This window comes from Lissotriton helveticus, chromosome 5_1 (assembly GCF_964261635.1).
Source record: "Lissotriton helveticus chromosome 5_1, aLisHel1.1, whole genome shotgun sequence".
Taxonomy (NCBI): domain Eukaryota; kingdom Metazoa; phylum Chordata; class Amphibia; order Caudata; family Salamandridae; genus Lissotriton; species Lissotriton helveticus.
In genome coordinates this window covers 774,589,655-774,878,012 of record NC_136065.1, presented here as the reverse complement: position 1 = coordinate 774,878,012, position 288,358 = coordinate 774,589,655, and the positions used below count along the sequence as shown (strand labels likewise).

At 46.8% G+C, this 288,358-nt stretch overlaps 1 protein-coding gene across 3 annotated transcripts; it reads right to left on the bottom strand.

Annotated features, from left to right (window-relative positions):
* Positions 1 to 50,093: 50,093 nt before the first annotated feature.
* PSAP (prosaposin) lies at positions 50,094 to 287,759 on the bottom strand. 3 transcript variants are annotated; one of them, XM_078643248.1, is made up of 15 exons: positions 287,692 to 287,759; positions 287,137 to 287,429; positions 279,092 to 279,225; positions 277,967 to 278,041; positions 265,072 to 265,194; positions 263,891 to 264,067; positions 258,917 to 259,060; positions 249,825 to 249,881; positions 233,379 to 233,510; positions 186,007 to 186,102; positions 150,994 to 151,177; positions 127,025 to 127,188; positions 104,866 to 104,946; positions 51,388 to 51,492; positions 50,094 to 51,119 (listed from the first exon to the last, which is right to left on the bottom strand). In XM_078643248.1, the coding sequence occupies exons 2-15, from the start codon at positions 287,174 to 287,176 to the stop codon at positions 51,084 to 51,086; spliced, it is 1,548 nt and encodes a 515-aa protein (XP_078499374.1). In that variant the 5' UTR covers positions 287,177 to 287,429; positions 287,692 to 287,759; the 3' UTR covers positions 50,094 to 51,083. The 3 variants fall into 3 exon arrangements, 1 of the variants encoding a protein (XP_078499374.1); XR_013594790.1 differs by lacking the exons at positions 50,094 to 51,119; positions 51,388 to 51,492; positions 287,692 to 287,759 and adding an exon at positions 96,344 to 97,283 and having other exon boundaries at positions 103,247 to 104,946; positions 287,137 to 287,314; XR_013594791.1 differs by lacking the exons at positions 50,094 to 51,119; positions 51,388 to 51,492; positions 104,866 to 104,946; positions 287,692 to 287,759 and adding an exon at positions 120,694 to 121,259 and having other exon boundaries at positions 124,788 to 127,188; positions 287,137 to 287,314.
* Positions 287,760 to 288,358: the final 599 nt, after the last annotated feature.

The following is a 288,358-nucleotide window of genomic DNA, read 5'->3' as shown; positions in this document are numbered from 1 at the left end:
CAGCGAAGGTGGAAGGACTATTCAGCCAGCGTTTATCGCTCATTGACCTCAGAGAGGAGGAGGTCATCGAGTTTTACAGGTTGAAGAGGCAGTCCCTCAAGGACCTGCTGCAGAAGATAGGGCCAAGTCTTCAAACAAAAGCTACAAGGACCCATACCATTCCTGCACATGTCAAATTGTTGACTATGCTACACATCTTGGCCTCTGGATCATTCCAAACTATAGCAGCAAGTTTGGATTGTATATCACAGGGAGCATTATCTGCCTTTCTCCAATCTGTCTTGGAAGCCATAATTAAACTGACCCCAAACTACCTACTCTTTCCCAAAACAAATTAACGGCAATTGGAGAACAAGCAAGGGTTCTGCAATATTTGAGGATTCCCCCATGTGCTTGGTGCATTGATTTCATACATGTGCAACATGTGCCCCCTGCAGACACTGAACACCTCTAAATGGACCACAAACATGAGTATTCTATTAAATGTCCAGGCAATAGTGGACCATCAGTGATTCTTCATCAACATTCTGGCTAAATACACTGGAAGTTCACATGAGGCCTGCATTTCCTGCCAAAGTCTCATCAATGAGCAGTAGTTCGAGAGTGGCCATTACTGGAATGGGCTACTCATTGGTAAGAAAAGCAGATTAATCAGGATGTGGTGACTTGTGTGGTTCTCACCAGGTTCTGTTACCCAGGATCCCTTGCAAAGCCCAAACGCTGTAAAAATAAAAAAAACATTTTCCTCACTGTGATGGAAAGTTTGGAATCTGAGGGGAGCCACAAACTTCCACCCCTCCCCTCCCCCAGCATTTCCCCCAAGTGTCCCAATAAAATTGGTACCTTACTTGTGTGGGTAGGACTAGTGCCTGTGACCGGAAAATGCCTGAAGCATACTGTGGAGACCTCAAACATATCGATTACAAAAAGATATTGTTTTGCAAGGGAGTCACCTGCGTTTTTGATCCCGGCTCGACGGCCATTCACAGCAGAAGTGATTTATTTGGACCAGTACAATACACCCAGTTTTTCATGACCACAAATTGAAATGGATTACTGGTATAATTTAACCAAAAACTGAAACTGGCCAAAAGACTTCTTGCTTTTTCCCTTCACGTTCCCTCACTCAACTGTATATAATCACATTTTGAATGTCACCATTTCACTTGATGTCACAATATAACACTATGTTTTGTGCCACTTTTTTGTAAAATATTTATGAATTGTGAAGAAGTTCCGATTTAAAATCTTGATATGTATTAGGGGTATTTGTGAATTAAATGATTAATTCATAGATTAAAAAACGGATGTTTGACCCCGAATGTCTTTGATGCTGGATTTGTAAGGTGAGCAGGCTATCTGTTGGGAGCTTTGTCCAGAGTAACTAGAAAACTGGACTGATTTGATAAGGAATTGAATTAATGCATTGAAGGAATCAGGTTGCATACCCGAAGGAACCATAGTGTATATTGAACTGTATTGCCCAGGTTCTGAGGGATACTGGGTTATCCCATGGTGATCTACTCCATGAGAAAGTCAAGACTCTCTTGGCCATGGGAGCTATAGAGAGGATTCCAGAGCCAGAAATAGGATATGGTTGCTATTGTCTGGTTCCAAAGAAGGACGGAAACCTGCGTCCTATCCTCTACCTTGGAGCCCTCAACTACTTCTTCAAAAAAGTTCAATATGTTCACCCTTGCTCAGTTCCTCTCTGTCCTGGACTTAGGAGACTGGATGGTAGCGTTGGACTTGCAGAATGCCTATTTCCATAGTTCCATCCTGCCTGCCCAGCACTGTTACCTGCGGTTTAGGGTGGGCCACGAGCACCTTCAGTTTACCGTGAGACACTCTGCCTCACCAGTGGTCCCTCATGTGTTCACCAAGGTCATGACAGTGGTCGCAGCCCATCTGCCGAGATCAAAGGTTCCAGTCTTCTACCTCTGATTGGTTGTTGGTGAGTTCTTCACGAGCAGTCGTCTTCCCCCTCCAAACTACTGCAAACTTCTTGCATTCGTGGGTTCTCAATCAGTGTGCCAAAGTCACACCTGACTCCCTCTCACACGCTTCCTTTCATCGGAGCAGTTCTGGACCCAATGCAGTTTTAGGCTTAGTCCAGGATGTTCCGGCTAGGATACTGATGTTTCAGCCTATATCTTGGATTTTGGTGAGAATTACTAAGGCTGTTGGGCTTCACGGTCTCCTGCTTGTGAACCATGCCAGATGGCACATGCAGGTCCTGCAGTGGGACCTGAAGTTCCAATGGCCGCAGCATCGTGGAAATCTCACATGACATTTATTTGGCACATAACTAGGCAAAAGGTCAGCGCCAGAGCTGTTATATAGAGCAAGATAGGACAAACGTAGGTAAAAGGTTGTGCAGCTATCTAGGCCTATATTTGGGTACATTGGGGCTCATAACGCCTTCTTACCATCCCTCAAGGAAAGGTTAGTTGAAGTGTTCAGACGACACTACCCCCATGTGGTACTGAAACAAACCGGGCGGTGTGGGGTCGTGGAACCTCTCTCAAGAGGCCCTGCGTCTCTGGAATTGACTTGAACAGTGCATTTCCTTGATGGTTTAACATCCCTGAACACCAGAGCAGAAGAACTCAGCTGGAGGGAGGGGCAGTCTTGAAAGGGAGGTACCATGTCACTCGGGAGACTGAGGGAGACGCTGGGTGGTAGGTAATTTGTGTTGGCATGGAAATCCCGGACAAATGTGAGGAAAATGTCATTTCTTTTTGTTAATTTGTACTTTGCAGGGGATTCTGGGTAAGAAAACGTTGGGGGATTCACGTAAGCCACACCTCCCTGGAGTCCCCCGGGTGTCTAGTTATCAGAAATGTCTGGGATTGGTAGGTTTCCCTAAATGTCCGTCGAGCCCGGGATCAAAAACGCAGGTGACTCCCTCGCAAAACTATCTTTTTGTAATCGATATGTTTGAGGTCTCCACAGTATGCTTCAGGCATTTTCCGGTCACAGGTACTAGGCCTACCCACACAAGTAAGGTACCAATTTTATTGGGAGATTTGGGGGAAATTCTGGGGGTGGGGTGGAAGTTTGTGGCTCCCTTCAGATTCCAAATTTTCCATCACAGTGAGGAAAATGTTTTTTTTATTTTCACAGCGTTTGGGCTTTGCAAGGGATCCTGGGTAACAGAACCTGGTGAGAACCACACAAGTCACCACATCCTGGATTCCCCTGAATGTCTAGTTTTAAAAAAATTTACAGGTTTGTTAGGTTTCCTAAGGTTCCAGCAGAGCTAGGATTCACAAACCACAGCTAGGCACTTTGCGGAAAAAGGGTCAGTTTTCACATGTTGCGTTTTAGGCTGGTAACTGTCGTGGGTACTAGGCCTACCCATACAAGTGAGGTACCATTTTTATCAAGAGACTTGAGGAAATGCTGGGTGGGTGGATGTTTGTGGCTCCCCACAGATTCTAATACTTGTGATCACAGAAATATGTGGAAAATTGTTTTTTGAACAAAGTTTGATGTTTAAGGTATTCTGGGTAACAGAATTTAGTGAGAGCCACACAAGTAACCCAATCCTCAATTCCCCTGGGTGTCCAGTTTTCGAAAAGGTATAGGTTTGCTAGGTTTCCCTAGGTGGCAGCTGAGCTAGGGTCCAAAACCCACAGCTAGACACATTGCAAAAAAAGGTCAGCTTCCACTGGAAAAAATGATTTGTCCACATTGCGTTTTGGGCAGTTTCCTGTTGCAGACACTAGACCTAGCCACACAAGTGAAGTACCATTTTTATCGGGAGACTAAGAGGAACACAGAATAGTAGAACAAGTGTTATTACGGGTTTACTTTCTTTGCATTTCAAGACAAAAAAAAGTCATTTTGAAAGACTTCCTCCAGTTCACATACTTGTGTGGGTATCCACAATTTCAAAAATGTGCAAATAACCACTGCTTCTGAACTATTTTGTTCCCTTTTTCGGAAATGTATAGGTTTCCTTGGTACCTATTTTTTACTCTTTGTATTCACCAAATGAATTTCTATGTACCTTCTACGCAATGAAAAACATTGCAGATCGGTTATGGTCTCTGGATACCTCGGGCTCTTGGTGACCCTACAAGTCCTATATATCCCCGCAACCAGAAGGGTCCAGCAGACGTAATGTTATATTGCTTTAAAAAAAACTGCCATACTTAGAAGTTACAGGTAAAAACGTTGCCACAAATGGCTGTTTTATCCAACTCCATTTCAATTTTTTTTATTTCAATTGTTAGTTTCTGTAGAAAAACTTATAAGAATCTACACAAATTACCCCTTGCTGAATTCAGAACGGTCGACTTATCAGAAATGTACAGTTCTCCGAGATCCATTATTGCTTTCACACCCATTTCTACCACTAACTGGAAGGCGGGTGAAAGCACAAGAATACGCTATGCCTCAGTAAAATGCCAAAAACGTGCAGAGAAGTTTGGTTTTCTGACAAAAGTCAGCCTGTTCCTAAAAGCTGGGAATATCGTGATTTTAGCACCACAACCACTTTGTCGATAACTATTGCAGGAAAAATAAACAGCCACTTTCTTATGCAGCATTGCGCACCGCCCCCCCCCAAAAAAACCTAAAATTAGATGCATTTTGGACAATTTCTTGGTCCCCTCCAGGGCAATCCACAAACACTGGGTACCTTTAAAATCCTCAAGATGTTGGTAGAAAAGGACGCAAATTTAGCACAGATACCTTATCTGGACAAAATGTTACAGGGGCCTAAGCACAAACTACCACAAACGACACAAAAATGGCATCACACGGGCAGAGACCTAGCAGCGAAGGGGTTCAAAAGTGGAGACTTAGTGCCATTTTTAGGCTTTGCTACGTTGACGTATGGAAAAATCACAAGAATGCAGTTTTTCAGGTAAGTATACAAGTTACAGGTCCAGTCTTCGGGGTTTCAGGTCACCGCCAGGCAAAGTTCAGATTGGCACCTAACTGCACCACAAGCAGCACAGGGGTGGCCGGGTGCAGAGGTCAGATCCAGGGTTGGGTGGCCAATGTTAACCAATGGAGACTGGGGGTGCTAGAAGAAGTGCAGCTCACAGGTGAGCAAAGTGGTGTCAGGAGTTGATCTCTCCAAGAATTAAGGTAAGCACGGGGGTCATAAGGCAGCACAAAAATTACACCCTCAGCAGCACAGTGGCGGCCAGGTGCAGAGTGCGAACAGTGTCTGGCACCCAATGCTATTCTATGGGAGAGATCAGTCTTGAAGAAAGGCTTCCGGCTCAAGCCAGGAGACTGGACAAAGATACCGACAGCTGCCCAGGTAAGTAGAGTTGCTTGGATATGTAGGGACACGGTTGGTCAGGATCCCAAAGGCCCTGGGACTGCAGGTGAGGTACTCTGAGACTGGTCCTTTTACCAGTTTCCTGACGCCAGTCAGGGGAAGTCTTCTAGTTGAGGCTGCAGGCGACGGAATGGAGTCCGGCAGGGGTCAGCACACGGCGGACAACTGCTCAGAAGTACTGTGTAATCTTCACAAAACTGGTGGGCCACTTTGACTGGCTGTAGGCGTCTGGTGCAGAGGTGGGTCCAGCCGTGGTTTTGCGGTTTCTCAGGGCGGGGGTGCTTTGTTCTTTAGAGTTAGCTCATTGCATTGGGGCATCTGTGTGTTTATTGCTGGTTGCAGGACCGGAGGTGGAACGCTGTCATTGGCCCTCTGTCCTCCCGCTGCCGCGCACCAAAATCTTGAGGCCGCCAAGTGGAGGACTACCACTCCCAGGGTGCCTAGCGGCAGAAGCCACCCACGCCATTTCCCGCACCTGGAGGCGCTTCAAATCCCGCTGACTCTCCGCATCGCGGGAACACGCGCGGGACGTGCCGGGACAAGCCCGGGACAAGGGCGGGGCCGTCTGTGGCAGTCCGAGGCCGGGCCGGGCAACCTCCCCTAATCTTTCATCTTCTGTTACATATACCCCAAGGTACTGTATTCCATCACGATATTTCTCGGACTGGTGTTGACACCCTATTGCTCCAGTGGGACCTTCTACCTGTAACTGTTAACATCTCACATGTCGATGTCTACTCGGTCAGGGAAGGGAGGCGGGAAGGGGAGGTTATGTCAATGGCACGCTCGATCAGTTCACCACTCGGGCATACTCGGTCCTCGAAAAGGAAATTGCTATCACCGAGCGCCGCCTATCTATAGAGGCTCTGAACCTTAAGTGTTCCTCCTTGGGGCCGCTGTCGTTGGCAGCTTCTCCTGCCAACATTGATGAGCCCCTACAAGGTGCTAACACTGGAAACATGCCGACTAGCCCAGGCAGTATCGAAGCTAACCTGGAAAGACCGATTGCGCTAGACTCATCAAATCAGTCGGATTCTCCGACTGTATTGGTCCCGACAGTTGCTCCTAATAGCGATCACGGGGGTATCAGTAGTCTCACGCCACCTCAGGGAATCTCAGTGCACCCAAAGATGGCAAATACAAGAATAGAACCCACTAAAAGAAAGAGTTGGTAGCAGGTTGAGGGGGGATGTCACAAAACGGCAAAGAAGTTGAAACTAAAAACACAAAGCGCACAGGGAAATGTACTGGGTTCAGGGAGCTCAAAGGAATCTATTCATACTCCAGAAAGCTGTGAACCACCTCCCGGTAATTTTCAGCAGTTGCCAACTATTTGCCCGAAGCCACTCTCGTCCTTAGGCTCTGTAAATGACACTCCTCTTATTGCCCATATTGAGCATATTGTGACGTCACTTATACTCCCGGTCCTCGAGAGGGTAAAAGTACTGACAGAGATTGGACCACTTTGAACAAGGGACACTTGACAATTTCTTTTCCCTAAAGGCCCTAATCAAACTACACTCTAAAAATAGCCAGGACACATCAGAACAGAAGCAAGACCTATTGTTAGTTCCCGCACACACAGGCGATTCTGCACCTGTAACTTCAAAAGAAATCTCTGGGCCCCGGTGTAGAACTAACCCTCCAGTGATAGCTACCACTACTCAGCAAGGTAGAAAACCTACAAACCCATTACTGGCCAAAGGGGTTAAAGGAGCCTCTGAAAGTGCAAATATACAGAGCCGGGAGGGTGATTATAGCCATAGCAAAGCAGCAAGGCAGGGTAATGATCAACTTGTATCACCCCAAAAACCTGATACAGTGGTCACAAACAAAACCAATTTTCCCAATATTAACTTGCCTCCAGAATGTTTGCCTTATGTAGCTGTATTAACTGGAGTTCCACGACTTAAGCCGGGTAAATTGAAATCTTACCAAGAACTCAAAAACAAAACTACATATTGGTTAAAGAACAATAGAGCTCTTCCAAGGCAACTTGATGGCCAGGTTCTTTATGTAAGAAGGGTTAACTGGATAGGTAACAGGACTAAGGATGTTCCCGGTGATTGCATCTTTGTTAATTTGAGGGATGCTCGGGTCGCAAGTTATTTGTAACCAACAGAATGGGCATGATGGTAGTGGAATTGGTACATATGACCTGGGACACTTCCATTTGTGAAGCCTTCCTATTTGCAACATAAGCAGAGCAGTCAAAATCAATTCGGGGGGGGGGGGGTGACAGGCGTTTTCATCAGTAACAATCGCTATACCCATCCAATCCCTGCTTTTGATGGAGGCTTAGATTACTATGGGATAGATGGTTATTGACAAGATGATTACTCAATTTTACTCTGCACTCCCTAGCACTCTGCACTCCCTAGCACGCTGCACTCCCTTGTCACTCTGCACTCCCTAGCACTTGCACTCCCTAGCACTCTGCACTCCCTAGCACTCCCTAGCACTCTGCACTCCCTAGCACTCTGCACTCCCTAGCACTCTGCACTCCCTAGTCACTCTGCACTCCCTAGCACTCCCTAGCACTGTGCACTCCCTAGCACTCTGCACTCTCTAGCACTCTGCACTCCCTAGCACTCCCTAGCACTCTGCACTCCCTAGCACTCTGCACTCCCAAGTCACTCTGCACTCTGCACTCCCTAGTCACTCTGCACTCCCTAGGCACTCTGCACTCCCTAGCTCTCTAGCACTCTGCCCCCCTAGCACCCTGCACTCCCTAGCACTCTGCACTCCCTAGCACTCTGCACTCCCTAGCACGCTGCACTCCCTTGCACTCCCTAGCACTCTGCACTCCCTAGTCACTCTGCACTCCCTAGTCACTCTGCACTCCCTCTCACTCTGCACTCCCTAGTCACTCTGCACTCCCTAGCACTCTGCACTCCCTAGCACTCCCTAGTCACTCTGCACTCCCTAGCACTCTGCACTCCCTAGCACTCAGCACTCCCTAGCACTCAGCACTCCCTTGCACTCCCTAGCACTCTGCACTCCCTAGCACTCTGCACTCCCTAGCACTCCCTAGCACTCTGCACTCCCTAGCACTCTGCACTCCCTAGCACTCTGCACTCCCTAGCACTCTGCACTCTGCACTCCCTAGCACTCTGCACTCCCTAGCACTCCCTAGCACTCTGCACTCCCTAGCACGCCCCACCCCAGCTCCACGAAAAAATGGCGGCCGCATTGCCGAGAAAAATAAATAAATAAACAACTGCCCAACGCCTGAATGACGTCACAAAGGGGCGGGATGAGAAAAATTCAACAGAAACGCCCACGAATCGCCTCCCAGAATGACGGACGCCTCGCTCTTCCAATGGCTAGCCTCCATTTATGGAGCTAGCCAATGGAACAGAGAGGCGGGACTTTTGTCCATACTAGTAAACAAAAGTTTTCGCCTTGCCCGAAAGTGCTGCGCAGCTTTCGGCGAGGCGAAACCTAAAAAGGAGTGGGAGGACCAGTACTGGGCATCACTTAAGGAGGCCAGTGATGGGAGGGATGCGGGTCGATTCTGGAACATTATAAGAGCAAAGAACAGTCGTTCTAGTGACCTCATCACTTGTAATATTACTGGTCAAACGTGGTTTGATCACTTTTCAAAACTGTATATTTGTCAACAGGGAGGTGAAAATGAGTTCTCTCCTCGTAGCCCCCAGGTACCCCCAGGAGAACCAGATAGATATCCTTTCACAGTTAAGTAGAAAAATGCGATTAGCCGCATTGTGCCCCAGAAGGCAGCCGGTCCAGATGGTATTCCCGGGGACCTGCTTCATTTTGATCTGCCCAAATTGAGGAAATGTATTCATACCTTACTTATCGCCATTGATAACGGTGCCGCAATTCCTGAATCGTGGAAGGGGGCTGAGGTCATCCCAACTTTTAAAAAGGGGCGCAGGGACGACCTCTCTAACTATCGCCCTATAAGCCTAATAGACTCCACCCAGAAAATTGTCGGGAAGGTGGTACTTGAAATACCTACAATGGACTGATGAAAATAAGATTCTCTCAGATTACCAAGCGGGATTCAGGGCTGGTACCGGGACAATGGAGCAGGCTTTTCGACTATTATTAATTTACTGGAAAGTGGTTGTTCTAGGCAAAGGCAGTCTTTATCTTGCGTTTATGGATTTAAATACTACCTTTGACCTGGTCCCTCGGGGAAGCTTATGGGGAGTGCTGTCCGATATGGGGATCCCCTCAAATATTCTGTCGTTCATCGTTCGTTCAAAAAGCTTTATTCAAAATGTAAAAACAATTCATAAAAGCATACAAGGCAATCACAATCATAAAAATTCATTCTGGTTACAATATAAAAAAAGGACCAATATTAAAAATCCATATGTAAAATGTTTTTAAAACAAGTGGGATGAGGCATTCAATTGGAGCAGATAAATAAAGCATGAAAGGGGCATCATCAATAATATACAACTTATTCGGAGGTAATTGTAGGAGAGAAGGGTCTGCAATCATATGATCACCCAGATTTTTGCTTTTTGCTTCACTGGTTTACGACTTTCCCTGGCTGTGGGCCTGCTAATCAGACCCACAGCCTAGCTGTTCTCTCTATTCCAAATTGTACCCAGGTACTGAATTGGCACTGGGCCCTCTCTTGTGTCCCTGTAACCAGGGCAGAGGTGTACCCAGAGGTCTCCCAGGGGCTGCAGCATGTATTATGCCACCCCTGAGCTGACTAACTAAAACAGACACAACTGGCTGCTTGACAGCTGGGGCAAGGTGGTGTACACACCCTTTGCTTTAGATATAGTATTCCTATATATAACCCTAAAATGGACACATATATTCCTATCAGTCACTCCTATGGCAGGCCTTATCAATCCTGAAGGCAGAGTGCTTGGAATAATGTGAGATGGTGCTCTGGCATGAGCTGAGCCCATTTGCAGCTTGCGGAACCAAGTCCTAATAGCTGTTCCATGATAACGCATACCATATACTCTTAAGTGCATTATAATCCTCGCGGTTATATGCCAACACTGGTATCGCTTTATCAAAACATGTCGAGTAAGGTGTCATACGAATTGGAATACTAACCCCTCGCCAATTTTGGCGACGGGGCTAGCATTCCACCCTTCTAGAGGGACACGACATGTATGTAGCTGTAACCCCGGTTAAAGTTAACTCAAGCCTCAGCTCCACAAAATGGATGCTGCCACCGAGACACAAGTCTGCCCTCCTGCTGCTGGGAGTCCTTCCAGCAACGGAGGCCTGGACAAAGGGTTTCCTGTCAGGGGCGGTGCCAGCACCATCCCAGACAGGGTTTTGTGTATCCCAGGTAGGCAGGGCTTTAGAGGAAGGTGACTGCAAGTGGCACCCCGGTGCTCACTATGCATAGGCCGGCTTGAACCAGTTCCAGGGGCACTCCAGCCCCTGATCTGGGGAAAAGCCCGGCAAAGGAGAGGGGTGTAACCACCCCCCTCCTAGTCCCACCCATAGGGCAGGACTTAGTCGCGTGCCAGCCCCCTTTCCCAGGATAAAGGTAGGAGCAGGCCCCCTTCCAAATTAGATCATCTATGAATCCTGAAACTACTTTCCATGAAAGGAACTCAAGACTTCTTCCTAAGATTTCTCCCTTGTGACTAAGGAGTAGTCACCCTGCAGCAGCAGGCACCATCCAAGCATCGCGGTCTGCTGTATGTCTCTCCTCCGGATCAAGACTGCCCAGCTCGACGAGAACCGGCTTCCCTGGCACCTCTGACCTCTACCTGCATCATCAGCCCAGCTGAGATTCGTGGGTGTGACGAGACCTCGAGGGACCGGCCATCTTCAAGACTGCACGACGCTTGTCCAGCACGACCACCGAGTGACCCTCGACTGAGTGCTTTGGGGTAAGAGAAGCCCCGACCCTGAGCAGCTCCAGCACCGAAGTTCAGCCCCCTTGCATCCACGAGATCTGCGTGGGGCCCTTCTGCTTTTTGCTGCTCACCGCGTTGTCCAGGTCACTTGCCCGTTGGCTAGTGACCCTCCAGACGACGTCCTACGTTTGTTTCACCGCTGGTCTAGCTCCTCTGGACTGGCCCTTGTCTCCTCTTGAAGGGGAACTTCCTAGGAACCTCCTGGTCCACCCCAGACGCCATTTTGTGTCACCGCGTGGGCTTGCCTTAGCCAAGGCTTGTTGCCTCCTTCACCGGATCCAGCATCGCCAGCAGCAGACATCCGACGTGGGACAGCTCGCAGACCTCCAGCCTGGTCGACATCAGCGCCCTGGTCCGTGCAGCAGCAGAATCCAGTGTCACCTCTTCACCTGGCTGAGTGACCTCGTCCGGTGCCATCCTGGTGCCCACCCAATCACTGGCTAGTGATTCAGAACTTGGTCCCCTCTGCTTACAGGTATCCTTCTTCAGCTGATCCAGCCCTTGTATCAGCCCGGAACATCTCCACTGGTCGCCTGCCAGCAACTTCCACTTCAGGCTCCTGGTTCATCAACAAAGAAACCCGACGACACTTGAACCCTATGCAGCTGCAGCCCCTGGGCTAGGCAAACCGAGTACCCCGGTGCTCCAGCATAGACCAACTCTCTAAGTGTCTAAAACCACTTTTGTTTTTGACCTACCTAGTCGGGTTCGCCCGAAAACACTAACTTTGCATTTACTAGGATCCATAGACTTTGTTCCGCATTACGCGTGAGAGTTCCCACTCTGCACACGACGTCCCTGGGCCTCCTGCTTCTAATCTAAGGGTTCAGCATTGTAGGCCTAGCGTTTCTACAGTCTATGAGAGTAGTACTTACCTGCTAGTAATTTCGCATTCCACTTGTATAGTATATGGTTTTTCGTGCCCCTCGGGCATTTGTGTAAATTGTGCGACTTTAAGTATTTCTTTAAGAGTTTTGTTGTGTGCTTAGCTCCCTGTCTCATAAAGAGCCAGGGTAGTCTTGTTATAAATAAATATATGTTTATTTTCATAACAACTTGTGTGGTGTCCTTTCACTTGGTGTTCAAGGGGTATATGTGATGGTAAAACAGCTGGCTTAACACGCCCTCTAGAGTTTAGCCTTAGACTGCTCGTATCCATGCTACTAGGATAGCTGGTCTATAAGGTTGACTTACAACCAATCATCAATAAGGGTTGTTTGGACTGATACAAAGTGCTCACTAGAATAGTGAACATTATATATCAGGCCAACTTCTCACATTGGTGAGCAGCGGTTGGGATTTGAGCTTGCTGTTGTTTTACCACACGTATCCTAAGAATATCATTTGAAAGATCACATAAGTACCAAGGTACATATAACTTAGCTTAGAATACTCTGAGTTCTACTGAACCAGCTGTTGTAGCTCCTAGGGCTTAGCACACCCTAAACTACAACTCTTAGCAAGGGATCAGTAGGCAAACAAATAGTGTAGGTAAGTGCACCACTTACACCTCACAAGAAAAGCATGTCTACCCATGGAGAGTCTTCAGAGACTCCCCTGGTGGTTGATGACCCTCCACAGGTCAAATCAAGATATGCAGCTCTCAGTTTCCAGGAGATGAGACAAGTGTGTACCTCCAGGAAACTGAAACAGGGGTCTAACCCCACCATTCCCTTTCTGATAGGTCTCTTAGAGACATATGATGCTAAGAAAGCTTCTCATACAGATGGGAATATGCCAGCCTTAGAGGGTACCCTTGGAGATCCAGACCTCCTTGACACTGAAAATGCAGTTGAGGAGGAAGAAGAGGAGCTCTCTGGGGATGAGGCAGACAACAGGTCTGAGTTAGTCAGCAGACTTACTAGGGCCAACTTAGACCTACTTAGGGAAGGATTGAGGTTCCGTGACGATTTTACACGTGTTTGTAACATTGTCGTAAATACATAATTCTGGTATCAGTGGACCGCAAATGATCCATTTAGTATATCCTGGTGTTTTCGCTATGCTACGAGCAAGAGCACTCCAGTTACAAACACATTTCTGTTCTACCCATGGCATCCATCTTAGAACACGGAAGCCATTTTGTATTCCTTGCCCTCACATAGTCAATGGACACACAATGACCTCTTTTCATTTAAGGACACGTAGGCTTTAGCCGGCGATTCACCTTGCGAGTGACACGTGCACCTTAGGCCAGCAACGCTGTGGCAGCATGACTCGGCAAGAGCTGCCTCCCCAGCCTGAGGCCAGTCCTGCTATACTGGTTCTTGTGTTCGTTGGCCTGATCATGATTAGGCGGCCGAAGCTGGTAACCGTGCCCATTTACGACCCACAAACATCTCTTATCCTGTCTTTCTATCTTCCACACCTGGCTCTGCTCCTTTCCTTCTGGGCCTTTATTAGGGGGAGGTAACGAAATTTACGATGAGGCGGTCCGGGTCTTGAATGAAGAATTGACATGGGATTATGATGGACTAGTGGGAACCCCTCATTCGTAATGTTTTGACATCAGATACTGTTGACGATTCCTGTGCAACGCCAAATATTTATTGTTTAAGACACGAATGTTTAGAACTGTGGTAACATGTAAAGAATTTGCCCCGAGCAGAATATTTAGTATATAAGGAACAACCCTCTTTGTACAAATTGAACAGGCTCCTAGACACTGCCCGCGTGCAGTTTCTGTGACTTCTGTGTCCCTGCAGTAATAAACCTTTGGTCTTTGACGCCACCATCGAGAAGCCCGTGTTTCTGTTTGTTTGTGCACCGAGACAGGTTGAACTCCGGGGTCTTCGGGTGTTGTCCCTGACACCTCTGGACGGAACCAAAAAGTCCAGAACTCCAATTGGCGCCCAACGTGGGGCGACGTCATTCGGTACCGGTCCAAAAGCCTGAAGAGTTCGAGGAGCTTCGTGTGAAGATTTCAGAGGGAGGCGCCCCACTTCATCGATCCCGGCATATCGCAAAAGTGGCCCCGACGTTCTCTTCCGCGAGGGTTCCCGTTCAGACGGCTGCAGTGGTCCGTTGCCTTGACCGTCGCCCTGTCTTGGACCCGAGGTGCAGTCCTTAGTACGGCGAGACGTGACGGGTTTCTCCTTGGTGACGTCTTCAGTACCTCAGTTAAGTATTTTGTGAGGGTTGCTCCTGTTTGGATAATCCTTTTAGTTCTCAGTTCAGTTCAGTTCTGTAAGATTATCACTGGTTATTCTGGTTACGATAATCCTTCTGTTCAGTTCAGGTATCGATACATTTGTCAGTTCTGGTAGGCCTAAGTTCTTGGTTCGAGTGCGCATCTTTTCTGTTTGTGTCTTGTTTGTTTTGTGTTCCGGATTATAAAATGGTAAGTCGGAAAAATTGTATGTTGTCTTGTTTTAGTTGCAACAGTGATTCCCAGTTGGAAGACTCGTGTTTGGTTCCTCCGATTGGAACTCCCCTTTATGATCTATATTGCAAATTTGGTGTGGGCCCTATCTCTTATAACGAGGTATGGATCCGCTTCACAGAGAAAGATGGTGTCCTTAGTTGGCCACTACATGGTAGTTTTGAACCTGAAGTTCTCGATAATCTAGAAAGAAGGTTGTTTAAGAAGAAAGCCCGGCCGGCAATGTTTGATTCTTTCCGTTATTGGCGAAAAGAATCTAAACAGAGAGAAATTAAAAAGTTGAAGAAAGAACAGAAAGAGCAAGAGTTGACTTTAGAACAGTCTGCTAGGCAGCTGCAACTCAACGAGTCTGAGAAAGCGATGGAGGTGGCCGATAGAGAGCGTAATTTAGCGATAGACAAGTGCTATCCTGCTTTACCATCGAGTACGGCTAAGATAGTAGAGGACCCTGAAAAGGATCCCCTGTTGTCTTACTTGTTACGATCACCCCCACCGTATGCACAGGGTGCTACGGCTCCACCTATACCGAATGTTCAATTACCGGTTGCTGGACAACCTGGTGTTCCCGCTCCCCTGAATCAAGTTCCTGTACCTCCTGTGGTCAATATTAATGTTCCTTCGACAACCCCTCTTCTAGGGTTGCCGGCTTCTTTACCTATGCCTGTGTCGCTCACACCTGCTACTTCACAAGCTATTTTTCCTGCTACTCCTACTGTTCCTAATCTATCTGTTCCAACTGCTACTCTATTTACTGCTTCTGCTAATATTATGACTCCGCTTTCTGTTCGTCGGAGAATCACTGATTCTGTCTCCAATATTCTATCTCCCTTCTATAAAACTCTGATTAAGACTCCTACCTCTGACTCTGTACAGAGGCGTAGTCAGCTTCCCAGTACTGAAGAAAGAGGAATATTAGATTCCACTGCTCTTAGATGGGTTTCGAAAGTTGGAAGATATAATGTACAAGATGTATTAGATACATTTATGCAATGGAATGAACCGACACAACGATATGTGTTCGATGAAATGTGTTTCCTTCTACGTGAGGAATTGGAAGAGGATGACCCTGAATCAAATCTAGAAGAATTAATTAATGTTCAGAAAGAGTTTGCTGCAGGTATGATAGTTGGACAAAATATAAAAGAAGCGATGGAACTGGTTCTAAGTTATAGGACCGACTCATCCCTTCGTTCACCAAGAGAGTTAGGGAAACGCAGTACGAAACAAAATCGTCAATACCCAATGAGAGAGGTTCCACCAATTTGGCGTGAAGCTGTGCAAGCTAATGTAAACCTTGGTATTGCAGCCGCTCCGGCCCAATTCCAGAGAGTATGGATACATATTCCATGGAAGCGAGCTGAAGTATTAGCAGTGAAACAGGCCTTGCCAGATCCACGTAAAAATCCTGCAGGGTACTACAAAGAGTTGGCTCAAACGGTTGACGCTTGTGTATTGAATCTTGCTGACATAGATCTGCTATTTGGTAATGTAGTACCGCAACCAATTTGGGCTAAAATTCGTAAAGAGAATCATCCAGTTGCCCTAGGTGGTGACTGGGCAGCTATAATTGCAGCGGATGGTCAACAAATAGGTGGTTCCAAACCAGAACCCCTAATTGCTAATTTGCCTGGTAGAATAATCGATTTAATGAAAACCCTGATGCCAGCATTGCGCGTTAACTGGGACAAATTGTCCGCGTGCAAACAGAAGAAAGACGAAAGCGTCTCAGACTTTTTCACAAGATTCGAGGAGACTTTCGTGGATCATAGTGGTCAGGATATGAGCACAGAAGGAGGCCAGAGATTATTTGTTGATAAATTTGTGCACAATCTGTTGCCAGAACTTAGTGGTAAATTAAAGAATTCTGAAAGTGCGTAGGCTGTCTCTACGACTGCGCAAATACTTGCGACTGCCCAGTACTATGAAAATAGGGATAAAGAAGAGAAGGAAAAATCAGATAAAAAGACGAAAGATCTAAAAACTAAAGTACTTTTACAGCAAGCTTATCCGCCTCGCACGAATCAGACGAATATGCAGCAAGGGTCATATCAAAGAACGGAATATAATTTTCAAAGACCACAATACCAATGGAATCAATGTGCTTATTGCAAAGTGGAAGGTCATTAATTCCACAGTTTCCTGTGGTTCCAGACATTACTGCATTGTTAACGTTGATTCCTGCTACAGCAGCATGGTTTTCGGTTGTCAACTTGAAAAATGCCTTTTTCAGCATTCCGATAGCCGAAGAAAGCAGAGATATCTTCGGTTTCTCTCTAGGAGGACGAAGCTTTAGGTTTAAACGCGCTCCACAAGGCTATTGTGAAAGCCCATCCATTTACAGTCAAGCATTAAAAAGCCAGTTAGACTCCTTCGTATTTCCTCTTGGTTCTGCTTTAATACAATATGTCGATGATCTTTTAGTGGCTGCTGATGACAAGGAAACTTGCAAAACAGCTACGATTTCCTTATTGCATCACTTGTCAGATTTGAATCACAAGGTGTCACCTTCAAAAATGCAATACTGCTGCCAAGAAGTGACCTACCTAGGTCATCTCTTGTCAAAGGAGGGAAGGAAGTTGACCCCAGAGAGAATAAAAGCAATTACACAGATGAATGTTCCTAGCACGCAGAGAGAAGTATGTGCCTTTTTAGGTATTACCTCATATTGTAGGCAATGGATCCCAAATTTTTCTCTTTTAGCAAAACCATTGGTAGCTTTGACTGGGAAAGGTGTTCCGAGTCCGGTACCTTGGTCTGCAGAATGTCAGCAGAGTTTTTCTGAATTACGAAATGCACTGTGTTCAGCACCTGTATTGGGTACACCCGACTACAGTAAGCCATTCACGCTCTATGTGCACGAGAGAGAAGGTTGTGCATTGAGTGTTTTGACGCAGAAATTTGGTGATAAACAACGCCCTTGTGCGTATTTTTCATCAACATTAGATCCAGTAGCTAGAGCGTTGCCTAGTTGCTTGAGAGCTACAGCCGCAGCTGCAGCTTCCATTCGACAATCTGCTGGTTTAGTAATGAACAATATGCTAGTGGTTATGGTTCCTCATGCGGTGGATACACTCATGAACCGAACCAAGACGCAACACCTTACCAGTGCTAGATTATCAGGTTATGAACTGACACTGTTAGCTAGTCATATTCAGATCAAAAGATGCAATGTATTGAATCCAGCAACATTGTTGCCGACTAGCCAAGAGTCGAGTGATTCCGAACCACACGACTGTTATTTCAAAACTGAGGAAGAAACAAAAGGACGAATTGATCTAAAAAACACTCCGTTGTCAGATCCAGATGGCACGCTGTATGTTGATGGGTCTTGCTTCAAATTGGAGAATGGTGATGTGACTGCTGCTTATGCAGTAACGACCTTGAGTACGATTGTGGAGACTGCAAGAGTGAGTCAGAATTCTGCCCAGGCTGCAGAATTGATCGCGCTAACAAGAGCGTGCGTTTTAGCTAAGGGAAAGAGAGTGAATGTGTTCACAGATAGTCAGTACGCGTTCGGCGTGGCCCATAGTTTTGGCCGTTTGTGGAAAGAGAGAGGTTTCATTACGTCCCATGGGACTAAGATTCAACATGGTCAGCTAGTTAATGACTTGTTGGAATCTCTAACCTTGCCGACTGAAGTTGCGATTGTGAAATGCAGTGCTCATAAGGCAATCACAGATGATGTTGGTCGTGGGAATGCTTTTGCCGATGAGACTGCAAAACAGACAGCTAGAAATATGATGAGTAGAATGTATGTTGCAACATCTGCAAGATGGATTTCTGAGTCTGGAATGTGTGAAGACACAGTGGAAAGCGTGAAGGAAATTCAGAAAGAGGCGACTGAGGAGGAAAAACTTGCATGGAGAGAGAGCACGGGTAAATTGGACTCGAGTGGGTGTTGGATTGACTTGTCAGAACAACAGTGTTGGATGTTGCCTGATGCGTATGTGCTTGCAGTAGTGACGATGGCACATGGAACAGCGCACATCAGTTCAAAAGGGATTTGTAAGATGTTGGCTCCGGTCTGGAAGAATGATGGGATTAGTAAGTGTGCAGAGAGAGTGGTGAGAAATTGTATGGTATGCTTGATGCATAATCCTGGCAAGGGAATCCCCACACCTGCAGGTCACTTCGCTCCTCCTTCCTGCCCCTTCGAAGTGATCCAGCTAGACTTCATTCACATGGATCGTTGTAATAACCTGAAATACGTCCTAGTGGTAGTTTGTGCTTTCTCCGGATGGATCGAAGCATACCCGCTAAAGGACAATACTGCCTTATCCACTGCCAAAATTCTTCTTAAAGAATACTTCCCCAGATACGGAATGCCACGGATTGTATGGTCAGATAACGGAAGTGAGTTCGTAGGGAAAGTTATGCAGAGTGTGTGTGCCGGCCTAGGGATTAGACAGAAGTTTCATAGTGCGAATCATCCCCAGTCCGCGGGTTTAGTCGAGGGTTACAATGGCACCCTTAAACTGAAACTTGCTAAGATACAAGCATCCACGGGTTTGTCCTGGCCAGACGCATTGCCGTTGGCTTTGCTATCAACAAGAGCAACCGTACATTCTAGAGTAGGGCTTAGTCCTTATGAAATAGTTTTTGGTCGTCCTGCAAATGTTTGGGGGGTACCTAGACCAAAAGAATTCAAGCAGCTGGAATACCCAATGTTAATTGATTACCTTTTCGACTTGACTGCTAAATTGAGTCTTATTCACCAACAGGTTTTCGATGCATTGCCAAAGCCACCGGAGAGTCCAGGCCATCAGCTGAAACCGGGTGATCAGGTGGTCATCAAAAATTTTGCAAGAACGAAAAATCTTCAGCCCAGATTCATTGGCCCTTTCCAAGTCCTACTAGCAACGAGAACTGCTATTCGTGTGGCCGGAAGGAAAAACTGGATCCATACGACACATGTCAAACGTGTGCCTCTGCCACTTCCTTACGACAACTGGGTAAAGAAAGGAATCGGTGCCTCTGAAACGGAACAAGTCCCCAGGTTCATACCTTTCAGCGATGCAGAACTGATCACGGATTCACCAAATTCTGACTCTCCTCCTGAAACTGCTCTTTTGAACGCTGAACATTTGCCATCTGCGAACGTGAACATTGCAACGTCAGTTGAAAATACATTGTTTCCAGATCAGACAGCTCCTGCAAAACTGAGATACAACTTGCGACCTCGCAATATGGACAAATAAAGCAGGAAACTGCCTATTTTCAGATTTGAATTTTCTATACATTTGCCTCCAGCCAGGAAGTTTGCTAATACTTTGTATTGTTTCTTTTTGTTTTAAAATTGCCTTGCCGTCTGGGTAGCCGTAGGGTCGTGGCTGTGTGCCTAGTTGAATCTGCGGGGGTCAGACACAAGGTCGATCTTTCTGTTAGTTCTGGGAACTCCCAGGGCTGATAGAAGCATTTTCATCTACGTACACATCATCAGTGGTCGCGAACGGTCGTAGAAGATGGAGCTTCCTGAGCTGCAACGAGAAAATGTAATTTATGTTCGCAGAAATAGACTGTACAGAATACTTCACAGCAAATGCTTTCTAATGCAATGTGCAGTTACATTTTTAATTGTTTTGATAACGTTGGTGGGTGGAATCGTCTTTGGTGTACATTTGATTTTTATGCCAGTAACTACAGTACCTCCCCTTGATCCTACTACTTCTACGGTTTCTTCTATGCATTCTTTTCACTCATTTCCTGAACACGAACAAGCTCGACGCTCAGAATTTATTAACAATACATTTGTACAGCTCTTGCACCAACACCAACTGGTAGTTAATACTACAGACTGCTGGGTGTGCGGCTTGATACCTCACACTATGGATAAAGGCATTCCCTATTTAGTCTTGCCTTTTAGCTACAATGGATCATTTCAGGCCTTTCAGACCATTTTTTCATATGCCCTTGAAACCTATCCTCCGCGTCCACCACGGTCCACTAAATACAACTCAGCCAACAAAGCTTTAGTCCAGGGAATTATTGACATGATTAAAGACGTCAATAATACTCCATCTTACCCTAGAGATGAATTACGGGTGTATTTGAGTTGGAACTCTACAGAGTATCGCCTTAGTTTGGGAGAAAGCAAGCGTAAAAGCTCCACTTCAGTTTGGGTCGTGCCTCACCGAGGTCAGGTCTGTTTGCAAGGAAATGGGAGAAATCTGAGAGCTCAACTAGGAAGGAGTGAGTGCGTTGAGACTTACGTATTTCCGTCTAACTCCTCCCCTGCCTTTCTGACTGCTAGGGGTACCTACTTCTTCTGTCAGGACAGAGCTTATACATGGCTGCCTGCTGACTTCTCAGGTTCATGTTATATTGCTCGATTGTTACCTCCGACATACACTGCTTCTTCAGATTATCACAAGACCAGAGTAGCAAGAGGTGTCTTCAGCAAGGAAGATACCGCTGGTCAAGAAGCTGGAGACTTTTTCAAAGGTTTCCTTCCGTTTTGGGGGCCTATGGCCAATAGTAGAAATCTACGTCAACTAACACGGGTAGTTGAATCTACTATTACAGAAACTGCTGGTGCCCTTAGTAACTTAACAGCTGAGCTTCAGGCGGATCGTCTCATGACGTTGCAGAACCGTATGGTTCTAGACGTAATACTTGCAGATCGAGGTGGGGTATGCAGAATGATCCAATCGAGCTGCTGTGTCTTTATTCCAAATAATGCTCCAACAGTCTATGAAGCAATCTCTAAGCTACACAAGATTTCCGACTCTATACACATAGATAAGGGAAACTGGTCCTTCATGGAGTGGTTTTGGACTCTGGTATCAGCGTGGGGATGGAAGGTTCTGATGGTCATTGGTGTCGTCCTAGTATTTCTGTTCTCGTGCTGTCTTATTATCCAATGTGGTCCCGCTCTGTGTAGTCTCTGTGCTGCAACCTGTTTCAGAAAACCACCTGCATTAGGAGAAAAGGCACGAGACAGGATGATGATACAACAACATGTCACTGACCTAATGAGCATAGAATTAGACTCTGACTCTGATATAAACTGAGTAATTGCCTATGTAAGGGCAAAAGGAGGGTCTGAGGTTCCGTGACGATTTTACACGTGTTTGTAACATTGTCGTAAATACATAATTCTGGTATCAGTGGACCGCAAATGATCCATTTAGTATATCCTGGTGTTTTCGCTATGCTACGAGCAAGAGCACTCCAGTTACAAACACATTTCTGTTCTACCCATGGCATCCATCTTAGAACACGGAAGCCATTTTGTATTCCTTGCCCTCACATAGTCAATGGACACACAATGACCTCTTTTCATTTAAGGACACGTAGGCTTTAGCCGGCGATTCACCTTGCGAGTGACACGTGCACCTTAGGCCAGCAACGCTGTGGCAGCATGACTCGGCAAGAGCTGCCTCCCCAGCCTGAGGCCAGTCCTGCTATACTGGTTCTTGTGTTCGTTGGCCTGATCATGATTAGGCGGCCGAAGCTGGTAACCGTGCCCATTTACGACCCACAAACATCTCTTATCCTGTCTTTCTATCTTCCACACCTGGCTCTGCTCCTTTCCTTCTGGGCCTTTATTAGGGGGAGGTAACGAAATTTACGATGAGGCGGTCCGGGTCTTGAATGAAGAATTGACATGGGATTATGATGGACTAGTGGGAACCCCTCATTCGTAATGTTTTGACATCAGATACTGTTGACGATTCCTGTGCAACGCCAAATATTTATTGTTTAAGACACGAATGTTTAGAACTGTGGTAACATGTAAAGAATTTGCCCCGAGCAGAATATTTAGTATATAAGGAACAACCCTCTTTGTACAAATTGAACAGGCTCCTAGACACTGCCCGCGTGCAGTTTCTGTGACTTCTGTGTCCCTGCAGTAATAAACCTTTGGTCTTTGACGCCACCATCGAGAAGCCCGTGTTTCTGTTTGTTTGTGCACCGAGACAGGTTGAACTCCGGGGTCTTCGGGTGTTGTCCCTGACACCTCTGGACGGAACCAAAAAGTCCAGAACTCCAGGATCTGGGGGACCACCAGTACTGACCCTAATAAGGCCTAACCTTGGAGTTAGAAGGGATAGATCTCATTCTAGGGACTCCAATAGATCTCTGCACTCTAATGCCTCTTCTCAGAGGAGAAGGATTTCTCCCCAGAGGAGATTTACTTCCCCTCAGAGAAGAGAACATGAAGCTAGGATGAAACAGGCTAATCTGAGGATTGAAAGGGAAGAACTTGCCCTGGCCAAAGAGAAGCTTGCCTTTGCTAGAGAACAGCAGATGAGTGGGGTAGCCCCCACTGGTGGCAGCAATCTCCCTAGAGATAAAGAAAGGAGTTTAGATACTAAACACCTGAGTAAGATAGTGCCCCCCTTTAAACAAGGGGATGACATCCACAAATGGATGGCTGCTCTGGAGAGGGCCTGCACTGTCCAGTGCATCCCCCAGAGTCAGTGGGCAGCTATACTGTGGCTCTCCTTTGAAGGCAAAGGTAGAGATAAGCTCCTCACTACTAGAGTTGAGGATGCTAACAATTACCAAGTCCTGAAAAATACACTGGTTGATGGGTTTGGCTTAACCACTGAGCAGTACAGGTTGCTGTTCAGGGATACCCAGAAAATTCAGTCTCAGGATTGGTCTGACTTTGTGGATTGTGCCACTAAGGCTTTGGAAGGCTGGTTGCTGGGCAGTAAGGTTACTGATTATACAGGGTTGTACAATCTGATCATGAGAGAGCAGTTGTTGCATCAGCACCTTGTTGACTCAGATCTGACCTCTCCCCAAGAATTGGGAAAGAAGGCAGACAGATGGGTCAGAACAAGGGTCAAGCAGAACCAGACTCAGAACCAAGGTGGTCAGAAGAAAGCAGACCAAAAGGGTAGTAACAAGAGTGAACAAAATGACCAGAAGTCTTCAACAGGTCCCCAACAAACCAAAGAGGGTGGGGGTCAGGCTTCACAGCAGAAAAAGAAGACTCAAGAAGGCCAGTCAAAAAGGTGGTGCCAGTACTGTAAAAGTAAGTCTCACTGGTTTAGTGAGTGCACCAAAAGAGGAGGGAAAACTCCTACCACTACAGCCCCTAAGGCAACTGCACCCCCTAGTACAGTCAGTAGTGGTAGTGCACCTCCCAAGGGAATAGTTGGGTTAACCTTGGGAACTGAGGGGTCTGACAACTTAGTTGGCACACTCACTCAGGCTGTCCTTGTCTGTACAGGGGATGTGGGTATATCCCCTGATGCCAGTCCCAATACTTTGGGCAAATACAGGCAGACACCTTTAATTAATGGAAAGATGGCTCAGGCCTACAAGGACACTTGTGCCAGTGTCACAATGGTGACACCTAACTTTGTCTTCCCTGGACAGATCATGCCAGGTGCAGATTACCTGGTGACCAATGCCAGCAATGTCACTACCAATCACAGTATGGCAATTGTTGATTTCTCCTGGGGAGGGGTGAGTGGCCCAAAGAAGGTTGCGGTTAGTTCAGACCTCCCAGTAGAATGTTTGTTGGGCAATGATTTGGAAACATCCCTATGGTCAGAAGTGGAGCAGAGGACTCACATGGAAATGTTAGGCTTGCCAGCACATGTCCTTGCTGTGACTAGGTCACAGGCCAAAAGATGCCCCACTGAACAGGTGCTGGTTCCTGGAACAATGGACCAGACACCTCCCACGAAGAGGAGCAGTAGGGTTAAGGCATTGCCTTCCCCCTTGCCCCAGGTTGAGGATCAAGTCTCTGAGGAGGCTGACCTCAAGGAACTGAGGGAAACTGAGCCTAAAGAGCTTGAACCTGATCAGGTTGAGTTTCTGGGCTCAGGGGGACCCTCCAGAGCAGACCTGGGGAAGGCACAGTTAGACTGCCCCTCACTTGAACCCCTCAGACAGCAGGCTGCTGTTGAGGCTGCAAGGAATGCCACAGGTACCCACAAGGTATACTGGGATGATGGACTCCTGTACTCTGAGTCAAGAGACCCCAAGCCTGGTGCAACCAGGAGGCTGGTCATCCCCTTGTCTCAGAGAGGTTTCCTTCTTACCTTGGCCCATGAAATTCCCCTTGCAGGTCACTTAGGCCAGAACAAGACGTGGGACAGACTTGTCACACACTTTCACTGGCCCCACATGAATGAAGATACCAAGGAGTTTTGTCGCTCCTGTCACCTGCCAAGCCAGTGGTAAGTCAGGTGGCCCAACAAAGGCCCCCCTCATACCACTGCCTGTGGTGGGGGTACCCTTTGAGAGAGTGGGGATTGACATTGTTGGTCCAATGGAACCCCAGACAGCATCAGGGCACAAGTTTATACTGGTGGTAGTGGATCATGCCACCAGGTATCCTGAAGCTATACCCCTTAGGACCACTACAGCACCTGTTGTGGCAAGAGCCCTAATTGGAGTGTTCTCCAGAGTGGGCTTCCCTAAGGAGGTTGTCTCTGACAGAGGTGCAAACTTCATGTCAGGATATCTGACTGCAATGTGGAAGGAATGTGGTGTCAACTATACGTTCACCATACCCTATCACCCACAGTGCAATGGGCTTGTTGAGAGATTCAACAGGACCCTTAAAGGGATGATTCATGGACTACCTGAACCTCTCAGGAGAAGATGGGATGTCCTGACACCCTGCCTCTTGTTTGCTTACAGAGAGGTCCCACAGAAGGGGGTTGGCTACAGCCCTTTTGAGCTTCTGTTTGGGCATCCTGTAAGAGGACCCCTTTGTTTGGTAAAGGAAGGATGGGAGAGACCTCTCAAAAAGCCTGGAACAAACATTGTGGACTATGTACTTGGTCTCCGCTCCAGGATGGCTGAGTATATGGAAAAGGCATCTAAAAACCTTGAGGCAAGCCAAGAACTCCAAAAAGCTTGGCATGACCAAAAGGCTGTCCTGACTGTGTACAAGCCTGGACAGAAGGTGTGGGTGCTGGAGCCAGTGGCCCCAGCAGCACTCAAAGACAAATGGTCTGGGCCCCACACAATCATTGAGCAAAAGGGAGAGGTCACCTACCTGGTGGACCTTGGAACTCCCAGGAGCCCCCTCAGGGTGCTCCATGTAAACAGGCTCAAGGCATATGTCGACAGGAAGGACATGGGCTTGCTCATGGCCACAGATGAGGGACAGGAGGAAGAGTGTGACCCTCTCCCAGACCTGCTCACTCAGAATCCTGATGATGGGTCAGTAGATGGTGTTGTCTTTTGTGGCAGCCTCTCTGAACATCAGCAACAGGATTGTAGACAGGTTCTGCAATCCTTTAGACATATGTTCTCTCTGACCCCCAGTCAAACTGATTGGTGTACCCATGAAGTTGACACTGGGGACAGCCTGCCTGTCAAGAGTAAAATCTACAGACAGCCTGATCATGTCAGAGACTGCATCAAGTCAGAAGTGTAGAAAATGTTGGAGCTGGGAGTCATTGAGCCCTCAGATAGCCCTTGGGCTAGCCCAGTAGTTCTAGTGCCAAAGCCTCACACCCAGGGTGGTAAGAAAGAGATGAGGTTTTGCGTAGACTACAGAGGACTCAATGCAGTCACTAAGACTGATGCCCACCCAATACCAAGAGCAGATGAACTTATAGATAGATTGGCTTCTGCCAACTACTTAAGTACATTTGACCTGACAGCTGGGTATTGGCAAATCAGGTTAGCTGAGGAGGCCAAGCCCAAGACAGCATTTTCTACCCCTGGTGGGCATTATCAATTTGTGGTAATGCCCTTTGGTTTGAAAAATGCACCTGCCACCTTCCAAAGGCTGGTGAATCAAGTTCTCACTGGGTTGGATGACTTCTGTGCAGCATATCTTGATGATATAGCTGTCTTTAGTTCCACCTGGGAGGATCACCTGGTCCACCTGAGGAAAGTGTTAGAGGCACTGCAAAAGGCAGGTCTCACTATCAAGGCCACTAAGTGCCAGATAGGGCAGACACAGGTTGTATACCTGGGCCACCTTGTAGGTGGAGGCTAGGTTCAACCCTTGGAGAGCAAGATACAGGCCATCAAGGACTGGGCTCCTCCAACCACCCAGACTCAGGTTCGAGCTTTCTTGGGCCTGACTGGTTACTATAGGAAATTTGTCAAGAATTATGGGTCCATTGTGACTCCACTTAATGACCTGACAAGTAAAAAGATGCCAAAGAAAGTTCAGTGGACAGCAAGCTGTCAGAAAGCATTCAATGACCTAAAGCAGGCCATGTGCACAGCACCTATCCTAAAGAGTCCAGACTACTCCAAAACATTCATTGTCCAAACAGATGCTTCTGAGTTGGGTGTGGGAGCTGTTCTATCTCAGCTGAATTTTGATGGTAACGACCAGCCCATTGCTTTTATTAGCAGAAGGCTGACCCCCAGAGAGAAAAATTGGTCAGCTATTGAGAGGGAGGCCTTTGCTGTGGTGTAGGCCCTGAAAAAGTTGAGGTCATACTTGTTTGGCACTCACTTTAAGATTCAGACCGACCATAAGCCCCTCTTATGGCTAAATCAGATGAAGGGTGAAAACCCCAAACTACTTAGGTGGTCCATTTCCCTACAGGGGATGGATTTTACAGTGGGGCATAGACCTGGTACTGATCATGGCAATGCTGATGGGCTCTCCAGGTATTTCCACTTAGAGCAAGAAGACTCACCTGGTCAAGGTTAGCTTATTGTCCCAAAGTTTGGGGGGGGTCATGTAGGAGAGTAGGGTCTGCAATCCTATGATCACCCAGATTTTTGCTTTTTGCTTCACTGGTTTACGACTTTCCCTGGCTGTGGGCCTGCTAATCAGACCCACAGCCTAGCTGTTCTCTCTATTCCAAATTGTACCCAGGTACTGAATTGGCACTGGGCCCTCTCTTGTGTCCCTGTAACCAGGGCAGAGGTGTACCCAGAGGTCTCCCAGGGGCTGCAGCATGTATTATGCCACCCCTGAGCTGACTAACTAAAACAGACAACTGGCTGCTTGACAGCTGGGGCAAGGTGGTGTACACACCCTTTGCTTTAGATATAGTATTCCTATATCTAACCCTAAAATGGACACATATATTCCTATCAGTCACTCCTATGGCAGGCCTTATCAATCCTGAAGGCAGAGTGCTTGGAATAATGCGAGATGGTGCTCTGGCATGAGCGGAGCCCGTTTGCAGCTTGCGGAACCAAGTCCTAATAGCTGTTCCATGATAACGCATACCATATACTCTTAAGTGCATTATAATCCTCGCGGTTATATGCCAACTCTGGTATCGCTTTATCAAAACATGTCGAGTAAGGTGTCATACGAATTGGAATACTAACCACTCGCCAATTCTGGCGACGGGGTTAGCATTCCACCCTTCTAGAGGGACACGACATGTATGTAGCTGTAACCCCGGTTAAAGTTAACTCAAGCCTCAGCTCCACAAAATGGATGCTGCCACCGAGACACAAGTCTGCCCTCCTGCTGCTGGGAGTCCTTCCAGCAATGGAGGCCTGGACAAAGGGTTTCCTGTCAGGGGCGGTGCCAGCACCATCCCAGACAGGGTTTTGTGTATCCCAGGTAGGCAGGGCTTTAGAGGAAGGTGACTGCAAGTGGCACCCCGGTGCTCACTATGCATAGGCCGGCTTGAACCAGTTCCAGGGGCACTCCAGCCCCTGATCTGGGGAAAAGCCCGGCAAAGGAGAGGGATGTAACCACCCCCCTCCTAGTCCCACCCATAGGGCAGGACTTAGTCGCGTGCCAGCCCCCTTTCCCAGGATAAAGGTAGGAGCAGGCCCCCTTCCAAATTAGATCATCTTTGAATCCTGAAACTACTTTCCACGAAAGGAACTCAAGACTTCTTCCTAAGATTTCTCCCTTGTGACTAAGGAGTAGTCACCCTGCAGCAGCAGGCACCATCCAAGCATCGCGGTCTGCTGTAAGTCTCTCCTCCGGATCAAGACTGCCCAGCTCGATGAGAACCGGCTTCCCTGGCACCTCTGACCTCTACCTGCATCATCAGCCCAGCTGAGATTCGTGGGTGTGACGAGACCTCGAGGGACCGGCCATCTTCAAGACTGCACGACGCTTGTCCAGCACGACCACCGAGTGACCCTCGACTGAGTGCTTTGGGGTAAGAGAAGCCCCGACCCTGAGCAGCTCCAGCACCGAAGTTCAGCCCCCTTGCATCCACGAGATCTGCGTGGGACCCTTCTGCTTTTTGCTGCTCACCGCGTTGTCCAGGTCACTTGCCCGTTGGCTAGTGACCCTCCAGACGACGTCCTACGTTTGTTTCACCGCTGGTCTAGCTCCTCTGGACTGGCCCTTGTCTCCTCTTGAAGGGGAACTTCCTAGGACCCTCCTGGTCCACCCCAGACGCCATTTTGTGTCACCGCGTGGGCTTGCCTTAGCCAAGGCTTGTTGCCTCCTTCACCGGATCCAGCATCGCCAGCAGCAGACATCCGACGTGGGACAGCTCGCAGACCTCCAGCCTGGTCGACATCAGCGCCCTGGTCCGTGCAGCAGCAGAATTCAGTGTCACCTCTTCACCTGGCTGAGTGACCTCGTCCGGTGCCATCCTGGTGCCCACCCAATCACTGGCTAGTGATTCAGAACTTGGTCCCCTCTGCTTACAGGTATCCTTCTTCAGCTGATCCAGCCCTTGGATCAGCCGGGAACATCTCCACTGGTCGCCTGCCAGCAACTTCCACTTCAGGCTCCTGGTTCATCAACGAAGAAACCCGACGACACTTGAACCCTATGCAGCCGCAGCCCCTGGGCTAGGTAAACCGAGTACCCCGGTGCTCCAGCGTAGACCAACTCTCTAAGTGTCTAGAACCACTTTCGTTTTTGACCTACCTAGTCGGGTTCGCCCGAAAACACTAACTTTGCATTTACTAGGATCCATAGACTTTGTCCCGCATTACGCGTGAGAGTTCCCACTCTGCACACGACGTCCCTGGGCCTCCTGCTTCTAATCTAAGGGTTCAGCATTGTAGGCCTAGCGTTTCTACAGTCTATGAGAGTAGTACTTACCTGCTAGTAATTTCACATTCCACTTGTATAGTATATGGTTTTTCGTGCCCCTCGGGCATTTGTGTAAATTGTGCGACTTTAAGTATTTCTTTAAGAGTTTTGTTGTGTGCTTAGCTCCCTGTCTCATAAAGAGCCAGGGTAGTCTTGTTATAAATAAATATATGTTTATTTTCATAACAACTTGTGTGGTGTCCTTTCACTTGGTGTTCAAGGGGTATATGTGATGGTAAAACAGCTGGCTTAACACGCCCTCTAGAGTTTAGCCTTAGACTGCTCGTATCCATGCTACTAGGATAGCTGGTCTATAAGGTTGACTTACAACCAATCATCAATAAGGGTTGTTTGGACTGATACAAAGTGCTCACTAGAATAGTGAACATTATATATCAGGCCAACTTCTCACAGTAATGGCTCGTCTTATTTTCATTATTACAGTATTAATCGTGTAGTGATCTTCCAGGGACCGCAATTTATTATATGCTTCTCTCGATTTTCTTATGCCCCATTTTAACAAAAGAGGCCTAAGTATTTGTCGCCTTGGGTATAGATATAAAGTGCAATATAAAGTGCAGTGAATGTTGGATTGAAATGATGTCTCATCACAGGGGCAGATGAGTTTGATCTTGGACCAATCATTACTTCTTGGGAGAGTAATAAATCTAAAAAATGTTTCAAGTCGAAAAGATGTTAAAATCCTACGATCGAAAAAGGATTGATCAACAACAAGATACAGCTGGATGTTACTATGCAAAGTCACTTCATCGTGATTTATAACTGATATCTTGGACCTTTGGCTTTTCCACCTAATCGATTCACAGTGTTCGACCAGAGATCTTTTTAGGCTGGATCTGGAAACAAAGTCCATTGAAAGTGGATTAGAGAAATATTCTGGGTGTCCAATATCGGAGCAAAATTTCTTAATGTAGGTGAGCCATGTGATGTGTTTTACCCCACTACATTGCAGACAGTCCTCTACTACAGCTCTGTTCAATGTTGTGGCAGGATTAGTCCAGATGTTATGCCACAATAGGATTGGTGCCATTCTGATGCTATCCGAGATATGTTGTATGGCAAGCTCTGCGTGGAGTACGTATATTGATGTACTAGGGGGCATTGCCAAAACATACCTTAAGAATGTATTCTCTATTCGTTGAATAGCTTCCACGGTCTGTGTCCCCCATAGCCCTGCGCCATAGGTGCCAATGGAGACACATTTAGATTTATAGATTTGAAGAAGCTCCCTAGGTGGCCTTGATCCAATCTTCTTCGCAAAGTTTAAAAATGCTCCTGTTGCTTTTGTAAACGCCAACGGTCTTGCTTTTACTGCAGGTTTCCAGTCACCTTGTCTGTCCATATGTACCCCCAAATAAAAAATATCTGCTAAATCAACACATTTGTTGTCCAAAGTTATATTACATGGTGCTCTGGATTTCCTTGGGCCACAAGACATAGTGAAGGTCTTGGAAACATTTATAGATAGCCCCCTGTTACTCATATATTCAGAAAGGAGTAGTTTCTGTCCTGTAACTCCAGTTCAGTAGTAGGGGTATCTCTGTTATAGTCATAATCTAGTGAATAGTCCCGCCCATGTGCGTGGACCCCGGAGCAATCAAAAATAATCTCTTACAGTGTCGAAAAATGCAGAACTGCACAAACACTTAAGAGAGAATTTAAAGACCGATAATGCAGCCTAAAAAGGCAACACTGTCCAGTACTTCAACTAGAAATTCCACCACAAAAATCCACAAAACAGCAAAGCCTGTACAGTTTTCCCTTGCTTTAACAGCAAAATCCCTCAGGAATGATAGAGAGAAGAACCTGGACAGACAAGCCCCATAGGCTGCCATTATGTGGCTCAGAACAGGATACTGTGCCTTTAAGAGAACTTTCCAGAACTTCACAGTATCCCAGAATGCCCTGCAGGTCCCAGTTACTTTCAGTTCTTTTTGAAGGCGTAACACACCAGACCTGTAGCATTCCGTACATGAATATCTCTCTCCACCAGGGAGGAGGGCGGGCGCTTATGACTATAACAGAGATACCCCTACTACATAACTGGAGTTACAGGACAGAAACTACTCCTTCTGTAGTAGGGGATCTCTGTGTATAGTCATAATCTAGTGAATAGAATAGCAAGCCCATCCCCACACCAAAGCGGTGGTGGAGAAACGAGAAATAACTCCACTATTGTGCGAACTGATTTCGCAGCGGAGCCTGCCCAACCTGAGCGTCTGCCCTGGCATCAGAGTCCAGGCAGTAATGCTTAGCAAAGGTATGGACCGACTTCCAAGTGGTCGCCTTGCAGATTTCCGCAATTGGCACGTTACGAAACAAAGCCATCGTGGCGGCCTTGCCCCTGGTGGAATGAGCCTTAGGTTTTCCCCATAAGGTCTTATTAGCTTGTTTGTAACACAATTGAATGCAGGACACAATCCACCTCGAGATGGACTGTTTAGAGGTAGCAAGACCCGTCCTGACTGATCCATAATTGATGAACAATTGGTCTGACCTACGAATATCTTTGGTTTTATCCAGATAAAATTTCAGCACCCTCCTAACATCCAGGGAATGCAAGGAACTTTCCGCTGGAGATGAAGGATTCTGAAAGAACGTAGGTAAAGTTATAGTCTGGTTGATATGAAAATCAGAAATAACCTTGGGAAGAAATTTAGGGTGAGCACGCATAACAACCTTAGCAGCATGAAATACAGAATAAGGTTCTTGGCAACAACGCCTGAATTTCACTCACCCTGCGGGCCGATGTAATGGCCACGAGGAACGCCGCCTTCCAGGACAGGTGCTACAACGAAGGCTTATGAATAGGTACAAAAGGCCCCTTCATCAACCTGGACAGCACCACATTCAAGTCCCATGAAGGCGAAGGAAGCCTGACAGGAGGGAATACTTTCTTCAAGCCTTCCAGAAAATCTTTGATCACAGGGATCTGGAAGAAGGAAGTCTGTGAAGGGCATTTCCTGTAGGCAGTCAAAGCAGCCAGATGAACCTTAATGGAATGGACATTAAGGCCAGACTGCGCCAGATGTAGCAGACATGGAAGGATGACAGCCTCCTTGCATGTCGTAGGGTCATAGTTCTTAGACTTGCACCAGATGCAAAACCTCTTCCACTTGTAAGCATAAGAAGTCCTTGTGGAAGGTCGCTTAGCCTCCTTCAGTATGTCCATACAATCCTCTGGGAGATTCAGATGGCCATATTGCACTATTTCAGGAGCCATGCCGCCAAACTCAAAGACGAGAGGTTGGGGTGCACCATTCGCCCCCCGAACTTCGTGAGAAGCTCCGGCCTGCACGGCAGCCTCATGTGAGGAAGGAGAGACCGGTGAAGCAGGTCTGTGAACCACTACTGTCTGGGCCATTCCGGGGCAATCAGAACCATCCTCGCCCTGGATTGGGACAGCTTGATGAGAACTGTCGGGATCAGGAGAATGGGTGGAAAAGCGTACAGAAAGCTGTTCGACCAGTTGATCCATAACGCATTCCCCAGCGTCCCTGGCTGGTAGTACCTGGAGGCGAAGTCTCGGCATTTGCTGTTTTCGGCGGTGGCGAACAGATCTACGTCTGGAGTTCCCCACCTTGCGAAGACTTCTCCTAGTACTTCGTCGTTTATGACCCATTCGTGATTTTCCTGAATCAGTCTGCTCAGCTCGTCTGCCTGAACATTCTGCACACCTGGCAGATGAGTGGCCGTTATCGACAGTCCTCGGGCCAGAAGCCAGTGCCAGATCGCCTGCGCCTCCTGCGACAGAGTGCGGGATCTCGAGCCCCCCTGCTTGTTGAGGTAATACATCGTAGTCGTATTGTCCGTCTGTACAAGCAGAGAGTTGGTCCGGAAGGACGGGTGAAAAGCCTTCAGCACTAAGTGAACAGCTCTGAGTTCCTGGAAATGGATGTGGTACGTGGACTCCGTCAGGGACCACGTCCCTTGAATCTGTAGGTCTCCGGAGTGCGCTCCCCATCCCTGGAGAGAAGCATCCGTCACAATAGTCTGTGTGGGAATGTCCTTGTGGAAGGGAACCCCTCTGAGGAGATTCTCCGCTGAACACCACCACTTCAGAGACTGAAGAGCATGCAGAGACAGTCGTATTTTGTCGTCCCAAGAACCTCTCCTCTGGTCCCACTGATCTTCTAAGCACTCCTGCAGCGGTCTCGTGTGCAGCCGCGCATGTGGCGTCAGGAAGATACAAGAGGCCATCGATCCCAGTAGAGAAGACACCGTCCTTACTGTCGTAGACTGAGTGGACATGAGAGCCTGAGCCTTCCGAAGGAGTGATAATTGTCGCTCCTCCAAAGGAGACACGCTTGCTGACAGCGTATCGATGGAGGCTCCCAAGTACTGAATGCACTGGACCGGAGTCGGAACAGACTTGGACATGTTGATGTGCAACCCCAGCTTGTTCAACAGAACGCACGTCTTCTGGAAGTGTGCTTGAGCTTCCGAGAAGGAGGAGGCCTTGATCAACCAATCGTCCAGGTACGGGTAGACAAACAACTTGTTCTTCCTCAGGTGCGCCGCTACCACTGCCATGCACTTCGAGAACGTCCTGGGCGCAGACTTCAGCCCGAACGGAAGTACCGTGTACTGATAGTGATTGGTGCCGACTTGAAATCGCAGGAACTTCCTGTGTTTGTGTGCAATGGGCACATGGAAGTATGCATCCTGTAGGTCTATGGCACATAGCCAGTCTCCCCGTTGCAACTGAGGATAAATCTGATGCAACGACAGCATGCAAAACTTTTCTCTGCGAATCCACTTGTTTGCCTGTCGCAAGTCCAGAATGGGCCTGAACTCGTTCTTGTCCTTCTTGCGGACCAGAAAGAACCGGGAGTACAGACCTCTTCCCCTTTGAGACAGAGGTACATCTTCTATCGCCCTTTTCCTTAACAGGATATCGGCCTCCGCCTGGAGCTCGCGCAGCTGATACTGCGATGCTGACCGGCGGAATCGATGGAGGAGGGCTGATGAACCGAAGACTGTATCCATTGCAAACAATATTCAGCACCCACTTGTCCGGAGTAATTTTTCTCCACTCTGCCAGAAAAAATTGAACGCTTCCCCCCACCGGAGCGGGTAACGGATGAAGGGGAAGTAACCGCTCAGGGGCGAGACCCGGCCGGGCCTTTGGTCGCGGTAGAGGACTGCTGTCCACCTCTACCTCTCTGACGTTTTTGGAAGGGTCTTTGGAAATGCTGCTGTTGTTGCTGCTGCTGTTGTTGTCCAGAAGCCTGTCCTCTTCTTTTCCCCTGCGAGCCGAACCGCCGTTGGAACTGGCAGTAAGGCTTTTTTTCCTTGGGTTTCTCCAGACCCACAGCCGTCAGGGTTTCAGCCTCGGCCTTCATCCGGGCCATTTCGTCGTCGGCATGTTTCCTAAAGAGTGTTGCACCGGAAAACGGCAGATTGGCCACCCGCTGTTGCGCCTCAGGCTTGAGTGACGTAAGCCTGAGCCAAGCATGGCGGCGCTGGTTGACCCCGTGACAGTAGCCATGTGCGGCCAACAGCGCTATGTCCGCAGCGGCACTGATGGCCTGGTTGGAAACCAGCATCCCTTCCGAGACAATTTCCAGGAAGTCCTCCCTCCTGTCGCGTGGCACAAGGTCCGCAAACTGTTCCAGGGAGTCCCATAGCGCACGGTTGTACCGCCCTAGCAAAGCAGAATCGCTGGAGGCTTTCATAGTGGTGGAAGAAGTCCCACAGGCTTTCCTACCAGCCGAATCAATCCAGCTGCTCTCTTTATCCGGTGGTACTGTGGAGGACGGGGAGGTAGAATGTAACTTCCTGGCCGCCGTCACTATCACCGAGTCGGGCATCGGGTCCACACGGAGGAAGGCCGGATCCGAGTCAGGAGCTCGGTACTTTTTCAGGAGTCTTGAGGGAGCAGCCTTTACCACCGCCGGTGTAAGGAACAGCGCTTCCGCCGGTTCGACCAGTCCTGGGACCAACGGCAGAAGAGGGCGAGACAGGTGCTTCTTGTGAAGCGTCTCGAATATCACGGACGTCGTAGGTGTAGGAGCCGTCACCGTGATACCCAACTTCGCAGCCCCCCGCAGGAGCACCTCCTGGAACGTGCCAATGTCGTCGACCGGGGACACCCTAGTCTCCGGAGAATCCGATAGAGTAGGCGAATAGGAACGGGTCCTAGATGATGCTGTACTGGATCTGGACCTATGCCTCCTGTGGTGACGTCTAGATCTGGTGGAGGACCTGTGCCTGCTCCTCGACCTGTCTCTCCGCCTGGAGCGTGACCTTGACCTCCTAGGTCTGGGGCGTTCAGCCGGTTTCCCCGGGGCGGACGTCTTGGGCCTGGGTGGTTCCTTAGACTTAGGAGTCTTCTTGGGAGGTGTCGGAAGCCTGGGCAACGAGACCGACCTCGGCACAGGGGTCCTAGGGCCTGTCGGAAGTGGAGGCAGAGGAGGCAACGGAGAAGGGGTTGGAGCCCTCGGAGGGAGACCTCTTGGCAACGGAGGAGGAGGCGTAACAGCCTTCTTCGGGGCATACACTTCCAAGTGCACCGATCCCGGCGACCCGCCATCCTTCCCGGACTGAGGGGAGCCCCCCACAGTCCTAGGCCTGTCAGCACGACCCCTCGACACCGAAGAACGGCGACCAGGTGTCGAACGTCAGTCCCTCGACGTCGAGCACCCCTTCTGCGACGACCGTCTTCTATGCTTCGGCGTCGAACGGCCTCCATGCCTCGACGTCGAGCCCGACCATCTCGACGACGATCCTTTATGCCTCGACGGCGATCTCATGTGCCTCGACGGCGACCCTCTTCGAACGCCTTGACGGCGACCTTGTCCGCCTCGACGGCGACCTCGACGGCGACTTCTTCCTCGCCGGAGATCTCTTCTGCCTCGACGGCGACCTCTTCCGTTTCGACGGCAGCCTCGACGACGAGGATCCCCTCGACAACGACAATGTCCTGTCCGTCGACGGCGGTGTCGCCTCAACGGCGAGCGCCGACGCCGGACCCGTCGACGCCGATCACTCGACAAAGACGAAGAAATCGTCACTGGGTTCGACGGCGGCCTGTGTAAGTCCCTCGACGTCGACGGCCGACGTTTTCTCGACCCAGAGCCCTGGGGAGACCGGGAGCTGGCCGTGGACCTCCCTCTCGACTTCGTGGTCAGTGCTACTGACCCAGACGGAGAATGTGGACATTTGCTGGACTTCCTGCCCCTGGGGAGCCCCCCAGAGGCCTCAGCATGGGCAGATGAAGCCCGTCCAGACCCACCTTGCGCCTCAGCCTCCTTTCCTCGAGGCCCTGAAGCCTTATCTTCATTCTGTCCTTCAGGGTCCTGCCAGAGAAGCCTTGACAGATCTCACACTCCTCTGGAGTATGGGAAGAGGGCAGGCAGAGGATACACACCTCATGAGGGTCTGACTTTGCCTTCTTCCTGGAGCACTCCGGGCATTTGTCAAATAATGCAGGCATATTTGACATCAAAAGAGTGCAAAACACCAAGAAGAAAAGCCTAAAAGTACTTAGAAAGTACTCAAATCGAATTTACAGTGAAAAAACACCAATAAACCCTTGAAAAGGGAGAGCTCAATGCTCCAGGGTCCTGCTTGCAGGAGCCGGAAAAAAGAACTGAAAGTAACTGGGACCTGCAGGGCATTCTGGGATACTGTGAAGTTCTGGAAAGTTCTCTTAAAGGCACAGTATCCTGTTCTGAGCCACATAATGGCAGTCTATGGGGCTTGTCTGTCCAGGTTCTTCTCTCTATCATTCCTGAGGGATTTTGCTATTAAAGCAAGGGAAATCTGTACAGGCTTTGCGGTTTTGTGGATTTTTGTGGTGGAATTTCTAGTTGAAGTACTGGACAGTGTAGCCTTTTTAGGCTGCATTATCTGTTTTTAAATTCTCTCTTAAGTGTCTGTGCAGTTCTGCATTTTTCGACACTGTAAGATTATTTTTGCTCCGGGGTCCACGCACATGGGCGGGACTATTCACTAGATTATGACTATACACAGAGATCCCCTACTACAGAAATGTGTTTACAGCATTTTGCAGGCCTCTTAGTCGGTGACAAGATAGCCGCATCGTCGGCGAAGAGGAGTAAGGGTATGGGTTTTCCTTTGGTCACTGGGTAGTGGTTATAGTTTTCTGTTAACAAGGATCCCACATCGTTTATATACAGATTAAAAAGCAGGGGTGCAAGAATGCACCCCTGTCTTACCCCTCTTCGGATAGGGAAAAAATTAGAGCATTCACCCTTTTTGCCAAATCTCACACGGGCACCTGCCCCAAAATAAAGTTCTTTAATAAAAGTTCTAATCCTGATATCTAGGCCCATATCATCTAAGATTTGCCACAGGATATCATGCCTCACACAATCAAAAGCAGAACTAAGGTCTACGTATGTTACATATAAGTTGACCTTTTTGGCATGTATATACTTTGACATTATGAGGGCAAGATTTAATCCTTGTTCAATTGTTCCCTTTTCTTTAGTAAAGCCATATTGAATTGTGGATAGTATGTCCTTTTCCTCAAGCCATTCCTGTATCCTGGTAAGAATGATCCTGCCTGCTGTTTTCATTAGGCCATCTAAAAGCGAAATGGGCCTATAGCAGGCAGGATCATTTCTATCGCCTTTTTTATATATAGGGACCAGGATGGCCTCTTGCCAAGTCTTAATGAAGCCTACTTTACTAGAGGAATTGAGAACATTTGTAAGAATTGGGCCCCAAAGGTCAGGAACATGTTTAAAAACATCTATTGGTACTTTATCCGGTCCAGGAGCTTTCGCAGCTGAACTTTCTTGTAAAGCTTTTTGAACTTCTAATTTAAAAGAAATATCTATTGGAAAACTAGAGCCCTCTTTTTCGTTTATAGGTTTTGTAGGGATATGATCATCTAAAGGAACAGTGATACTATATAGTGTCTGGAAATGTTGAACCCATTCCTGTGCAGAAATTGCGTTGTCTATTGAAGGGCCCGAACGCTCATGGAAGAATGGGGCGTTCACGGCCTTCCAAAAGGCAACATTATCCCTTTTTTTGCACGCCTCATGTACATTGTCCCAGGCTTTTAATTTCAATTCCTTTTTCCTAGAGATTAGTGCAAGGCGGTAATTCAGTCTTGCATTTCTAATCTCTTGGGAGAACTACTATGCAAGATATTTTTTAATGTAGTAAGGGCACTTCTACAATTTTTATCGAACCATCCGTGGGAGCCTTTTTTCATGTTACGATGGGTTCTTAAGAGGAGATCTTTAATTTTACCACAGATATTACAGAAAGATCTGAGGATAGTTAATGGTTCCTCGTCTAAAGATAGACAAATATTAAAATCATCCAAGTAGAACTAATCAAATTTTTAATAAAATTTTCTGGGATTACCTTTTCCCATTTAATCGTAAAGCCATTCTTTTTCCCAAGAGTCGGAGTGACATCATAACATGTGTCAGGAGATTGGAGTTGGTTACTACGATCAAAGTTTTAAGTAACCAGGAGGTGAAATGGTCACTCATGGGAGAATCAAGGGCGGACCACTCAATTACCTGGGCTGAATACCGTGCAGAATAAAGAGCAAAATCAATTGTTGAATTTGCTCCTCTTCCATGAAAGGTAGGGGCGAACACTTTAGGTGGGTTGCAAAGCTCGTTTGTAAAAGCCAGGGAGTAATGGCCCATCATTCTATTCATTAGGTCCCCGAACTTCGTGTGACAAATGATAGTGCGTTACCCCATGTTCTTCTCCGTCCAAGCCACACACTCCCTTTGGACTCAAAGGGCACAGGGAGCAATTAAAATCGCCCACCCAAATAATTGTCATATCCCCGTGTAATCGCTCTTCGATGGAATTAAGAGTGGCATCCAATTTCTTAACCACATTGTCCACTTCTAATGGTGGAATATTGTTGTAAAAGTTTATAATTAATACGTTTTTCTGGGAGCCCCATGTGGAGATAAGTATTTGAAAATAATTATCACCCAAAAGATCTTTTAAAATGGTTGGACCTGTAGTTATTGAAGTATATATGGCCAATCCTCCCTTCGGTCTACCTCTTCTGCTGGCTACAGCAGGGGTAAAAAAGGTTTTGTACCCCAATATATGAGATGCCTCAGTTACCCAAGTTTCCTGGATGGCAACCACAGAATGGATTGTTGTGATGGCCTGCCAGTGTAGATCATCTATCTTTCCCGTTAAACCTGCCACATTCCATGAAATCACAGATGACAAAGTTTCAGTGCCTGTCAGGGAAGACAAGATGTTTGGGGGGGTTTGTGATTGTTCAATATAACTAACTTGAGGGGATGGTTCATGGATTATATTCTCCAAGAATACCGATAATGGTTGATCTAATATTTGAGGATCTACAGCATGTAATGGTAATTTGGAGCTGGGTATGGGAGAGGTCCCTGGGTACGTCAATCTACAGAGTCTAATCCCAACAGAGCATAATATCTATTTGATAAGGAAGGTGAATAGTAATAATCCTCATATTGATGTCTCTGATGAGTAGACTCCTGATGACGCTTTGGAAATACCAGTGTCCTGGGGTAGAAGTATGTTAATTGCTGGAGTTGAATACCCAGGTTATCTCCCTCCTGATACCACTCACTTAGATGGTTCATTACTCTGTAGTCTTTAAAATTGATGATTATGACATCCCCACTGAAGTCCTTTGGTCTAACACCCAACCATTTTGCCCTTCTAACATGGAGAATATCCCCATTTATATTTGGTGGGAGGTGTCGGTTCTTTTTGAGCCAGTGTATGGTTTTGTTTTTGAGGCTCCCATAGTCCTCAATGATTAGGAAGAAGCTCAGGAACCCCGGTTAGTATGGCAACGTATGGAGCTGATTTCAGGGGAAGGGTAATTTGAATTTTCCGTTTCGGTCTAGTGCCTTGAGTTTTTTGGGCTGTTGCAGTGTTCTTAGTCACTACAATGTTAGGGTTATTTTTGGGGCCCAAGAGCATCTATTGGGATTTTATTAAGATCTTTACATAGAGAATCTGCCCTTCTAGTTTCCACCCCTGCCTTAGTCAGACGTTGTTGGGTTTCGGCAAGGTTGCTGTTGTTAATTTGGGACTGAGCTGTTTGTGGTTGCCCCGACCCTGTTTTTTCAGAGGCAGATTTCGAATTCTGTTTAACCATCCCTATCTTGGATACAGGTCAGATAGGTTTTTCCTGAGGAGCTGAGCTAATGGTAGATTTCCTGCCTACTGTGGTCTTATCTGTCAGCTCCATAAGTTCTCTGGTCAGGTCTACATTAGTTTGTGTGGTTGTTTCTAGTTCACTAAGTTTTTCGGAGAGGATTTTTAATCGATGAACTAGCGGTAGTATTAAAGATGTGACCAAATGTTCAAATTTCTCTACCAGCTCTTATTGGGGCAGGCTGTATTACTGGTTCATTGATGATGTTTATTTCGTTGGGGATAGGCTCTTCTAGAGTGTTTTTAGAGAGCCTACTTATATAGTCCGCTCTCTTCCTTACTTTAGCCCTTCTAACTTGATGGATTTCTGCCTCCCGCTTCCTCTTCCTAAGCTCAGGACGGTTCTTAATGTTTACAGTTGTAATAGTAGTTTTTTGTGGTTTTTGCGATTGTAGTAGTTGGAGCGAGGGCTCCTCAAATAGGACCTCGTTACCCACTAGATCTATGATAGGGATAGGTGAGGTAATTTTGTCACGTAACTGAAAAGGGATACTGATATCTGCCAAGGTTTCCCTCGGGACTGGAGAATATTGAGGAGTGATTTTCTTTGCAGTTTCTACAGGGTCCATAATATCATTAATCAAGGGAGGGGATAGGAGCGTGGAGTGCAAGGAGGGAAGATCTGTGTTACTAATTTCCTTTTGTGAGGCTTGTGAAAAAAGTTGAGATGGAATCGGCGGGATACGTGGGAGCGATACGAAAGATGGCAAAAGATAGGAATCCTGGGAAATATTAGTAGTATCAAGTGGATTAATAATAGAGAGAGGGGGTAATGACCCAGCAGGTAGCGATAAGCGTCTCTCAGTGTGTTTTATCGCAGTTGTCACCGCTCCTATGGTCCTTTGCAGCATGCGATCAATGGCAGTAAGAGTTTGTAAGTTATTTTTGGACGGTTTAACTGCTTTGGCAGGAGGCATGATAACTAAAATGAGATTAGCTAACACAGATAATCCTGACAGATCTCCTCTTACTTAAGACGTGTTGGCTGTTCTCAGTAAAGGGAAGCAGTCTCCAGAGGCCAAAGGGGGTGGCCCAGCCCGGCCCCAAATCGGCCCGGGCTTTGCCCGGCGCTCTCGCGCAGCGAGAGATTGTCGCCGTTATATCGGGATTCTAAAAGGTGGCCAGAGGGCGGGGCTAACAGGGGGCGCAGACCAGCTGACAGGGGTCATGCAGGGACTCCTGGGAGAGCGAGTCCCTGCAGCGCAACACTCCTGTATTGATGAAGAAGCCTCTCCGCCCAAGCACAGTCCAGAACCCGGGGCGGTATCTCCAGGCGGCGTCTCAAACCGCGCAGCGGCGAAACTCGGGTAGGTAACAGCGTTCCACAAAAGGTCTCCTTGGATATTTACAAGAGCTCCCACTTGCACCAGGGAGAAAAGTCGGTTTTGTAGGTGTGTGCCGGCCAGGGGGGCAGGGCTAACAGGGGGCGCAGACCAGCTGACAGGGGTCAGGCAGGGACTCCTGGGAGAGCGAGTCCCTGCAGCGCAACACTCCTGTACTGATGAAGAAGCCTCTCCACCCAAGCACAGTCCAGAACCCGGGGCGGTATCTCCAGGCAGAGTCTCAAACCGCGAAGCGGGTGCGGGCAGTCTTTGCGGCGAAACTCTGGTAGGTAACAGCGTTCCACAAAAGGTCTCCTTGGATATTTACAAGAGCTCCCCTGGCTATTCTGTCAATTCTAGTGAGGCTCCATGAAGGAAATTTTGCACAAGTGAGGTGGGGCACTCAGGGACAAAAGACAAACAGAATTCCAGTGGAGAGAGGCGTCCGCCAGGGTTGTGTTCTTGCTCCCACCCTCTTTTCACTATGTGAATGGTGTGGTCGAGCACTTTCTGGAAAATCCATCTGATGCACCATCCCTGGCGGGTGAGCGAATTCCAACACTCATTCGCTGATACGCTTCTATATATCCAAGTCTCCTGTGGGCCTCCAGAGCCTCCTAGATAATTTTCAGGCCTTTTGTACCCAAAGAGGGCTTGTAATAAATACAGATAAGACAAAGTATTTGGTGTTGAACCCCCCGAAAAAACGTGGGCGACCCCCAGTCCTAAAGCAGGTACCCTTGGAAAGGGTCACTGTATTGGACCATTTAGGTATACGTATTTCGGACACTATGCAGTGGAACCCTCATCTTTGTAAAATGCTATTAAGCCACAAAAGGGTAGTAGGGGTGCTCCTTAAGGAACAACGTTCCTCCTCATCCAGACCCATTGCCCCGGTAATCAATATCTACAAGGCGAGGGGTGTTAGCTCGGCCCTTTATGGGGCGGTGCTTTGGGGTACTTGTGATATGGAACAGCTGGTAAGGTCAGAAAAGAAATTCCTAAGGGACTTAATGTCACTCTAGCAGAGTACCCCATCGGTACCTTTGCTACTGGATCTAGGATGCCATTTGATTAAAGATCTGGCAAAAGTCCAGCCGCTACTGTTATGGGCCCGGCAATGGCGAATGCCAGAACTAGTAAAGTATGCAGAGGGACTCGCAGAAGTGATGTTGGGTTGGTATAAAATAAAGTGGCTTAAAGATGTGAAGTTTTTACTTGGTGAATTGGGACTTTATGACGCCCGGGCAAGTAGGTATTCCCCCCCTAAGGCAACACTCAAGAATCTTTATTGGAGTTGTGTCATCACCAGAAATAGCACTGACCCTAAGCTCGGCAGACTAACAGAAGATTTCCTCAGGTTAAAGGATGTGGCTTCCCGGGAACCTTATCTTGATATAGTCCGCAAACCTGCTGACATGGTTCTGTATTTTAGATTTAGGGTCGGGGTGCTTCCAGTGCGTGAATTAACTGCCCGCTGGAATTGCCCATTTCAAACACCCTTCTGCCCAATCTGTAAATCTAGAACCGAATCCATTGCACATATTCTCTTCGCACGTCCTGCATATGCGTCGCCAAGGAAATGTGGGCTTAAACCATTATGAAGATTACTGGGTACTAGGCGCCATAACGAGGCATTGTGTATTTTGATGTCTGATACACGGTCACTATATGTATGTGGTCTTTCCAAATTTTTATCGTGGGCTTGGGTTATCAGATCGAAAAGGCTTAAAGAAAATGTATAAATTCTGATTTTAACTTGTAAATTGAGATTTTACTTTTTTTAATTGTGTTTTGATGTAATCCGTATCAAATCTCTATTCCCCAAGCTGTAAATGTATTTTTTCTAATGTGATGCTTTTAAGATATGTTTTTTATCGAATAAAGCCTTATACTACTACTACTACTACTACTAGATTCTTCTGGACAGGTCTGCCTTCCACAGGAGATTGGGAGTCTTTTTAGAAGACCGGCAATACTCCCTGGGTACTGGAGGTCACTGGGCTGCGGGACAAGTACTCCTTCAGCAGGATCTTTGAGGGCTGCAGACAGGCCGGAAGGACTAGGGCCAAGTCATTGGGCTTCTTCAGTATTTGCTGCAGCAAGGCTTTGTCCTCTTCGTAGGTCGTTGCAATGTGATCTCAGGGTCTGGGGGAGCCACCTAAATACTACATTTAGGGGCACTGCTGGGGAGTAACAGGTAGGGACCTATGGGTCTCACCTGTGGGGTCTACAACCTTTATTATGCCACTTTCCTGTGGGTGGTGGGGGAAGATGAGCCCTAGCCCTGACTGGATAAGTCCCACCATCTTCAAGATGGTTGGCACATGAAAATTGTGCTTCACTTTGCCAACTTCACTCCTCAAGTGCCGGAGACAGGGGGGGGGGGGCATAGCTACTCTTATTAGGTTTTCCCACAGGTTATCCCACCAAACGTGGTGGTTTTGAACCAGGGGCTGCCATTTGCTGCTAGCAGCAGAGACTGGGGTCGCATTACAAAGGTGGCAAGGCCTTTTGAGCTTCCCTCTAGAGCTCTGTGCTAATCATGTGGTAGGAGGTGTGCCACCCCCTCCCAGGATGTGCTGTTTCTGGTCTCAGAGCAGGGACTTTTGACCCAGGGGTCGAGAAACATGTTTAGTGGTGGCAGGCTTAACAAAGCCAGTCAGAGACCACACCAGGGTTGCTAGGTTTTTAGGGGCCACCTCTAAGGTGACCTCTGGGTACATGTTTCAATAAATCAGACTCTGGGATCAGTGCGAGGTTACAGAGAGGAGCGGTTTGCTACCAAACACTCCTGGCTTCAGTAAAGCCATCATGACTCTGGGGACCTAGAGTTGGAGTTTCCAGCCAACGTACTCTAGAGCTTCAACTAGCATGTACAATATTAAGAATATACTTAAATATTGTAGGGGCATATCTACACATGTGATAAGCCCACACCAGAGATAAAATGCACCCTGCACTAGGGCTTGCAAGGCCTTCTAGAGGGGTGACTTGCATATATCTTAGGCAAAGTTGCTTGGCACAGTGTGCACCATGTTGACTTGGTTGTTTTTCATTGCACCAATGCATGCAAGCTGAAGTGGCATGGTCATGGTGAGGGCTCCCTCTTCAGTCCTAAGGCACCAAGGATACCATTTACTAGGGAATCTCAGTGGGTGTCTGATGTGCCAATCGGGTTACAGTTTTAGGAAAAAAACTCAGGGACAGGAGACCTGTTTGGCAGGGACCCTGTGCACTTTCAATCGAAACCACATTTCCAGGCACAAAGTGGGGGGCTAACCATGTCAAGAGGCACTCACAATGCAGATTACATACTCAACCCAGAATAGGAAAATGGGCAGTACAAGTTCACTTCCATAACATAAGACCCTCAGGTACGAGTGTATTAAATAAGGAAAATGTTACTTACCCATCTGTTAGTAGCACATAGTGCTGTGAATTCACATGCCCTGCATACTCCTGCTATCTAGTGTTTGGTTCCAACATCTGAAAGTTTTTCTTCCTTCAAAGAGTTTAGTGCTACAAGGCATATGGTAATGCACAGGCTTAATGTTACTTACCACAGGGTGAGAATAGTATAGAGAGGTGGGTAAACAGTATGGTGTAAATAATAGTATAAACACAAGCTAGTTAATAAGGGAAGTATGGCCACGACCAAGTTAAGATTTGCCTCCACACCCTTCAGTCCCTGGACTGAGACAGTAGAGAGGACAGAGTATGGTAGACACTGAAGGACTCGCCAGGCCGCCAAAAAGGCCTCAAACTGAAGCACAGCAAAGCCAAGATGGGGTAGTGCATCGAGCCAAATCAGTAAAAGAGCCTTCCAGGACTCCACTGCTCTTGGGGTCTGGGCGGCACCAGATAAAGGCCTCAAAGCCTGCAATACTTCCATTAACAGGCACCAACCCCTCGCGGCAGTTAAGCCTGAAAATATTCCACAAGCCTTGAAGGCCAACAGGTGCTTTTAATTCCAGCACCAATACAAGAACAGACTTCTGGCTCCGGAGACTCACTTGATGTGGAGGACACCACATCGTGTTGAAGCCCACTTTTACAGCCAACTGACAACCTAGAGCAACCCATTCATCAGTGGCTCCATGAGGGGTTTGATGAGAGGTAGAAAGGACTATTCATCCATCCCCAGACAGGGAAGATCTCCAAGAAACTATCTGCTAAGCTTGGAGACTTTGCCTCAGAAGAGGAAACCACTTCAAAGAAGAAACACAAAAGGGAGTGCCTCAAGAATCCAACAATTGTATTGTAAAGTTTGTTCTGTGTACTTCATGAAAGGAGGAGAGAAGAAACCGTTCAATGGTGTCAATATCAATGTATTGTTCTACAATATCAGAACATGGGAGCCGTGGTATGAAGTCTCAAAACAATTCTCTATTATTCTTTAGTACTTCAAGGAAACAGCCTGGCTAACGCATTTCGTCCATTGTGAGGACTTCATCAGGGTTAATGTATTTCTTAACAGCAATGCCTCGAAGTCTAAGTGTAAAATGGATCAGTTCTCCATGAAATTCATGAAACACTAGCACTGCTCCTTTATTGTAGGGAAATACCAGGTGACCACAAATATCACAGCTTAATATCCACACCATTGGTTTCTGTAAGCTCAGACCGGATAATACGACACTACCTCTGTCCGACCTATCAGAACCCAATGGGGTGTGGCTATTAAGCTGCGATACTTGAGGCCCTCCCTTTTGTGTTTTTTTCAAGTTTAATGCATTTATGGTTTTGGAGTAGATTGACCATTAGAGGGTGAGTGCTTACCACTATTACCATGCGGAACTAGCACCTGTGCAGCTTTCTTTAGCCAGAACTACTCTGCTTTAGGATCATTTGTACTTCCAAGAGCTTGCTTTGGCGCCTGCCCAAGCACCCCTGCTGATATGGTGGTGTCCTGGCAAGGAATAAAACCTCCAGCATCCTACTGACATGTGTGATTGGCGGAAGAGTCAAGGCGAGTCAGTGCTTTGAGATGACGGCCCCACTGTCAGACGCACCTCTACATCTGCCTTTGTTGGTCCTGTAGGTACCCCAATGCATACCCTCTTGCTGCCTGCTAGCAGAAGTAGTGTTGCCTTGGATAAGGTGTCAGATCTGGGGAAGAGGTTTTGAGCCTTCACTCTCTGAAAGGAGTTTGGTAGCCATGGTCTGAAGGGCATCCATGGATTTGGCTTGGTTTGTCCTTTATATTTCCAGCTCCTCATTAGCCTGTGGCCCAAGCAGATGTTCCCAGTCAAATGTCAAGGGGGGCTAAAAGACTATTGGACTTCAGGCTTAAAGACAAAAAAAAAAGCCAGACGAGGCATCTAATAAAGACAATAGTGTGGACGCCTCCTGCAACATGTCAAGAGTGCTGCGGATGGTGGCGGTTGATCTAGTCCTGCCATCTGAGTCTATTATCCCCACTCACTTCTTTAATTCTTCTGGGGAGGTGCTGGATTGAATACTGCATCTCATCGCACAGTACCCAGTCATGGTTTTATGACTCAATAACTACTGCCTGAAGCAAAACTGCCTGAACCATGACCTCCTAAACCACGAATGTTTTTACAACTATCTATTTATTATAACTTTTTTAATACGACTTCCTTAACAACCCAATTCCTTTAATTATCCAAAAATCCCTTTATAACGTTTTCAATAATTTTATTTATTAATATTAATTTTCATTTTAAGAAATTACCTATCTTTTACAGTAGCCAGGGTGAATACGAAACGATGCTAATGTTTATTTTTTTCTTAACCTATCACTCCAACAAAGCCCAATTGTATTGAGCGTAAGGGGATGGTAGGAGGAAGACAGCAGAGAGGAGTGACGTGGCCGTCAAGTCGTGGTTCCGTCCGTCATTGTTTAGCAGTCTTCGTTGTTCTCTCCTCATTAAGGTGAGTCGTTGCTCAAGCATCGTGGTTTAGGATGTTTCCCCCCAGTCATAGCTGGAGAGGAGCCCCATGGAATAGGCTATTCCCCAGTGGGTGGTGGCCCATCACCACCCTTTTCCTAGCAGTGTCTAGCTTCTTGCTCTGATTGTTGGGTGAAGGTGGTAAGGGGGGGCGCAAATGACCTCTGGCAGCTCACTTGAGTGGAGTGTGAACAACCGGAAGTTGAGCAGGTGATGGCCCTTAATGTATGCAGGGATGTGAGGTGGGGGCTTAAATATTTTTCGGCCCTTTGAGTAACCACCCTGGCTTTTACTTTCTTTGAAGGGGTAAGGAGCTATCTAACATGCACTTTAGCATAGGCAGGAACTGGACTTTCCATTTGGACTTGGATTGTGTCTACAAGGAAATAGTCTTCCTCAGGGAGGTCATGCATATCCACCTGAAGGAAGGTGGCCACTAGTTGGATTACCTCATAGTAGGATGGAATGAGAGGGTTGAGATTATAACAGTCATCCTACGGGTTGTCTGTGGCCCTGGGTCACAAGTTGCCTCAAAAGGGCCGCCAAGAAATTACTATGTTGGCCACAAAGGTGAAGGAGGGGCCAGTGAAAGAGGAAGAGATGGCGCCTTTGTCTCCAAGGCTTGGAGAGAGCTGCAGGGTTCCTGGTGGTAATTATTCTTTAACTGTCAAAACCCTCTTGAGGCAGAGCCTGCCTGGATTTTGTTCCCATTCTGTGGCTAGATAGGTCTATTCTGCCTCATGTCCAACTCATCTTGTAGTCTTTGGAGAATCCACTGCTCAGAGTGAGAGCCAGCTGTCAATGGAGTATAATGCAATAGTGGCTTCTGAATCGAAGGGGCGGCTTTGAGTTGAGTAGTGAAGTTTCTTTTGGCTACATGGAGGGCAAATACCCATGGGCAGGAGTTTTGTTGGCTCAGAGGCCTTTGGTCTGTGCAGGCCAGATGCCAAAGGTGGAAGTGGCCCTGGAGGCTGCAATGACTTCAACACAGCCAGACACCCAACAGGCCCCCTCCACCCCCTTGGTGTGGTGCTCTGCCTGTATGTGGGCTCTTAGCGTATTACAGACTGACCATACTCTCTTTGAGGACTGGTCGGCACAGAGGTGGAGGTAAAAGACTGCCTCTTGACTCTGCAATTGCTGTTGGGGTGCATGAAGGGTTGGTGTCCTCACCGTGCATGTAGTTAATAGGGATCCGATATCTAAAGATGCTGCGCGCAGGGAGAATCGGCGTTGCATCTTCTGATGTAACAAACACCCTCCTGTTATTGGATAGTAGGTTCTTACTCGACTGGATGGTGAGGTAGGCTTTGCAAACAGTCATCATGGGCGAGGCAAAAGTCAGAAATTGTGACAGTCTAAATCAAGGGTACTCTGCGTGGCACTGGTGGCAGTTCTGGAACCACCCCATGTGTATTCTCTGCAAAGTAGTTAGAGGGTACGCAGCCCCAAAGAGCAGTTGAGGGTTGGTCGACAGGCACTTGTCTCTGAAGGGTATTACTGAGAAGATCATGGATGGTAAATGTTTCCCAATTGTAGGTTTGACTGAGCCCGAAGGAAATATAGGGAACACGTTGAATCTGTGCCCCTTCAGTAAATGTCCAAACCCGATGGCAAGAAAAAAAATAAAAAAATCTTGAGTTGGTGCCCATGTGCATAGCCAACTAAGGGTGGAGTTAAAGCATATCCCAAGACTCAAAAGCCTCACACAAAATACGCTTTCAAATGTTCCAGCCCAACATTAGATGCAGGAGTATGCAGAGAATGTGCATCTACGGCAGCAAATGCCACACGGTTGTCTATGCTGAAAGTCATAATTTGAAATATTGTAGTGTTTTAAGAGATCGACATGCAAAGAATGCTCCAACAAGCAAAAAGCTTTAAAGCACAATCTATAGTTACTTAAGCGCTTAAAACTGTTTTCTGGTTTGGTGCACAGCATAAGTTCCTGTGCAAAAGCAGCTTCAAGCAGAACCACAGACCGGTTGACACTAGAGTACTTGGTTCTGGCTTGTGCCAAAAATGTGCTGTATGGCAATAACCTGGAGGGATTACAACTCTACACCACATATGGACTAGATTAACAAAAGTTAAAAAGTTGCTGTCGGATAACAGAAGATGTTCAGCTGTGAAGAAACGAGTGAAGTGAGTGAAGTCTTAATTATAATAAAAAAACGTTACAACTGTCATGGGTTTAAAATATTTTATTAAGTCCACTTCAGTGCAAAACCAAAACTTTATTACATTATTTTCTTCCCAAGAACAACGTACAGGCTAAGGCAAGACACAGCAGATTCAATTTTACAAGGTTCAGCAATTCACCAATTTGCTTTTTGGTTTAGAATATATAGATGTGGGACAAATTGAAGATTGCGTCACAAGATTTGATTTAAAACATACAGTTTGTTCAAAAGGATGGACTCATTCTTCTACCGAAATTCAATAGGAGAGCTAAAACTGTTCCTACCAAAAAGCAATAATTACATAAAGTGGACCCGTTTATATTAGGACTCAACAAAAATAAAGATTGTCAAAGGGTTAATTAAATTCGGCATTACAAAAAAACAGTAGTTTTGTCAACTTATTAATCAAACGGACTGCAGACAGACACTGAAAAAACTATAGTGGCACAAAACCACAGAGCTTAAAGAAAAAATAATCTAATGAATCATATCGTTGTTAAGATACGTTTACAGACAACGCGAACCTGATAGAATTATACAATGTTGGATATGTTTCTTTATGAAACAATACTCTTGCATTCCTTTGTCAAGTACTTCATTTATGGAAGCAAAACTCAGAAGACCCCCATTAGATACAGTGGCTAGTCTGATTTAGCGTAATTTGAGGCAAAGATAAAAACAACCTGTCAAGTAACACAATCACGTCTAAAAATGCACAGACAGCACTTATTTTTTTTTATAAGAGGCAGTCTTCTGCAGCACCCAATAAGGTCTCCCCCATTGGCATCATGGAACATCCACCTTAGACTGCAAATTTGTAACGTATAAGAGATAACCAAGATTTACATATGAGGAAATTAGTACAAAATGAAACGGATATTAAGCTGTAGTTCTTTAAAAGTAGCATTTGCAGAAATGTTGGCAAAACAAAAATCTTCACGGGTATTGTGTATTCCAAACATTCAACCCTTAGCAGCAGCAGGAGAAATGAGTATCTCAGTTCCAAACATGACGCTTGCAGTGTTCAACGGCCTGTGAAAACAGAGCGACAATTAAAAAGAAAAATAAATACAAGTATATGCAAATATGAAAGCTATAAACGCCGCTTTTAAGACTTCTAATCTACTTCAAGTAGTCAGACAATGTACTGTATGGAATAATCGCATGGATCTAAACATTAAAACTTGTTCTAGGCAATTAAAATGGGTAATGTGACAGCTAGTCTCAAAATGACCATTGAAATAGAAAAGCTAGCATTGAATGACATTTCATTTTATTTGACCCAGCTTTGGTAACTCACATTACAGGTAGTTGCCGTCTCCATATTCTTGCACCAGTAGCTTGGACCATATGTGCATTCCTTTGTTCCCAAAAGATGTGCTGAGCTTTCACATGCTCCCACCTTCTGTGATGGAGAGAATAACGTGAAAATTCAGTTTGCAGGGAATGATACAGCTATATTCCAAAAATATAAACCTCACATGAATGTATTTCATAACGTACAGAGGTTTACTATCCAACCTTCACAACTACTTGCAGACCAAAGCTCTTTTGCAACTCAAACGCACAACGAATACAATGGGTGGTTTGGCAGAGTGGGGGCAAAGGAGGGGGTCTACAGCAGAGGACTAGAAGGATGCCTCACCTACCCTGCAAAAAAAGCTCTTCTAGGAAACCTCAATTACTGTAAAGAATTGGGGTATCTAAAATGGAAGTCCGCCAGCCTATACGGTCCTATGCAAAATGAACACGATATCCACATTAAAGGCAAAGTTAGTTTGTGGACGGGTCGGATTTTACAAGAACCACCAGGAAGACGATCATCCAACCAGAGGTGCATTTAAAAATGCCCTTTCACCAAATTACTGCAATCAGATGCCACAACCAGTCACCATAGCATGGTATGAAGCGGAAGCAGGCACCCTAAACTATGGGTGGAGATCCACTTCAGGCGTGCGCCTTCTTCTAGAGATCAAACTTCTGCTTCTGGAAGAATTTTACTGTCAAACTGATCCCTAAAAACACCAGAAAGAGTAGATATCCAATAATGCTCCTCAAAGAATGGCGATCTAAAAGTAAACCACATTCCCATCAGGAAAAATATTGCAGACTTCCAAAGGCCATGTGCTCTGGTTTCTGGCCAGTGTTAATTTGTGGGTGCAGAAGGGGGTGGCTTGGGTGTTAGAGTTGAGGGACCATAGAGACCCAAATAGTCCATCGTATTAAAACTTACGAACAGAGGATTAATGGCAAAGTAAACATCTCCCAAAGGGGGGGGGTCTAAATCCTCAGGTGCTGCAAACTCAGGCTACGCACCGCAAGAAAATGTTACCTGTGACAGCACACCAGTGCTACCCTCAACAGTCCAGCTATCTGAACCCACACCCCAGTTACAGTTCCACCAGCACATTAATCACCCACAAGGCTCCACATTGCTCAGGAGCTCCCCCAGAAAGTCCCTAGACATCCTCCCGACCTCAGTACACACCACGCTGCCAATTCCACCTCAGCCAGACATTCTCCCATCTTAGACAATGACAGAGTAGGAAAGTACCCCTTTTTGCATGGTTGCCCCGACTTTTTGCTCGATGTAGATTCTTTGACCAAGTGTGTCCTGGGTTCCTGCTAACCAGGGCCTATGTTATGACTGCGAACAGAGCTGGTGTAGTAAACCAGACGCCAAAAGACAACCCTGCACCACACCCCACACCCCCTTGGGTGGCCCAAGAGTGTCCCAGCATCCCAACCAGTGTTCACCTCCAGCAGATCTTTGTTCTCCAGCCTGAAGTGTTTGTTCAAAGTGGAGCATCCCATTGAAATGAACAGGCCACCAGACGCCAAAACAGCACCCATGCTGCCCCTGTGGGTGCACTTTGGGTGCCAACTCTGAAACCTATTTGTCCTGAGCTTTAGTCCAGGAGCTTGGCTCCCACAACCTTGTGGCCTGCTCGTGAGCAGCTACCAACTGAAGGCCCCCTATCCCCATTTCGAAACACTGGGCATCAGCACTCTGCACCCGACCACCCTAGTGCCGCTGAGGGTGCTTTGAGAGTGCATACTTGACCCTGGGGGAACCCTTGTTCCAACCCCCCAAAAAACTACCAAAACTAAGTACTTACCTTTAAACTAATAACCATTTCCACCCATAGGATTGCATGGAATGATTTTATGTGAAAAATGTTTTAAGTGTGGAGTTGGAAAATTGTTTGAGACCTTAAGAAACTGCATACTTTCAAAAACGAATTAACTCATATTTTATCAAGGAAATGTCCCAGTGTGATATCTAGGCCTATCACACGGCGTAGCAAAAGTAACTTAGGTAATCTGAAAAGCAATTACATTAATAACTGAATACATTATTAATAATTAACATTTATAAAGCGCATGGCTACCCTGAGGCATCACAGTGCTAGCGGCAGTTCAGGCTGAAAAGAGAAAGCTAGCAATTGCTATTCTGGAATAGCCATGTTTGGAGACCCTTTCGGAAGGAGGAGTGGAGAGTTTCAAGCTGGAGATTGATTGAGCGGGAGTTCTATGGTCTAGCCAAGTTATATGAAAAGGAGCGGCCTCCACTCCGCAGCCTATTGATTTTAGGGATGCAGGCTATGTTTAAATTCTCAGAGCGAAGAGATATTTGTTGGATGATAGGCGGTAATCAAAGACTGATTGTTATGAGGGCCTGTGCCTCAAAGAGTCTTGTGAGCAGTGCAAGTGGCTTTAAAGGAAATCCTTTCCTTTATTGGTAGCCAGTGAAGGGCTTTCAAACTGGGTCTGGCTGACTGCCTGCTGCCGCACCGTCAGGAGTTGTGCAGTGCAATTCTGTGCCACCTAGAGCTTCCTTAGGAGCTCCTAAATACAGTGAATTACAGTAGTCCAGCTGGTCAATCTTGGTGCTGATATGAGGTTTTTTATTTTTGTGTGCCCACACATGTGAGTGGGTCACTTTTCATTTTGTGTTTCCCGTGCACTCAATTAAATTAAGGTGTCTTTGGCTGAATAGACTTGTACGGGGTATCGTTTAAACAACTAACAGCGAATACTGCAAATACTGTTGTGTAAAATCCAGTGAACAAAATTTGGGTTATGTTGTAGATGCGGCTGTGTGCTAATAAAGCATTGCTGTACTCAAAATTAAAAAAAGTTAGTACTAAGACATAGTGCGTTTTTACGTAGAAGGTCCACGTACTTGCTGGCCAATTAGAGTATATATAGGTCATACGATACGCGCCTGGTTTTTCACGCGGATTCCGAATTTTGGCCGTCGGCGGGGTGAGAGACCTGATGTGGGACGTGGTTAGAGACGTAATCCGTAAGTATCCCTACAGATTCCTGTACCGATGCGGTTTTGTAATTTTGGTCTGGGTTACCATTATGCGTGATTTGCCGTAAACACAATATTTTCTCTCGATGCCAAGAGGAGCAATACGGGGACTTAAGCTTTGGCTCCGTTTATAACGCACATGTAGTGTGGTTGTCTTATCTCGCCGTTTGTTTGCTGTGATTTCAATACATAGTTAACATTGACAATATGTTTATACTTAAGCCACATACACCAAATATATCAATTAATCTTTGAGTGATTTTGACATATAGTTAATATTCCAATAATATGCTTATACTTAAGTCGCATGCGCTAAATACAACAACTAATCTTTCTTGAGTGCAATTTGAAGAGTATCTGCGGCGTGACTCAGGGACCTCAAATCAACCTATTTAATTAAGATTCTCGTTTTGTTTGTTCGACTCATCTTAGGTCTTATTACATTTTATCTGACCAGTTTCACAAGTATTATAGAGCAATCTTATAAAATAGTATGCTCGATAAATGATGTTGTTCATATTTGACTGCATTCAGACTATGGTGCGGTCACATGCATGACAAACCCTTACACTTTTTTTAATTAAATTTTTTTTAAATTAATTTCAGCATATTGCTAGGGACACATCATAGTGTACACTGTCATCTCAAGTTGAATCGAGTCACCCAGAAGACTATAAACCTATGAAAGCTAATATATTTTGAACAATCTGGGTCTGTAGCAGCGTTTGTTTGGTGTTTTTGTTCTTTAAATATATCTTAAAAGTGATCTCATTTAACTTTGATACTTTGTTCTAGGTACTTTGTGCTGACTGCTGTGATTTAAATATTTGTCCACATAACGTTCTTCAATCTGAAATGCTGGAGTCCTTTATTCTTGCAAGGTACATGGGTCTTTAAATTTGGTTTGGATGTTGTAGTGTTAGATACAGCCGGAATATTAACATAGTAAAATTGGCTGTTACGTTTCTCTTTATTATTTTTTCCTTTTCAGCTTTACAGATTGCTGTTGAATTTCAGACTTAACGCTGCTAGACCAACGCATTCTGAGCATCTGGTGAGGACTGTATTGTCCGTTTATAAATTATGTCGTTTTGGGCTTGGTGTCTGCTTGGAGTAGTGGGTGACATTTGTTCCTTCTGTGCTTTTGTTGTACATATAGTTTGGTGTCTCTTTTGTCTTTGTGGATTATTTAGTTTATCCGGTTCGATCTCGGAAGGGTTTTTTATATGTAGAACCTCAAATACATTAGATATGGTTGATTCCCAATCCATCTAGTTTGGTGTTTTCTCCCTTTCCTCGGTCCTGGATTCATGCATCATTTTTCCTTCTTTGCTTTTCTACACCATGTTGTTTTACATTGGCACTTGCTTGTTTTGTTCCTACTCGGCACGCACGATGGGATGGGTGTTTCTTCTCTACGTTGCTCACTTTTTTCGCATTTTTGCTATTGCTTCCTTTTGGTTGTGGGTGTTCTAGGTGAGCACCCTGAGTGGTTGTTCTTCATAGATGTTTATGTACTGAAGCATATTGAATGAAGAGTTCTGGTTGCGAACAAATTTGTAATTTATTGTTATATATTTTTGTAAGTTATGGAAATGTGTATCTAATTATATTATTGTTACATTCACAGCCCTGAGGAAGCCCAACTTGGGCGAAACGCGTTGGCTGTTTGTCTAACCATCTTGTATCAAGAATATGTCCAAGGATGAAATAAAAGTGAATTGTGCACATCATTGAAGGACCATTATTCATTTTGCATAAAAAAACTGTAAAAACATTTGTTTTTGTTGCCTCTCTATTCTCTTATTGCTTGCATGTTTATGGTTCCTGGGTGGTTGACCTAAAAGGTGGGCAACATTTGTTAAAACAATTTGTATTGACTTTGGTGTATAGAGCGGTTGTGCAACTAGGAATTCCTTACTGTCTTTTTGCAGATTCTCACACTTCGCATTAGATCGCCATCTGGTGCTGGGCTCGGAGGATTGCATGTAGTCTTGGAAGAAGTCTGTAGTCACGAGATAGGGGACTCTTCCCTTGGACGATAGTGCACATGGGCATTGACTCCATCCTTAGATTGTTTTTCACCATGATGGGAAATGATGGAATTCGTAGAAAGAAAAAAAGATGTCCATGTGTGTATATCTAATTAAGATAGAACTGGAACCAATACAGGTCCCAGGGAGGCAGGTGGGCGTGTGAGAATCTGCAGCTCTACAGGGCAAGGACAGATGCATACTGGTAAGTAGCATTTTCTGTTCCAGGCATATGAGCTGCAGATCTCACACTTAGCATAGACTCTACAGCAGTGTGTCCCCTAGCGGTTGTCACCTGTATCTGTTGAAGTAGTTTGAAAGTTTTGAGGACAGCTTGGCCTACAGCAGCTTGCCGCTTGGCTTGCACATCAACACAATCGTGTTTAGGGAAGGTGTGTTGTAGACCATGTTGCTGCCTTAGATGTCTTCTAGGGGAATGTTCCCTAAGAAAGCAATAGAGGCTCCTAGCTTGCGTGGGGAATGAGCTCTAGGAGGAATTGATTGTGCGTTTTGCTTTTTGATAGCATATTTAGATACATTTTACAATCCACCTTGCAATACCAGATTTAGAGATGGGATTGACTTTATGTGGTGGAGAGAAAGCTACAAACAATTGTGTTGCAAAAGGATTTAGTGGTCAATGTAATAAAAAAAAAAAGGGCTCTTTAAGTCTAGTGTGTAGAGCTCTTTCTGCTACAGAGTCTGGGTTTTGAAAAAACACTGGCAACTCCACTGATTAAGATGAAATGGAGTGATTACTTTAGGAAGGAATTTTGGATTTGTTCTGAGGACCACTTTGTTATGATGCAATTGTAAAAATGGTTCCTGTATAGTGAAAACTTGAATCTCACTCTTTTAAGAGGTAATGGCCACTAGGAAAACGGTTTTCCATGTGAGGAATTGTAGTTCACATTTATGCAAAGGTTCAAATTGGTGTCCCATAAGCCTGGTAAGAATATGGAGGTTCCACACTGGAGAGGGTGGTAACCTAGGAGGAATGATCCTCTTTAGTCCTTCCTTAAATGCTTTAATTTATCATTTAATTCATTTACTTCACTTCTATAGCGCACTATCATCTAAAGAAAGGCATCCTGGCGCTGACACTCATATCAGAGGGGGGCAAATGATAGCAAGCTAGGGGTTTGGGAAAAGCAATGTTTTCAAGTGCCTCCTAAACGCGAGGAGGTCGGAGGCATGCCTAAGTTGAGCCGGAAGGGTATTCCAGAGTTTCACCGCAGCCACCCCGAATGATTTAACTCCTGCTTTAGATTTCTTAAATCTAGGTATGGTCACCAACCTGGCCGAGGAGGAGCGTAGATTGCGGGCCGGGGCATGCCACAAGAACTTCCTTTGTAAACGAGCAGGGCCCAACCCGTGGAGAGCTTTAAAGGCCAGACAGACTTAAATTGCACCCTCTGTCTCACTGGGAGCCAGTGCAGCTGAGCCAAAGCCCTAAAAGAAGATCTTGTTGGCCACCCCAGGGCTAGTTTTGCCGCTGCAGACTGAATTCTCTGGAGTCTATCCATAAGATAGCTTGGAGACTCCAACAGCAGGGAGTTACAGTAGTCTAACCTACTGAGCACGGTACACCGCACCACCTCTACCCAGGCAAGGGGCGGTAACAGAGGAAGGAATTTTAATTGCGGGGACTCTAAATAGTGACAAGTGTTGTCTGTTTTGTAAGTACGCAGCAAGTGCTGCAAGATATAAACGTATAGAGGAGTATGCTAGATTACATCTTTGTAAATGCAGTAGATAGCAAATGATATTTTGGATGGAAGCATCTAGTGGATCAATAGGATTATTAGTGCAGTAAACGGCAAACCTTTTCCATTTTGCAGCATAGCAAGCTTTAGTAGTGGGTCGTCTGGCTTCTTTAATGATGTTCATACAGCTCCTCAAGACCTGGCTTTTCAAGCCGTAGCAGCATTCCCAACCCCAGCGCCTTGAGACCCTCACGGGTGAGTAGTGCGCTTTACAAATGATATGATTGATTGGTGGCAGGTTAAGGTAATCAAACTCTAAGACTTCAGGAGGCAGATCGCCAGATTCAGTGGACCTGGATCTGGATGCCTGATCGCTCCATGGTTCTGCATTAGTAGGGATGGGGACAGGCACAGTCTTTGGTGTACAACTAGTGGGTTCTAGCTGCGTTGTGAACCACGATTGGCGTGCCCATTAGGGAGCTACTAAGATTAGTTTGAGACTGTTGTCGGAGCTTGCGTACCACTAGTGGGAGTGGGGGAAATGCGTACGCAAATCTGCCTGACCAGTTCATCCATATCACATTGCCCTTGGACAACAGGTGTGGAAACCTGGCGGCGAAGGTTGGGCATTTTGCGTTGTGTGGCGAACAGATCTATGTCTGGCTGGCCCCACTGTTGGAAATGGTAGAACTTGTGGATGTAGTTCCCATTCGTGAATCTGTTGTGTCGTCGACTTAACAGATCTGCAATCTGATTGTGATCTCCTGGAAGGTGTTCGGCCAGTAGATCTATTTTTTGTGGAATGGCCCATCTCCAAATGTTTTGAGCAAGCTGGGGCAGTTGCAGAGAAGGAGTGCCTCCGTGTTTTTGTATGTAGTACATGGCTGTCATATTGTCCGTCCGGATCAAGACCGCTTTGTTCAGTTTATGTACTTGGAAAGATTTTAGTGCTAGGAATATTGCTAGCAGCTCCAGGTGATGTGGAGCACTTTTTGTTGAGTGGTCAGTCTTCCCCGAGTTGTATGGTCTAGGAGATCGGCTCCCCATCCTGTGAGTGATGCGTCTGTTGTAAGTACTATCTGTGGAACAGGTTCGAGGAACCGCCGCCCCTTGGACAAGTTTTTGGTGTTCCACCACTGCAGAGAGTGATGTGTGCGGCTGTCCACCAACACCAGATCTGTAAGTGGTCCTTGAGCCCGATTCCACTGATGTGCTAGACATTCTTGTAATGGATGCATTTGAAGTCTTGCATATGGTACAATAAAAATACAAGATGCGGTCATGCCTAGGAGTTGCATGAACACTCTGGCTGGGAGAGGGTGTTGGTCTTGAAATTGCGACTCAGGCTTGAATGCTCGCTATCCTGGCTGGACTGGGATAAGCTAGAGCTGTAGAGGAGTTTATTGTAGCCCCCAGATATTGATGTATATGAGGGGGCTGGAGATACGACTTGGTGTAGTTGATCGTGAACCCCAAGTTGTGTAATGTGAATGGTTTGAGGAGTGTTGAACACACTGATTGAATGACATGGGATTTATCAGCCAGTCGTCTAGATATGGGACAACATGGATTTGTGGTCTTCTGAGATGTGCAGCTACTACTGCAAGGCACTTTGTGAACACTCTGAATGCAGTTGTCACCCCGAATGGAAGGAATTTGAACTGATAGCGTTGTCAGTCTAGTACGAACCTTAGAGATTTACGGTGAGAAGGATTTATGTGAATTTGGAAGTAGGCGTCCTTGAGATCTAGTGTGGCAAGGAAATCACCTTGTAACATCGTAACAAAGGGAGCACTTGTAAAGTGATCATGTGAAAATGATCTGTGTATATATAGGTTAAGGGGCCTGAGATTGAGAATTGGCCTTAGTGTCCCTTCCTTTTAGGGTATTCGGAAGTACAGCGCGTAAACCCCTGTTCCCTGATGTTGTAAGGGAACCCTCTCTATTGTGTCTTTTTGAAGCGATGAGAACCTTGCGTAAAATGTTCTGTGGACATGGGACGCTGTCTGGGTGGTATATGTGGAGGGGTAGCTGTAAGTTCTAGGCAGTAACCATACTGGATAATTTGTCTTACCCACTTGTCTGTTGTGATGGAATTCCAGACAGGTAGGAACTGTGCTAATCTCCCCCCGACAAGAGTGGAATGCTGTGGGGGAGGGGGTGGCGAGAAGAAGGAAGTCATTATTTTGTGGTGGGAGATGTACAATTGGTGTGGTTACCTCGACCGCTTTCTTTACTGCTGTTTCCTCTGTACCCGCCTCTAAAATATCCTCTATTGGGGGGATGTTTGTGTAGTGGCTTTAAAGGAAGATGAATAGTCTGCTCCCATCTGTTTAGAGGCTCCTCTGTAGAAGGAGCGACAAAAGGAGCCTCTTGTTTGTGGGGACTGTAAAGCTCCCATAGATTTGGCAGTCTGTCTTTTCATTTTTTCCAGTGCAGTGTCCACAGCCAGGCCAAAAAGTTGTTGGTTAAATGACTGATTAAGGATAGTAGTCTGGACCTCCTGCTTAAAACCGGAGATGCATAGCCATGTGTGGTGTCTAAGGAGGACACTGCTATTTATTGCTCGAGAGGCAGTGTCTACTGCATCAAGTGCACATTTGATTGATGCATTTGAGATTAGCTCACCCTCTTGGATTAGATTATTTGCTTGAGTCTTATATTGGTCAGGCAAATGTAGTAGTATTTCTAACTGGTCGTAATGGGCATGGTCATATCTTGCGAGCAGTGCTTGTGTTTTAGCTATGTGCCTGCTTGGGCAGCTATTCTTTTACCTGAAGCATCTAGCAGTTTAGACCATCAGGAGGTGGCGCTACTGAGGTTTGGGCGTTAGCGCGCTTTCTAGCATTGGAAACGACCAAAGATTCTAAGAGCAGCGGTCCATTAATGTAGGCATGATCTCCAGGGGCTGGCCTATTCTTTTCTATTCTGGGGTTTAGAAACCTGGCAGGTACGGGATCTTTACAAATATTACCCATGATTAAAGGAGTCATTAAGCATGCCCCCGAAGTGTTTACAGTCTTTTGGGACTGCTCATACATATCTAATAAAAAGTCCTTTTCTGCGTGTATTTTGACACCATGATAGATGACAGCTCTATTAATTAAGTGTCCAAAACCAATATTGTCTTCTGGAGGAGATGGTTTTGAGGGGTGTGTGTGGATCTGGGACGTACGGTAGGTCTTGTGGGACAGGGTACTCCCAATCAGGTGTGTCATTTGGGTAGGTGAAATGGTCATCTGGGTCACCCCCTACCCCTATGTCATTATGAGCAAATGTAGCAGGTGGAGAAAAATGAGGGAGAATTTTGAGGTGTAATAGGTTTAGGTAGAGGAGGTGGGTTAGAAGTATAGGAGAAGAAGGGTGCATAGGCGATGTGGCAGAGTCCTTCACAGGCACTGGAGGAACAGGTGCTGTATCTAACTTACTCTTTCTATATGGTCCAGTGGTGACATGTCCTGACTCTGGATCAATATAGATCTTTTTCTGCTTAGGATCGGGATGAAAAAGCTCCTCTTCCTGAGGAATCGCTTTTGGTGCTGTTTTTCGGTTCCGAGGGCGTGTGTTTGTTTTTCGTCTTTAGCCTTAGGAGGCGTGATTAAGTCCTTTGGCGTAGCTTTTGGCTCCGAAGATTTTGGTTTCGGAGCCGAAGCTGGTTTCTTCGGTATGGAAGCGTCCAAAGCCGGCTTGTCTACGAGCTTGGGAGTTTTCGGGCCCGATTTATCTTTCGAAGTTGACGATGTCAGAACTGGTTTCGGAGCCGGGACTTTTCGGTGCAGACGGCGCTGGTGCGATTAGCACGTACGGTTTGCTTGGTCCCGAGCTACCAGAAGGCTTTTAAATATTCTTTGGAGCCGGGCTCGAAGGCAGGGCTCCTGAAGTAGGTTTTCGGTTGCGACTGGGCCCCAGCAGGCGGAGTGTTGACCATTGCCTTTGATTTTGGCGGGGGTGGGGGTAGGGGCAGTAGTACTCACTTGACCCGGAATGATGGAGTTATCGGAGTCAACTGCCTCTGACACGATTGAGATCTTCGGAATCTTCTTCTGGGACATCTGGGCCTTCATCGAAGATGTCCACTGGTTCCGGAGCTGATCTTTGCATTATGCGTCGACGAGCTCTTCAATCTCTAATGGTCTTCGATCGAAAGGATGCGCAGGCTGAAAAGGTAGACTCGTCGTGTTCCGGAGATAAGCACAGGTTGAAGACCTTGTGTTGATCAATGTGTGGGAATTTTGCCCCAACACTGGGGGCATTTCCTGAATGGCGTCCTTTCCATGAGCCGTAGGCCTTACGGCGTGGAGAGGCCCAACGGCCCGCATCAACGACCGGAATCGAGCTAATGAAGTAGAGTCGAAGGTCAAAATGTTTTTTTTTTTGCATCAAACTACTTTAGAAAGTAGATTTCGAACCGGAGCAGAAAAGTTACATCTGAACCCAATGGCGAAAAAAAAAAAAAATCTAAGGATGGAGTTTATGTCCATGCACACTATTGTCCAAGGGAGGGGTCACCTATCTCGTGACTACAAAGACTTCTCTCAAAACAACATGCAATCATCAGAGCCCAACACCAGATGGCGATCTAATGTTAAGTGCGAGATCTGCAGCTCATATGCCTTAAACATGCTTAACACTACCTTCTGATAAAGCCTTACTGCTCGCCCACACTACTGCAAATAGAGACTACAGTACTATCTACTTTGGTGTAAGGAAGTTCCCTCTTTTTGCATGGTTGCCCCTACTTTTAGTCAAACTGCTGATGTACTTTAAGTGTGCCCTGGGTTCCTGCCAACCAGGTACCCAGGGCCTATGTTCTTTCCCTAAACAGCATTTATACAAAACCCAATTGGCTCATCGACCACAAGTAAATCCCTTGTAAGTGATACCATAGGTACCAAAGGTACTGTGGTCAGGGAAGGCCTTTAAGGGCTGCAGCACTTCTTGTGCCACCCTTAGAGGCCCTGTACCTTTACACACTGCAATTGCAGGCTGCGTGTTTTGGTGCAGAACAAAGTGAAGTCAACATGGTACACATCCCTGTGTGCCATGCCTACAAACCACTTACCTGCCATAGGTAAGCCACCCCGCAGCTGGGTGCACTATACCAGTGGTGTGGGTACAGGTGCATTACCCCTGTACCCCTACAGTGTCTAAACCAATTCTTAGGACATTGTAAGCGCAGTCATGCCATTAGAGCATATGGTGCTGGGAGTTTGTCAGTACTAACTCCACAGCACGATAATGGCTTCACTGAAAACTGGGAAGCTTGGTATCACTTCTCAGCACATTAAACCCACACTGATGCTAGTGTGGGATTTAATGAAAAATACACTCCGAGCATCTTGGAGATGCCCCCGTAAAAACGCCCTAACTCGTGTCCTGGCTGAGTGGCTGCTCGCCAGCTGCCACAACCAGACAGGTTTCTAGGTCCCTGGGTGGAGAGCCTGCTGCTCTCGGGGGTCTGAAACAATGCACATCCTGGGATGAGGTGCCAAGCCTCTTCCCCCAGGATGGGCAGTGTGAGAAAGTGCCATCTTTCTTGCATGGTATGCCCCCACTTTTTGCTGAATTGCTGATGTGCTTTGAGCATGCCATGGGCTCCTGCCAATCAGGTGCCCAGGGCCTGTGTTCCTTCCCTAAAAACTGTTGAAACTAAAACCCAATTGGCATCTCTGGCCACATGTCAGCGCCTGGTAAATGTTACCCTAGGTACCCAGGGCATTGTGACAAGAGAAGACCACTAAGGGCTGGAGCACTTATTGTGCCACCTTTAGGGGCCCTACTCCCCGACACCCTCACAGTGCCTTTGCAGGCTGAGTGTCCTGGTGCAGAACTAACCAAAGAGTCGACATGGCACACATCCCTGTGTGCCATGCCCACAACTCCACTGCCCTGGCATATATCAGTCACCCCTCTAGCTGGGTGCCCTATGCCAGTGGTGTGGGCACAGGTGCACAAGCTCTTTGCCCCTACAGTACCCAGGGCCATTCCTGGGCACTGTAAGTGCAGTGATGCCATTAAAGAGTATATGGGGCTGGGAGGTTGTCATTACGAACTCCACAGCACCATAATGGCTACACTGAAGACAGACAAGTTTGATATAAAACTTCTCAGCACATTAAACCCACACTGATGCCAGTGTGGGATTTAATGTACAATGCACTACAAAGGGCATCTTAGAGATGCCCCCTGAAACCTACCTACAATTCACATCTTGTCTGAGAGGCTGCCACACAGCAGACATGTTGCTGGACCCCTGGGTGGAGAGCCCCCCGCTCTTGGGCTTGCAACAATGCACATCCTGGGCGAGGTGCTAGGTCTCCTCCCCAGGATGGGCAGGGGGATGCTTCAAAGACATGCCGCCTTTGTGAGCTTCTCCAGGCCACTTGTTGTACTCAGCAACTGGCCCCCACCAGTTCAGACCCCTACTCTGGCAGGAAACCCTATATCAGGAAAAGGGGTGTGACAGTCTGTGCCAACCCCACCCCTCAGGTGGGAGAGGCGAGGTGAAGCACGACCCCGGGCTACCACCATCCTGAGGATTGGGAGCCCTACCCACACAGCTAGGCTCCTGCCCCCTCCCACAGGAGGGGAGCAGGATAGGGGGTGTACCCAACCCAGGACAGGGAACCATTGGTCCCTACCCTCACCCTACCTGTAACTCCTACATTTTGTATTTAGGGGCACCCTGAACCTTCCTGCAACCGATCCCAATTCGAAAACAAGAAAGAAGATCAAGAAGACCACCCACCATGCAGCTGCTAACAAAAGGACGACACCAACTAACTTGGCCCCAGCCCTACAGGCCTGTCAATTCTTTAACCTGCTAAATCCTGTGGACCCCTGCGAGCAGCAACCTTGAAACCCCAGAGGCACTGCCTGCCTTGACCCTCTAAAAGACTGAGACTCCCATGAGCAGTGGTTCTGCTCCAACAGCAATACCCCTAGTGCAAGCCAGGAACCGTGAATCCAGCACACTCTGCACCCGCAGAGCCCAGCCTGTGCCCGAGTGACCCAAGACTACAAGGAAGTCCCCCGGCGACTGGAACCCGAAGTCGAGTGCCCAAACACCCTCCTCGACGAACCAGACGAAGCCTGCAGTCACGCCTGCAGCCTCACAACCAGGGACCCCTCCAATCGCGACCGAGGGTAAGATTTCCAGACATCAAAAGACACCCCTGCACCCGGTGCCCTACGGCCCCCTGTGCACAATTCCTGGATGCCTACCTATCCTTCAAGACCCCAACTTAACTCTCGAAGTGTTGGTTGCTCCCGAAGAATCTCAGTCCCCGAGCCTGCAGCCTTTTTCCACTTTCCAAGATCTCCATTGGATAACAGAGTGCCCAAAGGCTCAAAAGCACCCTGCACCCAGCCGCCCGAGAGCCCCCGGCAGTGCAACCTTGGCCCTAACCTACTTCCCCATTTGCCCTGAGCAAGTGACTAGGAGCCCAGCTCCCACAGCCACGTGGCCTGCTTGCCAGCAGCCACCAACCGAAGGCCCCCTGCCCCTCATTGGATAACATTGGGCCTAACTAACTCTGCACCCGGCTGCCCCTGTGCCGCTGAGGGTGCAGAGGTACCAACTGTACCTATCTGACCCTGGGGGACCCCTGAGTCTATGCCCAGTACCTTAACTCTGCCAGTCAAGTACTTACCTAAAAGCCGATAACTCACTTTTCCTTCCATAGGGTAACATTGTAACATTGACTAGTTTCTCTCCAAAATTCTTTTAAGTGTGGAGTTTTGAAACCACACAATATTCATATAAAATCAGCCGAACGATGAATTCGGATTTACTCACCCGTTATCAGGAGAGACCTCAGTGCTGCATCTTTTAGCCCAGCACCAATCCTGAAAAGGAATTTTTACTGTACTTCCCAGTAACCTGAATTTTCTTCCATTGGAAAACATTGACATTTCTGTGAAATTTCTTTCAATTGTAGATTTTTGCAAACTACAAATATTTTTTAAACATCGTACCAACTACCAAAACGTTAATTACTTACCTGTTTTAGATAGATGTCCCAGTGCTGAACCTAGGAGTCAAGTACTGGATTACAGAAGTAATTTTAACTGTACTTACCAGTAAACTGAATTTTCTTCCATAGGAAACCATTGGCTGTTTTTCTGAGATTTATTTTTTTAAAAAGTGTCGATTTTTGAAAACTACAAATATTCTTTAAAAATCGTACCAACGACCAAAGTGTAATTACTTACAGGTTTTAGATAGACGCCCCAGTGCTGAACTTAGTATTCCAGTACTGGATTACAAATGTAACATGAACATACTTTACCTGCAAATTGAATTTTCTTCCATAGGATATCGTTGGTAATTTTAGCTAGAAAAGTTTAAGTATCAACTTTTAAAATACAATAAAATTCCTTAAAAATCACTACTGTAACCAAAACGCTTTTACTTACTGTTTACAGTACATGTCCCGGGACTGAACCTAGGATTCAGTCCTGTGGTTAGAAAAGTAATCTACAAAGTAACTAATTGCATTTAACTAAAAATTCCCATTGAGCTCAATGTTGCATTGTGTTTGAAATTGTGTTGCCTATTGCAACAAACTAACTATTGCATTCAAAAAGTCTATTGCCTATTTGAAAAGTATCTAACTGAAGTGATCTATTCTGAGAAAGTATATTTTGATACCTGGTTAGTTCTAAAATAAAACTATATCTTTTGATACAACACAATTGGCCTAGAGTTCAGTTCATGAGTGTGTGAGACCATTTGCTGACTGAGTGTACAACAAATGCTTTCCACTGTCCTCTGATACAGCCTTACTGCTCGACCAAGCTACGACTTTAGAGTGTAAGGTTATATCTAACTTTAGCCTCTGATGACTGTACCTTACTTTGGTCCGATATAGAGCCACTTTCTCACATTGGTGGCAGTGGTGGGATGCAAACTTACATTTGTTGGACTACTTGGTTACAATCTGATCACATGACCGAACACAAATTACTTTAAAATTCTGAAATGGTTTTTTCCATAATACTAACAGTCTTGTCAGGGCCTTGCTCAAGTCCCATTAGAATTTTAGAAACAAAAGTCACTATAGTCAAGGGTTAGAACGTCTCAGACCTCAACTATTAGTGAAGGTAATATGCAGGACCTGGTTGAGGAGCTCTACCTCACACCCTAATTACACATGAATTTCAAAGACTTGAGGTACTTATGCAAACTTAAAAATATACCAATGGGCCTGCATACAACCAAAATAGGGCTCCAGGAGCTCCTGGCTGAGTATGCTAAAGGCCGTCCCCCTTAACAGGGTAATGACCAGTCAGAGGAAGGAGAGGTGTCAGGAGGAAGATAATTCCCCCCCCCCTCCCCCCAATCATTTCTAGAGAGAGGAGGGTCCCTGTACCCTTAACTCCAAGATCACACTCTGGGACCCTAGGACCTACAAGTCAAGTAAAAATACTTTATTCGGTTTTACATATATTAAAACCATAAAAGAAACATTACAACATGGACATGAAAGTTTTAAAAAGATAAAAACAGAATCATTTCCTCAATTTAGACTCAATTCATTTAATTTACAGAAGCATAAAAAAATATGTATCAGTAAAATACAGATTTAATAACAAGTTCGTAGACTATTGAGGTTCTCTGGTATTTCTGGATTTTAGAGCAGATTTAAGAAAACCAACCGTATATAAAGTGCTTTCAGATTTTAACATTTGCAGGTAAAACAGTGAGGGGCGCACCGGTTTGAATTTTTTTTTTTTTTTTTTTTTTTTTAACAGGGGTTTCAAATAAAACCTCTGCGGGAGTTATAGAAAGGACAAATAAATAAAAAGTGCACCAGATCCTGCGGAGACAGATTGTCGCAGCCGCAGGGAGGTGACATCTGGCCTCTATGTAATCCCCTGGGTATAGCTAATAAAAGATGGTAAAACCCCAACCGGAACCTTGTTAAAAGAAACCGCTTGTGATTTGTAATGGGGGATGACAGATTAGGCTCCATTAGAGATGTGGTTTGGAGCATTATGAATATACGTATGCTGGGTTTTATCAATTCGCCTTCTCTTGCAAGTTTTTTCATTAACACAAAGTTTTTTTTAACAAACTCTACGTCAGCGGAGACGATCAGTTCCGGTTTAAGAAAAAGATCCGGACACCCCAGCACATTAAAACAGCATTTTAGTTATTTAAGCCATGGTACATTAAGCATATTTCCTGGGACAGCACATCACTTAGCAGCTGGTGGTTAAGGACCAGGTCTTTGTTTAGCCAGCACTTGAGCCAGAATAGAGGCCGAAGTGCTATGGTATCGGTGATATAGGGTGTTCCGGTTTACTCGTGAACTATTAGGTTGGCTGTTCCCTTAGGTACCCCCAGTAATTGTTTCAGAAAGATGTTCTGCCACCTCAATGCTTTCAACGGTGGCATACCCCCATAGTTCAGTTCACAACCGTAACAACCCAGGGCAACACTTTTTGCCTGGTATATCTTCAATAGTGTGGCTACTGGGCTTTTGCCCATTTTAGCCGCGAAATTGAATATTTCTGAGTTTGCCTTCATCATCTCGCCTCTTTTCCTTTGTACCAGCGGGCCCCATTTTAACTGGTTGTCAAACAGGACACCCAGTTATGAAAATGATCTAGATACAGGTACCTTTTCAGCGTTTACCACACATGGATACTGTTTTTTTGGGCGCGCTCCTATTTGCATAATATAAGATTTGGTATTATTTATGGCAAGGTCACGACCAGCCATAAATTCATGAAAAGCATTCAGTAAGGTTTGTGTGCCTCTGGGGGGGTTCTTGCTAGTAATACTGAGTCGTCTGTGTATAGCAAGACTGGCAGCCCCCTGCGCCCAACGTAAGGAAAGTTAGCATTAGTTTTTTACCAAAAATGCATCGAACTCGTTAATATATAGATTAAAAAGAAAAGGGGCCAGAATGCAGCCCTGCCTTACTCTTCTTTCCACGGCGAAATCCCTGGATACACCGAGGTACAGGGAGTTTTACGTTTGCCTTGGTATCCTTGTGAATATCCCTTATGAATGAACCAGGGAGGGTTCCACCCCCATGGCGCCCATAATTTCCCACGGTTTACGCAGTCAAACGCGGAGGAGAGATCCATGAACGCCATGTAGATGGCGCCTCGGCGGGCCATGGTATACTTTCCAAGGACCATGTATAGATTTAGGCATTGTGCTAGCGTCAAATGGCCAGGTTGGAACCCATATTGAATATCTGATATGATCCTGTTTTCCCCCGCCCATATTGACAATCAAGACGATCCCTCCCACGACTTTGACCACAGAATCGATCAGGGAGATCGGTCTATAGCAGGTCGTGCTGTTCCTGTCTCCCTTCTTGAAAACTGGGACGATCGTGGATGTTCCCCAAGATCCAGGGCAGCCCAAGGTTGCTGCTGTATTAAGTACCGATGTAAGGACCGGCGCCCATGCTGCCATGTTTGACTTATAAGGATCCAGGAGCATTGCGTCAGGGCCCGGTGCTTTATTACTGGTCAGCCCTGAGATTCCTCACTCAATTTCATTTGGGGAAAAATGTGGTCGTGTTGCCCCCTGACCATTCTCGTGCAGGACTAATTGTGGAGCGTTGGCCTTGAATATGGAGCTGAAGTGCAGTACCCATTCATGTTCAGGGATGTTCGTGCCAATTTCGGGTACCCCATCTGTGTCAAACAGTGATCTGTTGACTATGCCCCAAAATTTCTCGCTATTATTCAGGGTACTGGGATCTAAAAGATCCTTCCAGGTCGTTTCTTTACGGTCGCCCTTACGCATTACTAGTGTTTTTTATATGTTGAGCGCAGTGCCAGAATCAGTGTGCGGTCTCGGAGTGCTTTTCAATGCTAACTATCTCCCTAGCAAGCTTTGAGCAGTTGTGGTCAAACCATCTTGGGGTCCTGTGTTTCAGAGCAGTTATTGGGGTAGATAACATCGAGTCCACTTTAGTTGTAATTGTCTCGAAGGCCCGAAGGATGTCCGTGGGGGCTGAGGCAGGAGATACACAGAATTCTAGTTCCCAAGCACATATTTTGTGTATTCCGTTATAAAGTGCATCCAGGTTTACTATTGACCACTTAAGACGGCGTCTTCGGTCTGTAGGTTTCAGCACCCCTACAGGCGTGGATTTTTCCCGTAAAGCAAACACAGGTGGGCCAGGGCACAGGGAAACATTGGGAATAGCCCCAGTGAAGAGGACAGCTTCTTTGCCAAGCTGGCCAAGAGATTACACCTAGAGTCCATACTCCTGGCTCTAGAAAAAGAAAAAAAGATGGGTTTAGCACCCATCAATGATGGCAGCAATAATAAAACTAAAGATAGGGAAGAAATTTCTGATCCTAAAATCCCCAAAGGGATTGTCCCTAAATTTGAGGAAGAGGACGACATCAACAAATGGTTCAAAGCCTTTGAGAGGGCTTGTGAAATGACCTCTGGGGTAGGGGCACTACCGCAAGAACTGTTCTGACAACTGCCTTTATGTAACATTTGTATACATTTTACAATCCACCTGGAAATACCTGCTTTAGAGATAGGGTTGCCTTTGTGCTGGGGAAAACGCTACAAATAGTGGTTTGGTTTTTCTGAAAGTTTGTGTTTTCTATGTAATATAGTATTGCCCTTTTGGTATCTAGTGCATGTAGGGCCCTCTCTGCTACCGTCTGGCTTTGGAAAGAAGACTGGTAGTTCCACTGGTTGATTGATGTGGAATGCTGAAATTACTTTAGGCAAGAACTTTGGGTTTGTTCTAAGAACCACTTTATTCTGGTGTAATTGTAGAAATGGTTCTTGTATTGTTAATGCCTGTAACTCACTCTCCTGAGGGAGGTAATGGCTATAAGGAAGGCCACCTTCCATGTAAGAAATTGTATTTCACACCTATGCATAGGTTCAAAAGGTGGTCCCATTAGTCTGGTGAGTACTATGTTGAGGTTCCAGACTGGGGAAGGTGGTAGTCTTGGTGGAATAACTCTTTAGAGGCCTTCCATGAAAGCCTTAACTGCGGGTACCCTAAACAGGGATCGATGTTGCCTGTTTTGCAGGTATGCTGCTATAGCTGCAAGATGTACTCTAATGGAGGTGTAAGCAAGGTTACATTGCTGTAAGTGTAGTAAGTAGCAAATCATATTTTGTGTAGATGCGTCCAGAGGGTTGATGTTATTGTTACAGTATACAGCAAACCTTTTCCACTTTTCTGCATAGCAGGCTCTGGTGGTGGGACGTCTTGCTTGCCTAATAATTTCCATACAGTTTGGAGGTAAATTTAAGTATCCAAATTCTAAGACCTCAGGAGCCAGATTGCTAGGTTCAGTTGTTTGGGATCTGGGTGCATTATTTCTCCATGGTTCTGTGCAAGGTGCATGGGTAAGATTCTTAATTTTTGGTGTGGCGCCTGTGAGTGTTGTAGGAGCGTGGTGAACCACGGCTGCCGTGCCCACGTGGGTGCTACTAGTATCATGGTCATAGAATGCTGTTGCAGTTTTCGAACCACTAATGGAATTAGTGGGAGAGGAGGAAAAGCGTATGCAAATTTGTTGGACCAATTTATCCATAATGCATTGCCCTGCGACAGGTGGTGTGGGTACCTGGATGCGAAGCTTTGGCATTTTGCGTTCTGATGAGAGATCTATCCCCGGTTGCCCCCATCTTTGGAAGAATGGCTACAGTATTTGGTTGTGCAGGTCCCATTCTTGTATTTGTTCTGACTCTCTGCTTAAGATGTCTGCTATATGATTTTGAACTCCTGGCAGGTGTTCGGCTAACAGATAGCTGTTTTGAGGAATGGCCCATCTCCAAATTTCCTGCGCTAGTCTGGATAGTTGGAGAGAGAGTGTCCCCCCCTGTTTTTGAATATAATACATTGCTGTCATGTTGTCTGTTCTGACCAGGACTGCTTTGTTGAGAATATGCATTTGAAAAGCTTTTAGTGCTAGGAACACTGCTAGTAGTTCTAGATGATTTATGTGCAGTCATTTTTGCTGTACACTCCATCGCCCTTGTACTGTGTATCTGTCCATATGAGCTCCCCATCTGGTGAGCGATGCATCCGCTGTTAGCACTACTTGTGGAATAGGTTCTAGGAACGAGCGCCCTTTGGAAATGTTTGTTGTATTTCACCACTTCAGAGAGCGATGCGTGCGGTCGTCTACCAACACCAGATCTGTAATCTGACCGTGTGCCTGATTCCACTGTGTTGCTAGACATTCTTGAAGCGGACGCATTTGTAGTCTGGCATATGGGATTAACAGTATGCAAGAGGACATCATCCCTAATAACTGCATGAACACTCGAGCTGTTAATGAGTGTTGCAGTTGAAATCTTTGAATTAATGTGAGCATTGTCTGAATCCTGACTGGATTGGGGGCTTTTTCTGTATTTATAGTAGCCCCTAGATATTGTTGAACCTTGTTTGGTTGCAGGTGGGATTTTGTGTAGTTCACCGTAAACCCTAGCTGGTGCAGCAGTTGAATTATCTTTTGTGTGTTTTGAAGACATTCCTTTTGTGACCTGGCCTTTATTAGCCAGTCGTACAAGTAAGGGAAGACATGTATTTGCTGTCTTAGGTGTGCTGCAACCACTGCTAGGCATTTTGTGAACACCCTTGGTGCTGTTGTGACTCCAAACGGAAGGACTTTGAACTGATAATGTTGTCCTACTACAAACCCGAGGTATTTTCTGTGGGCTTTGTGAATTGGGATATGAAAGTAGGCGTCTTAGATCCAATGTAGAAAGAAAGTCCCCTTTCTTCAGTAAAGGAAGTACCTGTTGGAGCGTGACCATGTGGAAATGTTCCGAATTTAGGTATGCATTGAGAGGTCTGAGGTCTAGTATTGGCCTTAGAGATCCGTCTTTTTTGGGAATTAGAAAGTATAGAGAGTATACTCCTGTTCCCTGTTGATGTTGTGGAACCTTCTCTATCGCATGCTTTTGTAGCAGTGATAGTACTTCCTGTTTTAATAATGTCAGATGATCTGGACTCATTGGGCGCTGTCTGAGGGGGATGTTTGGTGGGGCAGCCGTGAGTTCTAGGCAATAACCATGTTGGATAATTTGTCTCACCCACCTGTCTGATGTGGTTTACCCAGACAGGTAGGAACTGTGATAGGCGTCCCCCGACCGGTGTTGCATGGTCTGGGGGGAGCTGTATGAAGTCACTGTTTTGGGGTAGGAGAGTTGCGGTTGCTGTTTCCGCGACCTCTACCCTTGTTGTTACCTCTGTAACTGCCTCTAGAATTCCCTCTAGGTGATGTTGGTGTAAAAGAGGTTGATTGCTGGCGTGTGCCTGTATTCTTTGATCCGCCTCTATAGGTGGGCCTACGAAAGAAATCACTCTGAGATGGCAGTTGCAATGCTCCCATTGACTTAGCAGTTTGTGTCCTTTTTCATTTTTTCTAACGCCTCATCTGTACCTGAACCGAAGAGTGTTTTCCCATCAAAAGGCTGGTTATTTATTTATTCAAAGTTTTATATAGCGCGAACAAGATCTTTACAGATATCAGAGCGCTTCACAGGGGAGAGGGGGGGGGGGAGGAGTGGGCAGCAGGAGGGTGACTAGACAATAATTGGGTGACTAGACATAATAATTGGGTACAGTATAGTAAATGTGGCATAATAGGATAACAGTCTTGTGCTGATAAGATACCAATAGGCACTCAGATAGACAGTAAAATAAAAGGGGGTGCAGAGTCTTTGATCTGGCTACAATAGAGATCCTGAGATAACAGTAAACACTCAAAATAGACAATAATATAAGACGGTGCAGCGTCTGATCTAGCTACAATAGAGATCATGAGATAACAGTAAACAATCAAAATAGACAATATAAGACGGTGCAGAGTCTGGTCTAGCTACAATAGAGATCATGAGATAACAGTAAACACTCAAATAGGCAATAAAATAAGGCGGTGCAAAGACCCTGATCCAACTACAATAGAGATCAGAGGATACCAATAAGCACTCAAAATAGACAATACTATAAGACGGTGCAGAGGAGGTCTGGAGGTCATGACTATAAGGTTATTGGACCAGTAAGTATCCAACGTTACCGAAACGGTGCAAAGTCTCTGAACAATAACAGTAAGGATCAGGTGAACTTGGCCATAAGGATGGCTTTAACTTCTTTCTTGAAGAGTGCAGTGGAGGAGATAAGCCTCGTTTCAGGAGGGAGTGCATTCCAGATCCTGGGTGCCATTCCTGAGAAGGAACGTTTGTATGTTTTTTCCTTACGGAATCTGTGAGGTTTCAGGAGCAGAGTTTTTGCACTTCTATTGGATCTCGAGCCTCCAGATATAGACAACTTTTGAGTGAGGTAGTTGGGTGCCTTGTGGTGTTGGCTGAATGTGTCATAACAGCAATTTTCAGCTGTATTCTGGCTTCAAAGGGAAGCCATTTCAGGGATTTCAAGTCAGGGGTTATGTGAGAGTGTTTCCTTGAGCCAGAAATGAATCTCGCGGCAGCATTCAAGGAGGCTCTTAGGGGTGTGGTTGTTGCTGGAGGGAGTCCGCTGAGGGCCACAATTCCATAGTCTATGCGGGGGATGACTAGAGCTTGTACAGTAGTTAGGAAATCTTTGGCTGGAAGGAAGGGTTTGAGTTTCCTCAGAGTGTTGATTTGGAAGTTAGCTCCTTTCGTTGCTTTGCTAATGTGCTGTTGCATATTGAGCTTTGCGTCAAGTGCGATACCTAAGGATTTCGCAGAGTCCACGATGGTGGGTCTGACATTGAGTGCTGTTAGGTGATTGAGCCATAATTGGGTGGTGGTAATTTTCGCAGGGGGTGATATCAGGAGGAACTCAGTTTTCAGCGCATTTAGTTTGAGGTGATTGTCGGCCAACCACGATTGGGTGTTTCTAAGTGTGCCGTTCAGAAGTTTGATATCATCTGGGGATTGTACCTTTAGGTAGAGTTGAGTGTCATCGGCATACATATGGAAATGTACATTGGATGCTTGGAGCAGGGTAGCGAGTGGTTCCATGATGAGGTTGAACAGCGTGGGTGAGAGGGAAGAACCTTGTGGGACGCCTAAATCTACTGGCACAGGTGAGGACAGCACGTTGTTGATCTTGCACTTCTGAGAACGGTTGTGTAGGAAGGAAGTGAACCATTTGAGCACAGTCCCGGATAAGCCCATTCTGGTATTTAGGAGCTCTAGTAGATTCTCATGTTTGACCGTGTCGAATGCTGAGGAGAGGTCCAAGAGGATGAGGGGGCAGGAGTCGTTGCGATCAAGAATTTGGAGGGCGTCATCAATTGTGTGTCATGGCCGTTTCCGTGCTGTGTTTCGCTCGGAAGCCCGATTGATGAGGGTCGAGGAGTTCGAATTTGTCAATGTGTTTTGTTAATTGGAGTTGCACACATTTTTCCAGCAGCTTGGCCAGAGTGGGGATATTGGTGATCGGGTGGTAATTGTTTAAGTCAACAGGGTCAGCTGTAGGTTTCTTGAGTATAGGCGTGACTTGCCCCACTTTGAGGGAGTCTGGGATGAGACCTTGCTGAAGGGAGCTGTTAATGATTTTAGTCCAGAGTGGGAGGAGAACGGGGGTGAAGTCTCTTACAGCATTAGCAGGTAGGGGGTCTGTGAGGTGATTAGAGGGCTTCAAGGTGCCGAGCAGTTTGTGTATTGCTTCTTCAGAGTAGGTGTCGAAAGACTACCAGGAAGCGTTATTTTTAGGTTGGGTGTCGGGCCTTTTGATGTGGCTCGGGTATCTCATTACATCATTAAGGAGGTCACACCTTATGCTGTCGGTCTTTAACTTAAAGAAAGCAGAAAAGTCTTCACAGTGTGGGATGTCGTTTGTTGTGTCGTTTGATAGTAAGGGTTGCGTCTTGGTTTGAGTTTGGACTAGTTCGAACAGCTTTCTTGGTCTGTTTTTTGCTTGGTCCAGCTGAAGAAGTCGGATTTCGCACGCTTGATTTTCCTGAAGTAGGCATTTCTCTTGTTCTTAAGTGTTTTGCGATGCAGTGATGAGGGGTCAGATCTCCATGTGCGCTCTGCCATTCGCATAGCACGCCTGTCTTCATTGAGTCTGCCGTCATACCAAGGGTTCGAGATCTTGGTGGAGACTCTTTAGTTGCAGTGGGGCGGCTTCATTTTTATTTATTTTATTTTATGTAATTTGTAGAGCGCACAGCTACCCCCGAAGGGGTGTCCCGGCGCTAGAACCTGATCATCCAGGGGAGAAGAAGGAGCATGGAGAGGGAACAGTAAAATAAAATCAGAGTCCAGAGAAGAGCCAAGTTTTGAGTTTGGCCCGAAAGATGGATTCGGAGGGGCAGAATCTAAGATCGATAGGCAGAGCGTTCCACAGTTTTGCCGCAATGACACTGAACCCTCTGCCACCCATTCTAGAGAGTCTAAAACGGGGAGAGACCAGGAGGCGGAGGTCATTGGATCTCAAGGATCTGATGGAACGGGATATTGAGACACGTTTTTTCAGATAGTTGGGTCCGAGGTCATTAATGGCTCGATAGGTAAGGATCTTGAACTGAATACGGCTGGCCACTGGTAGCCAGTGAAGTTCTTTGCAATAAGCGGATACTGATTGACGGTAGGGAATGTTACCAATCAATCTGGCCGACGCATTCTGGACAATCTGAAGTCGATCTAGCAGATATTGGGGGGCACCAGCATAGAGGCTGTTTGCATAGTCCAAATGGGATGTGATGAGGGCATGGGTAACAGTACGGCGGGAATTCAGAGGGAGATAGGGGAGTATCTTTTTGATCATGCGCAACTTCAGGAAGCAGGCAGAGGTCACTTTGTTGACCTGAGTTTTGCATGAGAGGGAGTCGTCAAACTGAAAACCCAGGTTACGAGCAGAGTGAACGGGAGAGGGAGCGGGATCAAGTGCCGTGGGCCACCACCAGGAGGAGGGGATGGGGACTTTCTGGTTGAAAAACAGCACCTCTGTCTTGTTTGCATTGAGTCTAAGGTGGTTGTCAGTCATCCAGACACTGATGTTGTTAAGGCACTGGCGGAAGTTGGTGAATGCGGAGTCCGAGTGGTCTCTGAAGGAGAATACCAGCTGAGTATCGTCAGCATAGGAGACCACCCTGACTCCGTAGGACTCCACAACGTTGGCCAGTGGGGCAAGATAGGCGTTAAAAAACAGGGGGCTGAGGGCGGAGCCCTGTGGTACACCGCAAGACAGGGGTTTTTTCCTCCGATTTAAAAGGCCGCAGCAAAACTCTCTGACTTCTTCCTGAAAGGAAGGACTCGATCCAGCTAAAGGCCGTGCCGCCAATGCCTAACTGTTTGAGTCGGTCAAGGAGGATGGGGTGGGAGACCGTATCGAATGCAGCGGACAGGTCGAGGAGGACCAGCATGGCCTCCTCGCCCCTGTCCACGCATTCCCGAATAGTTTCGGATACTTCCAGCAATGCCGTCTCAGTGCTGAATCCCGCCCTAAATCCGGATTGTGAGTCGTGTAGAAGAGAGTGGTTTTCCAGGTATTCCGTGAGTTGCAACTGCACGGCTTTTTCCAGGACCTTTGCAGGTTTAGGGAGAAGGGAGATAGGGCGGTAGTTGGCGAAGACCGAGGGGTCAGCATCAGCCTTTTTTAGAATAGGGATCACCAAGGCCTCTTTCCAAGTGGTAGGGAAGAAGCCGTGGTGAAGGGAGGCGTTACAGATGGAAAGGAGGGAGCAGGCAAGCGAGGGTGCCAGCTTCCCCATGAGTTTCGCAGGGACGGGGTCAGAAGGAGCGCCGGATTTGCAATGGGTAAGTAACCTAATAGCATCGTCCTGGTTGAGTTTATTGAAGGAGAGGAAGGACGGAGAGGCTAAGGGATTAGTGGGGGGAGGCAGGGGGACTAGCCCTTTAGGGAAGGAGACAGAGTTTGTTAATTTTTTCAAGGAAGTAATCTGAGAGTCCCTCGCATAGGGCCTGACTCGCCGAGTTCTGGGTGGCTCTAGCCGGAGGGTTAATGAAGTCTTTGACAATGGTAAAGAGGGTTTTAGACTAGTTTTTGGCATTAGCAATTTGAAAAGAAAAATAATCTTTCATTGCGATTTTTTTTTGTTTAAGGAATTTTTTCAAGGCAGATTTATAGGTAAGTTTAGCTTCGGAGTCGTAGTTTAGTCTCCACTTACGTTCGAGTGCTTTGCATCTGCTTTTTTCCTCGCGGAGGGAGGTGGAGAACCAGGAGGCGGAGGGGCGAGATCTAGTGGAGGCAATGACTTTCTGGGGAGCAATGGAGTCGATAGCTTTGACAAGGGCAGCATTTAGCCTAGAAACATTTCCATCAATATCAGAGGAGAGGTGATCCGTCTGGAAGTGAAATACCGGGTCCAAGGTGGCACATGTAACCTTGTGCCACTTTCTTCCCAACTCCTTCCTAGGGGCCAAGGGAACAGTTTTCCGACCGAGGGCAAGAGAAAAGGGGATAACATAGTGGTCGGACCAGGTGAGGGGGAGGGGGGGGAAGACAGAGATAGTCGAGAAATTGGCGAAAATGAGGTCCAGGGTGTGACCAGCCACATGAGTGGGACCGGTGACTAATTGTTTGAGGTTCAGACTATCCATGATTTCCAACAGATTGTTAGCCTTCACGCAGAGAGGGTTGTCAACGTGGAGGTTAAAGTCTCCTAGGACTAGAAAATATTGGTGTTTGAGGGATAGATCAGCCAGTTGGTGGGTGAGTGCAGTGAGAGAAGGGGAGGTGGCGGTAGGGGGGTTATAGACTAATGTGCCAGCCAGTATGACTGCCGCGGAGTCAGTTATAGAGAAGTACATGGCTTCAATTATACCAATCTTGGTAAGCTTGGTAATGGACATCTGAAGATGGGATTTGAGGATGACGGCTAGTCCGCCTCCCGATTTTCCTCCAGCCCGGTTAATGCATTTTATATCGTAGCCTGGGGGGATGGCCAGGTAGATATCCGGAGAGGAGGAGTCAGTGATCCAGGACTCAGTGAGAAATAAAATATCCCACTCGTCTGATGAGATGGACATCCAGATGTCGTTGGCATGACGGGGGAGAGAGCGGCAGTTGATCAAGCCTGCTTTCAGAGTTCGGTTGTTGGATGAGGGGAGCTGCGGTGGCAGACGAGATTAATAGGGCGGGAGAGTGAAGTGACATTGAGGGCAAAGGAAAGGAACAGATTCTAAGTGGTCTGGGTTGCAGCGGGTGGTAGCCGAACAAGGGGAGGAGTTTAGTAGATATAGTTGGGTCTTGAATTCATAGAGTCGAGGTAGTGGTCAGTCAGCGATTGAACATCAGAGGTGCCAGGAGGGGGAAGGAGGCGATTGGTGAGGAGAGGAGGCAGGGAGTTTGGGTTAAGATTCTTTGTGTCCCTTTTCCAGATCTTAGATTTGGTGGGTTTGACTTTTTCGTTGATGAAGGTGATAATGTGGTGGTCTGACCAATCACAAGGTTGGATTGCCCCTAGTTGGGTGGAGTCTTTGTTGGCGATGATGAGATCAAGTATGGAGCCTTTGTCGTGTGTTGGGCTGTTGCATATTTGGGTGAGGTTAAGCGCGTTAAGGAAAGTTTTGAGACTATTCACCACTGCGTCTTCCTGATCGTTCCAGTGGAGATTGAAGTCACCCAGGTAGATTTGCGTGATCTGCCGACCAGCGTTGGATGAGATCGTGTCCATGAGTTGTTGGGTGAAGATGAGGTTGTCCCCAGGCGGGTGATAGATGAGATGTAGAGCACATACTGGTTTGCCCTCGCTGGAGATATCAAGACAGAAGAGTTCACAAGACGTGAGGGAGGGGGAGGTGATTTTAGCAACGGAGAGGTTGCTCCTGATGATGCATGCGAGTCCCCCACCCATCTTGCCGGTCTTGTCGAGTCTAATGATGTGGTAGTTGGGGGGAACTAGTATGTCCATGATGGGTGTAGAGGCTTCAGTTAACCAAGTTTCAGTCAAAATGGTTAGGTCAAGATCCAGAGATGTGACAATATCTGCAATGTTGGAGGAGTGCCTCTGGGCCGATCTGCAGTTGAGTAGGATGCATTTGAGTCTGGGGGTGAGAAAGGTGGTCGAGTGTTCAAGAGCGAGGGGTATTTTTCTGAGATTGTTGGGGATGGAGCTTCTGCTGCTTAGAGTTGGATGCCTAGTGGGATTTGTGAGTATGGGGAGTTGTGAGGACGATGTGTGTTTTACCGGGCCAGGACCAAATGAGCGGAGGAGGGTGTCTAAGTCTTGATCCGACAGGGAGTTTTGAGCACGACGTGGGCGGTGTATGTTGTTGCGGTCGGGGATAGTGGGCCAGCGCGGAGAGTGTGAGCCCACCCGTCTCACCCCTGGAGCATGCCGAGTGCGAGGGCCTGTGGGGAAGGTGTGGCCTTTGTTGGATACGGAGGTGTTGGTTGTAGGTCGGTGTTGTCTGGGGTGTGTGTGGAGAAGTTCTTTGATGTGTGGAGCTCATCTTTGACTTGTAGGAGGGTTGTTAAAATCAGGTCGAGCTGTGGGTTGGGGCTATCGTTGGCGATGAGGGCCGTGGGCGGGTTGTTGAGTCCAGAGTTGGGGACAGGGTGGTGGGGTATGCAGGTGTCAGCGGAGTGTTCTGCAGTAATAGTGAGTGGGGTGGTATTCGATGGATGAGAGAGAATGTGGGCGAGGGGTGTGGGTGAGGAAGGGGTAGGCTGGGACGTAAGGGCGGGGACGTTGATGGGAGGCGACGCCGGTGAGTTGTGGGATGAGTGAAGACTGAAGACAATAGGGGTGACAGGATGGTAGTGGGGGCTGAGTATGGGGGGGTAGAGAGGGGGGGGGATGTTAAGGAGCGAGGGGTGGTGAGCTCTGTGTGTCTGGTTGGGAGGGTGGAGAAGTGAGGAGTGAGAATGGGGGGGGGGGGGAGATAGGGTGGGAGGGACATCTGCCACGGAGGGGGGGAAGATATGCTCCGGGGCGTTGTGGGTTCAGCGAGACTCGTAGGAGGTGTGGAGTGGGTGGAAGGGAGGGTGAGGGTATGTGCGATGTGGGAAGGGGGACGATCGTCGGTGAGTGAGGGGTGCGGAGGGATTACGTTGGGTGTTTGACTAACTATAGCACTGGGGGGATGGGTGGGGTGTGTCATTCCGCTGTTGAGATGGGCAGGGAGGGTTATATTGGGGAATGGAATTGGGGGTGTGGTGCATCTTGGTGTGTGCGAAGTGGGGGACCGCCGTTTGGTGATGTGATCTAGGAAGGTAGGGAACAGGTGGTCGAGTCGGTCGAGATTCTTATCTGTGGCTCGGAATAAAATGATCCCGTTGTTGTAGATGGTGATGGTGGCTCTGCCAGGGAAAACTTGGGATGGCGTGATAGAGAGCGTCATGCTGTGAGCGGATTTACTGGTGGTGGAGCTAGTGAGAAGCGCTTTCCTCCACTGTGCTCTACGCAGAGTGTGGAAGATGATATCGGTGCTCGTGGCTCCATTGATCTGTGAGAAGTAGGTGTCCACACACGGTGTTTCAGGGTGAGCCTTCAGGAAGTTGTGTTTGTAGCATTTGGCGTTTTTCTTGGAGAGCCCTGGTGGGTAGTTGATTTTGTAAGTGTGTTCGCCTGTGCGTTCCATGGTGGAGGAGGTGTAGGCAGAGGAGAGGGGGGGGTGTGTACGTGGGTGAGTTTGTGAGGTTGAGTGGGGGTGTACGTGGGTGAGTTTGTGAGGTTGAGGGGCTGTAAGCCTAAGTGGTCTTAGGTATGGGCGGTGGGTGGGGGTGACTGGTCTAAGATGGCTGCCCCAGTGGAGGACTAGTCAAAGATGGCCACCGGGATAACATATAGGGGGACAGGGGTAGTAGTCCTTTCTCTGTTGATGCGTCTTAGAGAGACATTTTCACTTTCTGCTCAGGGGCAGGTCGAGTTAGTCCATCAACTGTGTTCATTGTTGGGGAGGAGAGAGAGTAGCCTCTGTGCTGCTCGGAGACGGGACAGGAGACTTATCTCAGTTTAGGTGACCTGTGACCACGTTGGTATGTAGCCTCATGGTCATCTAGTAGGCAGTGAGGCGATTTATGGCTCCTGTTATATGGCCCCCGCCATTTTAGGTAATGGAGAGTGAGAGGAGTGAAAGAACCTCCAAGCTATGAGGGTAGCTTATAAGCAGACTAATTATGTGTGCTTCAGGGCAGAGAAAGAAGAGCCGGCAGAATGTGAATATCAAATAAAAATATCCGTGCAAATACCTTCATTGTTGTCAGGCAATATTGAGGCGGTTCAGTTTAGAGCGCAGGATATAAAGCAGACTCAGGGGCGATCATCCGGCCGATGCAGAAACTGTAGTCTCCAGGAACCATGAGAGTCTCCAAGGAGACAAGAACGGGGGGGGGGCAGTTTGGGACTTCCTCAATGCCTGCGCTGTGCAGATCCGCTCTCGTTCTCCTTTCTATGCTGTCCTTTTCTTTCCTGCCCAGTCGCTTCAACGATGTTATCGAGGGGGGTGGTGAGAGGGGGGGGGCAGGACGCCGAGCCGTCTCGTCAGGGCGCCCGTGTTCCCCCTTGTCCCGCCAGCGCCAGGTCCCATGCGCTGCGCCCAGTTCGAATCCACAGGCTGGGCGGGGGCGCACAGGCGATGCGTGCACGGACACCTCCGCAGACCCCCGCCGCGTCAACGGGGACTGCAGGCAGAATGAAGGGGACCAAGGCGATGGACGAGGGCGGGCACACCCACAGCGGACACCAGTCTCCCGTCCTGTGTCTCCCGTTCAGATCACACGCAGGGAGTCCGCGCCCGTGCCCCCAGGCGGACCAGACACCCTCGGTTCGCCGCCCCGGTCGCGGTACCACTACAGGCGCTAGTCTCCCCCAGAGGGCTGAACGGTACTGGCGTCTGCAAGGAGGGGGCCAAAGCACGACGTGGAGCTGGGATGGAAGTTTGCACAGGAACAAGGCTTCAACTACGAGCGCTAGTCACCCCCAGAGGGCTCCGGTCGTCAATCCTCTATGCTGCGCCCCATTGCCGGTCAGGGGGCAGACCCCGGGCTGCACGGCAGAGGCTGCAGCCCTGATAGGCAGACCACAGGTGCCCTCGAGATGCTCTGCAGGTCGCACGGAGGACAGCCACGCCAGCCAGCACAACAAGCTCGCCCCCACTGTCCAGGGCTCAGTCGATGCTCCCGTGAGAGCTGAGAGCTGCAGGGGTCCAGCCGGCGTCCGAGGCTCCGTCGATGCTGCTCCAGGGAGAGCTACAGGGGTCCAGCCGCCGCCCAGGGCTCCGTCGATGCTGCTCCAGGGAGAGTTGCTGGGAACCAGCCGCCGTCCAGGGCTCCGTCAAGGCTCCAGTGAGAGCTGCAGAGGTCCAGCCGCCGTCCAGGGCTCCGTCGAGGCTCCAGGGAGAGCTGCAGGGATCCCACCAGAACTGCAGGTAACATTCAATAAATCAGTACTATTTGAGATCCTGTTACTTGTGTTGCATCCAGTTACTTGTTGTTGCTCCAGTTACTTGTTTTCCTCGACGTCGATGGGTGCTATCTGGGATAGTACCGTGAAAGGGATCCCCAGCACTGGGAGCTCTGGGATAGAGCTCCTACCAAGCGGCCATCTTGTCTCCTGGTTCAATAAATAAGTTTGTACCCTCTGTTTGAACCCTGAGAACCTGAGCCATGCATGTCTTCTTAACATGATACTGGTGTTTATAGATCTTGCCGCATTGTCTGCTGCGTCTATGGTGCACTTAATGGAAGTGTTGGTTATTATATTCCCTTCTAGTATCAGCTGATCTGCCCTTTTTTGACGTTCCTTAGGGAGATGTGTAATGAGTTTCTAACTCATCATAATGATCTCTATCATAACGTGCAAGTAGCGCTTGAGTGTTTGCTATGCGGCAGCTGTTTGCTGCTTGGGATGCTACTCTTTTGCCAGACGCATCTATTAACTTGGACTCCTTGTCAGGAGGAGGAGCTTCTCCTGCTGTTAGTGAGGTTGCCCTCTTACGAGCGTTTGAGACTACTAACGAGTCCAGAGGTATTTGTCCCTTAATAGACAGACTGAGTCTTTGGGGGCTGCCTTATACTTTGTCAATTATTGGGTTTAACACCCTAGCCCTCACAGGATCTTTAAATATGTCTGGTGAGTGAGGAGACCCTTAAGCATTGGTAGGGTCCCTGAAGATTTTTGTGCAGCAGGTAGTGTTTCTAAAAGGAAATAAATCTACCTTGTGGTATTTTGCTACCTTATTAATTAAGCAAAACCCGAATTATCATCGGGGAGAGGGTTTTGAGGGATACAGTTCAGGGTCATTATCGGACACTGCGTCATAATCTTCCCATGGGTCTGTGCCTTCTGGGATAGTATTGTTATTATCCCTAGGAAGGTCCCCATCCCCTGTGTCACTTTCTACATCTGTTGGGCGTGGTGTAGAAGTTAAAGGTATAGATGGCAGAGTATGAGGAAGAGGAGAAGAGGGTGTGTCCATAGACTGTGGAGAAAGGGGAGGAGTTGCATTTGTCCCCACTGTTCTCTTTTTAGGAGGAGGAGCTTTCTCCTCCAACTGTTGAGACTTCCTCTTTTTAGGTAGTTTTGTCACCACCTTGCCAGTTTGTGGATCAATGAACAAAGTCTTTTGTTTTGGATCTGTTTGTTGCTCCTGTGTCGGTACCGAAGTATTTGGGTCCGAAAGGTGCTTTTGCATCTCGGTGTTGTGTTTGGCACCGAGAGTTGGCTCGAGTCAGATTTTTTCGGTGTCGAGGGAGTCTGACGTCTAAGCATGTTTCGGTTTCGACATGGAATGTTTCGACTGCAAGCTCTCTTTGGTATGGAGCTTGTCGATGTCGACCGTTTCTCGGATCAGACAGTGGAAGGCCGAGTGTTTCGGTTTCATTGCCGAACCCGAAGGCAGGGTGTCGGAAACTTTTTTCGGTTGTCTGACCGGGCTCGAAGGCGGGATCGACACCTATCGGGGTCGGTTTTTTGGCAAAGGGACGTCGTCACTCACTGTTTGATGAACGTCTACTTCTTCGACATCAGACCCGCCCGCTTCTGACCCAGACCCGTCATCTTCCTTTTCGGGGTGTTGGACATCAAACAGTTCTGGGATTGCATCTGACTCCATCCTTGACATCTCGTGTCTTTGGGCTCGACGGTTTCTAATAGTCGACTTGGAGGAGAACGCCGCATAGGCTTCACAGTCCCTGGATTCGTGGTCAGGTGATGAGGTTGCACACCTCGTGTAGGTCCTTGTGTGGGAATTTAGCACCACACGTTGGACTTTTTTTTTTAATGGAGTCCTTTCCATGGACTCCGGGCTGGACTACGTCGAGATAGGCCTCCCGGTCTCGTCGACGTAGAGTTGGAAATCTTTGGTGTGGACCTCGAAGCGCGTCGAAATGGGAATGAACTCGCGCTCTATAAACAATACAGTCGAATTGGAAAGGGAATACGCGTCGAAATATAACTTTTCTCGAAGTCGATCCGGAGCGCTTCGATCCTCATCCGAACCTGATGGCGGAAATAAAACAATCTAAGGATGGAGCCGATGCCCATGCGCACTATCACCCAAGGGAGGAGTCACCAGCCTCGTGACTACAAAAGACTTCTCCAAGAGAAAAAGTGCAATCATCTGAGCCCAACACCAGATGTTGATCTATTCATAAATGTACCATCTGCAGCCCATATGTCTCGAACAGATGTAACCTGATTGAGGAGTACGCCAAACTACATCTCTGTAGATGAAGGTAACATGAGGTTTTGGATAGAAACATCTAATGGGTTAATGTTATTTGTACAATACACAACAAACCTTTTCAACTTGGCTGTATAGCATGCTCTAGTGGTGGGACGTCTAGCTTATTTTATAACATTCATGCAATCAGGCGGAAGATTGAAGTATCCAAATTCTAAGACCTCAGTAGCCAAATCACTAGGTGGAGCTTCATGGGGTCTGGATGAATGATCTCTCCATGGTTAAGTGTCAGTAGATGTGGAGAGAGTTTATTTTTGATGTGGTACTACTGAGAGTTCTAGTTGTGTGGTGTACCACGGTTGGTGTTATGAGAATAAATGTGTGGGAATGTTGCTGTAGCTTGCGTACCACTAACGGAATTAGTGGGAGAGGTGGAAAAGCGTACGCAAATTTGTTTGACCAACTCATCCATATCGCATTGCCTTTGGACAATGGGTTTGGATATCTGGCGGCGAAGCTTGGGCATTTTGGAGTTGCGGTGTGTGGCGAACAGATCCATGTCTGGTGGGCCCCACTTGTGAAAGAAAGGTAGAAGAACTTGAGGATGAAGGTCCCACTTGTGTATCTGTAGTCTTTGACGACTTAAAGATCCGCAACTTGACTTAACTCCTGGTAGATGTTCTGCTGACAGAAGGATTTTATGAGGAATGGCCCACCTCCATATGCTCTGCGCCAGCCGGGAGAGCTGTAAGGAGTGCGTTCCTCCCCGTTTTTGGGTGCAATACATGGCTGTCATTGTCGGTACGGATTAACACAGCTTTGCCTGATGGTAATGTTGAAACTATTATAGAGATAGAAAAACTGCTAGCAACTCCAGATGATTTATGTGGAGTAGCTTTTGTTGTGGTGTCCATGTTCCCTGTACTGGGTGTTCTTCAAAATGTGATCCCCAGCCTGTGAGAGAGGAGTCTGGTTAGCACTACTTGTGGAACTGGCTCTATAAACAGCCAGCCCTTGGAAAGGTTTTTGGTGCTCCACCACTGCAGAAAATGGTGTCCGGTTTCCACCCCCACCAGAACTGTTATTTGTTAAGCCGGGTTCCATTGACTTGCTAAGCACTTTTGCAGGGGGTGCATTTGGAGTCTTGAGTGTGGCACTATGAAGATGCAAGATGCCATCATTCCAATTAATTGCATGAACACTCGAGCTGGTAGCGAGTGTTGAGGCTGGAATTTTTGTATAAGAGCTTGCATACTTTGTATCCTTGCTGGATTGGGGGATGCAATTGCTTTGGAGGTATCTATTGTGGCACCCTGATACTGTAGAGACAGGGATGGTTGGAGATGACTTTGATTTACTGTGAAGCCCAACTTGTGTGGCAGACAGATGGTCCGATGTGTGTGTTGCGCGCACTGGTGGTGTGACTTGGATTTAATTACCCTGTCGTCTAGGTATGGCAAGACATGAATGTTGTCCCTTCTTAAGTGTGCTGTTACTACTGCTAGACACTTTGTGAAAACTCGAGGTGCTGTAGTCACTCCAAAAGAGAGTACTTTGAACTGGTAAAGCTGACCGTCTAGTACAAAACGAAAGCCCTTTCTGTGAGCTTGATGAATAGGAATGTGGAAGTAGGCGTCCTTGAGATCTAAGGTGGAAGGAAGTTGCCTTGTTATAGCAGAACCAGAACTTGCTGTAATGTGACCATATGGAAGTGGTCGGACTGTATGTAAAGGTTTAGGGGCCTCAGGTCTAGTATAGGTCTGAGGGACCCGTCCTTTTTGGGGATGAGAAAGTAAAGGGAGTAAACTCCTGTGTTTTGCAGTAGAGATGCAACCTCTTGTTTTAGGAGAGTGAGATGCTCCTGTGACAAGGGACGTTGTCTGGGTGGTATTGTTGGAGGAATGGAAGTGAGCTCAAGACAATAAGCTGACTGAACTATTGGTCTTACCCACCTGTCTGTGGTGATTGAGTTCCAGACAGGTAGGATCTGTTGTAATCTCCCCCGACAGGAGTTGAACGGTCTGGGGGGAGGAAAGTCACTGTTTAGGAGTGGAGGCATTGCGGTTGTTCCCTCTGCCTCCACCTTTATTCTAGTTACTTCTATATCCTCCTCTGTAATAACCTCTACTGGGCGAGGATTGGGTGGGCGCTTTATAAGAGGCGTTGTCGGTTTGAAAACCTTTAGCGGTGCCCTTGTAAGAGAAGCGACAAAAGTATGCTCAGGGAGTCTGAGTTTGTAGGGCTCCCATGGATTTTGCTGTGTCCGTATCTTTTTTCATTTTCTCTAGTGCATTATCAACTGTAGGACCAAAAATATGTTGCTGGTCAAAAGGTTGATTTAGGATACTGGCCTGTACCTCTGGTTTGAACCCAGAGATGTGTAACCAGGCATGTTCTAAGTAACAGTACACCTGTATTTATTGCTCTAGAGGCTGTGTCAGCAGTATCTAATGCACAATGGATTGAGGTATTGGTAATGAACTTGCCTTCTTGTATTAGGTCAGAAGCCCTGGCAGGATATTTTTCTGGCAAATGTTGCATAAGGGTTTCTAGCTCATCATAATGAGCTCGATCAAATTTTGCTAACAATGCTTGTGTTAGCAATTCTCCAGACATTTGCAGCTTGTGAGATGGTGTGTTTTCCTGCAGCATTAAAAGCTTGGACTCCTTACCAGGGGATGGAGCATCCCCAGTTGTCTGCAAGTTGGCTCTTTTCCTTGCGTTTGAGACTACTAATGAGTTAATGGCAACTGGCCTTTAATGTATGCTGGGTCAGTTGGAGAAGCTTTATTCTTTTCTAGTCTGGGGTTAATTACCCTGGCTCTGACTGGGTCCTTGAATACCTCTGGTGCATGTTTTACCACTTCCTTAAGTGTTGGTAATGTGGTTGTGGTTTTAAGTGACGACAGTAATGTATCCATACGGAAGTCTTCCTCGAATGGATCTGTGTAAATCCACCCCATGAAAGGTGGCTGCCCTATAAATAAGCTGCGTAAACCCTATAGTGTCATCTGGAGGAGATGGCCTCGAAGAAAACAAGTTACTTACCTGTAACTTTAGTTCTCCAGTATTGGAATCTTTCATAGATTCACATGCCTGAATCATTCCCAGTCGTCGAGACGGGAGTCTCCGGTATATAAAAAAGCAGTGCTTAGTAGTATAGCAAACTGAAAAGAGGCCTAGGCCCATTTCCCTTTTGCAACCCATAGCCTTTGTTATGTAAAAAAGGCCCAAACTTTTCCCTGAACCAATCAGAGCTCCTCACCCTCTAGAACACTCCTGAGAGAACCTTCTGCCCCTCAGATTTTTCGCGCACTTTTGCATATCACACACTTCTTGTGCTAAATCCGAGGTGAGCCTCTCAGGGGAGGAGGGTGGGTGCATGTGAATCTATGAAAGATTCCAATACTGGAGAACTAAAGTTACAGGTAAGTAACTTGTTTTCTTACTCCAGTATTGGAAACATTCATAGATTCACATGCCTGAATCAAAATAGCGAGCGGTGAAAAAACAAAGCACCTTTTCCTGATAATTTTTGCAGTACCATTAGAAAATTAAGCATAATCTCATAAATATATATACATACTTAAATAAAATGTGACTTTGTAAACAAAAGAAATTATGGATAGAGGGATGCAAGAAAGGCTCACCGTTACTGGATGATGTTCCGCAGTACCGCCTCTCCCACTGCCGCATCCGATTCTGCGGCTGCCTCCAAGCAGTAGTGCCTGGTGAAGGTGTGCGTAGATGCCCAGGTTGCTGCTCTGCAGATATCCTGGATTGGCACTCCAAGCAATGCAGTGGATGTGGCCACTGCCCACATGGAATGGGCACGGACTCGTGCATTCAAAGGCTTTCCAGCAGCTTGATGACAGACAATTGCACTGGAAATCCATCTGGCAATTCCCCTCTGACAGCGGGAAACCTTTCCTGGGTGCGCTGAAGGCGACAAATAACTGGGAAGACTTACGAAACGCCTTAGTTTCTATCAAGTAAAATTTTATACATCTCTGAACGTCCAGCGAGTAATACTTTCTGCCGCTGTTGATGGATGAGGAAAGAAACGCTTCAGCACCAATGGTTTGTTCAAATGAAAATCAGTTGGCACCTTCGGAATGAACTTCGGGTTCGTCCTGAGAATCATCTTATCCTCTTGAAATTGCAAGAAAGGCTCCTGAATCTTAAGCAATTTTAGTTCACCTACTATTCGCCGAAGTCAATGCGATGAGAAGAGCCACTTCCCAGGACAAGAACTTCAGGTCTGCCCTGTGTATCGGTTCAAATGGTGGCTTCATCAATTGAGAGAGTACAATATTCAGATTCCATAAAGGTGGTGGAAGCTTTACTGGTGGAAAAACTCTGAATATTCCTTTCATGAATTGTTTGATAATCCTTGGACTATAAAAATGGGCCTGACGATGATCTCCTGTAGTGGGATAACGCAGCCAAATGCACGATGGAGGCGTGTGCTAATCCTGACTTTAGCAACAGCAGAATGTAAGGTATAATTTGATGAGGTGCAGCCGTAAGAGGGTGAACGTCATGCCCTTTACACCACAGACAAAACCTCTTCCATTTGATTCTGTAGGTTTTGTTGGTACTCTCCGCTCTGGCCTTGGACAGGATCTCCCTACATTCATGTGAGATGTTCAGATGGCTAAACTCAGTGTTCAGGAGAAAGGCTGCTAATCGCAAGGATTTTGGGTCCGGATGGCGCACCTGCCCCTTGGACATGTTCAGAAGCGATGGAATCAGGTGCAACTGAATTTGACGGTCCTCCGACAGTAGCAGCAGGTCCGTGAACCAGTGTTGTCTGGGCCACCACGGGGCTACTAGGATCAGCCTGCACGGCTTTCTTGATCTTCACCAGTACGCGGGGGAGAAGAGGAATTGGAGGAAAACCGTAGGCAAAGATGCCGGACCATGCCATGGAAAACGCATTCCCCAAAGATCCCCTCTGGGGAAGCCAGCTTGCGAAGCACTGGCATTTTCTGTTTTCCTTTGTAGCGAAGATGTCCACCATCGGTGTACCCCATCTCCAAAAGACACGGTCCAGAATCTCCTGGTCCAGCTCCCATTCGTGGCAGGACGATTTTAGCCTGCTGAGGGTATCCGCCTTGATGTTTTGATCCCCCGGGAGGTGTTCTGCTGTCAATGATATTCCTTGCTGAATAGCCCATTCCCATATCTCCTGGGCTTCCTGAGACCGGGAGAGAGATATTGTTTCCCCCTTGCTTGTTTACATAATGCATTGCCGTAGTGTTGTCTGTTCTTAACACCGGCGCACCTTTTATCCTTGGCAGAAAAGACAGTAATGCCAAGCGGATCGCCCTGAGTTCCAGCAGATTTATATGTAATTGTTGCTCCTCTGCCTTCCAACGGCCGCTGACCTGAAGTTCCTGAAGGAAAGCTCCCCATCCTAATGACGCATCCGTCGTTTCCACTAGCGGAGCTGCTCTTGCTAGAAACGTCAGTCCTTGAGATACATTTGCCTTTTGCGTCCACCACTTTGCTGCCTGCAGCATGACTGGTGTCACTTTTATCGTATCGTCGAAGGATCCCTCCGACTGAAACCATTGAAGATCGAGCTGTTCTTGCCATGGTCTCATCCTTCGCCTGCAGCAAGGTACCAGTGGAATACAAGACGACATTGTGCCCAGCAAGGATTTGTACCTGCGGACTGAAAGAGACTTTCTTTTTCCCAAGTCTTGGAAGAGAAACACAATCCTCAGCTGTCTTTCCTCGGAGGGAAACGCTTTGTTGCATTCCGTGTCCAATATTTCCCCCAGAAATGTGATCACTCTTGCTGGGTGGAGGTTTGACTTTCCCTCGTTGAGTCAATCCTAAATTGGCGAATAAGTCCATGCAAGCTTGCGTCGACGCTCTGGCCTGTGTCTTTGATGGTGCCTTGACTAACCAGTCGTCGAGGTACGGAAATATTTGATGTCTTTGCTTTCTCAACACAGCCACCACTGGAGCCAGGCATTTCGTGAACACTCTTGGCGCTGACTTCAAGCCGAATGGCAGCACCCTGAATTAGTAATGGCTTCCGGCTACCCAGAACCAAAGGTACTGCCTGTGTGCAGGATGTATTAGCACGTGGAAATACGCGTCCTGTAGGTCCAATGTGGTCATACGATCTCCTGGATTTAATAACGGAAGGATGTCCTGTAGGGATACCATCCTGAAAGATTGTTTCTTGAGATAGGTGTTTAAGGATCTGAGATCCAGAATGGGGTGCCACTGGAGCTTGTTTTTCTTGATAAGAAAAAAACGGGAGTAAAACTCCTTGTTTTCCTGGTATTTCGGTACCGGTTCTATTGCTCCCTTTCGGAGCATTGCCCGAATCTCCTGCCGGAGTTGATGCAGATGATTGGCTCTTTGGTGCATCGGTGGCGTACAAGGGGGCGTCTGAAGAAATTCCAGGGTGTGACAGAATTTACCTATATTGGAGGACCCATTGGTCCGTTGTAATTGTCTGCCAATTGTGAAGATAGTGAGCAATCTTTCCACCCAGGGGGAGCATCTGACAGCCGGAAAATGAAGGTAGTCATTGGCCACGGGTGTTGTCCTTTCCTCAGCCACCACGTCTCTAGGAGTCGATTTTGTATATCCTCCTGACTGACGCTGGTTATATTGTTGAGGACTGATAAAATAAATATCTCCCTTGTTGGTATCCTCCCCTATACGAGGATTGCCCTCTACCCCTGGAGCCACTAAAAGGGGTTTTCCTGTACTGCAGTGTTCCCAGAGCCTTTGCAGTATCAGTATCAGTATCCTTCTTGATACTTACCAGCATTTCATCTATGTTTTCCAAATAATTCTTCTCCATTGAAGGGGAGGTCCAGGATTTTGTTTTGAACCTCCAGCCTAAATGCTGTTGCTGGCAGCCAACCTTGGCTGCGGAGGACCGCCGCTCCTCCAAGGGATCTAAATGCCGTGGTCGCTATATCCATAGCGCAGTCTATGACTTCGTCCGAAGTCCTCACCTTCCATAAGAATTTTCTTTGCCTCCCGTTTCTCTGGATCTGGCACCAAGTTAACATATGGAGACAGGTCGCACCACATCTGCCTGTCATACCTCCCCAATATCGCAAGGGCATTCGCGGCTCTTACCAGTAGAGCAGACATTAATGAAAAACGCTTCCCTGCGTTATCCAACCTTCTGCCCTCTTTGTCTTGAGGTGTTGCAATCGGAGCAGATGGGTTCCTGGATTTCTGTTGTGCAGCCTGCGTGATAACAGAAACCGGTTTGGGATGACCCAAAAGGCACGATGGAGCATCGACCGGTGCTTTATACTTTTTATCCAGTCTGGCCAGAGCCGGTGTTACCGTCGCTGGCGTCTCCATGACCTTCAATCCTTTCCAGATATGAGACACTATAGATAGAGAGAGATCGTACAGATCTCCGATACGAGTCCTTAAAGTCATATAGAAAACATTCAGTTTTCTCCTCCGTCATGGTCAGTGCAAACCTTAGTGGCCCTCTCCATCAGATTATGAAATCCACCAATGTCCTCCGGTGGCGAGCCCACTGGCCTCTGCGGAGGAGTTGCAGGTGATGGGGCGATATAATCATGCTTTTCTGCACTTGTGTCCGCAATCTCACCATCCTTCTGATCCTCATCCGAGGTATCGTGGTGTGTTGTCGGTGGTGGGGACTAACAGTAGGTTACGGCACAATCTCTCTCCTCCGAAACGGAGTTCCTGGAACCAATCGTGGACGTGGAGTAGCCTCTATGGCCTGTTGAGCGACTGGAGTCGCTGGGTATCTCTTCCTATAATCCTCCAACATTCCTTGGAGATCCTTCAACAAAGAGGATGGTACACTGGTCATCTCCTCTCGTTGCTGTTGTCTATATCGATGTTCCTGGGGTTCTTGATAACCCCCATATTCTTCCTCAGAATCGTATTCTTGGTAGTTGACCTGTAATTGTGAAGGGCTACTGGCAATACCATACTCTTCATCCTCCTCCGAATCTTCCTCCTCCAGTAAGTGAGACGGTAGCAATGGGGAGACCTTGCTTGGAGATGTAACCTCAGGTGTTATAGGTTTTTTTTCCATGGCACCCCCCTTTTTTCTGGTGTTTTTTCCCCTCGTCGACGCTACCGTCGACGTTGTAGTGACAGTCGACGCTGTCCTAGTCGTCCTAGTCGACGCTGCAGTTGTCGACAGTCCTAGTCGACGCTGCCGTCGTCGACGCTGCCGTAGACACGGTCGTCGACGGTGAAACGGACGACGATCAAGTTGTCGACGATCAAGTCGTCGACGCTGTCTTCTCACCAGCCTTTTCCTTTGTCGACGACTGAGGTGTTTGTCGTCGTCGATGGCCCCTTTTTTGTCGACTGTCCTGTCGACGGAGTTGATTTCTCCTCAGAAGGCGCAGAAGAAGATTGTTTGATGGTGATCTTGTGAGGTGACTGGTGGATCTGAGGTGGATTTTGTTCCTTTCACCTCACCTGCAGATCCCTTCTTCCCCTTAGATGAGACTGAAGGGGATTTTGAGGGACTGCGCCCTGAAGTGGGTTTTTTTTGGGGCCTTCTCAGGTCTTTCCCCTGAGGAATGTGTGAGGAGATCTACTTCTCTTCTGAGATCTTAGACGCCACAGATTCCTCCACTCTCACTTGAGGATTTCCTTCCTGGCTTTGACTTTCTGAAGCCAGATCAGAAGCCTTCCCTCACGTTCTCTCAAGGTCTTATTTGAAAAGGTACGACATACCTTACAATCTTCTGCCTTATGGTCTGGGTAGAGACAGTAGATGCAGTCCTTGTGAGGGTCAGCTGTATAAAGTCTCTTCTCGGAGCAGGTTGAACAAGCTCTAAATAATCCTTTTTTCTCTCTCAGACATGGTTGATGTAAAAACCTCAAATCCAAGTCAAAATACTGTAGAAGTAAAGAGTTTGAGCAGAGCTCAAAGGAGACTCCCTAGCACAACATGCGGTAGAAAAATCTGAGGGGCAGAAGGTTCTCAGGAGTGTTCTAGAGGGTGAGGAGCTCCGATTGGTTCGGGGAAAAGTTTGGGCCTTTTTTACATAACAAAGGCTATGGGTTGCAAAAGGGAAATGGGCCTAGGCCTCTTTTCAGTTTGCTATACTACTAAGCACTGCTTTTTTATATACCGGAGACTCCCGTCTCGACGACGGGGAATGATTCAGGCATGTGAATCTATGAAAGTTCCAATACTGGAGTAAGGGTATGCGTAATCTTGTGGCAGATCTGGTGCATCTGGCGAGTTATAATCTTCCCAGGGACCATCTGATGGCCCAGTAAAATTGTCTGGGTCACCTGTGTCACCTATGTGTTGCTCAATTTCTACCCCTTGTGAATAGTTATCATCCTCCAGTGCAGGGCTGTGTGCGTGGTGGATGGTGAATGTGCAGGGGAAGTGTTGAGTGGTATCTCCGGCAGAGGTGAAGGAATTCTTATGGGGGAAGTTTGAGCATTTTTTAGAGGAACTGGAGGTGGCTTGGGAGAGTCCATTTTCCTCTTTTCAGGCACTGTAATTCTATGTCCAGTCTTTGGATGGATACGAAGTGTCTTGTTTCGGATCTGGGCGGAAAAGCTCTTCTGTGGGACTATCCTTTCTCGGCACAGACTTGTCTTGCTTGGGGCCGAATTGCTTAGAAGGTCTTACAGTGTCTATTGGTCTTTGGAGCAGATCTTAGTTTGTTTGGTTCCGAAGACTTGGTGTCGTGCCTGTTTTTCGGATCAGAGGGTTTCAGACGCGGAATTATTGGTTCAGAAACACGTTTGGGGTCGACAACTTTTAGGTGCCGAAGTGTGTTTCGGTGCCAAGGCGGACTTTGGGTCGACTTTTCGGAATCGGAGTTACCTTCTGTTTGGTAGGCTTGGGAACTGTTTTCGGTGCTGAGCTTGTTTTCGGCTCGACCGGTTTCAGTACCGAGGGTTGCTACGGTGCCGGAGTAAGTTTCGGTTTGAGGACCTTTTGTTTGTCAGGACCGACAGACTGACTGGAGCCAAGATATTTTAAAAGATAGCCTGAAGTTGGAAGGTGCTTTAAAGATTCCTTGGCTAAGGTACGTCTGAGATTTTACGTGTGATTCAGGCCACATAGAATATTTTACTGATCAGAGTACTATGCGGACAGTCACGAGAAAGGAACTAAAAAAATAAATAAAAAAAACTACTATTGGATACAAATAGATAGTCGGTTGAGAATATAAAGCCTACAGTCTAGCACAATCAGCTGATTTTAACTTTTAATATACAACCTTATTTAACAATAGTACCTTGTGGCCATCACAGGTTTTTATTAACTAGATTCAGGCTCTGGATCGTCCAGACTTATAAGCTTTCCAAAAGTGAATAACTGGGTCAGAGAAATGCAACAGTGTCCTTGTGACAATTATTCGGAACAATCTACCATACAGGTTGTCGTGTTTCGTAGATTTTATAGTGAAGTAAGGAAGGTATGGAGCGTCACAATTTTAAAATCCTTGGGGATTAGACAATGTCTCCCGGCTTTTATTGCATTACAGATGTTGGATAATGTACAGAGTCTGGAGGGTAGCGATTTTTTAAAGAAAGTACTCGGCCATACGAAATGCATTGCAATATAACCGCTGGGTTTACGCTGAACCCAATAAATATTTCTTAATCTAGTATTATAAGTAACTGCACAGAATTCATTTTTCTTTGCTCTGTGGAATGTGTGTTTTTGTGATTGTCTGAAATAGACAGCAAATAAAGTGGTTTTTGAATTTGACTAGGACACTGTAGGGGTATAAGTATCAGTAACCTGTACCCTCACCACTGGTATGGTGCACCCAGCTAGTGAGGTGGCTTACCTATTGCCAGGACAGTGGGTTAGAGGTACGGCACACAGGGATGTGTGCCATGTTGACTTCACTTTGTTCTTCACCAAAACATGCAGCGGCAGTGTGTGGGTGTAAAGGTACAGGGCCTCTAAGGGTGGCACAATAAGTGTTGCAACCCTTAGAGGTCTTTCCTGGACACAGTGCCCTTGGTTCCCAGGGTACCTTTTACAAGGGGCTTGTAGGTGGCCAGAGAGTTGCCAATTGGGTTTTACAACAGTACAGTTTAGGGAAAGGACATAGGCCCTGGGTATCTGGTTTGCAGAATCCCATGGCACACTCAAAGTACATAAACATTAGGCAAAAAGTGGGGGCAACCATGCAAGAAGGGGCACTTTCCTTCACCCCCCCATCCCCCCACAAACAAAAGGAGATGAGACTTTTTTCCCTAGAGAGTCATTAGGGTCTGAGGATGTACTTTTGGACCCTACTCTAAAAAATGAGCAGCGAAAGGAGCCTCTGTTTGATGGAGACTGAAGCGCTCCCATGGACTTCACCAAGTCGGTCCTTTTTAAATTTTTTCTAGGGCCTCAATTACGAGGTCAAAGAGCTCGTTATTAAGAGGGGTATTTAAAAAAGACTGCTGAACCTCCAGTTTAAAACCTGAAATTCTAAGCCAAGCATGTAGCATAAGCCTGGCAATTGTAGTGGTGAAGATGGTGAGGTGGATGGGATTGCAGTTTAGGATGAACAGGGCTTATAACCATGTCCTTTTTCTTAAGAGGAATTTTAGAACTAGTGTCTTCTGAAGTAACTAATAGTTTCTTACCTGTCGGTTAGTTTTGCAGCTTGAAGATCTTTCTGGATTCACTATGCTGTGCATATTCCGCAATCTGGTGGTTGGGTCCGGAATCCTAGTCTTTTTTCTCTTTTTTTGTCGTAGCCCAGGTGGGCGTCGACGTCCCACCATTTGGTGTCCTTTCGGTGACGTCGGCGTGCTTCCGGCGGAAGCTACCACTCTTGGGCGCCATCTTCGGATTCTTTTTTCTGTCTCTTTTCCTTGTTTGTCTTTGTAGTGAATCCATGGCTATGTATGTTAATCGTTTTTTTTTTTCAACGTTAGTGTTTCCACGTATTTTGTAATTGTTCCAACTTGCTTTCTTTTCCATGTTTTTCCACCCTCTTTTCCAGCCTCATCTTTCTGGCGGAGGCGGGTGGGTTCGCTAGTGAATCCAGAAAGATCTTCAAGCTGCAAAACTACACCGACAGGTAAGAAACTATTCGTTTTGCAGCGTGAATCTTTCTGGATTCACTATGCTGTGCATATATTTTGTAGCGGTTTGTTACTTTTGTGGCGGTTGGGTGGAAGATGAGCGTTGGTTGCTAAAAATATGTTGAAGCACTTTTGTCCCACTTGTGCTTCCTTGTTCATCTGAACATCCACGCAGTAGTGCTTCGTGAAAGTGTGTACTGAAGCCCATGTTGCCGCCAGGCATATGTCCTGTATTGGTCAGGAAGGCAATTGTTGCTCCTTTCTTCCTGGTGGAGTGGGCTCGTGCCCCTCCTGTTAGCTCCTGGTCAGCTTGCTTGTGGCAGAACTGAATTGTCTGTGCGATCCATCGGGCTATGGTGTTTTTCGTAACTGGTTTGCCCATGTAACTGTTAGCGAAGGACACAAACTGTTTCGTCTTCCTGTGGCCCTTCGTTCTTTCAATGTAGTGCATCACAGCCCTTCTTGCGTCTAGGGTGTGGAGCGACCTCTGCGCTTGTAGTGGGGTTTTGGAAGAAGCTAGGGATCTGAATACTCTGATTCATGTGGAACCTTGACACCACCTTTGGCATGAAGTGTGGGTCAGTTCTCATCACGACCCTGTCACTGTATCTGGATGTAGGGTTCCTGCAGTGTGAGTGCCTGCAGTTCGCTCACCCTTCGTAGTGAGGTGATCGCCACCAGGAAGGCCGTCTTCATTGTCAACATTTGCAGTGATGCTTTGTGGATGGGTTCGAAGGGTGCTTTCATGAGCTCTGTCAGTACCATGTTTAAGTTCCAGGCCGGTGGCGGCATTCTCTTTGGCGGCGCTATTCTTTTAGCCCCTTCCAGGAATCTTTTCACGACTTGAGATGTGAAGAAGCTTCTCCCTGTTTCTCCTCTTGTGTATGCCACAATCGCTGCTAGGTGCACTCTCAGTGAGGATGAGCTTAGCTTTGCCTTGATTAGGTGTGTGAGGTACCTTAGCACCGTGGACTCCTTGGTCAGTCTCCTTTGGAGTTTTTTCTTGCAACACCATTGAGTGAATCTTTTCCACTTTTCCCCATAGCACTTGCGTGTGCTGGGCCTTCTTGCCTCGCGCAGCACCCGCAGGGTGCTCTCTGGTAGTTTCAGGTGTGCAAATTTTAAGTCCTCAGGAGCCAGGCTGAGAGGTTGAGGCTCTCTGGCTCTGGGTGTAGGATTCCTCCGTTTTCCATGGAGAGTAGGTCTCTTCTTTTTGAGAACCTGTGGGGAGGCCCCTGCGCCATCTCCATTATCTGAGAATACCACGTCTGTCTGGCCCATTGTGGTGCCACAAGGATGAGCGTCATGTTGCTCTTCATGCATTTGTTGAGTACCCTGGGGATCAGTGGTATCGGGGGAAAAGCGTAGGCAAATGTTTTTGACCAGCTTATCCATAGGGCATTCCCCTGGGACCGTGTCTCTGGTTGCCTGGATCCAAAGTATTGGCATTTTGCATTCCGGTGTGTTGCAAATAGGTCTATTGTTGGGGTGCCCCACTTCCTGAACAGACTGTTTCCTGACTGTTGAGTTCCCACTCGTGGGATGCTGAAGTCTGCCTGCTGAGCCAATCCGCTTCCACATTGTCCTTCCCTGGCAGGTGTATGGCTAGCAGGTCTATTTTTAGTGGTATGGCCCATTTCCAGATCTCTTGTGCCAAGTTTGACAGCGGGAACGATTGAGTTCCCCCCCCCTGTTTGTTTATGTAAAACATCGTTGTGGTGTTGTCTGTTTGTATTAGCACCTTCCGGTTGTGTAGGTGTTTCTGAAAGGCCTTGAGGGCTAGCAACACAGTTTTCAGTTCCAGGTAGTTGATGTGCCTGACTGCATCTGTAGGGCTCCACAGACCCCTCACTCTGAGTTTGTTCATGTGTGTGCCCCACCCCTTCTGTGATGCGTCTGTGGTGATGGTCACCGTTGGGTCCGGTGGTGTTAGAGGTTTCCCTTCCGTTATTCTCTCCCTGGTCCACCACCATCTCTTCCTGCACCCTGTGCGTTACAACCACTAGATCCTCCCAACTTCCTGTAGCTTGTGACCATTGTTGTTGCAGCCACTCTTGGAGTGGTCTCATTTGTAGGCGTGCATTGGGGACCAGATGGATGCATGATGCCATCATCCCCAAGATCTTGCTCACAGTCCTCACTGTCAGAGATCGCCCCTTCTGGTAGGGACGTTTCTCCCTCAGTAGGCTGAGCGTTCTCTTTTCGCTCGGTAAGACTCTGCATTGTATGGTGTCGATCTGGGCTCCCAGGAAGATCTTCACCTGCTCTGGTTCCAGCGAGCTTTTGCCCCAGTGTATGGAGAAACCCAGGTTTGCTAGCGTTCCTGTCACTTGTTCTGCATGCTCTTTGCATGCCCTGTAGCAGCTTGCCTTCACCAGCCAGTCGTCGAGGTAGGGGTACAAGTGTATCCCTTTCTCCTTAGGTGCGCGGCCACTGCCGCAAGGCATTTGGTGAAAACCCTTGATGCGGACTTTAGGCCGAAAGCTAGGGTCGTGAATTGGTAGTGATCCTTGTTTACACTGAACCTTAGCATGTGCTTGTGCTGCTTGTTCATGGGGATGTGCAGGTATGCATCTTTGAGGTCTATGGTAGACAAGAAGTCTCCTGCTTTTAACTGAGGAATGACCTCTTGTAGGGACGTAATTTTGAATTTTTGAGTTTTGACGTATTTGTTCAGGAACCGTAGGTCCAGGATGAGTCTTAGGCTTTCGTCCACCTTTGGCACTAGGAAGTAGTTTGAGTACACTCCCATGTTCCGTTCTTTGAAGGGGACCCGTTCTGTGGCCGCTTTGAGGAGGAGTTCTTGGGCTTCCTCTTGCAGTAGTTGCAGCTCTCTTCTTGAGTGCTGTCTTTTCTTTGGTTTTCTGTTTGGTGGCCTTTTTTCCAACTCTATGCAGTACCCGAACTGCATAATATTGAGTATCCACTTGTCTGTTATTTTTCTCCACTCCTGGAGAAAAAATCTCAATCTTCCTCCTACCGGAGTTGCATGTTCCTTTGTGTCTTGTCCGTGTAGCCCTCTCCTCTTGGTTTTCCCGTGCTCCTCCCCCGGAGGGTGTGGGTGGTAGAGCACCTTCTCTCGTGTGAAGTCACTTAGAGGGGGGCTGTTCGCCACCTCTTCTTCTCTGGCCCCGTCCATTTCCTCTCGATCGAAAGGACTGGCCCCTGCCTTGGTAGTTCCAGTTTTGCCTCTGCTGCCCCTGGTGGCCTTGGCTGTCACTCTGTTGCCCCTGCTGGAAACTCTGGTGAGAATCTCCACGCTGGCTTCCGCCTCTGCCGTTCGGCCTCCGCGACGGAGTGCCCCTTCTCATCCCTCTGCACTGCAGGGCTCCCATGGACCTTGCCGTCTCGTTGTCCTTCAGTTGGGTGAGCTTATCATCAACTGGGGCTCCAAACAATGTTTCACCGCTGAAGGGTGTGTTCAGGATGTTGTTCTGGACTTCAGCCTTGAATCCTGAGATCCTGAGCCATGCTTGCCTTCTTTCAGTGATGCCTATAGCCATCAGTCTGCTGGACGTTTCTGCCCCGTCCAAGGCTGTCTTCAGGCATGAGTTGGCGATGCACTTCCCTTCCTCTACCAGGTGTGCCCCTCTGTCACGGTATTGTTCCGGGAGGTGTTTCAGCAACTGTCCCATCTCCTCCCAGTGCTGGTATCGATGCCTATTCAGGAGGGCGTTGGAATTCGCCATCCGCCAGTGCGTTGCAGCGTTCCTCTCAATCTTCCTGCCCGTTAGGTCCATCCTCCTGCTTTCTTTGTCAGGTGGGGGTCCGGACGTTGTTGGGACGTTTACCCTTTTCCTGGCCGTTGCAGCGATGATAGAATCCGCTGTGACGGAACCCTTGATGTAAGCTGGGTCTTCGGAGGAGAATTTGTACTTCTTCTCGGTCCTCGGCGTTACAGATCTGCATGTAGCCGGCTCCTTGAAGGCCTCCTTCCCCTGGGCCGTGATACTCTTGAGCATGGGCAGGAACTGGCTCCTTGTCTGTATGGGGAGCAGTGTCTCGAGCAGGAAGTCTGCTTTTTCCTTCTCTTCCAGCTTAATTCCATAAGCTGTTGCCGCCTTTCTTACCACCTCATTGTATGCCCCAATGTCATCCGGTGGTGAAGGCCTCGAGGGGTATGTTTCTACCGCCTCCTCTGGGTTTTCAGCCTCGATGTCCTGCCATTCCTGATCTTGGGCCGTCGAGGAATCTGAACCGTAGCTTGACTGCTGTTCCCCGTAATCCCCCTCTGTGTAGTAGAGGTCCTCCTCCTCTTCGTGTTCCGAAGGTTCCGGAGTTTGGCAGCTCTTCGATGTCGAACTCTTCGATCTGCTGTACCTCAGCGACGGTCGGTGCCGGCTTCGGGGGAATCTTGTAACTTTCATTTTTTCCTCGAAGTCCTTCTTTCTCTGAAGGATGTTCTCCATTTCGGCCTCGAGCCTTCTCTTTTTTCTCTGCATTTCTGCAGCCTGTTCGTCGTCGAGCGTTTCGGCCGCCCTTTTCGGCGTCGTCGTCGAAGCTTTCTTCGGCTCTTTTTCCTTCGACGTCGAAGTCGAAGTCCCTTTTTCGGGGGCTTGCTTTGATGACCTTTGCTTTTCGCTGGTCTTCTGCCTCCGGGAGTCCTTCTCTGAGGATCCGCTGGGCTCTTTTTCGGAGGATGCAGCTTCGGTCGTCGATTTGCTCGGCGCCGGTGCTCCTTTCGAGGCTCTGTGCTCTGATTTTCGGGAGTCTGCCTCAGGTTTGAGGCACTGTGGGAGTTTTCGGGGTCGTAGACTCCTACCTTATCAGGCGTACTCTTATCTGTCTCAGCGACCGTGAAGTCATCTGGTCCTTCGGCGATGTTGTCCTCATCGTCGGTGGAGAGGCCAAGTTCATAGAGCGTCGGGGCTTGGCCCTTGCCCTGCATCGTGTGGTGAGCCGTCCTCTGTCCTTCTCGAATTCGGAGTGTCTTCGGCTTGAAGACGGAGCAGGCGTTGCAGTCTCTGCTTTCGTGGTCAATTGGCAGGCAGAGGTTGCAGACTGGGTGCTGGTCCTTCTGTGCGAACTTGTGGTGGCAGTTCTTGCAGAATTTAAACGGCGTCTTGTACATCCCTGCGCTCAGGGGGCCCCCTGTGTGCGCATTCCTTCAAGGAGGTCGAAGATTTCGAAGTTCTCTCCTCTCTTCGTCGTCTCCTCACTAAAGGTCCTCTTCTGTCGATGTTCTTAGGTCTTTACCTGTGAATTTCTGCTGTATTTTCTTCTTTCCTCCTCCAAAACTTCTGGAGCTTCACGCGACGATCCAGACCCAACGGCGGAAAAAAGAATCTGAAGATGGCGCCCAAGAGTGGTAGCTTCCGCCGGAAGCACGCCGACGTCACCGAAAGGACACCAAATGGTGGGACGTCGACACCCACCTGGGCTACGACAAAAAAAAAAGAAAAAAAAAAAAAAAAAAAAGAAAAAAGACTACGATTCCGGACCCAACCACCAGATTGCGGAATATGCACAGCATAGTGAATCCAGAAAGATTCACGCTGCAAAACTTTCGCTTTGGAAGGTCTTTTTACCAAAATACATCCAGTATCTGGATTGATGTAGATTTTCTTCTGCTGAGGGTCTAATTTCTTTCATAAGGTCCAGAATCTGTTTCAGAAGCTTTAGAAGGCCCGCTTCCTATTTCAGAGCAGAAGGTTTCGGTTCAGGGGACGGCTTTTGATTACTAACCTGAGCCGGAAGGCTTAACTGGTAGTTTTGGTGCCAGGTCAGTGGGCGGGGCATCAAACAGTCTCGGTGCTGACCAGGGCCTGAAGGCAGAGGTGGTGCCGAAGACTTAGGTTTGGTTGAAGAGAGTTTGTGGGGTAAAGGGCCTTTAGTACTCACAGCACTCGGTCCCAGGGACGTGTCTTCAGACTCCAACTAGATATCCAGCTCAGAATCAGATTCTTGGCGAGTGAAGGCTTCTCTCTTCCACTGCAGATGATTCAACCTCTTAATGTTCAGACTCTTCTCAGAAGATCTCTAGTCTATTAGATGCTTTGTCGCTGCATTTCTCAGAGCCAGATGATCCTGAGAGGCACAAGTTAGACTTTAAGTAGGACTGTGCAAGGGTACTTTGGAGTGGCACGGAGGACATAATTGAAACTGAGTCTGTTCCATCAGCAGAAAGCTGGGCAGAAGCAGCTAGGTCCAAAGGCCACCCACAATGTTTGACCAAAGATTGAGAGCTTCCAGATTAATTCAATTTGCGGAGAATAGTGAAATGCGTACGATATTACCATCAAGGGTACAGGGGATTGTGCACTGAGGGAAACCCGAAGGACTGTTTCACACCGGAGAGCAACAATACACGTCCAAACCCGATGGCGGATAGAAAAGAAGCCAACAATAGAGTTGATGTCCATGCACACAATCACCGAAAGGAGGAGTCACCATACCTTGTGAATGTTAAAGACTTCTTCGAAGACACACACAACTTTCAAACATCCAGACCCAATACTAGATGGCAGGAGCATGAAATGCATGTGTATCTACAGGACACATGCCTCGAACACAAGATTTATTCCAAATCTAACCCCTATTTGGGAGAATGGCACAGCAACACAATAAATGTGAATGTTTCTATTCTAAAGTCTTAGTATCGCAAAGCAAAATCAATTTTACATAGATCAGAGTTCAGTGCAAGCTTCGGGGTGGGAGAGAGAACAAGAATACAAATTATAAAGTTGTGCTCATCTGCATACAAAGATTAGAGCTAATATAGGGAGAATCCATTCAAACTGCTGCATAAAATTCATACATTTAACAAATGTTACTACTGGTTAGGAAGTACGAGGATATCATGGAAAAAGAGGGAACACTAGACAGTTGCTAACCTATCGGGTCCAAGTCTAACTGCTAATTGAATAATTTGCCTTTGATCAAAGATTCAATACGAACTAGCTAATTAGACTTTCATCTGCCTGACTGGGCTTTATTCCGAATAGCAACAAATTATAACCTATATCACTTAAGTTACTATTCGATCAACCTTTAGTAAATGTGTACTCTAAAAGTAGAGCCAAGTATAAGCACAGTCTGTCAACAATTAAGCATATCAAAGAAATAGACATTCTTTATGGGAAAGTAGGTGTGAGACAGGAACGTACAGCTTTAACATACTTACCAAGCAGACAAATGAGGGATCTAGCATTATCAAAAGAAACTGCAAGAGCTGTGAGCTATACTGTTGAACGTACTGGTCACACTACAACAAAAATAGAAAGGAAATGTTACAGTACATTGGAAATCTTTGCTTCTACAAAATTTGTAACTGGGCTATACTGAAAGTTTGATTACATACTGGAGATCTAAAAACCTGGTGTACTAAGACATCGAAATCAAACTTCATCCAAATGAATGCGGGTCCTCTTTTTACCCCCCCCCCCCCAATACATTCACCCAAGTCCCAACAACCCAAAAAAAGAGGAACTACGTGGTTTACTACAGAAAATGTTTAAAACAAAAAGTTCAAGTTATGATACTAGAAATTTATTATGCACCCACAAAAAAAAATGATTGTTTAAGGTTTAGTTTACTGCTTACTGAAGCGACTGAGTTGTCGCAAACTCAAAAGTCATGTTTGAAGTAAAAAACATTGAAACCAAATACTAATGCGAGTTGGATTGTGGTTACTGTAGTGGCAAGAACCTCCAAGTAGCTCAGATGTGTAACCATTATATAAGTGTAGATCTTTAATCACAATGCTCCTGCTGTAAATAAGGAATTTAGATGTATGCTTTTTCCTGAATAGTTTACTTTACAAGAGTACCTTGAAAACAAAAACTCATTCTGAGGTGGTTTTAATTGCCCCCAGTAGTACACAGGGCCAGAAAAAGCTACTTAAGAAACCTGGCTAGTTCTAGGACCGCCTGCACCAGGACTTGTCCAATTCAACAACTCCACCCAGTTCCTACATGTTTATTCCAAGAGGCAATTCTGGAACATTGAGTTTGACACAACAAGATCGCCTAAATGTATATTCAACTACAGAAGCAAACATTTCTACATCTATGCAGCTATTCACTGCAGGACCAGAGCATCATAGTGCATTCCCATTGGCCTACAGTTTGAAACCTGGACTACCATAACATCCTGCCATTACAAAATAAAGAGGCTAGGTCTCCTGTGCACTCCAATGACCAACTGTTCTGCAATCAGGGAATTATGAGCTGTATAAATGTTGGTTAAAAAAAGTGTAGATATCCATACAATGTACCAAAGGATATTCTTTTCCTGCCCTTTGCAATAGCAATATGGCAGTATCAAATGCCTTAAACCAGTGTTATCAGTGCTGACCGCTATCCATAATCAAGGAACCAAAAAAGATTCTAGTATAAGATTTGAAGTTTTTATTCCCATCACTGTGACTAAAGACCTAAGCATGTCATGGAACAAGGCTTTGTTTTTCTAACTGCCACCACTGCCAGTCAATGCTTAGCCAGGGTGGAGACCTAGGAAAGGCCCAGAGATTGCCCGCTTGTGAAGTGGGTCTCAGACTGAGATCAGCACAACTCGCCAGGCAAAGGAACAACAATTTTACCACTTGAGACTTGGAGCTGCATAGCAACTTGTTTCCTTAGATTTGCCAGCCCTGCCCTATATCAGATAAATTTAGAACCTGCACAGGGACCGTACTGCCATCACCAGAGGGACCAGGAGGATGCCTTCACACTGACAAGGGGTCTCATTTGGTTAACTGAATATTGTCGAACTAACAATTTTTTTTTTAATTCAGATGATACATTTATATAATGATGGTTAAGAGTTAAAGTCTGTAAACGACTAAACCAGTGAATGTAATGGGACTTCCTAGTCGCCATGAGTGCTTTGCCACTAGAAAATCTGTACCATAGCCAGTACAATCTGGTCTCTAAACCTTTTAGCACCCTTTGGACCTCTACTGGGTACTTGCTTGCCAATAACCCTATCACATTGAAAGAATCACAACCACTTAGGGAACTAAAGAGTTGTGGTTCTTCTGTGACTTTAGAAGGAACTAACCAGACACCTGTAACTGGTTCTAGGTTAGAATTGACAGACTAACCTTTACGACAGAACCAGCAACCTCACGGAGGGGTATTTGGGGGGAAAAAAGGAAAATACTACTTACCAGTATGCATCTGTTCTTGGCATGTAGAGTTACACACTGTGCATAGATCTCCACGTAGTGTTGGGCCCGGATGTTTGCAGTTTGTTTTTGTCCTGAAAAGTTCTTTGGAGGTCACGAGATAGGAGACTCCTTTGGACCAGATTGCGCATGGGCATCGGCTCCATCCGTAGATTGTTTTTCGCCATTAGGGAAATTATGGAGCTTGGCAAGAAAAGTAAGGATGTCCATGTAAGCTGTATCTAATTAAGATAACACTGGAAGAGATAAGGGTAGCCAGGGAGGCCGGTGGGCGTGTGCAACTCTGCAGCTCTACATGCCAAGAACAGATGCACACTGGTAAGTAGCATTTTCCGTTCGAAGCATACGAGCTGCAGATTACACACTGTGCATAGATTGTATAGCAGTACCCACTCTTAGCGGCGACCACCCCTATCCGTTGCAGTGGTTTGATATAGTGTTTTGAGAATAGCTTGGCCCACATTAGCTGGTTTAGTTTGCACATCTACACAATAGTGTTTTGTGAATGTGTGCGGTGTAGACCATGTAGCTGCTTTGCAGATGTCATCTAAGGAAAATGCTACTTACCAGTATGCATCTGTTCTTGGCATGTAGGGCTGCTGACATTCATATCTTAGCATAGATCACCGCCTAATGTTGGGCCCGGATGTTTGCACCTTGTTGTCTTGGAAGAGTCTTCGAAGTATCACAAGATAGGTGACTCCTCCCCTGGACTGCAGTGCGCATTGGCATCTTCTCCATCTTCAGATTGTTTTTCGCCATTGTGGCAAAGATGGAGTATAGAACAGTAAGAGATGACCATGTAAATGTATGTTAAGAAGGTAACGATGCAGCTAAGACAGGCACCAGGGAGGAGGGTGGACGATATGAATGTCAGCAGCCCTACATGCCAAGAACAGAAGCATACTGGTAAGTAGCATTTTCCGTTGAGGCATGTGGGCTGCTGAATTCATATCTTAGCATAGACTGTACAGCAGTTTCTCCTCTAGAGGTGGTTACCTGTACCAGCTGCAGTGGTTTGAAAAAGTTTTAAGGACAGCCTGACTTACAGCAGCTTGTTGCTTAGCTTGCACGTCAACACAGTAGTGTTTAGTGAAAGTGTGTATGGTAGACCCTGTAGCTGCCCTACATATGTCTAAGGGAATATTTCCTAGGAAAGCCATGGATGCCCCCATTTTGCGCCTTGTGTGCTCTTGGGGGAACTGTTAAAGTGCACTTTGCATTTTGATAGCATATTTGAATGCATTTAACGATCCATCAGGCTATTCCTGTCTTGGAAATGGGATTACCCTTATGTTGTGGTGAAAAGGCAACAAATAGTTGTTTTGTCTTTCTGAATGATTTTGTTCTGTCAACATAATATAGCAGAGCTCTCTTAACGTCCAGTGTGTGTAGAGCTCTTTCAGCTACTGATTGCGGGTTTGGAAAGAAAACTGGTGATTCTATGGACTGATTGATTGATGTGATTACTTTTGGCATAAATGTAGGGTTTTTACGAAGTACTACCTTATTGTGGTGTATTTGCATGAAAGGTTCCTGAATGGTTAGTGCCTGTAGTTCACTTACTCGCCTAAGGGAGGTGATGGCAATTAAAAAAGCCACCTTCCATGTTAAGAATTGTAGTTCACATGAAGTGGTTCGAAGGGAGTCCCATGAGTCTGGTAAGTACTACGTTTAGGTTCGACTGGAGAAGATGGATGCTTTGGAGGGATAATTCTTTTAAGTCCTTCCATAAAAGCTTTCATAGGTGGTATTCTAAACGGGGAGACATGTCTGTTTTGAAGATATGCTGCTATAGTAGCAAGGTGTAGCCTTATTGAAGAGTATGCTAGGTTACATCTCTGATGATGTAGCAGGTATCAAATTAGGTTTTGGATGGAGGCATCCAATGGATTGATTTGATTATTACTACAATAGATTACAAATCTTTTCCATTTAGCTGCGTAGCATGCTCTGGTAGTGGGACGTCTTGCTTCCTTGATAATGTTCAGGCGGTCGGGAGGCAAGTTAAGATATCCGAACTCTAAGACCTCAGGAGCCAGATCGCTAGGTTCATCTGATTGGGATCTGGGTGCCAGATTTCTCCATGGTTCTGTGTTAGCAATTGTAGCGAAAGGCGCAGCCTTCGGTGGGGGACTACAGAGAGTTAGTGGGTGTTGGTGGAAAAGCATACGCAAATCTGCCTGACCAGTTCATCCATATCGCATTGCCTTGTGACATGGGTGTGGGAACCTGGAGGCAAAGGACTGGCATTTTGAGTTTGTTTGTGGCAAACAGATCTATTTCTGGATGTCCCCACTTTTGGAAGAATGGTTGAAGAACTTGAGGGTGAATCTACCATTTGTGTACTTGTTGACTGTCGGCTCAGTAGATCTGCTATCTGATTGTCTATTCCTGGGAGATGTTCTGCCAGGAGATGAAGGTTTTGTGGAATCGCCCACTTTCATGTGCGTTGTGCTAGGTGAGACAGCTGTAGAGAGTGTCCCTCCCCGTTTCTGGATGTAGTGCATAGAAGTCATGTTGTCCATCCGGATTAACACAGCCTTGATGCACAAGTAGTTCTGAAAGGCTTTCATTGCTAGAAATACTGCTTGTAACTCGAAGTCTTCTGTTTGACTGTCTAGAGACCTTGAACTGTGTATTGAAGGAGATGGGTTCCCCAACCTGTCAGTGATGTGTCCGCTGTTAAAACTACTTGTGGAACTGGCTCTTGGAACAGTCGTCCCTTGGAAAGGTTTTATGGGTTGCACCACTGCAGAGTTGTAAGTGCGACGGTCTACCAACACTAGGTCTTTTAATTGTCCTTGAGCCTGGTTCCACTATTGTGCTAGGCATTCATGTAAGGGACGCATGCGATGGCGAGAATGAGGGGCAATGAATATGCAGGAGGCCATCATGCCTGTAAGCTGCATGAACACTTGAACTGGTAGAGAGCGTTTTATCTGAAATTTTTGAATGAGACTGTAGGTTGGCTATCCTGGCTGGATTTGGATATGCCTTTCCCACTGAGGTATTTACTGTAGCTCCCAGATAGTGTATGTGGGAGGGTTGCAGATGTGATTTTGGGTAATTTATGGAAAACCCTAGACCGTGCAGTAGCTGGATTGTCTGAGGTATGGCTGGCACACTGAGCGTATGAGTTGGCTTTTATGAGCCAATCGTCGAGGTAGGGGAACACATGGATGTGTTGTCTTCTGAGGTGTGCTGCTACTACTGCTAGGCATTTTGTAAACACCTTTTGTGCTGTAGTTACCCCGAAGGGGAGAACTTTGAATTGGTAGTGTTGACCTTCAATTGTGAACCTGAGGTATCTCCTGTGAGCTGGATGTTTAGGGATGTGAAAGTATGCATCCGTGAGGTCTAATGTAGCAAGGACGTCGCCTTGCTGGAGCAGTGGAAGCACTTGTAAAGTGATCATATGGAAATGCTCTGATAGTATGTATTGGTTCAGAGGTCTTGGGTCCAATATTGGTCTGAGTGATGCGTCTTTTTTGGGGGACGGTGTTTGGGCGGTATGTTGGGTGAAGTAGAAATGAGTTCCAGGCAGTAACCAAACTGGATAATTTGTCTCACCCACCTGTCTGTAGTGATGGTGTTCCAGACTGGTAGGAATTGTGTTATTCGTCCTCTGACTGGTGTTAAATGGTCTGGAGGGAGTGTGAACAAGTCACTGTTTGGTGGTGGTGGAGGCTCTGGTGTCGTTACCACCACGTCCTCTGCCCTTCTTATTGTTGCCTCTATTAAAGGAGCTGTGTGGTACTTTAAATGAGGAAGAGGCCTGGGATGTGTTGCCTCTGCATGAGCCTCGAAAAGAGGAGCGACGAAAGGAGCTTCGAGACTGTTGAAATTGAAGTGCACCCATGACTTAGCGGTGTCCGTATCTTTTTTCATCTTTTCTAAGATGGTATCCACTGCAGGTCCAAACAAGAAATCCTGATTAATGGGTTGATTAAGACTGCACTTCATTCTTAAATCCAGAAATGCTGAGCCAGGCATGCCGGTGTAGTAACACGCTAGTGTTGACAGGTCTAGCGGATGCATCCGCTACATTAAGGGCACATTTAATGGATGCATTGGTGATGAACTTCCCTTCCTGTATTAATGCATTTGCTTTATAGGGTTCTGGTAGGTGTTGTAATAACCCTTCCAGTTCACCATAGTGTGCTCTGTCATAGCATGCTAGGAGAGCTTGTGTATTGGCAATTCTCCATGTATTAGCCTCTTGAAAAGCTACTCTTTTGCCTGAGGCTTCTAAAATCTTTGACTCCTTGTCTGGAGGGGGGCATCACCCGTTTGTGAATTCGCTCTTTTCCTAGCGTTAGAAACAACTAAAAAGTCAAGTGGTAGGTGAGCCTTGATATAGGGGGGGGGGGGGGGGGTTGTAGGGGCTGGTTTAGATTTCTTTTCAATCCTAGGATTGAATACGTGCGTTCTAGCTGGGTCTTAAAAGATGTCTGATGCATGCTTTAGTACTCCCTTTAACATAGGTAGTGTATGTACAGTCTTCTGATGTTGGGAAGGTGTTAAATAGGAAATCCTCCTCTATAGGGTCAGTGTGCATGTCTACGCCATGATACTGAGCTGCCCTGTCTACCAGCTGGTTAAAAGCAACAGTGTCGTCAGTAGGAGATGGCTTTGTGGGGTATGTGGAGGGATCGGGAATGGGTTGTGTATCATATGGGTCATTCTTGGTTTCCTTGATCGTCAGGGTCTAAAAAATCCTGTTGAGGATCTTCACCCATGTCTCCTCCCTCATCATAATGTGGAGGTGTAGGAAAATATGGAACATAAGGCATGTCTGGAGTGAAAGGAGGAGGTGTAAAAGGTCTTGAAGGAAATGTCCCAAAGTCTTTTCTTAGGAGGAACAGGAGAAGGAGCTTCAGTGTCCAGTCTTCTGTTTTTACTGTAAACTGCTATATGTCCTGTTTCAGGTTCTATATACAGTCTATTTTGGCCTGGGCTCACTGGATCAGGATGAAAAAGTTCTACTGTCCGTGGTTTTGGTGCCTAGATTTTTGGATCGGTCGCTTTCTTGTCCTTATGTTTCCGTGGAGCTGTATCCGGCTCGACGTCTTTTGTCGGCTCGACAGCTGTTTTCGGGTCGACGGTCTTTCGGCCCTACTGTCTTTATAGGCTCGATGTGCCTTTTCAGTTCGCCGACTTTTTTCGAGTTGAGTGCCTTTTTCGGTTAGACGGCCTTCTTCGGCTCTGTGATATTCCTTGGTTCGAGGCCTTTTAGGGTCTATACCTTTTTTTGGGTCAACGCTCTTTTTCGGAAAGACTACTGTCGACAGTCTTCGTTGGATCGACTACGGTGTTCGGGTCCATGACCTTTTTCGTGTAGGCGCTCTTCTTCGGGTCGACAACTTTTTTGTGTCGGAGCCCGTTCTCGGCTCTGTGGCCTTCTTTGAAGCGACAGTCTTTTTGGGAAGTGTTTTACTTGGTACCAGTGTACCTGAAGGCTTAGGTGTAGTCTTCGTAGCAGAGCCGGAAGCCAGGGCTTCTGAAGCTATGTTTTGGTCTCGGCTAAGGCTTTTGGGCGATGCTTTGACCGGAGCCTTGGAAGGAGGTGGAGGCAGGGTAGGGGCTTTGGTACTCACGGTTTGCCCCGGTGGGATATCAGAGTCCGACTGGTCTTCTACGGTGACTAGCTCCAAGTCCTCTGCAAGTTAATGTTCATCCTCAAAAATGTTTTTTGGTTCTGGTGCCTGCCGCTGCATCTCTAGTCGGGCAGCTCTTCGGTTCCGGATAGTCTTCTTCGACCGAAACTGAGCCCAAGCTGGGCCGTTTTCTTTGTTGTGCTTCGGAGATCGGCATCTGTTGCATACTGTATGCTTGTCGCTATGTGGAAACATGGATCGACATTGTGGGCATCTTTTGAACGGGGTCCTTTCCATCGCCAGGAGGCCCACGTGGCGTCGAAAAGACCAAAAGGCCCGCGTCGACGACAGGATGTAGATGAAGAGTTGTAGAGTCGAGGGATACAGAGTGGAAACAATACCGTCGAAAGTTGAAGGTTTTCAGCCTTTGAATTTTGCAAAACTTCGGTCCTGAAGTTGGAGTTGTCAAAGAGCATCCGAACCCAATGGCGGAGAAAAAAAACAATCTGAAGATGAAGATGCCCATGCGCACTGTAGTCCAGGGGAGGAGTCGCCCATCTCGTGATACTTCAAAGACTCTTCCAAGACAACAAGGTGCAAACATCCGGACCCAACACTAGGCGGCGATCTATGCCAAGATATGAATTCAGCAGCCCACATGCCTCGAACAGGAATGTTTCCTAAAAATGCCATTGAAGCCCCCATTTTCCTTGTAGAGTGGGCTTTGGGAGGAACAGATAAGGTACATTTAGCTTTGATAGCAAATTTGTATGCATTTGACAATCCACCTAGTTAACCCAGACTGATCTAGGGTTGCACTTGTGTGGTGGTGAGAAAGACAGTTGTTTAGACTTCCGAAAGGGTTGTGTTCTCTCAACGTAGTATAACAATGCTCATTTGACATCTAGGGTATGAAGAGCTCTTTCTGCTACTGTCTGTGGCTGGGAGAAGAACACAGGAAGTTCCATTGATTGAATGAGGTGGAAGGGAGAGATGACTTTAGGGAGGAATTTTGTATTGGTACGGAGAACAACCTTCTTGTGATGCATTTGCAATAAAGGTTCTTGAATGGTTAGTGCTGGCAGTTCCTTAACTTTTCGTAGTGAAGTAATAGACACTAGGAATGCAACACCTTTCATGTTAAAAATTGTATTTCACATTTATGTAAAGGTTCGAAGGGAGGTCTTATTAGCCGTGTGAGAATATTCAAATTCCACACTGGTGAAGGTGGTACCCTGGGAGGAATTATTCGCTTGAGGCCTTCCATGAAGTCTTTTTATAGCAGGCACTTTGAACAGAGATAGATGCTGTCTGTTTTGTAGATGTTATATTTTTGAAGATGTAATAAGGACGCTATGATATGTTGAATAGACACGTATAGAGGATTAATGTTATGACAATATATTACAAAGCGTTTCCACTTGGCCGCATAGCATACTCTACTGGTTGGACGTCTAGCTTCTTTTATGACGTTCCTGCAGTCAGGAGGAATGTTAAGATATCCGAATTCTAGGATTTCAGGAGCCAGATCGCAAGGTTGAGCTGGGTCCGGGTGTCTGATCTCTCCACGGTTCTGGGTTAAAAGGCACGGAGATAGGAATAGCTTTTGGTGCGGCTCTTCAGACAGTTGTAGCAGTGTGGTGTACCACGGATGTCAGGCCCACGTTGGAGCATCTAGGATTAGGGCTAGAGAATGCTGCTGTAGTTTGCATACTACTAGTGGCATGAGTGGTAGAGGTGGAAAAGCGTACACAAATTTGCCTGACCCGTTAATACATATCGCATTGCCTTTGGACAGTGTGTGTGTGGATATATGGCAGACAACACCGGCGCCTTTTTTAGATCAGGGCCAAGAGGACAAAGGAGACCCAGGAGGGGCAAGAGAAAAAGGAAGGAACATCCAAGCACTCGAAGCACAACTGTTCCGAAGAGGGACAAGAAGAGAAACACTTAGTCACCAGGCACACACACCACCAGTGCACAATTTCTACAGGCACACCCACCACCAGCTATCAGTGCACACATCAATTGTTAACACATTGAAGCTTGGGCATTTGACGTTTGTGGATGGCAAAGGTCTATCTGCGACTGTCCCCACATTTGAAAGAATGGTTGAAGAACTTGCGGATGAAGTTCCCACTCGTGGGTCTGCTGCGTTTGACTACTTAACAGATCTGCTATGGTATTTTGTACTCCTGGAACATGCTGGGCTAAGTGGAATAGTTTGAGGTATAGCCCACCGCCATATGTTCTGTGCTAGCTGAGAGAGTTGCAAGGAGAGTGGTCCGTCCTGTTTTTGTATGTAATACATGGCTGTCATGTTGTCCGTGTGGACTAACAGCTTTGTTTGATACTTGCTTTTGGAAAGCTTTCAATGCTAGGAATATGGCTAGTAACTCTAGATTGATATGGAGTAACTTTTGTTGTGGTGTCCACCTGCCCTGCATGGTGTGTTCAAGTAGGTGTGCTCCCCAGCCTGAGAGCGATGCGTCCGCTGTCAAGACTATTTGAGGAACTGGCTCTAGGAACGGTCGCCCTTTGGAAAGGTTTTCGGTGTTCCACCACTGCAGAGAGATGAGTCCGACCATCTTCCAACACTAAGTCTGTTAATTGACCTGGAGCCTGGTTCCATTGACGTGCTAAGCACTCTTGGAGAGGACTCATTTGAAGTCTTGCATGGGGCACTATGAAAATGCAAGAGGCCATCATCCCTATGAGCTGCATGAACACTTGTGCTCGAAGGGAGTGTTGTGGCTGAAACTTTGTGAGAAGAGCTTCCATGCTGGCTATCCTTACAGGAGTGGGATAAGCTAGTGCTGTTGAAGTGTTTATTGTGGCACCGAGGTACTGTTGTACTTTGGATGGTTCCAGATAGGACTGTGTGGTTTATTGTGAACCCCAAGTTGTGAAGCAGTTGGATAGTGGCATGAGTGTTCTACACACTGGTTGTAGGAGCTGGCTTTTATGAGCCAGTCGTCCAGGTATGGGAAGACATGGATGCACTGTCTTCGTAAATGTGCTGCCACTACTGCTAGGCACTTGAATACTCTTGGTGCTGTTGAGACTCCGAATGGGAGTATTTTGAATTGATAGTGCTGCCCATCTATTACAAACCTGAGATACTTTGTGAATGGGAATGTGGAAGTATGGGTCCTTGAGATCTAGAGAAGCAAGGAAGTCATTTTGTAACAGAAGAGGAAGGACTTGGAGTGTGACCATGTGAAAATGGTCTATGAATATATTTAGAGGTCTGAGGTCTAAAATAGGCCTTAGAGAGCAGTCCTTCTTTGGGATAAGAAAGTATAGGGAGTAACTCCCTTGTTTTGTTGGTGCAGAGGAACCGGTTCTATTGCACCTCTTTCCAGCAGAGATTACTTTTTGCTTTAGCAGTGATAGATGCTCTTGTGACATTGGACGCTGTTTGGGTGGTATATTTGGGGGGGGGGGGAGGTAGATGTTAGTTCAAGACAGTAACCTGATTGAATAATTTGTCACACCCACCTGTCTGATGTGATGTTGGTATAGGAAGGAATCGTAGTCTTCCCCCCAGAGGAGTGGAATGTTTTGGGGGGTGGGGGGGTGGAGGCAGAGTTGTTGGTTTTGCCTCTGCCGTTGTTACCCCTGTAACCCCCTCTGTGGTAGCCCTTAGTGAATGTGGATTGGCTAGGGGTCTTATAGGAAGTGGAGGGGCTATGGGAGGAGTAGCGTCTTGTGTTGACTGTTGAGCAACGAAAAGAACGTCTGGGAGCTTGCAATTGCAAGGTTCCCATAGATTTAGCTGCGTCGGTGACTTTCTTCATTTTCGCTAAAGATACATCGACATTAGGGCCAAATAGGTGTTTCTCATCAAATTGCTGACTGAGGATGGAATTTTGTACTTCAGGTTTAAAACCTGAAATACGTAGCCAGGCATGCCTACGTAAAAGGACACTGGTGCTAATTGCCCTTGAGGCAGTATCTGCAGCATCTAGGGCACAACAAATGGAAGTATTGGTGATATTTTTACCTTGCTGTCTGAGTTAATTGGCCCCGTTTTATATTTATCTGGTAGATGCTGCATTATGGATTCCAGTTCATTATAATGTGCTCTGTCATATCTTGCCAATAGCGCTTCAGTATTGGCAATGTCCTATATGTTAGCTGCCTGTGACGCTGTTCATTTGCCGGAGGCGTCAAGGAGTTTAGATTCCTTATCTGGTGGTGAGGCCTCACCTGATGTTTGTGAATTGGCATGTTTACGTGCGTTAGAGACTACTAAGGAATCTAGTGGTGATGGGCCTCGAATGTAAACTGGATCTGCAGGGGCAGCATTGTATTTTTTCTCAATGCGGGTGGTTGAGGACTCTAGCCCTGACAGGATTTTTAATTGCCTCTGTTGCATGCTTAATGAACCCTTTAAGCATTGGCGAAGTGGACCTTTGTGTGAGAAAGTGAGTTTGTTACAGCACCCCCCCCCCCACACACACTTTTTGCCTGATACCTGATGCACTTTTCCTAGGTGTGCCCCGAGTCCCTGCCAATCAGGGACCCAGGGCCTGGGTTCCTTCCCTAAAAACTATCCTAAAGCCTAAACCCAATTGGCATTTCTGGCCACATGTCAGCCCTAGTAAATGGTACCCGAGGTACCCAGGGCATTGTGACCAGAGAAGACTCTCAGGGCTGCAGCACTTATTGTGCCACCATTAGGGGCCCTGTACCTTGACACAGGCTGAGTGTCTAGGTGCAGAACTTAACAAAGAGTCGACATGGCACACATCCCTGTGTGCCATGCCCACAACCCCACTGCCCTGGCATACATCATCCACCCCTCTAGCCGGGTGCCCTATGCCAGTGGTGGGGACAGGTGAGTGAGCCCTGTGCCCCTACAGTGCCCAGGGCCATTCATGGGCACTGTAAGTACAGTGATGCCATTAAGAGTATAAGGTGCTGGGAGGTTGTCATTATGAACTCCACAGCACCATAATGGCTACACTGACAAGTTTGATATCAAACTTCTCAGCACATTAAACCCACACTGATGCCAGTGTGGGATTTAATGTAAAATGCACTACAGAGGGCATCTTAGAGATGCCCCCTGAAACCTAACCTACAATCCACGTCTGCACTGAGTCGCTGCAGAGGCTGCCACACAGCAGACATGTTGCTGGACCCCTGGGTAGAGAGCCCCCCGCTCTCCTGGGCCTGCAAAAATGCACATCCTGGGCGAGGTGCTAGGTCTCCCACGGGATGGGCACGGGGAAGCATCAAAGGCCGCCTCTGCGAGCTTCCCCAGACCATTTGCTGTACCCAGCACCTGGCCCCCACCAGTCCTGACTCCTACTCTGGCGTGAAGACTGCCGGGAAAAACTAAGTCCGGAAGGGGGGGGTGTGCCAGCATGTGCCAACCACACCCCTCCGTTGGGGGAGACTAGGTGAAGCACGTCCCCAGGCTCCGGCCATCTTGAAGATGGGGAGCCCTGCCCAATCACAGCTAGGCTCCTGCCCCCCTCCCACAGGAGGGGAGCAGGCTAGGGGTGTACCCACCCCAGGACAGGGACCTATTGGTCCCTGTCCTTGCCCCACCTTCCTTAGATCCAGATTACGAAACAAGATCAAGGAACACAGACCTGCTGTGCAGCTGCTAAAAAGAAGACACCAACTGATTAGGCCCCAGACCTACCAGCCTGGTGACCCTCGAACCTGCTCCTGCTAAACCCCGGCGTCTCCTGTAGTCGGCAACCTCAAAAACCGGAGGATCAGACTACCTTGTGACTCTGGCTACCTGGGTCTCCCACGAGCAGTGGTACTGCTCAAAGCAAGTAACAAGCCCTGGCATCAGCCCGGAACCGCGAACCCTGCACACTACACCCGCCAAACCTGGCCTGTGCTGGAGTGAATCAAGACCCCGAGGTCGTCCCCCTGGCGATTCTAACTTGGAATCCAGTGCCCAAGGACTCAGACGACCCCGGCGACGCCTGCAGCCTCAAGACAAAGGACCCCACCGACCGCAACCAGCAGGGGTTTAGATTTCCCAGCCTCAAAAGACACCCCTGCACTCAGCGCCCCACGGTCCCCTGTGCCCAACTCCTGGGTGCCTACCTATCCTCCAAGATCCCAACTTACCCCTCGAAGTGCTGGTCGCTCCAAAAGATCCTCCGTCCGAGCCAGCAGCCTTTGTTCACTTTTCAAGATCCTCATTGAACAACATTGAGCTCCCGACGGCTCAAAAGCACTCTGCACCCCGCCGCCCGAGTGCCCCTGTGAGTGCAACCTTTGTCCTATACTACTTCCCCATTTGCCCTGAGCAAGTGACCAGGAGCCCAGCTCCCACAGCTGTGTGGCCTGCTAGCCAGCAGCCACCAACCGAAGGCCCCCTGCCTCTCATTGGCAGACATTGGGCCTAACTACCTCTGCACCCGGCCGCCCCTGTGCCGCTGAGGGTGTACTAACTATACTTACCTGACCCTGGGGGACCCCAGAGTCTAGGCCCAGAACCTTAATTTCACCAGTCGAGTACTCACCTGAAAACCCATGACTCGCTTTCCTGCCATAGGATAACATTGACTGGTTTTACGTGAAATTTCTTCTAAGTGCGAACTTTAGAAACTTTAAAATTTTCATCTAAAATCAGCCGAATATCAAAATCCGAAGTACTCACCTGTAATCAGGAGAGAAGCCAGTGCTGTATCTTTTAGCCCAGTACAGAACCGCAAAAGTAACCACAACCGTGGTTACTAGTAATCAAAATTTCATCCATAGGAAACCATTGACTGTTTCTGTGAAATGTCTTCTGTCTACCTTTGAAAGTTACAAATATTACTTAAAAATCGCACCAACTATTCAAACGTAGTTACTTACCTGTCTTAGGTAGCGACCCCAGTGCTGAACCTAGGAGTCCAGTACTGGATTACAAAAGTAACGAGAACCTGTGCTTTGAATTTCCTTCCATTGGATAACATTGCTGGTTTTGCACTAAAAGTTAGTGTCAACTTTTAAAATACCTTTATATTCTTTAGAAATCCTTGCAATAACCAAAACGTTTACTAAACTGTTTCCATCTTGGACCCCAAGGCTGAAACTAGGATCCAGTCCTGGGACTACAAAAGTAAATTGATAAAGTAACTATCTTCATTTATGTAGGAAAGAAACCCATTGAGCTAAATGTTAAATTGTGTTTAGAATTGTGTTGCCAACTGCAACCATTGTACCTATTGTGTTTACAAAGTTTGCCTCTTCGCAAAGTAATTATATGAGAGTACTCATATTGAGAAAGGAAAATGCTACTTACCAGTATGCATCTGTTCTTGGCATGTAGAGCTGCAGAGTTACACACTGCATAGATGGCCACCTAGTGTTGGGCCTGGATGTTTGCAGTTTGTTTGTTGTAGAAAAGTCTTTGGAAGTCACGGGATAGGCGACTCCTTTGTACGATACTGCACATGGGCATCGGCTCCATCCCCAGATTGTTTTTCGCCATTAGGGAAGTGATGAAGCTGTACAAGAGATAGTGATGTCCATGTGATTTGTATCCAATTAAGATAATACTGGAACAGATAAAGGTAGCCGGGGAGGCGGTTGGGCGTGTGTAACTCTGCAGCTCTACATGCCAAGAACAGATGCATACTGGTAAGTAGCATTTTCTGTTCGAGGCATATGAGCTGCAGATAACACTGCATAGATTACATAGCAGCTCCCACACCTAGCGGCGACCACCAGTATCTGTTGCAGTTTGAAACAGTTTTTAGTACAGCCTGGCCCACAGCGGCTTGTTTAGTTTGCACATCTACACAGCACTGCTTTGTGAATGTGTGCGGTGTAGACATGTAGCTACTTTGCATATATCATCTAGGGGAATGTTCCCTAAGAATGCCATTGAAGCCCCCATCTTCCTTGTAGAATGGGCTTTTGGAGGGATTGTTAATAAAAGTTGGGCTTTTTGATAACATTTGTATGCATTTAACAATCCACCTAGCGATCCCCGATTTTGATATGGGATTGCCTTTATGTGGCGGTGAGAAAGACACAAAAAGGTGTTTTGTTTTACGAAAAGCTTGTGTCCTTTCAATGTAGTACAGTAATGCTCTTTTGACGTCTAAGGTGTGTAGAGCTCTTTCTGTGACTGTTTGAGGCTGCAAGAAATACAGGCAGCTCAGATTGATTTAGATGGAATGGTGAAATGACTTTAGGAAGGAATTTTGGATTTGTACGAAGAACCACTTTGTTATGATGCATTTGCAGAACGGGTTCTTGAATGGTAAATGCTTGTAGTTCACTAACCCTTCTGAGAGAAGTAATTGCTACTAGGAAAGCTACTTTCCAGGTTAGGAACTGCAATTCACATTTGTGTAATGGTTGAAAGGGAGGTCCCATTAACCTTTTGATGACCACATTTAAATTCCACACTGGTGCAGGTGGTGTTCTGGGAGGAATAATTCTTTTGAGTCTTTCCATGAAAGCTTTAATAGCTGGTACTCTAAAAAGAGATAGATGTTGTCTATTTTGTAAGTATGCCGGAATGTCCGCGAGGTGTAGCCTGATAAATGTATAGGCCAAGTTAGACTTTTGAAGGTGTAATAAATATCCGATGATGTGTTGAATAGACACGTCTAAAAGATGAATTTGGTTGTTTTGGCAGTATACGACAAACCGATTCCACTTAGCAGCATAACATGCTCTAGTAGTGGGGCGTCTAGCTTCTTTGATAACGTTCATACATTCTGGGGGAAGGTGGAGATGACCAAACTAGGACTTCAGGAGCCAGATCGCTAGGTTGAGCTGAGCTGGCTCCGGGTGTCGGATCTCTCCATGGTTCTGCGTTAATAGGCGTGGAGATAGGTTTCGTTTTTGGTGTGGTACTACAGACATTTGCAACAGCGTGGTGTACCACGGTTGTCTGGTCCAAGTTGGAGCGACCAGGATGAGTGTCAGGGAATGTTGCTGTAGTTTGCGTACCACTAAAGGAAGTAGAAGACTTAGCAGATCTGCCGTAATTATTTGTACTCCTGGGACGTGTTGGGCTAAGAGGAAGATCTTTAGTGGTAGAGCCCATCTCCATATCTGCTGTGCTAACAGAGCTGCAGTGTGTTCCTCCTTGTTTATGTAGTATATAGCTGTCATATTGTCTGTGCGGACTAAGACAGCTTTGCCCGACACTTGAGTTTGAAAAGCTTTTAGGGCTAGAAACACAGCTAGCAACTCTTGGCCATTGATGTGGAGTAGCTTTTGTTGCGGTGTCCACCTGCATGCTGTGATGTAGTAGGTGAGCTCCCCAGCCGGAGAGCGATGCATCCGCTGTCATGACTATTTGAGGAACTGGCTCTAGAAACGGGCGCCCTTTGGAAAGGTTTTTGGTGTTCCACCATTGCAGAGAACGAGGAGTCTGACCGTCTACCAACACTAGGTCTGTCAGTTGACCTTGAGCCTGGTTCCATTGGGGTGCTAGGCACTCTTGAAGTGGACGCATTTGCAATCTTGCGTGAGGTTCTACAAATATGCAAGATGCCATCATTCCTATGAGCTGCATGAACACTGGAGCTGGTGGAGTGTTGCGGTTTGAATTTTGTTAGGAGAGTTTGAACACTTGTTATCCTGGCTGGAGAGGGATAAGCTAGTGTTAGTTGGGTGTTTATTGTAGCGCCGAGATACTGTTGTATGTGCGAGGGTTGTAGATGCGACTTGGTGTGATTTACTGTGAATCCCAAGTCGTGAAGCAGTTGAATAGTAGCGCGAGTGTGTTGTACACACTGGCTGTATGAGCTGCCTTTTATGAGCCAGTTATCTAGATAAGGGAAGACATGAATATGTTGTCAAGTGTGGTGCTACTACTGCTAGACATTTGGTAAACACCCTTGGCGCTGTTGTGACTCCCAATGGGAGCACTTTGAAGTGGTAGTGCTGCCCGTCTAGCACAAATCCGAGATATTTTCTGTGCGCTGTGTGGATGGGAATATGGAAGTAGGCGTCCTTGAGATCTAGAGTGACAAGGAAGTCGTTTAGTACCAACAGGGGAAGGACTGGTTGGAGTGTGACCATATGGAAATGATCCGACGGTATGTAAATGTTTAGAGGTCTGAGGTCTAGGATGGGTCTTAGAGATCTGTCCTTTTTGGTATTAGGAAATATAGGGAGTATACTCCTTTGTTTTTCTGATGCTCTAGAACTATTTCTATTGCATTTTTCTGCAGGAGGGATATTACCTCCTGTCTGAGCAATGTTAAATGTTCTTGTGACATTGGACGCTGCTTGGGTGGTATGTTTGGGGTAGATGTTAGTTCCAGACAACCTGAATGAATTATTTGGAGCACCCACCTGTCTGATGTGATGTTTTCCCAGGCTGGCAGGTATTGTTGGAGTCTTCCCCTGACAGGAGTAGAATGGGACAAGGGAAGTGAGTCATTGGGCAGGGGTAGAGGCAGAGCGGGAGTTATTTTTATCTCTGCCTTTGTTATTGTTACCCCTGTAACTAGCCCTTTGGTAGCCCTTGCTGTAAGTGGATTGTGTAGGGGCTTTGTACGAGGTAGAAGCTGTGTCTAAGGAGTATCCCCTGGTGGCACCTCTATAGGATGAGCGACAAAGTGAAAGTTTGGGAGCCTGCGACTGCAGGGCTCCCATAGATTTGGCGGTGTCTGTATCCTTTCATTTTCTCAAGAGATATATTCACGTTGGGTCCGAATAGGTGTTGCTCAAAGGGTTGATTAAGAATGGCACTTTGTACCTCAGGTTTGAATCCGGATATACGTAGCCAGGCATGTCTGCGTAGTAAAACGCTGGTGTTAACTGCCCTAGATCCCGCATCGAGGGCACACCGAATAGAGGTGTTTGTAATGTTTTTACCCTCTTGGATAAGCTTGTTTGCTCTATCCTTGTACCTGTCAGGGAGGTGTCTCATTAATGACTAACTAGTCATAATGTGCCCTATCGTATTTGGCCAATGCCTTTGTGTTGGCGATACGCCACATGTTTGCTGCTTGAGACGCAGTTCTTTTCCCTGATGCGTCAAGTAACTTAGACTCTTTATCTGGTGGTGCAGCATCACCTGATGTTTGCGAGTTTGCTCTTGCATGCGTTGGAAACTACAAGGGAGTCTAGTGGTACTGGACCTTTAATATATGCTGGGTCTGAGGGGGCAGCTTTATATTTTTTCTCTATACGAGGGTTAATGACCAGAGCTCTGACTGGGTCCTTGAAGACTTCAGGAGCGTGCTTAATCACTCCCTTAAGCATTGGTAAAATGGATGAGGACCTTTGTGCATTATCAAAAGGTATCCATTAGGAAGTCTTTCTCTACAGGGTCTGTATGTTTGTCTACCCCATGATATTGTACAGCCCTGTGTATTAACTCGTTGAACCCTATAGTGTCTTCTGATGGGGAAGGCCTTGAGGGGTATAAGTCATCCTGAGGGACATTTGGGACATCTGGAGTGGTATAATCATCCCATGGGTCAGGTGATCCTGTCGGAGTGGCGGGATCAGGTATGTTCCATATCAGAGCCATCATCCCTGTTGTCATCGTCTGGTACTATAGAGGATGCTGGGGAATGCTGTGGTATGGGAGGATGTGGCGATTGCATAGGTGGAGAAGGGAAGGCAGTCTTAAGGGAGAGGTAGCCATGTCCTTTGAATGCGGAGCTGGTGTGTCCAGTGGTCGCTTTTTTGAGGCCAAAATTAACTGTCCAGTGATTGGGTCCTTAGCTAGTCTTTTGAGCAGGGTCTGGATAAGGTAAATCCTCTGCAGGAGTCAGATCTTTTGATGCAGAGGAAGGTTTAGGCACCGAAGCTGCTTGTTTTTTTTTGTTGATAATGTCCTTTACCGGGGAAGCAGGAGTCCTTATCGGCTCCAAAGCTTTTTTCGGTTCCGGAATAGTTTTTGGATCTGATGTTTTTTTGGGATCCTATGGTTTTCGGTCCCGGTGGTTTTTTCGAATCTGAAGCCGGTTTGCTTGGTTCTGACCTGGGTTTCGGTGCAGATTGTTTGGACGTCGGCGTAGCTGGTATCGTTGTCTTTTGGTGCTGGTAAATGTGCGGCGGCCGACTCGTGCCAGAGTCGCCTGAAGGCTTAATTGGCTTCTTAGCCGGGTCCGAAGGTGGGGCAGTAGGAGCAGTGTGTCGGTGTGCACCGGAGCCCGAGGGCATAAATGGGGCCTTCTTTGGGTGTCGAGGAAGGGTCGGGTTGACCGTCTTACTACCCGCTGCGCTGGAGTGATTTATATCTTTTTATATAAAAACAATTGGCCTAGAGTTCAGTCCTTGAGTGTGTGAAACCTTTTGCTGACCGAGTGTGTACAACAAATGCTTTACACTGTCCTCTGGTACGGACTTACTGCTCGACCAAGCTACCACTTGAGTGTAAGGTCACACCTGGCTTCAACCTCTGTTATACCTCTGGGGTTTGTGGACTCAATACACACTGTACCTTATTCTGTCTGGTCCAGTATATATAGAGCCACTTTCTCACATTGTGCAGTGTCAAAAGTGTCTAATAAGAAATCTTCCTCCACAGTGGGTGTGCAAGTCGACCCCATGGGCAGCCCTATGGACTAGTCGGCTAAAACCTATATAGTGTCCTCTGGGGGAGAGGGGGGAGGCCTGGAGGGATATACATCTTGAGGGACGTAAGTGGTATAATCATCCCATGGATTAGGTGACTGAGGGAGACTATTGGTCCCTACTGGGTCATGTGCACCCCCATTTGTGTCAGAGTCTGTATCTATATCATCTGGATTAGGGGATGGTGTAGGAGATTGATGTGGTGGAAGAGGTAGAGTATGAGGAGGTGGTGAAGGGACCCTTAATGGAGAGGTTGCAATGTCTTTCTTTGGAGGAGGTGCAGGCGCCTCTAGTGGTCCCTTCTTGGAGGTAAGAGTAAGTTGGCCAGTCTTAAGAACCTTTACAAGTGTCTTTTGAGCAGAATCTGGTGTAAAAAGCTCTTATGTGGATGGCAAGTGTTTCGGTGTCGAAGTTCTCGGTAGCTGGTCTAGGGTCTTTCAGCTCAGAACTGTGACCTTTTGAAATGTCTTTAACTAGAATGTGTTTTTTCGGTTCCGGGGGTTTTATCGGCTCCGAAGCATGGGAGTCATGACCTTTAGGCAGTTTTTACTCGGCGTGTGGTTTTGACGTCGATGAGCCGGTGCCAGTCTTTGGCGACGAGTGCTTGGTGTCGAAGCAGCGGTCGGCGTGGATGAGGAAGACTGCTTCTTTTTCAGTGTCGGTATGGGATCGACACTAGGAATAGGCTGACTCGAGCCAGAGCCGCCTGAAGGCTTACTAGGCTTCTTTGCCGGGGATGAAGGCAGGGCGTGGGAAGCAGTCTCTCAGTGTGCACCCGGGCCCGAAGGTGAGGGTGTGACCGAAGTCTTTTTTTGACAGTGTCGAGGAAGGGTCTGGGGTCGACGTTCTTACTTACGACCCGTTGAGCTGGAGTGATGTCCTCAACTTGTGAGTCTTCAGCATCAGAGGAGCTGGTGCTTTCTTCGGCTGGCTGCCGTTTAGGCACATAGACACCCTCTTGAAAGATGTCGTCCGGGATCGAAGCCGACGAGCGAGCCCTTGTTCTTAGAGCTAGTCGGTCCCGAATAGTCTTCTTGGAGCAGAAGGAGGCAGAAGCAGAAGTCTTTGGCCTCGTGCTCCGGGGAGAAGCAAAGGTTGCACACCTCATGTAGATCGGTGTGGGGAAACTTTGACCCACAATGAAGACACTTCTTGAATGGTGTCCTTTCCATGAGCCAGAGAGTATCGCCCAGGTAGGCCCGAAGGCCTTAGTCGACGACCGGAATGAAAGACTTCGAAGTCGTGAAGTCGCGTCGATGGGGACAGAGATCGAAACAATACCATCCTACTGGGTGAGGATTGCACGCCAAAGGAAAATCTGTTCCAAACCAGAGCGCAAGAAACACATCCAAGCCCGATGGCAGAAAAAAAACAGGATGGAGCCGATGCCCATGCGCAATGTGGTCCAAAGGAGGAGTCACCCATCTCGTGACTTCCAAAGAACTTTTCAGGACAGAAACACTAGGTGGCGATCTATGCACAGTGTGTAATCTCCACCTCATATGCCTTGAACCTAAAGTTCTGTTGAGGGGCACCTTAACTTGTTCTTGGATAATGGAAACTCCGCAGTTAAGGCCTCGATCGACTGAAACCTCCACGAGGTACCCACTACTAGACTCCAGTCCTCAGTGAACGAGATTGAATCAGTTACACACAAACTGAAATTCTTGCAATGAGTATTGATGCAAATCTAATGGCCAAATGAGAACAATGGTTACCTGGGCAATTAACAAGGTGAGTAATTTGGGTATTACATTCAACACTATTGAGGCACAGTACCCACTCATGATACGTCACATGAACAGAGGTCCACAACAGCCCAAAGAATTTCCCCACAGTTGGTCATTCCTGTGATTAAACTAAGTGCACAAACTGCTCTATTATCTGTACTTGATCTCATGGTTATGGTCACAGAATACAGGATGTACTTAAATGGAGTACAAAACCGGTCATAAAGGGAGACCATGACATGAGCACATCTGCTAAAATGTTTAGATCTCAGACTCAAACTGATCAAAACATTTAAGTACCTGCTTCTGCATCGCTGGTGGAAGGTAGTTGCAAACAATCTCGAGTGCATTCTCAATCTGACCCTGCGTGGCATTTTTCTCCAACAACTTATCTAGGTACATCACAACCATCTTGCAAGTTTCACAATAGGGACCAGATTGTAAGTCTTTTGGAGAGATCATTTCTGTTCAAAAAGATAACTGTTAGCAAAGCTGAAACCGGTCACAAACATGAACTGTAGAATATGTGAAGGAAGAAAAAGTTATAATCCATGCTCAATAGATCATTCATTAAGCTCACAAAACAAACCACAAAACGTCTCAGATATGCAACAGTGCTTAAAACTTTAATTTAGAGGTGATCATCATGAATTAAAGAACAGTAGGCTTAAATAATCAGTGTTTTGTTTACGGCAGAACCTTGCAATGAAGCAAATTTACTATTTCCAACACTAGCTACCCTCCCATTACTAAAGCTCCATGGTGGCTTTGCTGAAGTCTAGGAAGTTAGGTATCAAACTTCCCAGCACATTAAACAATGAAAAATGCACTCTGGTCATCTTCGAGATGACCCCAGAAAAAACAACAAAAAAAAAACAGCCAACTTGTGGGATTACCAACTAGTTTCCAGCCATCTGCCGCCACCACCAGGCAGATTTCTGGACCCTTGGGTAGAGTGCTCCACTCTCTTGGTCTGGAAACAAAGCACATCCTGGGCAGGTGTCATGCCTCCTCCTAGGATGGGCAGGGTCCTCAAAGAGGGAGCTTCAAAGGCCTGCCACCTTTGTTAGCCAACACCAGCCTTTTGCTGCATCCGCAACTGGCTCCCACCAGTTCTGACCCCAATTTGGGCACAAGGACCAGCAGGAAAACCCAGCCAGGAAGGGAGGAGTGCACCACCTTTGCAAATGCCACCCATCAGATGAGAGGCGAAGTGAAGGCCACCTCAGTCCCTGCCATCTAGAAGGGTGTTGGGGCTCCAATCAGGAAGAGGCCTACCACCCCCCGCCCCCCACAAATCACTGAAGGGTGGCATATTAGGGAGTGTAGAGACCCCAGTTAAGGGACCCTTTGGTCCCAACCTGCACACCCCTGTAATGCTCCTAAATCTAATGTTCATGAGAACCCCTAAACCTTGTCTCGTCAGATATGGTGTGACAAGGACCGAAGAGCCCTGCTGCACAAGAGGACAACTGCTTAGCCCCAGCCCTACCGGCCTGTCTCCTGCTCTGAAACCCTGCAAGCTGAACCGGGTGCATCCTGCAGTCCGCAGCCTCCAAAAACCCCAGGGACATGCCCTGCCTTCCTAAAGAACTCTGATCTCCAGGGGACACCAGATTTGTCCATCACCAATACAGGACTCCAGATCTATAGCTGGGTCTGCGAGTCACCACTCTGCATAAGTCACCCACAGCCCGAACTAGAGTGGCCCAACACCCCAGCGAGGTCCCCCGGCGATCCGGACATATGTTCCAGCACTGGACGACCTCCATGTAACGTGCAACGCATGCAGTGAAGGCGGAAGCCCTGTGATAAAGTGTGTACCCCTGCCACTGTCTTGGGCAAAAGACAGGGTCACAAACCAGAAAGGAGAAATCGTGGATCAAATTGTTGATGCCCAGCTCAGTCACAGATCGACCAGAATGGCGAGGAGGCTTTGCTTGAGATGACCCCTTTTGAAACAAGGGTTGCTTCAGAGATCCTAGCATCAGGCCTCTGAATCCTGGTTCCAAAGTGAATGCAAGTTTGCTCCTTTGTTGGTCAAGAATACCCGAACACACTGGATGCAAATATGTGGCCCCAATGAATGAGCAGTGCGCCAGCAGATCAATACAGGAGTTCGGGAAGGACTTGAGTTCAGGGTACAGGTGCTGTGTCTCTGGTGCCCGTTAGATTGAAGTGAAGGAAACTGGTGCACTGCCTGAGACACTGGACAGGATCGCTAAGAGAATTTGCCCTGTGGGTGACTGACCTACCCTGAAAGAAGAGATGTTTTCCTTGAAACTGGGCTGTGATTCTTGAGGTGAGTTGTGCAGCTCCACCGTGGAAACAAGAGCCTGCCTGGGAGGCTCAAACGGACACAGGAAGATTACTCCCCTCTGGTTGGTTGTACAGCGGCTTCAATTTCCCCAAGGACTTTTGTGTCAATAATGTACCTCTTTGGATGTCCCGTTTGAGGAGGAGCCCTTTGCAGCTCTTCGTCCCAATTCCTATGGCCCTGTGTAGTCCTCCTGGTCCCAAAAATAATTCCTGTTCTAGCCCTCATAAAAGGAAAATTGACAAGTAGCCCCTGAAAATGTTTTTAGTAGACGGTTTTAGGATTTGCTTTTGCTTAGGACTAGAAAAATGATAATTGTTAGTAATAGTGGTCAATACTCTCTGCTATCTGTATATTAATTAGGACCCGATGCTCCGTTCGCTTGGTATTCGTGTTTATACCTTATATAGGAGAAGTGTGGCTCAATGGTTAGAGCAGGCAGACCTTGATGCAGAGCTCTGGCCAAGGACCAGGGTTCGATTCCCACCTCGGCGGGTCTCCGGCTCATTAATTCCCCCGACTGGATATTCTCGCCTCAGGGCCTGTTCTGATCATGGGTCCCACGCTGCAACTCTGGGCAATAGCTTGCTTAGTCTCCACAACGGCCCCAAAAGCACTGGGATGCCTGGCTGCACCTGGGGGGGTGCCCAGGAGTGGACATTTCCCAGGAAAGCCAAGAAGGGTTCCTAAGCGGTATACGGACAGCGCCGGGACACCTCCGGTGGAGGTAGCTGTGCGCTTTACAAATTCCGACATTTACATTTACCCGCTTAATGAAATGGTTAAAATGGAAAATGCCCACCTAGCAATGCATTAGGATATGGATAAATTTATGAAAATTTATGTGCAAATATTTTGTGTTCCTACTGGATCATAGGAATGTCTTTAGCTCATGCTAAAAGGACCATCTGTTACAGATTGCAGGGATTTGTTAGCATGAGCTGAAAGCCATTTTGTATTCCGGCAGCCATTTTAGTTAGCCATGTGCTTGCCATGTGTTGTTTCCCTCTTCAGAGCCATGCACATGCTCAGAGAGGCCTAGCTAGTAGAATGCACCTGATCCTCTAGTATAACGGTCAGGCTATTTTTTTCTGCTGTATGGAGAAGTAACTCTCCTCCCAGTTTGTTGAGGAAGCAGATCTAGCACGCCCATATTAGGCATTTTGCATGCTTACATGAGCCAGTACTGCCCCTTGGTCTTATGCTGACTATGTAACCCTAAGCATATATAAGGCCCCCGTTTTCTGTACTCCTTAGACTGCCTCATACAGTTGCTCAGGGTTCTGTTTGACGTAGTCTCCCTCATTTGAGGTTATTAAAGAATTTACTTTTACATTACAGCTTCTGTGCCAATTTCTTCTTTGTTGGTTTTAAAGGACCAAGTATCAGTGAGACCCCTGAGAAGGTTTGTATTTTCTACGACACTACCTTCCTGATCAGCCAGACTGCTCGACCAAACTACCACAAAAAAGTAAGGCTCTTATGTACTTTAGCCTTTGCTATACCTCTGGGCATCCATTGGACTCTGCACACTATACCTTACTTGGTAGTGTATATACAGAACCAGCTTCCTACAAGGGGCATATAGAAACCGCCTCCTCTGGACTGTCAAGGTAGTTTTATTCTTCCTCATAGCTCCCTGCTGCCTCTTCTGGGTTGCCTAGCTTCTCTTGGCTGCCTCCATGAGGTTCAGGGTTGCCAGTGCCTATGGGGCATTCTCTTACTCTTCGAACAGCCGAAGTATTAGAGGTTCTGGTAGGAATACTCTAGTCCTTTAGTGGGTCAAACATTTTGCTTTCAAGATACGCTGCCATTTCTGCCTCCAACCTCCTTTTCTTCCACCTAGACTGCCTTTGATGTCTTGCGCTGGAGATGCACCCTTGGTGTAGCGGTTTCTGCCTGCAAAGGCTTTGTGTTTTCCTTTGGGGCTTCTAGACCAGAGCTGGTCTTAGTTGATTTGCCCTTGTCTGTATCGGTTATGGGATCCCTGGGACTGCTTTGGATGTGGCTGACCCGGTCATTTTCTTCGACACCTGTGCTGCCTTGTGCGCTCTTTTCGTAGCCCTTAGCACCAGAGAAGGGATGGTTTTTTAATTACTTTCCTGTCGGACGTCCTTCGTAGTCTTCACTGCATGTTTTCTTGGCGTCCCCACTAGAGGACTTAAACGCCTGAGCTTTTGTGGGCTGACTGAGGCCATAACATTCATCTTTGTTGCGAGAGGCCGTCTTGAAACGATAACGGTTGCTTCTGGCTGCTGTACATTGCTGTGTGAGGGTACTCTGTGCGTTCAGTGGGTTGAAAGTGATCAATACGGTGCAAGCCGTGCAGTCCTGGTCCATTGGTACGTTGAGTTTACAGACCTCGTGCCTGTCACTTTGTACAAACTTGTGGTGGTAGTTTGAACAACTCTTAAAAGGGGGTATTTTCCATGACTCCTACCTTGCCTCATTCTCGATCCCCATACGACATGTGATGTTCCGACCGGATCCCCTGCAAAGTTGTGGACAGAGGTCTCTTTCCTATTCTAGAACCTCATCATTTGTTTTTTCCTCCAAAAAAATCCTAATGTTGCGGGAATCTTCTCAAAACTTTCAGAGCTTCTTCACTTGCTTCTAGACCCAATAGTGGAAAAATAGAATCTGAAGATGCCTCCCACACAGGAACTTTTGGGAACTGTCTGACATCACACAAGGGATAGACCTAGAACCAAATGGTATATGCCCACAAGAAAAAAAAATAGTGTAAATTCTGGACCCAACCGCTAGATGGTGGAATAATGTATAGCCTGAGAATCCAGAAAGTTATTCATGATGCAAAACAGGGCGATGTGACCTTCCCTTAACTTTAAAAGTGACCTGCGAGTACTAGAATGAGGTCATGCAGTGATTCATTTTTGCATCTCATCCTTCCAATCTAAGGAATTCACTCTAAGACAATTGAATATTTTCATAACCCTGTTGAACCTTTCTATAAGTCCATTTGTCTCAGGATGATAAAACTGAACGCTTTGTTCTTTATACCACATGGCATAAAAAAATCTACATTTGTTTGTAACATAATTGTGGACTATTAGAAAGCAGAGATTTTGGAAAACTTAGAAATCTCCTGCAGAAGGTAAATATACTGCCAGTAGTTACTTCTATTACACACAATACTTCCACCCATCTGCAGTATAAATCCAATAGCACCAAGTATGGTGTATGCTGCTCTCCTATTAATGGTCCCACATTAAGAATAGTAACCTGTTGCCAGGGAGTAACTGGTACTTTACAAGAGATTAGAGGCATTGAACATTATGTCAACATTTTATCAATGTTGCTGCATTGCACACAGTCCCGATCACCAGTTCAATACCTATATCCATGAATGGTTACCAAAAGTTCTGTAATCCTTAATTTATTTTAACAATTCCCATGTAACCAAGATTAGCGTCATCTATTAGCTTGCTTCTTAATGTTGTACAAGGAAAACATTTTGGCCCCCTCAACATACCTCAAGCAACTGCCAGTTCATTGGCAATGACCAGCCATGGCTTTAACATTTCCATCTGAACCTCCCCTGACTATCTTTAGCATTACAAATCATCAAATCTCCATCTTTCAATGTTTCTTCTTTCCACTCTTCTGTTAGAACCCCCAGTGTTACTTCACACAGCTATACATTCCTCCTGAACTTCTAATCCCTTTAGTGTTCTCCTGAAACCAGACTGGATAAACAATCTGCTGATAGATTCGACACTCCTGGTAAATGCTCCACCATAATTCTAGAAGGCAACACTCACTTCTGGTTCCTAGAAGAAATAAAAGTCTTTGAAAAATTGCCTTTAACGCTTTATGATCAGTACATACCTTGAAACAAGTTCCCCAGATGAAGATACAAAATGTATTCAATGCCCAGTAAATTGCCAAGGCCTCTCTCCACTACTGAATAAATCAACTCAACTCCTTGTCAAAGTCTAGATGTGCAAGGAATAAGTTGCTCTTCACCATTCTTCTTTAGTTTTAAAATTGCCCCAAAACCTCTGGGATGAAAGTGTAGGGAACTGGGTACTTGTGAAGTTCCCCAGCTACCTGATGGCTTCACTGAGAACAGGGATGTTAGATATCAAACCTCTCGAACTGATGAACCCACACTAATTCCACTGTTGCAATTATCAATACTAGCACCAAGCGGGCACCTCCGAGGAGGCCCCTGAAACTGCATGAACTGCTGGTGGGCTGACTGGTTTTAAACAGCCTGACTCCAGAGACTAATTCTGGACCCCCGAAGGGGGGAAGGGGGGGGGGGGGATGTGCCTTCTTGCTTTGGCTTTTGGGTGTCTTCCACTCCTTCCCACGAGATGGCCTGCAGATTAGCCTGCCAAGGCAAGGGAGCTTCATAGCAGCCCCTCTGCTTTTGGTACGATGCTCTTGTTTTTATCATGGGAGGGGATGCCAACCCCCTGTCCTGCTCCACTAGTGGCAAAAGACAGGTGGTGGGGAAATAGATTTGGAGGGGTGCCTACATTCAGCCAGCACCAGCCTGAAGGTGGGGAAGCTGATGTGGACCACTCTCGAGATTCCTCCATCTGGTCTTTTAGAGAATTAACCATGCAGGGTCAGTTTTATGTCCACTTCCCATCAGAAGTAGTCATATCAGGGTGTAGGCAATCTAGAGGCCTGCAGCTCACTGGCTACTACTGGACACTTCCCTCAGTATTTAGGGGAGCCCCTAGCACCAGAGAGGCAGATCCTGACAACCCAAGAGAACACCAAGAGCCACAAAAGCAGAACAAAAGGGGGTGGTGATGGACGGAGCATCTGAACCAATCAAACACTCACACCCAGTCAAAAGATCTGGGTTTAATCCATCACCGTTCTTTAGCCCACTCTGCCACCCCAGTTCAGACATTGCTATATGCAAATCAGTCTGACCCTGTGCCTCATGGGAACAGTCCAGCCCGAACTGCCAAGCCTCATGGGAACAGTCCAGCCCAAACTGCCAAGCCATGTCTTTCCTGGACCAGAAACAAGCTTCCGAGGACCGGTTTCTGGCATTCCAGCAATCTTAAGCCCGGCTTGCTTGAATCCAGTGGCAAAGTGAGCAAGGGACTCACGTCTGAGCATACCCTGCCACACTTATGGCGGCCAAAAGCGGTACAAAAGGGGGAGGTGATGGACGGAGCATCTGAATCAAACACTCACACCCAGTCAAAAGATCTGGGTTTAATCCATCACCGTTCTTTAGCCCACTCTGCCACCCCAGTTCAGACATGACTATATGCAAATCAGTCTGACCCTGTGCCTCATGGGAACAGTTCAGCCCGAACTGCCAAGCCATGTCTTCCCTGGCCCGGAAACAAGCTTCCGAGGACCGGTTTCTGGCATTCCAGCCGTCTTCAGCCCGGCTTGCTTGAATCCAGTGGCAAAGTGAGCAAGGGACACACGTCTGAGCATACCACACTTATTGCTCAGACGTGAGTCCCTTGCTCACTTGGCAGTTCGGGCTGGACTGTTCCCATGAGGCACAGGGTCAGACTGATTTGCATTTAGCCATGTCAGAACTGGGGTGGCAGAGTGGGCTAAAGAACGGTGATGGATTAAACCCAGATCTTTTGACTGGGTGTGAGTGTTTGATTGGTTCAGATGCTCCGTCCATCACCACCCCCTTTTGTACCACAAAAGCAGAGAAGGCAGGAGAGCGCACCTGACTTGGCCCTAGCCCCGCAGGCCTGTCTCCAGCCATAGTTGAAAACTGTGTCAAAGTAGATTTGTCCAGCAGCGGTGACTCCAGAAACAAGGGAGGACTGCCTACCTTCGAAAAAGTCTACCTCTGAACTGCAGACCTGTTCATCAGGATTTAAACAGGAGACTGAGGCCTCCGGAACCGCCAAAAACCAACACCTGCGGCAGCCACTAAACCGGATGCCTCTAGCCAGAGTTGAAGTGGACCAAATGTGCCAACGAGGTTCCCCAGCCATTCAGAGCTAGAGTCCATCATGGTTCACCCCCCTGGACTCTGCGGTCTCCTGCAGCCTCGGAACTTGGTGTGGATCACAGTTTTCAGTGGTGGGGTTATTTATTAATCATTGAGTGCATTTTCAAATAACTTGCACTCCTCGGTGTTATGCCTAAGGCTGCTCAGATCGACATTTCACATTACAGAGCTATCCTCCTATAGAAAACCTGCAAGTTTGGTGCATGCTGTAGCTCATTCATTAATGCCTCAAATTCTTGATGGCACTCAATAGACAATTTAAACTTTCACTGTGACAGTGTTTGACTGTTTAGCCGAATTCCCAATAAATTTGCCATAATATTCCACCATTCCAAGAAATCAAACTACCTCCTCTTTTGAACATGCGAAAAGGGGTCAAGGAGAGCACAATCCTAAACCATATGTAAGCAAAGACTAGTAGGTCATATAATGTCCACAATATCTGAACTGTATATATAATGTACTTTAAATTTCAGGACAAAAAGGAGTAGATTAAGTTAATGTTCATATTTTCATTTTTCTTTATTTGAAGATCCAAAAAGGTTCAAAGTTGGTAAAAACAGCAGACACGTGTTTCGTCAGTACTAACAATCAGTACTCAGACTTTTTCAAGGCTATGAGGTGGAAAAGTCACGGCGCCTGTGACCTAGTGTCATATGCATATACCAGTAGTTGTGAGACTCAGGAATCAGGGTTGTAAATAAAGCTCCATATCGTCCACTAGGGTGATCCAACAGTGAATGAAAAACTGTGGCTAAGAGGAAGTGTCCGCTCGAACTCAGCAAACATTAAACAAAATCCGGAAGCATTTAAGTATTTCCACTAAGAAAAACCAATTCGGGCTCCCTTTAGAAAAAGTGCAAACGATATTGCACAGTAAGACAGCACCACATGATAATGACGCCTCGGTTTTCTCCGAGGCGTCATTATCATGTGGTGCAGTCAGTAACACAACCGCCTCCACATTGTTTCGAGGCCATACTACAGAAATCGCGTGACTATACGTGCACTGTGGTCTATGTGTGTCATCACCCAGACTCAGGAATTCCACTACTTGTCTTACTGTGCAATATCGTTTGCTCCTTTCACCCCTTTGAACACTGACGCTATAACCCTCTGAAAAACAGATGCAATGGATTACTCATTAACTGAAACTTTTGCACCGGTTGACAGGGATTAAGCAAAATCAATTTAAGACACCAACTAGTCTCGCCAATCCAGCTTTTGCCCAGAAAGGTTCTGTTCTTATGGAACAGATTAAAATCATACTATCAATCTAGAGACTTCAGATACAAAACTTTAGGTAGTTGCAAGTTCCTAAACGCCATCAAAGCCAGAAGAGGGAGCATCTTTTTCATATGTTCTAAACTGTGGAACACTTTCACCTAGTCTTGCGTATGGTCCCCTCGGAATCAATCTTCAAAATGAAACTAAAGACTTTAATGAATCGCTGATCAGACTCCTATTTGCCTCTAGCACTGGGACACTACCTTGGAAGCAGCTATGCTCAGTATAAATGGATTTAGCTTTATTAACTCAGTTACAAGCTATATTTGGTCAGATGTGGATCGTGCAAAACAGTTTAGTACACTATGTACAAGCCCACAAACTGGTATTATGTGGCTTATAATGAAAATGTACCCACAACAAGAGGCTTCCCCCAAATCTAGGTTGCACGACTGAAAGCAGAATCAGGTGGATTACATCAAAAGAGCCGGGATTACACTAGGGATAAGAGGGTGTTTGGTAAGCATTCTCTGTGCTTTGACTTGCTGCTTCCCTTAAGGGGAGCAGGATTTGTAGCATGGCTGATCTAGACTGAACAATCTTCTCAGATCCTTAAAGGGAATTCTCTGGTGAGAATGCTGGTTGAGGGCTACTACAGTGGGGGTTGTTAATTTTGGTTGGCAAGTACATTAAGTGTGCCAGAGTTAAGTGCCTTTTAAAAGTTGCAGCAGTCTCAACGGTATTGGAAAATAAAGCAGTTACTACTTGTAATTATGGTTGACATTGGACTCATTTAAATGCCTTGAACAATTCCACTTTCTAGTGGCTGAATCCAAAATCATTAAAAATGTAATTAAAAAACCTTTCTTGGCGAGTGGGTGTCAACATAGGTGGAGCCTTGGTATGAAGTCAACAATGCTTAAGTACATGCCCTGATTTTTAGATTTTTCCCCTCCTACTTCTTTTCATGAATCTTCAATGGAGTAGCATTTACAGCAGCTGGAAGTGTAACCTTTATGTTGAGAACAATGGCGATGCAAGATGCACTCATGTTGAGAACGTGCATGGCGGTCTGGACTGACTTGATCTGGCTGAAAAAAGGGAGCAATGCTTGGCTGGACTGAACTTTTGCCGGACTGGGATAGGACTCAGATATGTGCATGTAGGACAGCCCCTAAATAGGATTGGATTTGAAGGAGTGGAGATGAACTTTACAGTATTGACAGAAGCTCAGTTCATGAAGAAAAAAAGTTACTTACCTTCGGTAATGCATGATCTGGTAGAGACCAACTAGTTTCAGATTATTTACCTTTGAATTTCCAGGGCATCAGGCTGGACCCATAAACTGACGAGCAATACCCCTTGCGCGTATCCGGTGGCTCTATTCAGACCCGCGTGGCGTCGTCTGCTTCTGTATAGTCAGTTATGTTGTCAGTCACCTATATAGGGGCCACCCAGCTGCGAAGAAGTCAGTACTTTTCTTTTTCCACGCCAGAAGAGCAGAGCCACAAAGTGATTGACTTAGTCATGTGCAGAACTAGGGCTGTGAAAAGGGGAGTAACCCTAGCCCTAAGAAAATCAGTCTGCACAGCAGGCAGGAATGGGTGAGGCTGTAAGGAATCTGCAGCCAGATAGTCTCTTCCAGATAATGCATTACCAAAGGTAAATAACGTTAATCTGAGACTCATAGCTGCAGATTCTTTACCTTTGAATTAGATAGCATAATTCATACCAACCCAGCAGTGGGTTGGTGACAAATACCTTACACTAAGAGGTCCTACATGACAAAAGTGGCAAAATACCCATCCCGGAGGACCATGTCCAGGCAAATGTGTCTAAAGATGCACACGTCGCTGCCAGAAACTTGTCCAGGCCATAGTCGCAGTCTGTCCCCTGGTGGAATGTGCTTTTAATACCTCAGGGGGGCTTCCTCTTTGCCACGTCATAGCCGATGTTAATGTAGAGAACAAACTAGGGAGAGATGGTCCTTTTCTGCACCACCCGCCCCTTCTTTGCTCCCACAAAGAGTTGATCGTCCACCTGGAACTCTTGTGGTCGACAACACTTTGGGTCCAGACCGTGGAGATGCTCCTGTTCCTTAGAGGGATGCGGGGGAGCAAAGGTGGACAGTGTGATGGATTGACCCAGATGGAATAGGGTCACAACTTTTGGCAAAAATGAAGCATGGGTGCTAAGCACCACTTTGTCTGGAAGCGACATCATATAGGGAGGAGTACAAGATAACATCTGCCCAAGGAGGAGTGGGTTGGTGGTGCTATCGCCCTAGAAAGGTGGTCTTGATGGTAAGCAGCCGGAGGGGACGGTTGTGCAAAGGCTCGAAGGGTGCACACAAGACAAGTGAGGACCATATCAACGTATCACTGTGGCATAACAAAGTGGGCAGGTGGAAACAAGTGAGCCAGCCATTTCAGAAACCAATTTACAATCAAGAGACCTGAAGAGAGAGTTGGTCTAGCAGCTGCAAAAAAAAGCTGATAGAGCGAAAAGATGACCCTTGAGAGTTCCCAAAGCAGAGCCCTGTTGGACAAGGGTTCGAATAAAAACAGTGGAAAGAAAAAGTCAATAGATAGACCTTTCTGTACAGTATAATAGAATACTGCTGCTAATGGCAGGTGTGTGCACTGATGGTTCGGTGCAGGTTGCGCATGGTTCTAAACACGCCTACGTTTCCGCATGCGCCATTGTGGTAGGTGCCATGGTGAACTATTATTTCAAGTCCAGAGTCGTGCACACAGACTCTAGGGGACTGCACCGCACAATTGGCAGAGCTTCGTGCTCTGATGCTTGCATTAGAGTACGCTGATCCTAGTGACGACTCTTATTGTAAGTGATTCTTACTACTGTGTCCAGTCTTACAATGAGAACTTGTTCTTTTGGATTCAGAATGATTTGTGATTCCAAGGGTAGCACAATAAAACATAAAATGATCTGGGTCAGAGTTGCTGAGCTTAAACCACTCGTGTTTGTAATTCATACTCTTGGTCATCAGCGCGTGGGAGTCCACGCTGTTGGCAGCGAAATCGGCAGTATCGACATTTAGTTGCAGCAGTTGCACGGTCAAAAAGTAAGATAGATGACATCTTGGCAGGTGTTGCTGCCACTGAGAAGGGAGGTAAATATCCTAAGGGGTTCCCTTCGAAGTACTCATACCACTTAAGTCCCAATAAGGTTCCTTATGTGAATATACCGGACGTTAGGGAGAGATTAATTACCAACTCGGATCGCAGACATACATTGATCACAGCGGCCCATGAAAGTGTTGCGTCTGCGCATGCAGGCGTTTCTGCCACTGTCAATTGCAACAGCGTTTTTGGTAGCGGGGACTGTACAAACAGACACGCGATTATGTCCTTCAATGTGACATTTGCCAGCAGATTAAGCCTTCATCTGCTGCGCGTCCGCCCCAAACACAGTTGTTCATTTCTAATAAACCACTGGGTTGTGTTTATTTAGATCACTGTGGTCCTTTTTCTTCTGATACTGCATATAAGTAAGTAAGTCTTAGTCGCAGTTGATTCATGCACACGCTTTGTGAATCAGCGCTGCGGTGAGGCCACAACCATACAGACTGTCATAAGGGATTTGCGTGTCTTTGTAGGGATTTTTGCCTGTGGTACCTTCCATTCGGATCAGGGTCCTGCTTTCGCCTCTAAGGCGTATAAGGATGCCATGGCTTCGTTGAGGGTCCAAGTGAAGTTTGTCTCCATACAGGCCTGAGGGCGATAGTGTAGTGGAATGAATGAACCGTGACTTAAAGCAATCATTGACAGCACTGGCAGGAACTGGCTGGACCATCTCAATGACGTGCAGCATGCTCTTAATCTCCCTAGAAGGTCTCTGGGTGGGCGGACCCCATACGAAATGCTCTTTGGTATCAAGATGTATGTACCGGACCTTGACGGTACAGACTCGGTGGCTGTTGCTGCCTCCTTTGACGTAGATGAACATTGCAATGTTTTACAGACTCTACAAAAGACAAGAGACAGTCTTGCAAAGGAACATTTGCCCTCCACTTCGGATGATGCGTTGCAGATACCGGTAGTTGGCTGGCTACCCCAAGTTAGAGAATTGGTTCTGGAGAAGATCGAAAACAAGAAAGAATTTGGTCCCTCTTACCGAGCTCCAGTTCCTGCGCTTGTGTGAAGGGCACAAGAACAGTCATTTTACCACCACTTCCAGGTCGTAAAGAAAGGAATATGCTACTTACCAGTATGCATCTGTTCTTGGCATGTAGAGCTGCAGAGTTGTACACTTAGCAATAGATCGCCACCTGGTGTTGGGCTCCGATGATTGCAGGTTGTCGTCTTCTTGGAAGAAGTCTTTGTAGTCACGAGATAGGAGACTCCTCCCTTGGAGTCGATGACCATGCGCAGTATTGTCGATCCTTAGATTGTTTTTCGCCATGATGGGAAATGATGGAGTTAGTAGAAGTAAAGAGAAAGGATGTCCATGCGTGTGCATCTAAGTAAGATGAGTACTGGAACGGATACAAGTCCTGGGGAGGCAGGAGGGCATGTACAACTCTGCAGCTCTACATGCCAAGAACAGATGCATACTGGTATGTAGCATATTCCGTTCGAGGCATATGAGCTGCAGATTGTACACTTAGCAACGATTGTGCAGCAGTGTCTCCCTTAGCGGTGGTCGCTTGTATCCGTTGCAGCATACTGAAATAGTGTTTTAAGGACAGCTTGGCCTACTGCAGCTTGCTGCTTGGCTTGCACGTCAACACAATAGTGTTTAGTGAAGGTGTGTATGGTAGACCATGTTGCTGCCTTGCATATGTCCTCTAGTGGTATGTTTCCTAAGAAAGCCATAGAGGCTCCTAGTTTGTGAGTGGAGTGCACTCTAGGAGGAACGGTTAGTGTAAGTTTAGCTTTTTGATAGCATATTTGAATACACTTTACAATCCATCTGGCAATTCCTCCTTTAGATACGAGATTGCCTTTGTGTGGGGAAGAGAAAGATGCAAATAGTTGTTTTGTCTTTCTGAAGGATTTAGTCCTGTCTGTAGTATAAAAGAGCTCTAACATCTAATGTGTGTAAAGCCCTTTCCGCAACAGAGCTTGGTTTTTGAAAAAACACTGGTAACTGACTGGTTAAGGTGAAAAGCAGTAATCACTTTTGGCAGGAATTTAGGATTAGGTCTAAGAACCACTTTGTTAGGGTGCATCTGAAAGAATGGTTCTTCTATTGTGAATGCTTGTATTTCACCAACTCTTCTGAGAGGTGATGGCAACAAGGAAGGCAGTTTTCCACGTTAGGAATTGCAGTTCACACTTGTGTAAAGGCACAAAAGGGGGGCCCATAAGCCTTTTAAATACCATACTGGTGCAGGTGGTAACCTAGGTGGGATTAGTTTTAATCCTTCCATAAATGCTTTTAGTGCAGGTACTCTAGCGATAGATGCTGTCTATTTTGTAAATAGGCTGCAATTGCTGCTAAATGCAGTCGTATGGAAGAATAAGCCAAGTTGGATCTTTGTAGGTGTAGAAGATAGCAAATAATATTTTGGATGGAAACATCCAATGGGTCAATGTGATTGTTACAGTAAATTGCAAATCTTTTCCACTTAGCAGCATAGCATACTCTAGTGGTTGGTCTTCTAGCCTCTTTAATTATATTCCTACAGTCTGGTGGTAAGTTTAAGTAGCCAAACTGTAAGACCTCAGGAGCCAGATCGCTAAATTCAGTTGGCTTGGTTCTGGGTGCCTTATTTCTCTATGGTTCTGTGTTAACAGGGATGGCTTGAACCGTAATTTGATGTGGAACCAGTGAGATCTAGAAGCGTGGTGAATCATGGCTGTCGCGCCCATGTGGGGGCCACTAGTATTAGATTGAGAGACTGATGTCTGAGCTTGCGTACTACTAGTGGAATGAGTGGGCGAGGCGGAAAAGCATACGCAAATCTGCCTGACCAGTTCATCCATATTGCATTCCCCTCCGACCGTGGGTGTGGAAACCTGGCGGCGAAGGTTGGGCATTTTGCGTTTGTGGGTGGCAAACTGATCTATTTGTGGCTGCCCCCACCTTTGGAAAAATGGTTGGAGAACCTGTGGGTGCAACTCCCATTCGTGAATCTGTTGTGACTGACTACTCAACAGATCTGCTATCTGATTGTGAATTCCTGGGAGGTGTTCTACAGTCAGGTGTAGGTTTTGAGGGATGGCCCATCTCCAAATGTTATGTGCAAGCTGGGACAGTTGCAGGGAGTGTGTCCCCCCCCTGTTTTTGTATATAGTACATAGCTGTCATATTGTCCGTCCGGATTAGAACAGCTTTGTTTTGTACTTGAAAAGTTTGAGTGCTAGGAAAATCGCTAGCAACTCCAAATGATTGATGTGGAACAGTTTGTTGGCTGTTCCATTGGCCTCGAGTGGTATAGTGCAGGAGATGGGCTCCCCATCCTGTGAGGGATGCATCTGTTGTGAGCACTATTTGTGAAACAGGATCTAGGAACGGACGTCCCTTTGTCAAGTTTTTGGTGTTCCACCATTGCAGATAGCGATATGTACGGCTGTCTACCAACACCGGGTCTGTGAGCTGACCTTGAGCCCGATTCCACTGTTGTGCTAGACATTCTTGTAGTGGGCGCATTTGCAGTCTTGCGTGAGGAACTATGAAGATGCAGGACGCCATCATGCCTATTAGTTTCATGAACACACTGGCTTGGAGAGTGCTGGCATTGAAAAAGGGAGACTAAGCTCTGAATCCTGGCTTGACTGGGATAGGCTAGAGGTGCCAATGTGTTTATGGTAGCTCCTAGATATTGGTGAACGTGCGAAGGCTTAAGGTGCGACTTTGTGTAGTTTATTGTAAACCCTAAGTCGTGTAATGTTTGAATCATTTGTTTTGTGTGTTGTACACACAGGTTGAACGATCTTGCTTTTATGAGCCAGTCGTCGAGGTAAGGGAAGACATGTATCTGTTGTCTTCTGAGATGTGCTGCTACTACTGCTAAGCACTTTGTAAACACTCGTGGTGCTGTTGTGACCCCGAATGGAAGGACTTTGAACCGATAGTGTTCTTGTATGACCAATCTTAGATACTTCCTGTGCTCAGGATGTATAGGAATCTGAAAATAGGCGTCCTTTAGGTCTAGTGTTGTCAGAAAGTCTCCCTGTTGTAGTAATGGGAGTACTTGTTGTAAAGTGATCATGTGAAAATGATGTGATTGAATGTAGTGGTTTAGGGGTCTGAGGTCGAGGATCGTCTTAATGTCCCGTCCTTTTTGGGTATTAGGAAATACAGGGAGTAGACTCCTGTTCCTTGTTCCTGTAAGGGGACCTTTTGGATAGCATCTTTTTGTAGAAGTGCTAGACCTTCCCGTTGAAGCAGTGTTGTGTTCTGTGGACATTGGACGCTGCCTGGGTGGTATGTTTGGGGGGGGTTGCTGTGAGTTCTAGGCAGTAGCCATGTTGGATAATTTGTCTTACCCACTTGTCTGTTGTGATGGAATTCCAGACAGGTAGGAACTGTGATAATCTGCCCCCTACAGGAGTGGAATGCTGTAGGGGAGGCAGAGGGAAGTCACTGTTTGGGAGTGGAAGAGGAGCGGTTGTCATTACCTCTACCTCTTCCCTTATTGTTGTTGCCTCTGTACCCTCCTCTAAAGTAACCCTTATTAGAGGGGGTTTGTGTATGTGTTTTAAAAAGATGTGTTATCTGCGCCGTCTGCTTGGAGCCTCCTCTATAAGAGGAGCAACGTCTGGGTAGATTGTAATGCACCCATAGACTTATCAGTGTCTGTCCTTTCATTTTTTTCTAGTGTATTATCTACCCCTGGCCCGAACAATCAAAACCAATTGAAGGGCTGGTTCAGGATGGTAGTTTGTACCTCTGGTTTGAAACCAGAAATGCGAAACCACGCATGACGCCTGAGGATAACACTGGTGTTAACTGCCCTGGATGCTGTGTCAGCTACATCTAGTGCGCATTTAATTGAGGCATTAGAGATTAATTTGCCTTCCTGTAAGAGCTCTGCTGCCTGATCTTTGTATTGATCTGGTAGATGTTCCATTAACTTTTCTAGTTGGTCGTAGTGAGCCCTATTGTAACATGAGTAAGGCGTGTGTGTTTGCTATGCGCCATATGTTTTTTGCTTGTGCAGCAATCAGTTTCCCTGACGCATCAGTGATTTTGGATTCTTTGTCGGGGGGGGGGGGGGGTGTCACGAGAAGTCTGGGAATTGGCTCTTTTACGTGCATTTGACACTACTAAAGAGTCCAATGGTAGATGTCCCTTAATGTAGACTGGATCAGCTGGTGCTGGTCTATACTTTCTCTATTCTGGGATTTAGTACCCTACACCTTACTGGATCTTTAAAAATCTCTGGAGCATGTTTAATGACCCCTTTGATCATAGGTAGTATTTGAGTAGATCTTTGTGACTGCCCAAAAGTGTCTAATAAGAAATCCTCAATGGCATCAGAGTGCATTGGAACTCCGTGGTAAAGTGCAACTCTGTTTAATAGATGATTAAACCCAATACTATCCTCTAGAGGGGAAGGTTTTGTTGGGTAGTATTGAGGGTCAGGGATGTCTGGTGCATTATTTGGTTGGAAATTATATGCATCATCGTCTTTGGGATATTCTGGGTTGACATCCTCATCTAAAGGGTATGTATGTGTCTCTGGTACATCATCCCCCCACCTAAGTCATACTCTTCATCAGTGTGGTGTGATGATGCAGGAGATTGAGCAGGAGCAGGAGAAGTTATAGGCTCAATATATGGAGTGATAGGAGAGGAAGAAGGTGAAGGAGAGGAAGGGTGCATTGGAGAAGTTGCACAATCCTTTTTGGCAGGAACCACAGTTGGAAGTGGTGTCTGCTGGTCTGTGTGGAATTGCTTTCACATGTCCAGTTTTTGAATTGATATAGACCTTTTTCTGCTTTGGATCTGGTCTAAACAGTTCTTCCTCTTGTATAATCCTCTTCGGCGCCGATTTCTTGGGTGCCGATAGTGGTTCTTTAGTGTTTTTTGCCTTAGGAGGAGTGATTGAGTCCTGTGGCAATTTCCTCGGTGCTGAAGGTTGTTTAGGCTTGTCTGGATCAGGCCTTGTGGTCTTTGGTACCGTTGTGGAAGATTTCGGCGTAGAGACAGGTTTTGTTGGGCCTGCGGCGCCGGAGTCAATCTTCCAGTCTTTGTTTTTGGAACCGGATGGTTTTGGAGTCGAAGCTTTCGGGTCTGTTACTGTTTTGGCTTTCGGCACTGATGTCTGTTTAGGTGCTGAAGAGTCTTTTGGCGCCGAAGGGCGTGTTAGCTTTGGTGCCGAAGAGTCCTTCGGTGTCTAAGGATGTTTTGGTGCCAATGGAGGAGGTGGAATTGGCACATGGTTTTTTTCGGTGCCGAGGCACCGGAAGGCGTAGTCTTTTTCCTCGGAGCCGAGCCGGAAGGCGGGGCGTCGGAGGGTAAATTTCGGTCTCGACTGGGTCCCATGGGCGGAGTGCTGACCGTTGCCTTTGGTTTGGGCAGTGTCTGTTGTGCAGGGGCAGAGGTACTCATGGGTTGACGAGATGGAATGGAATCGTCAGAGTCCTCTGCTCCCGATATGATCTGGAGATCAGGCGAGTCTTCCTCGGCGACGAGTAGAGCCTTGTCTTCGGAGATATCGTCGAGTGGGTTCTCGTCCTCTGAGACGTCTTCGACGATCTCCTCCTCAAAGATGGCCTCCAGTGCTGGTGCTGATCCTCATCTCGTGTAGACAGGCCCTCCGATCCCGAATGGTCTTTTTCGATCGGAAGGAGGCATAGGCTGTGCAGGTCGACTCGTCGTGTTCTGGCTAAAGACAGAGGTTGCAAACCTCATGATGGTCGCTATGAGGGAATTTTGCTCGACATACCGGGCATCTCTTGAATGGAGTTCTGTCCATGAGGTGTAGGCCGTTTGGTGCCGATAGGCCCAACGGCCCGCGTCGACGCACCGGGATGTAGTTGTGATGTCGAAAGGTGGTTCTATAAAGTTTGCTTCGAAAATGTCGAAAAGTGTCTTTTCTAGCCGGAGCGGAAAACTTTCATCCGAACCCAGTGGCGGAAAAACCAATCTAAGGATGGAGTCGATAACCATGCGCAGTATTGTCCAAGGGAGGAGTCACCTATCTCGTGACTACAAAGACTTCTTCCAAGAAGACAACAACCTGCAATCATCCGAGCCCAACACCAGGTGGCAATCTATTGCTAAGTGTAAAATCTGCAGCTCATATGCCTCGAACACCGGTATATCTCCATTGACAATGTCAAGATACACAGAGTGGCAGATTCTTCTTAGTAGGACACCGGCAGTCTCCTGTCCTTCGATGGTGAGAAATTCTGTATTGGCCACTGCTACGAATCCTGAACCGGAGGTGGCAATCGAGATGCCTACAATTTCTAGTCCTTTGTGTAAATTGCCTGGTACTCAACTTGATGAAACTGACTACACTTTCTCAACTGACTTAGAGGCCTGATTCACAAACTCGTTTGGCCACGGAATCCAGATTTTCGTTTGACACTGTTTCACAATCAGGAAAGCCCTCACGTATTGCAGTCTATACAAGTTTATTTAAAAAACATTTTTTGATTCCCTTGGACATATATTTGGCTGGTGCTTTTTTCAATTTACCTTTTTATGTCAATTGGTTTTGTATTTAATTTTTTCCGAATCGTCAATGGACACTGTCAAAGAGAACATGCATTCAACATCTAAATGGAACATTGGCACCCCATTCCTCGTCACATTCTGCCCACAGATTGGAGAGACTTGGCTTTTGTTATCACTGCTTGGCAGGTCCTGGATGGGATAGTATGGGATGCTGTTAAATTTCAAATCCATGGCCCCACTGAGGCTATAAATATCCCTAATGTGCTTAGAGTTAACATGGGGGATGTAGATAAACAAAACATACGTTCTGATTGGGATGTTCAGGCCGTAGAGGCATTGTTTTCTGATTTGAAATATTATGCTGCCTTTGATGCTGAAGATTTATATTTAGAATCTGCTAATTAGGTGGATTTATTTTGTTTCCAACATTTTGGTAACCACTACCTACATAAAACTAACTCCAGGAGGAGTACTGTAAATTATACACAGTGGGAGCATTGCCCAGCTCCTTTGCGAGGCAGTTATAGTACCTTTTTGAAAAAGTACACTTATTTTACTGACTAATCAGTCCAATCCCGCTTCATTTTATTTTAAAATGACTGAACAGTCCATGTCCAAGGTTAGACCTACTGATACTAAGTTATTGTACTCGATGTCCTTTCTAGACCAGTTAGCTGTTGGAGGCTACGAGTTGTGGAAGGAAACAGTTGACCTTAAATCTGTTTGGGGTTCTAAAAGTTGGCAGGTACAAGGCACTGAGGCTTTGCACCGTGCATGTCTCATCCTGAATCATATGTTTTTGAATTCTACCATTTCACAGACCACATGCTTATCTGGTCTGTGAAATGAAAGGTGGAGTGCACCGAAACACCAGATCACTCATTAATGTGTAGACATTCAATTACACGGCTCTTGTAATCAAGAACAGCCTAATTTAGCCTGTGTTTTGAAAGGTACACCCGTGCCCACTATCATCCCCACATTCACATTACTCGCAAACGGCAGTTATTTACTTTTAAATAATGAAGATTGCTGTGGGTTAATAAGAGGCATTGCTTATGTCGTTACAGTCAGTGAACGTGTGGTTTGCTGTAAGAATGTTATATCCACCCATGCATGGGAACTTGGATGTTTCCATCTGGCCGAGGATTCAGACCTTGAAAGCAGAGTTCAATAAGAGGAGTCGAATAAGCTCCATTGTCCCAAAAAGAAGTTGCCCTGACATCTGCTCGTGAAACATTTGTCCTTCACGTAGCTAACACCCGCACAGAGGTGCATGCTTTATTAAATACTGACCTACCATTGCATTTCAGTGAGCTGATTTATACAATCTTTAACGCATCCTCCACATCGGGACTAGCGCACTTTTTAAAAGTAGTTAACAATCGAAACAATCCGAACATGTCGCAGTCTCTAGTGTGCTGGGGACAGGCAGAGGTTGCACACTTCGTGCAAGTCAGTGCATGCCAACTTAGCAAGACACCCGGGGCGTAGCTTAAAAGGAGTCTGTTCCATCAACTGCTGATGCTGTCGGCGTAGGTAGACCCAAACTCGCCCACGAGTTTTCCGATCAAAGTGGTGTTGAGACTATACGCGAAAAATGGGAAACCGCGATAGATATCGGAGGGTCGAAGGGTGCGAGAAACTGTGCCGAACAGGAGCGCAGCAATACACATCCGAACCAGATGGTGGAAAAAAAAAAAAAAACAATTCAACAATGGAGACGAGGGCCATGCGCACTCTCACCGAAAGGAGGAGAAACCTACCCTGTGAATTTTTTTTATATTTTACAGAGTTTGATATAGCGTGAACTTGACCCGAAATGAGTTGGAGCACTTTACATAGCACCAGTTGCATTACATGAGGAATCAGTCATTTTTGTTAAGACACGGGGAGATTAAGTGATGTGCCCAGAATCACAGGATGTTCAGCGTCATTGCAGAGACTCGAACCCAGTTCCCCAGGTTGGACGTCGACCGCCCTAGCAGTTAGGCCAACTCCTCTCCCTCCTGAATGGAAATACTTCTTCTAACAAAAACAAAGTGCAAACATCCGGACCCAACACTAGATTGCGAGCTATACACAGCCTCAAACAATAAGTTTCTATAGGGATCACAGTTTGCCTTTAGGAGGTCAAAGCAAAGTACGGCTCTTAATGCCCAATGGTCACACCTCTTGATGCCCACACCAAAAAATTGCTTCACGATTCAAAGAGCCATGCTTGTATAAAAGTAGGCTATTGGGCACTTCTGATCAGTCTATGGACATTTGTGCAACTGGGGTAGCTCCTTCTAAGGAGACCGTTTAAACATACAAAACTAGCCTAACCCAAACCCTTTAAAAGACTGGGCTTTGGCATATTGGGTTTTCTAGTTTGATTTTTTTTGCTGGACAGTTATTTCTAAATGTATTCGGTTATATCCCACTTGTGAGGTAATCAAGCCTCATCGGCAAGCTCATCAATTGTTCGCTCAACCTGGCATGAATAATTAGAATGGTTTATAACCATTGGTCGTTCAAACTTCTCTCCAAGAGGAAGTCGTTAACCTATTTTGGTAAGCTCCAACATCGCATTCTCCATGAAGTTTACAACCAGACTTTGGTAACTTCCCTGCCCCTTACTTTTCTGAAAGGCGATTTGCTTTATATCCCTTGAGAACTTCGGGAAGGGCAATTCCTGTAAAGCCTTCATCAGATTAGACCTATTCAAAGGGATTCCATTTGTTAGTTTCTCCCTCCCTTCTCACATAAAGATTAATGAAGCATTTATTGGTTCTAAACACTGAGATTTGGTCGACTCATTTGGAGCCTGTTCGGGATTCATTCTTTTTAAAAGCTTCTTCCTAGAAGCAATTTTCTGGTTTTTCACTATCATAGGAGCACCTTTGCCCAAGTTAGAGCCCTTGACTACACAATCTGCTTTTTTAATTTCCCTTTGGGCAGCTCTTGCTGCTTACAGATTGCAGCTCTTCATTCCTGGTGCTTCCATCTTTCGGTTAATTACACTTCTTCCTTTAGTTCTGCCACCTGCATGACGAGACAAACTAGTTTAACATAATGGCAGCGTGCCACTTAGGGATTTCAAAATCTTCCATCTTTTCACACGCTTGGTCTACTGTAACAGAAGCCAACAGTAAGCATATGAAGCATCTTTTTAACTAAAATTGGCCTCTTTGAAACAGACATGGTTTCCATATTCTTATATTTTTTTTTTAACATCTACAATCCTTTAGGGGTGCTAAAGAATACTGTGAAATCTGAACTCAGTCTCTCTAGCAAAGCTAACATTTTACAAAATTACAACCATACAAAAGGCAAACGTATGAACCCTTAGGTGCCTACTTTCTCCTGGACCGCTGCTCCTACCACGTCTCCACCCTGTAGCCGCTGCATTCAACAGTGTTTCTTCAAGAAGCAGCAAAAACTACTACCCTTTTCTGACAGTAACCAATTTCAGGGATTCCTTGAGATTTGACTGGTACCCAAGGTCAGAGGGCGCAGTGTCCCACACCCTGCTGCTCAACTGCACACTAGGTTCCCTGAAGTGTGATGCATTTGTGAAGGGCCATAGGTTGTCAGCGCCATGTGGCACAGGGAAACGTCTGCCAGTGCATGCACACCTCCACAGGCACATATGCAAGAATGGCCATTGGGCAATGGCAAAAATGCAATCCAAATTAGGCAAAGCCTCAAACGGTCTCCAAGAGGCTTGATCCTTTAATCCTTCATGGCAAACGAACACCATAAGTATTGGCAGCCGCCAGCAGTACAGCGTGAACGGGGTTCGGGCATTAAGTGATATGCAGAGTCTGCTCGAGCAGGGGGCGGGCACAGTAACGCAGAGTGAGGAACATAGTTTGTTACTAGACTAAAAGCACCAGCCTTAAAAATTAGATATGATTTTATAAAAACACAAGGCAATGAACGACAAACAAAGCATTTACTGTACTACCAAGGAATATCAATTGATAAATCGGTTAACGCAGTAGTAGTGATTGAGACAGCAAGACCTAAGCAACAGTTTGTGGCACCAATCTGCAACAACGTCAGCTGCCCACTAGAACAACTACATTAAGCATGGACTTCAGTGGCAATTAACTTTGACCAATGATCCCAAACTTATTCAGGGGAAACTAGTAAAGTACTTACCATATTGCATCTTTAGTCTGTTATTGCAAAGTCCAAGGCTACAGCATATAGACTTTGGGTTTGCTTCCTCCATCAACAGGGCAATGAGAGCTGGAGTGTATGTGTCTACAAGGTCTTTGCACTGATCACTATATTTTTGAGGAAGTAGAGAGCAAACCTTATCTAAAGCTTGCTCTATATTTTCCTAAATAAAAAAAATAACACATTTTTACTAACAGCATACATTGCAAAGTACATTCAAATATAGCACAGATTAATTGTTCATTTCTCATTACCAACAGATGTTGAGAACTGAGCTGTACGTATGTGTTGTATTGTAAAACCTATTAAGAGTTATATAGCATTAATCAATGTTATACACTTTCAGAGAATTGGGATAACCTAGCTATACCCAAACAATTAAAATGTGTAAAAGTGAAGAGTGCTAACCTGTGAAAACATTGGGTTCTGTTGCAGTACCCCCACCCTGTTTTTAACCTGGCTTTTGACGCAACTTTTACTGTAGAGTACTGGGTTCCTTCTTTACAGGTACCAGTGTCCTTTCCCTAAAACTGTACCACAATAGGCAACTGCAGCCCCATGCAAGTCCTTAGTAAATGGTGCCCTCGGTACCTAGGGCAAGGGAAATATAGAGGGCCCCCTAGGGACCCCTCACCAAGACCATGCCACTGCAGCTTGTATGCCTTGGTACCGTGAAAAATGACAATCAAAATGGCACACTGCCTGTGTGCTATGCCAACAAGCACCACCCAAGTATAGGTAAAGTGCTACGCAAACAAATTCCGGACTGAATGCAGATCATACATTCAACCCAAGTCAAAAGATCTGTGTTAAGTAAACTGTTCTTTTGCTCACTACCCCACCCCAGTTTGAACCCAGCCATATGTAAAGTCAGTCTTCACCAGTTTCCTCACTGGAACAGGCCAGTCTGACCTGCCATGCCAGGTCCTCCCTGGAGCAAAAATAAGCAACCTGGGACTGGCTTATGGGTATTACCCCATATCAGCCAGGCTAGCTTGAATCCAGTGGCACAGCGAGCAAGGGACCAAAGTCTGGGCATATTGTTCCCAATTAGGACGAAAAGTGCTACGCAAACAAATGGTCAGAATGCTAGGTTTTCACTTTAATAAATCTCACACTGGCATCATTGGGGATTGGTTACAAGGAGTTTGGTACAAAATACTCCAGGGAAGCCATCATGGTAATGGGGAACTAGAGGAGTCTAGTTTCCTGCGCAATCTATGGCTACTTCTTACACATTGTAGGTGCATATCTGCTCATGCAGATATGAGCTCACCTGTGGTATAGTGCACCCTACCTTAGGGCTGTAAGGCCTGCAAGAGGGGTGACTTGCCTATACCTTCAGTAAGTGTTGACTGGAGTGGCACCCCAGGCAGTATGAAATGTCAACTGTCGTTTTTCACCTCACAGGGGCATGCCCCAGTGACCCTCTTCAGCTCCAGGGCCCTAGGTACCCAGGGTTCCACTTACTAGGGACTTACAGGTGGGCAGAAGTGCCAACTGTAGATATGTTTTTAGGGCAGAAGCACTGGCACGGGGGACCTGGTAGGCATAGGCCATGCGCACTACAATCCAAACCACATCATTTTCTAGGCAAAAAGTGGGGAGCTAACCATGTCAAAAGAAGCACTCGCTCAGCAACTTTAGATGACCTCGTCGCAATTGGGTGCCCGACACCAAATTCGATATCAGCACCCGGGCGCCCCTGTGCTGCTGGTGGTGCATTCTTGGTGCGGATTTGAACCTTGCCTGGTGTTGACCCTAAAACCCGTAAACTGACATTATAATTAGAGTATTTAACTGCAAAACTGCATACTTTTTTTCCTCCCATAGGTTTGCATTGCAAAGCCTGCAAATTGCACCAAGTATCCACTTTTCAAACTGTAGAGCATTTTTCCTGAAAAAGTACCTACTGTTTTGCAGAACATCAGTATCTTAAAATAAAATTAGAAAGAAGCTTATTTCTCTAAAAATGGCGTGGATCTCCTTTGAGTCATACGTCATTAGTCAATGTGTGTATAACAAATGTCTTACACTCCTGTGTAAGGCCTGAGGTTGCTCGACCACACTACCACAAATAGAGCAGAGCACTTAAGGTTTACATCGAGCACTGTACACTTCTGGGGGAATCTCTAGATTCTTTGCATGATATTACCACCTGGTGGTAGATCATAAAGAGCCAGCTTCCTAGATACTCCCACAGAAGGCCTTACAGCCGTAAGGCAGGGTGCACTATACTACATTTGGGGGCATAACTGCATGAGCAAATATTTCCCTGTGATGTCCAAGTCAATTCTTAGATATCAAAGTGAACAGAAGCCATTTTAAGTGAATGTACCGGAAACTGGTTATACATTTATTTTTTTAATTTCTCCAGCTACATGATGGTTGAACTGAAATCTATGGCGTTTGGTATCAAACCTCTTTTATTCACCACCAATTCAAATGGTGGATTAATACATGCACCCAGAGGTCACCTTAGAGGTGCTCCCTGAAAACCTACCAGCCTCTAGTGTGCTAGCAGACTGGTGTAGACCAGCCTGCCACCAAAGACAGGTTTGACCCCCTGCAGGTGAAAACCTATGCTCCTAAGGCAGAAACAAAGCCTGCTCTGGTCGGAGGTGTTGTCACCTCCAAGCAGGATGGCCATGTAATCAGAATATCTAGGCAGGAGGCTTCAAAGGCCGTGAACGCCTTTGATATGTGACCACTTCTTCCCCATACGAGGGAAATGCCAGCCCCCTATCCTGGGCCCATTTGGCACCAGGACAGGTGGGAAAGTAGCTATGCAGGGAGGCATGGTGCACTACCAGGCCAGTCACCTCACTAGAGTGAATTGCCTGATGTACGCCAAATTCAGCAATGTTGCCATCACAAACATTGGGAACACTGGGATAGGGTTATGCCTACTTTCCACAGGAAGGTCATTTCAGGAGTGTAATGACCTCTCAAGGGTAAGTAGCCCATTGGCTACCACCTTCAGCACATTGAAAGTCTAGTATTTACAGGATCCTTTGGCACCAGGAAAGAAGATTCTGGCTACCCAAGAAGTACACAGAAGAGTAGCGAAGAGCAAGAATGGAGGAGCAGCAAATGACTTGGCACCCACCATGCTGGCCTGCATGCTGTCCCTGACAATTATACCAGAGACTACTTTCTACAGTTGCTCTGCTTTCAAATGCCAGGAAGGATGGCCTGCACTTCAAGGCGCAACTACTATCTCCTGTGGCGTAGAGGAACTACTTCTCTGCACCCTGCAGACACCCAAGAACTGGGAAGATACCAGAAATTAAAAAAAAAAAAACAGACATCAGAAAGCACGACTGCACCCATGGCAAAGCCCCTCCCTGCCTCTCTCAGCCAGAGTCAAACCGGGTGGCGCCAATGAGGTCCAGAGACCTTGTCTTACACTCACCTTGGGTTTGCTCAGACTGGACTTATCCTCTTTCTGAAGACCCCATCAATCAATTTCTCCTGCAGCATAGACCCAACAACTAAAAACACGGTGTCCCCAACATGCCCTAGCATCTCAATGACCGAGCCCCCAGTGGGTTTAACCGAACTGCCCGTTCAGTGCCAGAGCCTTTTTCAAAGGACTATTTCCCAATGAAAGCATCAGGGCACCCAATGTCGTAAAGAACCTCTGCACCCGGACACCACAGATCTTACTGATGTGACCTATTGGTGCTGCCTTATAGAATTGCCCCATACTTACCTTAACTCCAGAAGGTTGGTGCTTTAAGTCGCTGTTAAGCACCCGTATGCAGTATATGCGCTTTTCCCCATAGGAAAACAGTACTGCTTTAGAGACAATGTAAGCTACCTAACAGTTTTCTTCAAAACTGCTATTCTAAAAATTACTTAACCAAAGATATTGGTGTCTAAAAATATATAAAAGCAAGTAATTTTTCTACATTGGTGTGGATTTCCTTATGGACTGTGTGTATATCATTCATTGACTGGGTATGCAAAAAATGTCTAACACTGGTACTCATAGTACAGCCTGACCTCCCTTCACAGGCGCCCGCTGACCTAGCCTCGCAGTTTCCACGGCTGGCAGTAAACAGATGACCACAGGAGCATACATAGTCCACACTTTACTGCCCGCATAAGGCCCTTTAAAAGTCAGCTGTAAGTGCTTTCCCAGCTGCCTTTTAAAAGGGCGTTTTGGGAAGCTTCCGAGAAGGGGGGGTGGGGGGGGACCACAGAGGGAGACAGGGCCACGGAGGGAGCTACCCAGTCCACAACCCTGGTTGGGTTGCAAGGGTTGAGCTTGGCCTCCACCTACAAGGTGGCCCAAGTATACAACAGAGCCCTGCCCTGTCTGGGACTTGCTTGCCTTGATAGAAAATTCGAGGAGCCTAGAGGACCTTACCAAGGTGGTTCAGATGATACTGCCAAGTGGAGCTATAGATCGCAATATCAAGATATGCTGCACGTTAGAAATGGGGTTTGCAGGTGGCAGTGGTTTGCCCCATGTCCAAGTAAGAGGGAGACAAGTTTAGAACAAGCATTTGCAATGAAATCGGTCTCACATTAGCAAAACTTACTACGTTGTAAATGACAATGTATTTTACTCATGTGTTTTTAAATCTTTACACCAAGGCACGCAGGATTTTATAAATCTGGGAGTTGACAGAACACTTGGCAAACTTCTATTAGAATGTTTGCACATTGAGAAAAATCAAGAGCCCACTTTTGTAACTCTAAAGATCTTCTGATTCAAGTAGCAGAGTGCAGGCAAGGTTTTAGCATTTCATTATTCCAATCCGCAAGGGAAAAAATATATACCAATGCAAAAAAATAACTAGTTTGTGACCAATATGCGCACTTAAACAAATAGTTTTGCCTACTCCCAGTTAAAAAAAAAACCACCATGTTCAATTAAAGGTGTAATCCAAGTTGATATTCACTTTCTACGGTTTTTCTTTTTTGAATTGATTAATCTCTTTTCCCTTGTAAATACTCAAGTAAAATGGATACTTTATATTTACGCCAGGCTTTTGTTCATGAATTATTCTGGTCTTCCTTTGTCACCCACACCTCTGCTTTACCCACCGAGTACAGTGAAAACACTCCTGCACTAATCCCTTAAGGAGATTCTCGTTGTGCATTCCATGGACACGTTTCTGTATGTAAAGGTAACCACTGACACCAGTCCCACTCTACGGAAACTGGAGTGGGGTGTGTTAAATCCATTAAAGTTAAAGAAAAAAAAAGCAAATTATTAATGTTCTACGAATGTTCATTATAATTGAGGAAATCAAGATGAGATTTTTACAGATACATAACATGATTTTCTACCAAATGCCATTCAGATAGAAGCAGATATTTCTTATATTTTGAAAATGTTCACTGCTATTTTTCTCCACCATCCAGAAGTGTAATTCAAATGATGCAGAAGAGATCTTACCAAACACGAACCTCTAGTAAATCAGTAAATGTATGTGCACAGGTATGGAAAACAATTTTTCTATGAAGCAGTTACAAACTAAAAGTAGGAGTGTGTGTTGAAAAAATATTAAAAACGAGCAACAGCTGCGGTTTGAGGAAAGGAGGCTGATTTTTTTAGTCAGGCTGTAAAACTCCTCCGATAAGCCTAAGACTGTTAGACTATACCAACCTAGAAAGCACCTTGGGACTGCGAGAGAAAGCCCATGTCCACTCCTAAGGGAAAAACAGGACTCTACACAGCATACCTTTTTTGGTATACTATATAAAGAGCAAGTTTCCTACATTGGTGATGTAGCACTAAGGAATCAAAACAGTCTTTAGCTAAAAAAACATTTTTTTTGTTTGGTTGTATTTTTTCTAAATTGTTTAAAATAACTATTGGGGCACTGTGTTCAGTTCCCCGGCACAAATTATTTAGAAGTTAAATGGCATACAAACAGATAGGCCTCAAAGTCAGTAATTTAGTAACTTCTTTTAAGTCTCTACTAAGGTCCCAACGATTCTAAAAATGTTCGATACAAAGGGTACTAGCCAGGAACTCGACCTGGCCCCCTACAAGAACCCCTAGATTCTCTGTAGAGAACGTGAAATTGCCATGGGATCTGCACCCACTAGGGGACAACTCAGTTGCTTGCCACATGATAAATCTCTTGGCAATGTCAGAACTACTTACAGGGGGGATGAGCAGTCCGTGGGATAATGGGTCTTCAAATTTCCTAATGATAGTACCCCTGTGTGAGAAAGTGGCTATATATATATATAGGACAATAAGGCAGTACAGTGTTATAGAGTCCACAAACCCCAAAGGTATAACAGAGGTTAAAGTCAGAACTGACCTTACTCTCCAAAGTGGTAGCTTGGTCGAGCAGTAAGGCTGTACCAGAGGACAGTGTGAAGCATTTGTTGTCCACACCTAGTCAGCAAAAGGTTTCACACTCAAGAACTGAACTCCAGGCCAACTGTGGTTATATCCTCAGATAGTGGTTTTATTTTTAGAACCAACAGTTATAAAAATATACTTTTCAAGTTAAGAGTACTCATGTAAATACTTTGCAGAGGAGCAATAAGTTAGTACACAATAATTACAGGATAGCTAATAAGCAATACAGTTCTGAAACACTAGCATTGAGCTCAATGGGCTTTCATAGGAAAGTACAGTTGATTACTTTATGGATTACTTTGGTAGTTCCAGGACTAGATCTTGGATTCAGTCCTGGGGTCTAAGCTGAAACCAGATTAGCAAAAATGTTTTAGTTAGTGATTATTTTTCCTGAATATAAAGCGGTTTTAAAAGTTCACACTTCGAAACTTTGAGGTGATTCTCACAATGTTATTCAATGGGAGGAAATTCAGGTTACAGGTAAAAGTAAGATTGCGTTACTTTTGTAACCCAGTACTAGTCTCCTAGGGCCAGCACTGGGGGCTTAACTCCAGGTAGGTAATTGTGTTTCAATATTTCGTACGATTTTCAAAAAATATTTGCAGTTTTCGAAAGTAGACACTTAAAGAATTTCATAGAAATTTCATAGAAAAGCAGACAATGGGTTCCTATAGAGAAAATACAGGTTACTAGTAAACCCGCTAGGGATTACTTTTGCGATTCAGTACTGGGCTGAAAGGTACTGTACTGGCTTCTCTCCTGATCACAGGTGAGTATTTTCGAATTCGGACTTTGGCTGATTTTATAGGAATATTTTCAGTTTTCCGACCAAAATGGGTCAATGTAATACAATGGCAGGTAAGTGAATTACCGGTTTCCAGGTGAATACTTGGTTGGTGAAGTTAGGGCTCTGAGCATGGACTCTGGTCCCACAGGGTCAGGTGAGTACAGTTCGTTCAGTCCCAGCAGCGGCCGGGTGCAGAGGTAGGTAGGTAGGCCTAATGTTATCCAATGAGGGAAAGGGGGCCTTCAGTTGGTGGCTGCTGGCGAGCAGGCCACGCGGCTCTGGGAGCTGGGTTCCTGGTCACTTGCTCAGGGGAAGTAGGATAGGGCAAAGAGGTCACAGCCAGCGGCACTCGGGCAGCTGGGTGCAGGGTGCTTTTGAGCCGTCGGGCGCTCAATGTTATCCAATGAGGATCTAGAGAAAGGAACAAAGGCTGCAGGCTTGGGGGCGGTAACTCTCCAGGGGCGACCAGCACTTCGAGAGGTAAGTTGGGATGTTGGAGCACAGGTAAGTACCCCAAAGGGTGGCACAGGGGGCCGCGGGGCGCCAGGTGCTGGGGTGTCTTTGGTGGTCGGAAAAGCTTACCCTCGGGTGGTCGCACGGTTAGGGTGGCCCCTGGTTCTGAGTCTGCAGGCAATAGCAAAGAGGAGCCAAGAGGGATATGGAAAGGTATATAAGGGATCGCCCTCCACTCTAAACAGTCAATAAACACCAAGATCCCTATACCTGGGGCGATTAATACATTTCAAAGACATGAGTACACATCACTCAGGTTGTATTTTTTATTAACATACCGGAGTAACCCCCTGCTATCTATCGCAGTGAGGTATGGATCCTCTAATGTCTAGTTGTCCCCACTTAATCTACTGTTCCAAAGAAAATTAATTACTGAGGTCTCAATTCAAACAGTGTCCAGGGTGATGTCCAACAAATGTCTGCCTTCTTTACTGGCAGTACATGTATCCACACTTAACCACATGTGCACACACCTTAAGGGAAAAAAATGTGTGGTGGAACGGAAGGCACCTCACGGGCGAACAACCCTCGGGGATGTTGGCAGATGTTCCCAACTCAATGCCCCTTTCTCATCATTGGTTGATTCCAGTCCGAAAAAGAAAAAATGGGTACAACACAAACTGAAATGCGTGTAACGGTGCAAAATAAAGAGTATCACAACATTAACTCATAACGGACAGAGTGACATAAAAACAGCCACACCCACTCAATTACTTTATTCTTCGTTTCAGTGTGAGCTGATGAGTTAAAAAAGAGGTTGGTAGCTTAATATCGCCTACCAGTACCTGATACCGACATGTTTCACTGCCCCAATAGTTTCGGCAGATTCATCAGGGTATTCAACACTCGGTCACTGCACCAATTTTTTTGAACATCCTTTCTGGACACTGTTGAGTTGAGACACAAATAAAAACCAGAGACATGCCCAGTAGTCAATATAGATCCATAGGTTTCCACACTAGAGTGATGGTTGCAAATATCCGTATGATCATATAATTATACAATTATAATTATAATAACCCCAGGTCAGCATGGGCAGCTCATACCGGCTGACCGAATCACACTTTGATTCGTTTAAAAACGATTGAGGTCTCAATCTATAGGGAATGAAAAAAGATATTATGGAACCACCAGCCCTTGTAAATCGAAATTGCACATCAGCGCTAGTTTCTATCATTTTTTATGTCATAATATTGAGGACTTGGGGCCCATGGCAACCCTCACCGCGCGTTTTCACAGCAGAGCGGGCGGATTAAAAACTCTCACCATCACATACATAATGATATCAAGGTTCCCATTAACAATGCGTGGGGCCCAGAACACCCAAACATGGTTCACATCGTTCTATATCTTCAGCACTCGCTCCGTATTGACGTCACTTAAAGTGACTGCCTGTTTATAAATACAGCTTCATGCATCCGTCTAACGTCCCCCACTCCTCACCGTACGGTATGGAACCAGGACCGTCTCTCATCCCAGGAACACCGCGCTCTTGCCGGCGTCCGTTTTTAAAGCTTACCGGCAAAGTCCGGTCACATGATGAATCGCGCATGCGCAAACAGACGCTCCTGTGTGGAACGGTGGCGCCATCTTGGAACGGTGGCGCGGAACGACTTACTCCATTGTCTACTGCATTATGATTAGTAGCCCTAATACCAACTACACCCTTCCATCGGTCAAGCTGTTAATACGTGTAAAATGTAGCGGCGCCATGTTGTATGCGTATGTGTGTAGATGATCTATTTGCCAAAGAATCCACACGGTAGTCGTCTGAGAATAGGACATCAATTCATGGCGCCATCTTAGAGTGGAGAGATTTAACATTTAAATTTTTAATGTATGATCTAGAATGTTGCGCTCTCTCATTACCGGGTACTCTATATGGCAATCGATAAAACCGCAACCGCGGCAGGCATTTGCAATAGGCGCACAGCGCCAAAGCAGGGACTCACACATCAGGTAACTGGACCGGGGACTAAGACCATGGCGGGGGTGTATATCCATATCCAATTACAGCATGTTTCCACCATGGTTACAACCGGTCAAGTCAAGGAACAATGTCCAGGACAAATATATTAGCCTAATGGCTGTGGTTCAGATGTTATAACTACCAATCCTAGGGTGACAAGTATGGATTCGTCATGAGGCAAGGTTTCCCCTGTCAAGTCTGGGTGGTATCCCACTCTCTCATTCCATACCGTGGTTAATTACCGTGCAGGTCCATACACGACAGAGCATACCAGGCGCATTTCTGGGCAGAATCAACACCCCTTACAATTGAAGGTTGATCAACAAGGAGCACATACCAAAAAATGGGTGGGAGGTCTTTTCAGCTAACTCACCCTTAGAGGTCTATTTCACTTGATTCCACTCAAGAATTTCGTTCAGGCCTACACTGTCACTACGTTCCCTGTATATCCATCTAGCTTCCTTACTGAGTAACGCTGTTTCCATATTCTGTGGATTCCCTTTTATTACCTCCAGCACAGTCCATGTGAAATCATGTTTTTCTTTATGGCAATGTTGTACCAACTTGGTAGTCAGTTTGCCCGCCCTGATCGTGCTAAGGTGTTCCTGAATGCGCACCTTGATCTTTCTCGTAGTAAGGCCTATGTATTGGAGGCCACAGCAACATAGCAGTCTGTATACCACATTGGTGGTGTTGCAGTTGCTAAAGTGGGTAAAGAACCACACCTTCCCTGTACTTAAGGTCACACTATTGCTTTTTTTGGTGAGGGGGCAAACCGAACATGTCCCGCAGGGGTAATGTCCCTTGGGCAAAGTGGTCAGATCTCTCTTGTGAGGTGCCGGGGTGCGGGTATGGACTAGTTTGTCTTTAAGGTTAGTTGCTCTCTTAAAGGCAAATCTAGGTGGTGGCATACGGAAGTCTTTTGTGGATAGTAAGTCCCAGTGTTTTCTGATAGACTGCCTGATTTTTGTTGCCATGGGGTCAAATGTCATAACCACCGGAAGGCAGTCTCTTTTCTCTTTCCTTGTGTGTTCCAGCAGGGCACTCCTGGGTGTATTCAGTGCCCTTTTTCTAGCGTTCTTCACGACTTTGCTGGGGTAACTGCGCTGCACGAGTTTTTTTGTAAGGTCTTGTGCTTGCTCCAGGAAACCGCTCGTACTCGAGCAGTTCCTCCTGTACCTCAGGAATTGGCCCACAGGGAGGTTGTCGCGGAGGGCTCTAGGGTGGTACGAATTATACATAAGGAGTGAATTCCTATCAGTTGGCTTTTGGTGTACCCTGGTGTTCAGACCACCATCCAAGCCAGACTCAATATCTAGGTCCAAATAGACCGCACTAGTGCGGCTGTAGGTCCACGTAAATTTGAGGCTCTCATCTTGCGAGTTGAGCCATCTCAGGAACTCCCCTAGGGATTCTTCGGTGCCCGCCCAGATGCAGAGCACATCGTCTATATATCGCTTCCAGAGGCAAATGTGCCGCTGGAAGGGGTTGGTATCAGGATAAACGATGTGCTCCTCAAATCTACCCACATAAATACATGCCAGGCTAGGGGTCATTGTGGCCCCCATCGATGTTCCAGAGGTTTGTAGGTAGATCTGGTCCTTGTATCCAAAGTAGTTCCTTGTAAGTGCGAGCTCAACGCATTCCATGACGAATGATTGGGGCGCATCATATGGCCACTCGAGGTCCCCCAGTGCGCGTGCTGCTGCCACCAGCGTTGCGTCCTGGGGGATGCTCGTGTACAGGGACTCAATATCGATGGTTACAAGGAACTGATTACTGGAGTCATAAGGGGTCTTTTCTAGAATGTTCAGCACGTCGGTGGTATCCTTAATAAAGGACCGTTGGTTGATCACCGACTCCCGCAGGAAGTAATCCGCATACTGTGAAAGCGGCTCCAACACAGATTGTATCCCTGACACGATGGGTCTGCCGGGCGGGGGGCGGGTCGGCTTATGAATCTTTGGTAAGATATAAAAAGCTTGAGTCCTGGGGATGTTATTCACCAGGAACTCCGCTTCTTTTACCGAGATCCATTTGTTGGTTTTAGCTTTGTTGACCATTTCTCTTATGGTTTGAAGCAGTTCGTCCACCGGATCTTTACTGAGGGGTTTGTAGTTGGTGCGGATACTCAACAGACGGAGCACCTCTGTCTTTTTTTTTTTTTTTTTTTTTAAGACCAATGGTCCCAAACTTTATTTAAATTCACAGATAAGCCAGTAAGTATACATACAGTGTCAGAGCAACGGGTTATTGCCACAAACAGTACCTAGCAGATTGCACATGTTAACACAGCAGTTATACATTAGTGAAAATAAACAGTTGCTGGTAGAAATGCATTGGTACATAAGTGACTGTGCCAGGGAGTGACTCATGGTGCAGTGCCCGCAGTTCGCAGCACTGCAGAAAGGGCCCAGCGTGTTAAAAAAAAAAAAAAAAAAGTCCACAGTCAGTGCATGAAATTGAGTTCCCTGTACAATGCAGCAGAGGATAGAGGCAACAGTATACCTTCCCATGGGTCGCTGGGTGTCCGCTCCCCAGTCCCGAACGTATCGAAGCAGCTCCATGTGAGATATAGACGAGGAGGTGTGGTCGGGCATGATTAGGGGTACAGTATAATCGGCCTCTGTGTCAACCAAAGAGTGAACTGGGAAGTATAATACAGGGGGAAGGGAAAAACATTCCAAAAAAACTGTTGGACTAGTATTCGTGTGTGTGGTAGTGTACCCAGGATCCTAACTGTGTGTGGTGCATCCGATATGGGCCATGCAGGGGCGGGGACAAGTGAGGAGGCGGCGTCGCCGCGGCTGCGAGGCAAAAGGGGGGGGGGGGGGGCACAAGCGGCAGGAGGGCAAATGCGGCAGGGGATGTCTCCGCCACACACAGTCCCGGCCACCGGGGGGGGGGGGGGGGGGAGGGGGCGCGCGGAGCGGGGGGGAAAGGGGGGCAAAGGGGAGGAGGGGAGGAGGGGAGAAGGAAAGGGGCGGCAGAGCCCGTGTTAGGTGCGGACAACAGTCGATGGAGCCCTCCCTATGTCGCAACGGGACGGCACTCTATTTCGGCTTGTGTGCATGCGTGGTGATACGCAATCAGGGCAGCGTCCCAGTTTTGGGCGATCGGGTATTTCCGGAGTCCAGCGGTTTCCTCCCTGTGAAGTGACACACTCTCCGCACAGGCCCAGGTGGCAAAAGAGCGGCGCCAGTCCGTAGGGCGCGGTGGGTCGGCACTCTTCCAGCGTCGTGTGATAAGACGCTTGGCCGTGATTAGGCCTAAATCCCAAAAATGCGCCCGGATCTTGGTCTGTTTGGTCCTCCTGTAGAGTCCCAAGAGGCACACTTCCCAAGTCTTGGGAAGAGTTTCGCCCGTGGCCGCCGACAGCATGTCCGCGACCGCAGACCAGTACAAGGTAAGATGAGCGCAGCTCCAGAGTGCATGCAGGAGGTCCGAGTCTTGGAGGCCGCATCTGGGACACGCCGAGGAAGTGAGTCCGAAGTAACGATTCAGTTTGTCTGGAGATAGATATGCCCGGTGGATGATGTAATACTGTATAATCATGAATCGTGCATTGCGGGGGACGACCCTGGCGCCCGCTAGAATAGCATTCCACTGGTTGTCTGTCCAGTCCGTGCCGCGGTCGGCCATCCACGTGTCCCTCAATCTCCGAGAAGCACCTCTGTCTCATAATCCGGAGTATTAAGCACCACCACCGCACCCCCTTTATCCGCTGACTTGATTGTCAACGCGAAGTTTCTCTAGGCCTCTCACTGCCTCCCAGTCCTCTTTCGTCATGTTCGAGTGATGAGAATGTTCCTGGGATTTCTCAAAATTCTCAATATCATTCAGGACTTTTTCCTCAAAGACAGACACTTCAGGGCCAACTTTTTCCTCAAAGACAGACACTTCAGGGCCAACGGCGGATCCAACAGGACAGAAGGTAGACGGCTTCTTCAAATTAGTACCTCGGAACGAATTGATGTCTTGTTCGTTCTCTTTTTGAGCGAAGAATTTCTTGAGCTTGATTTTTCTCAATGTTTCGTGAAATTCCACGCGGCATTTAAACGAGTCATGTTTCGGGGTGGGGACAAACCCCAGCCCTTTGAGTACTCTTTCTTCACTGGGTGTCAGGATGTGCTCCGATAGGTTGACTACAATGCTCTCATTTAGTTGTCCGTTCGTCCCCGACTGCGGGTCACTCTGGGTGAGAATGTCTGCCATTGGGGTGTCGAGCTGCCTCTCCCTCGGCCTCGCCCTGTAGCACCCCTCCCCCTGTTGTGGTTGGATCTCTGGCCCTGCTCTAAAAAAGCACGTAGTAATGCACCCAAATCTTCGGTCTGGCGGTTTTGTTGGTTGAACCGCACCCTACTATTTTGCTGGGGTTCCTCCTCTTCCTCACTCGAGGTGTTATCAAACGTCCAGTTAGGTGTACGTCTCTGCTGTTGTCTCCCTCCCCTACCTCTGTATCTGCTATTGGTGTTCTGCTGGGCAGGTGCTTGTTGATAGTATTCTTCCTTCACGTAAGGGAATGCCCACTATCCCTATCCCCAGCCGTAGGAAATACTGTTGTATTTCCAAACCCTCTGTAGGCTCCTGATAGTGTCGGTATAAATGGATAAGAACTGCCTGGCCTTCTCGGAAGAGCAGATCTCGGCGATTCTGTCGGGCCCTTCGTTGATGTTAGGGGCTCCCTTACGGGGATCCGTATCTGTGAGAGAAGAGTGGGAAAAATTATCCACACTAAAGAAAAAACAGGTTCGGATAGCGTTGCATGGTGCATTGATGACAGAGTACTACACGGCGGGGGTAGCACCACCTAGCCTCAGTCAGGATTGAGCCACGTATTTTCCTGGATGACGAAAAATTCCGCACTGATTGGAGTTTCATTGCCAATAAGTGCACCAGGGATTGGCTCATCCTGATTATTAGCACTGCTCAGCGACTGAGCGAGGAGCTCCTGAAGGAGATCCTCGACTTGGAAGAGAAGATCTCAAAAGACACCACGTTGGTGGATAGCAAGGAGCACTTGCAAAAAATCCAGGACGACCTTGTTGAGTATAAAAATTATATGGTCAACCAGAAGATAAAAGGTCTGACAAAGAACTTAGAAAGATATACTCACGAGTGGGCATTCCCTTACGTGAAGGAAGAATACTATCAACAAGCACCTGCCCAGCAGAACACCAATAGCAGATACAGAGGTAGGGGAGGGAGACAACAGCAGAGACGTACACCTAACAACTGGACGTTTGATAACACCTCGAGTGAGGAAGAGGAGGAACCCCAGCAAAATAGTAGGGTGCGGTTCAACCAACAAAACCGCCAGACCGAAGATTTGGGTGCATTACTACGTGCTTTTTTAGAGCAGGGCCAGAGATCCAACCACAACAGGGGGAGGGGGTGCTACAGGGCGAGGCCGAGGGAGAGGCAGCTCGACACCCCAATGGCAGACATTCTCACCCAGAGTGACCCGCAGTCGGGGACGAACGGACAACTAAATGAGAGCATTGTAGTCAACCTATCAGAGCACATCCTGACACCCAGTGAAGAAAGAGTACTCAATAAAGGGCTGGGGTTTGTCCCCACCCCGAAACATGACTCGTTTAAATGCCGCGTGGAATTTCACGAAACACTGAGAAAAATCAAGCTCAAGAAATTCTTTGCTCAAAAAGAGAACGAACAAGACATCAATTCGTTCCGAGGTACTAATTTGAAGAAGCAGTCTACCTTCTGTCCTGTTGGATCCGCCGTTGGCCCTGAAGTGTCTGTCTTTGAGGAAAAAGTCCTGAATGATAGAGAATTTTGAGAAATCCCAGGAACATTCTCATCACTCGAACATGACGAAAGAGGACTGGGAGGCAGTGAGAGGCCTAGAGAAAAACTTCGCGTTGACAATCAAGTCAGCGGATAAAGGGGTGCGGTGGTGGTGCTTAATACTCAGGATTATGAGACAGAGGTGCTCCGTCTGTTGAGTATCCGCACCAACTACAAACCCCTCAGTAAAGATCCAGTGGACGAACTGCTTCAAACCATAAGAGAAATGGTCAACAAAGCTAAAACCAACAAATCGATCTCGGTAAAAGAAGCGGAGTTCCTGGTGAATAACATCCCCAGGACTCCAGCTTTTTATATCTTACCAAAGATTCATAAGCCGACCCACCCCCCGCCCGGCAGACCCATCGTGTCGGGGATACAATCTGTGTTGGAGCCGCTTTCACAGTATGCGGATTACCTCCAGCGGGAGTCGGTGATCAACCAACGGTCCTTTATTACGGATACCACCGACGTGCTGAACATTCTAGAAAAGACCCCTTATGACTCAAGTAATCAGTTCCTTGTAACCATCGATATTGAGTCCCTGAACACGAGCATCCCCCAGGACACAACGCTGGTGGCAGCAGCACGCGCACTAGGGGACCTCGAGTAGCCATATGATGCGCCCCAATCATTCGTCATGGAATGAGTTGAGCTCGCACTTACAAGGAACTACTTTGGATACAAGGACCAGATCTACCTACAAACCTCGAACATGAAGGGGGCCACAATGGCCCCTAGCCTGGCATGTATTTATGTGGGTAGATTTGAGGAGCACATCGTTTATCCTGATACCAACCCCTTCCAGCGGCACATTTGCCTCTGGAAGCGATATATAGACGATGTGCTCTGCATCTGGGCGGGCACCGAAGAATCCCTAGGGGAGTTCCTGAGATGGCTCAACTCGCAAGATGAGAGCCTCAAATTTACGTGGACCTACAGCCGCACTAGTGCGGTCTATTTGGACCTAGATATTGAGTCGGGCTTGGATGGTGGTCTGAACACCAGGGTACACCAAAAGCCAACTGATAGGAATTCACTCCTTATGTATAATTCGTACCACCCTAGAGCCCTCCGCGACAACCTCCCTGTGGGCCAATTCCTGAGGTACAGGAGGAACTGCTAGAGTACGAGCGGTTTCCTGGAGCAAGCACAAGACCTTATAAAAAAAACTCGTGCAGCGCAGTTACCCCAGCAAAGTCGTGAAGAACGCTAGAAAAAGGGCACTGAATACACCCAGGAGTGCCCTGCTGGAACACACAAGGAAAGAGAAAAGAGACTGCCTTTCGGTGGTTATGACATTTGACCCCATGGCAACAAAAATCAGGCAGTCTATCAGAAAACACTGGGACTTACTATCCACAAAAGACTTCCGTATGCCACCACCTAGATTTGCCTTTAAGAGAGCAACAAACCTTAAAGACAAACTAGTCCATACCCGCACCCCGGCACCTCACAAGAGAGATCTGACCACTTTGCCCAAGGGACATTATCCCTGCGGGACATGTTCGGTTTGCCCCCTCACCAAAAAAAGCAATAGTGTGACCTTAAGTACAGGGAAGGTGTGGTTCTTTAACCACTTTAGCAACTGCAACACCACCAATGTGGTATACAGACTGCTATGTTGCTGAGGCCTCCAATACATAGGCCTTACTACGAGAAAGATCAAGGTGCGCATTCAGGAACACCTTAGCACGATCAGGGCGGGCAAACTGACTACCAAGTTGGTACAACATTGCCATAAAGAAAAACATGATTTCACATGGACTGTGCTGGAGGTAATAAAAGGGAATCCACAGAATATGGAAACAGTGTTACTCAGTAAGGAAGCTAGATGGATATACAGGGAACGTAGTGACAGTGTAGGCCTGAACAAAATTCTTGAGTGGAATCAAGTGAAATAGACCTCTAAGGGTGAGTTAGCTGAAAAGACCTCCCACCCATTTTTTGGTATGTGCTCCTTGTTGATCAACCTTCAATTGTAAGGGGTGTTGATTCTGCCCAGAAATGCGCCTGGTATGCTCTGTAGTGTATGGACCTGCACGGTAATTAACCACGGTATGGAATAATGAGAGAGAGTGGGATACCACCCAGACTTGACAGGGGAAAACTTGCCTCATGACGAATCCATACTTGTCACCCTAGGATTGGTAGTTATAACATCTGAACCACAGCCATTAGGCTAATATATTTGTCCTGGACATTGTTCCTTGACTTGACCGGTTGTAACCATGGTGGAAACATGCTGTAATTGGATATGGATATACACCCCCGCCATGGTCTTAGTCCCCGGTCCAGTTACCTGATGTGTGAGTCCCTGCTTTGGCGCTGTGCGCCTATTGCAAATGCCTGCCGCGGTTGCGGTTTTATCGATTGCCATATAGAGTACCCGGTAATGAGATCGCGCAACATTCTAGATCATACATTAAAAATGTAAATGTTAAATCTCTCCACTCTAAGATGGCGCCATGAATTGATGTCCTATTCTCAGACGACTACCGTGTGGATTCTTTGGCAAATAGATCTACACACATACGCATACAACATGGCGCCGCTACATTTTACACGTATTAACAGCTTGACCGATGGAAGGGTGTAGTTGGTATTAGGGCTACTAATCATAATGCAGTAGACAATGGAGTAAGTCGTTCCGCGCCACCGTTCCAAGATGGCGCCACCATTCCACACAGGAGCGTCTGTTTGCGCATGCGCGATTTATCATGTGACCGGACTTTGCCGGTAAGCTTTAAAAACGGACGAAGGCAAGAGCACGGTGTTCCTGGGATGAGAGACGGTCCTGGTTCCATACCGTACGGTGAGGAGTGGGGGACGTTAGACGGATGCATGAAGCTGTATTTATAAACAGGCAGTCACTTTAAGTGACGTCAATACGGAGCGAGTGCTGAAGATATAGAACGATGTGCACCATGTTTGGGTGTTCTGGGCCCCACGCATTGTTAATGGAAACCTTGATATCATTATGTATGTGATGGTGAGAGTTTTTAATCCGCTTGCTCTCTGCTGTGAAAACGCGCGGTGAGGGTTGCCATGGGCCCCAAGTCCTCAATACTATGACATAAAAAATGATAGAAACTAGCGCTGATGTGCAATTTCGATTTACAAGGGCTGGTGGTTCCATAATATCTTTTTTCATTCCCTATAGATTGAGACCTCAATCGTTTTTAAACGAATCAAAGTGTGATTCGGTCAGCCGGTGTGAGCTGCCCATGCTGACCTGGGGTAATTATAATTGTATAATTATATGATCATACGGATATTTGCAACCATCACTCTAGTGTGGAAACCTATGGATTTATATTGACTACTGGGCATGTCTCTGGTTTTTATTTGTGTCTCAACTCAAGTGTCCAGAAAGGATGTTCTAAAAAATTGGTGCAGTGACATGTCGGTATCAGGTACTGGTAGGCGATATTAAGCTACCAACCTCTTTTTAACTCATCAGCTCACACTGAAACGAAGAATAAAGTAATTGAGTGGGTGTGGCTGTTGATTTTATGTCACTCTGTCCGTTATGAGTTAATGTTGTGATACTCTTTATTTTGCACCGTTACACGCATTTCAGTTTATGTGTTGTACCCATTTTGTTTTCTTTTTCGGACTGGAAGGCAACCAATGATGAGAAAGGGGCATTGAGTTGGGAACATCTGCCAACATCCCCGAGGGTTGTTCGCCCGTGAGGTGCCTTCCGCTCCACCACACATTTTTTTCCCTTAAGGTGTGTGCACATGTGGTTAAGTGTGGATACATGTACTGCCAGTAAAGAAGGCAGACATTTGTTGGACATCACCCTGGACACTGTTTTAATTGAGACCTCAGTAATTAATTTTCTTTGGAACAGTAGATTAAGTGGGGACAACTAGACATTAGAGGATCCATACCTCACTGCGATAGATAGCAGGGGGTTACTCCGGTATGTTAAGAAAAAATACAACCTGAGTGATGTGTACTCATGTCTTTGAAATGTATTAATCGCCCCAGGTATAGGGATCTTGGTGTTTATTGTCTGAGTCTGCAGGCGTCAGCTGGTTCGTCGAGGAGGGTCTTAGGGCACTGGACTTCGGGTCTCAGTCGCCGTGGGGACGTCCGAGGTCTTGGTTCGGGTTAGCCCGGCCTGGGCTCGGCTGGTGCAGAGTAGGCTGGTTCGGGGCTTCCTGGTGGGCCAAGCCTCTGCTCACGGGAGTCCCAATCGTCGAGAGGGTCAAGGCAGGCAGGTCCTCTGGGTGTCCCAAGGTTGCTGTCCGCGTAGGTCGCAAGGTTTAGGCAGGAGCAGATTCCAGGATCAACAGGCTGGTAGGGCTGGGGAAAAGTCAGTTGTCCTGTCAGCAGCTGCACGGCGGGTCTTCTTGATCTTTTCTTCTTTGATATCAGGATCTGAGGAAGGAAGGCTCATGGAGCCCCTAAATACTAAATGTAGGGGTGTTACAGGTAGGGCCAGGGCAGGGACCAATGGGTCCCTGTCCTGGGGTGATTACACCCCTTAGCCTGCTCCCTTCCTGTGGGAGGGGGGCAGGGGCCTAGCAGGACTCTCCATCAACAAGATGGCCGGGGCCAGGGGTCGTGCTTCACCTCGCCTCCTCCACCTGAGGGGTGGAGTTGGCACAGGTTGGCACCCCCCCTTCCTGACGTAGTTTTTCCCGCCAGTCTTCCCGCCAAAGTGGGGGTAGGACTGGTGGGGGATTGTTGCTGGGTACAGCAAATGGTCTGGAGAAGCTCTCAGAGGTGGTATGCCTTTGAAGCTTCCCCCTGTCCACCCTGGGGGAGGATGGATAGCACCTCGCCCAGGATGTGCTTTGTTGCAGACCCAGGAGAGCGGGGGCTCTCCACCCAGGGGTCAAGCAACATGTCTGCTGTGTACCAGCCTCTGCAGCCACTCAGCCAGACATGGATTGTAGGTTAGGTTTTCAGTGGGGCATCTCTAAGATGGCCTCTGGTGCATTTTACATTAAATCTCACACTGGCATCAGTGTGGGTTTAATGTGCTGAAATGTTTGGTACCAAACTTGTCAGTATTCAGTGTAGCCATTATGGTGCTGTGGAGTTTGTAATGACAACCTCCCGGCACTATAGACTCTTAATGGCATCACTGCACACAGTGTCCAGAAATGGTCCTAGGTACTGTAGGGGCACAGGGCTCATGCACCTGTGCCCACACCACTGGCATAGGGCACCCAGCTAGACGGGTGACTGATGTATGACAGGGCAGTAGGTTTGCGGGCATGGCACACAGGGATGTGTGCCATGTCGACTCTTTGTTTAGTTCTGTTCCTATGCACTCACCCTGCAAAGGCAGTGTGTGGGTATCAAGGTACAGGGCCCCTAAGGGTGGCACAATAAGTGCTGCAGCCCTTAGGGGTCTTCTCTGGTCACCATGCCCTGGGTACCATTTACTAGGAGCGGATAGGTGGCCAGAGATGCCAATTGGGTTTGGTTTCAACAGTTTTAGGGAAGGAACACAGGCCCTGGGTACCTGATTGGCAGGGACCCAGGGCACACTCAGTCAAGCACATCAGCAGTTCAGAAAAAAGTGGGGGCATACCAAGGCAAGAAAGATGGCACTCACACCCTACTTAAAGTACCTCCAACAGTACCCCAGCTGAAGCAGAAGATTAAAATCCTGATCTTCAGAAACTAGCTATAAGAGTAGCCTAACTCTTGGCAATAGAAAATGAAAGAGCTGAGTTGGGCCGAAGACCCATCTCTGGTGGGAGCAAGATTTTAAATAGGAAAAGAAGCTGGCTCTATATACTGTACCAAAATGAGGTACACTGTAAACCAATAAGGGCTGCCTGGACTCTGCACAGAGGCAAAAATGATAACACTAAATGCTCTTCAGGTAGTGTGGACGAGCAGTTTAGGCTTCGAGGGTAGTGCTAAGCACTTGTACTAAGACAATGACAAGAAAAATCTAAACCCAATTAGGAAAAACAAGTCGTATTTTTATGTAAATTTTACTACAAAGAATTTTGGTAAGATTTTTTTTAATACTGCTTTACAGGCAAATAAAATGTTAAATTTTTGTGTATTTATTCAGCAATGCTTCCCTATGGGAGAAAAGGCATATGTTGCATACTGTTAGTTACAGTCAAATTATGGGGGTCTCCTTAGGGTTGTTAGGGGTCAAGGTCCAAAGCACCACCAGCAGTTACTCATCTGCCCTGGGGCGTTCGGGTGCAGAGGTGCTGGTTAGGTTGGTAGCTTTGAGAGCTAAGCAGGTGGACAGGGCACTTGGGAATGAGTCTGGGACATCCAACGGGGAACTCTGGTCACAAGGGTCCTGGGAACAAGGGGGTACAGCCGGTATAGAGATGGGAAGCTTGGGTGCAGAGTGGAAAGGCCACCTGGGCTCTGTGCCTACTAGGGCCTTGCAATCATTGGCCTCACTGGTTGAGGGTGTAAAAATAAGGACTAAGTCACTCTGGAAGTGGGTCTGCGTTGCTCAGTCTCAGTGCTGATAAAAGTCCTGACTGGAATTAAGCATGCCTTTGCTGCTGCAAGGCGTCACGTAGCCAGGGTCTTGGTCCTGTATAGCTCCAGTTAATCCTGGTGCCCCCACTCTGTTGGGGCGGGCAGGGGAGGGGGGGAATGGGTTAGATCCGAACTTCAGGTGCACAGGTACCTGTTCCTGGGGTGATGCCACGTCGGGCTGGCTGGGGACCGAAACATTGTAAACAGGACTCAGCTTCTTCAGAGCCTGAAGTCTGCAGTGGCTAGTTCCTCTACTCCAAGGAAGATTGCTGGCAATTTGCAAAGGGCTGGCAGTCTACTGGGGTTCTTGATAGTTGCTCAGCTGTAGGATGAGCCACTCCATCACGACTGTCTAGACAGGATTTTGGCACCAAAGTCCACAGCAGTCTTCAGTTCTCGTTGTCTAGAGGCTCTTTGTCCTCTTCTGGATTCCTCGAATCAAAGTTCCTGGTATCAGGGGTGCCCCTAAATACTCAAATTCAAAATAGTCTTTATTTCGATATTTTTCAATAGTAAAAGACATTTACATACTTGCCCCCACACAACAGATAGTAAAATCCACAATCAATCATTTCAACTTTATCTAAAAAGAAAAAAAAACTAGCTCATCAAATCCATGATTGCAATCTTTAAATATATTATATTAAAAGGAATAAAACAGTATTAAAAAGAAAATCATTCAATGCCAAATACATCAGTCTCATAGTACATTTTACAAAATCGAATGGCAACGTGTAACAGCGGGCCCAGGGGTTATTGCAAACTCATTTTGCGGGCCCGAATTATCCACAACCAATGAAAGAATTTAGACATGGCTATAACAGGCTGAGAGGTATCAGTTCTTAAAATCCTAATGGCCTCACTAGCAGTTTTGAGGCCTAACTGAACACAAATCGGTTTTAGCCAGGATCTTCTGGGTGTGTTATATTCTGGGCAGGCGAACAATACATGCCCAGTGTCTTCCCTTTGTTCAGGACAAAAGGGACACACCGAACTTTGGTTCCCACGCCATTTCGCAGTTAGAGCATTTAGTGGTAATGTCCCCACCCTCATTTGATGGTACTTCTTCCGGTCCCCTGGGATGGTAATCCAATCCCAATAAGGTTCTAGGGCCGGTACATGCTTGAGTTCTAAGAAATCAGTTGTAAGAGATGGTTCGATGCAACGACCAAAGCTCTTTGCCCCAACCATGTTCCAATACAGATCGCGAAGTATTTTCTTAGGTGGGAAAACATTCCTCACAGGGTCATCCCATAATGGAGATAGACCCATAGCCATGTAAATTGCTTTCACCTCCCTCATCCATGATATTTTTGAGCTTTGTCCGAGTCTCTAACCTCGAGGAAGCCCTGAGCATACTGGGAGAGTTCCAGGGTTACCCACAATCTCCTCCAGTAAGCAACCGATCTATATTTGGCCATATCCTCGAAGCTGTGAGACCCCAAGTCATAGTGGAGAGGTATCAGGGGAGTGGATACCGGTAAACCAGTGATGTTGCGCAAAAATTTATTTTGGGCGACCATCAACTTTGTAAGGTTACTGGGTCCCCAGAGGTTAGCCCCATAAAGGACCGCTGCTCCAACCATGGCATTGTAAATCTTTAAGACCGGGGTGATTGGCCTAGTGTGTGATGAGTAAAATTCCTTGGTGAGTGCTCCTGTCAATTGTGCATGCCTCGTGACCAGCTGGTTGGTGTGCTGTTTCCAATCTAGCTTGGATGACCGGGTAATACCCAGGTAGTTAAAAACCTGGGTCTGCTCCAGTTGTACCCCGTCCATAACCACCTTTCCTCTAACAAGTTTCTGTTTATGCAAGACCATGAATTTTGTTTTGGCTGTATTAACAACAAGACCATGGTCTATACAGAACACTTCAAAAACTCCAATGCCTTCTGAAGACCCTGTTGTGTTTTCGAAATTAGTAGGGTATCATCCGCAAACATCAAGAGGGGGATCAGCTTTCCGCCCAACTTGGGTGCGTCGGTCGGCTGTTGCTCAAAGTACCTGTTGATGTATAACGAAAAGAGGGTTGGGGCTAGTACACATCCTTGGCGTACTCCCCTTACAATGGGGAATTTGTCAGTTACGCTACCCTGCTGGTTCCATCGGACTTGAGCAAAATTATCCTCGTGCAATCTGATTAATAACGACAGGATATCTATTGGGATGCCCTGTTCTTGTAGGGCTTTCCACAACTTGGCACAAGGGACCAAGTCGAATGCTGATTTAAGATCAACGAAGGCTGCAAAAAGCATACACCCCCCCCCCTCCCAAGTAGCACTACACGCCAGTATAATAAAACAAATCTAAAAACTTGATCAATGGTACTGGTATGGCTGCGAAACCCTGCCTGTAAGGGGGACAGAATATCATTTTCATCTATCCAGCCATGGATACGCTGCAGCAGAAGCCTCGCCACTATTTTGTATGCATGCGATAAGGCTAATAGGCCTATAATTGCCTGGATCCGAGCACTCCCCTTTTTTAAAGATTGGGATAATCTCGGCTCCCTTCCAGGACTCTGGAATAGGCGAACCCTTCGCAATGCCATTGGCTAGCAACTGGATATAGGAAGCCCAGAGGTCCTGGTCATGCATAAATAGATCTGCAGGAACAGAATCCAAGCCTGGGGCCCTTGCTTTTGGGATGTTGTTCAGAGTTTAGAACATCGACTTTAGTAAAGGATAGGTAGCTAGCGCTCACAATTTTATTCAGAAGTGCCTCGCACCCATCTTCATCTCCATCCTCAGAAGCGAACTGGGACGCATAATGGGAAACCCAAGCGTCTGGTGACACATGGTTCGTGGGTTCGCCTCTTTTGACCCCCCCCTTCCCCACTTAACAATGTCCCAGAAGGAGGACATAGATCTTTCTTTGCTGGCTCTCAAGAGATCCCTCCAGTATGCATCATCCCATTCACCTTTTGCCCTGAGTTGTGTTTTTTTATACAACTCTGGCATCCTTTATCTTGGCTATGTCTTTACTGCATCTGACAAGGACCTGTAGGCAACCCTGCAGGATTTATCGTACCATTGATCCTCCTTCCTTACAGGCCTACTCTGTCTTTTAATAACCTTTTTAACGAAGAAAAATCTCAGTTTATTAAAAAACACATCATGGATCCTACTAACATTAGATACCGGAACCTCCGCAGTGGAGTTACTCCTTAGGTCTATAATGGCCTGGATGGTTAAATCCATCATAGCTGCAACACTATCTTCATTTGTTACGCAATTGGTCCATCTGATTCGTATGTGGTCATTCGAGAGGGCAATTTCCACACTGTCCCTCGGTCCCTCACTTTTAGGTAGATCAAACAACCTAAATAACAAAATTAATGGGTCATGGTCACTTTCAGCCCGTGGCTCTATCCACATATCATCAACACAGGACCAATTCTCCTTGTTAGTGAGAATGTAATCAATACGACTATGTGATGTGCCATTGTTAAAGGTAGGGGCACCCTGTTTGTCAGAAACCGTTCTTCCGTTAGTGGCCCGTAGCCCATGCTCCACACAAGACTTTGAATTGCAATGCGGCCTCTGACCATCTTTTAATAGGGACAGCTGAGGGATTTCCCAAATATAGTCCTCTTCCACCGTAAGGTCTATATCATAGTTATCTAAGGGTTCAAAACAACAATTAAAATCATCACCAGCAACGATAACATTGCCGTTCAAACAATATTGTTTTAGAAGTATATCTAGCTGGTCAACTGCCTCAGTGGATTTACCGCCTGGAAGCCCCCTTGAGTAAATATTAAAAATAAAGGTCCTTACAGTGTAGTCGTTGGAGTTTGACTAGCAGGATATCAGAGCTATTTGTAGCCAACTGGAGAGCAGAGTACCCACTGTCCTGTTTTACCCATGTCACCAAGCCCCCCTTTGGCCTTCCCCGTAGACTCGGTGTGGCTCCGCACCCTGGCTCCGCGCCCTGAACCCATCGAAAAATATTAACTGCCATTACATTTACACAGGAGATAAACCATTTTCCAACTGTGACCTCTGCAACCCAGCCCCTACTGGCGCGGAGGGCCACGGCCCTCAGCTTGGTCTCCTTAACTGTAGGTCCCTCCCCAAACACTCCCACGAGATAAACCTTCTCATTCAGGAACTAGCCATTGACATTCTGTTCCTCACGGAAACTTGGCTCTCCCCTCACACCGACTCTGATATCGTTAATGCCCTACCACCTGGTTACCAAATCCACTCCCAGAACAGACCCCTCGGTAGAGGAGGTGGTCTGGCTATAATATTCAGAGAGCATTTCTCCTGTAGAACTAGCAATGGCAATATTGAGGACTGCGAAAGTTGTCATTTTGCTCTTCAGATTTCACCTGTAACCTCCCTTTCTGGTCTATTGATATACCGTCCACCTGGAGCCCCAGCCAAGTTAGCTAGCGCTTTGGCTGACACTGTCTCCCTCATGGCAGCAACAACCTCCAACTTACTAATCCTGGGAGACCTCAACCTCCATCTACTAGACCCTAAGAGCGTAATTTCCTCCGAACTTCTTCTCGATCTCACGTCCTTTGGCACACGACTGGTTAACCAGGAGCCCACTCACGAGAAAGGACACCTGCTGGACCCCATTTTTACAAACATCCACAACCTTAAAACTGGCACTCCCCGCCCTCTACCTTGGACAGACCACTTCTTGATCCCCATAGACTGGCATCTCTCCTTTCCGCAACCCCAAACATCCGAGACCCGGGTTACCGATAGATGCTGGCGCAAACTTTCGCCAGAGGAATGGGCATCCACGCTCATGACTTCTCTTCCCCTTCCCCCCCTTCCTTCCCTTCCCCTTCCCCCCCTTCCTTCCTTCCCCCCCCTTCCTTCCCCCCCTTCCTTCCTTCCCCCCCCTTCCTTCCCCCCCTTCCTTCCTTCCCCCCCTTCCTTCCTTCCCCCCCCCTTCCTTCCTTCCCCCCCCCCTTCCTTCCTTCCCCCCCCCCTTCCTTCCTTTCCCCCCCCCTTCCCTTCCCCCCCCCCTTCCCTTCCCCCCCCCTTCCCTTCCCCCCCCCCCCCAAGCTCCTGACCCAGACACTGCAGATGTGCAGTTTAACTCCTGGCTCACTCACTCTGGACAAGCTCCTCCCCAAAACGAGTACTGTGATACGAATCAAAAGAGTACATCCGGCTCAATGGTACACCCCTGAGCTTAACCTACTACGCAAGGACTGTAAAAGGACGGAACGCTCATGGAGGAAGGACAAATCCGCAGTCAAAAAAGACTCCTACCATACCTCCTTAAGAATTTACAAACTCGCGCTTCGCAACACCAAAATCCAATTCTATGACAAAAAAATAAAAAATTCTCCCTGTTCTGCCAGGGAAACCTTCACCATCCTACAAGAACTACTCAAAGTCCCGGAACCAACGCCAGGGAAACTCCCAGATCCCAACGCCTCGGAGGACAAATGCCAAAAACTAGCAATGTATTTTGACGAGAAAATCCATAAAATTCTCGCCACTCTACCACCAGTCGATCACAGCCTCCCTGACGAAAGTTGTCGCAGATCTGACCCGGCCACCTCCCACCTTAACACACTCGGCCCTGTAACTATTGAAGAGGTTTTGCTCACGCTCGCCTCGATCAAAAGTGGCTCCCCCAACGACCCGGTGCCCATCCGTATGCTCAAAAAAGTGGCACCCACGATCGCCCCCCTCTTACTGACCTCATCAACTCTTCATTACTTCAGGGTAAGGTCCCCCCCAGCTGGAAAGCGGCTGTGGTCAAGGCCCTCCTAAAAAAGCCTCTACTAGACCCCCTTGACTTGGCCAATTACAGGCCAATCTCCCTCCTCCCCGGCATCAGTAAAATCGCTGAAAAGTTAGTAAACAAAAAGCTCTCCCAGTTTCTGGAGTCTACCAACCGGCTGAAAAGCTCGCAGAGTGGATTTCGCCCGGGTCAGGGCACGGACACCGCCCTCCTGGCGGCAGTGGAGGAGGCCAGACTCATTCTGGACACAGGAGGATCAGTGGCAGTGATCCTCCTGGACCTTAGTGCGGCCTTTGACACTGTCAACCATCAGGTTCTTATCCAGCGACTCAGATAGCGGTGTGGAGGGCACTGCCCTTGCCTTGTTAGCATCATTTCTAAAACACCGCTCCTTCCAGGTCTGGGAGAACGACTCCCGCTCTCCAACAGTCCCCCTCCAATGTGGAGTACCACAGGGCTCCTCATTAAGCCCGACATTATTTAATGTCTATATGTCCCCATTGGAGGAGGTTGTCACCCCGTTCGGTGTGAAAATCATCAGCTACATGGATGACACCCATCTGGTGGTGTCTCTATCTCACCCCAACCAAGAACCAGCGAATCTGCACAGCTGCCTTTCCAAAATCCAGGGGTGGATGAACAACTCAGCGTTGAAACTCAACGGGTCCAAGACGGAAATCCTGCTTCTTGGACATAATGGACCATCTCCCCCCCCCCCCCCCCCAACATCTGGCCCTCCTGTTTAGGCGAACCCCCCGCCCCCAAAGCTGAGATCAAGAGCCTGGGAATCTGGATCGAGAAAGATCTGTCCTTCAAAACCCAGGCTAAGAAAACCGCTGGGATTTGCTTCGGGCTCCTTAGATCAGTCAGGAAAATCCTGCCTTTGCTCCCTCCCATCTCCCGGAAACTGATCATCCAAGGCCTCATTCTTTCTAGGCTGGACTATAGCAACGCTATACATCTGGGAACTCCCGAAGCCACCTTCAACAAACTACAAAGGATTCAGAACGCTGCAGCCAGGCTTCTGACTAACATCCCAGCTAGATCCTCGGCCAAACCAGCTCTGAAGCTCCTTCATTGGCTGCCTGTTAGAGAAAGAGTCAAATTCAAGGCTCTGTCTGGCCCATAAACTCCTACAGGACAAAGGCCCCCCCATCCTCAAAACCCTTATTAGGCCCTACAAGGCCACAAGGTCCCTCCGCTCCGACCACGAATACCTCATCACAGTTCCCAGAGTGAAAAGGGCCCGCACAGGCGGTCGGCGCTTCTCCGTGAACACAGCCACCCTCTGGAACTCTCCCCCGCAAATTAAGGTTGGAATCGGACTACCTCCGGTTTAGGAAACTACTCAAAACGCACCTCTTCCCCTGATCCCCCGCCCCCTCCCTTTCCCGGTACTTACCCTCATGATGGGTCTCGATCCCAGCGCTGGGATGCCTCCAGGTTACTACGCGCTCTACAAAACCCTAATAATAATAATAATAATAATAATAATAATAATAAGTATCCTTGCTTTGGTTCTGGGGCTACCTGCTAAGTTTCCGGGAGGAGGATTAAATCATTGGTATCCAAGAAAGCTAGCCAGTCCAAGGATGTTGCTTTGCTTTTTAGGCCTGCGCCATTCCAAGACACCAAGGTAGATTGAGCAGAAACATTACCATTAGGTAGTTCCGTGCTAGTGGGTTGACTAACCCTACACTCTTGGGATGAGATACTTTCACTCAAGCTATTCTGTTACCACCAAATTTAAAGTTATTTTTGCATTTGCGCTGTTGGTAGTATTGCAAACGGGTGGATTATTAAGGTAATTAATTCCTTTTAAGACCACTAGAGTATTTGGTTTGCTCATTTTTATCTGAGGCATTAGAATATCACTTGCCGGGATAGATGTCTGAGCTATAGGATCTCCCACTTGGTGATTACCAGGTGGAATGGAGCATGCAATCTTGCGTCCCCCTCTCAAGTCAGTCACAATCATTTAATCCCGATAAGATCCCAAATCTATTTCCCAAATCCATTCCCCATTCATTAGCTAGAGCCTTTGCTCCCCATCTGTTTCTCACAGTGTCCCACACTGGCCCCGGGGTCTTGGGGAATGTTACATTTTGCTGTTCACCGTAGAAAAATTTTAGAGTGAGGGGGACAACAGTCCCACTTCTTCTTTGGGGCGGAAGAATATTAGTCAAGACATTGGGTAGGACAGCCGGATGGGAAAAAGTCACCGCTACACAGTCTCCTTTAAACCTTTTTGGTCTATTCCCAATCAAGGCAACCCTTTTCGCTGTCTTGATTTCACCCGCTAGCTGCTGTTTCCCTCCTGGCGCCATCTGCATGTTTCCTGCTAGCCAATGCAGCGCCTTACTGGACAGTGAAACTGGGGATTCCAGTTGCCCACTCGCCAGAGGCGGTACATTGGCCAACACCAGTACCACTGGAGAGGCTTCCACTATAAATTGGAGGGAATCTATTTGGCATAATACCGGCGGAATATTTGGTGTTGCCAAGCCACCATCTGTGGCCGCAGAGCGATTATTAGTGCTTATTGGAACCTGAGCCGGGCCGATAGATGGCGTCGGGCCGCCCGCCTCCTCTATTGCACTCACAACATTCTCCCCAGTTGCTTCTACCAATTTTGTAACTAGTGTTGCTAGTTTGTCAACCTCACCCACAACCTTACTCTGAACCCCACCCATTTTTTTTATCTCAGCGTTTAGTTTATCAATTTTGGCAACCATAGGCTTAATAATAGACTTATTTTTACATTCGAACATTTCGGCTATCCTATGGAACAGCTCATCATCCATAATGCGTTTTGCACTATCATCTATCAGGGTCGTGGACCTTGGTCAGCGGACTTGATAATTCTCGCTTCGGTGCCTACTCTAATCAGGGGTTCCACTCGGCAACTCTGGGCATTAGCTTGCCTAATCTCCACAACGGCTCCACCAATTCCGGGGATGCCTGGCTCCACCTTGGGGACTCCCTGCAAGGGACCATCCCACAGGGAAAGCCAGGACGGGTTCCCCAGAGTTATACAGCGCCGGGACGCCCCGTTGCTGGGGCAGCTGTGCGCTTTACAAGTATACTACATTTACATCTCCTTACTCCACACTTTTAGCCTTGGTTTCCCAGGGGGTGATGCCCTTTTCCTCCTTAGACCAGCTCGTTTTGGCTGGGTCTTTCTACATGTTCTAGCTGGTCGGGTTTCCTGTTCTGAAGAGGGTTCTTCATCTGTAGTTTGGACACGTGTCTCAGGGTCGACTTCATTTTCTGGGTCGGTCACGACGAAGATTTCTGAATCGGCCGCCGGGAGAGCGGCTGATCATAGTTATCACCTGCATGTATGTTAATATCTATCAGGTCAATGGGAGCATCCAACGATGGAATATCTACCTGTGAGGATGCTTGAGTTGGGCTCATGGGTTGGAGAACAGGTGACTGGCTTAATCCCAGTGACTGCCTCCTTTCGCAGTTTATTTTCGTAACCACCTGAACCAAATAGTTAACTAGAGTGTTGGAATTAGTTGGGGCTGCTTTTTTAGGCATACTGAACACTTAGTAAGTAAACACTAAGAAAAATATATAAAGTCACAAGTTCAAACAGTGCTAAGGGAGAGGACGTAGAATGCTCAACTTACATTCCCATATACAGTAGCGTACAAGAGTAGTGGGTGTTTCTCACTTCAGAGGCATGGAATAGGGCCCAGTCCAGTCGCGGACTGTCTAAGACTGTCCGCCCTTCGTCCGCCCTTTGTCCGGGCTTCTGCTCGCGTCCCGCGAGGCGGGGCTGGTGATTGTTTTATGCGCCTCCTGGCGCTTGGTGGTGACGCGGCAAACCTCAAGGGCTGCTGGACAATGGAGTCTGCCCCTCGCCGGTCTCCTCACAGCGGCCCCGCTCTAGGTTGGAGAAACGGCAGGGCAGCGGGAGGCAGGCGGAAGGTCCGCAGGCAAGTCCTCACGAGCGGCTAGCAGGCAAAAAAAGGCAGTGATAGTCCCCCGCTCAGTGGGGCTGGTGATGGTTCTTTATGCGCCTCCTGGCGCTTGGTGGTGACGCGGCAAACCTCAAGGGCTGCTGGACAATGGAGTCCGCCCCTCGCCGGTCTCCTCACAGCGGCCCCGCTCTAGGTTGGAGAAACGGCAGGGCAGCGGGAGGCAGGCGGAAGGTCCGCGGGCAGAAGGCTGAAGGCAAGTCCTCACGAGCGGCTAGCAGGCAAACAAAGGCAGTGATAGTCCCCTAAATACTCAATATAGGTGTGTTATGGAAGTGACGGGTAGTAGCCAATCTGCTACTTACCTTTAGGCTGACTACACCCTCTATATGACCACTTCATGTCAGAAGTGGACATAACATCGTACCAAGAGAGCATAATTCCGTGAAAACCAAGATGGTGGAATTCTACGTTTTTTGTTCACATCAGGTAACCCACCATCAGGGTGATACTAGCCTGGTGGTTGGGGGGCGGGGAGTAATTCTCCAGCAGATTAGCTTATTTTCCCACCTGACCTGGTGCCAAGTGGGCCAAATCTGGGTATGGCATTTTCCCTTTCTGGGCCAGCCTCTGGTCGCATATCAAGCAGTCAGAGGCCTTTGAAGCCTCCCGCCTTGTAATGCCGATTAGTCATCCTGCTTGGAGGAGGTAACACCTCTGGTCGGAGCAAGCACAGTTTCTGCCAAAGGGATTGTCCCCAAATAGGTAGAAGTTGATGATGTCACCAAGTGGTTTACAGCCTTGGAGAGGGATTGTAAGATGAGGAAATGCAGCCATAATTATTGGGGCTCTCTACTCTGGGAGCTGTTCTGAGGAAAGTGCAGAGATACTCCCGACACTGAATAAGGCAGTAGCGAAGACCTATAACCTCATGAAGGCGACCCTGATTGAGGGCTTTGAACTCACCCCTGAGTACAGAATTAGGTTCAGGGAGACTCAAACCTAGTCAGGCCTAGGTAGCTTCTTGCCCTCAGTCAAAACACTAGGTGGCTGGGCGAGAGGTAACAAGGTGCAAGACTATGATAGGTTTTATAATCGGATTATAAAAGAGCATTTGTTAAGTAACAGTTTCTGAAAACTTTCATTAGTACTTGTTAAACCTAGGTCCACTTTGACGAAAAATTGGGAAAGAAGGCTGACCATTAGGTTAAGACTAACTTGTCCATAAGGTCTCGTCAGGGGGGGGAGGGGGGGATTGGGGGCAGGGGGTGAAAATAAAATAAAAGTGGACAGTCTGAAGATAAAAACTAAGTTCTCTAAAGGCCCACAAAACCTGTTCAGGAGGGTGGGCCCAGAGACAAGACAGTCCAGGAGAGGGTACCAGGGTAAACAAGCATTAAATATGCAACAGATCTCGCCTTAAGTTAAGTTGAAGCCATTTGCTTTGCTATACAATACCATTAGCAAAGCAAATGGCTTTAACGTAATAAAAGGCACTACTTATTGCATTTTAAATGCTTTTTTTGTTTTTTACTGTGACCGGTAAGCTCACTGAAGGAGGGGGTGGTTTTTAAAAAAAACATAGGATACCCAGAAACCACACAAGTATACACGGGTTGGACAGGGCAGCCCAGCAAAGAGGTCATCCTAATCCCTAGATGTTAGAACGCAGGGCCTGTGAATCTAAAGATTCATCATGGGGCAAAAGCAAAGACTGTGTGAATCAGAACAAGTAGAAATGAGTTCATAACATTATAAAACAAAGTAAATGTAAGCAGTTTGTTGCTTGAAGCTATTTCTGAATCTGGGATTCGAGCTGGGGTTAGAAGTGTTTTTTTTAAATCAATTAATTACTTTCAAAAACACTTTAGTGGCTTGATCAAGCATTCAAAAATGATCTGTATACGGAGACATTTGAACAAGAGTTTCAACATGAACTGGTGGGAAATGTTTAACAAATTCAGGAGGCGGCCATTTAAAAACGTCATTTATAAAATAGAAATGAAGATTAACATTAAAACGTGGCCTTCCTCAAATTCTGTGTAGCAAGATACTCCTTAGGCCAAGAGAAATGAAAAAAAAAAAAAAGTAAATGGCAAAGAAAGACTCTTTGATCTAAGATAAGGGCTATATTTCTAAAAGCAGTGTTGTATTACTAGCGGATATAGGGTGAATAGTCAAAAATAAATTAATTCCTTTTTTGCTTGCAGGGATGTACTGAACCTGCCCCTAAATAGAAGAAACAAATTAATTTTAGAGAAGCCAGTGCAGTTGATTTCCAAGTCAGAGCGGAATGATCTATGAACAGTTACATTTTCCACTGATTTAAAGATATCCAAGACTACAAAAACATTGAGAGATAACCAAACTTCAAGTGAAACCTTGCCTTGAAATTGAGAGGGATGATAGAGCTGGATTTCCGATGGCAGGTCCGGGAGGTAACTGACATAGGTGGGATAAAGCACCACAGTTTCAATAGAAACGCTGAAAACGCAGAGATTGATCTACACAAGCTCACTTAATCTATGCAAATCTTGAGTCAAAGTAGAAAGTCATGCCAAAACTGAACCGTTAAATTCTCACCTTGAATATCAGTAGCCCTTTGCCAAATGCATATCAGCAAGTGAAGACGCCCCAAAAAATTGAGGGGGAGGGGGCTTGGACTGTATGCTTCCCACCCCTCAAACCTTCTGTACAGAACACTAAAAATCGGAGTTACTGGAATGGCTACAGGCAGACCTCGGAAACAAAGGCCAGTAACTGCCTCTTCGTGTTCACTAGTTCGTGTCTGAAGATTCTTTAAAAATAGTTAATATATGCACTGTAGGGGGGGGGTGCACTTCTACATTCGCATCTCCAGATCTATCAGATTTAGCACCTCATTACTAGGAACTACTGATCAAGTCCTTTGAAAACTGATGAGGGGAGGACAGGCAAAACTTTACACAAGCTTCAGGTTATCATTTGAGGTGTGGTAGATCGGTTTTATTAAGGGTAAGTGATTTTCACTGGGTGGAATCAGATTTCCTGTACCATTAACTCAAACCACTATAGTGGATTGTTCCATACATTTCCTGCATCTCCTTCACTCAAAGGCCATTTAGAGCTTTCATGTTGGCCAAGTCATTGTGTGGTACATGGAAGGGAAATGATCACCTACAGTTGGCAAATAGGTGGAACTTGCATTGCTCTTTGGATGCGAGACTACATGGACATGAAAGGGTCCGAGAACTTGAAGCAAGAAATCTGGAGCTTTTTAGACTGATAACCGTTTTGCAAACCTCATTTGTAACCCTTTCCTCTCGTTTGTCCATGAAACTATTTAGTGGGTCACCACAATATAAACAGATCATTTTGGTACATCAACCACTGAGGTATTTATGGCCCGTGATACTAGCCAACAGGCAATTACTGTCACCACATTGTTTTCCTTATGCATACTGTACCTCAGTTTTGTTGTTTTCAAGCATATCAACGATTTTTCCAACAACAATCTGACATATTTCACATTGCACTGATGTTTGCTCCGGGTGATTCTCTTTCTGAAAGATTAAAAGAAAATGGCACCTTTACACCACTAAAAACAGACAGCAGCATTAACAATGTTCTTGACTGACAGCTGCTTGTGTACTATGCATTTTTTTCCAATTTAAATACACTATGACTGGGGCGCCTCAGGTAATCGATTTGAGCTATTTTCAATATCTATATGCAACCAATTAAGATAATTAGTTTTATGTCCCAAAGTTCTGTATTCAGCTTCACAGCTATCAAAGTCTATATAGACCAAACTGGACAAACAAAAAAACATCAACATAGAAAAAAAAATACCAGATCCTAAGAGACTGCAAAGATTCTCCGTTTTAGTCACCGTCCTCTTAGCCTGAATATTGGCTCATTTTCAGCTGCCAATACGTGCAAGAGGCTTCTGAATTGCACAGGACATGAAGCTTACTATGCAGCACACAGCAGGCACCAGAGGCCCACCACTGGTTACTGCACTGAGCAAAGTCTTTTTTAATTTCAATCCATAGCAAGAATAAAATCAGTAATTGAATCGTAAATTCATAACATCTAACAGCACATAAAACACATTTGCAATGCAATAGGTCTCATTTGCGAGACTGAGCTACTGGCATTGTAAATGACAAACTTTTTATCTATTTGTTGGCTTTGAAAACATTAATAAAAGGAATTGTAATTAACAATGCCAATAGCGCCACACAGCATTAAAATGTCGGATCTCCATGCAGGCACCTGAAACAGAAACCACACAATAGTAGAGCTGCTGATCTCACTGCCAACGCAACCCCTGCTATCGCGACGAGTAAACAAAACCCACACGGAACGTCAAACTCGTGGATCTCACTGCAGACACCCAAGCTCGGTTTGCTAACATGAAGAGTAAACAAAAACAAATACAATGGCGGGTTGCATATTAAACTAAGTCCTGCCGGCCATTAACAGTGGGGCGCTCGTGGAGGGAATGCAGTGTCCCGTGCCGGGGTAGACTCCATGTCCATACTGCTAGCTTTTGCCTCATTACCGCTTCTCGTTACATTTCCTATGAAACCCTCCATCCTGGTTATCAAACCCCTAAAACGAGTGTCCTGGTACCACTCCTTTCATTCGACCCTATTCAGTGCTTTGTTATCGTGTCAATGAAGCACTACAGTATATACTAAAAGCTAAGTATCGGTGGCAGGGGCATGTTAAGGAGGAAGGTATGTAGAGATGTCGCCCCTCACCCCGCAGCCAGAGTGTTTACTTTTTACATTACCAGAAAAGCATAATCTCATTTTTAGGTCTCGCACCTGCGATTCAGGGCAAAGCCCTGTCGCAGCGAGACCTATAGTCAGCGGCTGTGCTTACAAGGAGACAAGAGATGGGCCCGTGCAGCATGCCAGAATCGGATCCGGTCACGCGCTCCGATTCAGGCATGCTGTTCCCAGTCACAATGGATCAGGAGACTCGCGCACACACAGGCGCGCACACACACACACACACACACACACACACACACACACACACACACACACACGCGTGCACACACAGGCGTGCACACACAGGCGTGCACACACACAGGCGTGCGCACACACAGGCGCGCACACACACACACACACACACACACACACGCGCGCGCGCACACACACTCACCGGGCTCTTTCGGCGTGTCCCTCTCTCCCTCGGCAGCCAGCAAGTCAGTCTCAGCAACACGGGAGCCCCGTTAGCTCGCACGCAAATCTTACAGCTGGCTTCACGGGCACAGGAGCGCGGGGTAGGTTCCAGTCTGCTTCCTGTCTTTTTGCGGCCCCGCCCCAACACAAGTTGCCTGGCTTCCTGTCCAAGCCGGGCTGCGGTGGTGAGTTTTTCAATACCCAACTTGTTATTTATTTAACAGAGTGCCCATAATGCTTGTTTTTTTAGTTGCTGCTTTTACAAAGAACTGCCTACACACAGGTGTTTTCTGCCACGAAACAAAATCCACTGAGTACTCACGAAGGGCTAAGAGTACGCCCGGAAGTCTCAAATCATATTCTGGATTTCCATACATTCTTTAATAAAGCATTCTCCCTCATCAAAATGTATACATTGATGTTAACTTTAAGCATACGCCTGCGATGCGCCGAATGTTTAGAATTCGAGCCCAAAATGGAGAAACAGTGAGCTGAATGTGCAGGAAGAATATATTGCGGACATTGCAGTAGTCATCACATTTTGATTATGAGCGGATTTCAGTAGTGCTTAGAAAGTGTAGTATGAAGCACGGTAAGTATTTCAAAAGTTATTTTATAGGTATGACATGGAGGTAACATTACTTTAAACTCACGTTTTTCAGTGCAAAGATCACACCCTCGTGGGTTAATGCACCCGATTCAAAAGATTTGTAATCCTGAGCACAAATTTCAAGGAAATACCAGGGTTGTGTGCAAGCTGTGCTTGAGCCATGTCTAGGTGTTTGAAGATGTGCTACCACCACATAGCAACATAACCAGGGCTTTAAGTGGGCCAGGTCATGCCGGTGCTTAGCACCAGCATTTCTAACAAGCATTTGCAATGCAGTAGGCCTCGCATTTACACGAGTTTGACCTGTTGGCATTGTAAATGACAATGGCTTTTATTTAGGTTTCAAAAACCAAAACTTAAATAAAAGGCAGTCGTTTACAATAAAAATAGCTCAAACTCTCGCAAATGCGAGACCTATTGCATTACAAATGCTTGTTTTACTATGCGTTTGCTACGTTACCTTCAATTTAATTTCACGTTTGCTACAATGTCCCGTGATGAGATTTAATGCATCGAACAAATGGTTCCCCTTCGGTCTGCCTCTAAATGGCGGGTCCTAAAATTGTGCTATGTGCATGTACACAAGATTGGATTGAATATAGCGCTTCCCATTAAACCGGTCCCCTCACGGTGCGGACTGTTTTCCAGAGTATCACTCTGGCCAGTTTCTCACTGCAGGTCGCTCCTCTTGCCGTCAGACTGGTAGGGCGTAGCGGTGGTGATTATTAGCGTGGGGAGAGTAAGTGGAAAAGAGGAAGGGGGAGGGAAGGAGCAAAAGGGGGGGAAGACACTTGCAGAGATGCTGCGATAGAGGCAGCGGTTCAAAGAGGTGAAAGAACACGCAGGCAATGGCAGTGCCATGAAATGAATAGAGACGGGGTAGAAAGATGATGAGAAAGGCATACCCTTCTGAGGAGGGGCGGAGAAACGGGGGAGGGAGAAGGGGAGGGGAGAACTGGAGGCAGGGGAATATAAGAATGAATGACTAAGGGGGAGAAGACCGATTGAGTGATGGCAGAAAAAGGTATTAAAATATATAGAGTAAGGGCAGAGATTTTCCCGAAAGGGATTAAACGGTGCACTGAAGTGTCATTGCAATGGGACACATTTTGTGCACCTCTGGAGCAGGGCTCCTCGTGCGTGATAAGGAATATGCTACTTACCAGTATGCATCTGTTCTTGGCATAGAGGGCTGCAGAGTGGTACATTTATGAATAGATCGCCATCTGGTGTTGGGCTCGGATGATTGCACTTTGTTTTTCTTCTGGAGAAGTCTTTGTCGTCATAGGTGACTCCTCCTCTCGGTGTTAGTGCGCATGGGCATCGGCTCCATCCTTAGATTGTTTTGCCATAGTAGGGTTAGATGGAGTAGTGTAGTGTAGTACATAAAGATATGCCCATGTAAATGTATCTAAATAAGATAATGTTGGGACAGACACAGGTTTCCGGGGAGGCAGGGAGGGCATGTACCACTCTGCAGCCCTCTATGCCAAGAACAGATGCATACTGGTAAGTAGCATATTCCGTTCGAGGCATATGGGCTGCAGATGGTACATTTATGAATAGATTGTACAGCAGTTACCTCCCTAGCGGTGGTCACCAGTGTCTGTCGCAACTGTCTGAAATAGAGTTTTTAATACAGCTTGGCCCACTCTGGCTTGTTGTGCAGCCTGTACATCAACACAGTAGTGCTTTGTGAATGTATGTGGTGTAGACCAAGTTGCTGCTCTACATATGTCATCTAGGGGAATGTTCCCTAAGAATGCCATAGATGCTCCTAGTTTTCTTGTGGAATGAGCTCTAGGAGGAACAGTTAATGTTCTCTTTGCTTTAATGTAACATATTTGTATACATCTTACAATCCATCTTGCGATGCCTGCTTTAGAGATAGGATTGCCCTTATGTGTTGGGGAAAATGCTACAAATAGTTGTTTAGTTTTCCTGAAGTCTTGTGTTCTTTCTATGTAGTATGAAATGGTTCTTTTAACATCTAGTGTATGTAGAGCCCTTTCTGCCACCGTCTGTGGCTTTGGAAAGAAGACTGGTAATTCCACTGGCTGATTGATGTGGAATGCTGAAATTACTTTAGGCAAGAACTTTGGGTTTGTTCTAAGAACCACTTTATTCTGGTGTATCTGTAGGAATGGTTCTTGTATTGTTAATGCCTGTAACTCGCTTACTCTTCTGAGTGAGGTAATGGCTATAAGGAATGCCACCTTCCATGTAAGGAATTGTATTTCGCACCTATGCATAGGTTCGAAGGGTGGCCCCATTAGTCTGGTGAGTACTACGTTGAGGTTCCAGACTGGGGAAGGTGGTAATCTTGGTGGAATGACTCTAAGACCTTCCATGAATGCTTTTATCGCTGGTACTCTGAACAGTGATATGCGCTGCCTGTTTTGTAGGTATGCTGCTATAGCTGCTAGATGTACTCTGATAGATGTGTACGCTAGATTACATTGCTGTAAGTGTAACAAATAGCAAATAATCTCCCTTGTTGATACGTCTAGAGGGTTGATATTGTTATTAGTGCAGTGTATAGCAAACCTCTTCCACTTAGCTGCATAGCATGCTCTGGTGGTTGGACGTCTCGCTTGTTTAATTATTTCCATGCAATTTGGGGGGAGATCTAAGTACCCAAATTCTAGGATTTCAGGAGCCAGATCGCTAAGTTCAATTGAGTTGGATCTGGGTGCATTATCTCTCCATGGTTCTGTGTAAGGTGCATGGGTAGAATTCGTAGCTTTTGATGTGGCACTTGTGAGAGTTGCAGGAGCGTGGTGAACCACGGCTGTCTTGCCCACGTGGGTGCTACTAGTATCATGGTCATTGAATGTTGTTGCAGTTTCCTGACCACTAATGGGATTAGTGGGAGAGGGGGAAAAGCGTATGCAAATTTGTTGGACCAATTTATCCATAACGCATTGCCCTGCGACAGGTGATGTGGGTACCTGGACGCGAAGCTTTGGCATTTTGCGTTCTGATGAGTGGCAAATAGGTCTATCTCTGGTTGTCCCCATCTTTGGAAGAATGGCTGCAGTATTTGTTGGTGCAGTTCCCATTCGTGTATTTGTTCCGACTGTCTGCTTAAGATGTCTGCTATCTGGTTTTGAACTCCTGGTAGGTGTTCGGCTAACAGATAGATGTTTTGAGGAATGGCCCATCTCCAAATCTCCTGTGCTAGTCTGGATAATTGGAGAGAGTGCGTCCCCCCCTGTTTTTGAATATAATACATTGCTGTCATGTTGTCTGTTCTGATCAGGACTGCTTTGTGGATAACATGTATCTGAAAGGCTTTCAATGCTAGAAACACTGCCAGTAGTTCTAGATAGTTGATGTGCAGTGTTTTTTCCTGCACACTCCACCTTCCTTGTACTGTGTATTTGTCCATATGTGCTCCCCATCCGGTGAGCGATGCGTCTGCTGTTATTGTCACCTGTGGAATTGGCTCTAGGAACGACCGCCCCTTGGTAATGTTTGTTCTGTTCCACCACTTCAGAGAGCGGTGTGTGCGGTCGTCTACCAACACCAGATCCGTAATCTGTCCTTGAGCCTGATTCCACTGTGTCGCTAAGCATTCTTGTAGCGGACGCATTTGTAGTTTTGCATATGGTATTAGCAGTATGCAGGATGACATCATGCCTAGTAGCTGCATGAACACTCTTGCTGTTAGTGAGTGTTGTGGCTGAAATTTCTGAATGATTGTAAGCATTGCTTGGACTCTTATTGGGTTGGGGTACACTTTGGCTTTTTCTGTGTCTATGGTAGCCCCCAGATATTGTTGAACTTTGTTTGGTTGTAGGTGTGACTTTGTGTAGTTCACCGTGAACCCTAGCTGGTGTAGTAGCTGAATTGTCTTTTGTGTGTGTTGCAGACACTCCTCTTGCGACCTGGCTTTTATTAGCCAGTCGTCCAAGTATGGGAAGACATGAATTTGTTGTCTTCTTAGGTGAGCTGCTACCACTGCCAGGCATTTTGTGAACACCCTTGGTGCCGTCGTGACACCAAATGGGAGGACTTTGAACTGATAATGTTGTCCTTCTACCACAAACCTGAGGTATTTCCTGTGGGCTTTGTGAATAGGGATATGAAAGTAAGCGTCTTTTAGATCCAGTGTAGAAAGAAAGTCCCCTTTCTTCAGTAAAGGAAGTACTTGTTGGAGCGTGACCATGTGGAAATGTTCCGAATTTATGTATGCGTTGAGAGGTCTTAGGTCCAGTATTGGCCTTAGAGACCCGTCTTTTTTGGGGATTAGGAAGTATAGGGAGTATACTCCTGTTCCCTGTTGGTGCTGTGGAACCTTCTCTATGGCATGCTTTTCTAGCAGTGATATTACTTCCTGTTTTAACAGTGTCAGGTGATCTTGTTTCATTGGACGCTGTTTGGGGGGGATGTTTGGTGGGGTAGCTGTGAGTTCTAGGCAATAACCATGTTGGATAATTTGTCTTACCCACTTGTCTGATGTGATGTTTTCCCAGACAGGTAGGAACTGTGATAGGCGTCCCCCTACCGGTGTTATATGGTCTGGGGGAAGCTCTATGAAGTCACTGTTTTGGGGTTGGAGAGTTGCGGTTGTTGTTGTTTCCGCGACCTCTACCCTTGTTGTTGTTACCCCTGTATCCACCTCTAGAATTACCTCTGGGTGATGTAGGTGTAAAAGAGGTTTGCTGTTGGTTTGTACCTGTACTTTTGGATCCTCCTCTATAGGTGGATCTACGAAAGGAACCTCTTTGTGTCGGCTGCTGCAATGCTCCCATTGATTTAGCCGTTTCTGTATCCTTTTTCATTTTTTCTAGGGCCTCATCTGTCCCTGTGCCAAAAAGTGTTTTCCCATCAAAAGGTTGATTAAGTAACGAGGTTTGTACCTCTTGTTTGAATCCTGACACTCTGAGCCATGCATGTCTCCTTAGCATGATGCTTGTATTTGTCGACCTTGCCGCAGTTTCTGCCGCGTCTAGGGCGCACTTTATTGAAGTGTTAGTAATTAACTTCCCTTCTTGTATAAGTTGATCAGCTCTCTTTTGATGTTCTTTAGGGAGATGTTTGATGAGTGTTTCTAACTCATCATAATGCGCTCTGTCATACCTTGCAAGTAGTGCTTGCGTATTAGCTATGCGCCAACTGTTTGCCGCTTGAGATGCTACTCTCTTGCCAGAGGCATCTATTAGTGTCAGGAGGTGGCGCTTCTCCCGTAGATAAAGAGTTTGCTCTCTTGCGAGCGTTTGTGACCACTAGTGAGTCTAGAGGAATTTGTCCCTTAATGTATATTGGGTCTTTTGGAGCTGCCCTATATTTTTTATCAATTCTTGGGTTCAATACCCTAGCCCTCACTGGGTCTTTGAATATCTCTGATGTATGACTGAGAAGGCCTTTTAGCATTGGTAGTGTTCCTGATGTTCTTTGTGCAGTAGGTAGTGTCTCTAATAAGAAGTCCTGTACTAGAGGTTCTGTATGTAGGTCTACCTTATGAAATGTTGCTGCTCTAGTAATGAGTTGTGCAAACCCAGTATTGTCATCAGGAGGTGAAGGTTTTGAGGGATATGACTCAAGGTCGGTATCATTACCTGATCCCACATTATACTCCTCCCATGGGTCTGCCTCCTCTGGGATTGTGTCCTCATCATCCCCAGGGTGTCCCCCCTCCCCTGTGTCACTTTCTCCATCTGTTGTAGGTGTAGATGGACGTGTGGGAGGAATATCTGGCCTATTGTGAGGAATAGGCGAAGATGGTGTGTGAGGTTTGGGAGAAGGGGGAGGAGTTGTATTCGTCCCCATTGTTCTCTTCTTTGGATGAGCCTTGTCGTCCAAATGTTCATGTTTCCTCTTTTTAGGTAGCTCTGTGACTACCTTGCCAGTCTTTGGGTCAATAAACAAAGTCTTTTGTTTAGGATCCGTTCCGTGTTCCTGTGTCGGTACCGCAGTTTTCGGTTCCGAAAGGTGTCTTTTCTTTGAAATGTCCATTTGTATTTTCGGTGCCGAAGTTTTGTTCGGATCCGACTTCTTCGGTATCGAAGATGTCCCCGGTGTCGAGGGTGTTTTCGGCGCCGAAGCGTGCTTCGGTGTCGACATGGACTGCTTCGACTTCGAGCTTTCCTTGACCTGGTGCTTCGGTGTCGATGTGGTTGGTTTTTCGGAACCGGAACCACTATGATGGGGGACCGAGTGTTTCGGTTTCTGTTTCGTTGCCGGGCTCGAAGGCGGGGCGTTGGAAACTTTTTTCGGTTGTCTGACCGGGCTCGAGGGCGGGGTCGACACCGTGCGGGGTCTGTTTTTCGGTAAAGGGACGTCGTCACTCACGGTTTGTTGGACGTCGATTTCCTCGACGTCGGACTCGTCCGCTTCTGACCCCGCCTCGTCGGCCTCTTCTTCCTCCTCTTCTGGTTGCTGGTCCTCGAACAGCTCCGGGATTGCTTGTGACTGCATTCTCGATACCTCGTGTCTTCGGGCTCGACGGTTTCTAATCGTCGACTTTGACGAGAACGCTGCACAGGCCTCACAGTCCCTGGATTCGTGTTCAGGGGACAAGCAGAGGTTGCACACTTCGTGTAGGTCCTTGTGTGGGAACTTAGCACCACACGTTGGACATTTTTTGAATGGAGTCCTTTCCATGGACCCCGGGCTGGACTACGTCGAGTTTCTCGTAGTCGTCGTCCTTCGAATCGCGTCGGTATGGAGTGAAGTCGCGTTCGATAACGATACCGTCGATTTGGAAAGGAATACGCGCCGGTTATAACCTTCCTTGTTGAAGTCGGTCCGGAGCGCTTCGATCCTCATCCGAACCCGATGGCGGAAAAAAACAATCTAAGGATGGAGCCGATGCCCATGCGCACTAACACCGAGAGGAGGAGTCACCTATGACGACAAAGACTTCTCCAGAAGAAAAACAAAGTGCAATCATCCGAGCCCAACACCAGATGGCGATCTATTCATAAATGTACCATCTGCAGCCCATATGCCTCGAACCCCAAGAACGGGGGCCTTAACGAAATGAGGCGCACTGGTTCTAGATAGATGACCCAAATGACCCGTGCCCAGCCCCACAGTGCGAAGCCGCTCTTTTAAATAGGTTGCCCTGTTAAATCGTGGCGTGACAGACGGATTCTCGACATAGTAAAGGTAAAGAGAGTATAGAGCTCCGTGAGTTCCCCGGGAGGTTTCAGCTTCCCACACACATGAGGCAGCTAGTTCTGCAAGGCACAGCCCCGCAGTTTCAGCTTTCAAGCCATCAGTCTCTCCTGTCCGTGCAAGCAGGAAACAAGGAGGGACAGGAGACGTGCACGCTTACACATGACCCGCACACATGCACATGTCCCCCTGCGGCAAAGAAATAAATAGATCTAGCCAAGGCTGCAAGCAGCACATGCGCTGCGTTACTAGGCGGGACCTAAAAAGGGGGGGGAATTCAGTTAATATAAGAGTAGATTGTATACAATGAAATACATGCATGTACATTAGAAGGCGTTATACATAGTGATAAAACGTCAATATTTTATATGATCTATCATGGGCCCCAATACCTGTATACCCAACTTTTACCTTCGTAACCCTTTAAATGAATACAGGCTATACTCCAGATTAAATATATATATATATTTTTTTACCATAAAAATGGCCCTCCACATCTCAAAAGGGGCTTCATTTTGTAACCATATGCAGGAGATACAGAGCTGAGCCACTGCTGTGGCTACAAAGACCAAATGGCAAAAAATATGAGCCAGTAGCCCCTGCATCGTGTTTCCCCAATTCCTAAAAGCATTACAGATGTTGTGATCTTCATCCTGGCCCCTGTTATCGCTGAAAGGAATCTCTCAATGCGACCCACAAAGAGTCAATTTCTCACATGTATAAAAAATCTGTACTATCGGTTTCACAGCGGAAACATTTGCCAACATTTACACCACCCAATTTTAACATCTTTGTGGGGGTATGATACAAATTAAATAGAGTCTTAAAGTGCTGTGCTTTCAGTTTAGCTGACATCAAGATCTTCCCAGCTAGATCAATCCATTGTCCCACGGAGAGACCTTGCCCCCCCCCCCCCCAGACAGCTATCCCATTTGAGATTTTGCATGTCAAGATCTTACCTCCTGGTCTTAAATAAACAATTATATAACACCCCAATCTTAGCCCTGTGTCGGAGAATTTGGTTCCATCACCCTCTGCCATTTACCTAGGAATCACGAATTTGTAAAAAAAGAAAATACTACTTACCCTGTATGCATCTGTTCGTGGCATGCACAACTGTAGATTCACATGCTTTGCATAGCCTGCCATCTAGTGTGCAGTCCAGGTGTTTGCACTTTGTTTTCCTTCGAAGAAGTCTTTTCCAGTCACGTGGTAGGAGACTCTTCTTTTCGGTGATAGTGCGCTTGGACATCGACTCCATGGACATCGACTCCATTGTTATATTGTTTTCCAGCAGAGGGTAATAGAGTTAGTAATAGTTGATAAGAGAGGTGCATGCGTATGTATCCAAGTAGGATAGTACTATAACAGGTACCTTGGGAGACGGGAAGGAGCATGTGAATCTATCAGCTGTACATGCCAAGAACAGATGCATACTGGGTAATGAATAGTTTTACCTGTCGGTGTAGTTTTGCAGCTTGAAGATCTTTCTGGATTCACTATGCTGTGCATATTCCGCAATCTGGTGGTTGGGTCCGGAATCGTAGTCTCTTTGTCGTAGCCCAGGTGGGCGTCGACGTCCCACAATTTGGTGTACCTTCGGTGACGTCAGCGTGCTTCCGGCAGAAGCTACCACCCTTGGGCGCCATCTTCGGATTCTTTTTTTCGGTCTTTCTTTTCTGTGTTTGTAGTGAATCCATGGCTATGTTTGTTAATCGTTTTTTCAACGTAATTCTTTTCACGTATCTTGTAAGCTTCAACTTGCTTTCTTTTCTATGTGTTTCCACCTTCTTCTCCAGCCTCATCTTTCTGGCGGAGGCGGGTGGGTTCGCTAGTAGATTCAGAAAGATCTTCAAGCTGCAAAACTACACCGACAGGTAAGAAACTATTAGTTTTGCAGCGTGAATCTTTCTGGATTCACTATGCTGTGCATAGATTTTGTAGCGGTTTTCGTTACTTTTATGGCGGTTGGGTGGAAGATGAGCGTTGGTTGTTGAATATACACCTTTTGTCCTACTTGTGCTTCTTTGTTCATTTGTACATACACGCAATAGTGCTTAGTGAACGTGTGCACTGAAGCCCATGTTGCAGTCAGGCATATGTCCTGAATTGGTGTGTTGGCCAGAAAAGCAATTGTTGCTCCTTTCTGGGCCTGTGCCCCTCCTGTTAGCTCCTGGCCTGCTTGTTTGTGGCAGAATTGTATTGTCTGTGCGATCCATCGAGCTATGGTGTTTTTAGTCACTGGTTTGCCCATCTAACTGTTTGCGAAGGATACGAAGAACTGTTTTGTTTTCCTGTGTCCCTTCGTCCTTTCAATGTAGTGCATCACAGCCCTTCTTGTGTCTAGAGTGTGGAGCGACCTCTCAGCGTTTGTAGTGGGGTTTTGGAAGAAGCTAGGGATCTGAATACTCTGATTCATGTGGAACCTTGACACCACCTTTGGCATGAAGTGTGGGTCTGTTATCATGACCCTGTCACTCTGTATCTGGATGTAGGGTTCCTGCAGTGTGAGTGCCTGCAGTTCGCTCACCCTTCGTAGCGAGGTGATTGCTACCAAAAAGGCCGTTTTCATTGTTAGCATTTGCAGTGATGCTTTGTGGATGGGTTCGAAAGGTGCTTTCATGAGCTCCGTCAGTACCACATTTAGGTTCCATGCCGGTGGCGGCATTCTCTTTGGTGGCGCTATTCTTTTAGCCCCTTCCAGGAATCTTTTTACGACTTGGGATGTAAAGAAGCTTCTCCCCGTTTCTCCTAGTGTATGCCACATCGCTGCCAGGTGCACCCTCAGCGAGGATGAGCTTAGCTTTAATTAGGTGTGTGAGGTACCTTAGCACCGTAGATTCCCTGGTCAGTTTTCTATGGAGTTTTCTTGCAACACCATTGAGTGAATCTTTTCAATTTTTCCCCATAGCACTTGCGTGTGCTGGGCCTTCTTGCCTCTTGCAGCACCAGCAGGGTGCTCTCTGGTAGTTTTAGATGTGCGAACTCCAAGTCCTCAGGAGCCAGGCTGAGAGGTTGAGGCTCTCCGGCTCTGGGTGTAGAACTTCTCAGTTTTCCATGGAGAGTAGGTCTCTTTTTGAGAACTTGAAGGGGGGGCCCTGCGTCATATCCATTAACTGAGTACCAGGTCTGCCTGGCCCATTGTGGTACCACCAGGATGAGAGTCATGTTGCTAGTCATGCATTTGTTGAGAACCCTGGGGATCAGTGGTATCGGGGGAAAAACTTAGGCAAATGTTTTTGACCAGCTTATCCATAGGGCATTCCCCTGTGATAGTGCCTCTGGTTGCCTGGATGCAAAGTATTGGCATTTTGCATTCCGGCGTGTTGCAAACAGGTCTATTGTTGGTGTGCCCCATCTCCTGAAAAGTCTCGGTTTCCTGAATATTGAGTTCCCACTCGTGGGACGCTGAAGTCTGCCTGCTGAGCCTATCCGCTTCTACATTGTCCTTCCCTGGCAGGTGTATGGCTAGCAGGTCTATTTTTAGTGGTATAGCCCATCTCCAGATTTCCTGTGCCAAGCTTGACAGAGGGAATGATTGAGTTCCCCCCAGTTTGTTTATGTAAAACATCGTTGTGGTGTTGTCTGTTTGTATTAGCACCTTCTGGTTGTACAGGTGTTTCTGAAAGGCCTTGAGGGCTAGCAACACGGTTTTCAATTCCAGGTAATTGATGTGTCTGACTGCATCTGTAGGGCTCCACAGACCCCTCACTTTAAGCCTGTTCATGTGTGCGCCCCATCCCTTCTGGGATGCGTCTGTGGTGATGGTCACTGTTGGGTCCGGTGGTGTTCGAGGTTTCCCTACTGTTATTCTTTCCTTGGTCCACCACCTTATTTCTTCCTGCACCCTGTGCGTTACAACCACTAGATCCTCCTAACTTCCTGTAGCTTGTGACCATTGCTGTTGCAGCCACTCTTGGAGTGGTCTCATTTTTAGGCGTACATTGGGGACATTGCATGACGCCATCATCCCCAAGATCTTGCTCACAGTCCTCACTGTCAGAGCTCGCCCCTTCTGGTAGTGACGTTTCTCCCTCAGTAGGCTGAGTTCTCTTTTCGCTGGGTAACACCCTGCATTGGACGGTGTCGATTTGAGCTCCCAGGAAGATTTTCACTTGATCTGGTTCCATCGAGCATTTTCCCCAGTGTATGGAGAATCCCAGGCTTGCTATCGTTCTTGTGACCTGTTCTGCATGTCTTGTAAGAGCTTGCCTTCACGAGCCAGTCGAGGTAGGGGTACACGTGTATCCCCTTTCTTCTTAGATGTGCGGCCACTGCCGCGAGGCATTTGGTGAACACAGTTGGTGCGGACTTTAGGCCGAATGCCAGGGTCGTGAATTGGTAGTGATCCTTGTTCACTGTGAATCTTAGCATGTGCTTGTGCTGCCTGTTCATGGGGATGTGCAGGTACGCATCTTTGAGGTCTATGGTGGACAAGAAGTCCCCGGCCTTTATCTGCGGGATGACCTCTTGTAGGGACGTCATCTTGAATTTGAGTCTTTACGTATTTGTTTAGGAACCGTAGGTCCAGGATGGGTCTTAGACTTTCGTCCACTTTTGGCACCAGGAAGTAGTTTGAGTACACTCCCTTGTTCCGTTCTTTGAATGGAACCTGTTCGATGGCCGCTTTGAGGAGGAGTTCTTGAACTTCCTCTTGGAGTAATCGCAGCTCTCTTCCCGAGTGCTCTTTTCTTTGCCTCGGTTTGGTGGTCTCCTTTCCAACTCTATGCAGTATCCGAACTGCATAATGTTGAGTATCCACGTCTTATTTTTCTCCACTCCTGGAGAAACAATAGTTCTCGTTGCCGAGACCTAAAAATCTCAATCTTCCTCCTACTGGCGTCCCATGTTCCTTTGTGTCTTGTCCGTGTAGCACTCTCCTCTTTGTTTTCCCGTGCTCCTCCCCCGGAGGATTCGAGTGGAAGAGCACCTTTTTCCGTGTGAAGTCACTTAAAGGGGGGTTGTTCACCGCCTCTCCTTCTCTGGCCCCGTCCATTTCCTCTTGAGCGAAAGGACTGGCCCCTGCTCTGGTAGTTCCAGTTTTGCCTCTGCTGGCCCTGGTGACTTTGGTTGTCACTCTGTTGTCCCTGGTGGAATGCCTGGTGTGATTGCCCTTGCTGGTTTCCACCCCTGCCGTTCGGCCTCCATGTAGGAGTGCCCCTTCTCATTCCCCTGAATTGCAGGGCCCCCATGGACCTTGCCGTCTCGTTGTCCTTCAGTTGTGTGAGCTTCTCATCAACTGGGGCTCCAACAGTGTTTCACCGTTGAAGGGTGTGTTCAGGATGTTGTTCTGAACCTCAGCATTGAAGCCGGAGATCCTGAGCCAGGCTTGCCTTCTCTCTGTGATGCCTATAGCCATCAGTCTGCTGGATATTTCTGCCCCATCCAATGCTGTCTTCAGGCACTAGTTAGCAATGCTTTTCCCCCAAGGTGTGATGCCCTCTCACGGTATCGTTCCGGGAGGTGCTTGAGCAATTGGCCCATCTCATCCCAATGCTGGTATTGAGGTCTATTTAGGAGGGCGTTGGAGTTCGCCATACGCCAGTGCGTTGCGGCGTTCCTCTATTTTCCTGCCAGTTAGATCCATCCTCCTGCTTTCCTTGTCAGGTGGAGGTCCAGATGTTGGGACGTTTGCCCTTTTTCTGGCTGTTGCAGCGATTGAGTCTGCTGTGACGGATCCCTTGATGTAAGCTGGGTCCTGGGAGGAGAATTTGTATTTCTTCTCCGTCCTCTGCGTTCCTGATCTGCATGTAGCTGGGTCCTTGAAGGCTTCCTTCCCCTGTTCTGTGATACTCTTTAGCATGGGCAAGAACTGGCTTCTTGTCTGCGTGGGAGCAATGTCTCCAGCAGGAAATCTGCTTTTGGCTTCTCTTCCAGCTTAACTCCATAAGCTGCTGCCGCCTTCCTGACCACCTCATTGTATGCCCCAATGTCATCCGGTGGCGAAGGCCTCGAGGGGTATGTCTCCACAGCCTCCTCCGGGTTTTCGGCCTCGATGTCCTGCCATTCCTGATCTTGGGCCGTCGAGGAACCTGAGCCGTAGCTTGACTGCTGCTCCCCGTAAGCCCCCCTTCTGTGTAGTAGAGGTCTTCTTACTCTTCGTGCTCCGAGGGGTCCGGAGTTTTCGGCGTCTCTTGGACATCGAACTCGTGCTCCTGTACCTCAGCGACTGCTTCGAGGGGATCCTGTAACTTATCTTTTCATCGAAGTCCTTCTTTCTCTGAAGGATGTTCTCCATTTCGGCCTCGAGCCTTCTTTTCTTTCTCTGCATCTCTGCGGCCTGCTTGTCGTCGAGCGTTTCGGCGGCGGCGACGAAACTGTCTTCAGCTCCTTTTCCTTCGAAGTCGAAGACCCTTTTTTGGGGGCTTGCTTCGATGACCTTTGCTTTTGGCTGATCGGCCTCCGGGAGTCCTTCTCGAAGGATCCGCTGGGCTCTTTTTCGGAGGATGCAGCTTTGGTAGTCGAAGTTTTCGGCGCCGGTGCTCCTTTCGAGGCTCTGGGCTCTGACTTTCGAGTGTCTGCCTCTGGCTTTCGAGACCCTGTGGGGGTTTTCCGGGTCGTAGACTCTGCTACCTTGTCAGGAGTTTTCTTATCGGTCTCTGCGACCGTGAAGTCATCTGGACCTTCGGCGATGTTGTTCTAGTCGTCGGTGGAGAGGCCCAGTTCGTAAAGCGTCGGGGCCTGGCCCTTGCCCTGCATCGTGTGGTGAGCTGTCCTCTGTCTCTCGAACTCGGAGTGTCTTCGGCTTGAAGACGGAGCAGGCGTTGTAGTCTCTGCTCTCGTAGTCGATTGGCAGGCAGAGGTTGCAGACCGGGTGCTGGTCCTTCTGCGCGAACTTGTGGTGGCAGTTTTTGCAGAATTTAAAGGGTGTCTTGTACATCCCTGTGCTCAGGGGCCCCCCTGTGTGCGCATTCCTCCAAGGACGTCGAAGATCTCGAAGTTCTTTCCTTTTAGTCGTCTCTTCTCTGATGGTCCTCTTCTCCCGATCCTCAGGTCTTTACCGTCGAAGAGTTGCTGTATTTCCTCCTCCAAAACTTCTGGAGCTTCACGCGACGATCCAGACCCAACGGCGGAAAAAAAGAATCTGAAGACGGCGCCCAAGGGTGGTAGCTTCTGCCGGAAGCACGCCGACGTCACTGAAGGTACACCAAATGGTGGGACGTCGACGCCCACCTGGGCTACGACAAAAAAGACTATGATACCGGACCCAACCACCAGATTGCGGAATATGCACGCAATAGTGAATCCAGAAAGATTCACGCTGCAAAAGTAGCATTTTCCGTTCGAGGCATGGGAGCTGTAGATCACATGCTTTGCATAGACTATACAGCAGTCATCTCCCAAAGCGGTAGCTAACCTGTAGCTGTTGCAGTTCAAAAGTGTACACAGAACTGCTTGCCCTACATTAGCTTGTTGTCTTGCTAACAGACACAATTGTGTTTCGTGAATGTGTGAGGTGTAGACCATGTTGAAATTTTGCAGATATCCACTATGGGCATGTTTCTTAAGAAAGCCATAGAAGCCCCTATTTTGTGAGTGGAATGCGGTCTAGGGGGAATTGGTAAAGTTATTTTTGCATAACATGTCAGAATACATTTGACTATCCACCATGCAATGCCAGATTTAGTAATGATTGCCTTTGTGAGGTGGCGCAAATGCGACAAAGACGTTTTGTTTTACGAAAAGGTATTGCCCTTTCTATGCAAGGAAGTAATGCTAGTTTTACATGCAAGGTGTGCAGGGCCTGTTCTGCCACAGAATTTGGTGAGGAAAGAACACAGACAACTCAGATTGGTTGATGTGGAAGGCAGAAACTACTTTAGGTAGAAATTTGGGGTTGGTACGAAGGATCACTTTATTTTGATGTACTTGTAAAAATGGTTCTTCAATGGTTAAAGCCTGAAGCTCATCCACTCTCCTCAAGGATGTAATAGCAATGAGGAAAGCCACTTTCCAAGGGAGAAATTATAGTTCAAATATATGCAATGGTTCGAAGGGTGGACCCATTAGCCTGGTTAGGACGATATTAAAATTCCACACTGGAGCAGATGGAAGTCTTGAAGGAATAACTGAGTCCTACCATAAAAAAAACCTTAACAGGTACTCTGGACAAGGACATATGCTGTCTATTTTGATGGTAAGCAGCAAGATGTAAGAGTATAGATAAACGCTAAATTAGACTGTTGTGAATGCAGTAAATAAATGATATTTTGAACTTAAGCATCAAGCGGGTTGATAGGATTGTTATTAGAAAAAATAACAAACTGCTTCCATTTAGCATCATAGCAAGCTCTTGTAGTAGGTCTTCTAGCTTCTGTAATAATATTCATACAGTCTGGCAGGAGATTTAGATAGCCAAACTCCAGGAATTCAGGTGCCAGATCGCTAGGTGGAGATGTCTGGGATCTGGGCATCTTAGCTCTCCACGGCTCTGCGTGAGGTTGTATGCAAGATGTAGTTTTTGATGAGGAACTACTGAAAGCTTCAATAGGGTGGTGAACCAGGGTTGACGGGCCCATGTGGGATCTACTAGGATTAGAGTAAGGGAAGTTTGCCTGAGCTTCTGAACCACTAGTGGAATGAGTGGGAGAGATGGAAAAGCGTAGGCAAATATTCCCGACCAGTTCACCCATAGCGCATTGCCTTTGGACAATGGGTGTGGATACCTGCATGCAAAGCTTGGGCATTTTGTGTTTAAGTGTGTGGCGAACAGGTCTATGTCCGGGAAGCCCTGCATCCGAAGAACGGGAGGAGAACTGGACGGTGGAGTTGCCACTTGTGGATCTGGTGTCTGTCGACAGACTAGATCTGCTACTGGTCTACTCCTGGAAGATGCTCTGCTAGGAGACATTTTGTGACGTATGGCCCACCTCCCAATGGTCTGTGCTAGCTGTGAAAGCTGGAGTGTGTTCTCCCCTGTTTCTGTATGTAGTACATTGCTATCATGTGGACTACGTATCAGGACAGCTTTGCTAACTAGATTAACTTGAAAGGCTTTGGAGTGCTAGAAAAAAAAAATAATCGCTAGAAGCTCTAGATAATTTATGTGAAGCTGCTTTTGCTGCAGACTCCACATGCCCAGAGTTGCAGTTTGGAGAGTAGCTCCACAACCAGTGAGTGATGCGTCTGCTATTAGCACGGTCAGTGGAAACGGTTCTATGAAGGCCCACCCTTTGGAAAGGTTTCGTGGATTCCACAACTGCAGAGAGCGAGGAGTGCAGCCGTCCACCAACACTAGATCTGATAACTGACCCAGAGACTGGTTCAACTGACGTGCTAAGCATTCTTGAAGGGGACGCATTTGAAGTCTTGTGTAAGGAACTATTAGGATACAAGACAAACCATCTCTAGTAATTGCAGGAACACTCGAGCTGGCAATGCGCGTTTAGGTTGGAACGGACAGATTAGAGTCTGTATGTTGCGGATCCTGGCCGGATTGGGGCGAGTCAGAACCTGGTGTATTTAGAGCGCCTCCCAAGTACACTTGTGTGTTGGGAGAGTTGGTGATGGGACTTGGACAGATTTACTGTGAATCCAGGATCATGAAGCGGCTGCACTGTTTTGGGAGTGTCTTAGACAGCAGTGTTAAGAACTAGCGTTTATGAGCCAGTTGTCCAAGTATGGGAAGACGTGAATGTGTTGTCTTCGTAGATTAGCTGCGACTACTGCCAGGCATTTGGTGAATATCTTGGGTGCGGTAGTGACTCCAAACTGGAGCACTTGGAATCGATAATGTTGGCCCGCTATCATAAACCTGAGGTATTTGCGGTGAGCGGGTGTATTGGGGTGTGGAAGTAGGTCCCGAGTGAACAGAAAGTCAACTTGCTGAAGGAGCGGGCGAACAAGGTGTGTCACCATATGAAAGTGATCCGATGGAATGTATTGAATCAGATCTGAGGTCTAGTATAGGCATGAGACATGTCTTTCTTGGGAAAGAAGAAGTACAGGGAGTATACACCGTCCCCTTGTTATTGTAATGGGACTGGTTGTATAGCACCTTTTTCCAACAGAAAGAACTTCTTGTTTGAGGAGGTGGAGATGTTCTTGTGACATCACATGGGATCTTGGAGGAATATTTGGAGGTGTGTCTAAGTTAGAGGCAGTAACCAAATTGGATAATTTGTAGAACCCATCTGTCTGATGCGATTGTATTCGACGGGTAGAAATTGGGAGACACATCCGACAGGAGTGGAACGATCAGGGGTAGCGGAAGGAAGTCACCGTTTGGTGTTTGCAGGGGAAGTGAGTGTTGAGTTGCCTCTTCCCTTACCGTAGTTACTTGTAAAGAATCCTCTTTACGAGTGTGGTTGATTGTTGCCATTGTTAGAGAAGGGATTTTCTGGTGAAATGTTTTGAGCCACCCTTGTAAAAGGAGCGACAAAAGGATCCCCTATATGAAGGTAATTGCAAAGCCTTCATGGACTTGGCAACAGTGTCTATTTTCTCTAAGGTGGTATCCACTGTTGGGCCGAAGGTGTTATTTATCGAACAGTAGTTAAGATTAGAGGCTTGGACCTCCAGTTTGAACCCTGATATTCTTAGTCAAGCATGCCTGCATAGCAGTGCGCTGGTGTTAACTGCAGGGCTGCTGTGTCTGCTGCGTCTAATAGAGGTATTGGTGATTAATTCACCCTCCTGAATGAGGTCATTGGCCCTTGTTTTGTGCTCGTAGGGCAGAAACTGCCTTAATTTTTCTAGCTTATCGTAATGAGCTCTGTCATGAGCTAATACAGCTAGTGCATTTGCAATTCGCAATGGTTGGCTGCTGGCGATGCTACTTTTGCAGAAGCCTTAGATCAATTTTGACTATCAGGAGGAGGGGCCTCACCTGTGGATTGAGAATTTGGTCTTTTGCAAGCATTGGAAACTACAAAGGAGTCTAATGGAAGCAGACTCTTGATGTAAGTGGGGTCAGTATGTGCTGGCATGTTCTTACTAGAGCCTGGGCGTAATGATTCTTGCCTGCACCGGGTCATTGCTTAAGCATTCCCTTGAGCATAGTTAATGCTGGAGTACATCTGAGAGGAACTTCAGGCTGTGAACAAGAAATCCTCCTCAAGAGCCTCCTTGAGCAATTCAACCCCATGGTAATAAGCAGCCCTATTAAGTAGCTCTATATACCCTATGTTGTCAGTGTGATGTGGGTTTGGAAGGGTATAGATTCGGATCATTGTCAGCGTTCGGAGTCATAGTTTTCCCATGAATTATTAATGTCCTGTGGCCTATCTTCATCCCAATCCCCCCTCATCTTGTGGATCAGGTGATCGATGTTGTGGGTGTGAAGCAAATTTGGTTCAGTGGGTGAAGGAGTTGCAATGTAAGAAGGGTTATTACCCACATTCTTGCGCTTTAAAGAAACGTGGTAGTCCTCCCAATGGCCCATTTCTCTTTTCTGGTAGTATAGGGTGAATATGGCCAGTAGGTAAGATTTCCCGACGTCAAAAGACACCCCTGCGCCCAAGTGTGGCGTCTTGAAACTTTAAAATATTCATCTAAAATCAGCCGAACGAATTCAGATTTACTCACCTGTTATCAGGAGAGAACCCAGTGCTGCATCAGTTAGCTCAGCACTGACCCTGAAAAGTGTATGGAGAATCCCAGGCTTGCTAGCGTTCTTGTGACCGGTTCTGCATGATCTTTGCATGTCCTGTAAGAGCTTGCCTTTACGAGCCAGTCGAGGTAGGGGTACACGTGTATCCCCTTTCTTCTTAGATGTGCGGCCACTGCTGCGAGGCATTTGGTGAACACCCTTGGTGCGGACTTTAGGCCGAACGCCAGGGTCGTGAATTGGTAGTGATCCTGGTTTACTGTGAACCTTAGCATGTGCTTGTGCTGCCTGTTCATGGGGATGTGCAGGTACGCATCTTTGAGGTCTGTTGTAGACAGGAAATCCCCTGCTTTTATTTGTGGGATGACCTCTTGTAGGGACGTCATTTTGAATTTTGACGTATTTGTTCAGGAACCGTAGGTCCAGGATGGGTCTTAGACTTTCGTCCACTTTTGGCACTAGGAAGTAGTTGGAGTACACTCCCTTGTTCAGTTCTTTGAAAGGAACTCGTTCGATGGCCGCTTTGAGGAGCAGTTCTTGGGCTTCCTCTTGCAGTAGTTGCAGCTCTTTTCCAGAGTGCTGTCTTTTCTTTGGTTCTCCGTTTGGTGGCCTCTTTTCTAATTCTATGCAGTATCCGTACTGCATGATATTGAGTATCCACTTGTCTGTTATTTTGCTCCACTCCTGGAGAAAAAATCTTAATCTTCCTCCTACCGGTGTTACATGTTCCTTTGTGTCTTGTCCGTGTAGCCCTCTCCTCTTTGCTTTCCCGTGCTCCTCCCCCGGAGAGTTTGGGTGGTGGGGCACCCTTCTCTCGTCTGAAGTCACTTAGAGGGGGGTTGTTCACTGCCTCTCCTTTGGCCTCGTCCATTTCCTCTTGACCGAAAGGACTGGCCCCTGCTTTGGTAGTTCCAGCCTTGCCTCTGCTGGCCCTGGTGGCCCTGGTTGTCTGTTGCCCCTGGTGGAAACTTTGGTGAGAATCTCATCGCTGATTTCCACCTCTGCCGTTCGGCCTCCGCGTAGGAGTGCCCCTTCTCATCCCTCTGAACTGCAGGGCCCCCCATGGACCTTGCCGTCTTGTTGTCTTTCTTCAGTTGGGTGAGCTTATCATCAACTGGGGCTCCGAACAGTGTTTCACCGTTGAAGGGTGTGTTCAGGATGTTGTTCTGAACCTCAGCCTTGAACCCTGAGATCCTGAGCCAGGCTTGCCTTCTTTCTGTGATGCCTATAGCCATCAGTCTTGCTGGATGTTTCCGCCCCATCCAAGGCTGTCTTCAGGCACGAATTGGAGATGCTCTTCCCCTCTTCCACAAGGTGTGATGCCCTCTCACGGTATTGTTCCGGAAGGTGCTTGAGCAACTGTCGCATCTCCTCCCAGTGCTGGTATTGATGCCTATTCAGGAGGGCGTTGGAATTCGCCATCCGCCAGTGCGTTGCGGCGTTCCTCTCAATCTTCCTGCCAGTTCGATCCATCCTCCTGCTTTCCTGGTCAGGTGGGGGTCCAGACGTTGTTGGGACGTTTGCCCTTTTTCTGGCTGTTGCAGCGATTATAGAATCTGCTGTGACGGATCCCTTGATGTAAGCTGGGTCTTGGGAGGAGAACGAATAGTTTTCTTACCCGTCGGTGTAGTTTTGCAGCTTGAAGATCTTTCTGGATTCACTATGCTGTGCATTATTCCGCGGTCTTGTGGTTGGGTCCGGATTCGTAGTCTTTTCTTCTTTGTTTTTTTTTTTCTTAGCCCAGGTGGGCGTCGGCGTCACACCCCCTTGGGTGTATTTCCGGTGACGTCGGCATGCTTCCTGCGGAAGCTCCCACTCTTGGGCGCCATCTTCGGGTTCTTTTTTTCAGTGTTTCTTTCGTTTCCGAAGTAATGGCAATGTTCTATTTAGTTGGTATTTTACCGCTTTGTACCTTTAAAGTCCTTTCTTTAGTTAACTACCTCTTCTCTCTCCAGCCTCATCTTTCTGGCGGAGGTGGGTGGGTTCGCTAGTGAATCCAGAAAGATCTTCAAGCTGCAAAACTACACCGACAGGTAAGAAAACTATTCGTTTTGCAGCGTGAATCTTTCTGGATTCACTATGCTGTGCATAGATTTTGTAGCGGTTTCTCATCTCTGTGGCGGCTGGGTGGAAGATGAGCGTTGGGTGTTGAATATGTGCTGTAGCACCTTCTGTCCAACTTGAGCTTCCTTGTTAATTTGTATGTCCACACAGTAGTGCTTCGTGAACGTGTGCACCGAAGCCCATGTTGCCGCCAGGCATATGTCCTCTATGGGTGTGTTAGCCAGGAAGGCTATTGTAGCGCCCTTCTTCCTGGTGGAGTGGGCATGTGTCCCCTCTGCCAGTTCTTGTCCTGCACGCTTGTGGCAGAGTTGAATTGTCTGTGCGATCCATCGTGCAATGGTCTTTTTGGTTACTGCTTTCCCCATGAAGCAGTTTGCGAATGACACAAAAAACTGTTTTGTTTTCCTGTGTCCTTTTGTCCTTTCAATGTAGTGCATGACTGCCCTTCTGGCGTCCAGGGTGTGCAGAGCTCGCTCTGCGCTAGTTGTTGGTTTTTGGAAAAAACTCGGTATCTGTATAGACTGGTTCATGTGAAATTTGGATACCACCTTCGGCATGAAGTGTGGGTCAGTCCTCATCACAACTCCATCATTGTGTATTTGTATGTAGGGTTCTTGTAGCGTCAGCGCTTGAAGCTCGCTTACTCTGCGTAAGGACGTTATTGCAACCAGGAAGGCTGTTTTCATAGTTAGCATCTTTAGGGAGGCCTTGTGAAGTGGTTCAAAGGGCTCTTTCATGAGTTCCGTTAGGACTGTGTTCAAGTTCCATGCAGGTGGCGGCACCCGCTTGGGTGGTGCGATCCTTTTTGCTCCTTCTAGGAATCTCTTCACCACCTGTGATGTGAGGAAGCTCCTGCACGTTTCTCCCCTTGTGTAGGCGACTATCGCTGCCAAGTGAACTCTTAACGAGGATGGGCTAAGGTTCTTCTCCAGCAAGTGTGTCAGGTACCTTAGCACTGTGGAGTCCCTCTTCATTTTATTGTTGAGTCTTTCCTGTCTGCAACATATTGTGAATCTTTACCATTTCGCAATGTAGCACTTCCGAGTGCTGGGCCTTCGTGCCTCCCGAAGTACCCTCAGGGTGCTTTCTGGTAGTCTCAAATGTGCAAACTATGTCCTCAGGAGCCACGCTACTAGGCTCATGCTCTCTGGATGTAGTACCTCTGTTCTGCATGGAGAGTAGGTCTTTCCTCCTGCTGAATCTGTGGGGTGCACACTGTCATCTCCATGATCTGCGAGTACCATGTCTGCCTCGCCCACTGTGGTGCGACCAGTATCAGTGTCATGTTGCTCGCTCTGCACTTGCTCAGCACTCTGTGCATCAGTGGTATCGGGGGAAAGGCGTAAGCAAATGTCCTTGACCAATCTATCCATAGGGCATTCCCCAGGGACCCCTCCTCGGGCTGCCTGGATGCGAAGTTTTGGCATTTTGCATTCTGGCGTGTGGCAAACAGGTCCACCGATGGTGTCCCCCATCTGTCGAACAGGTACCTTGTCTCCTGAGCATTGAGCTCCCACTCGTGGGATGCCGATGTCTGCCTGCTGAGCCAATCGGCTTGTATGTTGTCCTTCCCTGGTAGGTGTATGGCTAGCAGGTCTATCTTGAGAGGGATGGCCCATCTCCATATCTCCTGCGCCAGCGTTGAAAGCGGGGCTGACTGTGTGCCCCCTTGCTTGTTGATGTAGAACATCGCAGTGGTGTTGTCTGTTTGTATCAATACCTTGTGTTTGTACAGTCTTGTTTGAAAGGCTTTCAGCGCAAGGAAGATTGTCTTCAGTTCTAGGTAATTGATGTGCTTTGCCGCATCTGTTGGCGTCCACAGCCCTCACCTTGAGCTCCTCCATGTGAGCACCCCATCCCTTCAGGGATGCGTCTGTGGTGATGGTCACTGTTGGCGTTGGGGGCGTTAGAGGCTTTCCCTTTGTTATGTTCTCCATGGTCCACCATGCCATCTTCTTCTGCACTGCGTGCGTTACAACCACTAGATCCTCCCAACCGCCTGTAGCTTGTGACCATTGCTCCTGTAGCCATTCTTGAATGGGTCTCATGTGGAGTCGTACATTTGGTACCAGGTGGATGCATGATGCCATCATGCCCATGATCTTGCTCGCAGTCCGAGCTTGTCCCTTCCGGTAGAGGAGAGTTTCCTTCACCAGCGCCCTCGCCCTCTTCTCGCTGGGGAACACCTTGCCCTGTAAGGTGTTGATCTGTGCTCCCAGGAAGATCTTGACCAGTTCCGGCTCCATTGACGATTTCTTCCAATGGATGGAGAACCCCAGGCTTATGAGCGTGCTCGTCACTGTATGTGCGTGCTGCTTGCATTTCTGGTATGAGTTTGCTTTCACCAGCCAGTCGTCCAGGTAAGGGTATACGTGTATTCCTTGCCTTCGTAGGTGCGCTGCGACTGCTGCGAGGCACTTTGTGAAAACTCTTGGTGCTGATATTAGTCCGAAGGCCAGTGTCGTGAACTGGTAGTGGCTTTCTCCAATGGTGAACCTGAGCATGTGTTTGTGCTTTCTGTTCATTGGGATGTGCAGGTAGGCGTCTTTGAGGTCTATTGTGACCATGAAGTCCCCGGTCTGCAATTGTGGGAGCACCTCTTGCAGGGAGGTCATTTTGAATTTTTGCGTTCTTATGAATTTGTTCAGGAGCCGTAAGTCCAGAATGGGTCTCATTGTCTCGTCTACCTTTGGTACCAGGAAGTACGTTGAGTATATTCCTGTGTTTCTTTCCTTGAAGGGTACCCGTTCTATGGCCTCCTTCCGCAGGAGTTCCTTTGCCTCCTCCTGAAGACACTGCAGCTGCTTGCTAGTGTTTTTCTTTTTGGTTTTCTGCTTGTTGGCCTCCCCTCCAACTCTATGCAGTATCCGAATTGGATAATGTTGAGGATCCATTTGTCTGATGCGATTTCTCTCCACTCTGAGGTAAAATCTTAATCTCCCTCCCACTGGTGTCATGTGGTCGTAGGTGTCTAGTTTGTCTTGACCCATCTGTACGTGCTGCCCCCTGGGATCTTTTTTGTGGGCGGGCACACAAAGTTTTTTGAAGTCACTTAGAGGCGGGCTGCTGCCCCCCTCTTCTATTTTGTCCCCGTCCATTTCTCCCTCGAAAGGACTGGCCTCTTGTTGGTACTGCCAGGACTGCTTCTGCTGACCATGCTGAGCCTGCGAGTCTGCCTGGTGCGTTTGCTGGAAAGCCTGGTGTGATGTACCTGGCTGGTTTCCGCCTCTCCCGCCGGGCCTCCGTGACGGGGTGCCCCTCTTGTTCCCTCTGAACTGCAATGCTCCCATGGATCTTGCGGTTTTGTTATCTTTTTTCAGTTGACTGAGCGTTTCATCAACTGTTCCGAAAAGCGTGTTGCCGTTGAACGGTGTGTTCAGGATGCTGTGTTGCACCTCCGGTTTGAAACCTGAGATCCTGAGCCAGGCGTGCCTCCTTTCCGTGACACCCATCATGAGCCTGCTGGCGGTGTGTGCCCCATCCAGGGCTGTCTTAAGGCAAGAGTTTGCCACGTTTTTCCCCCTCTTCAACCAGCTTTTCGGCCTTCTGCCTGGCATCCTGGGGCAGGTCCTTCAACTGCCCCAGCCCCTCCATGATCTGGTACATGTGCCTGTTTATCAGGGCGTTGGAATTAGCCATGCGCCAGTGGGTCGCGGCATTCTGTTCGATCCTTCTGCCCACCAGATCCATCCTTTTGCTCTCCTTATCCAGTGGCGTGCCCGAGGTAGTGGGTACGTTAGCCCTCCTTGCTGTGGCCGTGATAATGGAGTCTGCGGAGACCGTGCCCTGAATGTAGGCCGGGTCCTTTGTGGAATGTTTGTACTTCTCAGTTCTGGGAGTTACTGCCTTGCATGTTGCGGGCTCCCGGAATGCTTCCTTCTCCTGAGCCAAGACGCTTTCGAGCATTGGAAGGAATTGGCTCCTCGTTTGTGTTGGGAGCAATGTTTCTAGAAGGAAGTCTTTCTGCTTCTCTTCGTCGAGCTTGAGCTTGAAAGCTGCTGCGGCAGATTGTATCACCGAGTTGTAGGCCCCGATGTCGTCCGGCGGCGAGGGCCGAGGGGTAAGTGTCGACCACCTCCTCCGGGCTGTCTGTGTCGACATCTATGTAATCTACCTCCTGTAGGTCAGAGGGTGCCGACTGTGTCCATCCTGCTTTCCTCTTCCTCCCCATTATTATTATTATTATTATTATTATTATTATTATTATTATTTATTTTTGTAGAGCGCATAGTCACCATAAGGTATCCCAGGGCTAGGCACCCTATCTCTTTGGTTTGGGCCAGTTCAGGACGGTTAAAAAAGGAAAGGGGGGGGCAGGGGGTCAATGTTTAGAGTGGGCGTGAATCATTGGGGAAAAAAAGATTAGTTTTAAGCCGCTTCCTGAAGTGAAGATACCGTGTTTCTAGTCTCAGGTCGCGGGGGAGCGAGTTCCAAAGACGTGCGGTTTGGACTGAAAAGCGTCTTCCGCCTGAGCGGGTTTTCTTAAATCTGGGGGTGGTGATGAGGTTTTCTGTGTCCGACCGGAGAGATCTCGTGGGTCTATAGGGTGTAATAAGTTTACTGAGAGCGGGGGGACCTTGCTTTTGAAGTAGTTTGTGGGCTAGACACAAGGCCTTGAATTTGACCCGCTCCCTTATGGGAAGCCAGTGGAGGAGTTTGAGGGCAGGTTTGGCGGAGGTTCTGGCAGGGGTATTTGTGATAATCCGGGCCGCAGTATTCTGGATTCTTTGAAGCTTGGTGAGGGTCGCCTCAGGGGCACCTAGGTAGATCACATTACTATAGTCAAGCCTTGAGATTATCAAGCCTTGAATAAGCAATTTTTGGGAGTTAAAGGGCAAAAGGGGCAGGACTTTCCTTAGTGATTTCAGGAGCCCAAAGCAAGTCCCGGCTACTTTGTTTGCCTGCACAGTGAATGAGAGGTCCGAGTCGAGCCATACCCCTAGGCTTTTTACCTCTACTTTCGGGTCAGGGGGGGGGGCCCATACAGGCTGGCCAGATGTTCGGGGAGAGCGTGAGCCCTTTTGGACCGAGGAGTAAAACTTCGGTTTTTGTCCCATTTAATTTTAGGGCTGAGTTGTTCATCCAGAGATGGACCTGTGAAAGGCAGTTAAATAAGTCTGCTGATTGTTGTCTGGGATGGGATAGAGACACCACTAGTTGTGTGTCGGCGTAGCTGACGACGCTCACTCCGAAAGGGGTGATAACCTCCTCCAATGTGGACATAGATATTAAATAGAGTGGGGCTCAGGGAGGAGCCCTGAGGCACGCCACATTGGAGGGGAATTTCGGAGGAGCGGGCGTTCTTTTCCCAGATCTGATAGGTCCGTTGATCTAGGAAGGATGAGATCCAAGAAAGGGCAGAGCAGGCAGAGTTGTAACTATCGTAGGGATTCTCGTACTCCTCCTGGTCGTCGATCACCTAGACGTCCTGGTCTTGTTCCTCGGCGACTTCGGCGATCTCATCTTCCTCCTCGACCGCCTCTACCACCTAGACGTCCTGGTCTTGTTCCTCGGCGACTTCGGCGATCTCATCTTCCTCCTCGACCGCCTCGACCACTGGTGGCTTGGTCTTGTGAGGGATCGTGAAGGCTTTCATCTTTGCGTCGAAATCTTTCTTCCGCTGCATGATGTTCTCCATTTCGGCCTCGAGGCGCCTTCTCTTCTTCTCCATCTCAGCCGCGTGTTCCGCGTCGGATGGGTCAGCTGTTCTTTTCGGCAGATGGCTCGTCGCCGTGCCTTTCGGTGTCGAAGTTTGACGTCGAACCGGATTTTGGGTCTCTGGTCGTCGTCAGTTTTGGGTCTTTCTCCCTCGGTGTCGATCGATCCTTTTTGGGGACGATTTTCGACGTTTTCTGCTGATCAGCAGCTCTCGGCGCCGGGGACTCCTTCTCGGAGGATCCGCTGGGCCTGGGAGTAGTCGCGGACGCCGCCTTTTTTGGCGTCGGCGCTTTCGGGGTCTTGCCCTCGATTTTTCTAGACTCAGAGTCTCTCGGGTTCTTGGGGGCCGAAGAGTCTCCTACCTTGTCAGAAGTCTTCGTGTAATCGGTCTCTACGACCGTGTAGCTGTCGTCTTCGGCGGCAGCGTTGTCTTCTTCCTCGGAGGACATCCCCAGCTCGTAGAGGGATGGAGTCGGGGCCTTCCCCTGCAGGGTGGCGTGTGCTACCCTCTGCCTCTCTCACACGAAGGGTCTTCGGGGCGAAGGCGGAACAGGCGTTGCAGTCTCCGCTTTCGTGGTTCACCGGTAGGCAAAGGTTGCATACTGGGTGCTGGTCCTTCTGCGCGTACTTGTGGTGGCAGTTACGGCAGAACTTGAACGGCATGTTGTCCATTGAGCGTCCAGGGCCTCCCTGGTCGCGTGTTCGTCGACGGTCGTCGAGGATCTCGATGAAAAAACGCCTTCTCCTTGCTGACTTTGTCGATGAAGTCCCCTGGAGTCTTCAGATGACTTCTCGTCTTTTCTTTCTTCCTCCAAAAATGTCTGGAGCCCAAACGGGAACGATCCAGACCCGACCGCGGAAAAAAAGAATCTGAAGATGGCACCCAAGAGTGGGAGCTTCCGCAGGAAGCATGCCGACGTCACCGGAAATACACCCAAGGGGGTGTGACGCCGACGCCCACCTGGGCTAAGAAAAAAAAAAAAAAAACAAAGAAAAGACTACGAATCCGGACCCAACCACAAGACCGCGGAATAATGCACAGCATAGTGAATCCAGAAAGATTCACGCTGCAAAATTTGTATTTATTCTCCGTCCTCTGCGTTACTGATCTGCACGTAGCCGGGTCCATGAAGGCTTCCTTCCACGGGTCTGTGATACTCTTGAGCATGGGCAGGAACTGGCTTCTTGTCTGTATGGGGAGCAATGTCTCGAGCAGGAAGTCTGCTTCTGGCTTCTCCTCTTCCATCTTAACCCCATAGGCTGCTGCCGCCTTTCTTACCACCTCATTGTATGCCCCAATGTCATCCGGTGGTGAAGGCCTCGAGGGGTATGTTTCCACCGCCTCCTCTGGGTTTTCGGCCTCGATGTCCTGCCATTCCTGGTCTTGGGCCGTCGAGGAACTTGAGCCGTAGCTGGACTGCTGTTCCCCGTAATCCCCTTCTGTATAGTAGAGGTCTTCCTCCTCCTCGTGCTCCGAAGGTTCTGGGGTTTTCGGCAGCTCTTCGACGTCAAACTCCTCGGGCTCCTGTACCTCAGCGACGGTCGTTGCCGGCTTCGAGGGGATCTTGTAGCTTCTCATTTTTTCATCGAAATCCTCTTCTCTGAAGGATGTTCTCCATTTCGGCCTCGAGCCTCTCTTTATCTCTGCGGCCTGTTAGTCATCGAGCGTTTCTGCCGCCCTTTTTGGCGGCGCCGAAGCTTTCTTTGGCTCCTTTTCTTTCGACGTCGAAGTCGAAGGCCCTCTTTCGGGTGCTTGCTTCGATGACCTTTGCTTTTCGCTGGTCTTCTGCAGCCGGGAGTCCTTCTCGGAGGATCCGCTGGGCTCTTTTTCGGAGGATGCAGCTTCGGTCGTCGATTTGTTAGACACCGGTGCTCCTTTCGAGGCTTTGGGCTCAGACTTTCGAGAGACTGCCTCTGGTTTGAGGCCCTGTGGGAGTTTTCGGGGTCATAGACTCCTACCTTTTCAGGCGTTTTCTTATCGGTCTCAGCAACCGTGAAGTCATCTGGGCCTTCGGCGATGTTGTCCTCGTCGTCTGTGGAGAGGCCAAGTTCATAAAGCGTCGGGGCTTGGCCCTTGCCCTGCATCGTGTGATGAGCCGTCCTCTGTTTCTCGAACTCTGAGTGTCTTCGGCTTGAAGACGGAGCAGACGTTGCAGTCTCTGCTCTCGTGGTCGATAGCTAGGCAGAGGTTGCAGACTGGGTGCTGGTCCTTCTGTGCGAACTTGGTGGCAAAGGGCGTCTTGTACATCCCTGCGCTCAGGGGGCTCCCTGTGTGCATTCCTCGAAGTAAGTCGAAGATTTCAAGATTTTCTCCTTTCTTCGTCGTCTCCTCTAAAGGTCCTCTTCTCCCGATCTTCTCAGGTCTCCTCGGTTGAAGATTTGCAGTATTTTCTCCTTTCCTTCTCCAAAACTTCTGGAGCTTCACGCGACGATCAGACCCAACGGCGGAAAAAAGAATCTGAAGATGGTGCCCAAGGGTGGTAGCTTCCGCCGGAAGCATGCCGACGTCACCGAAGGTACACCAAATGGTGTGACGTCGACGCCCAAAAAGACTACGATTCCGGACCCAACCACCAGATTGCGGAATATGCACAGCATAGTGAATCCAGAAAGATTCACGCTGCAAAAGTAAGATTTCCCGGCGTCAAAAGACTACCCGGCGCCCCAGTGTGGCGTTTTGAAACTTTAAAATATTCATCTAAAATCAGCCGAACGAATTCAGATTTACTCACCTGTTATCAGGAGAGAACCCAGTGCTGCATCAGTTAGCTCAGCACTGACCCTGAAAATAATTTTAACCGTACTTGCCAGTAACTTGAATTTCCTTCCATAGGAATCCATTGTATGGTTTTCACCAGAAAAGTTTCTAAGTGTCGATTATCAAAAACAACAAATATTCCTTAAAAATCGCCTGTATGACAAACGCATTCTTTCAATTGTTTACAGGAGATGCACCAGGGCTGGATCCAGGATCCACCACTGAGTAAGACAAGCATTTACAATGCAATGGTCTCGGCATCATTAAAGGTAGAGCTATTGACATTGCTCATGACATTTCTTTTTTTTTTTTCTTTAAATCATAAATAAATGGCATTGTCATTTACATTGCCAATAGCTTAATCGTTAAATAAATGGCATTGTCATTTACAATGGGCAAGTGCAAGACTTTGTTTGTAATGTAAGCCATGCTTTCGCAGTACTGTTGAATTTCATTATCCTCGCCTTGTGCTATTTTTCAGCCGTATATAGCGTGAGTTTTGTGGAATTAAGCATAGTGTAACCTACCTTTGTGTTTTGGAACCTTGTGTAACAAAACATGTGTTCAGCTGTTCTTTGTTTTAGCTCCTGTGTGTCAGTGTACCGTGTAAGCGCACAAGCATACCCTGCTCTCTCTGGAACAGTCACTCTGCCCTCAACGGCAATCTGCACTCTGCCCTCAACGGCAATCTGCACTCTGCCCTCAACGGCACTCTGCCCTCAACGGCAATCTGCACTCTGCCCTCAACGGCACTCTGCACTCTGCCCTCAACGGCAATCTGCACTCTGCCCTCAACGGCAATCTGCACTCTGCCCTCAACGGCAATCTGCACTCTGCCCTCAACGGCAATCTGCACTCTGCCCCCAACGGCAATCTGCACTCTGCCCCCAACAGCACTCTGCCCCCAACAGCACTCTGCCCCCAACAGCACTCTGCCCCCAACAGCACTCTGCCCCCAACAGCACTCTGCCCCCAACAGCACTCTGCCCCCAACAGCACTCTGCCCCCAACAGCACTCTGCCCCCAACAGCACTCTGCCCCCAACAGCACTCTGCCCCCAACAGCACTCTGCCCCCAACAGCACTCTGCCCCCAACAGCACTCTGCCCCCAACAGCACTCTGCCCCCAACAGCACTCTGCCCCCAACAGCACTCTGCCCCCAACAGCACTCTGCCCCCAACAGCACTCTGCCCCCAACAGCACTCTGCCCCCAACAGCACTCTGCCCCCAACAGCACTCTGCCCCCAACAGCACTCTGCCCCCAACAGCACTCTGCCCCCAACAGCACTCTGCCCCCAACAGCACTCTGCCCCCAACAGCACTCTGCCCCCAACAGCACTCTGCCCCCAACAGCACTCTGCCCCCAACAGCACTCTGCCCCCAACAGCACTCTGCCCCCAACAGCACTCTGCCCCCAACAGTACACAGCACTCACCAGCACACAGCACTCAACGGCACTCAACTGCCCTCTGCCCTCTGCCCTCAACAGCACTCTGCCCTCAACAGCACTCTGCCCTCAACAGACGATATATGGCCCTCTGCACTCAACAGCACTCAGCCCCCAACAGCACTCTGCCCCCAACACCACACAGCACTCACCAGCACATAGCACACAGCACTCAACCGCATACAGCACTCTGCACTCAACAGCACTCAGCACTCTGCACTCAACAGCACTCTGCACTCAACAGCACACAGCACGCTGCACTCAACAGCACACAGCACTCTGCACTCAACAGTCCTCTGTTTCGGGTCTCTGCGGCCCATGCCGCTCGTGCGCTGAAGAATGTGGGCCAGGGTCAGCAGCTGGGTCGGGTCACTGGTGTAGAGCGACTTTTTATGCATGCGCCCAGGGAATGGTGTGGCGGATTTGGCGTTTTACTGCCTGTAGACTGGGGTGGCTCAATCACAGGGGAGAGCGCAGCGGCTTCTGGAAACAGAAGGGGTCCAGGATGATTGTGTGGCCCAAAGCAGCCTCAGAGACACACCAAGGATGGGCGCAGCCAGGCTGGCACTCTTTTTGATGTTGGGCTAGCGGTACTGAATATGTAGCCTGCTATGTATTGTAGCTGCTGTGCCTGGAGTCTGTGCGCTAATAGAGACCAGTGCTGGTGCAGTGTTTCAGGTGTTTTTGCCTGTCTACAATGGAGGCGGCAGTCCCAACGGCAGGTTTGTAATCCTGGAGGGGCCCGTTGCTGGTGAATGCACAGGCCGCTGAGGTGTCGAATCATCAAGGGTGGGGGAGGCACCTAGGCTCCAGTAACATCTTACCCCACTTATCTCCCTCAGGGACCTCAGCCAATCGACTGGATCACGCTCGGTGAGCTCGCGCAGGCACTATCCACGCGGAGCCGTGCACAGCGAGGTGGCGCACATGTTAACTGCGGGCTAACGATCAAACGGATCACTGCACCGCCTGCCTGAGATCTGCATATACTGAGGAGGGGGCAGAAGGCATCGCCACGCTCCCAGCACATTTACCACACCACAGTTCCTCCCTCAAGTCGTGTCCAGTCCTCGGGCCTGTCCTCCGCTATAGGATGCAGTCGGGGTCGGGAATCGCGGTCTTCCATGTGGCGATCAGCAGTTTGGAGCCAGTGTCGAAATGAGGCGACATTCGTATGTCTGGCGGTTCTGTTCTTGCTATGGTGCGGTCATGTTTAATGGGGGATATTTGCTGATTTGCTGGTGTAGCCAGCGGAGCTTCAATGCAATGCGGCCATTATGGTCCACGGCTTACCCGCCCCCCCCCCCCCCCCCGGCGACTTTAATGTGCTTTCTCATCATGCCATAGCACATTAGAAGCCAGCCATATTATCTTTGCTTGTATTTATTGGTTATAGTCTCTTTTCGGGTGCCATTGTGACAATTTGGACTGAGGAGTGCACATCTGTCAATATAGTGTGGGTTGCAGCTCAGCAACAATCATAAAACGACTACGAAATGGAGAAAAAAACCTCGGCCTCGCGCGCGTGCACCACTGCAGGCATATGTATGTGGCCCGCATCGCTATTGTTTAGGCACTAATCAAATGCTACAGCTGGCTGCGCCGCATGACGCCAACATAAATAAGGTCGGCACTTTCACACTCACCCCTTGCATGCAACCATTGTAACTCCACAGACCACACTTTGTCCCCAGCAGTCTCTTAGTATCGCGGCCGCCCCGGAAGTCAGGCACGGTCGCCTGTGACGGGGGCGGGGCCACGTTCAGACCGGAAGAGGAGGCAGGCGGAGTCGTTGCGTGTTGCGTCTCGCGGCCCGGGGCTCCTGTGAGCGGTGTAGAGCCCCTGGGCCGCGCCAGCAGGAGTTTGGGCGCCGCGTGCTGAGGTAAGGTAAGTTCCAAAAGGCTGGAGCGGGATTGGTGCACTTGTGTGTGTATGCTCGTGTGTATGTGTATGTATGTGTGCGATGTGTGCGACGGTGACGGCGGGGGGCGGGCCTGGGTGCACACGTGTGTGTATGTGTCAGGGGTGGTGTCTGTATGTATGTATGTGTGTGCATGGGCGCTTGTGTGTGTGTATGCGCATGCGTGTGTGGTGCTTGCGCTTCCCAGGAGACAGCGCCTGGCCACAGCGCGCGTTCCAGTTACAAATCGCCTCGAAGGATGCGCGCGGCCGGGACTGTCTCCTGGGAAGCACGCTCGGTGACATAAGATCTCGGCGGAGACGCGCTTCCGCGCGTCTTTAGCCGAGACCTAAAAAAGTAACGATAACACTACTTTACTCCCAAGTGAATTTCCTCCCATAGGATAACATTGGTGATTCTGTGAAAAAGTTTCAAAGTGTCAACTTTTAAAATACAATAATATTCCTTAAAAAATCACTATTGTAACCAAACCGCTTTTCCTTAACTGTTTACAGGAGATGTCCCAGGACTGAAGCTAGGATCCAGTCCTGTGGTTAGGAAAGTAATCTATAAAGTAACTAATTGCATTTATCTAGAAATTCCCATGGAGCTCAATGTTTTATTGTTTAAAATTGTGTTGCCTATTGCAACACCTGTAACTATTGTAATAACAAAGTCTATGGCCTATTTGAAAAATATTTAACTAAAGTAACTCATTCTGAGAAAGTATATTTTGATGCCTTGTTGGTTCTAAAAGTAAAACTATTTTGATACAAAACAATTGGCCTAGAGTTCATTTCTTGAGTGTGTGAGACCATTTGCTGAGTGTACAACAAATGCTTCACACTGTCCTCTGATACTGCCATACTGCTCGACCAAGCTACCACTTGAGAGTAAGGTTATATCTAACTTTAACCTCTGGGGATGGTGGACTCTGTACCTAACTTTGGTCCAGTATATACAGAGCCACTTCTTACAACTGCCTTCCAACTTTTTGAATAAACAATTCTTAGCTTCTGCACCAAACACCATCTGATATATTGACAGGGCCTCGGCGATGTTACCAATCTCCTCTCAAAAGTATCCACACATTTAGTAATATGCAGGCATAATGTGTTAAGTCTGAAACTGACCACCCACCTTTCTCCCGTGGAAGAGTCATAAAACTCATTGCTCTACGCGGTTTTCCCGGGGCCAATAAAAATTGAGCACAGATTGATTGCAGCTGTTGTAGTTAACAGAGAAAGTTCTAGAGGAACAGATCTAAAAAAATACAATTTAGGCAGGATGTTCATTTTCAATAAGTTACATCAAAGGATGTAAACATTCCCACCTCTCCAGTTTCACACTGGCAAGCATGGCACCCCAGTTAACCTCAATTCTCTTAGACAAGTTCTAATCATAATCCCCAAATAGGTCGCCTCCTATTATTCTAGGATCGTTACTGGTTTGAGACAAACAAATGATCTGGGTTTTTGGAACCATTGAGTTTGTAGCTTGATACGGAAACAAACGTGTGTGAAGTTGCTTAGTTTCAGGCATAGCTACCGCAGGGTCAGATGTTAAGACGGCAATGCCGTCCACATAAGCAAAGACTCTAAATTCCTCTGGTCTGGAAATAAGTTTGATCCTAGAGCCCCGCTCCAACGTATTTAAAAAAGGATTGATATATAAGGCAAACAGTGGGGAGCAGGGACATCCCCATCTCGTACCTCTAGTAAAACATACTGGTTCAGATTTTAGGTCCATGATACATATTCTAATAGTGGGAGACCAGTACAAAACCTGAATAGCTAACAAAGCTGGGGACAAACCCTAGCTGTTTTACAACCAACCACAAAAAGTCCCAGGCAACCGAGTCAAAAGACTTTTCAGCATCTAATAAAACCAAACTAAAGGAGCAGCCTTGAACATTTGCCATTTCAAGTAGGGTCACAACCCTATTAATGTTATTAACTGTACCCCCAGTGGGTATAAACCGGTGTTGTCTTTTTTTAAGCTAACGGAGATGAGCTTGGCCAGTCGGGTCGCCAAGATCGGGGCGTAGATTTTCCCATTGCAGTTCAAGATAAAACCTCTGCAAGGGATGGACAGTCTTCATTGTAAATTCACCCACTATTTTCAAAACCAGAGCAGCCAGGAAGGTCATTTTAGCTGAATCAGGTTAACCGGTTGATGAACAGGACCACTAGATAGTGTTGTGAGGAATGGGGAAGTGAGGGACATAGGCAAAATTTGTACTTCAACATCAACAGTTCTATCAACCTTCAGGGATCTGGGAGTTTTGTAGGGGATTCCAGGAGAAGCTTGGGATTCAGCAGCTGTTTGTCACCATTTCCCTGTGAGGGGGGGGGGGGGGGGGGAGGGGTTAGCCCATTTTACAGTTTAATGGTGCCCTCTGGTCTTCTCAAGACTGCTGCCCAGTCTCCACTGGACGCCCTTTTAGATGGTATGGGTGACTGATCAGTACCTTCAAAAAGGACACACAAGGAACTAGTGGCTTATTGGATACAGGTCAGAACACAGGTACTTTTGCAGCAGTTTCACATTGTGATATTCCACAAAGCTGCTAGTTTTCTTGTATTAATGTTTCAGAAGGGCAAGTAGGGTCAATGGCCAGATTATGCCAGCCAGGAGGAAGTGGTCCGTAGGGGTGGAAGATACTGGTAGGGTCACAGAGGGTGCAGAGTCATTCTTTTACTGTAATCTGAACATGACAGAGCAGGTCCAGCATGGCATAAATAGCAATTCCATAGCAGTTTGCTTCAGAGTTAAAAGTCCTTCTTTCTAGTGTGTAGGACGTACTCAATAAGGTGGTCAGTACTAATCTTACTTGTGGCAGAGCTTGCCCAATCCTGAAGGCAGTACGTTCAAGGTCAGACCAACAAAGGTAAACCCACATACTCTACATTCAGTTAAGACATGCCTCATACATTAAGGCTACGGGTCCAGTTCTAAGCAAATGAACAGATCAAATAGAATGGGTGCTTCTCCACCCTCCCTTCAACAGGAGTATGATGCTCCTGATTAAAAAAAGAAATGCACACTGCCATCACTATGCCCTACATAGCCTGCTTACAGAATTAAGCAGCCACTCACAATATTGGTTCTGTTGACAGAAAAAGTTCAAGGAAAAACTTCAATCAGCAGGAAGGTAAACGCAGGGTTGCCCGGAAATGTACAAGGGTAGGTCAGTACAATTTTATAAAGCCATGCTGGTGACTTATATTACTGTAAAAAGGCTGTCTGAAAGGGAATCTCCACCTCAGGTACCCATTTGCGTAGCACTGCAATATGTGTCATAATTCAGCCACGTTACACCAAGAACTATGCACAGGATTACATTTACAGTAAAGTAACCACATTTACATGGAAATGATTTTAATGCCATCTCAATACTGTACTAAGGCCTGTGGCCTCTGATGTTAATGGTGCTGCCATTGAGACCCTCCGGGTGAATAGTGCGCTATATAAATGCTCTGATTGATTGCCAGAACTTGGCCACCTCATAGTTCCGAATACTTGGGAATGTAACCATCCACTGGTTGCTCCCTTGTGAAAAAGCCTTGTTTGAAGACTTCAGTTCAGCCAGAAGACAATACTGAAAACCATTAGTAAAATTTCAGCTATGGTGTACCCGTGATGTGTTGAAAGCGGGAAATCAGTGCTGCATGTGATGTGCTCCATTGTGTGATTTATATTAATGAAGTACAAGTCTCACATGCAAGAGCCCCAGAGCCTACAAAGGGCCAGGGTGCTAAACCAATCACCTGAAATTAGAAATTTATAAGCAGCACCTGGCTGATCAGGGATGGGGGCAGTTAAGAAAGTGTAAACTTGTGTGATGAAGAACAGGAAAGTCCAAAACAATGGTTTGTTACGGATTTAGCGGTCGATAATTAGGTTTAACATTTTGCTCTGGATGCGTCCAAATGACATGGTCATGTAGATCAGTACAGTCACAACAAAACCAGTGTGAAGCACCCAAAATTTGTGTCCCAAACATTGACCACTGTACTGTGCATGCTTAGCCAGGGTTGTGTTTAAGATTGCTTGTAAGTATTCCAAGCAATGGTAGGTGTAAACAAGCATTTACAATGCAACGGTTTCGCCTTTGCAAAAGTTAAAGCTATTGGCATTGTAAATGACAACATTTTATTTATGTGTTGGTTTTGAAAACAGATAAATAAATGGCATTGTTATTTACAATGGCTTGGCTTAATCTCTCGCAAATGCCACCCACACACCCACAGAGAGCCCCTCCACACAGAGCCCCACCTAAACACACACACAGAGGCTCCCCACACACACCCACACAGAGCCTCCCACACATACCCACACAGAGCCCCCCACACACCTACACAGAGCCCCCCCCACACACCCACACAGAGCCCCCCCCCACACACCCACACAGAGCCCCCACACACCCACACAGAGCCCCCACACACACTGCGAGCCCCGCCTCACCCACCCACACAGAGCCCTGCAGCGCTGCGCAGCCTTTCGGCGAACACCAGGGCTGTAAAGGTGTGTGAAATCTTCAATGCAGAGAGAATAGGGTTCATTGAATAGCCGCCAGCTCTGAGGGGCAGCGTCACGCAAAGAGCGCTGCCGGCGGTATTTAAACTTCTCAGCGGTACTGATAGGTCTGTGAGTAGTATTTAAGTGGCAGTAAAAGGATTCATGCCAACTGTTTGATATAAATTACAATTGTTGTAACGTGATCATCACCAAAAAGTAGTCCAAACACTGAAAAATAGCCGTGAATGGGTACCCCATGTAAATCAAAGTCCGAAACGACCGAGGTCATCAAAAATTCATGAAAACAAGAAGCTAGTAGTAACGTGGGGCAAACTACCAAATATGGCTAGTATTCGACCAAAGGTGTTAAAGAAGAAGCAAGCCAAAAACAACTCACCGTACGAAAGAAGTACATTTGAAATTGTCAGGAGGGTGCTTATCATTAACACGAGGAACAGTGGTATAAATCAGCGATAGAATAATAGTTAGTGGGATTCATGTAACCACCTCAGCACAGCGCATTGATAGATATAGGTGAGGCGTGCGTGTACCTACTTTGCTTACTGAACTTTTCATGCTGGTATCCCTCTCAAAAAACTTAAACAAAAAAGAGAGTATGCATTACACTGTACATATAAAAAAAATGTAAGTACACTTGGATGCGAACAATATTTCCCCATTGATAGCGGGCGGGATAATTATTTGTTCCAGTTTATAAGATAACTTAAAAAGTAGAGCACCAAAAATAAACGAGTAAAAAGACCGATCTGTAAAGAACTGAACTTGAGCAGTCTACTATTGACATGCAGGGATGCTGAAGATTGCACTAAATGTGCTTTGGGGTTTTATGCACGCTCTAAAAAGTACAGAAATAGCACTAGTGGCCGGAGCCGTAAATATAGTTCTGCCCGGGCCGCAGCCGTTCTACTGTCCAAGAATACCACGAAACCTACCTTCAAATGATTCCCTTCTGGGTGTGAAATGTGCTGCAGGTTGGAACGAACGCTGCCCGACACCTTACACAAGAAGTAAAAAAAGTATTCTTTACCCGGCAAAGCAAAAAAATGCAGTCCCTATAAATAACGCTGGCTTGATGCCAGCTCACAGCCACTATATAACTCAAAACGACGTACACTCACTATGAATGTGTAAATATTTAAAACATATTCCACCAAGTATTGATCTGCCAGAGAAGGAAGTCATTTGCAAGTTGGAGCCACCAATTCAGGCAAAGTGTATATCCGACAAATAATTCGTTTTCTTTCCCAAAACCGCCGTGGCATGGTTTCCCCCTCTCGGTCTGAAAGATGTTTGCAACTTCTCTTCAGAATTTAAAAGGATGCGAAGAGCCCTTCCCGTACTGAATATTAAACGTTAACCAGTTTCATAAAAAACACCTTTCTTTTGGTACAGGTTCAGTAAACTTACCTGGGAAGAGGCGGGCGGAAAGGCAGTCTTTCTGTCGGGAAAGAGATGCGGTATCTTATTAACGGTTAAACAAAATTTGAAATGGAAAGCAATGAGGAACACAATTAATGAAATATATAGAGAGAATAATCAGCGCAATGTCCTAAAGTTCAGTATAACCATGACCAGCTGTCAGCGAGTAGGGCACGCGTCAGAGAGGCCAGGGGTCTGAAGCGTGGCTGCCGGTGCACCTGTACCCTCGATCCCTAGCACACTGTGAGCCCGAAGGCCCAGGAAAAGTGCGCAGCCCTGACCCCGGCCAGGCAGGCAAGGCTTCCCAGGGAGAGGCTACTGGGATATACGAGTGGTAGCTTCAGGAGCGAGTCCCACTGCAGGGGCTGCTGCAGTGGCGTAACGAAACTTGAGGGGGCCCCCCTGCAAAGCACATAGAGGGGCCCCCCCCCCCCCCCGGCGGTGCGGCCCACCATGTACCACTTTGCCCTACCACCCAGAAATCTAGCATATTTTGATTTGAAACCTCCAACATTTAAATGAAATGGCTCTATATTGTCTTTCTGTAAGTTCTATAAGTTCTAGTGTATTTAACAGTACTAAGCATTTCAGGGAGGGCAGGGCACTCAATCTCTTTCTACATAGCCCATTTGAGACAGAAACGCCTGTTCCAAGTACACTGGAATACAGAAACGTCAAATCCGCCATTTGTCATCAATATCATTATGGGCGTGCACCACCTACTGCCATTTCTTAATGCGGATTAAGGGCATCTGCAAGCGTAACAGTGGGAGCATTACTACATGAAATGTGTAACAGAGCCTAGCATGAGCCAAACCCTTTTTACACCATTTTTGCTGCATGTATTAAAGGGAATTGGGCTAGCAGGCTTTCTTTTAAACTCAGCCTTAACCAAATAGCATACGGTTTGCATCATGTCAGAATAAGATCACATAAGGGGCGTGATGTGGGCTACTGCAACCCCTACAGTGCAAGAGGTCACCATTTTTCAAGGGCCCTCTTTGAGCTCCAAGTCTTTGTACGTTTGTGAGGCAATCAGAATTAGTGAATTTATGGGAATACACATCAAATGTCCCATCATCTTCAATTACACTACTGAAGCAAATTGTTTTTGGACTCTGATGCTTACCTAATAAGAGAAAATGCATGTTGCTATGTTTTATTCATGACATACTGAGGAAAATTATCTCTGCTTCATTTATTATTGTATAAGCAGCGAACATAGACCGCAAATCCATTTGCTCCTTATTTGCTCTGATGCAAAACTATTATGGTTATATGGCATGCACCAAAATCGTTTGTTCCATTTATTACACAATCATCACATTGGTGCAGTGTAGGCTGATAGTGATTGCCCCAGTGCAAACTTTACATATTATAAACCCAAAAAGACAAAACAGGTGTCAAACTGCATACAGCTAAACCTGTGTGGGGCAATTTTGCTTTAACAATTGCACTGACCAATAAAAAAATAATTGCATAGACCGACCCTGCAACAGTTGGTCGCGCAAAATTGCTTTGTGACACTCCAGTCTTGGGCTCTTCCTTAATGTGCAAGAAATCCCAATATTAGCCACAGTGCCAGACACAAGTGACAAGTATGATGTCACAATTTTTCCAGGTAGGTGGGCTTTAGGGGGATTGGCACTGACTACATTTCCAGTATAATACTTTACGCAAAGTTATGCTACATGTGGGCTTCACACGACTCACTTTATTTTATATACAACTCTCATACTTGTCCCTTTACACAATAAGAGATATGTGGATTGCTAGAATTAATATCAGCTATGTATCCGCCTTTACAAATGGTTACCAAGCAAATGCAATCAGTCTTCACCCTGTCCTAAAATGGTTCAAACTGTTACGGCATGTCTCTGAACGGGAACACAAACCTTAGGAATTAAACTGCACTTCATTGATTACATCAAAAAGGCTAAAACCAACCTTGGTTGCTTTGCCATTAAGAGGGATATGGCCTTGCAGCTGCACTGATTTGTTCTTAATGGAGAAGGAGGAAGGCTGATTTGCAAACGATTAGATTGACACCATAAGCAAAATACAATGGACCGGAATGCGGCCTAGAATAATTATCTCTGACCGACTTTAATTCATTGGATTACTCACTTTTTTTCTTAGCTGGATTCTCGAAGTGTGATAGGTATGGATGGGTGTGGTGCATCGGCCAGCTAAGCCACACGACTAAAGCTGCACCTAACTGATGAAGCCTAGAAAAGTAGATACTAATTTGGGCTTGCTTTTACTCCGGTTGAGAACGTAGCCTGGCAGTTTAGGATGGACTGATGCTGTTGGAGCAACAACAAGGCATATTTGCATAAATTGTGCCCCTGTCTGGAATAGCACTGTGAGTAAAAACAAATGTGGGACTGGAATGCATCATAGAGTAATTCTCAGTAGCTGGAATTACTTGAAGAATTAATCTAATGCAGGACTGCCTAGTCTGTCGCAAACTCGCAAAGAGTTGTTACCTACCATTCAATCGGGAGAGTCAAATTCAACACCTGTGACAGTTACAGAATACACAAAGTTCACAGCCTCTTCAATTAAACCTGAGATGAGTGGAGACGGACAGCGTAAGTACTAAGAGGCAATGAAGATACACACCCGTTGCAAAGGAGACAGCATAATAACACCGTCCCCTTACAGCATACATGCAAACCTTACCCTCCCAATTTGGGAGACTATCGATTTCAAGGCTAGTTCCAACCTACCGATTCCTTCCTATATGCAAAAACTTGAATCCTCAGAGGGCTTCAGTCGACATTTCGACAACAGGGATTGCTTTTGTACAACCTGGTGTGGAGAACGCACTCACATGACCTGAGAGGGCTGGGGGCCTGCTGGGCCTGGCGTTCGAAGGCAAGCTGAAGCGGATGGGCAGAAGGCAGGCAGGGCAGCTGAGGGGGAGGGGGCAGCGCAGCTGGGGGGGGGGGGGGGGCAGCGGAAGCCTCAAGGCTAGCCAGGTAGGGGCCGGGCAATTTAAATGATTGCAATTTGCAAATAAAGGCCCCGCTGGTGATGAGTCCTGACCTGAGCCTGGCTTTGTCTTCTCTGCTGCACGCCCCTGTCGATGCCACACCTTACCGTAACCAATAATGCGCTTATTTTGTGTGGCAATATGAGCTCATTGCGCAATGCGCATGTGTTGTCCCTTCCCCCCCCCCCAAATGTAATGAGGGCATTGGTCACCAGCCAGCCCCCATGCCCAGTGCCCCTGCGGCGCACATACGCGTCCCGGAAGGCCGGGGCGGAAAGGAAAGTGAAAGTCAGGAGCAGGACTCGGAGTGAGGAGTAAACAACCCTGTCCCGCCGCCATTGATCCACCCACCATTAAGACTACTACTAGTAGTAGTCACTGTCAGTCACACACACCGTGTCACCCGGCCAGGGCCCGCCTATCCATTTGTATCAATTTCAGGGGCCCCGGCCGGGACCCCGCACGCACCATTCCTCACAGGCTCTACTCACTTCAAGAGGCTGAGGCAGAGAGCCCCTGGCTCAGCCTCAACTGCGCTGTCAGCCTCATCACGGGCGGCGGGCCCCGGCCGGGGCCCCATACCATTCCTGCAATCCTGCTGCAGTGTGCAGTCGTCTCACTCACGGGTCCCGGGCCCGGCCGGGGCCCCGCACCATTTCTGAGGTTGCAGTGCTCAAGTAAGTCAGAGGCAGAGAGCCGCTCAGTCTCAGCCGCTGCCAGCCCCACGGCGGGCCCCGGCCGGGGCCCCGCACCATTCCTGCACAATGCTGCAGCTGCTGCCACTGCCAGCCTGCACCATTTTTGCGTGCTGCCAGCCTCACTCACGGGCCCCCGCACCATTCCTGCACAATGCTGCAGCTGCTGCCACTGCCAGCCTGCACCATTCTTGCGTGCTGCCAGCCTCACTCACGGGCCCCCGCCGGGGCCCCGCACCATTCCTGCAGTGCTGCTAGCCTCACTCACGGGCCCCGGCCGGGGCCCCGCACCATTCCTGCAGTGCTGCTAGCCTCACTCACGGGCCCCGGCCGGGGCCCCGCACCATTCGTGCAGCGCTGTGCTGCCAGCCTCTCACACGGGCCCCCGCCGGGGCCCCGCACCATTCCTGCAGTGCTGCTAGCCTCACTCACGGGCCCCGGCCGGGGCCCCGCACCATTCGTGCAGCGCTGTGCTGCCAGCCTCTCACACGGGCCCCCGCCGGGGCCCCGCACCATTCCTGCAGTGCTGCTAGCCTCACTCACGGGCCCCGGCCGGGGCCCCGCACCATTCGTGCAGCGCTGTGCTGCCAGCCTCTCACACGGGCCCCCGCCGGGGCCCCGCACCATTCCTGCAGTGCTGCTAGCCTCACTCACGGGCCCCGGCCGGGGCCCCGCACCATTCGTGCAGCGCTGTGCTGCTAGCCTCACTCACGGGCCCCGCACCATTCGTGCAGCGCTGTGCTGCTAGCCTCACTCACGGGCCCCCGCACCATTCGTGCAGCGCTGTGCTGCCAGCCTCTCACACGGGCCCCCGCCGGGGCCCCGCACCATTCCTGCAGTGCTGCTAGCCTCACTCACGGGCCCCGGCCGGGGCCCCGCACCATTCGTGCAGCGCTGTGCTGCCAGCCTCACTCACGGGCCCCCGCCGGGGCCCCGCACCATTCCTGCAGTGCTGCTAGCCTCACTCACGGGCCCCGGCCGGGGCCCCGCACCATTCGTGCAGCGCTGTGCTGCCAGCCTCTCACACGGGCCCCCGCCGGGGCCCCGCACCATTCCTGCAGTGCTGCTAGCCTCACTCACGGGCCCCGGCCGGGGCCCCGCACCATTCGTGCAGCGCTGTGCTGCCAGCCTCTCTCACACGGGCCCCCGCCGGGGCCCCGCACCATTCCTGCAGTGCTGCTAGCCTCACTCACGGGCCCCGGCCGGGGCCCCGCACCATTCGTGCAGCGCTGTGCTGCCAGCCTCTCTCACGGGCCCCCGCACCATTCCTGCAGTGCTGCTAGCCTCACTCACGGGCCCCGGCCGGGGCCCCGCACCATTCGTGCAGCGCTGTGCTGCTAGCCTCACTCACGGGCCCCCGCCGGGGCCCCGCACCATTCGTGCAGCGCTGTGCTGCCAGCCTCTCACACGGGCCCCCGCACCATTCCTGCAGTGCGCAGCTCAAGAAGTCAGTAGTCCCGCTCAGCCTCAGCCGCTGCCAGTCTAAGGGGCCCGGCCGGGGCCCGCTGCCCGCACCATTCCTGCTGCAGTGCCAGCCCCCCCCCCCCATTTCAGTCAGGCAGGCTCAAGTCAGAGCAGCAGTGTCAGAGCCTCTCAGCCGCCCTCAGCGGCAGCCGCTGCCAGCCTCACGGGCCCCGGCCGGGACCCCGCACCATTCATCCTGCTGCCAGCCTCACGGGCCCCGGCCGGGGCCCTGCACCATTCAACCTGCTGCCAGCCTCACGGGCTGCGGCCGGGGCCCTGCACCATTCAACCTGCTGCCAGCCTCACGGGCTCCGGCCGGGGCCCTGCACCATTCCTGCTGCCACTGCCAGCCTCACGGGGCCCGGTCCGGCCAGGACCGTCCACGGGGCCCCGGCCGGGACCGTCCATAATTTTTAAATCAATCATGATTGAGGGGCCCCGGCGGGGCCCCCTGGAGCGCGAGGCCCCCCCGCAACGCGGGGGTTGCGGGGGCTTGTGTTACGCCCCTGGGCTGCTGGTTGGGTGCGGAGAAGGCGAGACGGGGACGCCGGAGGCAGCAGACTAGCATCGGTCGCATTGGAGGGGGCTCTCTCGCCAAGCAATCTCAAGAAAGAAACACTAGCCATGAAGACTTGCGCATTCACAAGCCTCATAAAACGTGCCTGTTCGGATTGGCTGAAAGCCTGCAGTCTATTGGTTGCTGCTAAAAATGTAAAACGCGCGAGAAGCTTCACAAACACACCCATAAAAGTCAGGTCTCTGATGTGCGGTTTCGGTTTGTATTTCCTGACGTGTACCCTTGACTGTATCATTCGTTGTCGGCCTCAGAAGAGGTGAAATAGCTTTAAGCTTTAGCCTTGCGTTAGTGTGTATTTTTGCTGGGACGTGGTGGTACTAAGGCAGACAATTCAATAGGAAATGAAACAAGTCAGGTCCCGGGCCGCGCTGTGATTGGCTGACGTCACGGGGGTGTCCCGGGCCGGCAGCCAATCACAGCGCGGCCCTGGAATGACGTCACGGGGTGTCCCGGGCCGGCAGCCAATGGCAGCGCGGCCCGGGACAAAGGGGCGGGGCTTAAAAAAAGCACCAGAAACGCCCCCGAATCGCGTTTGAGAGAAAACGCGATTGACAGCCTCTGCCTCCCAATGGCTAGCCTCCATTTATGGAGCTAGCCAATTGGAAACAGAGGCTGTCCTAACCTCACTATTAAAAACAACAGATTTCGATCTGGGAGGGGCTTCGCCCCTCGCCAGGTTACGAAACCTAAAAAGGTAATAAAGGCCTCGTTTTGGAAACTGGATATCTTGGAATTTTAACCACAAAGCCAATAGAAAGCAACATTTTAAGTGCTAAATCTTAATTTGAAAAGAGATTTTGATTGACCATATTTCTTTGCATTTAATGTTTAATTACCTTAATCGCTTTCACCAGCTTCAATGCAGGAATCACTTTAGCAGGAACCACTTTAGCAGGAACAAGAGACAGAAGTGGGACAGATTTGGTTTCCTGACAAAGCCCAGCCATGCAGCATACAGCAGATGGTTTCTGTAGAAACAGAAGACTTGTTAACCAGACAAAAAGCTGGTATTACAATGGCTGATACTTTTTATGAAACACCTCCCAAAAATATCAAACTGCTATGTGCAGCGAAGTCTAAGAGTAATTTTGTATGGTTGCCTAATCATTCCATAAGACAGCTGCAAAGTGAAATCTTTTAGCCTTTTTGGCCGCAATGGATCATGGATGTAGATCAATGAATAGCTCAAAACAAGGTGCAACAGCACTGAAATATATGCATGCAAGAATTTGCTTGCATCCGGAACTCACTACACCTACAACTCAGCTTCCATTTCATCAGGGTCTCTGTTCCAATCGTACTGCAGAGGCTGAAACAAAGCAGCATCACTATTGAATGCAACATCAGCATTGGTGTATAACATGCGTCTCAGGTCTGCTCAAATAACGAAATAGCCAAAAGCAGGATTTGTTTGAATAGCCATGGCGAGAGTGCAGTACCATCAATATAATCCACAAGCTTTCCCATGGCCTCAAAATTAATTTTGCACTTGTACAGGAACAAAGCTTAGGTCGGTCGCTATGCAGTGATGTACATGAAAGCAGAAAATGTGTAAAGACTTAAGGATGAAGAAAATCTGGTAGGCTAGAGGCCACATTCATTTTTAACAAAAGGTTTAAACAGAAACAAACTTCAGATAAATAGTAACCTTTTCCTGACCTTTGTATATACATATATACCCTCATAATGTGCCTTCAGTCTCCAAAATGTATTAAAGTTTAACATTTATGTTATTTATGTATTGCCTTACAACAAGACTTATTCTTTAATAGCTAGAGATCAGTCACTGTTCGACAGACAAGCTATTGTTCTCTCAGACATTCACCAACACAATGTGGGTGGGGACTGGGATAAGTGGAGCGACAAGTTTCTCTTGACGGACCAGTTACTCCTGAACTCAAGCTGAAAAGGGCAAGTAGCTCCAGTAGCCCTCCATCTCATACACTAGGGCAAGAAAACCAACTAATGGCAAGTCAGTCTAAGGGTCATGACAACTCCTACATGCCTCCCTTCAACACAACTTCTACTGCATTAAAGCTTTGTGCCAGGGGCAAGCGGGATAGACCTTTCAGACCTCCCACTAGATAAAGCGCAGGATGGAGAAGTGGGGGCTGAAAAGGATTTGTGGTTGAGATTGCTACTCCAACCTGTAACCTAATCCACTGCTCTGCTGAAAGGTCTGCTCATTCAACCGGCCTCGGATATATTAAAGGAGACACAGGTGTAAGGTTTAGCAATCAAAATATTAAAAGGGAAAGCAGGTATAAGTACCCAAGTATATGTATGCGTACCTTGATATGCTCTAAATGTTTTCCCTGGTATATGTGTCACTACTAAGTCACTTCACTAAGAATCCACATGCAAGATGAGTGATTCAAGTCTTCGAAAACGTAGGTGCCCAAAGAAGGAGCATGTCCAGCGGACCCAGTCACCTAGGACTTGTAAGCTCTAATACAGACTTAATTTTTGTTTCATCATTTCAACCAAGCACCACTACAGGTAGATCCTGTGAGCAACAGAGATCTGGGTTCGAGCCTTTGAACCTAGACACCAAAATATACAGCCAACACATCCGCCTCACAGGCATAGTGCTTAAGGTAAACTGCTCACCCGTGAAACATTGAAAACCAATTGCTGGCTGTAATTAGGCACCATCATTCTGCATCCAATTTTTTGGGGGTGGGGGCTAAATTTGATGCTATGCCATGCTCCAATGCAAGCCACATGAGGTGGGAGGGAGCCATGCCTCATCTCAAATGCCACGGATACAAAACGCTAGCAGAACACATTGAAACAGCGGCTTACGGACTAGTTCAAGATTGTGTGATCATGCATAAACCCAAAGACTCATTAAATTCATATTTACATTCTGTACACATGCAATTACACCACAGTGGTAATCTTAAACACAATAAAAATCCACTTTACATGGTCTTAGTCTCAAGCAGTGATCATACAATTAAAGCTCAAGCCTTGCGTAAAACATGCAGTGTTAAATGGTGAGCTAAAGATTAACTCTTCTCCAATTAGTTGGCCAACAAATCTAGGAAAATGTTTTGAAAAGTCACCACAACAAAGCTGAACCTACCTGTTCTTGCTGCTCAAAGATTTTAATCAAGCAAGGAAAGAAAAGGATAGCAAAGTTAAGTAAAGATAAATTTGGAGGTTCACAGAAAAAAAACAAAAAAAAACACAAACACAGAATGTAATCCAATTTCAGCTACAATCTAAAGCCCATCCAGTAGCCAGGAATTCACCCACTAGGTAACACAAAGAAAAGAAGTTTAACAGTGTGCCCTCAAAATGTCAATTAGGAAATTGCATAGGGGAGACCAGGTACTTACCATTGACATTGATGTGCTGTAATCCTTCAGAGAGTTTGGAGTGTCACTTGATCTAGGCAAATGGGCGAGCACACCTGCTCAAAAAAAGCAGGGGGTGCCCCAACGTCACAAATGCCTGCAGATTAGTGCAAAGTAAGTCTCTGGTCATGTTCATAAAAAGTTTAGCCATAAGACCTAAACAGAAAAGGTCAATTTCAACCAAGTTGTTCACTGTTCCTCCTGAGGACATAGCACGAAACTCCTAAACCAGATGGGATTTAGATAAGCCAGCTTTAGACCTTGCTCACAGCATCATTCTGCTCTTCCATTATTTGTGGGAGACTCAATAAGTCAGCCATAGATTCAGAGCTGCACCACCAGGTTCAGGCAAAGAGGACTCTGCGTGCTGAAGATAGTGAGCTCCGCTCAAGTTGCAAATTTAGGCCACAGGACTGCCTTGAACACGACATAAAATACAAGGAAGAAACAAGAGCTAAAGTAAATTGGAGAACACAAGATACTAATCAAATAGGGAAGGCTATTGAATTTAAGTGATGTGTTTTTGAATGTATGCATGGCCAAAGTGTTGAAGCACTTTTTGGGGCCACCAAGAGTCTAGTGAAATCACTTCACTCTTTGGTACAATTAACATGCCCCCAAACTATTGCGCCATACGGGGCAATTACTAAACACTTAGCCCAAAACATAAGTAATCTTTCACTGGCTTATGGCAAAGCTGGGCTACAAATCTAAACAATGCATCCACGCCAATTTTTAAAAAATAAGCCGTCGACGTTTTTTTCTTAAGACCAAGATATTCAAAAACTTAAGTGCGTTTTTAAATAGAAATTCTTCTCAGTTTCAAAAGTGGACAGAGTGCAATTTTCATTCTCGGACTACCACTTTGAGGCACAGGGGCATCTGGGTGCAGAAGTGCAAGTTTAAGATTGGGCCCAATGTTACCCAATGGAGACTGGGGGTATTGAAGACATGCAGCTTGCAAGTAAAGCTGCTGCTGGGATCCAGCTTTGGAGGTTAAAACAAGCACGGGCCAAAGGCAGCATCAAACATACACCACCAACAGCAGCACAGGGGAGAACAGGCGAGGGTGCAAACAGTGCTGGGCACCCAATGTAAGTGAATAGAGAAACTTTAGATTTGAACAGGCTGCAAGAGTCATTTCTCCCACATTTACAACCATAACCTGGACCAAGAACATGCAATTAGCTGATGGTATACTTCAACAAGCATTTACAATGCAACGGTCTCGCCTTTGCAAAAGTTAGAGCTATTGGCATTGTAAATATCAAACTTTTTATTTATGTGTTGGTTTTGAAAACAGATAAATAAATGGCATTGTCAATTACAATGCCAATAGCTTAATGTCTTGCAAATGCGTGACCTATTGCATTTCATTTCGCTGCCTGTGCAAGAAAAGTGTGGGGTGCAGGACGAGATCCAACAGGATGCATGAATCCGGTGGGGTGGTGAGCACTGGTCAGGGCTGAGGTGCACTGACAGCTGTGTGCAGTGGTGAGCACTGGTCAGGGCTGAGGTGCGCTGACGGAGCTGTGTGCAGTGGTGAGCACATGATGCTGGTGGTCAGGGTAGATGTGCACTGACGCAGCTGTGTGCAGTGGTGAGCACTGGTCAGGGCTGAGGTGCACTGAGAGCTGTGTGCAGTGGTGAGCACATGATGCTGGGGGTCAGGGTAGATGTGCGCTGACGCAGCTGTGTGCAGTGGTGAGCGCTTGATGCTGGTGGTCAGGGCTGAGGTGCACTGACAGCTGTGCAGTTGTGAGCACAGGATAGGGTTGAGGTGAACTGATGAAGCTGTGTGCAGTGGAGAGCACACAATGCCGGTGGTCAGAGTAGATGTGCACTGACGGAGTGTGCACCAAGAGCAGTGGGGAGGTGGGGTAGTGGTGAGGGGGAAAGGCAGACTTCCATGTTAGAAGAGGCCTCCTGGACTGCGGCGGCGGTGGTGGTCTGGAGCAGCAGGAGCCTCGCACAGCAAACGGCGGAAGTCCACATGGCAGCGTTTAGACACCCGCACTCTTCCCCTCCGGAGCCCCATGGAGTGGCCCGGCGCCCTAGGCCAGGCCTGGGAAGGAGCCAGTCCCGAGCCACCCTAGCTGCTTGTACCTGCCTACCGTGTGGTCGCGGCGGTTCGGTGCTCACTGCTGACATCTGCGGTCACCACAGGTCACTTCAGGATCCCGGCGGGGCCAACTCCCAGCCCTCATCCTTCCGGGGTTGGTATCTTGAGCACCATCGCTCTGGGCCATAGTAACGCCTGTTTGTAGCACCTAGCAACAGAAGTGTAATACAAGACGCTCTGTTTTAAACACAGTTCACTACCTGAAATACATGGCTACAATATGCTTTTCCCAAAAAGTGGTATTGACAGCCCGGGGGTTGAAACATTACAGCCACCTGCTGCTGGTATCACGTGACCACGGGCCACCAGGATGCAGTGCTAAGTGAAAGATGTTTGTTTACCAGTACTGTGCATTCTGGGAGTTCTGGTCCTGCAGACTTCGGGTTGACCAATGGAGCCACTGAAAGAAAAGCACAAATCTGGAGCATCCCGCCCTTGGTGACATGGAGTTACTTTATTGCTTTGCCCCTCAGGGGAGGAGGGTAGTGTGTGTGGGGGGGTGTAGAGGGGATGGGAGTATCAAACCCAGCTGTAATCCATCTCTCACCCAGTGTGTGTGAAACTAGCAAACAAACAATAGACTGCCCGCCGAGAGGATCTAACCCAGCTGCAATCCATCTCACTCCTGAGTGTGAAACTAGCAAAGAAATAACAGACTGCCCGCCGAGACGTGATGGATTTGAGCCGGCGGATGCCCAGCATAGGGCAAAACAACCCCGGGCACATGAAGCAGGAGCCCCGCACAGCACACGGCGAGAGTCCACGTGGCAGCGCTTAGACACCCGCATTCTTCCCCTCGGATCCCCGTGTGCACGGCACTTATTCCTCCCGTGTGGAGGGAGTGGCCCTGCGCCCTGGCCCAGGAAGGAGCCACCCTAGCTGCTTGTACCTGCCCACCGTGTGAGCGCAGGGGTTCGGTGCTCGCTGCTGACATCTGCGGTCACCGCAGGTCACTTCAGGATCCCGGCGGGGCTAACTGCCAGGCTTCATCCTTCCGGGGTTGGTATCTTGAGCACCATCGCTCTGGGCCATAGTAACGCCTGTTCGTAGCACCTAGCAGAAGTGTAATACGAGACGCTTTCCGTTCACAGTTCACTACCAGAAATACATGGCCACAAAAGGGGACCTATGCTTTTCCCAAAAGATGGTATTGACAGCCCGGGGGGGGGGGGAGGGGGTTGAAACATTACCGCCACCTGCTGCTGCTAAGTATCACAGTACTGTGCATTCTGAGAGTTATGGTCCTGCTGAATTCGGGTTGACCAATGGATCCACTGAAAGGAAAGCCCGGATCTGGAGCATCCCGCCCTTGCTGATATGGAGTTACTTTATTGCTTTGCCCCTCAGGGGAGGAGGGTAGTGTGTGTGTGGGGGGGTGGAGGGGGGAGGGGAGTATCTAACCCAGCTGCAATACATCCCTCACCCCTGAGTGTGTGAAACTAGCTATAAAGAATAGACTGCCCGCCGAGACGTGATGGACCCTTGGAGCTGGCGGATGCCCAGCATAGGGCAAAACAACTCCGGGCACATGAAGCAGGAGCCCTGCACAGCACACGGCGAAAGTCCACATGGCAGCGCTTAGACATCCGCACTCTTCCCCCCGGAGCCCCGAGTGGCCCTGCGGGAGGGGGTGGGGGTAGAGTGCTGGTTGGAAAGGTAATTCACTCCGCAAATTACTTCCTACATGTTCATTTTTTTCGAACCTCGGCCCTCCTCCTTCCAGGCGACTAATCAGCCGCGGCAGCCCAGCAAGCCGTCTCTATGGAAGTTGTGCTATATTGGTTCTCACCGCGCAAAAACTCCACCACCCGGAACAGCTTTCACGGGATTAACCATCCTAACGAGTGTGGTCTGTCTTTAATTGTCCCAGGAAATGGAGGAATGACCACTTCCATGGAGATCAACCCGCCTGCCCCAGCTCCACGAAAAAATGGCAGCCGCATTGCCGAGAAAAATAAATAACCGCCCACCGCCGCATGACGTTCGCAATGGGGCGGGATGAGTAAAAATCGCCGGAACGCCCACAAATCTGCTCCGGCAATGACAGACCGATCTCTCTTCCAATGGCTAGCCTCCAGTTATGGAGCTAGCCAATGGAACAGCAGGCGGGACAAAGCCCCCGTACTGTTCCAACATAAGATTTCGCCTGCGCTAACGCTGCTGCGCAGCAGATGCCAGGCGAAACCTAAAAATGTAGTTAGTCTCCCCCTGGAAGGAAAACCAAACCCAAGATTTGCCTTAATATCCTGAAAATACAAATTTTGCCCCTAAAGCTACACCGCAGATGAAAAAACAAAAGAATTAGGGCACCTTAAAGCAAGATATGAGCTACACAATAGGGGCAATCGCTCAGACTGCCGGTTTCAGGGTATCACCCATTAGGCAGGCTAGCTTGAATCCAGTCACACAGTGAGCAAGGGACCCACTTTTTGGGCATACTCATTACCAACTTAGGGTGAACATAGTAAACGCAAGAAGATATATTTCTCAGCCACCTCAAATGTAGTGCTACTGAAGAATTGACTTTTCCAAACGTGTGCATGTTACATATGTGCAGCCTTGTACTGGTCAATATGTACAATGAGGAAATAAATCAAACTGAATGTTTATATAAGATGAGAAAATCTTGAAATATATAAGTATTGGTAGGGTGAGGCAGTTTCTTGGGTACCAAATGTGGTCAGAACATTGAACAGATACCTGTTACCATGGTTGTTGTGGGGAAGACTATGCTACACTCCGAGAAGCACACTTTCTTTTGACACTTCATAATTGTCAGGAAAGAAGGTATCGAGCAGTCCAGTCTACTACAGCAAGTGCGCATTTAGTAATAGTATGACACTTTAAATAGAACTTTTATTATGTACCGGACAGTCTTACTTTAGAAAGGGACTTCATGGGGGGGTGGGGTCGGTGACTGAACACAGGATTTAAAAAAAATAATAAAAAGTTTACACCATGAGAATGGACAACAAGCAAGCCAGCATCTTTTAAGCACCAGGCACCAATCAAGTGGTCACAACCCTTTCAATTACTATGAGACTCTTCAACCCTAGAGAAGAAAGGTCCCAGCCGAATCTCAAGTCCAAGTCATACATCCCTGCTAACCCTCCTGAAATTAGTTCAGGGGAGGGGGTCCCAAAAAAATGGGGGGGGGGAGAGATCTCTCAAAGGCTCATTTGTATCCACCCCTCCTTCAACATTATAGCAAAGCTCTGGTTTCAGTCTAGAAAACAGGACGATCCTCAGAATAGGGTGAAGGCGGGAAAATGCACAACATAGAAGAGAAAATTACACCAGGCCATGAAAAGGCCTTCATGCCAAGGTTGCCTCCATTGTAACAGGAATATTTTAAGAAAAAACGTGCATGCCTATTAACACCTTGCCCCCTCACTTTGCAAGTCATGCTTTTTCCTAGAAGAACAGATGGAGGGCTCCGTCAGTTTGACAACATACAAAACCAGTCAGACAAGACGATTTGCTTTAGTGTGTAAATGACAGATAGCAAGCTGGAGATGCAACTAGGTCAGCAGATTCTAGCTTCTTAGGGTCATATGTACTTCTTTGCACTCACAGCCACTATTTAGTCACTTTCGACATCAAGGAAGCCTGCACAAGATTGTAAAGAGATAGCACACCAGGAGCTTAGTATTGGCCGGGCTGCTATTTGCTCTTCAGACTAGGGTAAAGTTAGAAAGCACTTGAAAATTCTTTGCTACTGTAACCTGTATCAGAGTAACATTTATTTAGACGTTATGTCTTTAAACAAAAACTTACTCTAAATACATATTCTAAAGTCATACACATCTATCAACAGATGCCACTAAGTCAGATTTCCATATGCTTCCTTTCAAATGTACACAATACTCCATACAAGTCAAACATACCTATATATATATATATATATATATATATATATATATATATATATATATATATATATATATATATAACACATTTTGAGAATAAAATACCTATTGTAAGATATACTTCTAAAAGGTAAATTTCAAGTAAAAACTATCTAAAATCCATATCCATCACAGCTTGATCCTATCTTTCAAACTACCATTTTCATTGAAAAAAATGTCACAGCCTTTATACTTCGACATGGGTATTGCATTGTCAAGGTTTGGCATATCTGTAAGAAGTTTAGCTTGTGCATGCAAATTAGAACCCAATTTTAAAAAGATGGGGCGTAAAAACTTTCAGCAGAGCTAAATTTTAGGCAGTCCATTAAAATGTGTAAATTATCACATTTTGTGCCCAACCTACATGTGCATTTACCATTTATTCTCCCATTAGTCACACCAGGATGAATGCAGTTTCCCAATCTAAGTACTTCTGATGTAAGCAAATTAATTTGGTAATATATCCAGATAAGAGTACCAGATTTTTCACCTAACTATTTATCATTAATTTCACAGATTCTCAGATACTCCTTGTCTTCCATCCTAGCCATTTCCTTCCATTCGCACATTTAGGTTTTCAGACCGTATACAATTTTGCTGACCTCTTTGGCCCATTTTAGGTCACTATGTGGAGTCTCATTCTTACACCACTGTGAAACTTTCAGGGCTTTTCCTGTACCTAATCTTTTCCAACATTTTAATAAGGCTACTTGCACCTGTACATTCTATGAAGTCATTTCCATCTCTAATATAATTTCCTCATCATAGATGAGTCCGGTAATTAAATTAGTGGTGTCATGCAATTCCCTACCTAGATATCCCAACTGCTTTTACTACTCCAGCAGAGGACTTCTGCCCCATATTGTATGGGGGGAATCAGCTTTATAGGCCTTTATCAGGGGTCTGTGGGACATCTCCATAAATGCAGTTACAATTTTTCAGACCACACACCGATAAATGAGTTTTGGCTTTCTGGGCCTCCAGATGTGTGTACCACTTGAGACTTGTCAAACCAGACACCAAGGTATTTATACTCACACAATTTCCAGTTTGGTTGGGCCCAAGTACCAATTAAACCTCTGGTCTAACACAGGATTTTGGTTTTAGCCATATTTACAGTTAATTGCTTTGCCACACAATATTCGCTAAATGCATTTAACTTCCTCTGTAGGCCCATCTGTCTGGTTGAGGATTCATCGGCATACAGTAAACGGGATAGTTGTTTCCCATTCATTTTTGGACTAGCACTTCTCTCTACCACCAAGATAGTTGGCAGATCAGCTAAGAATATGGTGAAAAGCAGTGGGGCCAATACACAGCCCAGTCTTAGGTCATTATTAATCACTATTTTCAGTGTCAAAGCCTATGCAGTATCCCTAATAACTTGGGCCCAATTTGGACTATGCAACTCCAGCCTCTGGACAGCCCATCGGGGAGATCATATGTTTCCAAGATCTCCCAAAGGCATTTCCTATCAACCAGGTCAAATGCTGCGCAGAAGTCTATGAATCAGCAATACAGCTTTCCTTGCTGCTCCATAGACTTCTGTGCCACTGCCCATACAGCGAAACTGTGGTCAGTGGGAGAAAGTCCCTCCTTATGCCACCGGCATGATCAACCGCTGTTCTACCCAATCATTCAATCTACCCAGGACTGTTTTGGCGTAAACTTGCTCTCCGACATCCAACAGAATAATCAATATGTAATTCTTCAGGGTTTTCCCCATCTCCTTTCTTATGTATTGGTCTAATTACTGCCCCCTTCCAAGTTTAGTGGATAAGATAACATGGCAACATGGCTAAGAACACATGTGATAGAAATTCAGCCCACCAGTTGAACAGTGTCTTTATTATGATAGCGGAGAGGTTGTCTGCTCCTGCTGCTCAGGTTAGTGTTAACTTTCTTATAAGATCCTTTACATTTCTACAGTAAAGGGCGTTATTAAATCTTAGACAACTCCTCCCAAGTGTGTTTTTTGCTTTCAACGGACGCTTCACATGTCCCATACAGTTGACCTTGGTCCTCTTACAATGCTGCGTCTTACACTACACAGCTCAAAGCCCCAGGGTCTGTCCAGAGGCTTCCTGTACCAGCTTCCAGAACTTTCGTACATGGTCTGCTTCAATAGTTTCCAGCAGGTTTTCCTAACATTTCTCTTTAAAAATTCTCTTCTGGTTCCCAACTAGCTTTTAATATTCCTTTCGCAGTTTAATCAGGTTTGACAGTCTGCCCTGGTCAAACCTTATGCTCAGGCTTCTTGTCTCTAACCTTTTCTTTATTCTTTCCAGGTTTAACAACCTGGATTTTCTTCCTTGTGTTGATTGCTTGTCAATAAGGCAAGCTTTTTTTACTTTTTAGTTCAACTCTGAAGTATTTGTACCACATGTTCTAAAGTTTCTTCAAACCAGGCCACTTTCTGATCCCTTGCGCTTTCCATATTCAACTTTTGTTGGCAGCTAGCCAGTTTTTCCACATATTCATTGGTTTGGTTAGTCTTGTTGTCCGGCATTTAGGGTACTCCATTTGTTGGGGAAGTAGTATTTCACATTGGCTTGTTTACCTCCTAGATAATTAAAAGTACAGGGCATTATAATCGCTGCCTTCACTCTGGGTTACCTGGAACCCTTTTACTGTTGTGAAATTCAATGCGAGGATAAACACAATCAAGGGGGCAGTGCATAGTGCCGATCCTAAAGGTCTGTTTGGCTGGGAGATCTGTTTTCAACCTACCATTTAAACTAAACAACCCCTTTGACCCTAAGTACTTTCCTAGCGGTACATCATGTTTAGCAGAAATCAGCCAGCACCATATTATGTGAGCACACCATTTCTTTAAACCATGGATCTAGCTTTTTTGGATTCAATTTATGACAAATCTCCCATTGCAATAAATCACTCATGCTTTTCACACAATACATCAATATCTTTCTTGGAATGCCCCATTTCCACCTCATACGAACCCCACTGTAAGTAGACATCCACAAGTACTAAGTTGTCACACTTGCTATCTGTAACCAGTAGGGATCTGAGTTCTCAGCTATTTTTAGGTTTTCCATTTCCCGCACTCCTATCAGCCATACCAGCCTTTTCCCTAACCCTGCATGACATTTCAGAAATGCACTACCTAGTTGGTACCCCCCCCCCAATTCTACTTCTGAAGTTAACTGTGTCCCTTCTTTCATTACCTCCTTTTCAGCTTTTACAATAGGTGTATTTACCAGCCCAGAGTACACCAGGACCATGGTAATTTCCCTCCCTTTGTTATTGTGGCTGAAGCCAATCTGAAAGGATCTGTCTCCGACCCTTTGCCCCAATTTCTCTCAAACATGGGCAATTTGATAAAGAAAATGTAAGCTGGGATCGATTTAGGGGAATGATCTTTGTTTTTTCCCCTCCCCTTCATTTTGGATGGTTTGCAGTATAACCTCAAATTGCCACAGGTTTGCTACTGTGGTACTGATATTCTCTGTTCCCGGCTTATTTCTCTCACTGGTTATTTTAGGTAATCGTCCCCCTTCAGCTAAAATTCCTGACGTTATCCTTTAGCCCCTGGGGTTTTTCACATGTCACTGTATTATCCTCCCTACTACTCTTAAAAGTGGGTTTCGGTTGGCCCCCTTTTTTTTCCTACTTCAACATTCGCCACTCTGGATGAGCTCTTGGATTCCCCCATTGCGCTACTACTCCTGAATGGTGTTCTCTTGAGGGGTTGCTCATTGTAAACACCCTTTACCTTTCCTTAAGACCTTTAACACTCCGGTTCACCAACCCACATTTTTCTTTGTGGGTTTTAGCGCCTATACCAAGGGTTTTCTCCCAATCTCTTAATCAACATCGGTCAGGCATCTAGAGATATAAACCACCTGCAATTTATTCACTTGCTCAGAGTTACCAGCACAACCCGAAGCGGTGTGTCGGGAACCGGTCTTACTACTGCTTCTCTTGTTTTTGGCACTTATTTCTTGGATATTTTCTATTTTAAATTCTCACCTCATTTATGCTCATGTACGTTTTACTGTATTTTCTGGTCACAATTTTGTAAAGCACTCCAATACCTTCGGGTCTAACAAGCGCTATATAAAACTTATAAATACTATTGGCATAAGGGCATGTATACCTTGCAATTCACCCACAATTTTCTAAAATTGAATTTCATGGGTTTTTAATATGTTATTTTTTAACATTGTTACTTTTAATAGCCCTTGCAGGGCTTTTATGATACATCAACATTATGTTAAACATGGTGACCAAGGGTGTTGTGGATAAATCTATACCCAATGTAATGCCCCGTATTCTTATCAGGCTTAGACTTTAACCCCTTCCACGCTCATGACGAGCTGGGCTCGTCATGAGGTAGCCTCCTCGCACGCTCATGACGAGCCCAGCTCGTCATGTAAAGTGAGTTTCAAAAAATCTCAGCGTGCGAGCGGAATTCCACCCGCACGCATGCGGTTAAAGCCGAGTCTGAATCACCTCTGGTCACTATTCCATTTGAAGTAGTCTCCTCAAGTTCTGGTTCTTAGTCACCGATCAGAGAAAATCCATGGTGACGAAGGTAATCTAGGTTCCAAATTGGGTTCATATCATCTTAGGTTAATTTGGTTAAAACAAAAAGGATACATCTGAATTTGGGGCACGGTGCCCAGTAACCTTATGTTCATTTATCTGTTCTTTGTTAATATCCAGGGTTCTTACAAGGGTATGCAGCCTCTAAGTGCATGCCAAAAAAACCTATTGATTTTGACACTAGCACCCCCCACCCCCTCCTTTCACTCCCAGTTGGGTATGATCAATTAGTTTTCTTCCTAATATTTCTTTGGTGACCTCTTTTCGTTTTCCTCAGGGCTTCCAATACTCTGCTAGAGTCCAGTTTTTTTAACTGAAGACTTGTTAATCAGTGTTAGGGGCGGCAGTCTTTTCACACATTACATGCTTTCGGCTTCCTTGGTGCCATCCTTCAAGATCCCCTTCCGTATCCAGTGTATTTATATGGTTTATCGGTTAAATTGGGGGTGTAGAACGGAGGCTTCCCTCCTATCAATGTGTTGCTCCGTTTTGCCTCCACCACAGTTTACAGGCTTTCGAACTAGTCCCTGGTGTTATTTCTATAACAATTAATAAAATGACCTTTTATATTTCGATGTTATCCTATCATCGGATACGAAACTTCTCTGCTGTGTAATGGCTGGCTGACCGTGACTCATACTGGAACGCCGATTATATCTGGAGCCTTTATCTTTTCCTTTCGCTTTTCAATCTTCAAATGTCAGGTTGCCTTTAATGCTACTAAACCTCCTTGCTCCAACAGCACCTGAATGCAGTTGAGCCCCCGACAATGGCTGGTAGGGGTGAACTCAGAGGGGCCACCCCAGTGCTGCTGCAACTGGGGCCCCCCTTCACCTCCCTTTCCCAATTGCTCACCTTCTGTCCCCCTACTTCCTTAGGCCTCTTCATGTCAACCTGGTTTACTTCGTTTTTGGGGCTGCTCCACTCACTAGCACGTGCTCCCTTTACATCCAATGAACATCTGCGTCGTTGGGGCTTGTTTAGGGTGCTGGGTCCAGTTTTACTTCAGGAGCACTACACCCCGGCGAACAAGGCTACATCGCAGGCAGCATTTCGAAGTCACGTTCCAGGGAGTAGAGCGTGAAATCGTCAGTTGCAGAGTCAGTTGCAGAGCAGAGGACTCAATGGTATTCACTGTAACGTGTAGACACAAAGCTTACCTGCACAAGGAGCAGACCGCATGAATCAAGAGAAGCAGACCTGATCCTACGAAACCATGAGACAGGCAAAGATATGTTGCAAAGGACACTTGCCTAGGAGCTATGAAATCCCTGCAGTACAGCTCGCTCAGAGAAGCCGGAGCCTGTCTTGGTGGTGGAGTTGAATGCAAGAGATAGGAAGCCCATCTATTTCCAAAGTCATCTAATGCCTGTACTCCTCCTGAGACCTCAATTCAGGAAAGGCTTTAGCCATTTCACTAGCCTGCAAAGCTGCAGAAATAAATCATAGTCACAAAAAAGCACCAGGACTAAAATTGTGTTCTCAATTTGCACTGGTGAAGCAGTTCATGCAGGTTATGTGCCAGTCCAAAAGGAACCCTTGCAACTGGAAGTAACACCCTGTCGGAGGACCAACCAGTCATTACAGTTTAGAGCCTATGGCGTTCACTCGTTAATGCCAACCCATCTTTACATTGTCCCTTCATGAATCTCTCCATCAGCTTGTTCACAGCTCAATGTCAAATCCCGCTTGACCGGTCTGTTGAGCCACATGTAACACTTTGTGTGCACTTAAAGGTAGAGTCAAGGATGCCACGAATTGAGGATACCCTGCCTGGTTGCTGGAAGGCCCTACTTTTGTCCTACCAGACTTCAGTCTCTGGTTTGACCCACTGGATTTGCTATTTTGTTAATTACATTTTACTATTTTTCTAATTAGTTTAGATTTTTGTTTTGAATTTGGACTTCATTGTTTTGCTACTGCAGAAATACTTTTCAAACTGCCCTCATTTCGGCTGCTGTGCCATACCCACCAGGCAATTGAGATCTGGTTAATTAGTGACTTTAAAGTTTCACCCTGTCAGAGATTGTGATTATTACCTGAGGTGGGTAGGCATCCACCCCCTATTAGCCAATTTCTTGCAACCATAAATTTCTTGAAGGAAAACCTTGCCAAAAGGACCAGACAGCCAAGCACTCGAAGATCCAAATGGAGCCACGGGCAGGCCAAATTACAACATACCCCACAGTGCCAGTATTGCAGAAAGTAACTTTTCTGGGAAGCACCACAAGTGTTACCATCATATGGTTGCTTGGCTAGTAAGCAATACGACCTGCTAGATCATGCAGAAGATGCAGAGAGAACATTACGTCTTCGTGGACTACAACCAATGAAGCAAAGTAGCCTTTATTAATGATTAAATAGGTCCATAAGTATTCGGCTCGCAACTTTGACAAAGTGTGTTGTCTAATATGGAGTGTGGTTCCAAATTTTGAGCTGTCGTGCCATAGACTGTACAGATGCAGACCAGGTAAACAGGCTGAGTGAAGCGGTAGAGTGCCAAAAGGAGAAGCAAAGTAAATCTTCAATACTCTGCTATACACAGGAAGGGATTAGTTAATAGATGGGCCTTAAATCCTAAAAAAATTAACTTTTATAGGGGGGCTGTGGTAAGACACCTGGAATCCAGACTAATGTAGAGCAGGGAGCAAGGGGACAGGCTAAACAGTCTGCAAGTAAAAAACAGAGGCATTTTCAAAGGCTCAAAGTATTAAGTGAATGCCAATAGATAGGAGGTATCCGAAGGATATTTAGGACACTGGAGGACATGGGGGCTGAATTAGTCAACTATCCGAAAAGGTAATTTGCAGAGGTGATTGAAGAGCCTCATGCAAGCACACCAAGAGGAGAACAAAACAGAGTGCATTTCACATGTGAAGACGTGGCAACCTCCAATGTGGAAAATATAAACCGGTCTGAATTGGGAGTCTGAAAAAGTGCAACGGCATGCAAACAAAATTGGAGGATGGCATCAAATGATTTGACTTTGCCAAGTTAGTCTTGAGGTCAAAACTGTATGCTACATGCACAGGTAGACTCTGCCTTGGTTTGTACTTGGGCCAGATAAGTGACAGAACAGATTCATGATGCAAATAACATGGTGTTGAATATAGTCACAGGTTGAACAGGCTTTTTATTTTCAGAATTTGGAAAACCGTTTTCAATATAGAACACAAAAATAGAAAAAATACATCAAAACCAACTGGGGTTTGAGGTTTGAGTCTTAAATGCCAGCAAGTGTACCTCAGGGAAATTCATGCTCTGTCGGAAGAGAAGAGATTTTGTAACAATTGAAATAACTAAGCAATAGAAGAATTAACTTACCATTTGAATTAACATCTGGATAGCTACATCAGAATACTGGGAGATCCAATTCTTGCACTAAAAAAGAAGTAAGTGTGTGATAAGTACAACTAAACCTTTTACTAATTTTGCACACAAAAAACCCCACCCACACCTCTCAAGCCCTTTAGTGAAATGGAAAACAGGAGCTGTGCAGACTGGGCATAAATATCACTAGAACATTTGATCAAGCAAACACTGACGCCCAGTCTGCTCGCTTTACAGGGAGGGTCCACATCTCAAGGATTGCTGGGTGGGATAATCCTCACCCCTGCGTACCTTAGCAAACCGTCATTTTAGGCAAGTTTTCATTGTATGTCAAGATCGGAGGCAAGGTTTATGCTAGTTCAAAGGTTGCTCACCACTAACTGAGCCACCTCCACCACTGGCTTCAAGTAGAATCTCTTGAAGATCAAGTCCAAGGACCCATCTGCCACCGCGTAGTAAGCTGGGTTTCTGTTGCAGTAACCCACCCACCTTTTCCAGACTACTGAGAGGTTTCTGGACCCTGAGGTGATAGCCTTCACTCAGAGCCCAAAAACAAAGCATTTCCTGGGCAAAGGTGGTCACACCTCCCCCAGGCCAGGAAGAGCCATCTGTGGCAGGGGAGCTTCAAAGGCATTGCAGCCTTAGTAATGCGACCACCAGCCTCTCCAGCTATTAGGAGCAGGCCCCCTTCCCCCCCCTCCTTTTTGGCAGGAAGACAGGCAGGAAAAATTAACAGAGCCCAGGTAGTGTCCACCTCTCCCAACCCCACCCCTTAGGTGACGGAGGTGAGGTGAAGCACACTTCAGTGCCCGCCATCTTCCAGATGGCAGGCACTCTCCAATCTGGACTAGGGATTGTGCCAAATCCCCACGTGGGGTGAGCACACCAAGGGTGTAGTCACCCTAAGGTCAGTAGCCCATTGGCTACTGACCTAGAGACCCCTAAAACAACCCCTATATACAGTATTTAGGGGCAGCCCTTGTAAGAAAGTGGCTCTCTATATATACTGGACCAGAATGAGGTACAGTGTGTGTGTATATAGAGTCCACAAACCCTAGAGGTCAGGACCGACCTTACTCTCAAAAGTGGTAGCTTGGTCGAGCAGTAAGCCAGTACCAGAGGACAGTGGAAAGCATTTGTTGTACACACTCAGTCAGCAAAAGGTTTCACACTCAAAGACTGAACTCCAGGCCGATTGTTTTTATATCAAAAGAGAGGTTTTATTTTTTTAGAACCAACAAGCATTAAAATATACTTTTCTTGATAGGAGTACTCATGTAATTACTTTGCAAGGAAGCAATAAAGTTTGTGGACACAATAGATACAGGGGTTGGAGAAGGCAACACAATTCTAGACACTTTAGCATTGAGCTCAATGGGTTTACAGCATATAGGTACAGTTGATTATTATACAGATTACTTTAGTAGTTCCAGGACTAGATCCGAGATTCAGTCCTGGGGTCTAAACTGAAACCAATTTAGTAAAACGTTTTAGTTACTGTAGTGAATTTTCATGAATATAAAGCGGTTTTAAAAGTTCACACTTTTCAATGAAAACCTAACAATGTTATCCAAAGGGAGAAAATTCAGGATGCAGGTAAAGTACGATCTCGTTACTTTTTGTTATCCAGTACTGGGCTCCTAAATCCAGCACTGGGGTCTCAACTTAAAAAAAGGTAGGTAATTGCGTTTCAGCATTACGTATGATTTTAAAAAAATATTGCAAGTTTTCAAAAGTAGACACTTGGAAGAAATTTCATAGAAAAACAGACGATGGATTCCTATGGAGAAAATACAGATTACTAGTAAACCCGGTAAGGATTACTTTTGCGGTTCAGTACTGGGTTACAAGGTGCAGTGCTGGCTTCTCCCCTGATCACAGGAGAGCACTTCGGAATTTGGGTGATTTTATATGAATATTTTTAGTTTCCAAAACTTCACACTTAGAAGATTGAGTCAAACCAGTCAATGTTATCCATGGCAGGTAAGTGAGTTACTGGTTTCCAGGCGAGTACTTGGCTGGTGAAGTTAGGGTTCTGGGCACAGACTCAGGGGTCCCCCAGGGTCAGGCAAGTACAGTTAGTTCACCCCTAGTGGCACAGGGGCAGCCGGGTGCAGAAGTAGTTAGGCCCAATGCTATCCAATGAGGGAAAGGGGGCTGTAATATTGTGCCTTTTACTTGTATGTACATACCGGTTTCTTTAAGAGCTTTAGTTGATGTTCAAGTAGCTCCATAGCGATAGAATGTATATGAGTGGTCAGCAAGTCAGTTGCACCCGACTAGAGCAAGCTGATGGGACATTTCCTTTACCTGAATAAACCGATCTTTCATCAAATTGGATATTCATCTTGATTTTACACTGGCGACGATGGTCTGAAACCAACCCTGCGTTTCAAGCATTTCATTTTCATGGATTGGTCTCAACATCAAATAACTTAAAATCTACAGTTTTTAACACTGTTCTACTAAGACTTCAACTACTTTCATGGCAATGAAAATAGTCCGAGCCTGTGCATTAATGAGCACAAAAGAAAACTGTTACAACTGACAGATGCGATCTGCGCTGGAGTTAATTTCTCAATATACATCGTTCTTGAATTGTGGTGTTGGACAGTTGGAATAGTGCGTGAAAATCTGCTAATGGTCTTTCTCCGATAAAAGGAAAAGCGCATCAGGGCTGAGCGGGAGTAAACTATGCAGAGAAGTTTGCTGTTTTTTGCAAATCAACATAATGCGCTGTCCTCCGATAAACTGTTTCAACTGCCATCTTACGACTCGAATTGCTCTGGTGGCTATATTGAAAGTAAACATGTTCTCTCACCTGTTGCTATGCTGCTTCGGAATTCCACAGAACCTGTTCATGCAGTGTTGCTCAGGGTTCGGTTCCTGCGTCCTTGATCCCCACGTTCTAATGCGCTGCGTGTACGTGCGTAACGTCAAGCAAACGCCATTTTTTTAAAAACTTTATTTCAAGAAGCTTGAAGGGGACAAAGCAATCGGACTTCAGGAGAAAGTGAAAACGCTGTTGCGCATCTCCATGACTTTGGATTTGATTGTCGAAGTACCTCTTCCTTCATTGTGCTATAGTGACAATAGCATTTTCAAGTAAGAAACATTCGGATTTAAGATTTAAAAAGGAAACCTCGCATCTGTTAAATCTCAAAGACATCGTATCATTTGGAGACATTCATAGAAGAGTTATTCAGTACTTCAGCGCCATCTAGAGCTTTTCTTCAGTAGAGTTCAGTCATTTTTCACAGCATTGTCTTAATAGATTTCACATGCAACTGGTGCTTTTATTTTAAGACTATGAACTTGACCAACTTTGTTTCTTCATTTTAGTGTGTTCTAGTCTATCACTGTTTTGTTGTGGTGTGCTTTGATAACAGCTTCATTTCTTTTCAAGTGAAAATTTTAGCAGGCACTTTTAAAACTCTGACATGGTTTTAAATGGTCACTGCTAGTACTGTTTGGGTTTGATATCACACTACAATTTCACAGCTTTTATTAAGGTGTTACATATGAATGTAGTTGTGTTTACTGAATTTTAGTTTATATTCTGAAAAACTTGATAACTCTTATCCTAAGAATAGGACGTTGAGGTGGGCAATTCGTGATTTCTTAAAATTGAATTTGTACCCTTCAGAAGCGAACCGAAGTACTATGGTGTTCACTCTTTTGAAGTGCACGTCCAAATCATATTCTGTAAGATAGATGTCAGACATATGATAATGCCTCATTATCGTACGTTTGTAGTAACTGTTACTCTGGCTGAAAATAATCCTGGACTATTCTTGAATCCCTGGGGGAGATGGCAAAATTGTTGCCTTGTCCCCACGATTGAGAAAGCGGTCAAATACCTGCTTTCTGGTGCAATGTTTTGACAGAAGAAACCGTTAGAAATATCTAATGTGGTTTTATATTTTTTGCGCACAATGTTATTCATCAGTGCTGCACTGTGTGCATTTTGTACTGCAAAAGTTTTGCAACAAGAGTTTGAGTGTCTGTAGTCCAAAACTAGATGATATGTATGGTCTGGTTTGGAGACAAAGGATTGTTCATAGATGAGGTGCATGTTTCCATCACCCCCTGGTATTCAAGTTGATCTAAGATCTCCCCGACTTGTTTTTTAGCTCCTTGCTTAACCGGATACTGCCTTTGTGCAGTAGGTTGATTTTTTAACTGGATTTTATGATGAGGGGAATTATATCCTACGTGATTTTTGTATAATGCTGGAGCCTGGGCTACAACCCATTTTCTGGCATGTAACCTGTAAACACTGTTTTTCTGAATGCTAAGGTCCTGTATGTTTCTCATTTTTTACAGGTCCCTGATGAAGGGTTAGTTCTTTTAACCCGAAATGCATTGGGCATATTACAAGTAATCGAATATTCATGATTAGAATGAAACTACAATACTGTGATGATAATGAATCAATAAAAGAATTTACAAACATATTGGATTTAAGAATCATGAATTTATGGACCTGATGAAATATTATAACCAATGAGTGAGTGAAGAAACTTCCGTTTCATGTGAAAGGAGCACATCCTTTGTGGTTTGCTGACCACATAGTTTATAATTCATGAGAAGACACTGAAAGACAGTGCAGCAAGGTTTTGCACCAAAAAGAACTTGCATCTAAAACCATCACTAACAAGTCAGGAGTGCACGGAGATAACATTGATGTCAAAATTAGAACCGTTGCCATTTTCTGTGGCCGTAACAAATTTAGCTGTGTGGCTAATCCATGGGTTAATAACGTTACTTTTTCCTCTGTTCAAATTTGAAGCTTGCATGAAGTACTTTGCAATTGGCAGATAAGAACCTCTCGGCTCAGCTTATCTTCATGAAGCTTGGTCACTGCCATTTACTTATTGATGCCTGAGGGAGGGAAAAGGTTTTTTTAAATGGTGAAGATTGCACAACCACACCTGATCGCTCGTTAGTGCGTAGGAATATCCAATTGCATGGCTCTTGTAACCAGGACACACCGAATTTAGCGTGCGTTTTAAAAAGGTACACGAGCGCCTGCTATAAAGCCCACATTCACATTACTAGCAAACGGTAGTTATTTACTTTTAAATAATGAAGTGTTGTGGGAGGTTAGCCGGAATTCCATATCGTTACAGTCTCACAAAGTGTAGTTTGTTGTAAAAATGTGCAGTTTCCTCCTCCACATGGGAAGCTGGATGTTTCCATCTGGCCGTAGATTCCGACCTTGAAAGCAGAGTTCAACAAGAGGAGTCGAATAAGAGCTCTTTTGTCCCAGAAAGAAGTCGCCCTTACATCTGCCCGTGAAACATTCGCCCATCACGTGGCAAACACCCGCACAGAAGTGCATGCTTTATTAAATACTGACTTTCCCTTGCATTTTGGGGAGTTGGTTCAGACTATCTTTGATGCCTCATCGACCACTGGGCTGGCGCACTTTTTTAAAGTTGTCAGTAGTGGCCTTGTAACTTCCTTCCAAACTATATATTTGGTGTCTTCCCAGCATTTTTTCATTCAATTTTTTCAGCCTGTTTGGTGGATTTCCCTTGATGTTCGCTCTGGTTGCCGGAGTGCTTTTATTAATCTGTCTATTCCAAAATGGATGCACATTCCGTGTTACAAGACTATCTGCCCTGGCTGTTGCTGCTCCACAATAGAATGCTTGAATACTATGGAGCGCTGCCTCCGTCTACATTGAGTGCGGCTTATGGATCATCATTTCGATTTTCCTTTTTCACGTGCGTCCAGACTTTTTATTGCCCGACTTGCGTTTTCGAATGGGCTCTGGATTTGTGTCTCTGCAGTGTGGTGTCTCCCAATGCAGATTACGATCAACTGATGAGTCCCTTAGTTGCTCATGAATTGCTTTGTTCTGGCGGCGGGATTATGGCCTGTGCAGCGATGCGTGGAGTCCTGGGTCGTTGGGATATTTTTCCAGTGGCGCATGAATTCTTGGTACGCAGTTATATTGAAGAAAACCAGAGTTGTCCTCCGATGGTGCTAGAGGCCCCGGTTATTGGACATGTGTGTTCATTCCAGTTATTAAATTGGATGGCTGAAATGTTTTTGGATGAGAACAATGACTTCCTGCTGGAGGCTGTTGCAACGTACTGTGCATATACACTTTTGGAGTGAGGTACTTTTGCTTCTCTATTTTTTTTCTCACTGACATTGTCAGATGCTGAAGATCAGATTTTTTTTATTATTCTGCCATTTTTTCCTCAACCTATTGGCTTTACTGTGCCCACAAGTAATAACTGCTTTGGAAAAGATTCTTGATTTGGAGTTGGTCCCAGTTTTTCCATTATGGCAAATTTGAACTTTATTCTATTTCTCGAACTTGTACTCTGTGTTCCTGATTTGTCCTCATTACTTCTTCATGCTCTGATCAAGGGAGGGTGTAGTGGGGATGATCCTTACATACACACAGTGTTAAGTTAGCATGAGCTTATTAGAAGTTTAAACGCCATTTTACCTTTCTGCTGACCTTTGCACAAGGAACACACTACTTGCTCGAAGCTAGGCTGCGTGTTTTGCTTCACATAAGAATAACTTGTTTTTCTATATTGCTAGACTTGTTTTGTAAGTTTAGTCTGTACAGCGAGTGCAGAGGCCTTCAAGGTTATTTCAACACTGGCTGTTCGAACTCATCAGCGCACGTTCTAGACAGAACACATATGCAGCTGTGGCCACCTCAGATACTGGCGCCTTTAATAATGCACTGGGTAAGCATGATGGAAAACACTTGGAGAACATTCGTATGCTGAGAGCTTATGCAGAACTTGACGCGATTCACTCCTGCTAATCCTTTGAGGTATGGGGCCGCCTATGCAAGCCTAAAGAGACCTTCTGTAGTTATTTTATGGTGTAGTAACTATGCTGACAATCATCTCTTATTATATGTCTGCTTGTATTAGCTAAGATGCTGCACTTGAGATCACGGCGTTAAAAATAAACATTTTAAACTTGCTCGTGTCTCCCTTTACTCCCTGTTCTGCACTGGGATAAGAGTAACAAAAGTGTCAGTTCCCCACTTTACCTGAGGTAACCAAAGTCACATGTTCTGTGTTGTCTAATCATTGGTTACTTTGCTATAGAATGAAGAGTGAATGAGACACTGATGCTAGTCAGGTAGGGGACTAAGGTGAGTTTTTGGCACACCCTAATTCACTGCGGTCCTAGGTCTCTGTGCACAGTTCGTGTCTGAGCAGAATCCCTGCAACACTCTTGGTATAGTATATACAAAGCCAGCTTCCTACACCATCAATAGCAGCTCCAAAACCTTTGTAAAGCATTGTCCAAAACACCTGGAATGGAGGAGCAAAGGTTATTTAATACCATTTACAACAAAATCTATCATGCCTAAGCTTTTATAGAAATAAAACGCTCCAGAACAAAACCAATATATTCTATATATTTTCCTTAAAAACAAAACTGACTCCAATTGTCACCTGCGAGGTACACTTCTCAGCCAAAATACACTGCCCTTTCTGAGAAGGGAAGTAACAAATGTGATTTGGTTCTAAAGTTGAGGGTACAGCCGGTTGAGTGTAGGCCTTTTTATCTGCATCAAAGCAGCTGGAGTGACCATCAACTCACTGGGATGTCAGCCCAGATTAATTCTAGTTTCATACCTACTTTCATATGTTGGGACACAAGCTGTTGTGGACAGTGATTTGCTGTAAGAATAGAGTCAATGTGTTCTTTTGGGGAATCAGAAGGGCTGAAGATCTCCCTGTAGGCGGTCAATTGTCCATGACTGGACAGGATTGCCTTTGAACTTTTACTTAGGCGGCACACACTCATTAATGGGTCAGAAGTTTCTACCTCAGAGCCTCTCAGGTTTCCACCTCTCTATAAAGCACACATTGCTACACATCCATACCCAACTGAATCATTTAATCTGGCCTGAATGAACCTCAACTGAGGAGTTACAAGGTGTTCTTTAAATTGAGGGTAGCAGAAAACTGGTTGGCTCAGACTTATCCACAACTTTAAAATTTGATAAATATTGCCTCTCATCACGAAGGCAATGCTGACCAGTGCAGTTTGGTACTCTGAAAACTTCTGCCCTACAGCCTTACCTCCTTGAAAAGCACCTGATCTAGTCTGAACTCAGAAGTTATGCAGGGTTAGGACTGGTTAGTACCGGAATGTGAGACAACCTGGGAGTACCAGGTGTTGTATGCTTTAAGATGATAAAACAAGATGCAATATTCTTTTATATACCATTTAAAGAATAGTCTTTTCTGCCTAATGCACACTGCACTTAACCAAGCGGTTTCAATTGTTGCAGTCTGCCAATTAGGATTTTGTAACAATTGCATCTTAGCTGGGGACTATGCACAGTTAACTTAGGATTGTTAAGTGTATAAAGGAGATCCACTAGCTTATTTACAAGAGTGATGTTTCTGGATTTAGTTGCGAATGTTGGGTGTCTATGGTTATTTTAAAAACGGTATTAACTTTTAAAGCACAATGCACTACCAACTGGACTAGTAGCGAAAGCCTAGAGAGTACTAGTCAAACATCTGAAGTGAAATTCACTTTACCTAGTGGCTTCAACTGTCACTGAAGGTAGAGTAGGTTCTCAGTAGTTCATGCACGTAGTGATGAACAGCAGCAGACCTGCTACATACCAGATTAAGCTGCAAATGTTTAGAACAAATCTTAAAATATTTTTTGGTACGGTTATTTCAAGTGTAATGCACTTTATCTGACTGCATTTTAATTGCAGATCTCGCCCTCAGTAAATTATTTACTTTATGTATATGTTGGTGAACAGCGGTCAAGCCATTGTATACCTGTTTAAGAACCGTGCGCTCACTTGAAGTGGCAAAGTTCCAGCCAACTCTCACCACCTCTACTTTGCATGGACTTAAATGGGTGGCATGGGATTACCAGTCCACTGAATTGAGCAATCTATTTTGGAACTTATCCGGAGATGAAGCTTTTATACTGAGACTACTCGTTTTTTTCCCTATGATGAAATGTTGTTTTGTTCAATTGGTATGGTTTTAAATGAATGGAAACAATGAATCATCAGTTAACATAACTGCTTATCAAATAGAACATGCAATAAAATAACCTACCTCTTCTGCCATAGGCCCTCCAAAATCATCGCACTGCTTTTTCAGGAACTCAAGATAATTGGAAACAAACGAAGAGTTGCTCTTTATAGCGATGACAACATCCGAGATCAGCTGAACACAATCTTTGCAGACATCACCATCACCCTTAAGTAATAACAAAGTAAACCTGAATGTACATTTGACAAGACAAGCGGGTACAATAGCACGTATAGAAACGAAGTAAAAAATTTAAATTAACTTTTGTGACACATTTAGTCTCAAGTTTGTTCCAAATTGTAATAGGATTCAACCTTCAAGATAATCAGTGAAACTAGACACTTTAACCTCCAAATAGACCCCAAGCTTCAGTAATCTTCCACTCATCCTCAAATGTAATGTTTCCAAGTAGAAGGAGCTAGCCTCCTATGGTGAAAGAGTGGGATTTTATCAAAACATTCATGTATGAAAAACAGATGTCCATTGGGACAATCATATTCCACTAAAATGGCACCCAAGTGGAGAGAAAGAACAGAAAGAAGCAGAGGGCAATATCTTCAGAAATAGAAGGCAAAGATGAGAAGGATTGCACTGCAAAGTGTTAGAAAGATGCGGTAGTCAGTCAGAATAACAATTTCGCTAACACAATGTAGGCATAAAAAGTATACTACAGTATAAAGACATTTACAGTGTTTAACAGTACAATATGGTTAAAATACATAAAAATGGTAATTTAAAAAACAAATTCATAATTTACACAATACAATAAAATGAGTTCATTGTTCAGTATATTAAATAAAACGCTAGAGAAATAAACGCCAGAGGTAATAAAGGGCTACACAACACGGTCTAAACTTAATTCTACGCATAATGGGGATAATAAATAGTTTCCTTTCATCACAATAAAATTTACAGAAAAACAAAGTGTATGTCATTCTGAGCAGATTGCTGATCACATGGACAAAATGGGAGGTCAGAAGCAACATAAACATTACGGGGTAAACCCAACATTAGAGGTATACAATTCAGACGAAATCTCACCAGAATATACCTATGCTGTAGATTAGTGTCGAAGGTTAAATATATGGTATTTGTTACCTTTTGCATTATGCTAGGAGAGGTCAAATAGGTCTTTACTGTTGACAGATTAATATTTTTAGCCTCCCTTTTATCTGCAGATTAGAAATGAATTGCATTTTTAGGTCTTTTGAGATTAAACAACTAGTAGGGTCCAAAAAAGGCGATGTAGCCCGATGTGGATTCAAAATAAGTTAGGTCAGAAACAATGCCTGCTCCAGCCGGGGGGAGTGGTTACCTCCAAGCAGGATGGCTAATTATCAGCATATCAAGGCAGGAGGCTTCAAAGACCTCTGCTGTCTGATCTGCAACCCTGGCTACCACAAGACGGGATAGAATTTCAAAATCTTGATTTTTGATAAAAAGTGATACACTGGGTGAGGGTTATGCCGACTTCCCACAGAAATGTGATCATATGGGGGTGTAGGCACCCCAAAGGTAAGTAGCCCATTGGCTACTACCATTAATGCCCCTAAATGGAGTATTTAGGTGGCACTCCTGACACCAGGAACTCTGCTTCAATGGACACAAGAAGAGGACAGAGCAAAGAAACATTAAAGGACCAGCTGCGGATCTCTTGGCGCCAAACCCTACTTACCTGCACCGGTCCTGACAGTCGTCCTGCCGCTGTGCATCTGCCAAGTGCCCCGGTGGCTGCCAGCAATCTCCTTTGGAGTAGAAGAGCTACAGCCACCAAACAGCTATGTTTGGTCTACCTTCTGCTGCCCCCCCCCTGCACTCTACCAACCAAGCAGCCAACCAGGAAGAGGTCTCCGTACTCCCGAAGGTCCGGTCAGTCTTCCCAACATGTGAGAAGACGCCAGGACCAACCAGAGCTGCACATCACCAATACCCAAGGTACCGGACACCTTGCAGCAACCAAAGCCAGTTTGAGTCTAGCTTGTTTTTGTCCCCTCCACTGGTGAGAACCATAAGAGCCTTCGACGCAGAAGCCCAACCGAACTAAGCACCTGATTCCTTGCTCCCAGGGACCACACAAACCAAGCACCCCACCACACTAGGAGCTCCCAGACTTGTTTCCATGTATTCCATGTATTCCATGCTCCCCCCCCCCCGCCAGCCAGCCAGCTCAGAGTGGCCTCCCTTCCTTTGGTGCAGCGTGCAAAGGTACAGACAAAACCAGCATCCCTACACCTAGATGCTTCAGGGCTGGTAAAGACTAACTGCTGGTGGTTCTTTGGACCTTGGCCCCCTACCACCTCAAAATGACCCAAACTCAATAAATAAGGAAGCAGACAAAGGTGGAAAAGTTGCAATTCTTAAAGCAGATTACATGAAAGAAATCAACTGACAACTACAAGATATGGCGCGTTACACCAGACTTTGAATTAAGCATATAGCAGACCAAAAAAAAATGGAATGTCAAAACAATTCCGCACGGATCTATTACTAGACTTTACATTTTTTGGGGTGGATACCAAAAGTAATAACCACACCAAAAGCGGAAAACGAATGGCAAATTCCCAGACTTCGCCTGGGGCTAGCAAAAAGAATATCCATGAACTTTAGGCCCTCCCAAGCCACCCAAAATGAAGTGGAAACCAGACATCCACAAAACATTGTAGGCGCAAGCACCTGCAGATAGCCATAGCAGTGGCATAACAGAAACCTGCATCCCCGGGGGTGCCCCCCCAAGCTCCAGGAGGCTCCCCTCAGCACAGTCCTCTGGACAGAGCGGATTTATTCTGGAGCGGGCCCTCCACATACCTTGCAGGGGGCCCCTTCAAGTTTCGTTATGCCAGTGAGACATAGCAAGACCTATTTGGCAAGGCAGGCAGCAATGAAAGACTGGGTCCCTCTAGTTTTAGCTATTGCACCCATAACAGTTCAGCAAGGGTCCCCAACTGGTTGATTGTGAGCTACGGGTAGCTCGCCAACACAGTCAGTAGCTTGTTATCTAGACAAATTTCAGTGCCTGGTCATGGTTTCGTTTGTGTAAGCCTTTTGAGGCTTCCTCGATGCTTGACCACAGTCACAAGAACCAGTGCTCACATTGGCTATTCAGCTCAGCTGGGGAGGTGCAGGGTGGAGCGGGCGACATTGGAACAGCCCGAGCAGTATTAGACTGCCTATGGGGCACCTGCCTTCTGCTGCCCAACTCCATAATTTGATCTTCCATGACCTGTGTGGCCTGAGCTCAACCTTGTATGGCATAGATATATTTACATACTACAGCACAAGTGCAGCGCTCAACATCTTTGGCACAACCAGACAGGCATAAGACGTGGCAGAGAGAAACTTAAAAAAAAAAAAAAGAGAACCGCTTTATTTGACGCATCTAACATGCAAGGGGCTTTTACCCCCTCAAGTTTTAATGTCGCTTTAAATTTAATCAGATTAAAGCACCATTTTACATGGATCTTTTTAAATAAAAAAAGCACCTTATAAAGTTGTTCTTGGTCACAAAGTGGAACCAAGATTTTTTTCACATTTCCCTTCATTCAATTTGAAGGACCATGGCAGATAGTGAAGATACAGCTCCTGGCTCCAGTTTGTGCCCAGGGGAAAAACTTGCAAGACGTACTTAAAAAAAAAAAAAAAAAAATCACTAAAAAAGGCTGCTTTCATGTAATTAACTAATGGGAGAAATGTAAACTGAAGTGGTAATTTTTGGGGCACAACCAACATAAGGCTTAACACTTCACTTAAAATATAATGAAACATGCACAAATAATTTATCTGAACAGAAGATTATATGCCTGCCTTGAGATCCATTTTTAGAAGTGATTGGTGGAGTCCATGACTGTCAGGTTTAAAAACAAATTAAGAGGCAAGCAATGTGCACTGTGTGTGGTACAAGATGTTACTATATGGATCAACTTTATAGTAAGACAGGAGAGTTTTGTACAGTGCATAATAAATTCCTGTATTTCAAGTTGCATCATGTGTGATAATGAGGAAAAAGGAGGCACGAGGCAATATGAAAATAGTACTCTAGTGCAGCATTTATATAGCGCTTGCTAACCCTGTATGGGGCACTGCAGCACTTACCTATATGGTCAGTAAACTATGCCATGTAAGGTGTGTGGTTGGAGAACAGCTGTATTTGCTTTGTGATTCAGTGTGTGAAGTGTTTCAATGTCGCGCGTGATGTCCCATCAAGTGGAGGTTAGTGTTCTGAACAAGGCATGTATGTAGCAGTGTGGTGTATGACCAGGTTCAAGACAGACATGCAGTTTACGGTTTTCACTAACCTAGCAGCTTCGAACAGCTCTGCATGACCCTATGATTTCTTATGAATGTAGTTGGCTTAGCTGGTTACTGCATAGGTAAATATCAATTTGTTGAAGAGGGAAGCCGCAATCGATGCCAGGTTTTATAGTTTTAGTTTGGGCATTGCAGCCAATAAATGGCTCTCCCTATAGCTCCTTTATGGAATGAAAAGAGAAGAGGAACTGTGGGAACAATGGGCAACAGTTAGTAGCCCAGTGATTTTCACTAAGGAGAAGTAACTCACTACCGAACAGCTGGGAGACCCCTGCCTTAAACTAACTGAATGTATGATCCACCTAAACTCATGGTGCACAAACACTTCCTGTAAACCAAACATGTGCATTCAACTCACAACATTAAATTACACTGCTAGGTTTTAGCACGTGCGATGCCTATTGTACCTGCTACACTTCATGTGATGGCTCAATAGTTATGTTTGATGAATGGTATTCCTAGTTTTGGAGATCCACTTGTTTACAAACATTACTTTATGAATGTAAACGTTACTACAATGAATCCAATTTAACTGCTTTTGGTTCCTAATGTAGTCAGTTAGGCAAAATAAGGCGAAATTTTAAAAAATCTTGCACCTGCAGACAAGCCAAGAATGGGACAGTTGCAGAATTTCAACTAGATAAACCAAAAACAGCAGCTGTATGAAAGTCTCCACCCCCAATCAAATATTACCTTCTGGGATTTCTCCTGGGGAAACATGAGCAACGGCAAATTGGCAATAAAAGGAGATGTAATTTTTCCTAAGTCCATCCCGGGTATCTCGTTGGTCTCCAGTTGCTTCTCTTCACCAAGAGAGCGCTGCAAAGAACGGCACAATCCAATGGCGCAGCATGCTACACTGGGATTATCCTTAATGGAGAAAAGACCACATGATAACCATCTTCCAAAGAAACATGTACGCCCAATGAACAAAATTAAGACTTATAAAATTTGAAAAAACTAGCACATTTCATATGAACTGGCGGCAGCTTCACCAAATACTCTGTGGGGAGGAGAATAGTGAGAAATTCTTTAAAAGCAAAGTCATATCCTAAACGAACATGAAGACTTTTAAAGAAAAGAATACTGGTCAAATGGCTCTACTGGAGATCTAGTAGAGATCTGCACCAAGTTCTATTTTAAATAGAAGCATAGTCGACCACACCCTTCATAGCAAGTTTTTCCTAAAGGTTCATTCAGCTAGACCCAAAGAGTTTCTAGATTATAGCAGTTCTACAATAGAACTGCTATTACTCTATAAGGGATCCAAACAATATGGTCCCATTTGGACACGGAGCTAAATTTATTGTCTTATATGCAGTCCTGGTTACACTAAAGTTCTACATATCAAGCAACAGTACGCATTTCAAAGTCGGCCCTTACTTTCTAGGGTAAACAAAGGAGCTGCTATAGAACAGGATAAGCCAATTCTATCTATAGTAACTAAGGAGGCGGGAGCCCTCAATATGTAGTGATTTGTAAACAGACAATGAACAACTTTCTCCCATAATAGTTTCTGGGTTCTATAATATTTAGCGTGGTTACAGAGCTAAAACAGGTTCATAACACACGGCTCTTTGGAATGTCACACGCATATAACCAGAACAGAAATTATGAGATGCTGGTAGACCCAAGTTAGAGTAACAATGCACTCTAGAAAACAGGAATACTGGCATGTGGATTAGACAATGAAGACCAATATAACAATGTGTTCCATACGAAAGTGCCAAATGAGCAGAGCCACCTAGAAATGTGGTCTGACCGTGCCAGAGAGGGAAGCTAGGAATATAATGGCCATATTCAGGTTATCCACAAAGTATTACACAGAACATAATTTTTAAAAATAAGTTCAGCTGGAGAAATAACAAACTCACCAACTCTTCTTTAATTATGTTGAACACGGTCGGAATATATTCATCTACCAACTCTTTGCACTCCGATGATAAAGGACTAGGTGCCAGGTCACAGATCTTTTCCAGAAAGGTCAGGATTTCAGTCTGTTTTCAAAGTAAAGGATAAAAATTAAAAATAAAAATCTGTAAAAACTAATGTGGAAATTAGGAATCGCCAATTAGCTTTAACTTCAGTAAACGAAAAAGCCAGGCAAGTGCCACGAAGCACAAGCATAGGAAAAGTGAGAACTAAAGAGACTTGAATTGTGAGGTGATAAACGTTCTAAAAAATTGAACTGGCATCTTTAAAAACATCAGGTCACTTAAAGAACGTTCTACTGGTTTTCCTCCTTCTGGATGTGGTTAACTGGTCATAAGTTCAGGTCAGTACCCTACACTACATTTCTTGCCATACCATTTTATATTATTAACATCTATTGCTAGGCACACCTCACACTCCTTCAAGCTTATTCCCTACGAGAGCCTCTTTACAGGAAAGCCCAAACTCTATAAATCTGGATTGCTGCCTTGAAATCTCGGTCCTTTTTAGTTTATGCCTCACACGATTCTTGCAGAATATAATTCAAGTTTAGTTTAAGGCCTGGGGCAGCCCAAAAAAATTCACCAGGATATGGACCCCATAGCGGAGGTACTATGGTCTCGAGATAGAATAAACAGCTGCATGCAGACCTGAACCAAGAGAGTAGAAGGGGAGGAGATCAGAGGCCCTTCTGCGAATTGGGGACAGCATGGTGGAAAAGGAGATGTGCAGCTCTTACCCCATTTGTGTGTATTCTTGAATGCTTGTCTTTTTTTCTGGTGTTCAAACTGCTTTATTGCTTGTCGTATACAGAACACAGCTTTATGCGCCTATAACCCTGGGGCCGGCAGCGTGTTATTCGTGTCGATAAAAATGTTGTAGATGGTATAACAGCCTTTTTACCGGCATCCCGGAGGCCCGGCGGCGTATGATAGGACCATTTGATAATCGTCCCGTATCTAGTGCAAAAGTATACCAGAGAGTTTACTGCAGTAGAACAATTATTTAGTTTATCAGTTTCCAACATTATACAAAACTGAACTTGTAAACACACTTGGAAGTGGGGTTCCAAGTCAGAGTAGTTTATGTATCGATGATCGTTCATAGTTATATAGCGATATATTAGTAGTCACGGCAGTATACATTCGTCTTGAGGATGAGCACTATGTGCGGTGCTATGGGTTATCGTCGAGTATGGTGATGCGGATGTGTGGTATAAGCCGCGCGGTGGAACCACATAGTGGGCGAGGGCCTAGCGGCAGTGTCTGTGAATGCAGTGTCCATTGATATTATGAGAATGTATTTTGTGCAAGTTATTGAAATATAGTGTGAAATGTGGGGTAGCTTACTGAGACCGTAGGAGGTAAGAACTGCATGTGTCGATAGGTACGGTCTCTTATCCCTGAATGTCAGCAGTTTCGCTAATCGCTAGTATGCCCTCCCTCCGGATCATCGCCGTCATCTGCCTGGGCAAGTAGATAGCCGACCAACAGGCCCCAAATATCTTTAGGTCGATTCGGGGCCGGTAACAATTCAGTAAAGGTGATATGTTGTTCCTGACAGTAAGTCATGTCCGCCAACCAGGTGCTCTGCCTCGGCCCCAACGACACGCCACTTGTCGTTTTGCCAAGAGCAATGCGGTATCTATGAATTTTTTGCAGGATTTTGGATGTGTGGCGTGTGCCCAAGTAGCATGAGTAGCGGCTCCATAGGTATGGGTTCTTTAGTCATTGCAGTGAGAGCGTCCGTCACCTGCTGCCAGTAGAGGCGAATAGGAGGGCACTCCCACGCAAGGTGCAGGAAGCCCACATGCTCGGCATGGAAGCGCTCGCACCTGTCACTGTCAGCCAACCGGAACCTGTGTTTTTTTTATCGGGTACAGTACAATCGCTGCAGGAATTTGTAATGTATCATCTTGAGTCTACTGCTAGCTGATATTCGGGCCGTAAGGGTGCAGCAATATGGCCATTGGTCGTCAGTGAGCTCGGTGGCCAAGTCAGCGCCCCAGTGTGCTCGAGCTCCCGCCTCGGGCATCGGAGTATTAGTCCTGAGCTGGCGATAGAGGCCAGAGACCAAATGTGCCCCATCCTGTGAGCAGAGCAAAAAGTGAAGTGGGGCAGGATTTCAGGTTCGCCAGGGAACTCAGGCAGGATGTCTTTCATCCCCTGGCGTAGATCGTAAAACACATCGAGCAGAGTGCGATCATGGGAGGCAAAGAACAGCTCAGTTGGTTTGAACTTGCCGTTCGAGAAGAGATCGCCCCAACAGGTGATCTGAACTCGTTCACAAAGCGTACGAAAGCCTCGTTCCTGCAGTAGGGCAAGTTTAGGGTGATACATCAGTGGCAGTTTAGGCGAGTACGGTAGGGAGCAGGACATACCCTTGGCTATGCGGCGCCATGCATCCAGTGTGCAGGAAAACGGAAGCATTCGACATCAGTATTGATGATTCCGGACAATGGAGTAGGCCATTGAGCGGAATGGGATGCACGATCCAATCCTCCACCGCAAGTTGAGGCATGAAAGGTGTGGGGACCAGCGTGTGATAAGCATAATGCGCCTGCGCACATTGATAATAAGCCTCAAGGTCCGGGACATCGAAGCCTCCTTTATCATATGGCTGGATCAGCGTGGGCCATTTCAACCGCGGACTCTTACCCCCCCAGAATAATCGGCATAGTTCCGACTTTAAGGTTTTAAAGAAAAAAAGCTCCCGGAAAGTAGGGAATATTAAGGTATAGGAATCAGGGTAGAACTATCATTTTGATAAGGGACGCCCTGCCAGCCATGGAGAGTGGCAGGGTGATCCAGCGGTCCACTGCAGCTGTGAGTTTCGTGATTGCTACTCCATAATTGGATCGCAGCATTTCATCTTTGTCACAAGAGATCTGTATACCGAGGTATCGGAGATCCGTCCGACACCACTCAAGAGGTTAGTCGAGGGGAAAGTCGGTGACCGCATCAGTGAGGGGGTAGAATTGCGACTTGGACCAATTTATGTGCACTCCTGGCATTCTTCTGAATACTACAAATTCTCTTAGCAGGGGATTAAGTTTCAAGTCAGGGTGTTTAACATAAAGCGTTATGTCGTCAGCGTATAAAGACACATCGATCTGACGTTGAAAGCAGTGTATCGCACCGTCTCGATGCAGCTGACTAAGTCTACAGGCAAGGGGCTCAACCGCAATCGCAAACAAGAGGGGAGATAATGGGCACCCCTGACGTGTGCCTCTGGTGATGGCAATGGAGTGCGAAAGGCGACCGTTAATGAGGACTTTCGCTGTTGGCTGCGTGTAGAGTAGTTGGACCCAGGAGATGAAGAGCTTCGGGAATCCCATGCTCGCCAGAACTGAAAACAGGTAAGGCCATTCGACCGAGTCAAATGCCTTGGTGGCATCTAGGAAGACCGCTGCTACTGGTAAGTCAGGGTGAACTGCGCGAAGCAGAGAAAACAAGGTGCATAGGTTATGAGAGGTAGACCGACCCGAAACAAATCCAGATTGATCAGGCAAGACTATCCTTGTCATCAGGAGGGACAGCTGAGTGGCTAAGACTTCGCAAGGATTTTGACATTGCAGTTTAAGAGGGAGAGTGGGCGGTAAGAACCGCAGGAGCTAGGATCCTTGCCAGGTTTCAAGAGCGAGGTAATGACTACCTCCCGCATGGAGCCAGGGAGGATGCCATAGTTCAGCGGCTCCTCGTAGACCTCCCGCAGGACTGGGGCCATGATGTCTATGTAAGCTTTATAAAATTCAGCGGGAATTCCATTCAGTCCAGGCGCCTTACCGTTCTTCAGCGACATGATGGCCTTGCGAATTTCATCTAGCTCAAAGGGGGCTGCTAGAAAGGCTCTATCGCCGTCACTGAGCGGGCTACGTCGCCCAGAAAGTCAGCGTAAGGTATATCGGCAGCAGTGTCAGTGGTGTACAGTGTATGATAGTGAGAAGTAAAGGCATTGAGTAGTTCATCCGAGTCCCTGATTGTGCGTCCCTGACAGTCAGTGAGTTCTAGAATCGTGTTGCAGTCACGTGGAGCACGCGTCAGCACTGCAAGCGCCTTTCCCGGTCTGTCACCCTCGCAGTATTTTCTAGCCTGCCAGTGTTTTCCCCGGAATTTGTTTCCCTATTAGCTTCTTCTTCATATTTTGACAGTTTGTCTCTGAACTCTGTGTGTATGTCAGGGCTATCGTCTTCCACCATCCGAAGTTCCAAAGCCTTCAGTTCCCTGTCTAGTGTGTGGATAGTGTTTTGAATGTCTTGTAGAACCCCAAAACTTTTGGATATGCAATATCCTCTTATAGTGACTTTAAAGGCCTCCCAGATGTGTTCGACCGATTCTACTGTTCCCTTGTTCCTGGGGAAGAAAGCGGCTATTTCCTCTCCTAGCTCGACTCGGAACAAATTGTCCAATAGTGCCGCCGGTTGTAACCTCCATTGCGGCCTAGGGCTATCCCATCCAGGAATGCGCGTGTGCATCAGGACGGGGTTATGGTCAGAATATGTTCTTGGCAAATGTGTCACTCAAAACCCCCGCAGTGATCTCTTTAGTGAGAAGAAAATAATCCAATCGTGCCCATGTGCCAGTTTGTGAAGTGACGTTTGTGCCTTCCCTCCTGGAAGAGTGTAGGCATCTCCATATGTCCACTAGTCTGCCTTCAGTGATCACGCCCTCCAGGGCCCTTCTAGCCCTGGGCTTATAGTGGCTCGCTCTATCTAGTTGTGGTACCAATGCCAAAATAAAGTCCCCCCCCCCCCAGATAACATGGCGGGACCCTATGTCCATGATTTTGCCCCAGAGTGTAGTAAAGAAAGCAGACATTAAGGTTATGAGCATAGCAATTAACGAATGTAAATGTGTCACGGCCCAGTCAACCCCATAGTAAAGCGTAGCACCAGTCACGATCAATCAAGTCTCTGCACTTTTGGAACGGCATTGCACGTCTAAGGAGGATGGTGACTCCCCTCGCGTATGTGGAGTAAGAGGAGAATATACGGACTCCAGCCCATTTACTTGCAAAGGTGGCCCGTAATTGGTGATAAGTGAGTTTCCTGCAACATGAACATGGTGTCTGTTGAGATAAGCAATCACATTACGACATTTTTTGGCATTAAGCCCTCTAACATTCCATGACAAGCAGTTCAATTGTGAATCAGTTCTTAAGTCCGCCATAGGCAAAGAAGCATCAATTTACCCAATTTTGTTGCTAGTAATGCCGCAGTATCCGCTCTACTCAGACGATAAAGGTTACCATGACATTGTTACTCGTCCATTCCGTGCGTAAAACATCCCTCCCCAAACCTGCCCATTTCCCCCTCCCACTACAGCATCCCAATCATGCCAGCAGCTGCCTTCCCCCTCCCCCCCCCAACTTCAACAACTTAACATTATGCATGGGGAGCACCCGTGAGGGAGGCAACATCAAGGGCGCACAGCCACTTCTCCCGCCGACGGCCTCCTATACTGTACCGCCCTCGGTGGAGGCCAGGGCAGGGATAGTGGTCCTTGGAGTACATTACCACTGGAGAGGTCAGCCAGTCCTGTTCTGCAGCATGAGGTCCAAGCCCTCTGCATCCCCGCAGCAAGGGCCGGGTATAGCAGTTCAAAGTTATAGCATGTCTGGTCGTGTCGATTGCATGTGATCAATGTTCATCCGCTGCTGAGGATGGGTCCTCTTCTGGGTCTGCCTCAGCATCACGACCACCCCTACAAGCTTTGCGAATCGTTTTCAGAAAGAACTCAGCTTTTTGGGGATTTGTGAAGAAGCGATGTCTCCCCTGATGTGTGACTCGTAGCTTCGCCAGGTAGAGTAGGGCATATTCCAGCTGGGCCTCCCGCAGTTTCTTCTTCACAGCTATGAACTTGCGTCGCTTCTCCTGCACTAGAGGAGTGAAGTCAGGATATATGGAGAACGTGATACCATTGTAGTGCAGGTTTTGTTGAGTCCGGGCCGCCCTCAGCGCCACATCTCGGTCACGATAGTTCAAGAATTTAGCGATGATTGGTCTAGGTGGCAGTCCGGGCTTGGGGACAGGAGCCAATGATCTGTGCGCCCTCTCGATAATGAATTGAGGTGAGAACGCTTCCTCCCCCACCGATCCTTTGAGGAGCTTCTCCACATAAAGTTCCATTTTGCCCGTGTGTGGATTCCGGAATACCCGTGACGTGTATGTTGTTGCGTCGGCTACGTGCTTCCAAGTCCTCATTCTTAGCTGCTGTGAGTCGAAACAGGTTGTCCATGCGAGCTAGTTGTGTGGGATGAGGTGATGTCGTCATTATGTGAGATTCGTTGTTCCGTCGACGTTATCCGTTCTTCGTGCCGGTCTACCTTATGTACTAGGGCATCCAGCCTAGATGTCATCCCGTCCACTTTTTTCACCACAGTGGCGAAGCCCTGCCTCATCTCCTGGAATAGGTGGTGCAGGTCCAGTTCTCTAGCGGGAGAAGCAATGGCAGTCGAGTTGGCATCACTAGGCCCTGGTTCAACTGGCAGCGATTTCGTACCTTTCTTTGCACAGTCAAAGCTTAGTTTTGTCTGGCGGTTTTCAGGACGCACCATCTTGCTCTGGACGCTCTCTCCGTCACCCCGCGTTTTACCACTGCAGTTCCGCGGGGCTCCAGGCGCGGGATGGTATAGCAACAGCAGGTACCTTCCGAGGCAAACGTCCCCTCGCCTATGCACTCAGTTTAATGCTTGAAGCGATCTGCACGACAATCGAGAGCTGCACTATGGGGGGTCCGAACCACCAGCCGACGCACGTGCGGAATCATGTATGGGGTAGATACAGGCAATCGTCAATAGTGGTTTCGTCCATTGGCGTGCAGCATGTGATTTGCTTTGACCTTAGTGGCGCTATGTGGCAGCACTAGCTCCGAGTCTATGGCAATGATCCATGGGGGTCTATCAGCGTGCAAGCAGTTTAGTGGTGGCTCTGCAACCTCGCTGGCGCGGGAAATGGTCAGCGCGTTCAACAGCCCCAAATTCAAATAACAGCAGCAGTGTGTCGTGGTGACGACCTCAGTTTAGAGTGTCCGGCGATTTGCCAAGTGTTCAAGGGTCCAAGTATGTCCGAAGGGCCAGGATGTGTGCTGGCCCGGTTGTGTGGCAATGTTGTTCGCAGCAAGGGTCCCAGGTGACCGCGTCTGCACTTCCCCCCGGCCACCGGCTAGACGCCAAAAATGAGACGAACGCCGCCAGTGCTAGGTATCCCTCACCTTATGCAGCATAGCAGGGGGAGCAGCAAACGACTGACGCTGCTCAGTGTCATCGGGGGTCGTGGCGGCCGCTCGAGCGCTCCTCCCGAGGATTGCCCCACAGCGCGGGCCGTACAAGGGTAAAAGGCGCACTCCCCCAGGCGACGCTCTCATTGACGAAGAGCCGATGACACGGGTCAAGCCCGCGTGGGCTTGAGGCAGCCCACGGCGGTGTCCGCAGCCAGCACTAGCGAAGGGGACCGGAGCCAGGCACGTCCCGGGCGCCGAGACCAAGGGCGCAGGTGGGTCCCACCGCCTCGTGGCAAGCACCGGCCTCGCGTAGCCCTCTGCAGCCAGCCTCCTCACCCCGCGGTTTCCGAGGGCACCTTCGGCAGATTTTCCGAGGCGGATTTCTCCTGCTTAGATGTCGCCAGCGGTCCAAGATTCGGGTCAAGTGCAGAGGGTGGCTTACTGCATCAGATGGTGGGTTTCAGTGGGGCTTTAGTCGCCCGTGGCAAAGGCTAGTTGAAGGATTATGGGCCAAGGAACGGGAGCTACTCAGCTAGGCAGCCATTCCGTGTGTGTGCCCTCTAGCGCCCCCTTGAATGCTTGTCTTTACTATGATGACTTGCTTGTACTGCAACTTGTACTAGAAAAACAACTTTACTGTGTGTAATGTACATTATCCTAAATGCTAGCTGTGGTTATGTTCATATAAATAAAAATATATCAGCACCCTACACAACACACCTTGGGCTAGTCCCAAGCCAACTACTTGCCTACATTTATTTTTAAATTACATTTCAAAAACAAAAAATTTAGACTCAACTCTGTGAGAAGTTGGCCCGATATATGATGCTCACTTGTTCTAGTGATCACCTTGTATCAGTCCAAACAACCCTTATGGTGATTGGTTGTAAGTCAACCTTATAGACCAGCTATCCTAATGGTAGCATGGACAAAGCAGTCTTAGGCTAAACTCTGTTGGCATGTGAAGCCAGCTGTTTTACCACAATATAACCCCTTGAATACCAGATGAAAGGACACCACACAGGTTGTTATGAAAATAAACAGTATATTTATTAACAACAACACCTCTGAACTCTTTATGAGGTCAGAGGGCTAAGCACATGACAATCTCTTACGAAAAATACGACAAGTTGCACAAAATTACAATGGTGCCCTAGGGGCACGACAAACCATATACTAAGTAAGTGGAATGTGAAAGTCCATAGAAGGAATGGAGCTGTCCAGAGGCTGTAGGATTGATGGGACCACGCTACACTAACTCTAAGTAATAGGAGGCCCACGGAACGCGTGTGCAGAGTGTGAACTCACACGCGAGATGCGTAACAACATCTATGGACAGTACAGTTCAAGTTAAAGGTAAGTACGGACAATCCTGACTAGGTAGGACTAAAACGACTGTGGAACTGGACACTAGGACAGTTAAACCACCCTTGAGCACCGAAATGCTCTTGTTACCTCACCCACGGGCTGCGGGTGCATAGGTGCCAAAGTGTGTCGGGTTCTCGCGTTGAAGTCAATGGAGCCTGAAAGAAAAGATGCTGCTGGCGACCAGGAGGAAGATGTCCGGTGCGATCAAAGGGTGGATCGGTGAAGAAGAGGACCTGAAAGCAGAGGGGACAGTGTTCAAAGTCACTAGCCAGTGACCGGTATGGAACCAGATGCTGTTGTCACGATCAGGTGAAGAGTGGACGCTTGACTCTGCAGCCACGTGGACCAGGAGGTGTCTTCGACGACCAGGATGGAGGCACGAGCTGTCCCACGCAGGCTCTCACTGTCGGCGGTGTCGGATCCGGGTTTGGAGTCAACAGGCCTTGGCAAAGGCAACCCACGCAGTGAGTGGAAAAGACGTCTGGTGCGGACTAGGAGAGTCCGGGGTGCCCCTCTTTTGGAAGGGAGCAAGGGCCAGTCTGGAGCAACCAGACCAGCAGCAAAGATTTCAAAGATCGTCGTCTAGGAGGACACTAGCCAGCCGGCAAGTGACCAGACAACGCGTCGAGCAGCAAACAAGCACAAGGGCCCCACGCAGATCTCGTGGATGTTGGAGGGCTGATCTTCGGTGCAGGGGCTGCTCGGGGTTGGGCTTCTCAGTCTCCAAAGCACTTGGTTGAGTTTACCTCGGGAGTCGTGCTGAAAGCGAAGTGCAGGTTCTTTCAAGATGGCCAGTCCCACGTGTCTCGTCGCACCCACGGATCTCAGCTGTGCTGCAGATGTAGGTTGAGGTCGGAGAGTACTGGGAATCCGGGTCTCGTCGGGCTCTGAAGTCTCGATCCTTGAAGGAAGACGACAAAGGGAAGCCGCTGGACGCTTGATGGTGCCTGCAGTTGCAGGGTGGACACTCCTTGCCCACAAGGGAGATTTCTTCAGTCTTCTGTGGAGCAGAACTTCGAAGTACAGAGTTTCTTCTTGTAGAGTAGTTCAGGATTAATCTAATTTGGAATGGGACCAGCTCCTACCTTTATCCTGCTAAAGGGGGCTGCACTACTGACTAGGTCCCTCCCCTGGGTGGGACCAGGAAGGGGGTGGTTACACCCCTATCCTTTGTCCGGTTTCCCGCCAGAGCTGGGGCTGGAGTGCCCCAGCAACTGGTTTGAACCGGTGTATGCACAGGGCACCTTGTGTGCCCCAGGCATGTCTCATTCCTTTCAGGCCTATCCTACCCAATACACAAAATCCTGTCTGGGGTGGTGCTAGCACCTCCCAAGGCAGGAAACCCTTTGTCCAAGCCTCCCTCGCTGGAAGGACTCCCAGCAGCAGGCGGTCAGACTTCTGTCTGTGGTGGCAGCATCTATTTTGTGATGCCAAGGCTCGAGTTAACTTTAACCGGGGTTCACAAGTCACATACATGTCGTGTCCCTCTAGAAGGGTGGAATGCTACCCCCGTCGCCAGAATTGGCGAGGGGGTAGTATTCCAATTCGTATGACACCTTACTCGACATGTTTTGATAATGTTATACCAGAGTTAGCATTTAACCGCGAGGCTGATAATGCACTTAAGAGTATATGGTATAGCGTTATCATGGAAACAGCTAAAGGACTTGGTTCCGAAAGCTGCAGACAGGCTCAGCTCATGCTAGAGCACCATCTCACATAATTCCAAGCACTATGCCTTCAGGATTGATAAGGCCTGCCATAGGAGTGACTGATAGGATGATATGTGTCCATTTTTAGGGTTAGATATAGGTATACTATATCTATAGCAAGGGGTGATTACACCACCTTGCCCCAGCTGTCATGCAGCCAGTTGTGTCAGTTTTAGATGGCCAGCCAGGGGTGACATAATACATGCTTCAGCCCCTGGTAGGCCCTGGGTACACCTATGCCCTGGATACCTAAGGTACACTGTACAGGGACTGATAAGGTGGCCCAGTACCAATTGGTAAATGCACCTAAAGTACATGGTTGTCAATATAGAGAGAACAGCTAGGCTGTGGGTCTGATTAGCAGGCCCACAGCCAGGGAGAGTCGTAAACCAGTGAAGCAAAAAGCAAAAATCTGGGGTGACCATAGGATTGCAGACCCCACTCTCCTACAAACTCCACCATTCCATTTTTAGGTCGAGCATTCGAAACCTTTTGTATATACCTTTAAGTGTATGTACATTGTGGGCTCTGGAGATCAGCACTATGAGTTGTCTGCTTCTGCTTAAGGACTCTGTTCAACTGACTATTTAACAGTCTTGATAGAAAAAGACTAGTGGGTCAGTAAAATACCAGAACCAGTTTCTAAATTTCAGTCCATTGAAATGGCCTTCCAAGAGCACCCATAAACAATATTTTTCAAATCATGTATTTTCAGTGATATGACTACTGAAGGCCCCGACTTGAAAGCATTTTTTAATATAAATATAATTTCCTGCTGAAAGGCAATATTTCTCTTCATGTGTTCCCATACCAGGCGTGACACGCAGCATGGTGCTTACTTTCCCTACACGTTAAACAGCAGATGTTTCAGCACCCAGGTTAAGGTGCTGCATAGCTAAATACCCTAAGGTTCCAAAGGCGAGAGATTACATTGCAAATGCTTGTTTTTTATTAACCAGATTCACTCCTGTTTGTGCTCAGCCTGCCCAAAACCTTGCTATCTGTTAAAGGCATATCTTCATATGAATGTGGAAAGGAGATAATTGGCAAGATTTAGTTCTGAGCCATGGCAAAATGGAAAAGTAGACCCATTTTTCTTTTTAAAAAATAAAAAAGTTTAAAAAACAATGGATAGCAGAGTGTTGGCAAGTACTGTGATCAAACCTGAACACATTTTATATGGCTCATGATATAAGGAGCAATTTAAAACATATCCAAAATGAGGAAATTCAGATCAGCTCAAATTAATAATAAGCTATAGCTTAATTGTACTTACTGGATTGTGTTAAATATACATTTGTCAAATTATTCTATTCTTGGTTTTGTGGGAGAGAAACACTTGCTGCTTCGTATCCCCCCACAAGGACTCTTGATTTTCCGGTGGGATAGCTAATACAGGGAGGTGCTTCATGTTACTTTGCTACAAAAATGTGAAGCAGTAAGGGCACTAAAGAAGAAAGCAAGGGCGTTTAACAATTCCTAATTGTACCACAATTAGATCTAGAATACTGCAACATTAGTTGCAACAGTACCCCAAAGAACATGACATTTATCTAAAATGGATGTTTGATATGTAATTTTGTCCATGGACACCAACATTTAGACTTCCTCTAGCTTGCGATCCAATAAAGAATACCGTATTTTATCAGATACAAATTGGCTGCCAGCCTCGCTAGCACCTGCCCATAGTGCTGCTCAATACAAGTGTTTCTCAATTGAGGAAACAAAGCCCTGAGCTTAGTGGAACCTTTGATAAGGTTGTGCATATTAGAAGTTAAAGAGAAAGAATACATAACAAGAAACTAACTTTTTCACCTGTTTTGAGTGGGGTAGTTTAAGGTTACCTGCCTTGGGATCATGTTGTACTAGGCAGGTTGTTTGCAATGGACATTGGTCAGGGTGCTGCAAAGCGTGGAATGCACAGGTGAGACAAGTAATGAACACTACAGGAATTGTTCTACCTACCTCCGGTGAATTGTTTCCCAGTGCTCCCTTCGGACAGCCAAACACACATTCTAACACCAGGTGAAAGAGTGTTCTACAACAGACTGAGTATTTGCCTTGAAATGCTGCGGTAATACGAGAAGCTATTTCTACTGGTGGATTTTGCTTCACTTGGGACTAAGTGCAGTCAAGGTGACAGATAGGAAACCATTACAGCTGCCATCAGTACTGGAATGAACTACGTGAATAAAAGTTTACTCAATTTACTTAGAGCCTCAACCCAAACCTGCTAATGCTTTAGCTATCTATCGCTCAGTCTCGGAGGCCATGTCTGTGTCCAGGGGAAAGCACACCATACGCGCGTTTAGGGAGCTGAGCCTTATGCGTGCACAACTGCTGTCCCTTGTGCTAATGCTGCCAGCCGTGCACATGTCTTGTCCGCCTAAGCCCACCAAACCAACAATAGGGCTCACCAAGTCAAGTAGCGCATGTGCTACGTCACTAGGTGAGACCTAAAAAATTACTCCTTGAGTGAGGACCACCTGGACATCAGATAAACATTAGAAGGTAACAATGAACAATCAATTACCCACCTCAGTGTTGTTATCCTTCAGAAAAGAATCAACCACAGAAACAGCTTCTTTGCACAAGTCACAGGGCATATTTTTCTGAGGGGAAAAAAAAACAAAAGAATGTTTCATACGCAATTCAACAGGATTCACACATTTCATCAGTATAAAAATTGCACCATGTGCATAATTTGGGTTTCAGCTTCAAAGTAATAGACTGCAATTATCATAAAACTTGCTTATATGCAATGGTATTGGACGTGGTCACCTTCGCCCAGAGTGGATGCCTCCTGGAGACCTTTATAAATGCCAACACTACTCCTGCACTATGTACTTCGTAAAAGAGGGGCTCTTTCACATCTTAGTTCCAGAAGTGTCCCATGCTGGACAGGAGAACATTAATCAAGCTTTAGATTATAGTAAAACTGCCCTTGATCTTCTAAGCAATAACTGAGCTTAGGAGGGCTCCTGAGAAATAAGCATATTCTCAAACGCACCAATAAGAGGCATTTCTAAATAACCTCCACTGTAGTCTACAGTCTGCCATTAGTGTGGCCTCACAGTCTGCTGAGCTATACCAAGAAGCCTCTGTACATTGTTTTATTGCATATCCTCATAGCACTCTAGAAATAGATGGGCAGGTCTTCTATACAAATGATTCCCATGATTTACAATGAAACATCTCTACTGCAGACTGCTACCTAACACGGTCAACAATAATGTCTATTCCTAGGCTGTCCACCTATGAGGACAGGGTACATTAGGTAATTCGGCAAATGGAAACAAACCAAGAGTATAATATCCAGAATACATTAAATTCCCACATATACGTCAAGGATGAATTGTGTGAGGACCATCATATTTGACTTGACCAGAATCAGGTCACTCACTATGGCGGATTATAGTGGACAGCACAAACCTGCTCTCGTCTTACATGAGGTATTAGTGATAGCTACCAGCCTAGTTTATGAAAGCAAATGGAAGATGCATAAACTGGTAGAACTGAAGACAATGCAAGTCTCTCGCAAGACCTGTTGATACATATTGGGAGGGGGGGGGTTGCATAAAGTAGACCGTGGTTTTGCGACCGTGTAGTGCCATCAACTCAAAATACCCAATGCAATGACAAATGTTGTGAAGCCTACTTACCACAGTGGGTTTGTTCCATACATTCTGCTGACAGTGCTTTACAGCCCCACACTGAGATGCCGTATGGACATTTTGACACCATATCTCTGGACCATGGACACACTGCTCCTTGCCCAGCAAGGGTATTGCTGCAGCTGAAATCAAGAGGAATAGGGTGTTTTTATACATTTTTCAATACCCTTTAAAATGTTATGAGATCTTTCAAGCCTTGTTAAACTGCCAGGACAATGCCAAACAGAATGAACTGGTGTACAACACTCTTGTTAACTTGCAGGTGTTCACACGTTTGGGCTGAAATCCCTGCTGTTCAGATGCCAATTTTTGTATTGTTTTCGTTCAGTTGGTTTTAATATCTTGCATTTTATTTAATATAATTCATAGCATTACCAGTAAAGATATTCTACTCCTCTAAGATGGCAACAGATTTCTGTTCCATAACCACTAAAGGGTTACCGAAGGTGCACCTCCCCCACATGCAGAGAACAGTATCACACTGAATATTTCATGGGAAGTAAAAAAAAAAAAAAAAAAAAAAAAAAAAAGAGAAGCCATTCCACCGCTGACCAAATGCACAGGTTAAAGTCAACCAACTCCAGAAGCCACACTATACCCAGGACCACATCTGCTGGACATTCTTATTACAGAAAAGTCTTCCACCTTCCCTTCCACAAGATATTACACTGCAAATCAGATCACAATATACTAATATCCCTGGTTATGCTATGAGTATTTGTACAGTACTCCATCACCCTAGAGGGTCTCCTGGCCCTTTAGGCAGGAGCAGCCTAGCGATAAGCTGTGAGGCAGCGGTGGAGTCCTCTTCCACCATGCTCAACGCACCACTGTACGTAGCAAGGAAACCTTTCAACAGCCCTTCAAGCCATATCCCTCATAAGTGGATTTCCCCTTCTCCCCTGTAAGATAGCCAGGTTGGCAACCTTACAACCCACCAAGCCCCCTTCACCTCACTCCCTTCAGCCCACCCCACTGGGTCTTTTACTGAAAAATTAATTTTCTTCCAACCATCATGTTGAGTCCTGACCTATCTGTGTCTGGGGAAAACTCCTATACTATAGTCTACCCCGCAAAGCTCTCCAAAACCGCCACTAAATCATTCAAGCACGCTACCCTAAAGAGACACCCTGAGACACGAATATCCGACCTGCGCTACAGCGCGGACATCGGCAAAGTCATTAATGACCTGATCTTCTACTCAGGTAAACTGCCTCCTGGCGAAAAACCCTTGTGCACCTTCTCAATTTTCATTTCACCACGGATATTCTACACGGCACTAAGCTCACAATAGCACCCTCCCCAAGCTTGCGAGCTGACCTCACCATCATTCTCTACAAAAACGGTATCGTTCTAATCCAAGCCTCAACCTACAACCTCAATAAATTCAGACCTTTTCCCCTCCTCAGAAACCACCTGCACAGCTCAGATAGGATAACCAACACCCGCACCAATGATCCAGCACCCTGACATCCTAACAGGCCTAGCCATCCATATACCAGCCCTCCAAGGGTCTCCTTCTCAGCTCATCCCATCCCCCATATCATGTCTCCTGTCCCTGGCATCAGAATCTCCCCTACACCTGTGATCTCCTCCCAACTAGTGCCTCCCACTGACGGGGAAACTGATACGCTCCCAATGTCTCCTGTCCCTGAGAGAGCCAGCCCTCTAATGGCTCTCACCACGGCACCTATAACAGAACAGCCCCTAGACCTCCAAGCTCCTTCTTGCCAGCCATCCACCAAAATCGCAAGCTAGGTACTCCTCCAAAGACCCCGGAGCCTGCTCTAGCCAATCCTTCTCCCCTCCCACCATTACATACCCCCTTGACTGGTCCTGAAATTTCAAAACCCCGCCCTTTAGCACCACTTGTTTATACTAATCTTGAAACTCTGCACTCCAGAGCAGCTAAACTCACCCAGAACATTCATAGCTCCATTCTGGACCTTATGAACCTCCTTCACCTTGCCGAGATCTCACTGGCTAACCTCAAGCCACCACATACTGCTCCCCGCCCACCCCCCGAAAAACAGAGCCTCCCAAGCACCCACTCACACTACCTCTGAGACATCTTTGCCCACGCAAACAACCCACTTACAACGCTCCCACCGCCACCTCTAGACCTCACAGATGCTAAGTCCTAGCCATGCTCCAAGACCACAACTCTATCCCAGTCATCCCCCACCCGCTAAATACGAGTCACAAACACCCAGCAGCACGGTCACCATTAACCCCAACAGGCCAGCTACCCTCCACAACAGAAGTGTGGTAAAACACAACCTCACACCTGTATTTCTATCCGCACAGACTCCTGACACTCCCCATCTGATCTTTTAATCAACTGCCGTTCAGCAGTCAAACAAGCCGCTGATATTGCTGACCTCGCCCTGGACAAAAACCTAGACCTAGCCATACTAACTGAATCTTGGCTCAATGAATACTCTTCCCCTTGCATGGACATAGTCCCGCCCAATTACAACATCACCAGACTGGATGGACACTCCAACAAGAAAGGAGGTAGCCTGCATCTACCTATCCTCCCTGCTTGTCACAGAACTTGTGACAGATACCACCGACTCCTGCGAATACCTCGCACTCTCCATCTGCAGCAACTCATTACACCTTTGTAACTTGCAAATCTTTAAACACCCCCAGGTTCAAATGACTTTCACTGATCACCTCTTGGAAGTCATGACATCAAAGATTTCCTCCAATGCCACAGAGGTTTTCCTGGGTGATTTCAATCTGCACTGGAATGACGCTAAAGATCCCTACGTCAACGCCATCAAAGACTTTCTAACCGACCAGGCCCTGACTCAAGCCTGCTCTACGCCAACCCACTCAAAATGAGCCATCCTTGAATGGATCATTTCTAAGGATTCTGCAGTCAAGCTTATCTCTATAGACCCTTGTGACTGGTCAGACCACGACTCCTTCATTTTACCTGGGACCCGCAATATAAAGTCGTCTCAACCGGTGATTCCCAAACGCTGGACCAGAGACACCAAGAACCTAGACCTTATGAAACTCTAGGCTCGCTGCATATCTGACCAACCCCCCCCCCCCGCGCACATATCCAAGGTCAGTGATCTCAATGAGCACTACTAGTCGTCCATTTCAAACATTCTGGACGACTTTGCCCCTCTAAAACAAAAAACAAAAAAAAAAAAACACAAATCAAAGACAGAAACCCTTGGTTCACTGGCCCCCTCAACATGGAGAGGAGATCCCACAGTATTCTGAAAGAAACTGGAGACAACACCCCTCTGCAACACATCTAAAACGTCTCCGCCAGGCGAGAAATGCCTACAACAAGCATATCAATTGCAAAACAGAATATTTCAGATCGGAATTGAGGGAACACCACGAATAGACCCCAAAAGCTCTTTGAACTGGTCAAATTCCAATCTAATAAACTGGCTAAAACACTGAAAGAATCCCCCAAATCGCCAATATAGTCAGATGAATTCTCCTTCTTTGCTGATAAAATCACGGCATTAGGAATTGAACTCCGTACCACCACCTAACCCCCAACCCCCTCCTGTCCTGCCCCATTCTTCCGCACCTACCATCCTGGCCTCTCCTAAAAACCAAGCCCGCTGGACTGACTGAATACTATTAATGAAGACTCCCATCTCAAAAATCCGCTCTACCTTAAAACCAAATAACCACTTCAATGACCCGCTACCTTCCAACTGCCTCGCTGCTGCCTCCCAATCCATCGTTCCTTGCTGGCCTACAATTATAAACACCTCCCTCCAGCAGGGCTTGATCCCGAACCCTTTGCCATTCAAGACCTCCCCATCTTGAAAAAACCTTCACCGGACCCAGCCTCCCCTGACAATTTCAGACCCATCTCCAATATTAGCCAAAGTATTGGAGAAGTGCGTACAACAGCAACTAAGTCAACACATTAACAACTTCCACCTACTTTATGACTTCCAATCTGGATTCAGACCAGGGAACAGCACCGAAACTGCTATGCTCCACATCGTGGACGATGCCCTCCAAGCCCTAGACGAAGGCAAAACCTGTTTTCTAATCCTTCTTGATCTATCCTCCCCTTCGATACGGTCAACCATGAAAAACTACTTTAACGCCTCAAACTCAGGATCGGTCTGGATGGCGTGATAGTAGAATGGTTCAGGTCCTTCCTCCACAACCGATCTCAGATTCCTCGTCAACGGCAAACTATCAGTTCCCACCCCGTTCACGGTCGGAGTCCCCTACGGTTCAACCCTGTCCCCCACCCCCTTTAATCTTTACCTAGAGCCACTCACCGAAGCTCTCTGTTCCACCAACATCTCCTACCATATGTATGCGGACGACACCCAAATATACATCAACATCTCTTCGCTCAATGAGATCCTCTCCCTCAATGAGACCCTGAAACTAACTGTCCAATGGCTAGCTAATAACCAACTCAAACTAAATGCAAAGAAAACTGAACTTCTCCTAATCTTCCCCTCAAAAGACAAACAGATTCAGATCTGGATCAAGGCCATCACAGCCCACCGACCATTGTGGACTGCCAAATCCCTGGGCATAATCCTCAACTGTAACCTGAATATGAGAGACCTCATTAACTCTATGGCTAAAGCAGCCAGATTCCATTTGAGCTACCTTTGGAAGCTGAAACCTTTCATCGATGCTCCGGACTTAAAAATGGCAGTTCAAGAACTGGTCATCTCGAGACTGAAATTGGCTGTTCCACACTCACAGGATTATCCAAGATCTCCTTAGCGCCTCTAAAAGCCTGCCTCAACGCGGCCGCCAGACTACTTACAGGTGCCAGTAAGTTTGACCACATCTCGCCAAACATGAAAGCGCTGAACTGGCTCCCTCTAAAGGCCAGAATTCAGCTGAAACTGGCATGCACTATACACAAGGCTATATCCACAAACTCCCCTGCTTATCTGGCACAGAAATTAGTGATATTCAGAGGAAGCAGGAACTCCAGTTCCGCTAGAAACCTCCTACTCCAACCTGCCTCATTCCAGAAAAGAGAACCTACAACAGGGCGTTCACCGGAGTAGCACCAAGAATTTGGAGTGCTCTCCCCTTTAATCAGAAAAATACCTTCTCTAGCATGTTTCAAAAAGGAGACCAAAACCTTCCTCATGGGTAAATTCCTCACCTAAGGCCTGCCCGCAACCACCACATTGTGCCGGACTATTCTAAGACTACCACTTTCCCAGATCACCAACTCCCCACGAGAACATAGGACTTTTGTTTTGTTACTGACTGACGGGGATTGTAACGATACATGTTGATCTTGTTTGTTTCTGCACTTTAATTCTTTTGTTTGTTCAACACTATACTGTGTAAAGCGCTCCGATACCATCATGGGTCAAGTTTGCGCTCTATAAAACAAAAAATGAATAAATAAAATACACTCCTATAGTTTGCGCTCTATAAAACAAAAAATGAATAAATAAAATACACTCCTATTGCCTCCAAAAAGCCAGAATGGCTACCAACACATTCCCCTTTCAATAATGTTCTCTGCTAGGACTGCAACCAAGTTGGCAACATCATTTAGGAGATCATGAATATTCGAAGCCCCTGCCTATTGGACCTCTGCCTCTTGGCAGAAGGCTCAACTTCCCCGGTTCTACAGCTGGAGACTGGACCCGATGGCATAGGGAACATATGCCTTTCTTCATCTTTGGGGGGAGAAATCGCAGACGACCATGCCTTGCTCCATTTGCAACGATCCTGTGAGTTGCGGCCCAAAGCTGCTGCCAATCAGCATCGTTAGTCTTAGTCACACCTCTACAGAAGACACAATCATGGTTTCCGACTTAGAATTGTGCATGGATCTGCCTATTCAACTTCCTGTATTTCTGCAATTGCTCCTGGACCACAGTGAGATCTCATCCACTGGTTCTGCTGGACCAACTGGCACTCACGGTTTGGAAGCTATCAGGAGACCTGAACAAATTGAAGGCCTTTCATCGGCAGCTGCCGAATTTATACAACCGGCTTGGCCCTTCCATTTTACATGCTGTACTTCGCCGAAGGTAGATTACATTTATGGTGTTTTATTTATGATAAGTCAAACCTGTAACCAGACTGCATACATAACTCCCCAGCAGGTGCATTAGCTAAGCCACTAAAGTTGCTTGACCGCTGCTATACCCTGAAACTTGCTGGTTACATGGTTCTTTGCGGCAGGTGCCTTAACTTAGAAAGTTTTAAAATGCAAGATGTGCACAATAAATAAAACATATATACTACAACATGTGCCCTTGTTTTCAGCTTCTTTTTTTTGGAGGGGGGGGGGGGGAGCTTATTGATAAACTAAAAAAGTATGCGCTGACCGCCAAACTCTGCCCCTTGTGACAGTTTCCTTTCTGATGTGCCTCCTTAATCTCCAATTTATGGGTCCAGAAGTATTTACTCCCACTTCCATCACTGACCTTCACTTTCACATACATAATTATCTCCCTAGCCCCTTTCCTGCAACGCAGGAGACAATTACCACCTCTCCACCAACACAGGATTACTTAACTGCATACACAACTGCCTTCCCCTGCCCTGGCACATTCTCTCTGATAATGCACTCTGTCATGCAGGGAATGTAAACCTTCTATTAGACCTCCTTATCCAGAATGTTCTTCCTCACATACTTGCAGATCTACCCATGCCAACGGCAACATATCAAACCGGAACTGAAATCCCTGCTATTCGAAAGACATTTTAAAAAACCGACCCCACCCACATCTCAGCTCGTAATGCTCTTAAATTTTTATTTACCGCATTTTTATACAGCACAAACTTTACCCGAAGGTCTCAGAGTGCTATACAAAAGGACCCGTTACATTACATAAGTACTTTGGCGTACATGAGTTACATAAAGGATACAAACCGAAAACTCTAAATTCACATAAGGATGGTAGTAAGTACTACAGATGTTAGTGGTTAGAGTTGCATATATACAAGTTGCAAATTCACTTAAGGAAAATATACAAACATGGTACACTTCCAGAGAAAGAAATCACTCCATCGTGGTACGATTTGGCTCACTCCTAACACTACATAAACGTTCAATCTGACACTCAATTCGGACTAATTAACTTATGTTAGAGATGTTACTCTTATTTGTAACAAAGAGCTCGAACGCCAGAGAAGGGCCGCAAGATCCTCGGTGCCCTGTGACCTTCCATTCTACTTCATTATGGGGCGCCTTGCTACCTCGCTCTTTATACTACTACTGCTGAATATAACATATGCACCTTTTTAAGGTTACTGCGCTATTGTAAAGCACTCGGATACCTTTGGTCAATGTCCGCGCTATATAAAACTGCAATGAATGAGTGACCAGATTTCCCATATTTCACGAGGCCGTATTGGTTTTCAGAAGCTTTCTGCGGTGATTTTAGCACCTTCAAATACAGATCTTATTATTTTAAAAGGGGGAGGGAGCATTTGACTTCCACGGGTGTGGCTCTAGTGTGGAACGTAGGTCATCTCTTAAAACAGACTGCATCAGCCCATTTAAAGCAGTACAGGAACGGCTCGGGTGGATCCGCGGTTAGTGATCCCACCAAAGGAATAAGGTCCTACCATAGGTAAACATGTTCGAAAATTAGAAGTGCGCGTGCACACACCGATTGAACGTGAGAAGTAGAAGTAAAAGTAGGCGATTATTTTAGAGTGACGTTTGAGCATACAAGACTAATAAAGAGAAACCTACGCACGGTTAAATTCCTACGCACGGTTAAATTCCTATTTTTTTTAAAAAGTATCAGTCTACTTTCAGGTGGATTCTGCGTTTCAAGATCTAGTCATCCTCTTTCCAACTCCATATTACCAGGCTATCCCTACGCCCCGTAAACAAATATATTCTCACTTTCTATAACAAGGATGAGGGGTCAATGCTATCTATCTCTCATACAGTAAAGATTCCTCCCTCTCAACATCCCCAAACACCACCACCGAGCCTCATAATACGGGAGGGATTGTGCAATGCGTTAAGAGTTAGGGGCATTTGTATTTTTTGTGTGTATCCGAAAAACTACGGCCCTTACCTGCTGCTAACACCAACGGGAATACGACCAGCAACTTCATAGCTGCCTGCGAAATGGATTGCTCGGCTCTTCAAAACAGACTCAAACTATACGCAAAGCCCTCTGTTACCAGAGCTCTGGGCCGCAGTGCAGGAAGTCAGCTGACCAGCTCCCTCACTGTGCAATTTATCAAAAAAACACAGCTTGGCCCCGCCTCAAGAAGCAACTGAGACTGACTCAGCAACAGAATCACGCGCCACCCGCCGCCGCCGCCTTCACAAAGTCCTTATCCAAAGGGAAGGTGGAGACTGGATCTAATAAACAAAAAAAACGTCGTTAACCGAAGCGGCCATTTTAAAATGCGGTGCCTCATTTTAATGACCGAGCAATTAGCTAAAAAGAAGTACAATTATGATAGTGTGTCTGAAAAATGTATGTTTCTGTTAAAAAAACATGTAACATGTATGCACCTATATATTTCAATACAATCATTATGGCAAAGTATGGTCTGCATTTTGTGCTAAAAATACAATTGCCTTTAGCGATTTTAGCAAATTTCCAGAACTGTTCAACCACCTCAAACATTGGTTGCTTTCCGTTTGCCAAACGACGTAAGCCGAGCTGCACGGAACGGAGCCATTTTTTTTATTAGACGGGGTTGGCAGCGCATGCCTGTTCAGCGAGGTATGCTGTATTGAGGTAGGGCCTTGACGCTCCGCCCATGTTTTTCATTGGCTTGTGTCATTGTTCACTATAAACTTATAAACTATGGCTGTTTATTGGCAGGACGTGCTCTGCTCTGGGATAATTGCTGTTTTGAGGTAGGGACTTGAAGCTGGGACCAAGCTGTTCATTGGTTAAAAGGCTTAGTAGTCTGTCCTTAGTACCCCATTGTCTCAATTTGTAACCTCCCAAGGTGACACCCCCCCCTGTTATGTGAGTTGTTGCTCTGTACGCTTTAATTACAGCCTCAAGCACTATTTTCTCAAATAGCTTTGCCCAGCCTGCAAGGACATGCATTTCCAAGAGTTTGAGCAATTGACTTTGTAAATGACAATGCCTTTTATTTATCTGTTTTAAAAACAACACATAAATAAACAGCGTTTTCATTTACAATGTCAATAGCTCAAACTCTTGTAAATGTGAGACCTATTGTATTGCAAATGCTTGTTATTATTTAGGTTGAGCCTGGGCAGTGCAAGCGCAGCTCTGCGAGGCATGCTGTTGTTGAGTATGGACTTGA

Bases quoted from the DNA above. Each gene is read 5' to 3' on its own strand.
- PSAP (XM_078643248.1), bottom strand. From the start codon at position 287,176: ATGAAGTTGCTGGTCGTATTCCCGTTGGTGTTAGCAGCAG. The intron at 279,226-287,136 runs GTAAGGGCCGTA...TCTTGATTTCAG, and splicing joins CCCGTTGGTGTTAGCAGCAG to CTGCAGCAATACCCTTGCTG. The intron at 264,068-265,071 runs GTGAGTTTGTTA...TTCTCCATTAAG, and splicing joins ACATAATTAAAGAAGAGTTG to GATAATCCCAGTGTAGCATG.